Source organism: Amia ocellicauda, chromosome 18, assembly GCF_036373705.1.
Source record: "Amia ocellicauda isolate fAmiCal2 chromosome 18, fAmiCal2.hap1, whole genome shotgun sequence".
In the NCBI taxonomy this organism is placed as follows: Eukaryota; Metazoa; Chordata; class Actinopteri; order Amiiformes; family Amiidae; genus Amia; species Amia ocellicauda.
Genome location: NC_089867.1, coordinates 25,247,735 through 25,536,092, shown reverse-complemented (window position 1 = coordinate 25,536,092; position 288,358 = coordinate 25,247,735). Strand labels below are relative to the sequence as shown.

General features: G+C 46.9%; 8 protein-coding genes across 11 annotated transcripts in view; 2 read left to right on the top strand and 6 right to left on the bottom strand.

The window, feature by feature from the left end:
• The window catches only part of LOC136714065 (kazrin), a 302,349-nt gene extending 294,045 nt beyond the window's left edge, over window positions 1–8,304 (bottom strand). The window contains exon 1 of one of the 2 annotated variants that reach the window (XM_066691378.1): window positions 7,676–8,304. In XM_066691378.1, the coding sequence (XP_066547475.1) occupies window positions 7,676–7,751 (76 nt within the window). In that variant the 5' untranslated portion in view covers window positions 7,752–8,304. The remainder of the gene's footprint in view (window positions 1–7,675) is intronic. The other variant, XM_066691379.1, reaches the window with a different exon arrangement.
• Window positions 8,305–44,951: 36,647 nt separating this feature from the next.
• Window positions 44,952–67,427, bottom strand: prdm2b (PR domain containing 2, with ZNF domain b). Of its 2 annotated transcripts, none has more exons than XM_066691322.1 (4): window positions 67,001–67,427; window positions 55,738–55,851; window positions 49,144–54,134; window positions 44,952–48,892 (listed from the first exon to the last, which is right to left on the bottom strand). In XM_066691322.1, exons 2-4 carry the CDS (start codon window positions 55,754–55,756, stop codon window positions 48,869–48,871), a joined length of 5,034 nt encoding a protein of 1,677 aa, XP_066547419.1. In that variant the 5' UTR covers window positions 55,757–55,851; window positions 67,001–67,427; the 3' UTR covers window positions 44,952–48,868. The 2 variants fall into 2 exon arrangements, with proteins under 2 accessions (XP_066547419.1, XP_066547418.1); XM_066691321.1 differs by lacking the exon at window positions 67,001–67,427 and adding an exon at window positions 58,252–58,356.
• Window positions 67,428–90,179: 22,752 nt separating this feature from the next.
• Window positions 90,180–101,122, bottom strand: pdpn (podoplanin). Its single transcript, XM_066690958.1, has 4 exons — window positions 100,635–101,122; window positions 94,568–94,816; window positions 94,254–94,362; window positions 90,180–91,827 (listed from the first exon to the last, which is right to left on the bottom strand). Exons 1-4 carry the CDS (start codon window positions 100,699–100,701, stop codon window positions 91,821–91,823), a joined length of 432 nt encoding a protein of 143 aa, XP_066547055.1. The 5' UTR covers window positions 100,702–101,122; the 3' UTR covers window positions 90,180–91,820.
• Window positions 101,123–109,067: 7,945 nt separating this feature from the next.
• Window positions 109,068–212,246, bottom strand: foxj3 (forkhead box J3). The gene is made up of 12 exons (XM_066690489.1): window positions 212,000–212,246; window positions 171,100–171,586; window positions 138,459–138,533; window positions 132,046–132,129; window positions 127,302–127,400; window positions 122,683–122,811; window positions 119,643–119,823; window positions 116,946–117,590; window positions 115,434–115,535; window positions 113,466–113,657; window positions 112,765–112,869; window positions 109,068–112,628 (listed from the first exon to the last, which is right to left on the bottom strand). Exons 2-12 carry the CDS (start codon window positions 171,421–171,423, stop codon window positions 112,516–112,518), a joined length of 2,049 nt encoding a protein of 682 aa, XP_066546586.1. The 5' UTR covers window positions 171,424–171,586; window positions 212,000–212,246; the 3' UTR covers window positions 109,068–112,515.
• A 15,950-nt stretch (window positions 212,247–228,196) lies between these two features.
• rimkla (ribosomal modification protein rimK-like family member A) lies at window positions 228,197–251,812 on the top strand. The gene is made up of 5 exons (XM_066690561.1): window positions 228,197–228,979; window positions 243,477–243,707; window positions 244,951–245,037; window positions 248,557–248,760; window positions 249,063–251,812. The coding sequence occupies exons 1-5, from the start codon at window positions 228,817–228,819 to the stop codon at window positions 249,548–249,550; spliced, it is 1,173 nt and encodes a 390-aa protein (XP_066546658.1). The 5' UTR covers window positions 228,197–228,816; the 3' UTR covers window positions 249,551–251,812.
• Window positions 251,813–257,306: 5,494 nt separating this feature from the next.
• Window positions 257,307–269,910, bottom strand: zmynd12 (zinc finger, MYND-type containing 12). The gene is made up of 7 exons (XM_066690663.1): window positions 269,777–269,910; window positions 264,690–264,831; window positions 264,277–264,549; window positions 263,538–263,771; window positions 259,671–259,770; window positions 258,776–258,921; window positions 257,307–257,658 (listed from the first exon to the last, which is right to left on the bottom strand). The coding sequence occupies exons 1-7, from the start codon at window positions 269,884–269,886 to the stop codon at window positions 257,548–257,550; spliced, it is 1,116 nt and encodes a 371-aa protein (XP_066546760.1). The 5' UTR covers window positions 269,887–269,910; the 3' UTR covers window positions 257,307–257,547.
• On the top strand, window positions 269,911–282,205 carry ppcs (phosphopantothenoylcysteine synthetase). Of its 2 annotated transcripts, none has more exons than XM_066691106.1 (4): window positions 269,911–269,992; window positions 271,407–271,957; window positions 272,141–272,244; window positions 272,575–282,205. In XM_066691106.1, exons 2-4 carry the CDS (start codon window positions 271,423–271,425, stop codon window positions 272,890–272,892), a joined length of 957 nt encoding a protein of 318 aa, XP_066547203.1. In that variant the 5' UTR covers window positions 269,911–269,992; window positions 271,407–271,422; the 3' UTR covers window positions 272,893–282,205. The 2 variants fall into 2 exon arrangements, with proteins under 2 accessions (XP_066547203.1, XP_066547202.1); XM_066691105.1 differs by lacking the exon at window positions 269,911–269,992 and adding an exon at window positions 270,497–270,573.
• Window positions 275,627–286,085, bottom strand: utp3 (UTP3 small subunit processome component). The gene is made up of 16 exons (XM_066691104.1): window positions 285,977–286,085; window positions 284,780–284,867; window positions 282,525–282,581; window positions 281,534–281,590; window positions 280,815–280,908; window positions 280,502–280,570; window positions 280,017–280,138; window positions 279,588–279,740; window positions 279,260–279,331; window positions 278,996–279,036; window positions 277,946–278,042; window positions 277,551–277,676; window positions 277,072–277,211; window positions 276,697–276,757; window positions 276,240–276,347; window positions 275,627–276,043 (listed from the first exon to the last, which is right to left on the bottom strand). Exons 1-16 carry the CDS (start codon window positions 285,991–285,993, stop codon window positions 275,954–275,956), a joined length of 1,392 nt encoding a protein of 463 aa, XP_066547201.1. The 5' UTR covers window positions 285,994–286,085; the 3' UTR covers window positions 275,627–275,953.
• Between the last annotated feature and the right edge of the window lie 2,273 nt (window positions 286,086–288,358).

The following is a 288,358-nucleotide window of genomic DNA, read 5'->3' as shown; positions in this document are numbered from 1 at the left end:
GTCAATGTTTGTGCCACGTTCCTCGTTTTAATTAGATAATTAGACCAATTAAATATCCCGGGGGCCGGGGAGGAACCCAGGCTAAGAGCCCAAACCACTGAGGCTTCGCAGGAACTGACCCCGAGACCCCCTTCTGTATAATTGACACCGTCGTTCTCACGAGGACCTCCTTCAGATCGGAGTGACGAAAGAGAAAGTAATTAATTCAATTCATTGACAAACTCGGGAAGAATGAAAAGTAGACACGTCAGAGCCCCCCAAGAATTATATTTATGGAAAGCCAGGCCGGGTACGAGTACAAATTAATCTGGGAAGGGGGAATCTTTGGTCGGCTGCTGTCGGTTTCACGATTCAAGCAACAACTGAATCGAAAACAAGGGAATGATTCCACCAGCAGGACACGTGTGTGTGTGTGTGTGTGTGTGTGTGTGTGTGTGTAAAAACACCCTGTGGAGAAGGTCAGGTGCTGAGTGGTCATGTGGGTTAGGTACACTTGAGGGCCCTTCCCCATCTCCACTTAAACTCTGTCAGAAACACAAGCAGGAGCAGCTGGCAGGGTGGAGACAGAGAGAGAGAGAGAGAGAGAGAGAGAGAGAGAGAGAGAGAGGGTAGTGCAAGACCCCCAAAGGAGAAGCGTCACGTGAGCTGCACAAATCCCAAACTGATACTTGGATCCTTCAAGAAAACCATATAGCTGTGCATCTGAAGTAGTCCTGACATGTGCAGCCAGACACTGTCTCCTGCTCAATGACTTGAACAATATTCAATCTTACCGGGGGATAATGGAAACACAGGGCACTGAGCACTTCACCGCTTTAATCAAGGGGCTCCAGAGAGACCGCAGACTACGGCCTACAGTCTGCAGGGCTGGGCTAAATCTGCAGCTCTAACCCGGATTCGCTGAGGGGCAGCAGGCAGTTATCCAGGTTCTGACAGGGTTGGGGGGGCTTGCAATAGGCCAGGGTCTCCCAGACGTCCTACACAACAGCCTGTCAGCCCTGCGGAGCGATCGGATGCTGCAGAAACAATCATACATACACAAAACAATATGGAAATCAAGATGGAGGACGCACAAAGCCACCAAAACAAATACAAAATGACCATCAAGTACAGGGTTGGAAGAGTGATCATCTCACACAGATACTTCTAGGCCAGGACACAACTGCACGTGATCCAGAGAGACAAACGGAGACCCTCTGCACAGACGAGGGTCCGCCACACGTACAGGTTTGACGTGTTCTGCACAAGGTCATCTCACAACCCCTCGATCTCCGCATTAACCTTCAATGTGCTGCAGACGTGATGTGAGTCACGGCACGGGTCTGGACTTCTCTCGACTCAATCAGTGCGTTCCCCTCCGAGTCCCTCGTGCGTCTCCGCAGCGTCCTGCGGCCCCAGCAGGCTCAGTGTGCGTCTCCGATGCGATCCCCCCGCTGGCTGGGGTGCAACCGACCTCCTTTAAGAGCACAAAGCGTAAACCGAAACATCAGGAAACTGAAGAGAAGTGTGTCATGTGTGCAAACAGAGAACTACCACCAAAGAAAAGCCTGTTTGGCTCGTACTGCAGGTTTACACAGTCCCGGCACAGTTTCATCAAGTGCCCTCCACACTCCCACTTATTGAAACGCAGTGCCGGGGCAGCGGTGCGAGACCGCGTCACCAGGGACCCCGTCCAGGCCGCTGTGCAGAAGGGCCTCTCGAACACGTTTCCCTCCCACTTATTCATTAGTTTCCTGCAGGAGTCATAAGAAAGATCAGACGATTCTGTTATTAGTCTTACGCCTGAGAAAGACTAGGCTCTAACAGGTTTATTAGGGAATTAATTTCTTGCAAATTGATTATTACTGCCAACGATAGGATCTTGTTGCCAGCCTCTTGTCACCATTTAGCGAAGGACCTGAAGTGTTTTCAGAAACCTGGAAAGAAACATCCTTTATATTCTGTATTAAATATTTGATTTGGTGTAGACAGACATCAATATTAAACATACATTAAGATCATCCATTAAAATATGACCCTAGTTTTATGTTTTTGAAGACTACAGTGTCAAGGCTATTTCAACAGACCACTCAAGCCTCCACTGCACTCCTGTACCGAACGAGAGGAAGCAACGTCGCAATGTTATGTTTATAGACGGCCCATTCATTTGGGAGACGCAGTCGGAATAACAACTGCAGAATACGGCGATGCGTTCATGCCTGCCTAACGGTGGAGTTAATGACTACCCATCATTTTGTTTCTGAAAACGTACAGAACAAGATCTATATTTAAAACGCCCCAAAACAAAAAACAAACTGATGCATCCCTAGAAGAGGAGCAAACTAGTAGGAACTGTGCGCATTGCATCTGGCATATCGGACGTCCCGAACAGGTTTTGGGACGAGTACCGTACGCAAGAATCATTGCATTGCTTCCTTCGGTATCTGACCTATTGTTAATAACTGCTGCAAACCTCAGGATGAAACAGAAGAGGAATATCAAAAACTCAAAGGAATTTTCCCCAGAGACGTTCGCATGAAAAGAGAATTCTTTCATTAGGAGATCCGCCTCCGGGGCGTACACTATATGTTGTTTGATATTAATAAAAAAGGCAGCTTGTTATCCAATCTCCTTGACTGCAGTGCTGTGAATGGCTCTGGGTGACACGGAGAACACGTTCCCCTCTGACAGGCATCTGAGAGCAGGCGGATCTCCTCTGCCTGAACCGGGGGGACCAGGCTCGGGCTGCGGAGGAGCCGGTGTCTCTCGCCAGGAGCCGGGACTGCCTTGGGTGTACGTGTCGAATCTGGCACCCGTTCATGGCCAAAGGCACGGGAGAGTCAGACGGGGAATCGGAGCGTGGCACGCAGCCGATCGGTGTCCAGATTGGTGGGAATCGAGGAGACAAAGGAGAGAGACGTGCGACCGGAGAGTGAGAGACAAGAGACACCGGGTCTCTTTCCATCTGGAGATGAAAACTCAACTCATCTCCGTCTGTTAAAGAAGGGGTTATAATATCAGTGCCCGAGGGGTGATTTTTAAGCCATTTTGCTTGGTTAAGCAGCAGGAAAGACTGAGCTGTATCGCTCGTCCTGGGGATAGTTTTACTTGCTGTTACTTGAATTAACTCTAGCATGGGGGCAATATGTTAGTGTTGCCCCACGTGGCGCATCCCTGACATCTCCCCTCTACACTTCCTGGCAATGACCGCAGAGTTTCTGTTTGTCTCTGGTTTAGCCATGCACCTTTATGTTGTAAAGTCATATCGACAAAACCTCCACCAGACTCCCACAGAGCCTCTGGATTCAGGTGAACCGCCCAACACACGCACTCCTTCCATTAAAACCTCCACATGATCCGACGTGCGACGCAGCCTCTTTTCCTTTCCTTCAGACACGGGAAGGAGGCTAATGGCTTTCGACAAGTGAAGAGACTGCGTGAGCCAGACTAGCCAGAGTGCACAATGCGTGCGTCTTTGTTGGGAGTGTGCAATTAGGAGCTGCGAAGCTGATATAAATACACTCAGAGAGGTTGTGAAGAAGGGCCCTCAAAACAATCTGAAAAAGGAAGCAGGGGAGAGAAGATGAGAGGAGCAGGAGTAAGAGAGGATGAAAAAACATGGGGGGGACAAGTAAGGAGAGGACGGAAGAGAAGCACAAACGAGGGAGAGATGATAGAGAAGATCAAGAGGAGAGGAAAGGAGAGGAGAGTAGCACAAATGGAGAGGAGAGGACAGGAGAGGTGAGGAGCACAAACAAGGGAGAGAGGAGAGGAGAGGAGCACAAACGAGGGAGAGAGAAGAGGAGAGGAGCACAAACGAGGGAGGGAGGAGGGTGAGAGGAGAGGAGAGGAGAGGAGCACAAACGAGGGAGAGAGAAGAGGAGAGGAATTCGCCCACACTCCTGAGAGATACAGGAGTGTCAATCCCAGACCTGTGCTGAGATCCTCATTCTGAATTGGTGTGTTTTTTATGTGCGGCATAAAACCTTAATGACTCGTGTGGGGGGATTGTATTTCAAGGACGAGGCTCTGCTGCCTTTCATCGCTTCAGAGCACGAAGCACTGCTATAGCGGCTGCAAATCCATAACTATACATCTGAGGCCGTGACGGAAATTGTTCCTCTCCTGCCGGGGTCCCTGACACCCCCGCTCCTTCTCACGATCACTGGGACGAGGGAGGTACGATCACTTACTGCGATAAAGAGGCAGACAAGCCTCCTTGCCTCGGCCACATTCCCACAGCAATGAGATCTTAGCGAGGCCTGTAAGGACGACACATCAGGCCAGCGTCAACCCGCACAGCGCACCCGAGGTGATTTCGGTGATGGATGGCCGTGGCAGCGATCGTCCCTTCCTCTGAACGCAGCGATCGAGGGAGGAAAGCCGGACGATGTTTGAGCAATAAAACACAAGCAGAGGGAGAACTAGGTCTCTGCTCCAGACTTCAGTTAATATAGAGTCCGAATACCATTGGGCGCTGAGTCTTACGGTTAATTATATTGGCTATATTGGATCTCACAAGATGCGCAACACTGTTCCTGCTCTGTAGAAGTTGTCAATACAGTCTGTGATGTCACATATACTTCAAAAAAGATCATCCCTACCAACAACATCTCGTAAACACAGAGCCCTCAGCATCATCACTACTTCACTACTCTATACAAATATAAAAATATATCACTTATTTAATATATATATATATATATATATATACACACACAAACCCCTATGATGTTGAAATGAAACATATAAAAAAAATTTAACCTCATTGTTTAATATTTCATGCAAACTCGTAATCTATTGTACAAACAAGATATACCAGGGGATTTGTCCTGTTTCTTCTCCTTCTTTTTAATCACAACTTTGCCTGATGAACAAATCATTTCATATCTCCTCTGTTAACATACAAAATTTAAAGTGCCAACGAGATCCTGACAACACGCGCTCGAGTCCAACTCAATCTGACGGCGTGAGAGGACTCCCGAGACTTCAACACGCAGCGCCAAAGTGGGGCTGACATCCCACCCCCCCGCAGCGCGTATGACAGTTTGCAAGTTCACAAATGGCAGGCGGTCTCTTGTCTTGGATTCCTCCGGCCCGGTACTGAACGCCGCTCACCGTTCTCAGGCAGTGCCCGCCCTTACCGATGCACTTCAGATACAGGGAGTAGAGAGAGGTTTCAGGTCTGTACATTACATAATGGGAAGAGTGTCTTTTCAACTAGGCTGTACACACAGTGAGAAATGCCTCCTCTTCCCCTCTCTGCATCACATCTCAGCTCGTTATCAATCACACAGGCACGGGGTTAACTTCTACCCACAAATAGCTCGTCCGCTCGAACGTCACGCGTCGGGTTGAGGATGTGTGGGTTAATGAGACGTGGCAAGACAATTTGTCGAAATCAGCAGCGCAGCCAGCGAAACTCACAACAAGCTCGTAGTGCGGGCTTCTGTATGTGTTGCCGTTCTCTTCTTGGCCACCGCCGTGGAGGTTTGAACACGTGAGCGCAGGGTCGAACTCAACCAGAGAACAGCCACCGCAGGACGCGTGTTATTTCCTCAGTACTGGAGCGTCCTGGTATTTAAAAGGAGCTCCCGCACATAGCACAATCGTTAAGGATATCGTCAATGAATTCCCCCTGCAGCTGAACACAGTCCTCCTGTAGGAATCAGCCGAGCCTGGCATATCGACTGGCACGGCGACGGATGCGGCTGTGTTTGAGTCTGCTCTTTTTGTGCTTTGTGTTGTGCCACACGTCCTTGTGTCAACGCTGCTCATATTGACATGCTAGTCCCCTGTGGTCAACATATCTGGGAAGCCTTTTGTTTGCAGTGATTGTCAGTGATTTATAGATTGGCATATGACCCTTCAGAAGAGATGACGCTACAAACGCAAATATATACAGATACACAAAACTCTCAGCCCCACACAGCCACTACACCCCCCCACGCTCGAGCCACACCGCACCACGGAGGCGCTCCTGCTTCGAGCCGCTCGCTTGTTTAACGAAGACACCTGCTCCCCCACGCTCAAATGGAGGGAGCTGCTTCTCGGCGATCTGCAACTGATTATTCGATGTTTTTTGGCAAATTAGTCATGGCAGCTGCAGCTGATTTCTATTATAGTTTCTCATTAAACAAGCAATTTGAGCTGTGCTTGAAGAACGGTCCCGTTTCGACCGGCACAAGTTATTGTGTTATTAAAAGAGAAACACTGTGGGATAACCTGGGTAACTCGCACGCCACAGGAATCCTCTGATTTATTATCCAATCCGAAGAGAGCCATAAGTCTCCACACGTCTCCCTGTGTGCCTTGGATCGGATTTCTTTTCAATTTACGGATATCCTACCTTAGGTTTTACTACATGCCTACTACTCTACCAAGGAACGTGCTTTGTCGTGTCAAAAGCCGAAAAGGTTCTGTCCAGGAAAAAACAGAGCAAAACGAAGCACAGATCCACGCGTTCTCCCCCAGCGCTGCAACTCAACTGCCCTTAAAAGCGGTACATTTCTCCATTGGATTAATTCCATCATCGCTTCTCTCCCTGTTCGGCGCATAGCAGGATATCTGAGGCAGTCCAGAGAAATCAGACAAAAGGATAGAGCAAAATACACTTCAGAAATGTGAAATGCATGTCTCTAGCACCACTGAGGGGATTAGCAACACACTCAGGATATAAGCGCTTGGAATTCAAGCAACACAATCACATAACCCCAATTTCAACACTGTGATATGCTTTAATGGCTCCTCTGTACTGATTTATGTCGACTTACAGCAGCTTAACGAGTACATTAAAACTACGGAATAGATTTACATAGGAAATGCTGTTTTTTTTATATCTGGTACATTAAAGACAATTACAGCACTTGGCCACTGAGTGGTGCTGCACTGCACTTTAAAAAGCCCAGAGCTGCAATTTACTCCACAATTGCAAAGCATGAAACAAGACAGTAAATGGACACCGGTGCATGCCAGTCTCTTCTACAGCACAAAAAGGAACTAAAACACATTAGCACTAGGATGTTTAGGTATCTCTTTCACATAAACCAGTCAAACCGGTTACACAGAGCCGAAGCTGCCCGCACAGCACGGAGAGCTGACCTCTGCTGCCGATTAGGAAACCCCCTGTATCATAAAACACACTCTCTCCTTACAATGCTGTCCACGAACACTATTCCACGATGTCCTATATACTGTGGGGAATAAAAGGATCTCCTGTCACTGGAAATTATTTAATCGCTTTCGTGTCGGATTGACTGAATCTGCTCTGAAAACAGTTCAGGGCAGTGAACACAGGAGCCCCTGGCAGGCTAGAGGCGATCACACGCCTGCCCCAGAGCAAGACTAACAGAAACACAACCACACAACTTTCACCATCATCTCGACATATTCATCAGATCAGAACACCTTCCCTGCGTCTGGCAGCCGAGGGGTTCCCAGCGGTACCAGCCCACCTCATCCTACACTATTCCTCTCAGCCACAGAGACATTTCCCACCTAAAAGGCTTCCTAAACTTAAAGCCTACTTCTCTTGATGTGGCTAAGGGGTTCCTTCCTCAAGATTTCAGCCCCATAGGTAACATTCAAAGAGTACTGAAAATATATCTTCATACGCACGACTTAAAAGATCAGCCCCTACACACATGACAAAAAGCAGAGGGACAAAAGGGTTTAAAATAGGTTGCCCCACACTCACCGGCTTGCATGAGCTGCCCCTGGCGGCCAAACACTTGTGAGAAGGTGGCTGGGCTGCAGGTCAGGGTGTTCTCCATGGTGCTCGTGGGACCCACAGATATGGACAGGTCAGAGCCACTACCGGAAAAAAACAAACGCCAGGCGAAGCTCGTCAGCAGCCGGAAAGGCAGGGAGAGCAGGAGACGGGGCTGCGGTCCCTGGGCTCCAGTCCCTCGTTGGCAAAGGGTGTCACCCCTGCAGACTGTGGCTGAACTAAGCTGTGCCGTAGCCCATAGCTGCCTGTGCCGCTCAGCCAGGCTCACACTTCCCTCTGCTGCTGCTGATGCTGCTGCCAGGAAAAGAAAAATATATAAATCCGTGTGGAGAAGCGGGGAGCTGAGGACAGATCTGCACAGTCCTGCTCTCCGTTGCGCTGGAAAAATGCAAACGAGCAAGAGAGAGAGCGAGAGAGAGAGGGAGTGTGTGTGTGTGTGTGTGTGAGAGAGAGAGAGAAGTGTGCCTGTGTGAGATTGTGTGGAAGCTGCAACTCCACTCCGGTGTCACTGCCGCTGCCACTAGCGCTCCGTCTCCGCTCGCCAGACAACCTCTAACACAGCTGTAACGGGAGGGAGGCTGGCAGGGCTCTGGCAGGTGAGAGGCACAGCTGATGCCAGGACAATCAGTGAGCAAACCCTCCCTGCTCTCCTCCTCCTCTCTGCCGGATAATAGCGATGCCGTTATCTCAATGGGCCGGTGCTCTGATCTGTGCAGCGTGCCTGCCTCTCACCGCCCCCCCCTCCGCTCCTTCCCCTCTCCTCCCCTCTCTCCCTCCCTCCTCCTCTCTCCCCCTCTCGCTCACAGTGGTTTTAGCAGTAACTGGCTGCCTCTCCCCCCGCACTCACACTGCAAAGGAGCCAGCTCGAGTTGCAGGGCATCGCTCTCCCGAACTCTCTCTCTGTGCTCCTCCAGAGCGAGGGAGAGGGAGCGGCCGAGGTGAGGGGGCAGTGTTGCCTTACGCAAGTAGAGATGGTTTTTAATTGCTGGCAGCACAGGGGCTGGTCTCTAGCACAAGAAACCCAGCTAGTGAACTCTGTGTCCCCGGCTCCATCTCTCCCTGATCTCTGTCTGTGTCTTTGCTCCTCTCTCTTTAACCTTTAGAGTAAAACCCTTTAGTGAAGGTGTGTCAGGTCCCTACAAGAAATGTACACACACCTGGCCTTCTCTCTGCTCAATAAGAACAGGATGTTGTGCCGATTCTGGAAGGGTCGGCAAGCCTGGGGTGCCTAAATCTGTGTGATGCACCGCACAGCCCAGCCACTGTACTATAGTCACACTAGCTATTAAACACATACACATGCACTGCGTCAAACAGGTACACCTGAGCCGAAACATGTACTCACTCCACACTGCACTCGGGTCAAGAAGTCCCTTTCACAGTGGTGTTCGTGATCGCGAAAACCCTGCGTGCGGCTCGATCATGCGATACTGCACGGATGTGGTGTGAGAGATTGTTTTCCACACAGCTTTGGTCCATGTTGGTGCCGCACGCCAAGAGTGTGGATTCTGAGACGACTGACATTCATATTTAAAGAAATGAGGAGGGAGGCTGCATTAAAGTGCATCGCCAGCCAACGCAGCAACATCCTGGACATCGAACAGCGAAACAGATCTGCAGGCGGGGGGATGAGAGTGTGGTCTGAGAGGGAACACACACGCACACACACACACACACACACACACACCAAAACAGGCAAAACAAGCACTGGCAGGGCAATAGCAAGGGAACACTGCCAACAGCCAGCCAGCACCCTGCAGAGAGAGAGAGAGAGAGAGAGAGAGAGAGAGATAGATACCCACCCACCACGGAGCAGTTCTTTCTTTTTTAATTAGCAATGGAGGGGAATTTAAATACATAAAAAAGGTAATATTTTATCGTGCCTCTGTAACATAAAAAGCTTGTTGCAAACAGAACTTTGAGAGATGTCCTTGAATTTGGTTCACAGATCTATCAACCCCCCGTGGGAGCCGACCGCTCAAACCACACAGGGAGTTCGTACGGGGGTCTCCGGTGCTCCCCTTCCTTCAGACGCACGTCTCACTTTGCCCCTTGGCCTCTGCCAGAAGGAGGAGTGGACATCAGCACTTAGGACTTTCCCTTGAAAGGAAAGGATGCGCACACGAAGAGGCCCCATGATGTGCCTGTAGCGGCGTCATCTGCCGCAAGAGGCAGGAAAAGCTTACAGACGGGCCATCGCTCCTGCCATCGGCCCCGCTGGGCTGCCACACTCTCGACCTTCGCCTCGGCCGCTGGGACTGACGCCAGGTCTTCGGCACTGAGTGGCGTTTTCCAATTAGTAAACATTTCCTAAGGAAGCGCATGCTTTTAGAGAGCGCTCTCCCCCACTCAGCCCCGGCCGGTTACAATAGACGTGAGCAAGCTGTTCGCCTGTGTGTCTTCCAGACTTATTACTGTTATTTCCAAGAACACAACTTCGGGCTGAAGCCGACAGAGTGTGAGAGCTGCTCATCCAAGTCCAGATGGTCCCAGGAGGAGTGGAGGAGGACAGGAAGTCCAGGGTTGTGCGTCTTTATAACAACTTTCCTTGCAAAACAGTAGAGAAAGTTACAGTATGAGGCTATTAGAAAATCACAAAAGCAGATGAATGCACTGCATGCAGTTTCCTTCAGAAATTGAAACTTACACTTCCTATTGGACTGCAGTAAACAAAACACCTGTAAAAGAGTATTGGGACAACGTTCAACATGTTTGCCTCAAAATCCCAGTGAAATGCTGATATTTGTAATAAATATGAATGTGGGGGTGACTTTACTATAATATTACCCCTCAAGATGTGTGCATCTCAATTGCATCAAAATCCAGAAGAGATAATGATAATAAACATGTTAATTACACTAAAAGCAAGCCTGGACACGATCATTACAGCACTAGGGTCAGGGTGGAGGACGGGGTCTGGTCTGGACCAGGGTTTTATCTGACCTATAGCCACACAGATCCCGGTGGATGGAAGAGGGAGAGTCGAGGAGTCTGTGAAGTGCTTACGTGACAGTTTTAATCAGGACTGAAGGGCCGGGCCGAGTCAGCGGGCTGCAGCTCAGTGGGCGACGGCAGAAGAGGTTAATAGTTTGTGACAAGCTGGGCTCAGGCTTTCTTACTCCACAAAACAGAGGTCAATCACTACAACTACTACTGCTGGTCGCCTCCTGCTGTCGAAATGTGCCTTGCCTCTCACTTAGCCAACAGAGCACCCCCCACAAATAAAGATCATTTTTATAACACATTAATCACAAAACAAAACATAAAGGCACAGTGCAATTTTAATTTGAAGGTAAGAGCATTCACAGAAGCTGGTATTCAAATTAATGTCTCAGTTCTGCTTAAAGCCTGTGACTTATTTATCGGAACGAAGCGCTCTTACGGGCGTGTTTTGACAGCGGCGCTTTTTCTGCTTCACGGACCCCCTAAGTACTGAACATTATCACTTCATTTCCAATAAGACCACCGTCGCTGAGACGCGGCCCGATTCCAAACTCACTACGTTTATGATCCGCAGGCGCCGTTCAGATCCGCCAGCTGATCCGTAACGCAACATCACGGACCTCGGAGGCGTCGGGGGTCTGTGATGTTGCATTGCGAATCAGCTGGCAGAAGCAAGCCAACTCCATCCCCGTCTACTTCCCCCAACCGCCAAACACGAGACAATTATCAGACTCACATACTACGCTTCGTTTCAGAGTGTGATTGGATTCTGTAAAAAAAAAAAAAAAAAAAGCCTCTCTATATATATAATTTCACACCCTCCGATTTTGGAAGCAGTAACTGTTAACCAGCTCTGCTTCACTGCTAAACCCCTCATACCAAGTCAACACACACACATCCTCCCCGGGCGCTTCCCCCTCACAGCAGGATAATGGCACGGCACATCAGAACATAAGAACATAAGAAAGTGTCCAATCGAGAGGAGGCCATTCGCCCCATCGTGCTCGTTTGGTGTCCATTAATAACTAAGTGATCAAGGATCCTATCCAGTCTGTTTTTGAATGTTCCCAAATTGTCTCTTCAGCCACATCGCTGGGGAGTTTGTTCAGATTGTGACGCCTCTCTGTGTGAAGAAGTGTCTCCTGTTTTCTGTCTTGAATGCCTTGAAGCCCAATTTCCATTTGTGTCCCGGGTGCGTGTGTCCCTGCTGATCTGGAAAAGCTCCTCTGGTTTGATGTGGTCGATGCCTTTCATGATTTTGAAGACTTGAATCAAGAAGATGTTTTCAATCCATAAGCACTGAACATTAACTAGTCAACAATCTTCCTCAGCACACACTTCATTACATGTCCAAATTGTGTAACACTGACCATGAACCCAGCGATTCTGTACAGCAAAGTCAAACAGGATTGTGTTTTCTGAACAGTCCTGGACCTTCCAGACAAGTGAGCAGGTGCGTTCAGGCCATCCTCTGAAAGCTGCAGCTCTGAAACGACTGCGGTCTAACACTCAGCCGAGCCCACGAGACGTCCCTCAGAAACCCTGCGTCTGAACCGGGTTTCCACCTGATGTCAAAATTTTTATTCCTGACGCTTATGTTTTTTCTAAACGCTTGAAAGGTGATAAACATCTCGGTCTGACAGCGAAACACACGCACAACCACACAACACCGCCACCTCTACAGCTGAAATCACCGCAGCGACATTGCATTGTAAATAATGCATATTTGTGGACTCACTTTCAGCTGAAGATTGATGTGAAAGAGGTGAAAGCCTTCAGCCGGCTCACAATCTGCACGGGAGTTATAGTTACCGCACCTACCGCTCAGCGTCAACGTCAGAAACATTGTGGTCACTGTACAGCACACCATGCATCTTTCATGCAGGATAAAACATTCATACATTAATACAAATTAGTACAAATCACAGGCAAGCTATAATTCCTCGGGGTCTCCCTCTGCCCAAATCAAGTGGGGCTTTTTCAAATACAGAGTGGCTTTAAAGGAATAATAATAGAGCATTAAATCAATAATGCAGACTCTGAGTAATGCAATACCGGTACAGTGGGCCGCACAAACGGCATACACAATGAAATGCAAAAAAAACACACACAAAATAATAAATCTAATGCATAATGGAGAGAGAAATGTGATTGAGATCAGAACAGATGGAAAGGGACCGTCATGATGGATGAAACCCAAATTTTCCACCTCATGGCCGTGACCGGACACAATCCAGTCTGCCGTGGGAGCTCCAGTCTGGTCACATGACCCGAGTCAATTAACACCCGGCTGCGATGACGGTGATTATAAGCCCTACTGGAAGTGACCGCGCTTGAGTGCAGTTCAATTAGTCGCACTTTGCATGTTATGAATCACACGCATTCGATAAGTGATCCCAAAATACCTGTGTATATTAGTTTTTGTACTTTTTATTTGGTACACGCAGTGTTCAGCTGTTTGAAGGCAGTGACCGATCGATATGGCACAGCGGGGATTTGGACTGTGGCCTGTTGGCGTTCGCACCGCAGCTCCTACGCCATTGGCTGTTTGATGACAAAGCTGGCGGTGGAAAAACACAAGGGTGCCAGACTGATGTGTGTCTTTACCGCGGGCAGACAGTAACGCTGTCCTCACCCTGCAGATGTCCCTGTCACACAATCGGAGGAGAGGGATAAGAACGGGGAATGAGAGACTCTGCTGCTCGACCATCTGTGCTGTAAGCTGGAACAGAGTAAGCGTCGAACCTCTCCACACAAATCACTCCTCCTTCGCCTGCCTCTCTCTCTCTCTCCATGTCCCTGCTTCTCCCTCTTCCTCCTCATCTCTCACCATCACCCATCTCTACATCCTTAAATCTTCCTCTTTTATCTCTGCCACCCATGAATCGAACACTGTCACACGCTGTGGCCGTTCCTCGCAGCACACAGACTGGTCAGAGGCAGGTGACTGTATTTATTTCTTTATCGCTGTGAAGGTGTTTCTCACCGGGCCGCTGTGCAGAACACATGCAATTATAATTATACATCTCTGCACTGGATCTCACGGCGAGTGTGGAACACTTGCTGAGCCAATTCAGTGCCCTTAACAAGTCCTTCACCGGGATAAAATCGCATATATATATATACGGCACCGAGTGGAGGAAAGGCTAGATAAAATTAGCTCATTAAAATGCTGTAATATGAGGCTGTCAAGTGGCGTATCGGTCAAAGCCTCCCCTCGGAGAGCGGGTCGCACCGTTAGGCAGAGGGAGACGGTCGTGGGTCCTGCCAGGCTTCAGTCAGGGGGTCTCGGAGGGGTGGGGGGTGCTCTGTTGGCCTAGGGAGGGAGGGTGAAGGCTGGCTGGCGATAACTCTGCCCTCCATAGTCCAGCGCCCTCCTGTGGCCCCTCCGATGCATGTGCTTGAAGCTGTACTTGGGTTATTAGAGCCAGCGTTTGACGGATGGGACGTGGGCTTCTGGTGCCAAGAAGAGCAGATGGCCGTGACAGTGAGCCGGTCAGAGGATACGTGATCTGTCTCTTCGAAGAGGAACAGAGGACCTGAGCTTTAGGATTGGGATGTGAGAGGGAAGAAAATAACTGGACAAAATACAATTTTAATAAACAAATGAATGCAGTGTTGTCAAATCTTTTGGCACAAACGCAAGATCAAAATCATCCCAACTCACCAATGAAGAGGATAAATGTAGTGCAGGTTAATGTCACCTTGGTTAATATCACAGGTATTTTATTGATTCTATGTTACATTAACTATTTTAATATCCTGCAGAAATGCTGCCATAGATGCTGGTTTCAATGTATGGTTTAAAACAAGCCAATAATACAGTTTTTTGATAAAGTGGCATCATGTACAGCCTATCGAAAGCTCTTCCCCCTGTTTTGGACCGTCCCACACCTCCCAGCCACCAGCGCCAGCACGCAGAACCTGCACTTTCTTGGATGGGAAAATAGCAAGAGACTCAGTAACACAAAACCGAAGGCTCCCACGTGTCTGAGAAGCAACGCCGAAGCTTTCATTTACCCACGCTGCTAGACTATTCTGGTCCAGCCGATCCACAGTGAGCAGAATCCACAGAAACCCAAAGGCGTCTGACAGGCTGTGTGAGACAGTTAGTGATAACTGTTTGTTTCCGCCATTAAAAATGGAATGCAATAAATTCACAATAATTAAAATATACTTTACAATGGCATTAAACTGGATTAGTTGTAAAAACAGCCCTGTGTGTGTACAGACACACCGTATTTTCATTCAGCTTGTTTTTCCTCTCACGTCTCGCCATACAAAAACATGAAACCCCTTTTATGTCACAACCCCTGTGATGTCAACAAGCTTGTCTGCACAGAAGGGTGATATTAACCAGGTTACTCTGCCTTCTCTGTTTGTGAAGGGCAACGATACAACTCAATAACACTGGGGCTGTGTTGTCACCCGATCTACAATGGAAACATTGAAAAGCATCTGTAGGATGGCAAACTCCAACTCCACTTCTAGTACTAAATCTCAAATCCCGTCTGGACAATAGGCTTGCATCCGTCCAGAAGTGGGGAAAGTGGAATAATGAACAACAAACCACGCAGAAGACAATACAGTGTAACAGGTGCGCACACACAATGACGAATTCCCTCTTGGCACAAACATCGGCTCAGATCGCACCACCTGCAGACTCCTGCTCTGGGAGAGAGGCGTTCAAAGCTGCTGAACACAATTCCAGGTACCGAACAATATATCCCACATTTAGACCTTATGTTGACGTCGTATGATAGAGATGGATTATCATTATGCTTTTGGAACACTATTAAAGAGGAGTTAATGGGGCAAAAGCAGATTTCTTTTCATTTGCTGTAATTACTGCCACAGAGCGCATTAATGTAAAACATCTGAGGGAAACACAAAAAATAAAAAAGTGTTTCAGCAAATATGATTATTCTTTGGTGACACTGCCAGGGTGTTTGGTGTACTTAATTAAAAAGCAATGGTTTTAGTCCACAGTACATCCCCAGACTAATGTATCGCACTACTGACCTGACGACACATTGTTCCCGACTGCTGTGAAACATCGGCACAGCCAGCCGGCCGCACTGCCAGATCACAGAGAGTGGACTGGGTTCCTGCTTGAGAATTACAATCAAACATCCACTTATTTATGGCTTATGCTCAGGATAGCTGCTAGAAACTTTGAATGTTTTATGATATGCACTGAAACAAGTGTACCGACCCCTGCTACCTTCCTCCTCTGTCAGACATTAGTTGGAGAATATAGGCGATTTATTCAGCAATTTTAGTGGGGGGTTTTATATCAAGATGTGGCCTTGATATCCTTTTATTATGAAGTTGTGAGAAGACACGCATTGCAGACCCAGTCTAGAGGACAACAGACTGCAAGTTTCCAGCTCAACTGAAGACCCCAGCTGTTCAATTTGAAGGAAAAGTTTTCATTTCTTGCATTTTAAAACTGCTGATTTGCTAATTTATTTTAGCGTTAGATTCCCACTGTTTCTGCTTGGTTTGTGCGGTACATCATTTGAACGCATTGTGTTTGCCCAGGAAATACCCTATCAAACGTGTATTTCAATACCGAAAGAGGAAACAAGAGCGCAGGGGAAGGATATCAGTGATGCACACTCTGCGGTGATTGAAGCTTCATTAACAGACTCCGTCCCTGAGGGAGAAGCACATTTACTTTCCTTGCATCTGTAACAATGATCAGCTCTGAGGAGGCTTTTACAGCAGCCGCTCCTGGTAAAGTCATTAGTTAGCAATGCTGATAATCTGAGCGAGAGAATCAACCCGGGGAAGCGATGAAGAGCACAGAGATAGAACTGATCCGGCAGGAAATCGCAGACGACACAATCTGCACCTTTAAATGCCTAATTAACAACAATTGCACCATTTCTCCCCCTCGTGACAGTTCAATCCCGACAAGCCGAGAAACACAGGCGAAGTCACCACCTCATCCTCTCCACTGCGGTTTGAAAAAGGCCGTCCCTCACCTGACTCTAATGGATTTAGAAATTTTAACCATAAGAGTATTAAAAATGTATTGCAATGCCTTATTCATAGCCTAATTAAAACCCTCAGCACCTTCCTCGTCAGGTACAAAGTGGACAGATGTGAGACTGAAGGTGTGACTGGAATAGCAAAGGCCTACTGGTCTCTCTGCGCTTCACCGCGCTGTTAAACTGGGCACCAACAGACAGCTTTAATGAGACCGTGTCCTGGACCCGACCCTACGCTGATGATGACTTCAACCATTATTTAGTGAACTTTAAATGTTTAAGTTTTGCAAGTTGCCTATATGATAGCATCAATCTGGAAGAGTGGAATAGCCTACATCTTACACAATGGAGCAACACGTCAAGAACCACAAAGCCATTCGCCATTCGAATTGTGTCTTCAGCCACATCGCTGGGACGTTTGTTCAGATTGTGACGCCTCTCTGTGTGAAGAAGTGTCTCCTGTTTTCTGTCCTGAATGCCTTGAAGCTCAATTTCCATTTGTGTCCCCGGGTGCGTGTGTCCCTGATGATCTGGAAAAGCTCCTCTGGTTTGATGTGGTCGATGCCTTTCATGATTTCATGTTTATCGAGCTGCAGCCTCAAACATAAGCCAGAACCGATCCCTGGCTTGCCACACAAAGCGGGAAGGAGCACTGGACCAGCACTGGACCGACCCTGCAGACTGGGTTTTGGGCAGCAGTGACACAGCTGAACAGACAGACCTGTTCTAGCAGAGCTGCTCCTCCAAACACCAGGCCTTCTAGATAAAGATGCACCGAGGCCAGTTAGAAGACTGGTGATGAAAACCGCAGCTGGCTGCACTACAGACAGCCCAGCGATACTTGAGCAGGAAATCTTTGCAGGTCACCAGAGATTGATTGCTACCCACACAGCAAACGTCAGGATTATGAACATCAACAGCCAGGCTTTCCTGCCTGTCCACATATTAATGAAGTTGTGAGGCGAATATATTTGGCAATATAATAGGCATCTTTTTCTCATTTGCTCACAGATGATCATTAACGATTTCAAATGGACCAGTGATCCGAATAAATGAGCGTCTGGGGTCTTGCCGTCACAATCCGGATCTTCTTGAGGGATCTCACAAAGGCTGCAAAAGCAGGTGCTGTCAGAGGGACCAAGACAGATGCGAGTTTAGGTTTCTTGACATCAACATTTCCTGCCCCTCCCTCGTTCTCTCTGGTTCTCTTTCAAGATGTTAGCTGCAGTTCATCCAAAGCACCAGTCGGCTCCAGCTGGTTTACACTTCGCAGGCCTGGGGGAGATGCTCGACTGTCAGGTGATTCTGGAAATCAAACCACTACCAACTCTAAATGTCCAAACGGTCCAGAGAAGGATATCCAAAGACCAGCTGGTTTTGATGAGGTGACATGCTGCAAATCTAAACAATGAAGACTTAACGCAATGCTGCACCATATGGCAGCGTCTCGTTTCGACAGGATTTGACCGTGAAGGTATTGACGAGGGACTAGTAGGTACAATCCATCACTGATGATCTCAAATATGTGTGAGTGCAGCAAACGCTCCCCCTCGCGCTTTCACTGATAGCTCTATAATGGCTTGACAACATGAGGCTTCGGGACGCGGAGGAGAAGTGTCCCCTACAGAGCTGCCGGCGTCGTCCCTGGCACAGCTGAGCGATCGGGTCACCCGCTCCCGTTTCCCGCCCCGAGGCCCGGCCCCTCCTGCCACGACGGGGGACACAATCGCAGGCTGACAGACGGCAGCGACGCAGGCTGGCTGTCGATGTGACATGTAAGAGCAATGAAGATACGTTTGAGCGAGTTCATCAATATGCAACAAATGCGCACAGAAAAAGCATTGGAAATAAAAACAACTTTAAAGCTCGCCTTTGGGGGAATGCTACATTATTTAAGGGGGGGCGGGGGGGAGGAACGGTTACCAGACATTTCTCATCTCCGCAGCCCCCCCCCCCACACTGCACACAACGCCACAATCAATCCTGCACATCAGTGTGGGTTTTCGTCGTCGTTTTTTTAGCACATCTGACTGAGACGTCTTCTGCACGAACAGCAGTTTTGCAAAGCTCTGTCTTATTGGGCCAAAGGAGAAGAAAGCAGATGAGAGCGGTCCACTGCGGCCGGCTCTGGCACCCCTTCCTTCCCCAATAGGTCTCCTTCATCTCCATCGATTGTCGGCTCTGGGCCCAAAGGCAGCTCTGCAGCTGAGAGAAAGCTCTGCTCTGCAGGTTGATCAATAGGGATCAGCAGAAGTTCAAAGCCCCACTAAACCTCACTTAAGCTTTACCGCAACACACACTTCATCTAGACTGCAAAAGAACTTGGGAGTTAAAAAATATGTATGTATTGTAATGTTCCATCAGTCCTTAAATACATAATGTAGTCTCAAATGTACCAAAAGGCTTCCATTGCATGACGGATTTGGAGAAAGCGGTATCTCCGCATCAAAGATTTAGGCTGTGACCCGATCTGTCCCACGTAGCCTCCACAAGGAGCCGGATGCAAACTGAGAACAGAAAATATTTTTCAAATGGAGCACAGTGGGGAACAGCCAGACACGTAGACGGGTCCCCAAATCTCATTTCCTCCCGTCATCTGTTCCATTCTGCGCATGGTTAGGCCTCGCGCCGCACCACATACACACTGCACACTGTCAACACTGCGTTCAGATCGAGAGGGCCGGTGACATTGACTCGGCCTCAACTTTCTGTTCTGCTGCACTATTAAGTGCCGCTCTGGTGTAGCCGAAATCCCACGTCGCATTTAAATGTCTCACCCCAAAGACACACTGCCTCCCTGTGTGAAGACACACGATGCACTAGTTAACGTCACGTGGCAGCGTAGCACCTCCAGCTGAATGACTGAATCATCGAGGAGAAGGCGGCCATTCATTATGTGCAGAATGCATCAGTAAGAAATTACAGCACTGCTCTCGAGCGTCTGCAGCTCCCGAGGGTTCATCAACATTGGGCCGCCTGAGAGATGTGTCACAGCACCTCAAACGAAGAGCGCAGAAGACCCTGTGCCAGAGAGCCCAGCAGCCACAGCAACTCGGCACTTACACCTTCTACAAACTGCAGCGCTGCCTGCTAACCTCCCCAGATCATGACTGTGATCTATTTCAAGGTTTACGAGCTGCAGGATTTTGTATTTATAGTGTGTTATCTGACTCTGAGAGTATTTCCACAGACAGATGCTGGGAGTAACAACACATTAATAAAAAATATTGCTTTTCTGCTTCATCGGTATGGTTCGCCTGTTTCCAGCACCTGCAGGGGATCAGTGAGAGGAGGCTCATTTGTGCCCCTGAATTGCGATTCTGTTTGAGAGCCCGGCTGCGTATTTGGATCTGCGTGTTTTGAACTTCAGCCACAAACACTGCTGTGATTTTAACTGGATGTTAAATTACAACCGAGCCCAGGCTGCCCACTCAGCACCATCTTACCCACAAGCCCCTGGGGAATCACCTCACCGCAACAACACCCACAACAAAAAGAGTCCCCCCCTCCCCGATCGCTCTCAGGAGGAAACGCCCTGCCACAGAGGAACGAGAGAGTAAAGGGGGTGGCATTTATCTGGCGGTTCTGGGTACAGGAAGCGGCGACTCGTCTCTCTCCACTCGGATCTAGAGTCGGGGTCCCACAGGTTAAACGGACGGATGAAACACTCCGCCTGAGGCAACACCCCCACCCCCCACCCCCCGTCGTCTCATCTCCCGCCGCAGCAGGTCGGGTGAGCGCCAGGCCGTTAGAATTGCATTTTCATTAAAAGGGCTGTCACACGGCTAACAGCAATCAGGGGAAAGTGAGTCTATATTTCATCCCAACAGGGCTGAATGCAGAGTCTAAGCACGCGCCCCCGCCTCTCTGTGACGCAGCCACTTCACACACAACGATGCCACAGGGAAACACTACACACCACAAGCAATTTGCAGAGAATACAAAGTGATCATCTTCCAGAGAGAAAAACAAATGAAACCTGCTCCCCTCCATCGCTCCGTCTGTCTGTCATTGTTTTGCCTCTGTGTGCGTCTACGTCTACGAGTTCCCGGTCTGTCGTCACCCCAGGTCAACATGAGAGCCCCTCACACAGCCGCCCGTGCTGCTGTTGCCTTTACATCAGTGACAGCGGTCACATACCCAGCCCTGCCATTGATATTCAGTCTCGCACTTCAGGCATTTGACGTTTTGGCGAGGGAGATGGGGGGAACAACAGACAGAAGAGCCGTCAGAGGCCTCCAGACGTACGAGGGTCTGCAGAACTCACGGGCGGCTGGAAACAGCAGTCACCTAAAGGGTAAACTAAGACAAATAAAACAGAAACATTTCTAACCTTGCTGCTCTGATCATTGTCTCGAATCATTATGTAATAAAAATATGATCCAGATTGCCTTCGTGAGGCCACAATCCCATGATGCCCTGTCAGTCTCCCGAGAGGCGTGGAGCTGGTCTTGTGTGTAGAGACTAGAGGTACGGACCATAAAAACACGTCCCCTCCTTGCTCTGATTGTATTTAATCGTTTTATAACAACAGTGAGCTCCAAATCATTCTTCCCAAGAAGATGTAGACGGATAAAGGACCTCTGCTAATTTTAGAGTCTAAATTCGATGAATAATGACTGCAATAGGTTTGTGTGAAAGCTGCTCAACGTACGCGTCTGGGATTCTGGTGCTCGTGTTCGTCTGTGTGACCTACAGCAGTCAAGACAAAGGAGGCACAGGAAAAATATTAACTAGGATCGGGTTCAAAACATTGTTTAAACGCAGTAACAGCCAGGTATTAAACAGCTTATTTTTCAAACGTAGACTAATGGTCTAATAAAAATGTCACAGTAAGTTTTGGGTGAAATAAAATTATGACACTTTCGGTACAGGAATGTGTATTATTTTCCACTGTACACACACGCACACACGCACGCACGCACGCACACAGACACACACACGCACACGCACACACAGACACACACAGACACACACACAGACACACACACACACGCACACAGACACACACACACACGCACACACACACAGACACACACGCACACACAGACACACACACAGACACACACACATCTTTTACATTCTGGCGTCAGGGTCTGAACTGCAGCTCAGCATGTTTGAAAGCACGCTTGGAAACGGCAGTCTGCACTCGCTGATATTTTACAGTTCTGTTTGGATAAAGAAATAAAGAAATGCTACATTTTTTAATCTCAAACCCAGCGCTCTGAGGACCTTGTGCTGAATGTAGCCGAAGCACTGAAGATGAACAGTACAGTATATATAACATATATAAGTGCTGTCAGCCGCCCAGCTGCTCTGATTCATTCTGAGATTTCTCTCACCCAACACACTTTGGTTTCACTCGTTAAATCACGCAATTAGCTCCTATTGTCTGCATATTGTCCTAATTGCTTAACCGATACGAGTAACATTAGAAACAGCTTCATTTACAAACATCGAAACAGGAAACATTCTCCCTGTGGATTTCATTTGTAGTTATAACAAATCTATATATGTCATCATATTGATTTATCTTTATATAAACATCTAATCACAATGTGTTTATTAGGCTACGGATCTTAGTTCATTAAATCCTTCATATGCACTAAGATCAAAGGAACACTTTTGGGTAAAACACATTTTTTTCCATTAGAACTTGATGTCTTGGGTGTTTTTTTTACTGTTTATTTCCCTCGGTCAGATTATTATATGTTATTGTGTAAATGGTATATTTATAATCTACATTCAACCTCTTCTTTAACAGTATTTCTTTATTCTCATTTACTTTGACTCATTATCTTCTGAACTTTATTAAGGTGCTGACCAAGATATGGTACTTTTGTTCCTCTAATTCATGTTACATTAAGCCATGATAAATGATGCATCTGTCTATCTTAGACCTAGTTAAATCCAGAGTCTTGCGTCTTCATGGCCATCAGGGACTGGAGCTGAGAAATAAGCCCATTGCGAGACATACCAACCACACAATGAAAGATGAACCGTATTCAGCACTTTGTTTATTTATAAACATAATAATGTTATCGTGGGGAAAGAATTAAATTGATTGGAATTATTTATACTAAATTCTGGCAAGCCTGTTTTGTCAAAAAAATTAAGGAAAGTATAAATTCCGATGCTCAGTTTACTTTGAACTGCCTTTATATTTAACAGCATGATAAATGCCATGCAGAGGGGGGAGCTCAAGTTTCTAAGGAAATGGTTCCCTGAACTCATTTAAAAGTTAATCTTCAAGGTCCAGTCTATAAAAATAATCCTTCACTTCACATCAATACAGAAAGCCCTGAGATGGGTCAATAGGAAGATGCATTATTAACTCAACAGTGCCATGAACCTGTGAGTACACAGAATTGATATAAGCATTACATGCAAGCAGGCTGCTAAACTCCTTAACACAAGCAATTGCTTTTAAGATACGTTATCTAAAAATATCTGAACTCTTAAGGGTGCAGTCCAGATCCAAATCTCTCATTTTCTGCCTATAGACTAAACTCATATATAAATGCACCGCATCAATAATTCAGTCTGACTACAAAGCATTAAGTGCATCACTGTAGCCACTACACTGGAACTGAGAAACACCACAGTCTATGAATATTCACCAGCAATTAATCAATTAAACATTCCATTAAAATAGCATCATGAACGTCTCCCATCCCACCATCACATTACCACACCAACCACTCAACTGTAATGCCAATAAATACACAACAACGACAACAACAACAACAACAACAACAACAGCATAAAACAAAATCAATCACAGTATGGGAGTGAAATGCAGTCTGTAGGAAGTGCAGCATCCGCAATGACAACGAAATAGAAACCTGTCATTTAAACAGTTGCAAAAAAAAAAACCTGTCTAGTTTTGGGAAAGATTATGTCCATTTGGATATCCGGACTACAAAACAAACTAATTAAATTTCTTAGCAGACGTGTGACGTCCAGGGTGACGTACAATTGTTACAAAATATCACATTATTTTACACAGTTACCCATTTATAAAGCTGGGATTGAATTGGTGCCATCTATGTTGAAAATGTTCGTACTGGACTGGAAACATTTTAAAAATGTAATAGATTAATAGATTCGAGGTGTGACATAAACATTGGGAGAAGCGTGGTGTTGTGCGGCTCCTGTTAGAGCCCTGCTGTTCACGTTGTATGTGTGTGAGGGATTGGCAAACTAGGAACAGTTTAAGGAACATTAGGCTGGTTTCAGCACAGGGCTCAGAGTAATGATGCCAAGCTCAATCTGTATCAATTTAGACAAAATTGTAATTTTCTCTGTACATATCTGAGAAATTAGCATATAATAATGCAGCCATGGGATGGAAATTGCCAGGGAAAGATTTATATTATTATTTATTGTGAATAATCCCTGCTCTGGCTTTGACACCATATAAACAAGATTATATATTAGAATTGGTTTTAATGGAAAGGCTTTTTTTCCCTGTTTCTTTTGCAGAGCAGTCGGTGAATTTTTAATGCGCTTAGCTAATTCGCCTCAGCGGATCAAAAGAAACGTAGCGAATGCAGAGCAGAAGAGCTACATTTACAACTTTTTTTTAATACCCAATTGCTTCAAAACCAGCCTAATTGCCTTGGTTTCCGCTCTGCCAAGTTTTATGTGAGCATTCCCTCTAAAAATCAAGAGAGGAAAAAAGTTACCAAGCAGACTGCATCCACACAAGCTACGGAAATAAAGCTTTTCGGACAGGGACCTCCCGTGTCATTCTGAGGTCTAAGTGCCTGTTTTCCTTCGGCACCAGAGTGCTTATAATGGCAGTGACAGGAAAAGTGGTATAAATGGAGCTGGAAGTGGCTCTGTGGGACTGAACGTCTACACTCCTGCCGTTGTGCGCCACTCAGCACCCAATTACTGTCACTTCGCGCCGACTCTGACATTAATTCTCATCTCCTACGCAAGTTTCCTCCACTTCAATGCGGTGGTCACAATGAAAGACCTCCCACAATGACAGCAGGCAGGTGGGGCCCAAGCCTGGCCCCTTGAAGCCATTCCTGAATTTAAAACTCATTTCAAGTGGCCCACTTTTCAAGGTAGCACCAGTTCTTCCTAGGGCGATCAAAAAGAATGGGGAAGCGTCCCATAAATGTTTCAGAGTAATAATTCAATTTAAAAGTGAATTAGATTAATTTTTTTATTCATTTGGTTCCATTGGGTTTTCACAACTTTTTCTTTTTAAGGAGGGCAAATTTAACTTGTTGTGAAAGTTTTATGAATGTGGGGAAAGCATGTATGGATTTACGCTGATAGCAAATTAGAAAAAATACTTAATTGGCACAAATGACATCATCTTGACACACTTCAATAGCAAGTGAGATTCTTTAAATGTGGAACAGTGCCGTGAAATTCATGCAAGATCACCAAATTAATGAGTTGCTGTGGGGACAGATGACCGGGTTTTGCTTTGCCAGTTCTGGACCAAACCTTTTACGCATGTTATTAATTAAGTCTCTCTGTAGTAGCTACACAGTTCTTCTGCAGGTTCGGTGTGCAGTTAATTTGACATCACTATCACCACACACTTTCTTATCACCTATTTAATTCCTCCTCCAGTACGATTTAAACAGATACAGATTTCACACAATGTACCAAACACTGCTGTGATTCTTCAAAATAGAGGCTACTGTTCCTTCATTAGATTTCAAACATTTATTCCTCATCCACGAACGCTACACAAGGTCAGGAAAAGATACCAAAAGCAGACAATGAACAAAAGCATTTCCAGCATAAGAACATAAGACATCGAGAGGAGCCCATTCGCCCCATCGTGCTCGTTTGGTGTCCATTAATAACTAAGTGATCAAGGATCCTATCCAGTCTGTTTTTGAATGTTCCCACATTGTCTCTTCAGCCACATCGCTGGGGAGTTTGTTCAGATTGTGACGCCTCTCTGTGTGAAGAAGTGTCTCCTGTTTTCTGTCTTGAATGCCTTGAAGCCCAATTTCCATTTGTGTCCCGGGTGCGTGTGTCCCTGCTGTTCTGGAAAAGCTCCTCTGGTTTGATGTGGTCGATGCCTTTCATGATTTTGAAGACTTGGATCAAGTCCCCACGTAGTCTCCTCTGTTCCAGGGAGAAAAGATCCTAGCAGATCCTAGTGAGGGCTGACTTATGGCGCTCATCCAAGGAAGTATACAGAGCGCAAACTAACTGCTGTCAACTTGTGCTTTTGGGCGCCTCTTGTACTTTCATCCACAAAAGCAGTTTTTGGGCAATGACTGGTAAGAAATGTGAATAACCACAAAGCAGCCTCACTCAGAGTAACCGAGTCCAATTGGGATGCGATTAGACAGTGAGGTCTCCTTAAAATGGTCCCAGTGAGCAATTAAACATAACAAACACAAGATAGCGGGGGTGTCACGAAGAGCACATCCTGACATTCAAGAACCCATTTACCCATTGGAACACCTTTAACAATAACTGGTATAATTAACCTGCATCTATCTTGCGCTGGATGATTCGATTGAAAATCCTATTTCCTTGAATAGAACGAAATATTAAAATAATGTCATGAGAATTACAATGCACCCTGATTGAGTAAAATTACATTTGATCAATATACATACGTGGCTCCGATAATCTTGTATTGAGTCAGACAAAAAGCTTTATTCTAGTCTTTCAAACACTTTATCTTACTTACACTAAAACTAAACTGGACATAATATTGAAAAAAGACAAAACCTCTGCAGAATGAATACAGATTGAAATCTTGCTGTAATTAGGCTACTTCTGCTCCAGAGGAAGATGCTAGGGAACAATCTCATTGATGCCTCAAAGCTTTCTGTTGCACCTGTAGAGGAGCCAACGGGGAAGACGCGAAATTTCCCCCTTTCCGAGATACATAATGATCTTCGCAGCTGTGCCTTCTGTGGAAAAAGTGTCTTTGACCAGTAGCAGGTACCGCAGTCCATCGATGAATCATTAATAGCCTAAGACACTTGTCCACCACCGGGTGAATACCTAACACAGCTTCAAAGGCGAAGAACCACCTTCAAGTCCCAGGCTAGAGAACGAAGGATCCTTCAAAGCTTCGCTGCTTTGAACTCGACCTCAGCGGATGACTGTGCAAGTCAGAGGAAACACACGAGCTCTGAACACAGATACGGCACAGTGGTCTGCTCGGTGCTCTCAGGGCACGTGGTCAAGGAGCCAATAGGAGTCCAAAACTAAAATAAAGCTCGGCATTCATCGCGAAAGTAGTTTTAATCTGCAGTGGTTTAAAACTTTCTGTTCCTGCAACACATAAAGCACAGAATAAATCCGAGGCCAACAGATCGCCTCAGGTTGTAGATTTTTCTAACTCACTTAAATGCATTTTGATGAGACACCTTTTTATATTCTCATAGCACCTCGCTTGACAAAGACCTCGAGCATGAATTCCCTTCCTTTTTCTTTCATAAATGAAGTAAATGAAGACTGACGGTGTTTAAACTAGCCAAGAATATTCCTGTGTGTTTGATTTGGTTATTTATCCAAGACGCTCGACTGTCCTGCAGTGAGTTGTTGTGATTGAAGATAAAACATCGGCTGCACTGACGGGGAAGAAATAAATAAATACATTAAAATTAACAACCCAGACGTCTCTCTTCCCCTTCTCCACTTTCGACTGTGTGAGACTTCGGTTCATGAAGAATTTATTCATGATCTTCAGAAGAGACGAGCCAGAGAACTTGCTGGGTTTTCTGCATGAGGGAAAGCTTTTCAAGTCAAATGTTAAATAGGATTGTGCAAGTGTTCCGCCAGGTCTGGGCAATTTAACAACTCCGCGAAATGTCAGTGTCTGTTTGTGCCGCGCGCTGGCAAGACACAACCGAAGCCAGTGACTGATTAAATGGATCTTTTAATAACAGACTTGTGATGCACTTTTACTGTCTGAAATGGCGGTGAAACGCAGGCATGGTTGAGGGTGGCACTGAACCAACTCTTAAGGTGGTTGTGTGGCAGCACAGTGCCAGTACTGATGTGTCTGTCTCAAGCCGGCACAGACTCTGCATTTAGGGTTGAAGTTGCTTATTACTGGCAGAGGCAGACACAGCAGTAGGCAACAGCTGGCATTCCCAACCAAATGGTTTCAACGGCCTCCCATTCCACCCGGGACGATTACAGATCTCCTGCTCCACTGAACATTGAGCACAACGCATCTAAGCAGCGCCTGGGCAATAGGCATGTCTTGTTTAATGTGTGGAACCAGCTGCAATAATTCAATGAACAGGCTGCCAAGTGAGCACACTTCTACTCTTACGATCCCACAATTAGGTTGTGTTGTGCACAGTTTTGTGCTTCCCTAGCCAAGGGAATTGTTGGCATCTAGTTTAACAGGAATAGTCATCGTTTGATCTTTTAGCTACAGATGGGGATAAACTGGGAGTCCTTCATGTATTTATTTTTGTCGGTGAAGATGTTTCACGCTATTGTTTTGTTCACATTCGTGCTCTACCTAAATATCATTATAACATTACATATCAATCATAACATTAGGAAAGCGGTTTTGAGACCCGGCAATATCTGCATTCTCTCCAAGTGCGGGAATGCCACCGAATCGCAGCCACTCAATCTCTATTACTGTGTGTAAAAGGCAATATAAGATTAAAAAACGAGGCGTCTGTAACACTGCCTTGCCATCGTGCTTAAGATACACAGACATATGGGGCTCCAGCAATTTACATTGATGTGTTTTGCTCTTCTGGACATGAGGTAATCATTTTTCCCATTTAACACTGTCTGTGAAAAGTGCAGTGTTGTTGTGGACCACCAAGAGAGGAAATGAGGGACTCAACAGGGCGCTGCGGAGAGACAAACACGTTTCTCCTCCCTGACATCAACAGCTCCGGCGCTCTGCAGAAAAACACTCTGTGCTTTAGTCTCTCCTCACCTCCTGCTTCCCTTGTGCACAACCATCAGAGCACAATCCTGAATGCCGGTAATGATTGCTTGCTCACGTAATCCAAAAAGACAACTTCCTTCCTTCACGGCTCCACGGGTCAATATTTCCATCAAACAACAGAACTCTTTGTTTTTCCAAACAGGCCTGCGTATTGTTTATGGGGTGTTATTCAGAAAGCTACTGCAAAGCTCTCAGAACACAGACTTCCCTCAGATGAATGCAGAATAAAGGACAGGGGAAGGCGTTTCTCTATCCCGCAGGTCCGCGTCTGAGTGATATTCTGCCCCCAGCGTTCCTCGGAAGCCTAGAAGACAAGGTGGATCAAGATGAGATTAAAACCATCTTTCTTCGAGTCATCACAGCACTGACACCAGGTTGTATTCCCCGAAGTTTGCCCGACGTTTCCGACAGCATAATTTTCAGAATGAACACGCTCCCAAGCAGCCTGCCTAGCCAGTCAGTCTTCGTCTCTCATATTAGGGGAGCAGTGGAAACACTCAACTGCTCTCCTGCAGCAAAAGGTGAACAACACACAGGAGGGCACTATATCTTGTGATCCATAAAATTTAAGTACCCTGTGAGGCCTCCGACACAGAGAAGAAGAACGAGCGGCGATGCTAAAACTGATATTGCTCTCTGCTCAAATGCCACGTCGGGGAAATGTCAACACGCGATCTCGGACGGAGTCCTCTGGCAGCGTGGCAAGGTCACATCAGGACCACAGTGGCATCACCATCCATCTTCACAAAGGAGCTCCACCTGAAAACGCAAGACCCTCCAAAGAACACGTCCACAGCTTTAAGGCCTCGGGAAATAAATCTGCAAAACAATACTGCCATCCTCAAACGCATCGTCTATCAAATTACAAAATACATGGAAACTAACAAAACGAACGTCACTGAACAACAAGCTTTTAAAAAGAAATACTGCACCAGATGAGAATCATTCTAATTTTAGGTGGGACAGGGTTGCATATTGATCTTTTTTATGATTGACTTTGTTCCCAGAAATGAAAAGGAGCGGCACGTGACTGCGCTGCGCAACTCCTGCACATGAATGAATGATGGATGCTCCTGCCCGGGAATCATAATGCTGCATCTGCTTCCATACATTAAAGATGGCTTCCCAAACGCACACACACACTGCCAAGACAGACACACCCTCTACCAGGCTGTCCAATTAAATCCAATTTCTGATGTAAATGAATGTTGAATATTCAAAACCAAATCAGAATGAACACCGAGGCAAGATGTTTTGGAGGTTTCGAGATCACACAGCTGAAGAGCGTTTGAGTAACGTCCTCTGTTTACGCTGTCAAAATCAATGTGACTGGAGCTCCTATACGGCCCGAAGGATTGTATGATTGTACAATTATATATTGGGCGCCGTTTCATTCCAAATGCACCTGTTCTAGTGACTTTGTTTCCCTCACAATGTTTATTCCTAGAAATGACACCAGATTTGATGTTAGGGAAAACGGAAAATCAACTTTAATAACCCAGAGATTGATGTTAACAGCACACGAGACACCCAAGCAGTCAGACCTGTGATTGAAGTCACACTTATTATACCCGATCTTTAGATATCACATAGCAGACAGCAAAATGATTTCCCATCGGGGGGTGGGGGGCTTAAAGAATAAACAGCTTTTAAAATTCACCGCAAGTGCCCGAGGAGATGCAATAGTGTCAGGTTGTTGTTCATTAGCACCTCACAGAGTCCCACAGAAAGCAGGAAGACTCTTATGAAAACCGACTCCAAAGCAAAGCTGTCGCTGAGCTGCTTAGCCGCATTTTGACAGAACTGTAAGTGTGGAAACTTTTAAATAAGAAATGAAGAGAAACTCACGAGTCAAACGTGCTTGATGTGAAGAGGAGCTTCTTTACGGTCTGTGTAGACTTCAGCGGTTGGGAGGGTCGTACACTTCTGGGTGGGGCTTGAACTCGAGGCCAGTCATACGGAGGGGATGTTCAAGTCCCATCTTGAAGAATAGACGTCATACACAGGTAAACGTAACCTCAGCAAATTAACATAATATGGAAAAATCTAAAGGAATGCAAATCGTTCTATGTTTTGTATTTTAAAGGCATTTGCATTTGACTCCAAGTCTAGTGCTGGTGCAGAAATCATCTAAATGTGCAACAACAGAAGCTACACAGAACTGCTACAGAAAAGTAGATATGGGTCATTGACAGATATCAGTCACTGTCATATATGTGCTCCACCCTGTCTGTAACACGCCATGAATAGTCTTCAGGAAGAGTGTGTTTGGTGCTGAAGTTAGTGGCGGACACAGATTTTGTAAGCATAAGACTGACAGCAACACAAGACATGCAGAATCCTTCATCCTAAGATGCTAGATTGAATCACCTCTCTTAACCAGCTGGAAATTTAGATTAATTTAAATAGAGATGATATTTCCAACCGCATCACATATCTTTCACATCAGAAACAGGTCAAATCACCTCCTGCTCTCACAGTGTTCGTTGGTTACCCCCTCCCCAGCTTCTCCACCGTGTCATTGAATGAATGCCTTTTTCGCCACTGAACACAAACCCACGCCCCGAATGAGACATAACCCCCACCTACAATATCAGTCCAGATTTCTGCACACTAGAAGTCTGTTTGCATTAGAAAAGATGGTCCCAGCATTGTAGACCGGAGGATTTATTTTTGATTAAAGCCGTGTTTGAGAGGTTGTGGGGAAATTGCACCCTGTCATTGTGCCGGGGTGTCTGTGGACCCTGCGTTGCTGCCCCCCTCAAAGAAAACACAGAATAACCACTGCAGACGGAGGACACAAATAGTGTCATAACTGCAATCCATAACAGCAGCCTTGTTGTGCACCAGCTGAGAGGGGAAAACAAGAAAGGAAAATATATGACACCAAGATATAAAAGCAAGTCCATCACTGAACAAATAAACCTGGCTTTTTGTAGCAGATATTCAACACATTCATCCACACGGCCAGGAATCACAGCCCCCACGGGAAACACCATTAACTCAGCACCCCACAGCACAGCCGCGTCACCGGGCTATTAGCACACCGTCCACTTACACAGCACAGCCTGCATACTGATTCAAACTCGATCAACGGTTTTCATGACAAATAACAGTAATGCCTTCAACTATAGTCTTGATTACAACTCTGTATAAAACGTGTTTTAGAGAAGTTGTCGGCATAGGTGAACGTGTTGCAATCCATTCGAATTGAACTCAAATAAACTAGCGCATGTATATCTCTGGCTAAAGGTGACGAAGTGCAAAACGAACGGGAAGCGGAACGCAATAGAAAGATGACACCAAAATACATGAAGTTTCAAAATTGTCTACCTGACCCGTTTTAAATCCTTTCCCCCCTCAGATGGGCACCGGGCTGGGCCTCAATCCCCATCACACTGTCATAAACTACAGTATACCGTTACAATGACACCATGATCACTTATGAATATATGTGTAGCCTATATACACTGATCAGCCATAACATTATGACCACCTGCCTAATCTTGTGTAGGTCCCAAAACAGCCCTGACCCGTCGAGGCATGGACTCCACTAGACCTCTGAAGGTGTGCCATGGTATCTGGCACCAAGACATCAGCAGCAGATCCTTTAAGTCCTGTAAGTTGTGAGGTGGGGCCTCCATGGATCGGACTCGTTTGTCCAGCACATCCCACAGATGCTCGATTGGATTGAGATCTGGGGAATTTGGAGGCCAAGTCAACACCTTGAACTCGTGATTCATCAGACCAGGCCCCCTTCTTCCATTGCTCCGTGGTCCAGTTCTGATGCTCACGTGCCCATTGTAGGCACTTTCGGCAGTGGACAGGGGTCAGCATGGGCACCCTGACTGGTCTGCGGCTACGCAGCCCCATACGCAACAAACTGCGATGCACTGTGTGTTCTGACACCTTTCTATCAGAACCAGCATTCACTTTTTCAGCAATTTGAGCTACAGTAGCTCGTCTGTTGGATCGGACCACACGGGCCAGCCTCCGCTCCCCACGTGCATCAATGAGCCTCGGCCGCCCATGACCCTGTCGCCGGTTCACCGCTTTTCCTTCCTTGGACACTTTTGATAGGTACTGACCACTGCAGACCGGGAACACCCCACAAGAGCTGCAGTTTTGGAGATGCTCTGACCCTGTCGTCTAGCCATCACAATTTGGCCCTTGTCAAAGTCACTCAGATCCATACGCTGCCCATTTTTCCTGCTTCTAAACACATCAGCTTTGAGGACAAATTTAAGACTTGTGTAGTGTTGATATTGCAACTGCATTACATAGCTTTTCATATATACTGTAAACAAGTAGAGATAAAACGTGGTCTAGTAGTTCATTCCTCCCTTTGTGCCACTACCATCCGTCCACGCTATCTGCTCTATTTCTGTGGGAGACACTGGGCTGCACAATGAGAAGATGCCCGTATTGACAGTGTGAACTCTCGCGCATGTGCGCATCTATTAAGAGCAGCTCTGTGCGCAGCCAGTTTTCTAGAAAAACACGTATTTATCAAAGTTAGCCACTTGTGTTATTAAAGCATTATTATTATTATTATTATTATTATTATTATCATTATCATTATCATTATTATCAACAGCATCATTATTACTGATTTTGATGTTTTATTTCAATGATGTATTTGATGTTGAAAGCAACTCATTCAAATTACATAGTTAAAGATTGCATATGGTACAGTGGGATAAAACCGAGTGATGGGGGTCTGGAACAAATAACCCAAACGAAACCTTCACTTTTCTGATGAATTGGCTGATAGAAACCAAACAACAAACCCCGACCCCATCCCCTCGTTTGTACACGTATATGTTCTTATGGAAAGATTGGACTTGCAACATCAGCTGAGGTTGAGAAAATGATTAATGACTTAAATTTCCTTTCCAGAAAACTCAAATAAATGCCCTGAATCCATTTTATTTTTTCCCCAAGAAGACAAGGAGACATTGTAACAACATTTAAAGTGACTTAATGAAGTGCAATTGAAACCGAATTGAGTGACTCAGGCAGTTATTCATAAGATAATGTGAAGCAAATCAAAGTACAGAGTCTCAGAGTGACAGCTATTGGGGGGAAACTTTGAACAACACTTGTTCATCGTAAAACATTACTCTTTCATAAGATGTTCTGTGTTAAATCCATGGGTTCTCCAGAAAAAATATTCACAGAGTGCCAAGGTCTGACTTTAGAGAACAGGACACGCTGCGGGATCACAGGAGAGAGGGAGCGAGAGAAGACATGTAAACAAACAAACAAACAAACAAGCACAAAGCGAGCACGCTGACCCTGGACAAGGTCGTGGGATAATCTGCAGGGAGACCTGCCTCGATTCCTAATCTTGCCCATTACTTACCCATCACGGACAAACAGAGGGCAGTGTTACAGTGAGGCTGGAAACTTCATGCCGTGATTTAATAAAGAGCAGCACTAGAGAGTGGAATCCATTCGCTGGGAATCGCATTGACCAAAGGGAAAAAAGATTAAAGAAATATGATTTCTGGAAATCTCAGATGGTTCTTCTGAGAGGCTGCTTACCCTGTGTTCAGATTAATTAGCTTTATTCTTTTATGCATGGGCTGCCGACTTTTACAGCACACTGCGCAGGTTAAACTGTCAGACACACACCACCCTCCCTGACTCACGACCGCCTTATTAAAACGAGTGCTGGAGCCTGAGAGAACTGGAACAACACCAAGCACACAACAGAGCAGTCACTAACACACCCTAGCACAGCAGTTTGGCCTTGTGTATCATGCAGAGTCACTTAGGAGGCTGGCATTAATACTCTCGATTCAGTAACAATATGCAACATTTTGGGGGTTTGTTCATTTTAATTAATAAGGAAGGGGTTCCGACTACAGGGTTGTATTATTCCTCCTCGACTGCCCACTTTAAATCAGCTCTTTCATGGCATTATTTCTGCCGAGAATGTTTATTGATATCAGTGAAACTATTAAGAGCACGTCAGGGATCACCTCAATCTAAGGTGACTGACACTGCATACCTAAGGCTGTAAGGTGTATCGTGGTTTGCATCCAAAACAGTTACATATTTAAAAACAACCACCTCTCAGCAGCTCTTTCTATTCCCGTCCTCACTCAGCTGGGGTGCAACATGACCAATGGGGGTTCGAGGTAATTGCCACAGACTGCTGGAGAACAGATGAGCCGTAGAGAGAGAGAGAGAGAGAGAGAGAGAGAGAGAGACAGAGAGACCATGTTAGAAGATGCAGAAAATGGAGGATTCTAGTGGACCCGCAGTGCATTGCTCCCATCCCGGTTTTATTGCATCCTGTTGTCTGTCGTGTTTGGTTTGCACCTTGTCGTTCCACATCACCTCTGACAGTGTCAAGCGCAGCAGTCCTCTCAGGCCACACATTTCTCTGAATGATGTATATTTCACTAACGGTGACACGACAAGCCTTCCTCTGCCAGCGGTGTCTTGCAAGATGGGATAAGCAGAGACGGGAGTGACCAGCAGCAATAGAATTCAATGCTGAGGGCAGGTACATCTACCAACATGGCACGGTACCAAACTGGGAGCGGAGTGCAGTGGTTCATGGAGTTTAATCCCAAAGAACACCTCTGGGATGACCTGGAACACCAAGCCAGGAAATAATAAACTGTGCTATGAGATGAGTCAATGCCTGCAGCACTGGCACAGGGCACACTGTGCATCTTACTGAGATCATTTTGGCCCTTGTTAGTTGGGAGATTTGGATTTGATTCAGGGTCTCAGATTAACCCGCACATATTGACAGCTAAGGGATTTACTTGCCAATGAAACAAAGTCAGGTCCTGTCATCACAGCTGGACACTGAAGTGTACTGAGGAATAGTGACGGCTCTTCTTTACGCAGAGTTACGGGTGTCTGGAGCAGGAGATGATTCTCTGGAGGGCCCATAGAAAAGACTGGAGAGCTACCAGAACACAAGACGGGCCTCCTCTCGTTTCAAGCCTCATTCTCTCATGCTCAATAGATTGTAGTACCCGACTGCAGCACGTAAAAACATCTTCATAACAGCCCTAACAAGAGCACTGCTTCAGCATCCCCCTCTCCTCTCCTCCACCCCCAAGAAAGACTCGCTCTCATCAGGGAAAAAAAAGATAGCTGCAGTGGCAGGGCCGCTCTCACACAACTGACAGCTCTGTTACCAGCTTGTTAATTTACATGCCATCTTAACAGGAGACATTCTCTAATTAGGGCGAACCAGAGGCAGCGTTGCAGGCCGCTCACGCCGCAGTACGAGCTGCAGCTCTCTCTCGTCTCCAGTGGGTAGAGAACAGGAGCAAGGCTTTTAATGCGCGAAACAGAAAAAAAGTAGAGGAGGAAATGGAAAAAAAGCCATTAATAAAAGCAGAAAAGGAGACGGAGCAGCTGGAGATTTTTTTACTGCAGAGCGCGATTGCCGAGAGGTGTGCGGCAACACAACAGCTTGCGAAAAGTGCACCAGCAGACTTGCGCTGACATCACGGCTGGGTTTTCATTTGCTCGACCCAGCCCAGCCTTCTCTATTCACTCGTGATCGTTAGAGTTTAATTTATACATCGGCACAGGCTGTTTGTCATTGCGTTGGTAGTTGCTTAATGAGCTTCAGTGCCTTGGCATCCAGCCTGCTCCACACACCCACAACCCTCTGTGTAAAGAGGTGCCTTCTGCTCCCAGGCCTGAATTTTCCAAATCGTTACGGTTTTTCTGCTCCCAAATAAAAGCCACTCTCCTCTGCAGCGCAAGCACGTTCAGCAACTAAATCCGGTTCACACCTCACCTGCTCTTCTGACCCTCTGTTACTTTCCAACGGACAAGAAGAGGTATCGATCCAATAACTTCCAAGTCCAGGAAGACTATAATCATTGGCAATGATCCATGAACCTTAAAACGACACACAGACTTACCTGCAGTGTGTCATTTTTCTAGATCATACAGTAAACTGAAGTATAAACATCGTGCTGATACAGCAGGTTTTACACAGGAACACTTTTAGAAGGTAGGATGTATTCCCCGGACAATACAGGAGCTGTTTGTTTGTTTGTTTGTTTGTGTTTAAATCAACATAAACCAGATACTTCAGTTGATTGCACTGCTCTCCAATCTGCACCAAGGCCAGGTAGGCACTGTTTTTCCAAACATGAGAGGGATGAAGGAGGATAATTGGAGAATGCAAACTCTCTCACAATCAAGATGAAGTACTCATCAGCGCTCTACAAACAAAGAGCGGCGCTGAAGTTATCGGTACACACTGGAGGTCAGGAAGGCGAGACTCAATATCGCACACTGATTAACGGGTTTGACGTTATCCGCCTTTGCAATCTTTAATTCCTCTCCCATGGCAAGGCAGTGGAAGTCCGCTCTCCGGTGCAGCTGGAGTCGTGCCAGGCGCTGTGTACAGAACGGGTCTCGGTGGGCCTCGAGAGTTTTAAATCCATGTTTAATTAATAGCTGGCATCACTTACCAGCTGAGAGAGGATGTGTTAAAGTCCCTCCCAAGACGCAGGGAAATGGAGAGCTATGATTTATTCCATTCTGCATTCCCACATTCGTATTTGTCAACAGCAAAGTAGGTAAATAAATAAATAAAAATTAAATGGGCCCTTGTACTTCGCGATAGCCTCCTTTTCATTTCTCCGAGGACACAATTCTGAAGGGCTTCTTTCGATAAATCAGTTTGCGCTCTGTTTACCCGGTAATTGTGTACCGACATGCCGAATTAAAACCGAAATGTAATAAGCTTTTCAACATCCATCTCCCTTCTCTCCTGGCTCGCCACAGCAATTAATATGACACCGGGCTGACGTGGGGCTCTGCACACAGGGGTTATGACTGATTATTCTGCAGCTCTTCCCGGCAGAGTCCCGCTGCCAAGACGCATATCGGCGGCGGCAGCAGCCTCTTCTCGTTGGCTGGTTTCTAATGTGCCGCTGATCAATCAAACCATAAATCTCTCTTTATGGCGGCGGCCCCTTCGCATTGCAGTCCCCTCTGCCTCCAGGGTGACACAAATTAAACACATAAACACACACACACTCAGACAACATAACAGTAACCTTTGGACATAAAAAAATAGACTAGAACCGCACGAAAGAATCTCCAGATGAAAAAGCCGCAGATCAAGACTGCAGCTCCATTGAGAGGTGTTCTGCGAGAGACTGTGCTGTAAGTGCTGCTACGGTCGTTTGATGGTGTGATAACTAGCTAATCCAATTAGCCGCCCCAGCTGGAATTCTTCTCACACCTGAGTGTAGAGGAAGGATAGATCTACAGCCTCTTGGCAAAGTCAACGCTTCCAGCCCAGCCTGACTATTTCCTCTGTGCCATCCGCAGCCCCTCGCCCGCGCTAGTTTCTAGGGCGGCAAGAGAAGCTGGTCTCTGATGGACCTTTCCCGGTTCATTTTCCTCCCAGAGGTGTTCTGTGAGACCGTGTTCAGATGCTCAAGGTGGGGCTTTAAGCTTTGCGGCGTGCCTGGGTGGACCCATGGGTTCTCATCACGGATTGTGATCAATACTGACGGTGTACCTCGGTCTGAAACATCAGGGCAATCTGAAGGTCACACTGTCCTTCACTTCCCAGATCCGGCACAGTGCATCCACATCTACAGTGCACGGTCAGGAAAGGAGTCTTGGAACACGATGTCATGGAAATCTACATACATGACAGTGTTGTTTACTGTGACGTGTGGTTGAATGAATTCCTTATCGCTGGTGTGTAATGTAGCACATTGTAGCTGGGGTTTCAAATATCAAAACATAAAAAGAGGTTTGGTGCCCTGGGATGGTACAGATCTGCATATTTATGCCACCAGCCCAGGGATTCGACAGAAAGACGACGGGCCTTTAAAATGATGGATGGAAGAAAACTTCGCAGGCTGCAACACTGGTAATGAGTCTTCAATCGAACAGCAGTCGCAAATAGAGGTGCGAAGCATGAATTATCCACCGGTGTCGTGCCCACGAGAGCGCCACACCGCTGTGGAGGGGAGTCATACTTCTTTCCCCGTCGCTTGTCCACATTTCCCTCTTATTATCCGGGAGATATTTGTGTATTGTGTACTTGACGTGTCGAAAGCTTAACGGACAAATATCATGCAGGGGAGACATTCCTGTAATCACAAACACGGAGGAAAAATCAACAACTTCTGTCCAATATTTCCTGTGATACGCCAGGGAGAGAGACAGCACGGAGGACCCCCCCTCATAGGGCAGTTATGTCACCTTGCCAATTGTGAGAAAGCATAATACGCAGCCTTGCCTGTCCCTCACTATAATGACATCTGGACTGATTTGAGAGGTTTTAATCCACAATATTTCACGTTCTTACTTCTGTTAGAATCTGGATTGTTTTGTAAAGTTACCCTGCTGACTTAAAGCTTATTTATTTATCCATCTATTTTAAGATCAGCATTTTTTCAATATTTTAATAGCGCAATATCCATAATGTCACTCCTGGGCTACAGCTCGCAATTCCTCCATTTTTACACAGAGAATGATTAATGCGCAGAATAAATTGCCGCGCGGCTCTGCGGAGGCCGAGAGGCTGAGATCTGGTAGAGCTTTAATGATGCCGTGATCGAACCGCTGGGAGTCCAGGAGAATCGGGGCTGAGCAGACATCTCTCCTCCCGCCCTCTGCTCCCCCGATCTCCCGCTGAAAAAGACTCTGTAATTGCAAAGTGGAAGAAGACACTGACGGTCTCTGGGAGGCGAGAATATATTTGTGGAATTCACCAGTTTTAGTAGGACGACAACCGGCCCAATCCCTCCCCGTGCCTGGAAGAGACCGGCCTCCTAACCAGGCAGAATCTGTTGCCTGGAGGCTGATAACCTGGTTTGAGGTTATTTTGTAAGCGAGGTTGCTTGGTATGCATAGATCCCTCCGTGTTCAGCACAGCAGAAGCAGAAACAACTGCAACAGGGCCATAATAAGGTGGCGATGACAAGCCACCGTGTTCCCCAGAGCGCAGAGCCGGGGGCCAACACTTTGACACGGCACGCTCGTCTCGTTTGGGACAAGTAATGTGAAAAGTGGGAAATGTAAAAGAAAACCTAAAACAATGGGCTCCTACAGACGCTGGGTCCTGCTGGCTGGAGCAGCTATCCTTACTCTCGGAAAAAAAAAAACACAGTTTGCTTAATTTGTTCCTCATGTAATCCCATTAAAAACAATATTGCATTTTATTGTGGAGGCCGGGGGTGACGGCTAATCCTCTCGGTGTTAGGTTAGCAGTTCACCCCTGTCGTGGTGGATCGACACTCGAATCCCAGGGTAAGAGCCCCGGATGTCACTCGGCTCGTTTCCAGAGTCATCCGATCGGCAGCACTGCGCTCTCTCGTGCCCACAGCGTTCAGCCTGACACCTCCCACTGCTGAGAGCTGAGCGGAGGTCTGTGGGGAAAGCCTGCCCTCTGCTGGACTCCTGCAGCTCCTCCAGCCAACAGGGACAAACCCCGGGCCTCCCAGGGGCGCTTCTCGAGGAGACTGGCCTGCCGTGTCATTAACGTGTGCCGGTCTGTGAATACCAGGGGCTGCAGTCGTTCAATGTTAGGGAAGGGCGAGAAGCGCGTGCTGGCGGTCTGTCGAGCCTGGAAAACAGCACCAGGGGGCTGCGCCGGCGAGAGGGGAGAACAGTCGATCGCCCCCCAGCGAGGGTACAAATAAGTAAGATCCAGATAATAGGATCAGGCTGTTTTTGCTTGTGTCCTCGTGGGCGACGGAGATGTCAAGGAGACTTCATTATGGGATCAACGGTGATTAAATGCCTTTCTGAGTCCGACAGGTATCAAAGGCACACACATTCGGCAGGAAACTAAAACATGTATGTCGGCCAAAGGTTAAAAATTGTAGTGGTACATGTAGAACACGAAGTGCAGGGGAAAATATAATGGTATTCAAAAGAGACAAGAATCTTAATCAATGTACGCAGACAGTCGGCCAGTGAAGAGTCGAGAGAAGTGCCTGGAAGGACCTCCATCATAACACGGTCAGCTACAAAGTGTCAGTTAACAGCAAACACTCAACTCTAATAGTGTTATATTAGCCTACCTGTAAACAACGGCCTTGCGCCACGTTGCATTTGTTGGGGCAGAAAGGGTCTTCTTCCAATAAATGAAACCGCATTAAGGTACAAGATTGAAATCTGCGAAAAGCTGGTGGGTCAAAGACTGCCGTGTGTGAGAGGGTGGCACTGGTTTCCATTGATCTAGCATGGATAGTTTCCGGTATTTGGACCAAACAGGAAAATAATGCCCGATTCTGGAGATTGGTTAAAGTCTTGTTCTCTGGGTGATAAACATCTGAAGGTACTGCACCTCAAGCCTATCCACCCAGCACTGACTGATCAAAGGGAAGGCCAAACAAAACAGCCCGAGAGAACAAACTGCCGAGCGTGACGTCGCCTGCTGCCAAGCGGCCACATCGGAGCAGCCCAGTCTTTGTGTTATTACCCATCAGAAACAAAGTAGTCACTTTCACTTCCCATACCACATGTTCCTCTTTACAGCTCTGCGCATAGACACTGTCCCTGAATGACATCGGTAACCCCAGTCAGCCTGGGGCAGGAGTTTTCTGACACTTAAGGACAGAATTACACAATTTAACCGACAGGAAGGCACAGTAGGTCAGTATGTTTGTGGAAAGGTGTGGTTATTCGAGCATGTGAACGTGAACACGCCAGACTTCTGCAGCCTTTGTCAGACACGTATCAGAGACGGCACTGAAACCAGCCGGGGGGGACCGCACCGCTGCTCGACTGCCACGGTTTAGGTCGCCTCGATAACAAATCGGTGTGAGGAACGTTTACTTAACCGACAAAAGCTACAATGCGTCAGAGGCTTTGTTCACATACGATCGTCATATTGACAACATTGTCAGCTTAACGGAGGGAAACAACTTCAGAGGGCAGGTTAGTTACACTGGGTAGTAAGACTCAACCTGTGGCCTGTATGTGTGTATTGTATCGTATGTCTCCCTCGCTCTATAACTGGAGTCTGCAGCCCGGCCCCAGAGGCGCCAATTTAACAGGTTTTACAAGTCACCCTTAAATCAAATTACAAAAGACCTAGAAAGATGTAATTCTACAGTTTAGCAGATATTTTGGTCAATTCAGTAAAGCCTTCCAGGCAGCAAGAACCAGAGTTGCCTCAATGAACATGTTCCTGTACAGATCAAGCAACTAAAGATCTTCAAAAAGAGATTATAGAGACCATTACTCCTCCGGCTGCCAAAGGGGTTGTAAAGGTGTGTACAGGAAAGACAGCAGCTCCTGAAAGCATGTGCACACCTGGTATAAACATTACCATCAAATCCACTGTGTAAAAGGCAACACACACAGGCCCCAACCAGCGCCGCGACTTTAAGTGAAACAGCAGATGGTCTGTCACCGTTTAGCCCCTCACACACGGATCACGTGTTATTGGAGTGAACTTGCAGAGTGTGGGGGGAGAAAAACAGCTCAGCGGCAGGGTACACGCATTTTATAGACCGACGATAACTTGATAGGAGATGCAGAAAGATGAAGTCATATGAACGCACTGCCACGGCACTGTGTTGGTGCGCCGCTTTTGGAATCAAGGGTGCTGCAACATTCCTGACCCGGACCGGGAAGCGCTCCACTCGACTCGGGCGGCTATTTTTACCTCGGCAGCCTGAGAGGATAAACGTGCCGGGCTCTGTGGCTCTGCTGGACACCACGCTTGGCAAATATAGGCCTGTGGAGTCTGATTTAGCGTCAGGCACTTGCTCAGATGGGGAGAACTGACACGCAAGGGCAGTTGTAGGAGGCTTTAGAACACAAAGATTATCAGGAAGCAAATAGGAAAGACGTGACCTTCTGGAGAACAGGGGACACAGCAGGTATTAATGGAAGTGTTCGGTGGAGGCGTGTACCGGGCCAGTGCCATACCGCGCCATGGCACACAGCTGGGCAGGTGAGTGGGGCAGAGGGAGAATAACACTCAGTGTAATACACAAACTCTGCAGACAGTAGTGCTTGCTATCCCAGCTCAAGGGCTCCAAGCTTCAGACTCACGAGCACTCCAGTGCAGGGGGGTGCCACCCACTTGCCGAACCTGCAGTTTCTCCGTACGGTTTGAACTTGTTTCTCACACCTACAGGCCTGCACCCCCCCCTTCCCCACTATACCCAGCCCCGCATCAAAGCAAAGCTAGACACACACGAGGTCTAAGCAGCCGTGTCTGAATGCTGTCCACTCTCTCCCCAGCCTTGCAGACAACTGTTCGTGAGCTTGAAGGCAGCAGCTCCACAGGCATGTTGGACGACGAAACGAGACCCAAGGTCACTGTGAGAAAGAGCAGTTTTGTGCGTTTTCAGAGAGGAGTGTCAACACGCACCACTCTGCTCAATATCTGAGGTTTCCCCACACCTGCTGCCTTAATGACTCCTATAGGAAGATGTCTATGATCGCTCGTGGAATATAAACACGCTTTATCAGGTTAGACCAGCTCATGAATAGGGAGCAGCACAGGGTTCGCCTTCACAGAGCGTCGCAGTGAATGACAAACAGAATAACCGGAGAGCTCTGCCAGCTCGAATAATTATTAGGCCCTGACGGTGCGGCGAAAAAAGAGTGGTGTCAAGATTGTATTTTTCCGAAACAAAGTCGCCACGCAATTTTAATCACAAATGCGACAACCACATCAGTTTCTGTAATTTATAAAGGCTTTTTCCTCCATAGTGACAAAACCTGCTCCTCCATTTTATGAAGATAAAGACGTTTCAAGGTGGAAACCTAGTATGTGATAATAATAAATCCATAAAGCGGTTTCAATGTATCACTGTTAAATTAGTTTGGAAAATGACAAAGTGCACAGAGTACTACAAATATTGAACATCATTTAAAAGTTTTTTGATTGAAAATTTAGCAACACAACCTGGCCAAGGTATTTACTGAAATGGGGATGTAACACTGGAGCGAGTGATGCTGAAATAATTTATTCCATTGTTCAATGATGGTCCTTCCTTTCTTTGTGAACTATATATAATTAATATTCGGACACCCAATAGCTCTTAATATTAAGTACTATGCAACAGTGATCAAACCATTGCATGTACTAAACATCTGGCATCTCTATCTCTCATCTGGGGATTTCACAAGTTCTAGTGTGAACAGTATTGCATGCACAGAGCTGCAGCTGATTACAGTTGTGAACATCCCTAGTTCAATTCAGCCGTGAGTCTGTGAGGCATGTCAGGAGCCGCAGATAAATCTATCGAAGGCAGTACAATCCTTCTGTTGTAGGGTGGAGAGTGGAGAGGGAGCTTCAGAGGGGATCTATTCAGCATGACCACGGATGAGACTCTCCAACAACTCGGCCCAGGACTCCCAACTTTAACTCGGTTGGCTCCGAGATACAAAGGTCTCCAACGCCTACCTGTAGAAGGCAGCTCCAGATGATCTGAGGGGACACTGTCTTGGGGCTGTCAGGGAGCCAGGCTGTCTACACCCACCCAGGGAGGCCTCTGAAGCCACACATCAGGCCAACTAACCACTCAGGGACTGGGCTGGAACACCAGGCCCAAATCGCCCTAATCTCAACACGGGGATAAAGGAGATGTGTTGAGTCAAACGTCAACATCCTCAGCTCTGCACTCAGCAGAGGTCGTTATAATTCTTATTGAAGCCTTGGGAGAAACTCAAGACCTGGATGTTTGTCTGTCTTTACAAAGCTCGAGTGCAGCGACACAAGACACATACGAGTAAGGAATGGAGATGTATATAAAACACCTGAACGAGACTCGTGAAAATAATAATAAACTGTGATAATTAAAAATTAATGGCTACCACCACACTGAAGGATATAAAATAAGAAAAAATGACTTGGGTCAGACTGCTTCCCTTTAAAATGGTAATAAAGGCCCAGGCAGGATCCCAACACTGCATCAACGTGAGGGACGCTTGGGCACCGAGAAGCCACAGGCAGGAAACTCCGCCACCGTGCTTTAAAACACGACGGGGCAGGAAGGATCGGCTCCAACCGTCCATTCTACCATGACCGGGCCTCCAGGTAGACTATCTAGATTAGGAGAGTCCTCACCCATGACCGAACGGCCTGGTCATATTCCCAGACAAGGATTTAGGATCTGCAGCTCTGAGAACACAAATCACAATTGAACACGGGAATTGGGACAGCAGGGAAGTGGGTTTATATGAAATTGGCAGTTTTGAGACCGCAAACCTGAAGCAGAGACGATACAGTAGCTGGAGGAAGAGGGGTACGCTGGTTTAGATGCATAAGTATGTACTAATATAATGAGCCACTGCCAAACAAGGGCCAACCAGAAGTGACCAGAGAACAACAAACCATCTTCCAACGGCTTTTGGATGCAGAAATGGAAAATAGGCGATAAAATGCATATCAAATTGAAAAAGTCTTTAATATTTCAATTAGAACAATCTGTATTACGTCAGCGTTCAACAATAGGGATTTTTTTTTAGTTTTTTTTTTTGTTTCTTAAATCAGCAAACATTTTAAACAGAACATTCTCCACTTATTTCACAAACCATTGGAAGAAAAAAAAAAAAAAAAAAATCAGGAAAATTAATGCAGTAATGTAAATCATATACAACAGAAGTGTCCAAAGAGAAACAATTTAAATTATTTTAAATATATATTTGAGTTATTTCCCCCCCCCCCCCTTTTCTTTTTTCTTACACAGGCTACAAGCACTTAATACATTAATTTAGTTTCTCCATTCCCTCCAACATGCCCGGACCCTCTCCCCCCCGCACACACCTGTAACAAAACGGGAATGATACAGTATAGAAAGAGCGACAGACTTCACAACAGCAAAGATGAGAAGAAAATGCATTGGGACTGGAACTGTTCATAGAGGTAGATTCGTCTGGGTTGGGAACAAATAAGAGAGATCACCAAAACAAGAGCTATCGTCTTTATTTACGTCGCTTTACCCCCATTTCTCGTGCAGCAAACCCTTTCAATCAAAGTCACGTTATTTGCGCTCTTTAACAAAACTGTCCCCCCCAATCCTCTTAAACTCCCAGTTTGTGGTTCAAGAAATACAAGTGCCTGCGCTTAAGTATTTTAAGGTCTTGGATACTAATTACATTAGATCCTCACGCCTCACCTCAGATATCTGAAGGGGCTCTTCAGATATGACCAAGTCCTTTTAAATTTAAGTGTTTTTAGCTTAACCGGACGTTGTGTTTTCAGCTAAAATGCGTTAGATCTCTCGGCCCTTTCTGAAAGCGGCTAACCTTCCCATCTCTATGGACTTTTCCCTTCTTTCGGAAGATGCCACAGGACTGCGCTCCATCATCGTGAACCCATTGTTAGCAGACAAGCTCAAACGCCACACAATCTAAGCCCGTGACGTCGAGACCTCCCGGTGCTCGCGGCTTCGTAAGACATGTTCCCAGGAGAGCGAGACAAACTGTGCAAAATTAACCAAACTAACCAAAACTACCGAGACGTTAGGAATACGAACATATTACTGCACAAAAACCATGGCAAAGCGCTCATAGTGATGCTCCGAGGCATGACAAACATGATGGGTGATTTAAGAAAACAAAACAGAAGCTGGCTTAGTGTTGAGATCTTGAGATGCAACTCAAATTAAGGGCGATTACAAGCATGACAGTCACCTAAGAATCCCGATTGTTGGAAACTTCACTATGGACTTCACACTCCTCCCAAAACAGAGGACAGAGCCCTTTACTCCATTGTAGCAATTATACAAATAAAAAACAGAAACAATGTACACAACCCTCCGATGCGTCAATCCGGCCTTCAATAATCAAATCGGTCAACAGAACAACCCCAGCAGGTACCAGGTGGCTTTCCACACAAAGACGACTTAGTCAGCGAACGGTAACTAATCGAACAGAGAAAAATCGGACGAGACAGCCGGGCCTCTTCAAAAACTTGATTACTTAAACGGAATCTCATTTTTTCTCATTGCTGACCAGGAGAAGGAAAGTAAAAACGCCACCCCTTTCGGCACAGCTGCGTTACAGAGGCCGGAAGCGTGCATCTCTTGCAATGACTGCGAACAATGACAAACCTTTCAAAGACGGAGCTGTCGGGGGCGAGTATTGATCGCTCGATGAAGACTCCAGCATCACGCAGTGGAGTTATGCCTGAGATTTATCCTGCTCTGAGCCAACGAAAACAAATGGGTTAAAACCAAACCAAAACAATCCACTGTACCTGGAGTTGTTTATACGCTAACAGAGGGATATAGCTTCACCTGACAACAGTTTTGAGCCCTAGATCAGTCCGCATGCAAAGCCCAACAGATTACTGCAGGAATGCAATAGATAGGCAGGGACCCCCTATCGAGCAAATCTCCCAGATCAAACCCAATTTCAACTAAACGTGCCACTTATCTACGGAAGAAATGAAAAAAACATGCAAATTATAGCTTTTCAAGTCCTCTGGCCGCCCGTGCAACTCGGCTTTCGTATCTCCCAACAGCATGTGCCTAGGAGGACAACAAAGCAGCGCGAGACACTAAACACCGAATACTCGGCCTAAACTGGGGTATGAAAAGGATATGAATCATCGTGGAATAAACTATCCGAGGACAATTAAATCATCCTGGCCGTCTTTCATTCTTTCCCCTTCGCTACAAAGCGGAAACAAGACTAATGCAGACGCAATTTGCTACAACACAAATCATCAGTTCCACAGGACTTTGATCCTCCGATGCTTGAGCTGCTTTCCCGCTTCGCTTTGTACTTCTATCAACCGCTGGCACCCCGCCTCACTCGACCGTCAGCTCCTCGCAGGTAATGACTCAAATCTTAAATTTCGTGGACGAACGTTTACAGATGTGCTCGGAGAGGTCTCATGTAAGTTCCCTCCCGTTTAAAATGTCTTACTAAAAAAGAAAAAACACAAAACTCGCAACAGACTTTCCAGCACCGCTCCACCCCAGATTCCTCAGCGAACTCTAGTTTGGGAAGGGAGCGGGGGTTGGGGAGATTCCAGCTGTTTAAAAGCGATGACTTTCACTTTACACACTTTACTGGTTCTGCTCAGCATCCTGAAGGGGCCGGCGTTTGGCTGAGTGCGAGACGCAAAGAGAAAGCAGTCCCGTTTGAACGGCATACTTTTGTGCAAAAACCTCATAAAGAGTGTTCCCGAATTTGCTCAGTTTTTATTTTATTGGTTCAACGAAAAGCCTCCCCCCAAAAGATCTGCATTCCATAAAGCAGATGGTCGCCCCCTCCTTGGTACAGCGAGAGACCTGGGATGCCGCTAATCCCGAGGCACGATAACCGGTCAGAAATTGCGAACGGAGACCCCAGACGCCCCTAATGAAAAAACAGAAGTGAACGGTTGGACTGCGGGCGTGTGCCAGGGCACCCTAGCTGGTTGCGACGGGGGTGGGGGGCACAGTTCTTTCCGATTCATTCCCGCTCATGGCTCTGTTCCTGCTAACGCTACTGCACCATCTGTTTCAAGCGCCTACTTTCTACCACAACTGTGAACTGGGTTTGCAAACCTGAAAAAACTAAACAAAAAAAACAAATAGAACTCTTTACATCAGAGATATGATTCTGCGTTATATAACTCGTTTCCTCTGGAGCATTAAATTAAATATATATATATCTATATTCTTTTTAAATCATCATTATTATTATTAATTGTGGTGCAGGGCTTACAGACACACAACAGAGTTCAGCCTAGTCAGTTACTAATTGCATGCATCAAGTGACAGTTTGGAAGGAAACTTAACGATGGAACAAACGGAACGCAGACACGCAATTAGAGGGAAGAAACAAACGAACAGAAGAACATCAGAACAGACTGGCTGTGTGTACAACTGAAAGATGATTGCCATTTGCAGCATCTCCGTGATTAAAACTTTACGAGACCCCCTGAATCCAAAGGGTTGTTTAATGCAAATTACCATGTTCATATTATATATATAAACTTCCGTTTTTTTTTTTTTGCAATGCACATATCCAAGCACGGGAAGTTTCCTTTTTCAAAGTGCATTGTGGGAAAGCTCCGGTCAGTCTGAATGTGCTGTTCGAGGTGAGCCAAAGCTTCTTTCAGATTTATTTTCTCTTCTCCATCTCGTTGAATGCCACAAGACCGCAGATCTGGCTCATGTAATCTGTCTGTGGCGGCCCACCTGTCCTCATCAACCCCCTGGATCACATCAAGCAGCCTCTCTAAGGCGGGAGAGAAAGTCTGTCGAGGTCCAGGGGGAGGGTCTCCAAGGCAGGCCTCTCCTCACTGTCCCCCCCCCCAGAGTCTCCGTCTCGCTCTCCGCTGGCCTCTCTACGCCCATGGCTGCTGCTCTACCTTGTTTTTAATGAAGATTCCTGTGAAACGGAGACAAAAACAAACATTGTCAACTATCAACAAAGATGACGTGTCAACACCCTTTAACTAGACAACCGTCTTCACCCATCAGACACCACTTGACTCCCTTTGTGCAGACTTGGAAAATCCCACAACACGCAATAGATATCAGAAAAGAAAAACGGCTGGTTATGAAGAGAAATTCCCAGGCAAACCATGAGAGAAACACGCATATTTAAATTAAATGGGACATGCATATGCATATGTCTACCTGAGGCTCCCTGGACTCCTGGCCCGAGAGGTCATCCGTCTTCACGTCGGCCGTGTTCACGCTGCTGGCCAGCTGTAAACTGCGGGTGACCGGCCCCCCCACTCTCTCACGCGTCTTCACCGAGAACCGCTCCTCCTTCTTCACCGCCTGCTGGGGCTGCTGAGACTGCACGTGTGGTTTCACTTCCACCACTCTCTTGGTCGGGAGCTCCTTCCCGCCGCGCTGCATCCTCATGAGCTGCCGCTGCGAGGGGTGGCCGGGCGCGGCCGGAGCGGGCAGCGGGGGAGGAGGTGGTGGCAGCTGGGAGCCACCCTTGAACACAGTCCTGCTTTTTTTACTGTACGGGACCGAGGTGGCCTGGAAGGAGGCGGGCCTCTTCGGCCGGGCCTGGGGCACTGTGGGTTTGACCTTGCTGGGTTGGGGTTTGGCGAGCAGGATAATGTTGGTCGCAGGCCCTGAAGTGCGGGCCCTGGTCTTGCCCAGCTTGGCCTGCGTTCCCTGCTGCTTGATCTCAGAGTCAGCTGTCCGTCGGCGCAGATTCCCGTTCTTCTCTTGGGAAGAGTGCCCACCGACACCAGGTTTCTTGGCCCTTTTGGAAGGTGGCTTCCTGGGGCAGCTGACCGCAACGTGCTTGTTGAGGCTGCCCAGGTAGGTGAACTCTCGACTGCAGTGAGGGCAGACGTGCATCTCCTGGTCCTCCAGGGCGAGGCTGGAGGATTTCTTCGCAGTGGCGGCCGACTTATTCTTCTGGGAGATGGCCTTCTGGACCAGCTGGTTTTTCTTCTTGTTCAGGGCATTCAGCTTCAACTTGGCGGAGGGCTCTTGGCTGAAGTTCAGCCTCTTTGGTTGGCCCATCCTCCGGAAGGCGTTCTGCCCAGAGGGGTTGGCCCCAGTGGCAGCCACCAGTACTCCATTGTGGGGTTTTACGATCTGCTTGAGCGGGATGGGGTTCTTCTTGGGGGTGTAGCGCTTCTTGTCGCTGGCGTTGGCGCACGCCAGGATGTGCTTGTGCAGCTCGGGCATATTGTCGAAGCTCTTGCCACACTTCGTACAGCGGATGGCAGTGCTGAAGGTCTGTGGGATATTGTGTGTGGTGAAGTTGGTAGCTGAGGCCACCGAGCCGGTGGGTGTGCGGTTGTGGTAGGGGAAGGGGGGCGGCTTGAAACTTGGGTAGTGTTGGTTGATGCCCAGACGCACATCTGGACCTTTGGGCTTGCCCCCTCCAGAAGCCATGATCTTTATTGTAGTGTAGAGCTCCTCAGTGGAGTTGTCAACATCTTCCTCTTCATCCTCCTCCTCTTCCTCCTCTTCTTCTTCTTCTTCTTTATGGACCTCAGGGCTCGGCTGAGAAGATGGGGCACTGCCCTCAAAGGCAGCTTCGCTAGCAGGTTTGGAGGGAGGCGGCTCCAGGCTGGCGCGGGTCGGGTCAGTGTAGTTCTGTGGCCTCAGCTTGCCGTTCTCCACCTCCTTGTGCGTGCAGTCCTGTCCGGGGTGCAGATCCTTCTGGTGCTGCTGGAGGTTGCAGAGGAAGGCGAACTCCTTCGTGCACGTGGAGCAAACGTAGATCCTGCCGACGCCGTGCAGAGTCGAGCGGTGCTCTAGCAGGGCCCCGGCATCCCCGAACAGCTGCACACAGAACTCGCACTTAAAGGGCCACTCGTCCGCGTGTTCGGCGATGTGCCGGCTCAGCTCCTTGATGGAGGGGAACGGCTCATCACACACGTTGCACACGAAGCTCTTGCAGAACGTCTCTGGTTGCGGGGCTTCTTCTTTGTCGGAAGTCTTCAGAGGCTCGCCGGCTGCGGGAGGAGGAGAAGCGGAGGGAACGGCAGCAGGGCTGACCGCAGCGTCCGGCATCTCTTCATCCATGGGTTCCTCTTTGATGATGAAGGTTGCCGGATGAGTGGGCAGGACTAGAAGTGGTGGACTATCCGATTCCAAGGGCGCAAGAGAACTGGGTGAAAGGGATGAGTCTGGGATAGATGATGTAAGAATAGGCGGATCCAGGGATGGTGGATGGGAAGGGGATGGGGACGGGGAGGGTTGGGGCTGCTCTTCTGGTTCTGATCTCTGCTTTGGTATGATGGCATGATGCAGGGAAGGTTCCACAGCACCGTACTGGTGTGTAACAGGGGTGGGATCTAGGCCTAGGTCTTGATCTTGTAAAGGGAGCTGTACAGGAGACTCTGCACTAGGGGGACCACTTGCAGAACTAATACTAGAATCTTGTAAAGATGCTAAGGGACCCACAGGAAGAGATAACTGCTCTTCAGGTGTATTTGGGGAATCCAGTGTGGGAGGGGGGAGTTCTACTTCACCTGTTGAAGGATCTGCAGACGTGGGAGGTGGAAGTGAGGGTGCAGGAGGATCTAGAGGATTCGAACTGGGATCTCCAGGCTCAGGGTTAGGATTGATAACATCTGGCAAAGAATCTAGGAGTCTGGGACTGGGATCTGAATCGGGAGAAAGTGGGGAATCCCTGGGACTCGGGTTTACTGGACTGGGGCAAGTTTCAGGTGACAGGACCGGAAGAGAAGACGGGGCTGGGGAGCAGGACGACTGGGGAGCAGGAGAGGTGGGAGCCGGGAGGGGAGACGGGGCGGTGGGTAGCACTGGCGGAGGCGGGGTGGGGGAAGCTAGGGCCGGGGTGCCAGGGGAGGGGGGATGCATTGTCACGGGGGTTAGTGAGGGAGGGGGCGGATGAAGTGTAGAAGGGGGACTAGATTCGGGTGAAAGTGCTTCAGGGGCTGGGGAGGGGGAATCAGGAGGGGCGTCTGTGGCCAGATCAACCGCAGAGAGACCGCTGGGGCTATCGAGTGCAGCAGGGTTCTCGTCAGCCGGCACCTCTAAGCCTCCGTACTCGTTCATCAACACTTTCTCCAGCATGCTTGTGTTGGGTTTCTTCTTCTTGACAAGGGGCTGGGGGGAGGTACTACCCTTCCCTTCCGCCTCAGGCGAAGGCTTTCTGTGCATGCTCAGATCCAATACTGCTTCCCCCGGCCCCTTCCCACCGCCCTCACTTCTCTTATTGACCCCACTGGAGAGGTCCAGTGGCTGCTGGTTGCAGGAGCTCCCACCGCTTCTACCAGTCGACCAGTCTACGGGAGAGCCCTTGAAGGCATCCGCACCAAGTGGGCTCAGAGTGTCCCTCTCGTCTCTGCTGGACAGACTCCAGGCGGGGGAGCTGCAGTGGCTTTCCAGCTTGGGTACCTTGAGTCCAAAAGGGGCTCCGGTCTCGGTCTTCCCCGTGTCCACTCTCAGGCCAGGGCTGTGCTGTGGGGAGTTCGGAGGGGAGGCCGTTCTCCTCTTGAACCTCCCCGACCCGGCAGGCAAAGCAGTGACGGACATGAGAGGAGGACCCAGCCTATGTCCATCAGTGAAGAGAGTCAAGGTCGGCTTATGACTGTCCTGAGTCTGTAGGAGCTGCTTCAGCTTTGGGGACAGATAAACTGCCTTCTCCTTTTGGAAGGTTAAAGTCTCGGTGGCCTGAGGGAAGATGGTGCTCACCAAAGAGGAGGTGGAGGACGAGGACGAGGAAGAAGGCAAGGAAGGTGTGATGGGTTCGGATTCCACCTCGGTCTTGATTTTGGGGAGAAGAGGTGGGGTGGCAGTTCTTCTCTTGAGGACTGCCTGGCCACCATTGGGAATCTCCTTCACCATGCAACTGGTGGTCTCCACCTTCAGAGTGGTGGTAGTGACCTTGTCGGGGCTGATGATCAGAGCATCCAGGCCGAACAGCGTGGCGGAACCGGGGTCGACCTCGATGACCTCGCAGGTGCTGACCGTGCTGGTGGACAAGATCTTCCCGTCGATGTAGAGACTCAGGTTCTCCGAGATGTTGCTGGAGATGTCCACCATGTACTCCTCCTCAGCATCCCCCTCATCTTCCAAATCCCCGCTGGGCACGTAGACCGGCGGAGGGCTGGGGTTGGGAGACTCCTCCGGTGGGGGTGCAGGCCGCTGCTGCTGCTGCTGCTGCTGCTGCTGCTGCTGCTGCTGGGGTTGCGCCTCCTGCAAGAGCATGCCTTTCCTGCGGACACCCTTAGGCAGCAGGTGGCGCTCGTGGATCCTGCGCTGGTGGCGCCTCATGTTGGTGTGGGTGCCAAACACCTTCTTGCAGTACTTGCAAGGGTGCTGCTCTCTCGGCTCCCCGTTCTCATCCAGGACGACGGTGCGCTCGGTCTCCATCGCTGGGCTCGGCTTTTCCGACTCAGAGGTGTCCTGCAGATCGCTGCCGTTCTGGGCGCCCATGATGATGAAGTTGCCCGAGGAAGTGACGAGGTCCGGGCTGGAGCTCTCGGTCGGCAGCGGGGGGCTGAAAGAGGTTGCGGTGCCGGAGAGTGAGCCCGGCTTCTTCTTGGGCCCAGCTTCGTGCCTCCGCTCGTGCCGGCGCCGGTTGATCTGTGTGCCGAAGGCCTTGCCGCAGTATCGGCACTTGAAGGTGTGGGTGTGGCAGTTGGCGGAGATGTGGATGTGCATGTGGCGCTCCAAACCCTGCTTGGTGGTGAAGCGGCGCTCACAGTGCTGGCACGGGAACAGGAAGGAGCCGGGGGGTTCGCCCTCGGGGTCGTGGTCGAGCTTCTGCAGTGGTGACCCCGGCGTGGATTCCTGCTGGAGCCTCTCGGACATCTCCTCCTCACACCCTGGAGGGCTGGGCTCTGTATCCGGCGGCTCTTCCGTTTCTATGATCTCTGATTTTGGAGAGCTGGGGCAACTTTCCTCTGGCAGCTGCTCCTCTGCCATTTTCCCTGGATCCCCCTCTTCCTCGTACTCTTCCTCCTCCTCGTCCTCCTCCTCCTCGTCCTCCTCTTCGTCTTCCCCTTCCTCCTCCACTTCCTCCTCTGCCAGCACCTCCGGGGTGTGGGACGGCGCAGCGTCCTCCTTCACAGCCGAGGGGAGCTGCTCTGGCTCGGCCGGCTCTTTAGACGCAGAGGTCTGCCGTGACACCTGCTCCGAGGAAAGGGAAGGCTTCTCATCCTCTTCTTTAGGACCTGATAAGAAACCACACGACAAAGGTCAGGACTGGCATCTCTTCTAGAGTACTAAGCCAATAAACAAGGACAGTACACTCTCCAAATATCTCCAGTAGATATTTATGAGTAGAAAGCAAAGGATCTATCATTCTTTCATGTAGTTCATACAAGCGAATTTGTTTCCCAATCAATATTTGCACAATACAATTTAAAAATGGGGATGAAGCATTAAAATTAGGGCTGGGCAAGATTACAAAAATAATCACTATATTTTTAGAAGTTTCGACGATACACGATATCTCTCTCTGTGTTTTTATCCAATCAAGCTACAAAATAAGACCCAAGACATTCAAACTACAAGTATTTCGTTAATCATTAAATATGCAAAATTAACAAATACCACATGCAGGCTGTCATGGTCATTATATGCAGAATGCAACATTACAGCACAAGTGTTGTGTGATTACTATTACGTGTGTTATGTTGTTATGGGATTATATATATATATATATATATATATATATATATACACATACATACACACACACACACACACACACACACACACACACATACACATACATATATATATATACATATATACATATACATATATACACACACATATATACACACACACACACACATATATATATATATATACACATACATACATACATACATATACACACACACACACACAGGATGATTTACTGTCACATAACAATAACGCAACACATACACTGTAAAATGGTACAGATTCAGGTACATTTACCACATCCGGGTTTATAGTGATGCATTTAACATCTGCTAGACAGGGACATTTCTCCTCTGACTGTCATGTTTCGATTCTGCTTACCATTACAGCACGTGTTAATACAAAATAGTTAAATAATAATATAATCATAAAAACTGTTGTACCACTTCACCATCTTAATAAAAAAAAAAAAACTTTCTGCATCTGTTTGCATTGCTTTCCAATGTATTAAAATGCAAAAAAACTTTATAATTCTTAAATTTTATACACCTCTAAATTAGCAGGGTGGGGGGTGTGATGGCGTACTGTCTGGGTGCTTACAGAGCGAGTTTAGCCCGGTGACGAGAGAGGGGGGGAACATGTGCGCTTGTGTTTTAAAGTGTCTTTTGGTTACTGTGATTATTCTGTGTCCAGTTCACTCTCCTCCATGTCTGTTTGTGTTTCTGATGCACATTGCCTGCCTGCATCCGGCACGTGTGGAAGAACCAGGAAGAACGCAAAGCGTCGTCCAAATGACAAAATACTGCCGTAAAGAGTGGGATTTGCGACAACGAGATAAACGATAGAAAAACGTCTGTCATTTCATATTATGCTCTATCGTCACACGATACATATCGTCATAGCGCACAGCCCTAATTCAAATCAAACCTAATTATCCCCCCCATCTACAGGTCACTAAAAAAACATTATTCAAATGAATGTCCAACAAGAATCAAATTATCCTTGCTTTATTCAACCCCCATCCCCCCCTCCCACCACTATAAATCCTCAGATCTCTTCTGAGGGGAGGCTGACCAATTACCCCATGAGAGCGTGCTACTGTATATACAATCGCAGGGCCCGACCCGTGCTTGGGACACTCACCGTCCTCCGATTCCCGCATCTCTGTGATGACGCGTTCGGGATCAGACGTCTGCTGCTGCCCTTTGAACCCCTCCACGCCGCCCTGCTTCGCTCGCTCCAAAAGCTTCTTCCTGGCTTTAAGATGAAAAAACAAAAACCATTACAACCAGATCTCTTCATACCGGGATTGCTCGGGTAACGCGAGAGCCGTGTTCCTGGAGAACAAGGCGAGAATCGGGCAACAATGGCAGTGTGTGTGCGTTACTCAGATACCATATCTTATACACCTCTATTACATTTACGGCAACTGATTTAGACCGTTAAAATCATATTCAGTGAAAATTAGTTCAATTAACAGATATAAAGCACCATAAAATAAAAGTCACTTAAAACGATCAGGGACAATTTTAATTATCGCTGCTACCAGACCATCTGGAACTCACAGTCAAGGCTCTTTAATATGAATTCGAGAAGTAAACTCAGAAATGACCCAGCCTGTGCTCTGAAACAGAAGACTTTGGACTATAAATTGCAGTGTTTGCCACTGACACGGTCATCACAGAGCACGTGTCTCACTGACACAGGAGTAAATGCGTTGCGGAGTCATAGGGACAAAGCCCAAATTCAGTGCCACAGCCCTGAGCAGACAGCGCAGTCATTACTCCGTGTGCCTGCAGCACACACTGACAGTTTGATTTAACAGACCGGGCCTACGGAGAGCGGACTCAGAATAGGGCTTTTCCTACGCAAATTAAGTTGTACAGGGCTGTGCCACGGCATTGAGCTGCCACCCAGGACAAGGGTGCCTTCGGTCCATTGCGCCAGTGAGCTGCACCAAGCTTCATCTCAGAGGTCTCGAAGCTGGTCTTGCTCAATTAAGAGTATGTCAGGAGGAAACGAACAGCCCACTTTTCTGAAGGATTTGGAGAGTAACAATGCACAGATATCAGTATTTGAAAATGGGATTCGTGGCACCTGGTGAGAGAAGCATGTAGCCAACCCTAGTCACGCTCACTTCACACACTTAAGGATATTGAATACTGGCGTGTTGGAGAATTACAATCATGTTCTCTCTGCACAGCCATACTTTGAAGCAATTGTACGGTCAGAAAAGCCACTTTCACCAGTGAGCCTCTGTGACTGGCGACAGCAAATGGAAAATAAGTGCTCTTAAAATGAAGTTTGTAAAAAGAGTCTCTGCTTTAATCACGTCATTTCCACCATCTGTTTTATGAAAACCACCTAATGACCTATTTTCCTTCTCTCATGTTTCAAGGCCATGACATGTTCCTCAATATAATCCATTCCCTCATGCTTGATGCTTTAATCACACTCACAGTAAGAATGGTGCTCTGCTGTGTTACTTTTTAAAATTAATGCATGCTGCAAAAGTCAGATGCTTATGCGAGTGATTCTTATACTTCTTACATCCTTCTACCATAACGAACACTGTCCAACACATGAAGAGCTTAAACCATATGCCTGAATTGAAACCGGTCAAGGCGGCCGTGCGGCTTCATTAAGTTTGCATTAAGGTTATGAATGCATCGCAGTGGCTGATCTCGCTCATGCATTTATCAAAGAAGTGAAAACAAATGTCATAGTACAGAAGTTAAAATCACTTGAGATAAACATCTTTAAACTCAACAGGTTTGCCGCAGTGTACCGGCTACTGTGGTCTGTGCATCGGAGCAGTACATACATTGCACTTCAAACACTCCCACCCTGATCTCTACATCAAGGTTGGCAAGTGGTTGTGCTCGTACTTGTATCGACTGCCGTGGGCAAGAAGGTCATTCAAATGATCATATAATTAGTGGACAGATCCTGGAAACAGACTGCTGTGGCTTAAAAGTTGTTTTAAAGGTTTACTGGAATGGTTATTTAAAAGGTTTCATTCTCTGAATAGCTTAAAGCAATTCAAGACAAGACTAGTTTTTCAGTGCACCACAGATAATAGGAGGGATACATATCTTTGCAGACAAATGCAAAACCAAGTTCCAGAAACGATCGATTAGGCTTAAGTTCTTCCTTGACCAAAATTATAAACACTTCAAGGTATTATTTATACGTTGTTGTTGGTGCACCAGTTTTAAACTCTAAATCAACAGCAATGAACTCTATGTCAGACTTGTTCGTGGCGAGAGGATGAAGTGCGTTTTACTAAAAAACTTAAACAAGATTTGCTTTACCATTTGTACAGCCATGGTTGTACAGCCATAAATGCACCACCTATTTCACAGAGTAAAACAAATATTACAACACACTGGAAAACTAACATTTATGCAGGACTGGATTTGACCAAATTACACAGATAGCTGCGGACATCTGTCTCTTCAATGACCTCCATCAGTAACAGATTCAAACTGTGTAATAACCGCTGAACTTAATACAAAATAAAATCTGCTCCAACCACAGTAATAACCAAGAATGCAGAACAGTGTGTGTGTGTGTGTGTGTGTGTGTGTAAAATCCGCACGAAACAAGCAGGGTTGACCCAGAACTGGGAGTTAATGGAGAACACGTTAAAGTCACCTTACTGCTGGGCTCCCGGTGGTGCTGAGCCCATGTGGTTGCCATCAATGTAGATGACATCATCCTCTTCCCTGCCTGGTCACCCTCGGGCGGCCTGACTCAAGGAATGATGACATACGCAGTCAAATGAAAGAAGACAAGAAGCGATTGCCTACAAGCTACACGTCCCCTGCACAAGACAGTCCCTGCGCCCGTACCTGCACATCTACAAATCCCAGTGTCCCCAATTTAGGTAATTCAGTAGCTCTGGAGTGAAAAAGGTTAATTTCAATTCCAGGACCACTGACCAGCTTTTTACATGCAGTTATATAACCATTCTAAGAAAGCAACTCACACTTTAAGCTTGGTGTTGTACACTTCCAATAACAGAAATGTGAGTTGGCTCACTGTAGTGTAATCATATTCTCAAATTTCAGCTGAAACGCACTAAACCGAGACCTGTGGTTCTGGAAGAACGTTCTATAATGCATTTAAACATGAGGCTGGAGGAAGGTGTATTAAGTTAATTTGTTTGTTTTGTTTAATTACAGGTTTGTGTAATTACAGGCACATTTTCCATGATCCTCCATTAAGTCTGCGAAGGCTGGCAAAAGACGTGGTTAAAATCACTTACAGGGACTTGCAACACGATGACACGGCCAAGCACATGCATCCTGTCCCGAGCTCACCCACCTCTGTGCACGTTCAGCAATCGGGTTTTTACCCAATTAGTCAATTAGCCGAGCACGGAGGGAAAACTCCTAGGCAGCAATGTACAATGAAATCCCAGGACACTGCACCAGATCTTCTCCAAAAGACAGCTTTTGCCAGAAACTACTAACTTGCTTTTAATGCGTTTGCTTTTTCCCCCAGAAGAACCAAAAATCAAACTTCTTCTCAGGCCAGAGTTGGAGAGCAAGTTCATTTTCTTGCAGTATGAAAGCTCCCTCAAATGAGAAAGAAAAAAAATCACCACTACCTCTATTCATTCCTCCACAGTGTAAGAGAATACTGTACTTGAACACACTTGTCTAAATGGCAGGAGCAGCTGAATAACTAACATAATGGCAGACAGGTTTCAGTTAATACATCATGTCTGGGAATGTCACTTTCACCTGTTCCATTGTCCTAACACAGAAGCGGGCGGAAAGCAGCCCATTGGGCGTTTCGGTCACATGTTCAGCCTCAGAGCCAATCCGCCAGCCACAAAATACAGCGGGACTGGAGACATTCGTCAAAACAAAGCACACAGACAAAAGGCAAAGCTCAACATTAACTTTTTATCGCTGGGGACAGACGGCACATTTTCCTTGCTCGACAGTGCAAGTCTCTCCATTGTTGTTTTTATTTATTTTAGCCGCCCCCCGCCCACATAGATACAGAAATGGATTTTGAGTTGGGGGAGCAGAACGCACTGACAGACCACAGAACAGATCTCAGTTCAGATTTCTAGTCCTTTACCACATCTACAGAAATAGTTTTTGTTGAGTTTTCTTTTCGAGAACAAATTATTGAAAACCAGCTCCTTGGCTACTTACACACAGCAGCAAAGAGGGCTGGCGATTACAGTGCTTTATCTGGTCAAATCCGTCTTTCAACAGATTAATTCAAATTAGCAAAGGTTGCCGATAAGATTTGGCTTTACTGGGCTCTTTCTACAGACAGGCACCAAAGGAAACCGTTGTCCTGAACTGAGGGAAGCCCAGCCCACAGTCCACATGACTCGGAGACAACAGTCAGAGGGAGTTACACACATCTACTCTCAGGGGTTTGCTTTCGGCCTTCGATAAATTGCAAGTTGTAAGTACTTAATTTAAGTGACAAACTGTTAATCCTGTCATTTAGATTTTTCTATTTCTTAGGTATTAAACACTTGGTGCTTCTTAGATTTGCGTGTTGTGCTTCTCTCTGCATTTCTAGTTTCACCAATTTTGACCAAACAAACCTCTGCAGAGGCTTTCTACAGCCGACATCAGAGGAGGTGCGTCTGTCCGGTCACGTTTGCTTCCCTGCTATTTTTGCAAGTATGGAAAACTACAAAATACATTTGTTTTTCAAGTTGATAACCGGTGGCAAAACAGACACGGAACACACAATATCAGACTTGACCAGCAAAAAATAGAATAATCTGTCCGTTGCATTTTCATTTTAATTGGAAGCGGTGGCATCAGGTAGGCTTGTTCAATGGATTAGAAATGATGTCATCTATTGAATAAGAAAATCTACCATTCCAAAACCCATTTAAAGTACAGGAAAATTACTGTACACTGAATATATATATTGCACTCAGCACCTCACCTTGGGCATCCGAGAGACACTACCCGTGACAAAAGTATTTTGAATCCAGGAGAACAGATTCAGAGAACTGGCAAAACAGGCAGAACGACTCATTCAAACCTCCTCCTTTAGCAGCGCCGAGCACATTTGCATTTCTCCAGACTCCAGCGCAAGCCTATTTCATCAGGCTGAGCAATGCACTTCTCAAAATGGCTTAGGTTCAGGCTGTATCAAATGGAGCTTTCTTGCCAAAGCTAAGCCCAGCAAAATCACCCTTTCATCATGTACAGAAAGGAAATATATATTTTAAGGTCTGGGGAAATATACAGCTGTTCCTGGTTTAAACAAGAAGCCTGCCAGTGACACGGAGACCTAGATATGCATTTTTCTGCTAAATGAAAGATGTCTGGCTGAGGATTGTGAAAGTAAACCCTGTATTTGTTTCTAATGGCAGTCAGAAAAGCAGAGGTTACTCATGAGTAAAAAATTTAACAAAACAAAGAACAGAATGCAACTGTTTTACTATTCCCCCATGTTACATGGATACACTTTACAGGAAGACACTGCAGCCTTGACAGCCCACGTCTATCCTACATGGACCTCCACAGTGGGGAGTTAAAACGTCTTCTAATCAGACGGGTCAGGATGGGCTCGGTGGTCAGTCATAAAGTGCTTTTCATAACTTTAATTAAAAATTTTAAAGCAATCCAGTGTAGTGTTACAGCAGAAAACTAAAATAATACTGTAGAGAAGTGCATCCATCTAATCTCTAGCTCCATACAAGATCTTGGCTCGTTCTCCTTCACATCCTACAGAGACAGAAGACCACTTACATGATCAACTCGAATGACCTTCACAGACCACACACAGTAGCGGAAGAGTGGGCAGGCCAGGAATAACAGTCACAGGACCTGCGACTACCTCTCGGTACACGTTTCGTGAATGGAAGCAGAATCCGAATAGCATGGTTTTACGTACTTCAGCATTTTTAGATAAACCATTTATCTAGGTTTATCCTTAAATGAAAGTTAAGGCTTTTAATAAAGTGACTATTTATTATATTTATTGCACTATTGCTTACACTGCTATCCCGGTTAATCTGACAGATTTGCTTGAATCAGCCGTGCTTATATGAGGTGAATTCACAAGATCAGCCCTATGCATAGATAGGATGGGAAAATGTGCAGAAAATCTGACTGGGTCTTCAGGTAAGTATACAGTCTGGGACAAAGACTAGAGACTAATCTAACATCAGATTCTTTGGCTGGCCGAGGCCCTGATGCTATTCTATAGGATGAAGCATGTTTACAAACTTCAGTTTCCATCACAGACCACAAAGCAAACCAGGAGTTCACCAATCGGCTGCAAATGAAACACCAGGACCAGTAGTTTCCACACCGTCGTCTGAAAGGATGGAAACTGTGACTTTGATGATGTCTAGATTATGTACGAGAGTCTCGACTAAATGACGTCCAGGAACTCTTTTCTTAAAAACAATTTAGAGAAACTGTGCTCAAACGCATCATTTTAAAGAGGGTTTTTAAGCATTTTAAGTTGTGAGTTTCCACTGGAAATCCAAGTAGAAAAGGGGTGGTGATGCACTGACAGCATCCGAGGCGGGGCTGTGCCCGTCTCCCCGACAGCTGCTGGAGATCAAAGCTGCGGAGCAGATCGCATGGGCTCTCCCAGCAGCTGGGGTGGAGGCAGAGAAGCAAGACGCCCATGGTACTGCAGTTTAACCCTCTCAAGGCGTGACAAACTGCACGTTGTAGTATATAGTATTGGGGGGCAATTTGCCACTTTGCTTAATTGATAGTAGTTTACACAAGAGCCAGCAGGTCATAAAAGCCTCAACAGAGGAGACCATGCTGCAAGACAGAAGATTTATTTTCCTTCTCCGCCAAGGACACATCACAAAATAACCCGCGTTTAAAAGTCACCAAGTGATTCGCATTAGTCCTGAACGTTGCATTTTCACCGCTCATTTCAGGGTGTGTTTTTTTTTTTTACCTCGCTCCATTTATATAGTCTTCAAGTTTACAAACGGCTCAAATATTTAGCGGAGTTACAGTTTGAAAGCCGGTACACTTTCCAGGACCACTGACACTGCTGGTACAGCAGAGGTAGCCGCTTTGCATGTGTGGTGAAATTAAGCAAACACCCTCATTCAACACCCATTACTAATGTGCGAGCCACAAAGTCCGACCCATTCAGCCTTTTTGCCATTTCCTCTGGCTTCAGCAACACTCAGAAATCCTTGTTCCATTTACCTAAAACAAATGAAAGGCACTTCATTTTTAATTAAAAACACTGAACACCCGAATATTATCCTCAGAATGAACTTTACAATTAAAAGATGTGCAGTAATAAAACAAGGTAAATCATGGTAAACGTTTCACATTGATTTTGACAAACAAGGTCTGTTTATTACCAAATCAGTCTTTTATGCATTTGTGGACAATGGGGAAATAACATTTAAATTTTAATGGCCCACTATCTGTCTTCATGAGATTCTACAGCCCAGCCAATGAATCCATTAGAGGTCGATAGGGTCTGGCCCACCTAAACTCCCTCCTTCCCCATTTCAACCACAGTCTAGCTGCCGTTTGCCGTGACACACTCGCACAGAATAACTCCTTGAGCTTTAAACAGATGCTGTTCTGTGAACTGGTTCCACCACAAAGCAGTTTGAGATCTTAGACTTTGGTCACAATGGCCTGCTGGTGAAATACAGGCTGCTCTGTGCCTGTAACAAGTTACTTCCAAATTTGAATCAGATTCGATTGATCATCTCCAGTCACGGATAAGATCTGCCGCTGGCGGCGTTCAGATTGCCGATGTAAGCACAGGCCCATTGTCCTGTAATCTAGTTAGAGTTTTAAAGGGTTTGCGGTGTGCACTTCTTCAAAACGCCATTAGCTAGCCTCCAGTCGGCTCTCGGGGTTGCCTTAGCAGCGACACGGCCCCGACTATCTACAAAGACTGATTCATACAGTCAAAATATGCTCGGGCGGTGTCATCTGACCACGTTGGTCACAGGCTTCTAGCATTTGAAACGCTGCCTCCTCCCCAGAGTCGATGGAGGCAGGAGGTGGCCTGTCATGGACGTGCTATGTTGTCCTCACACAGCCTCAGAGAGCAAACTGCATCTGACATGTCAGCACAAATAATTAAATATTCAAATCAGACACGACCACAGTGCTTCCCCACTGCAGACAACCAGCGATCAATCTTGTTAATGAGAAGCTCCTTCCCCAGAGGAGGTGTACCAAAGGACTACTTCTCCATCCACTGATGGAGCTGCCAATTGTATGAAACTCACTCACATATTAGATATGCTTTATATTCCTGGTATGCTCAGGCCATTTACGCCACTGTTCCACCCATTGATGACTAACGCTTGCCTGTCGGGTTACGTTCGAGGCTAAGCGAGCGGTGTCATTTTATAAACTTGGCCATGTAGAAGCACAATTGTACGACAACTACAAGCAAGCTTACAAGGAAGTCTTGAGGCAAAAATCACTAGATGCGAGGTATATATTGGAATGAAAAATCTTTGCAGTGGACATACAGACCACCGTCCTGCCAGAAAGGTAATGCAGTCCAGAGAGGGCATGCTGGGACAGAGCACTGAAGACGACAAAACTTTCATCCTTCACAAACTCACAGAAAGCCCAACCCACTCGCTGCATGCAACAAGAATGGCCTCCGATATGTTTCCACTTGTTTTTAATTTTTTTAACAAGTTTTGATATCAATTGCAAGAAACACATCAGTGTCTGTAGCCATAATGCGTGTGCAAAACACCATACATGATCCTACACAGTGGGGGAGGGGAAGCCACAGCAGAGAAAGAAGAGATGTTTTTAAATAACAGGCAAAATGGAAGGGACCCACAGTGCAGTAAACCATAATGCAAGATCTTTGCCATACAGTCTCAAACACTAACATTTACTAAATCAAATCCCGTTTTTCAGTTGTTACTTTGCATTGTCATCGAGATAATGAATACCTCACACAAACAAATCAGTGAAGAAAGACTCATTTCAGGCAGTTTAAAATGGCACCAGGAGCCGTGGGAAGCAGAACGCCCACTTTGTTTGTTTGTGGAATACATTGCCATCGTTATCTTCCAAGACTACTTCACAGTTTTCAAACCTGAATCGGACGAATGAGTCGGGGGTCACACTTATATCTGTCACTTGACACACCTGCTTGTATCAAAGCCTGTGAGCCTGTGTGAACCTAGCGTATTCTGTCAAAAATTCAAAGAGTTTCTCAGTCCTAAAGCTGTCACGAACTCACTCTGCTTCTACATGTGGATTTATTTTTAACAAATTAAGTATATTAAAATACATCTTAGACACACGTACATACTTCTCACTCATGATGTACTGTAATAAAGGCTATACATGAAAAACATCGAGATTCAGATCACAGAGAAAATTAATATCACTAAGTAGACCTGACTTATGATAAGGTTCAATGACATCCACCACTTTCCCCATTTAAATGCATGAAATCTGAATTACTGGGATCATTTATATTGGCGTGAGAACATTAAATACCCTAATATTTCTCCTTACTAAAATTAATGTCTGTAATTAAAAACTAATTGTGCCTGGGTTAAGTAGTAAGGGTATTCTTATCTAATCTACATTTCTCAATATAATCTGCAATAACCCATCTGACATATTGATTACACACTGGCCTACCCATGACAATAAGAAATCGGTCGTGTCAAATCAAAGAAGAATGGTACGTCCGCCTCATTTGTTTCTCTTTATTGTAGCCGGGTTCGACACTGAAAATATCTGTATATACATTTCTAACAATCTGAAAAGAACCCAGCCGATGAGGACTATCCTTCTCATTATTATTATTAATATAATTTCTGCAGAAGGTCACGGACTCCAGCAGTTTCCACCCGGGATCCTGCTGGCAGCCCCAATCTGAGGGAAAACAAAGGAAAACTATCTTTACTCCTCTGGCCCTTATCAAGTTTAATATTCAACTTCAACACTGCTACTCGGATGTGGCCTAACTGGGGACTCTGTCCTTCTGGAGTTCAAGAGAAAACACACACACACACACACACACACACACACATCTTGCAACAACTGACGCTGGTCCAGCAAAGGGACTTCACATTGACACATTCACTCGGGCCTGTGGTAGACCAGGTTAAATACAGTATTAAAAACAGGACAACCAACAGTTCTCTGGTGCAAGACTGAAACCCGGTGCACAGCCTTGCCTGCTACACAAAGATATCCACACTGTCAATAACAGCACAAAACAGGTCCGAGAAGATCCCTGGAGTGAGCCGTACATATTTATAAGTCTCCAATTGCTGACCAAGACTGCCCCACACACAATACACGTTTTGCACACCTTTATTAGAGCCAGTGTGCTTTGTACAGTACAGGCCTCTCCTCCATATTCATATTCTCCGACTTATTCCTGCGTCCTATATAACCAGTTCATCTCTAAAATTAACTGGATGATACCTTCTCGGTGGCTCCCTGCCAATACCCATCCCTGAGGACTTTTCCTTTTCCTTCTTCAGTTCAAAATCCTGCATAACTAAAGAGCAGGGAAGACATTTGCATGATATGTAGGCACTTGACATATATGCATTTTGCGGGCTGATAAACAAAGTTAACAGTTATGCTAATAAAAAAAAGCAAGGGCATACCAGTAAAGACGGTCAATGTTTGAGAAAATATCATTACACGTCATTGTTTCTCGTTTTTAAGGTAGCCAACGGTGCGCTTCATATTCACACGTCATGCAGATTCCAGCGCAGATGCACAAGATCAGGTTTTATGACAAGCAGGCAGGTTTTTAAAAGCAGGATTATATCGAGAAACTATTTTAATACGCGCACAAAGACCAACAAACTGAACACTGGAGACGGGAGGGGGTTACACAAGCGAGATACCTGCGCAGGCACAGTAAGGCTTGTGTAATAATCCAGCACAGGAGACACAAAACACTAGGCCTGGCGGTGTCAACACACCGAGCCGCAGCGGCTCCCGCAAGGCCAGGCTCCCGCAGACCCGCAGCGGCACAAAGGCGCCCGCCAGGCTGCTGGGGGCCGTGGATGTGTGTGGATGTGTGTGGATGTGTACGCAACCCGGCTCGGCTGGCACAGTGGGCTGAGGAGGCGCAGAGACGGACTGGCACCGACTCGGTCTGTGAATCAGCGAAAGACAAGCCGTGGCTTTTTCAGTGCAGCCACCCCGGGGAGAGCTGGCAGACCGGAGAGCGCCGCGCCGCGGGGCGCTCACACACGACTGACACCGCGTTCACAGCCCCAGCTGCGGGGAACACACTGGCGTCTGGGCGCAGACGACAACAACAATAATAACAACTTTAAAGCCGCACCACACACGGCCTAGCGCGGCCACTCGCCGGTCTCCCGGGACCCCAAAGCCCCGGCTGAGCGACACGGAGACGCGGGGCGCAGGAGACGGCTTGCCGGGCTTACCTTTCTTGGCCCTGGGCGAGTTTTTCCTGCTCAGACTGCTGGCCCGCTCTTCCTCTATTGCAGCTGCGATCTCGGGGTCGTCTTCCCCATTGTACCACACCAGCAGCTCTTCGCCGGCTCCGATTGGCTGCAACGGGCAGGAGAGAGACAGTGAGCGCCAATCACAGGCCGGCTTGTTGGACGGGCAGGGAGAGCACGCAGGCCCCGAGCCAGGGGCGTGTGCTGCGGCGGCGGCGGCGGAGGAGCTGCGGATTCCGGGGCCGAGGGGACGCACAGGCTCGCTGGCTCTCTCCCAACCAGCACCGGGCGCCGCAGCGGCCCGTCCGCATTTGCAGCCCCAAAAACAACTCCGCGCATACAGACAGGAAGCAGTCTTTGACCCCTGGTAGTCTGCTCCCCGGCGCACAGGCGGGTCTTTGTTGCGGCAGAACTAGTTGAGACCAGCAGGCAGAGTTTCAATCCCCCCTCTGGCGGAAGGAGGACTCAGGGCTCTGGCGCTACAAGTGCCTGTTTGGCCAAATTGAATGATTAATTTGATGCTCTGAATACGCCGACATCAACTGAAGCCTTTAAGGCAGCCGGGCTCTGCCTGCGCGTCTGCAGAACAGGGCATGGAAAATAACAGGCAAAACACATAACCAGCCCCGCTTATATTGACTTTCTTACACATTTCAAATGCTGAATTGGAGCCCTGGATAATAACAACCTTGATTTTATAACTACGAAACATGAGAGAACAGATCAATTTCGGTTAGTTCACAATAACCTTGGATAACATGCATTTGAGACGCGTCATTGGCACTGGAGATGCGCAGGTCTTGGATAAATCAAATATAGAGAAGAGTCACAGTGAAACCAAGGGCAGTTAGTATTGCCAGCTAAGCTACAGTATATTCAGTGTCCTACTTTAACTTATTTCGTAGGATGGCTGTCAGTATCCAAACAGCTTCTTGCATCTATACATGACATAAAACATAATTATATATATATATATATATATATATATATATACACACACACACAGCTGTGTAAGTCTCCTGATCTCCACAGCACTGCTTGTGAATCAATTAATTCTGTTTCAACTCTGACCCCATCTGCTGGACATTACATTGAAGGACACAATGACCAGAGACAATATTCTGTGCTTCCTAATTAACCATCGTTACACAGAACATTTAACACAACTGATTCAAACTGCACCTGCTGTGAAATTTTTAAACAGTGTATCTGTGAGGGAAAAAGTATTATCAATAAAGAGACCAACTTGGACCTCAGAGTGAAGTTTAAATGTAAAGTGGCTCTCTAAGGAAAGTTGTCTTAAATTATGTGTTCATATTTCGTTCTGCCAATCCTTACACTGGATCTGAACAGCAGAGGGAAATCAGCAGCACTAAACTCCATATTGTAGCTGAGCAAATCGGCATTTATAGTCTTTCCAAATAGGTGAGGCATACTCCATACTTCACATTTCCATCACAGCACATTCGGGGTTTTCAGAATAGTGGGTTTTGTTGTTGAACTAATCACAAATCAGTTTGAAGAAGAGAGAGGGACATACCAATCACGTGCTTGTAGATAGCAAGTGTTTGAGGCTGTGGACGCTTGCATCAGTACACATTCTCAAATACAAAAGGTATACAGGGGTAAAAGGTGAGAAATATTACATTGCAACACTTTTGATGCTAGCTTAATACATCAATAACAGATGCAAAGGTGAACAGGCTGCAAGTGACAATTGTAATGTGCAATACTACACTATTTTACTGCATAATATTAGGTTCTAGATGTATTGTCTTTACTCCTTCATTTCTCTTCTGAGATAGCTGTAGTACATCAAGGTTATGTGTTCCTTCATTGCAGACACAATGAAAGCCCAATGTATGAGAGAGAAATAGTTAGTAAAAGGGACTCTGTTGCCAACGTTTTGTAGTAAACGTTCTAAGAACAGTGCCTCGGCATAAAGGAATGAACATATTCATTATAAAATCTCCAATAAGCATTTTGGCATCAGGTGTACAAACTCTTAACTGGAGCCACTGTAAAGAAAACAATGAAGAGAAAAGACAACTAAAAAGCTGCAGGCTACAGTGCAAAATCATCAAAGCCATGGAAAATGTTATCTAGTGACTCATGAAAGAGTCTACGCACAAGTAAAGGGGTTTAGCTGTGTGGAAAAAAATGGCAATCAAATGGTTACCAAATATTCATCACTTCAAACACTCGGACCAGGAGATCTGAAGAGTAACAGTTTAACGGTATCTCTGCGTGTTGTCTGCCTTCTCCAGCGCTCTTGTAAAGTTGTAAATGTTCTACAAAGCGCATTCTTGTCCAATAGAGGTGCTTCCCAGACAGGAAGTGGACACGAGCATGGCGGGGAGGGACTCTGAAGATCACATCTGTCAGATTGCTCTTACTCACTCAAGGTGCTTTTGACTTTGTATGTGTCCTCTGTCAGCAATTGGTAACCCATTTTTATTTGCAACCTCTTCTGCTAGCTATTTGCTTGCATGCTTGTTTCCTTCCCTTTTTTTTGTCTGTCTCTACTCATTGTGCTGTAAATAAGGAAAAGCACAGCAGTTGGGGGAACAGTTCAAAATTACAATCTTCCCCTGCAAGGGCAGCAGGAACAAACCTAGGTGGCAATCTAGCCAGGTACTCTGAGAAAGGTCACATCATCTCAGCACCTTTGCGTTGACCTTGAAGCACAGGGATGGGAAACAGCTGGGGCTACTTTTAAACCTACCGTGCACTGCAGCGAGAAAAGGGGTTCGGCCTATTTTCTAACCCCAATGTCATCCATCAAAGCAGACACTGGACAGAAATGACAACGCTGCTAGACACCAGAGACTCCAGCCTAGTTTCCACTCTCATTGGAATATGCCTGTTGGTTTCTACGAGCACCCAAAATAAAAAATCCCCTATGATGAAAGAAAGACAAGAAAAAAGTCCCCAACTACAGTGGAATTTTCCTCTTTTCCCAGCGCACCGTTATGACCCTCGTTCTTTTGCACAAGGTCAAGCCACCACATTTAGCCATGTTAGTGCCTGCTCTAGATTGTGCTTGGGCTTCTAACTGAGGACTCTTATCTCCATTTCAAGGCTGAATATGAAGAGAGAGCACACACTGCTTTAGCCAGCCTTGGGGTAGAAGGAGCATACAAATGCAGACTTTCTAAATGTCATCCCCCAACCCCAATGCCCTGCCACTAATGAATACCACCATCATCTACTTTCAAAAAACAAACACACAACAAGAGCAATCATTCATTGGCTGATCAGAGGGTTCTGTAGTGACTGTTAGTGTTAGTCAGAAACAGTGACAGATCGGGCTGAGTTATCGGACTCATGCAAGACCCGGCTTCTCTCAACGCCTGACGAGGATCACAGTGTTGTGGCGTTGTGGTGTGGTGTTGCTGCTGGCCGCCCCGGTAGCACGGGAGGGTTTGAAAGGACCAGTGAGGGTGAGGCGAGGGGCGGCTGCAGGAGGAGGGTTATAGGGTCAGAGCTGTGGGCTCTCGAGAGCAGGTCGGGGTCAGTGTGGCGATCGTACCTTCAGCACTTTGTAATAAATGGTCCTGTTGATCTCCAGCGGGAAGAGGTTCTGCTCTTGTGCCGAACGCGCCCAGTTCACATAGCGCAGCCAGTTTCCTTTCAGAGGGTCAGTGGCATCTACACACATCCACCCCCAGGCCGGGAAATACACCTGCAAAACACACACACACACACACACACACACAGGTACGTTAACATAGCTACACAAAGATACACACACACACAGACACACAACTACGTTAACATAGATACACACACGCAAATATACCGGTACACACAAAGGACTCGGGTGAGGATATGCAGAACAGAAGCAGCCATGATGACAAAGACACGACACACATTAAAAAGGGCAATTCCCTGATGGCTGCCGTTTCTTTCTTAATTAGTCAACACAGAAACATCCTCCAAGACCTGCTCTTCTGTTCTGCTTTTGTTTCACCCTTCTGGCTGGGAAACCGTGTCAGACTCATCTTAAGACACGCCCCAGATCAGGAGCAGTGCATTGTGGACTCTAGGGCAACACCTGCATCCTGATTCCTTTGCCTGTCGAGGCACTCAGAAGCCCCACTATAATATAATGTTTCATCTAGTGTTAGAGTCAAAAGTAAAGCACCTAACAGCCACGTCATCATGTAACATCAGTGACCAAGGAGTTACACAAAGACACGCGTTGCCACAAAATGCTGGCATTTGAGAAGTTAAATGGCAACCCTCTCATATATATCCCTGATTATTCCCACTTTTACTATAAAGACTGGCAGCAGTCTAATGAACTCAGTCAGAGAAAAAATATATGTACAAAATTAATAAAAGCGAAACATCACAACTGCACTTAAGAGGAAGGCTGTGTTAATCCAGTGCTGGTGCGTCATTTAAAATGTTCTGCCAAAGTAAGCAGCGTACGTGTCACTTCCTGTGTGGTGACCTCAAAAACGGAATCAGACACAAAGAACAGTCGCTTTTTCACACAAGTTCTGCCTTTTAACTGGGAGATATAACACTACAGCAATGAGAAACAGGATAACAATAGCAAATTAGTTGTGTTAGTCCATCGCTAAACACAATGGATGCTGAGTTAGTATCTAATTTCAGCTTAAACCTCTACATTTGTCTGACATCATACTCCAAAATTAGACATTTCCCATTTTCTTCATAACGGTAAGGAAGTCCATTGAACGTTATGTACGCTTTTGCAATTGAATCATACAGCACTCGGGCCAACTAGAACATACACAACGTTACAGTCTAACCGAAGCTCAGTTGTTAAAGATTATTTATTTACTAACATCTCAGTTATACACAGACACCCCCAGGGACACACGAAGCAGCAACTGCCAGGTGGGTTTGTTGCTGATCAACAATACGAGCGAAAAACCGAAAACGCATCATTACAGAGAAGTTAAACTGTGTTTAGTGGTTCAGTGAGAAACCACAACTCGGCTACCTGCAGGTGTTAATAGTGTCGCAGATGCTCAGATGTGACAGACATGGTACGAGACAAAAGGGACCCGTGGAAATTGCAAAGACACTCGTGAGAGGGAGGGGAATTAATTTGATTTAATTCATGGTTCAGGATCGCTGAGCTTTGAAGTATAAGAGTCTAGTTATTGTGCAGATCCAGTGAGGGCTCATTCATTCAGTATCTCACCTCCCACATGTAGACATTGCTGGTCACCTGGGACCGCTTCTTTCTCTCGCCCACAAATGGGCCATACTTCTTGCCTTTGGGGATCAGCTTGGAGGCCCAGACACCTGCAGAGAGACAGATTTAATATTTTCACGTTGGATGCTGGTCTGAAGATGGAATGAAGACAGCTGAACAACACAAATGTCCCTCAGTACCCTTATCATCCATTTTAAATGAACCTAAACCAAATCCTACAGCTTTTTTGCCTTCGGGGATCTGACAGTGAATTGTACAGCTTTGGCTCAAGAGTAAAGTCTGCTCCAGTTTTCAAGTAAACCTTAATGTGACTTTTTTTTTTAATAGCAAATCTCAATACCAAAGATCAAGCCATTTTGCCTGTTAGCAAGTTATACAGTATTCCCCCGTGTCCCTTAAGCACACGTGTCGACTCAGCACTAAACAGACAAAGGCACGGCCATAACTCACATCTACAATCCAGGTCAACACCAACGCATCCGTTACAGTTACAGTAACAAAGTGTGTACGTACATATAAATAGATACACAAACCTATGGGACAAAAAAAGCTGATCAAGGCTTTTCCATTTGTCTTACTCAATACAGGGCAATTACAGTAGAGTAAGGGGTGTCAGACTGCTTTGGCCCACCAAGCCATTCATAAAAGCAATCGGAAGTGTCAGGCAACCAAATCAAGTGGACATCTCGTTATGAAACTAAAAAAAGAAAGAAAAAAAGGCCGGGATGCACTTATTTCAGTTTGCTGGGCACAAGCAACAATAAATGCCCTAATTTTACAGCTCAAGACACGGAAGAGGAGGAGCAGGTATAGGAGTTAGTGGGACCCATGCACTGTCTCTGCACAGAGGAAGGGGACCTGCTTGACAAGAGACGCCGGCAACACAAACACATTCATAAATACAAACTGCTGTTTAATGAGCACAAACACAAGCTTCCTTGGTTTAGCTCCCTGGGCGATTAACACAACCCCCTCCTCCTCCTTTATTATAAAGATCTGGCGCAAGAGTGGCGCAGCCGTGGGTTTTTTAAGAATGTATTAGCCACAGGGGATTAGCCGCCTGTTGCGGACAGAACAAAGGACCGCAGCACAGAAAGTTTCCCGTTTGCTCTGTTATAAAATGGTGTAGGAATCTGACTATTAATGGAACCAAGGCTTTTTCAAAGACAGGTACCTGTGGCTGAGGTGAGTGGAGAATGAGAGCAGAGCCTGTAAAGGAATGTAGAGTGACTGATAAAACATCAGGCGAAGATGACCTCTGGTGGCAGACAGGGGTAGTGTGGGCAGATAATGTCACAGAAACCCCCCTCCCAGGCGCGGCTCCTGACGTCCCCGAGGACGGGGCGCCGGAACAGAGGGATGATCCCAGTGAAAATCGCTGACCAAGGAAGGGTCCAGGATATCAGCCGACAGCACCCAAGACCAGGGCCACATCCTTCTCAGTCCACCAGGTACTGGATTCTGCCCTGCAGGTGGCGAGACTGAAGCAGGGAGCAGACGATATATGCCAGACCGTCGTTGAGGTCCAAGGGAGGAAGAGGCAGCACGGGAGCCGGAGCCGTGGACCGAACAGGATTGGACCGCACTGGCTTCAACAGGGAGACGGGAAAGGTGGGCGAGATTGATTTGATTGAAATTACCCGGGTTGATTTGGCGGAGGATGGTGAAGGGTCCGATGGCTTGCTGGAGACAGACATGGGCTGCTTGCCAAACCTCATCACTGCGCCCGAACCAGTCGTCCACTGCCGGCACCTCGGAGCGCTCGTCAGAACAGGGAAACAGAGGAGGTTGGTAACCGAGGATGCGCTGAAAGGGGGTGAGACCTGTGGAAGAGCTGATGAGGGAGTTTTGTGCATTTCCAGCCATGGCAGGAACCCTCTGATTGGGATGTGCTGCAGTAAGACCGCAAAAACCAGCCAGTCTCCTGATTCAGCCGCTCTGTCTGACCGTTCGACTGTGGGTGGTAACCGTAGGTGTGGCTGAAGTTTATTTTGAGGGCTTTCATGAATGCTGTCCATACTCGTGACGTAAACTCGATCGTCGATCGGGGGGGGATAATTTTTGAACAAGAGAGACATCATTGTTGAGACAGATAAAACAGCATAGTCTCTAAAATGTGCATCGTCAAGCCATTTTTGTAATCATATTTTAACAAAACTGGGATGCAAATAGCCGGTGGATGCTCCCAACCAAACACTGTGGGCTCTCGTCCAATGGCGCACAGCTACCCTGAGAGTCTGTCTACTATTGGCCAGTCTGACCTAGATTCCACCCAATCGCTGGCAGGCTGTCACAATCCTTGTGCCCCTGCTGGAGAGAGGGGACTCCGAAGCCCCCAATTGTGAGAAGCAGCTCCTGCCCACAGCCCTCCCCCGTCCAGCCCCCACTCACCCACTCTGTTCTGGTTGACGGCCGACTGTCTGAGCCTCAAGTCGTCCGGCAGGCCCCTCCAGACATGGGGGGGCACGCTGTCCAGGGTCTCCAAAGCCCCCCCCGGCACCACCACTCTCTGTACAGCAAAACACACACACCCGTCAGATCTGCACGCCGGGATCTCTACTCACACCCAGACTCTCATCCCATCTTCTTTTCTCCTCTTTATTACATTTTTAAACATCTGCTAAAAAGAAATCTGCAGAATAAACTCACTGACAATAAAGAGACTCTGGATGAGCCGTTATCTCAGCAGCTGCAGGGGAAAGACAATATAAACCTGAGCTGAAGGTCGTCAGCAGTACTGCACAGAGACGACTGCAGACCGGGTCTCTGCTCGGTACACAGACTATTGACATCAACAGGCTAATCTTTCCAGTCAAGGCTCACACAAGTGTTTGTATAAAATATCTCTCCTCTCCATTCTGCCCCCAGTCGAATCCCAAGGCAACTTCAGGAGGAGAAACCTTTTATTACTCGAGGCTGGGCCAATTTCATCACAGCTCAGATATACAGTTTGAAATAATTAATTTAGAAAATGAGTTTCCCTCAGTTATTTAGTTGAAACTTTTAGATTTTAAAGGTAAACTGGAAATAAGGAAGAAGCACTAAAAAGCTCTAATCAAGCATGTCATTAGTTCAGTAAATGACCAGAAAGACATCGATGTCAGGTGTGTTTTGGTTATGGGGACCTGGGTTCGAAGGCAAAACTATTTTTTTTAAGTAGGATCAAGAGGGTTAGGATACAGATTGTAAATGAGATGGAAATGAATGATTGCATGTAAAACAGTGGCTCCCAGCCTTGGTCCTGGTGCACCACTCTGTCTACTGGTTTTCATTCCAGCCCAGCAAATCTCAAACACAACCGACAAGGTTGAACGAGGACAATCATGAGTCCAATCTAGAGCTGGGTTGGACACCAGCAGACTCAGGGGTCTTGCAACACCAGGGTGGGGGAAGAACTGATATAAAGTAGTTATAAACGATTCTTAAAACAGCCGTCCTTAAAACAGCCGCGTAGGAGAGAACAGAGGCAGCACTCACCGGCTCCATCGGGACGCAGCTCGGGGCTCAGAGTGTGCAGTCAGGGCAGGGGCATGTCTTGGATAAGCTCTGCAATGGCAAAGAGGGAGAACCGTCTCCAGATCCCCTGTGGTAATCGGGACCAGTCGGGGTGAGTCAGGTAAGAAACAAAGCCCTTTGTGAGGCTCACTTCCTGTTTGAGCCCGATAGACGGACCCAACAACAATCAACAGCAGTCAGCCTTCTTCCTCCTAAAGCGCTGATCCCACCAGCCAGCGCGGCCGACGTCCACCTCGAGACGAATCAACCCCCGTCCCCTCCTGTGCTGTTACAGCCCCTCGTGCCGCAGCCAAGCATAGCCGCCAGTTATGAGAGAACTGCCGATTATGTAAGAGGGGCTTTGTGTGGAATTAAATTACATTAAATTAAATTACATTCTACATTCGGCAAGCCATATGTGCGCTGCATGATTTGAATAATGTGTTTTTAATCGGCTGTAACCTGACAGGAAACGCAGAGCTCTCCTCACACAGTATCAATTCATTTTCTCCCAACAGTCTTCACTGAAAGCTGACTGTCAGACCCTCCTATGCCACACAAGAAAGATTCAACCTGTTAATATGCTCCTTATCGATCCCAGTGCGTTCCCTAAGAGACAGGCCTGTTCTCTCCTCCTGGGAAGCAGACGAGTTCACAGAAACCAGCTTCGCTCTCTTCCAGATGAACCCAAGCGAAGAAGTAATGCACCAAACATTCCCGTTCTAATAAAACGCTGCCTTTCCGAGTATAAATATTTAGTCGTCTTTGGATTAACTTTATTACTGTTCTCAGCACTGAGAATCCGCCATGTACAACATCAGCCATCAACTCAGAGCAACAACTGAGTTGACCGACTCCATGCATACGCAGAAGGTTCTGGTACAAAGGTCTTGGACTGGTGGTCCAATGCGAGGCTTCACAGATGTTCTGACCCCATAAACTAAACACTGTTCACCTCTCAAGAGTGCAACAAAACTGGAGATGTACTTAAGTCTGTTCTTTATATCCATATGCCACAATCCATTAAAAGGTATGGCTAAAACAGAGCACATGGTGTGGTTAATTGTTCAATCCCCCCCCCACACACTGCGAGCGCCTCACCCAGCGAGCCGGGGACACCTCTTACCCTGTGAAGTGCTGTGTGTGTTAGATCATGGAGCCGATCACTGGCATTAGCCGTGTGAGGGATGCTCAACACGCTAGGAGCACGGCGCAGATCTGGCAGCGCTGATCATGGTGAAAACACACAGTGCTACTGGCAGAATCCCTGGGATTAGAGCTCCCACCCACTCTACAGCTCTGCAAGGACAACCTGCTCAGACAGCGAGGCTCCTGGGCACACAGGGTCCGCCACCTCATCTATACTGGCATTGTTCTACTTCATAGACAGAGCCTCCCTGCCAATCTGGAGAGAAGAAACAATACAATATTCCAGGACGCCATCTGTTTTGCTTCGAGTCACAGCCCATCAGAAATAAAAGCAATGGATAACGAATGTATGTCTCCCGCAGCACTTCCAGGAATAGTGCAGTAGGGGGCAGCACTGGGAACATCTGAACACTGGAAAAGGGAGTCAGAGGCATATGATACTTTAAATTATTATTAGTAATTTATATTTTGTTATAGCCATATCACCGTGTCATAAACACAATCCCTGATTTGGACTCTGGTAATGTAAAGGCGTTTTAAATCCACGTCTTTAGCATTGTTGTCCTTTAAGTCCGGATTACTGCAGCAAACCAAACTAACTGCATCCCTTTCTACATTCTTCCAATGCTGAAACAAATCATGTCATACAAACAATGACAATTACCACCCAAAAAGTGCAGATCTCCTTCTAACTATTAAAACAAACTGTGATTAAATTAGTGGAGAGGGAGGGCGTTTGTATCAGGAACACTAATCTCCGGTGAAGAGAGTGAATTCTGATACAGGTGTCAGTAGTGGGATTTAATCGGTGCTTCACAGCAAGGCCTTCAGCTGAGAGACGTGCATTTCCTAGTTTTAAATTATCCAGAAGTCAGCATTAAAACATGCATACAAGAATACTGAAGCTGATGTTTCTGTAGCTGCTGATATTCACGTTCACATGTCATATGTGTTAGCAAAGGGGTCATAAGACTAAATCAAGATTAAGCGTTATTTGTGGCAAAAAATTAAATCTCTACACAGATCGATGGTGAAAATCAATCGGCTGGAACGCACTTTTTCCCCTTTTGCCTGAGTAAAGCCCCGTTGCCTTTGAAATCGCTGCTCATTAAGAACATTAGTGAACTGCATATGGTCGATTCCTGTTGTGGTCAGTGGTGCCATCAGATGTAACAGTTATGGAAGAACAGCTCTTAGACTGACGAGGACTTATAGCCCGAGCAGACAAAGCAACGATGTGGCTTAAAACTAGTAATGGAATGAATTGAGCTAATGAGAACAGAAGATGCAAACAGACGCTGGTTTGGTGTGGGCATCCTACGGGTCTGGGAGCTAGGCTGGGCTCTTCTCTCAGGGAGTGGGATCCAAGAACTAACTAACTATCAAACAAAAGTAAGTGACATCATGGAAAGAGGGGAGATGTTAAAACACATTGCAAGAGCAAAAGATCAGAGCTGGTGTCTAAAACAGACAAGTAAAGGTCAACAAACATCTCAAGACAGAGCTGATATCAAACCCCATGAAAGCCACACCTGAAAGAATTTCCAATGCAACCTCATCAGATGAGTGACTCCCACAGATACGGCAGATCAATCACTGCTCCGATATTTCATGGATTGCTTATTAAGAGAATTCCAGTTTATAAAGTCCTGGCCCAACCAGACCCTGCGTAGGTACAGCGTCATATCTTAATTGCTCTACACAGCGAATTCAGCTCCTAGTGTCACCATCAGCGCTCTCTGCTCCATTAAGCAGAGCTTCTCCGTGCAGAGTGATGGGCAGATGTGCGAAGCTGGGGGGAAAGTAAGCCAGGTCACCTCCAGACTGTGGCTGCCACATGCCTGACATGAAAAAGCCCCCCACTCTGAAAAGGCCATCTAAGAACACTCTCCCAAGCCCCCCCAGACCACCAGAAGAGAGCCCCACGTACCTTGCAGGTTCTGCTCCCCAGTTCTCCTGTTGCCTCCAGGGAGGTTTTTACTTAATAAGATCGTGTGGCGCTTGGTGACCGTATACCAGCTCAGTCTGGCGAGTCACCCTCATCTGTGTGATAAAGTCTGTAACTCTCTAATCACGATATCCACGCAAAAGCCGCTTAGTGGTCCTTCTTTTGCTGACAATGCAAGAACTACTGAGCCTGGCAGCGATAAGCTATCAAACCAGCAGGGCTATCCGACAACAAATGCACTTCCCTCGATGAAATCCTCTTTAGCGACGGATCACGTTGCCACAGGGGCTCCGGTGAGCGCCCGAACTCTCGGCAGAGTCACCGTATAGAGTCCATTCATCCATCTAGATTTGCCCGTGGGGTTTTTAATACATTATTAAAGATGTGTTTTGTAATCTGTTTATCTTGTTTCTGCGGTCAACACCACACCTACACAGAAGATTTACAGGCTGTGGAGATATAACCGTGTCTGTCTCGACTGGTTTCTGGCGTCCGTGGAAGCTGTAAGCTGACCTGCACACCAGCACTCACTTAACGCACCTCACAACACGCCACAGAGCCACTGAGAAGAGCCAACGACTCCTGGCAACCAGAAGCCAAGGAAATGGAAACCAGTGCTTTTAAATCAGTCAGCTCTTTCCGACCTGTGTGGAGACACACAGACACGTAACGTAAAGCTTTTGACCTATAATCCAGGACCTCAGACTGGTATGTAGTTCAATGCTGGCTCTGGGACTGGGGATGCTTGTCTCTGTATCCCCACAGCGATGCACTAGTATATATTTTTCCTTTTACAAAGCCATGCAAACGAAATGAGCGTAAAACAGAGTATCTAAAATTATCTAATTATCTAAAAGTATCTAATTTTACAGTTTCAAAAGGGAATGACTGCATTTTATAGCACTGCCAATGGTGCCTGAAAGAGGGGATGTGCAGATGGCAGGACCCTTCCCTGGAAGTTACTCCAGCTGTTTGAACCACATACCTGTCTTTTTTCTATGCATTACAACCTTTTCTCTTTTCTTTTCAGAGTAGAAGGTTCTGGATGTGTTCTGAGTGAGTGGGGTCAGTAAACTAAGTTTTTATATGGCGGCGCTAGAGCTGGGCGATATGACTTAAAAATATGATCTCGATATTTGTATAAGTTTGTGCGATATACAATATATATCTCGATATTTCTTGGTTTTTATCCAATCAAGCCACAAAATAAGACGAAAGACATTCAAACTACGAGTATTTCGTTAATCCTTCAATATGCAAAACTAATAAATACCACATGCGGGCTGTCATGGTAAATATATGCAGAATGCAACACATTACAGGGCAAGTGTTGTGTGATTACTATTACGTGTGATAGATTGTTATGGGATATACATATATATATATATATATATATATATATATATATATATATATATATACACACACACACACACACATAAGTTTAAAAATAGTTTTAATAAATCTTAAATGCGGGGTGCCTTATCCCAGGGATTTTATATAGAACAATTATCCGGTCAAGGAAGGACAGCAGCTCCCGTCTAAAAACAGTCCATATTCACCGATGTCTCAAAAATTATTTATTAGAGAAAAAGTGAACATCATAATGCTTACGCGTTTCGACTTATCTTCCTCAGAGCACATACATACATATACACAGTATGATTTACTGCCACATAACCACAATAACACAAGTAATAGTGATCACGCAGCACATGCGCTGTAAAAGGTACAGATTCAGGTAGATTTAGCACAGCCGGGTTTATAGCGGCGCATTAACATCTGCTGGACAGAGACATTTCTTTCTGACTGTCGCGTCTCGATTGTGCTTACAAATACAGCACGATGTTAATATAAAATTGTTATAATAATATTATTATTATTAATAAAATAATAATAATAATACAACTGTTGATCCACTTCACCATCTTAATAAATAGAAAATGATACTTTCTGCATGTGTTTGCATTGCTTTCCAATTAATTCAAATGCAAACAAACGTTATTATTAATTTTATACAAATTATATCAATCTAAATTAGCGGGGGTGCAGGGGGTGCTTGCGCATTAAAGTATCTCTTGGTTATGTTGGTTATTCTGTCAGTTCACTCTCCTCCATGTCTGTCTGTGTTTCTGGTGCTCATTTCTACCTGCATCCAGCACGTGTGGAAGAACCGGGAAGAACGCAAAGCGTCCTAATGACGTAAAGATTGCAATTTGCGACACCACGATATAAACGATATAGCATAATATGAAACGACAGACGTTTTTCTATCGTCAAACGATATATATCGTCATATCGCACAGCCCTAGGCGGAGCTCTGTAGCAGTATTGATCGTGGCATCAGAAGTCCAGATCATAAATAGCGGATTTCATAAAAAAAGAGATGTAACTTTGCACTGATACAGACATACAGCAGAGAGATCTCCAATTGCCACCGTGAATAATAAGAGCCGTTTTAACAAGCAGTGCCCGACTCCCAGTACTGTAATGTAAAAAAATCGTAAAGCTTCACACGAACCGTATATATTATTGGAAGATACTTTCTACCATTTCTAAATCAAAATGCGACGGGACAGCTTCATAATATCCGATTTGCGGGTGGGTCTCGGTCAGAGCAAATGCAAATGTAAATCGCCAATGTGGCCGCAGTGGTCAGTAAGGGAGGGGGCACGGCCAAGCAGGCAGGGCCCAGCGGCACCGCGTTACCCGGCTACAGAGCGTGGAGGTCAGAGGCTGACTCTGCAGTTCTCCATCTGTCCTACCCCCACCAGGCAGATTATTAAACCAACATGTGGTGTGCTCTCCCTAGCTCCGGCTGCCTCTCTCTCTCTCTCTCTCTCTCTCTCACTGCGTGTCCATTTCTGTGTGGGAAAAACAGAGGCCTGCGCAGGGGCTCAACTGGGCACCAAGGTCAACGTGTGGACCCGATTTTCTTCTTTTTCACGTTCATTTGACCTAAAACCCATCAGTGATTTCCCCTCCAACCAGTTTAAACAGCTAACCTCACTGGGATTCAATTGTTGGTGGAGCAGACATTGACGCATTAAACCAGAGCCTCACCTACCCCGGCCGCCCAGCATTAACTCGCACACTCGAGCATGAAATTAAGCACGCAGTCATCGCCCTGCCTCGCTCGTCCTTCTACTCTACGGTGGGGTGGGGTGCGGTGCGGTGCGGTGGGGTGCACAGCAGGATGGGAGACCCACGGGCGGCACACACAGCCTGCACTGTGCTGGGCTTGGGTTTGTCAAATACTCAAATGAATAAATGCATAATCACACGCATTTGAGGCAGCGCCGACTGGTTTTAACGCCAGTTCTGCAAGCCGCTTATTGGCACCATTGTACACGGCAATAACTGACCAAAGGGTGGACAGCGGCCAGGTGGTCAGTGGCCTGGCTGGGACTGTTGGTCATTTTCAATACAGAAGAGATGAAGGGATAACACTCGAATATAACTGCATTGGGAAGAGAAGACCTATTTATGACTTAATTGGCTTTTTGAGGTAACCTCAGAATAGATGCCTAGTTTGTCTCCTTTTTGAAATGAATATTTGAACTATTGTTGGATAAACTCCACACCGCATGTATCGTCTCTAGTTATTGTCTGCCGGCCACAGTCATTGCGTCTGTTGTTCGGATGGATCATTGTGAAGTGATACTGAACAACAGATACAGGGACTGGCATGAGATTCCCTTAAAACACTGAAAATACGGGTCCTTTATGGAAGAAACTAAATGACAGATCAAGATTGTAAATATTGCCAGGGTACCCGTCCAGCAGAAGACATTTTCCTTCCCAGATGGAGCCCACAGTACCGGCACCACAGCACCTCCTACACAACGCACTTCACTGCACAGGGACATTATGGGATGGCGATTCTGACGGTTTAAGATGTCGACACATTTCTGCTGGGGAGGTTTAAGGGCATTAGGATGTTTTGGGGACACCAAATTCCCTCTGAAACCCTCAGCTTGTATTTCCATTGCTAGTTTAGGCTGGTTTATCAGTGACACAATGTTCCGTATTCACACAACAGTGCAATCAATAAAGAGTAAGTTGGGCAGTTAAACCTACCAATCATAATAATAAAATTGATTGTTATAATAATACACTGAGCTACTTTTAGTTGGCATAAATCATGGACAGCTTAATTCACTAACTCTTATAAGAGTAGAGTTTCTGACCAAGGAACACAGAGCAGTGAATCTGCTGATTAAATTGTGAAGGGGCACAAAGGCAGGCGAGAACGAGTCGGGGTGGTAATGATTTAAACATTAAAATGGTTTCATTCTGGACATTCACTGTGGATTTAATAGCTTGTCATAAAATTGTATGTGTGTCAGCCAAATACAGTCTTTCTGAGACTCGTACCGCAGAGGAGGGAGAGGACATGAAGTCAGAGCATCTTTATGGACCAGACTTTACAACAGCGGATTCTAATAAGGGTGTGGAGGGGCAAAGGGTGTTTACACCTAACATCACACAGACTGATGACAGCTAGGGAAAAAACAACACATATATACACTCACCTAAAGGATTATTAGGAACACCATACTAATACTGTGTTTGACCCCCTTTCGCCTTCAGAACTGCCTTAATTCTACGTGGCATTGATTCAACAAGGTGCTGAAAGCATTCTTTAGAAATGTTGGCCCATATTGATAGGGTAGCATCTTGCAGTTGATGGAGATTTGTGGGATGCACATCCAGGGCACGAAGCTCCCGTTCCACCACATCCCAAAGATGCTCTATTGGGTTGAGATCTGGAGACTGTGGGGGCCAGTTTAGTACAGTGAACTCATTGTCATGTCAAGAAACCAATTTGAAATGATTGGACCTTTGTGACATGGTGCATTATCCTGCTGGAAGTAGCCATCAGAGGATGGGTACATGGTGGTCATAAAGGGATGGACATGGTCAGAAACAATGCTCAGGTAGGCCGTGGCATTTAAACGATGCCCAATTGGCACTAAGGGGCCTAAAGTGTGCCAAGAAAACATCCTCCACACCATTACAGCACCACCACCAGCCTGCACAGTGGTAACAAGGCATGATGGATCCATGTTCTCATTCTGTTTACGCCAAATTCTGACTCGACCATCTGAATGTCTCAACAGAAATCGAGACTCATCAGACCAGGCAACATTTTTCCAGTCTTCAATTGTCCAATTTTGGTGAGCTTGTGCAAATTGTAGCCTCTTTTTCCTATTTGTAGTGGAGATGAGTGGTACCCGGTGGGGTCTTCTGCTGTTGTAGCCCATCCGCCTCAAGGTTGTACGTGTTGTGGCTTCACAGATGCTTTGCTGCATACCTCGGTTGTAACGAGTGGTTATTTCAGTCAAAGTTGCTCTTCTATCAGCTTGAATCAGTCGGCCCATTCTCCTCTGACCTCTAGCATCAACAAGGCATTTTGGCCCACAGGACTGCCGCATACTGGATGTTTTTCCCTTTTCACACCATTCTTTGTAAACCCTAGAAATGGTTGTGCGTGAAAATCCCAGTAACTGAGCAGATTGTGAAATACTCAGACCGGCCCGTCTGGCACCAACAACCATGCCACGCTCAAAATTGCTTAAATCACCTTTCTTTCCCATTCAGACATTCAGTTTGGAGTTCAGGAGATTGTCTTGACCAGGACCACACCCCTAAATGCATTGAAGCAACTGCCATATGATTGGTTGGTTAGATAATTGCATTAATGAGAAATTGAACAGGTGTTCCTAATAATCCTTTAGGTGAGTGTATATACACACACACTCAATTGGCTGTACATAGGCTGTCTAGCCCCAATCAGTACAGTGTGTCTATGTTTTATTATTGGCTTTATATACAGACAGCTGACAAATTAAAGGACAAACCAACACAGAGTGTCTCAGTGAGGTCTTGGCACCACGAGCCCCAGAACAGCTTCAATGCTCTTGGCACAGATTCTACGGGTCTCTGGACTTTCCTCTTGCCATCTTGATCCAAAATCGAGGTCAACTGGGCCTGCTCAGCATGTTTATACATGCCACACAGCATGATAGGATGTTAATTGCTTAATTGTGACATGCAGTACACCTGTCTGGAGGCATCTGCATTCGTTATGTTTCTCCACTCATTGATTCAGGTTTTTCCTTTAATTTGTCACCCATCTGTATATATATACTCGGCTGGCTGTACATTGGCTAGCCCCAGTCAGTACAGTGGGTTTATGTTTTATTATTGGCTTTATACATATATTAATATGTAAGTGATCATTATAGAGATATTGTGCTTGACACTTGGGGTGCCCTACGGTAACTCTCAGCTCCGAGCCGGAGGAGATGAAGTGTGGTAAGTGAACAGAGGAGGGCACCAACACACTGGTTATATCTTTCTGAAGATGGCTTGAGAAATCTGATGGGGTTTCCTCCAGTGCTCCGGTGACAACTGAGTTCTTCCTTCCTTTTAGGAAACTTTCAGATAATTAACCAAATTATTCCTGGTTTAGCACGACAGTGGCAGGAAGCTCCTGGGAATATCTTCACAAATCTGTCTGCTGGTGGTTGTAAGCCAGGTTTAATTGCCTGTGTGAGGCTGTATTTGAACGCGTTCATTTTTTATCACTTTTCAAACACTCTGTATTCAAATTGCGTGAGAGTGCCTTTATAAAAATGCCATCTGAAATCTCTCCTCTTGTTGTGATTATTACAGACGTCTCCCCCAGATTTGTTTAATTACAGACCTAATTTAATGCGATGATAACTCAGATCAGGAACCTATTTAATTCTGCTCAAGAGGAATTTAAAGACTCTCAGCATTTGTCTCCTGATGTATGGGTGTTCAACGTAATCTGCTCTTTCTACACACACAAAGGAGAGGACAGACAAAAACCACATCCTCAGTTCTCAGTAAATCCTCAGACGTATTTATCTTCTATAGGACCGGGCTTCAGGAAGCGTGTGTATGTGCCCCGGCTGTTGAGCATCCTCTGTCTGCGTGTGGCGAGGGCTGTGGAGGGCAACAATGAGTGGCATTGTAGTCCTGCCGGCAGCACACAGAGGTCAGCCCAGGCATGTAGGAGTGGTTCCTCCCCCAACTTCACATTACTAACACCCGAGCAGACCTGAGAGAGCGGCTACTCGACTACCCGGCCGCTTTCAGCAGACTCTCTGTGCATCACCCTCAGAGGGAGAGCTCATCATGCAAGCCCTTGCTGTTTTATAGGCTCAATCGGATCAGCCTGGTTTGGGGTCGCACAGTCAGAGTCGTACGTTGTCCTGCCTTTTTTATTTTCCCACCCTAGTTCTTTGTAAACTCCAATTAGATTAGGCAGATGTGGAGAATATGCTGGCGTTTGTTTTTCTGTCTATGCTTTCCTTTTTTCCCTGTTCACTTCTCAGTTGTTTTTCATGCTGGTGAGTCTCTGCGACCGTTTTCAAATGCTCAGAAAATTCAGTACAAGCTGAAGCATATTGCTGTTGCACAAGCTGTGGTGCCCAGTGTGCAAGATGAATTTGTTCCCCCCTACATTAAGGAAGGTTGAAAAACTGACATCAGATCACCTAGATGAAACAAAAGTCCGAATTTCAATAAAAACAACTGTGTGCCCAGTTGTCAAAGGTCTTAACAATCTTTCTCTTCTGTGGGTGACCCCTGCAGTTGGAACAAGAAGGGGTTGTCTTGCAAGAACAGTTTCAATCCTCCAGGTTCCTTCAGAGACGCATGTTCTTACAGATACATCCTCCCCTTACCTGATATCCACAAGGTCTGTCACATGGCACAGCGGGCAAAGTTTGATTTAATCCTGCAGACTTGTGTGGGGAAAAAATGCACTTGTAAAATGGATATGTAAGAAATACTTGTAACAAACATGGTTCCTCATCTGAAGGATCTCTTTAGAAAACTAATTTTCCATGTGTTTAATCAAAGGCCGCACACCGTGTATATAGCTGGACCCAACAGAAAGAACAAGGAGATCACCTGAAACAAACAGACCCCCCCACACTGTCGCTCTCTCTGTAATCCTCTTCCTGAAGAGCTGAAGAGAACGTAAGCAAGATTAATAGTTCCTCTGTGGCTCGCCCAGCTGTGAAATGCAGAACTGTTAAAGTGTAAAGCAAACCTACTTCATCTCTGACTTCTTCACAGAAAGCTTTAGGAGTCCTGTGGCTCCCTTATCTTCACAGCTGTGCAGTAAAGTGATCTTTTAAACACAATAGTGATTTCTCCAGTCCTCTACAAACTATAAAAATCAGCCAGACCCCAATCCCAAAAGACCATATTTTACCCAAAGCCTTGTATGGCACGGCTCATTGTAGTAACAATTGGATCCACTCACTAAAACAAAGTGAAACAAAGTGAAACTAATTCCTTTGTTTTTGGAATTTAGTTTTTAAAGAACAGTGCATACAGTCATTTTTCTTAGGCCAGAAGAAAGGGGCGGTGAACTAAAGCAGGCAAAATCGCGTTGACGGCTTTCTGACTGGCACGATTTCCCATGCAGTTCTGTTCAGCTGTTTTTAAACCTTTAATCGGTCATGCTCTGCGGGTGATTTTACCTCATGACATTTCTCTCTGGAAAGCATAGTTTTTTACATTTTGTTACAACAAAGGTGTTCTGCAAAAAGGAAAATGAAGAGAATGCAAAGCAAGCAGACAGAACAAAAGCCTGAAAGACTGAAGAACCGGCTTTCAAACTACTAAAAAACAGCAAAATATCCTGGTGGATATCCCTCTTTAGTTTTATCTGTTTTTGACCCAGAATATCCCACAAAGAACGATGCAGTGCACTACGGTTTAACGGGCGGCTCAGCATCAATCCCAGCCGATAGTTGTGGCATTAAAACAGAATTTAATCAAAATAGGGAAATCTAGACAGCCAGGAAATGATGCATTAAGCCAGGTCTTTTCCAGTTGAATGGGATAAAAACCCAACAGCCCCTTCAGTACTCCACATGAAGGTAAATAACAGACAGAGAGGGATTAACATTCTGCAAAAGGATAAGGATAACCATTTCCTTATTTACCACTTTATTTCAAGTCCTTGCGATTCCTCTCTACAGCACCAGAGGGGGCAAGACAACACAGTGAGGACTTCATGGCTGGAGCCGTCGGGTTATTTTTGGGTGTTGCGGCATCACCGGGCACTACGGCTGCGGTCTGACATCGACTCCGGCTGCTCAGGCAGGTACAGACACTGCACAGCGAAGCGCAGCTGAGTCACGGGCAATTAGGCACTATTTGTAAGCGCAGACTCTCTCAGTATCACAACGCGATGGCTGGTAACTGTAATTACCATATTTTACACGATCATATGAGCTCCCCCTCATTTAGTTGTCATTCTTCCATTGAAATGCACTGTAATTAGTAACGCAACATCAGTGAGAAATAAACTAGCCAGCAAAGGCAGCTGAGAGACACGATGCAGCAGAGTCCCGTGAACCTGGAAAACCCACCGTTCGCCATCCAGATGAATGGATTCCAGATACCAGAGCGCCGCGGTGGAAATCCCGGCCACTCCCTGGTTTGGCCTCATAATCGTGAATGGCTTCCAATATAGACAACAGCCGCATTAGTCAACGGCACTGAGATGCCAGCATGGGAAAGGGCAAAACTCAGAGAGCGTTGGTGAAGTTGGTGAACAGCAATGTGCAGCTAATTATTGTGATGAGATTCCCCGTTTGCAACGGTGCAGGCCGAGATACTGAGGGTCGGGCCAGTTCTGCTCCCTCCCCATCAAATACCCTCTGAGGAAATTGCTGGGCACGAAACATCTGGATGTCTTTACAGCAGCGCCTAGATCATCAACCAGATTAAACGATTATTCACCGAATTGCTATTTTACCGCTTTCCTGTCAGGCTCAATGTCAGGATGGCTGGTGCCGCGAGTCTCCGTGCTGTAATTGATGTCGGGTTAGAAGTCTGACTGTTGTGAACGCGCGCTGTCAGCTGTTTCCTAGTGTCCCCTCAGTCACGAACCCGACTGTGCCCGAGGCAGTGATGTCAGAGCTGTGCGGAGACTCGGTGTCCTGAGTGGCGAGTGGACCACGAGGCCCGGCTGTCCATGTCACCCACAGTTCAATCACACCGGCCCAGCTGTCGGCCCCCATCAGGGTCTGAGATGGGCTGTCCCACATTACCTCTCCTCTGCGTGCGCATTCACACAGACATCTGTCACCCCTGCTCTCTCTCCGTCTCTCACACACATTACGACAGCAGAAATAACCTTACCCACCCACCCCTACTGTAACTCAACACTGCCAAAAAGGAAAAGTTGTCAACACTTTTGAAGCCAGGTTTCAATGTGCTGTTAAGAATATCGAGTCTTGGCAAAGACTCATAAGGACACACAACACAAGGAAAGGCGTTCCAAACGTTAAACATAACATAAAAACGGAAGCTTTACACCCCATCACAGTCGAGCATTTCACCATTTAATTACGCTTTTACAAGAGACATGCGGGGTGCGGTTGTACTGTTGTTGAACTTTCCCTCCACCTCGCTTGTTATCTCAACACTTTCTGACGAAATTGGTTACTCAAGGATAACATAAAGGATAAAGAGGAATTACCACAGTGAAACAATTAAAAACGACCCCAGAAGACCGCACTGCCCAGCCTGTGTGTGTTCCGCCCTTTCACTCCCGCAGAAACACACACACTTATTTCAGCAGCACTGAATCTACAGCCATTGTGAGCCGGGGAGCCGCCGAGCCGAGACCCGAGCGGCTGAGAGACGGCCATTCATTCGGACAGCGCCGGGAGTGTGCGCGCCAGGCCCAGACGAGGAAGCAGCCCCGCCCTGTGGAAACCGTGCTGGGGACAGGGGGGTGCCCACACCGCAGTGGTGCACGGGCGCTGAGAAGCACAGAGACGCTGGCTGCGGACCCTCAAAGGGCTGCATTGTTAGTTGGTTTGTTGGGGTGTCGGGGGAGGGAAGAGTGGGTGTTGGGCAGCTGCCTAAAAACACAGATTCAAGACAGAGTCATAAACCTGGCACTGTGAGGCCGAGAGTGAGGAATGAAGGAAGGAAGGAACGGACATCATCAGGAACCGAAGGAACGCAAACGCTGCAACACTGTAACAGTTACACGCCAGAGTGAGGAAAAATCCTCCGAGGGGCCCGAGAGGTCGAGGTGCCGCCCCAGCGATAACGGGGCTGCAGCAGCAAGAGGCGTCTGCTCACACGACCCGCACAGAATGAGCTAAATAGACATGACGGACATGAAGCATGGGTTTCAGTTTTGAGTAGCCAACCCTCCCCCAGGTCTCTCCAGAGCCTTCTCAACACCTTATCTTTGGCCCAGAGATCGAGCCACAGTGCAGCAGGTGTGTCCCTCAGTGCTGCACCGGCTGGGTAATCGCAGAAAGAACACGTTATTACAGAGGGAACAGCCAAAGAGCTTTCTTTTAAAATTTTTTTTATTGAAACTGTATGAAGAAAAATACTGCAATTAAATAGAACAACTCTGACAGTTCTAAGTCCATTAGTTTGTACATAGAGCAAATCATATCTGGCCACACTTAAAAGGACAACTGAAAACCCTGAGAAGCAGGTCACAGTGCGTCTGTGACACCGGCCATTCGTTCTGAAGAGAGTGAGCGCTTTTACTGACCGAGGGTTTACAGTACAGCGTAGCTTCATACACACGCAAACATGTGCAAATGGATGAAACAAACAAAGGATCAAACAACAACAACAACAACAAAGCGGTGTTGTGATTTTCTAGCAGATTTGTACAAAAACTGACAAAAAACAAGCCGTTCTAGCTGATCAGAATGTAAAACACATCAGGCACGTAACCTGTACATTAACATACTGGCACCTGCAGACCAGGGTGCTGTATGTGCGTGTACACAAGAGCACGTGGGCACTGTGACACCTCTTAAATAAGCACTATAACAGTCTTGTGATATGATACATGGGACATACCCACACGACAGAGCGGGATCCTGACAGAGTTGAGTTGGGTTGGGTGTTGAAACTGTTCTGCCCAGACTCAGTTTGACAGGTGACGGGGGGGAGGTTACTGAAATGCACGTTAGATCGGTTTGACTTGACTTGACCGGAAGCAGCAGGTATGACTCACGCTCCCTGGACTGCGTCGGAGTGGCGGCCTTGAGACTGTCCTGCAGTCCCAGAAACACCGCACTGAGGGGCAGCGCTGGCAGGACGCTGGTTATCCTGACGCTCAGCCTGCTGCCCAATCCGAGGCCCGAACTGCAGCCCCTTGACGTACTGTATGGATCATGGTGAAACACATTTTAATGATACTATCAATACTGTTGTTGTGTGCTTTCAATTACTGCTATTTACATTAATTTAGTTATCTTTAATTAATTTTGCACTTTAAATCAATGCTGTCAGTGGCTCTACACAGCTGAGGGCTTATGTCTCTTTTGTTAAAGGCTGATGAAGCGATGTATTTCTCCATGATCTTTATGAAACAGGTGGGTGTCTGGCTTCCTATGCAGTTAGTGGAGAATGATTGTGGAGTCGTTCTCTGATGAAGCAGGGGGCTGGAGACTTCACTACAGCTCCACAGATTAGAAAGACTGGACGGGAGGGAAAATCTGGACAGTTTCCATAATGTGATGGATAAGCCATGTGTCCTGTACACGTACATGTGTGTGTGCACGTGTGTGTGCCACATACACCTCAAGAGCAAGTCACAAAATACTGTTTCTTTTTGTACAAAATGTGGGTTTGTGTGGCGCTTCAGCCTGTTATAAGGCGATCGTTACAGCGGGTTCAGAAATATTTGACAATACAAACATTTACTGCAGCGAAGATCACTCGTATAGGGTAAGCTTCATAACCACGTGAAAGGCCAACGCAGGATATAAGATGGTCTGGTGAAGGCAACAATGTGTAAAATGCTTTACTCCAGAGTGTGTGTGTGTTTGAGTTGGGGGAGTGGGGGGTTGGCCCTTGGCAATAGTCCAGAATCGGGGTCTTTTACAGGGCTGGCAGCGATGGTTGTTGACAGGACGTGAGGAGACTCCATATCCTGATCGCTGGACCGTCTTCCTGTCCTGCTGTCCTCAGGGTCTGGAAGAGAGAGGGAGAGAGGGGCAGAGGGTCAAAAGGACAGGACAGGAACGGCACTTCCACAGGACGCACGGCAAGGTGTCCAGCGGTATCCTTCTTGTTATAGCCCTCTACGGTAACAGAGACCTTTCTCACTCTGTACTGTGACATTTGCTGGTTAATTATGAGTCACCTGAGATCAAGGGGCTACTCAATAATAAAACTAACACCACCAATAATAATCAGCAGCATCGTTAAGGGACTTTTAAGCAAAACCTCTTATGACAATCAAGTGAAGTTTGCCTTCCCTCTCTAAGAAAGCAACAGCTGCTCTTTCTGTCCTGTCCACCGCAGAGACAATGTGATAGAGCAACAGGATTTATTTCTGGGAGGGAGGGGGTTTGCAAGCCGGTCCTGAGGGCAGGATCACTCGTTCACAGGCCACCGAGGAGTGTGTAGAAGGAGAGTTTTGAATTGCTCGCTTTCAAGACTCAAAAGGCTGTTAAGCGTCAAAGAGAGAAGTTTTGGGTCGGAGCAAACTTGGACTCCTGCCACACTGTCAAAGAACATGTTGCTTTTGGAAAATACTCCTGCCATTCAGTGATGAAGGACGCTGGGGGAACTATGTTTTGCAGACTCATGTTGTTGTTTAAGTTTCAACATCCTCTAATCTGATGATAAACAACGTGCACCCGGTATTTGAGAGCTATCTCCTGCTTGCTTGCGTAAAAAGATGATGTAAGAATAACAGTTTTATAACCACATTTTAGTGTACAAATATCTTTGTCTTTTTGTAGTCAGAGAAACTTTGTAAGCCTAAAACACTGTTCCTCTCCACGCTGCGTGAATAAACCAGGCACTGCAATGAACACAACCACCTGAATAAAGACGGCCTTTTATTCCACAAGTGTAACTGGACTAATGTCTCCTGCAGTAACAGCTCCCCAGCCATGAACGTCTAATCAGCCGGTCACAGGCTAAAGCCACTCCCCCAGAGAGACGCAACTCAACTACCGAACGAAAAGGAAATAGCAGCGTTTCCCACTGTCGCACACAAAGCTTTAGTGAAACGCGGCGCCGTGAGGACATGGAAGGCGAGACGCCGAGCCCGAGAGCTCCCCACGGACAAGCCTGGGCTGAACCACAACGGGCCGGATCATCGTGCGGTGACAGGTCCTCTCAGCGTGCTGTCAGTCAACGCCCCCTCTGGTCCCACCGGCGGAGCGCTGCAGATCTGGATTAGCCACGCGCTGGGATCCTCGTGGGCTCCGGCTTTCGAAGACTCGGGCAAAGGGGTATTAAATCACAATGCCTGACAAGACTGATGGCCTCACCTTTAACTGATACCGCAGTCATCCTTCACTGTTGCAGAAAGCTGACACAGGGCGAAGGAGGAGAAGAAATAATACAGAAAACCCCTCCGCACACTTGACTTCCTTCTGACGAACTCCCTGGCTGAGGTGCTCTTAAAAGCATTCACTAGCCGGGACTGTTTTTCAGCGATTTCTCCTCCAAGTGTGTATTTAGGCTAAACAGTTCTGTTTAAGGACCAGGGCCTAGGTAAAGCTGCTTTAAAGGATCATATTTGACACTAAAAGGAAAAATTTTTCCCTTAAGCAGGGCTCTCGAACACAGAATGGAGAAACTAAAGGGACCCGTAACTCACAATTCTGTTCAGAGCACATCTTCCAGAACATCTACGGACTACATCAACTAGAAAACATCCCAGGTGGGTGACTGAATTGCCCGTTTCTCTTAGGCGTTGCTGCCGTTCAGTTCTACAAGCTTTATGAAGGTCAGCAGCAGTTGGGTGTTTGTGAGCCGCGGTCTCGGCTGGAGGCGGATCAGAGGTCGGACGGCCACGGCAGCCGGTCGGGCTCCCTCTCATGAAAGGCAGATGCAGAACGATCCGTAACTGTCAGCCAACATGAGCTGCAGGAGTCTAATTGTGAAACTGTACCGTCAGCATTCGTAAGAATAGAAACCAGTCGTCTCACAGCACCGCCACTGCTCAGCCGCGGAGCAGGACAGGAACACCATGCAAAACACAACACTGAGGTGCGACTGAAGATGAGGTGAGCAGGACACCTTTGGAGACCCTTTTCTGTGCCCTCTTCAAACACCACCACAAAGATCCCCCCAAACTGGTATTTGCAGTAGAGTACAGGTGAGTAACACTCCACCACACTCAACGACAAAACCACAAAAACACGCAATTCCCACCCTTTATATTTTTTTAGAGATGTATGGTCTTAGCATCAGTCACAAACGCTCCTCGAGATCTAATGTTGTTTCTTTGGGCTTCTTCTGTGATGTTTTATAATCTCTCTTCCTCAAATGCCCTGCTGCCCTTCCTGTCAAGAGCGGGGCCTGTGCTATTCAGTGTGAGGCACCGGGGAGCTCTCTGCAGGAACGGGTCAAATCCCGCAGCGCTGGTCTGTACTTACGAGTAGCGGCCCATCTTCCGGACCACCATGTACACCACAGCGATGACGATGACGAAGGCCACCACGGACCCCGCAATGATGGCAATCAGCAGCAGCAGGTTCCAGTCACCTGCGGGGGAAGGAGACAAGGTGAGACAAGACAGCGGACATTGACTTTGGATCGGTGGCAATAAACAGCAAAACAATGAAACCAAGTCGAAAAACATCAATCCTCTCTGAAGGATGTCAGGTGTTTTACAGGATTCAAACACTATAAAGATTATAATCTTCAGAGCACTGTGAGAGACGCGCCACTGCCAGCTGGGCCTTCTTACCGCATGTCTCGACTGCGACCGTCTGTGTGGAGTTTCCCTCAGTGCTGCTGTCAGGCGTACTGGTCCGGTCCCCCTGCGTGAAGCCAGGCAGCGCGGTCTCTGTCCCCACAGGGCTTGTCCTCATGGTGGTGACCGGCATCGTGGTGGTGAGGGCAGAGACGTTTTTCTCCTCACGCGCTTGTGTTTGGCTTGGGGCTGAGGCTGAGGTTGAGGTTGTGGTTGTGGTTGTGGTTGTGGCTGGGGTGGTCCCTGTGGAACAATACAGCAATGAAAGGCGGTCCCCACCAGTCCCCTTACTGACCCAAAGACAGTGAAACATGGTGCCCTCTCAAGTGAGAGAGAGTTGAAATTGACTGTACAAACACAAACACTGTCTCTGTTCGTTAACGATAATGTGGTTCATCATTGTCCTGATAAACAGTCATTGTTACATGGTAATATAATTCTGGTTTCCTCTTTAAAATGACTCTTGGGTTTAGCCAGGTCTGAAACCATACAGTTCTCCCCAGTCTGATGTCTTCCCATGGATAGACTTGCTATTGTAAAGGTACATTAGTGGGTCCAAATCTGTTTTACACCATTACAGTGTTCAGAGTTCAACCCCAGTCCGAATGTAACAGATTTAGGTAGCAATTTGATTGGGTTCACATTATGTTAAAAAAAAACATGACTGTGATCTAAATAAACTGGGCTGCTGTGAACAGAGCACTGACGCTGAGCTGCCAAGTGGTTCCCTCGTCTGTCACAGGCTATTGTAAGAGCTGTCTACTGAGAGCTGTTCTCCAGAGAAAACTCCGGTCTTTTCCCTCCTCCCCTCCTGAGAGAGAGGGCAGTCTGACTGAGCTGGCACCCCCTGCCAAGGCCTGCCATCTTAACTGCGTTTCCTGTTTCGGCTCAAAAGACCACCGGGATGCCAGGCCTGACCAGCAGAGCCCAGGAAAAGTGGCTGCTTCCCTGACAGAGACCGGCACCTCGCCAGTGGAGAACGTGGCTGGTGATGTTTTCCAGGAAGCCCTAGTGCTGTGGCTCCTACAATCGACAGCTGTGCTTATAAATCGTTCCAGAGAGGAAAATAAATGCAAAAGTGACACTTATCATTCAGGAAGATATTTTAGATGCTTAAAAAAACTTCAATGAGAGATGGGTTTATATTGCTCAATATAATAACATCATCAAAAGTTTAAATATTCTTGTTAAAAGCTAAGGATAAACAAAAGATTGAATAGTATAGCAGTTAAACATTTATATTCAATTATCAACTAGAAATATTAACACAACCTGTGAAACATTGTATCCATGTGCCTGTGATCTAGTGCTTCTGTACATCCGTGTTTAATTCTGGTGGCTTCTAGAAGTTACTTGATGTCCTGCCAGGGAGTACCACGGCTTCCTCTTACTCAGTCCCTACTCATCAGACTTTTTCAACATCTGCAGAACTCAGTCTTGTTCTCTGATCCGTGATTAGGTTTCCTGACCTGCAGATTTAGAGACCAATCTTTCCTTCACTGTCCCCTGGCATCCAACGTTTGGCCAATCAAGTTGGGGTATTTCAGATAACAGGCAGTAAAATCAGGTGACAATAGGCAGATAAAGAGCTTGGTAACAACAAAATATGTTACAGACACTTTAAGAGTGTATAGAGTGAAAACAGACTCTCCTCCTTTTGCAAGGATCATAGAATTACAACGACGGGGACAAGTCTAATTGCGACCCTCTGAGAAAATCATATAGAAAACGAACCCCCACCAGGGTGATCAAAATCTAGAAACCTGGCCCTAATTAAGCTCTTATAAGTTCCATCTTCTCTGATCAATCTCACGGCCTATTGTCACTGGATTAGGAACCCTGTGGTGCACATTGCCTCTAAATGATTCTTTGATCTTAAAACGTACCACATTTTCCACCAAGTTCGGCTGATATTTTTTTTAATTATACTTTGACTCGCAGAAACGTTCACCTTCAGAGCCAGCAAAACATCACCTGTCATTTCCCCCAACTCAGTGTAATATAAATCATCTTCCCCGACTGATACTTTTCTTCCTAAAAGCAGAATTCCCTTTGCGCCTTTTACACTCAACAGCCTCAGTGCAGGAAATGTGAACTAAAAATAAGAGTTAGCTCACAGTGCGACCGATCCAGCCCTGATTCAGACAGTTGATGCAATTCTTCCCGAGTCGGGGGATTGTTCTGCACTCTTTTCTCAGGGGGCAGGAAGTAGCAGTTTGAAATGGGTTCCAAAAATAAAATAAAAAACGCCGTCACACTTCACTGCCGCTGCCCAGAGAACAGTTTACTGTCACGATCCAAGCAAAGCGAAAGAACAGCACTCTTCAGAAGAAGGATGGGGATAAGACAGTTAATTGTGGACATCTGTGCTGCTTTCCTAAGGGTGGACATAAGATATTACTAGAGGGGGAGGCAGATATAGATGCTTTAACGTGAAGAGTAATTGAGCGGTTTGGGATCGCATTGTGCGTCCGAGCTCTGCCTGCCGGTGCTGCGCCGATGTGGAGCTCTTGGCCAATTGTTTCTCCACGGCGCTCCACAATGAGACAAACACCGCTTCCTGCCCATTGTGTTGGGGGCACACAGCTGCGGCAGCGGCGAGAGACGGACAGAGTGAGAACGGAGAACGGGGGATAGGAATACAGTGAACAAGGAATCCACAGCCCACCCTGGGAAAGAGGACCTGAAAGCAAAACACTGTGATGAAATTATCTGTGATCCCATCGGTGTCCCGAAATGTAACTTCTCAGTTGTCGAGTAGCCTTTTTCAGTCCCGTCTGAGTTGGTAATTAAAATCCAGACCAAGCCTAATTGTTTTGTCTCTCCGGCAGAAACAAGTTCTACCCGACGAGGCACAGAGAGGGAGACGGTCCAAGCGTGAACGCATTCATCGCTCATTCCCGATGCCTTATTAATCAGTGCCATTCATCCAGCTGGCTCGTTCCCCCGCCCCACCACAATTAGGCTGTTTTCTTCCTTTTACAAATCCTGGCTGGTTTCAGTATGGCTTCGCATGGGAACCTTCAGGAACAAACCACTCTGAGCTTCCCTACGTGGGCCCTGGGTGCACAACTCAACCTGGACCAGTGAAGCAGCGCAGCCCGAGCACCTGGGGTGATTCTCCCGCTACGCCTTGATTGAGAAAGACTCGGTCTAACTCATGCACACTTTCAGGTCTTTGCAAAGCACTGGGGCACTCGAGGTCAGAAGACCTGCCAAAATCAACAACCAAAGCTAAAATAAAGCGCCCATCGTGAAAGCTAGCAATTCCACAGTCTCCCCACGCTATACAGCAGGTGAGAGGCACTGCGAAAGGAGAGGCCTTCACTGTCCAGAGACGCAGGATCCGTCCCACTCCCGCGGCCAAGGGGACAACAGGGACACTGCAAAGAAGGGACAAGGCCAGGTGGATAGGCTTGGACTTTCAGCCTTGAGCGACTCGAGAATCTCATCAATCTCCCCCCTGCTTGTGCGCTCTTGAACAGCCCCGCTTTGAGGAACACAACAGCCCCTTCAGCCCAGCACGGAGACAGGAAAGCCCCCATTTGCAGGCGTGTGCTGGTGTAGGAGAGCGAGCGTGTGGCAGGAGAGGCGCCGGGACAGCTGTCTCTAGGAGAGGAGACATCTTTTCTAACGGTCTGCGTGCCGTGTCGTTGTGCCTCTCAGCAGCCTCCCATGACACAAGACATGCTTTTGGCAGCCCTGACAGTCCCACAGGGACAGCGGCTCTCCCAGGCAGAGTCCGGCAAAGGTTTAGGAATAATGCAGGCCATTATCAACACAAAACCTATATTCCTCCACAGAAGTTTGAACTAAACACAGTCAAGCATTCAGCACATAAAAATTGAATCTAAAAACTACAATACTAAAAGAATCAGTCTGGTGAGACGCACTTGTTGAACGTGATGAATACAGATGGTTTTCTTCTATTCGAGAGGACAGACCTGAACTGAAGTCGGCCAGTGGGGAAGATATTAATGTTCAGTGACACACACAAAAGAGACGTTCAGACTCTCACAGCCATTTCACGCTTTGACAGACTACGGGCTGGAAGCGACCGTGAGAGAGAGAGCAGCGCCGACCAATCATTGCATTTGTGAGACAGAGCGTTAGCGTGAGTTTACAGCGAGCGATTACTGCCAGCAGCGACTGCGGATCTGCAGAGAGTCTAGTGTAGGAGAGAGAGCAGGCTGGCGTTTCGGCATCGTGGCGAGAGAGTCACTGATGCCATTCATATGCATTAGGTGCATCGTGCTACTGTAATTTAAAAGCCCTTATCTCCGTGTTCGGTTGTAGCACTGAGGGCCAAGTTGACAGATCTTCAAACGGGCTTTTTTTCCTCGTTTAAAAACCCGTCGGATCCGTGTAAGAGAGCCAGCGATATTTGTTAGCAATAAATTGACACGATAGCGTTCGCAAATCGATGGCAATTCGTCGCCAGCAGTTACTGAAGGGAAACGTTAACAAGCACAGCCCATTGTAAAACAAGCGAGAGAGGGGAGAACAGCACAGCCATAGTCTTGTTCTCTGACCCGTGATTAGGTTTCCTGACCTGCAGATTTAGAGACCAATCTGTCTTTCTTGAGAGATCAGCTGCTGGTGGAGCTGCTGACGTAAAGGCACGGACGTGATTCTGGCTGGCAAGAAAAACATGGAAAGCAGTATGTTTCCTTCACAGTCCTTTATCTATCTATCTATCCATTTATTTATGTAATCTCTGCTAGTACTTTGCAAAGCCCCTGGAACCTCCTCACCCAGCACCCTAATCTGACGCAGCTCCAGCACAAACAGAAAGTCAGTGACTTGAGGAGCCAAATTGCTCCCAGTTGGCCTCTATTGACCCCGCACTGGAAACCAAACCCAATGAGCAGCTCATGAGCCGCCACACTGACGGGGTGGAGAGTCACCCCCAGCCCCCCGGGCACCACAGTCACATCTCCCTCACACGCAGCCGAGTCAGTGTGAAGGAATCCAGGAAGCGCGCAGACGCTGGCGATGCTAATGTCTCTCCCTGAACGCTGCCTGACTCATGAGCGAGTCGCTGCGGAGGGAGAGAGGTGCCGACACGGCTGGCCGTCAGGAAGTGTGTGGGCGAGGAATGCAGGGGTGAGTGAGGGTCTGAGAGGTGCTAGCTTCCTTCTCACTTCCTCTCCAGCTCATGCTGACCAGCCTGGAGGTTTTCCACACGCGCTCGGTGGATGCTGCCTCAGCAAAGGTCACTGGTTGGCCCTCGCCCATGTGCTAAAATACTCCCTCGACCGGAGAGCGCTGGCGTGACCGTTACTTGGGGCTCGGATTTAGGACGGACGCGGGCCTGGGAATCCTCCGAGGACGCCTCGCTTTGACAGGAGGGCGCTGGACGGACGGACGGACAGCCCACCAGACTGTGTGGACCCTCGGTGGCTCATAAATAGTTGGCTTATATATAGACCGCCTCTCCCTACTTACACACACGCAAAGCTAACAGCTCTCCCTTCTCAGAGGTGGAAAGGCTTCCCTTCCCATGGATCGTCTTTCAGGCACCGTGTGCGCGGTCCCGGGCATACTCTTCTCTCCACAAGACTTCACACTCTGACCTGATAATACAGCCCCACAAAAACTGTGCCTCGTCTTACACTATGGGAGGGGGATATAAAATGATCAGTTTTGAGTCGAGGGATCTGTCGCTCTCATATTTAAATGAACTCTTTTCTGATCCGCTTCCCTGCGACGCAGAGGAGTAAAGAACATAATTTGTCATCCCCTAAAAGCGCCGACATGTTCACATCATGGGAATAGGCGAAGAAAGCAACCCTGTAAGAACCTCCTGCTGCACAGTCACAGCACACCGAGTCTGGAACGAGCGACTGAACGCAGACAAGAACGACTACATGCACAAATAAAAGACAGAAAGAAAACAACAGCATCTGTACAGAAGGAAGGCAATGTGTGGGAACCGAAATAAGGAGGAACAATATAAATAGTACACTTCTCAAAGCAGAGCCAGAGAAATGCAATCCAAACGAGGACAGACGTGGGGAGACGGTGTGTCGCTGAGGGGCCAGCGGAGGTAGACACTTACCATCGAGAGGGACGGCCCGGAGCGGAGCCAGCAGGGCCAGGAGGAGCAGGACGGGCAGTGCGGTCATCGTCGCGGTCGAGTCCGGGCACCAGAGCAGCTCAATACGAGTCCAGAGGTCCGGGGGCCACTGCTTCAGCGAGGGTGCTGGACTCCCAGTGAATGTCAGGACAGAAAAGATGTGGACGAAATCTCTCGGCCTACCCCTACCAGTCGCACACAAAGAAATACTCACTCACAGCACACACACACACAAGTTACAAAGAGGAGTGCTCTTCTCTGCTGTAGCTTCTGAAAGTTGTGAAAAAGCAGGAGCCTCTTAGAGCAACTGATATGTGAGAGAGAGAGAAAGAGAGAGAGAGAGAGAGAGAGAGGGAGAGGGAGGGGGAGAGAGAGAGGGAGAGGGAGGGAGGGAGTGAGAGACTGAGACTGGCGCTGTCTGAAAACAAGGCGGGGGTCCGGCGGTGTTAGGTGGTCTCTGCTGAGCTTCGGCCCTGCCTCCTGCTCTGGCCGGGCCTTGAAAGCCGATTCACTGAGGCGGCCCTGAGGATTATTAACTCAGATTGCAGGAATAACTGTGGCCTGGGCGGGGGCGGGGGGGATATTAATAGGTTCAATGAGACAATTCAGAGGCAGCGCTGGGAGTCGGGCTTTAGTCTCCTCTTAGCCTCAGTCTGTTTCTGTTTCCCCCACATAGAGAAACACAGAGACATACATGTAATTAAAGTAGTTGAATTCACTTTCTTTTAAATCCAAAGTTCAAGCGAAAGACATGAACTTTAAGACCCGTCTGCTTTTTACCCGTTTAAATCTGACTCTCCGTTTCATTCCAGTCTGAACATTTATTTCTAGACGGCCTGTAACTGGTTTCTCTATTTCCTTCCAATTTTTTTTTTCTTTTTCTCAGCGGTTCCAAATAATTCTGCTGCCAACAGAGGAGTCCAATTCCAACGCTCTGTTAAAGAGACATTAATGAAGATCTCATTACTGTAGCGGATAATTCATTATTCAGTGAGATTTTAACAGGGTATGTTTTGCTTCCAGACATTTTTAGATTTTTTTCATGGAACACAAAAAATCCTTTATTTCAGAACCAGGTTTGGGCATTTCGGTCTGTATTTTGTGCCCTTCAGGATTCAAATATAAGTCTTAGACCGTTGTTAATGTAACCTGTTTCTTGAATTTTAAACTACACATGATAATGCATCACATTGTGAGATTCTCTCGTGAGTCGAGGGTACATTATCAGCGTACTCAGCGTGTCTTACCTCTGCAGAGTGTTTGATCTGGAAAACATGAAAACGCCATCTGCACAATCGTGCACAACAGAGACTATGCGCCATGAGGGAATACATTCGGAGGCTCCTGTATAAACCACCTCACGTTTATACAGGTAAAGTGGTTTTGTGTTTGTGTGACTGAAACCTTTACTGGAGTTTATTAACCATTAAAGATTTCAGCCACACACACCACAGCAGCAAAACACAAAATCACTCAGATGCCGCTGAAGATCACAAAGGGACGTCATTTGTCTCATTGTGCCGCTCTGGGGTTACCGGCGATGAACGGCTCTGGGAACATCAGCCTCGTATTAAAGATGTGGAAACGATTTCCCAGGGGTCAACGGATTAGTCCATCCACACGACCCACCCCAGGAAGCGAGACACAAACCAGGACAGATGTGTGACAGAAGAGGAGCGGTGATCCAATCACTGAGAACATATGTCCTACCGCACGAGTCCCAAAGTCAAAAATACATTTTATATATATATATATATATATATATATAAATATCAACAGCCACTATCACCAGATAGTTTTACTTGCTTTGGTTATATTTATCACTAAATGATGGCTGGAGAGAAGCCAGAAGTTAGGGGGCGGTCTGGGAAAGCACCAGCACTCGGAGAGACTGCGGGGGAGTGAGAATATCGCTTTCCTGCCCGTGTCGGTATGCCATCCGCGGCTGGCAGCGTTCGCGCGCTCCGCTTTGTGTACGAACCGCGAACACCGTCTGCGTTTGGCGAGAAACACGTCGCAGGAGTTGGTTTTATTTTTGTTAAACACATCTTCGTCAGTGTAATGAGTCCCCTGTGGTCGAGTAATGGACCGATTCAGCCCATCGCTGCCACACGTCCCCGAGCCAGAGGGACAGAAGATCAATCGCAGCCTCGACACCCCCCCGCAGGCCTGGCGGCTCTGTGGTGAGGGTGCTGGTTTTAGGCCGAGGGGAGGGCGGAGCGGGACGGAGAACTGACCCGAGTGACTCACGCAGAGCCGCCGCAGACTAACAAGCCATTAATGAGGCTGTTGTATCCCTACTGTTCACAGCCGGGGAATCCCATCACACCCTGAAAGCAAACTGCTAGTTTACTGATCAAACGTCATGGAGCGAAGGTGCCGCACCGGTGACTGTCCATCAGGGTCTCTGCACAATGATGGCATTCAGAGACATTAACGGACACAATAAGAACACGTCGAGGAAATTAGTTCTAAAGGCCCATTTTTTCCAAGACTTTCTTTCCACAAACGGGTTCATTCAGTGTGATACCTTGAGCTGTGGGTTCAGTCACACAGCTCCCCTGAGTCAAACTCGAACTGGCAGGATGGAAAACAACAATGCGAGAGCGGGCGCCAGGCCCTTCACAGACGATTGGCCCTGGAAGATCACCAGCACACCAAGTTCAACTTGCATGACAGCGACACCTACTGGCAAAGACTGAGCAGAGCCTGGGAGCCGAGGGTCACACAGGACTCTGAATGCACAGCAATTACAGAAGAGGGACGACGACAAGACAAAACCAAAAACAGTTACATGAAAGGGGAGACTTGAATCGGACAGGAGCCGACCTCATTACGAACTGAGACACGATAAGTCCAGTCCATATTGTACATTTTGTGTTCCTAAGCTCACCTGAGTGACTCGCCTGTCCAGCCCAGGTTTCTGATCCAGTTGGAACGATTTACACACATCTACCCGGCTGTACATTTTGCCAAGCAGTGAGTCCGCTCCTCAAACACCAGGCCGGGACAATGGCAGGGTTTCCCTCGTCACTAAACCGTGTCTGTGGCTGTGTAGCTTTGTCAAACATGTTTGGGGGAAGGGATTAGCAGAGGGAGATAGGTGTGTGTGTTGGGGGGCTTTATAGAGAGAAAGTGGTTGAAATTAAATATGCAACACATGCATCTGAATTGTGCGGATGTTGCCAATTCCTCAGCTTTTAACCCTGCGACGGTCTCCCCCGGGGGCCGGCGAACAGCAGGTGCAGTAATCGCATTATTGTGTAGCAAGTGTTCTCCTGATTAACTACCCACTTGATTTCGGGCTGTGCGACGTCGAGGGCAGGGAAGACGCCGGGCTCGGAGAGGAGACGTCAGGGAGAGGTGTCACAAAAGTAGAAATAGATAAACCTTTTTTTCTTTTTGCCGTCTAATTAAAATTCCTTCTCTCTGATTAGAGGCATTCCATCACCCTGCCTGACAAATTGGCTTACAAAAAAAAGAAAGGCGCAGGAAAGAAAAAAGAAATCCCTTGGGCCCGCCTGCCTCAGCCGCGTAATTATTCCTGTTTAAACGGACACTAATAAATTCCCCCCGGGGCCACTGCTGTGTCATGCGGTCATAAATAATTGACTGCCTTTAAAGGGAGAGCTGACAGGGTTTCAATTATTAACCAGGCTAGAAGAGAGCGCAGTGGCGGACCCCCGCACACACTGCTGATTACGGGGGGAGTCAGGTTTAAATACCTGTCCCAGGGATGGACTGGAGGCCTGGATTCAGCCGGATCCACTGGACCCGTTGGCCGACTGAGATTCGACAAAACATCAACCATTAAAAACATTTTTTATGCCCGGTCCTCTCCGTGGGATTTCAGCTTCTGTGATATGGATTTAAAAAAGCAACTATCAAGAATCCGTTAGGGTTTTGAACTTTTTTTAACAGCCATTTACGCCAGCCCACTGAGGGACAGCCCCAGCCGGCCGGGCAATAAAGAGACTCGGGTTAAATACTTGTCAGTGTTGCTCCCAGTAAAACTATCTGAGTAAATGCATCTACACTCCCCTCTGTAGTGGTTTCAGTCAATCCCAGGATACACCAATGAAGAAGCAACACATTTATTATACAAAACATAAACACAGGTTAACCTGCAGCTCCTCTCACAGAACCAGCGATGAGAGCTGGAAGAAGCCTTTTTGTATCTTGTGATGAACAATAGGCTACAGTTGTTTCTATTGGAAGTGAGCTCATTAAAATCCAGTTGTACGGGTTTTCAGTTTAGCACATGCATAATAATACAGTCATTGATTAAGTCTCCAAGAGATTGAAAATACAAAAGACTGGTTAAAGTGCCTCTCAGGCAGCAGTTGGCCAAGTATTCAGAAGATAATGGCCGCATGCAGTTCCAGAAACCGTGAGCCGGAGGCGGAGGCAGGGTAGCATGCTTTTTGAAGATTTCTGTAGCATTCGGCGTTTAGTACGAAACTACAGATGAAAATATCGATCGTCTCTCTACAGATTCACGGACACACTCGCCGTTCAGGACAGACCGCCGCTGCTGCTCGAGACTGACATTCACGTCAATAAAACTATAATAAACAAGACTGAGTGCGTACTCACGCCTTATGGGCATTCAGGGGTTTGAAACCCCTTCCCACACACTGACAGCCAGGAGAGCGAACAGCCGGCCCAGTGCATCTCGGGACACGACAGATGGAGCCTATTGCTCTACAAGGTGTAGGATTCTGGTCCATAGTTATTTTTCCACCGCCTTCTTTTTCTCTCAACCTGTAAAAGGGGAGGATTCCAGCAGCGTCCTGTATGCTAAATGGGAAACGCAGACTATCTCACTGAAGAGTCCCCGCCACTCCCAACCCCATCCTCCCATCCTCCCTTTCTCAGCTCGACATCTCGTTTGGCCACCGGTGTCTTTTCTAAGCTGTGAAAACAATCAGACACGAATTGCTCAAGGCCCCCGCAGTAGCTCGGTCCTTTTCTTCATATATTTTGCAAACATCGAAGACCTCCTTTTCCCTTTTGATCGGGAACGCTTTGAGCTGGACTTCCTTACATAGCATCGTTCACGACTTGCGCACTCAAGGAATCCAATCTGACACAACCGCACAGTGTTCTAATGAAGCTCTTCCAAGCGACATGGACAGAAGTCCAAAACACAGACTCTTCCACCCAAAACACGTTTGTAAATCCCCTAATCTTAGGCCGCTTACAAACAGGGGCAGCTGTTTATACAGAGCGGTAAGACGTGCACATACAAAACAGCGTCCTGTTCACACGAGCGACACCAGTTGGGTGGATCTGGATTGAGCTGGTCGGTAAAGAATGGAAATAAATATGGAGATGTTTACAATATGAGTTACATTCTCCCCATGAATGACGCCAGACGTTACAAATGATTAGACGGCAACAGCTTCGTCTTTCACCGATGACATCTGATCGGTATGGCCATGACCGTTAAGGGTGTAAATCTTTAAGAGAGAAAACACGCTGCTGTGAATGAGGTTTCTTCTGTCAAGCCCTGGACACACACCCTGCTTGTCTGACAAAAGAAGAAGAGCTGTAATTAAAATAAGAGAATTGGGATTGTTTAAACCAAAGAGCACATCAGAATGGAACTTGAAATCTGGTTCATGATCGGGTTCAAGCCTTCAGAAAGAAAACAAACATACTTCCTTTACATTCTCTGGATTTAAAAAAAAGCTTTGTAGACGGCTGTGAATTGAGGCCTTAAAGCTGCGATGAAAGCGCCGCAGACAGACGCCGGCGAGTGGGAATCCCATTTCCGCCAAAGTGCGTCGATCCGCTCCTCGGCTCAGAGACACACCCCCGAGGTTTTTCTGCATAAAATACGATCTCCCAGTGGCTGCCCGAGATCCGCCCACATTGAGGGCAAAGGCTTTATCTTCAGGCAGTGGTTCTGGGGAGAACGAACTGTACCAGCACTGGAGAGATGAAGACGACACACTGTACACACAGCCTCTCTGACACGCGTTCAGCACTGTGTGACTGTGTGCGTCGGAGAGGCTGTGTGTACAGTGCGTCGTCTTCATCTCTCCAGTGCTTGCAGAGAAGCGATTAATCATCAACTTCCAATTAGGGCGACACGAAATGATACATCAATTTAAAAAACAAATGCTTAGATCCATAATCCATACATTCAACAAACGCTCGTGTCACTCCAACACACACACACAAAAGAAAAGGAACGCCAAACGATTCCACAGTGAAGTTAACATTTTATTTTTTTAAGTGCCATTCATGCATATCGGGGGGGGGGGGTTCTGGCAGCGACAATCCTAATGACACTTCGGAAGTTATTTTACAGCACTAAACTGATACAAAGAATAGCTGTGTCATTTCATTGGACAGCAAAAGTAATAAACCGTGCAATAACAAAAAAGGAAACAAAAAAAGAAAAAAGGAAACAAAAAAAACTAAAATAAAAAACAAATACAAGGAAAATAAAGTACAAACAAAACCTTTATAAACATTAAAACACTGACTAGAACTGCAGTTACAAGTAAAAGGTAGTGTCACACAAAAAGCCAACGCATTATCATCACATATATACAATATAGATATATACATATCACCCTCTGAATGAACAATAACAAAATACTCTGTATTCTTTCCCCCCCACCCATTTATTTGAATCTATGAGCCCCGCCTCCTCCCATAGTTCCCACCCACCCAGAGGAAAAAAAGGACGATTGAAAAGACACATATTTACAATAAAGCACAATAACACACCAACATTGAATAAAATAGGCCTCAAATACCAGTACTTGTTGGCAGTTTTCTCCCTTACTGTAACAAGGCGTCTCTTTTGCCATTTCCTCGTCTTCTGTGTTTAAAATGTTTTAAAATCTCTCTGGACGTAACAAACCGTATTACATCTCGACCGGTATAGCAAAATTGGATTCTCTTTAAAAACACGAAACACACACACGCACACATACACACAAGAATTGAGGGACCACTGTTAAAAATTTGGATGATGACTGTGTAGTTCTTTTGTTATTCATCTTTTCTTTTTTCACCACACCCCCCCACGCACGCACACATTTCCCCACCCCCCCGCCCCACACACATAAAGGGAAAAGACCCTCTGACCCCCCATTGGTGCTGTTTAAACCATAAGTTGTGCAAAAACTGCTCACTCTCTCCCACCCAGCCCAAGGCACCATAGAAGAAGTGCTGAGTTCAGGATTGCCACCTGGACAGAAGCTCGATTATCAGTTATAAAAACGCACCGCGATCACAGAGAGATCCGTCTGACTTGTCGAATTGGCGTCTCGCTTCAGGCCGCTTGCGGTTTTCAGCACCACGGAGGTGGCAACCCTAACCACGAGGCACCACGCAACCCCAGGCCGAAGCACAGAGACGCGGCGGAGAGGTTACCGCACGCGGGTGACGCAGAGATCCATCGCCAGCCGACCGGTGACTTTTCTATGACTCCGATTCTTCAAAGACAGGAACCCCATCGTGATCGTCTTCTCTCCAGTTCTATTTTCTGTCGTTGTTGTTTTGTGCAGTTGCTCTCTCTTTAGATTATAAAATAGGTCAATGTTTTAATTCACCACGAGGGGTTTGAATGACTGTCAGCAACATGCACTGCCTTCAAAAGACTTAGATTAATTGGGAGAAGGGGTGAATTTTAACCAGTTTATGGCCGAATCGGCTTCTCTGGTTCCTTAGCTTATTATTGGGCTGGTTTTGCCACTGATTGTAATGTTGAAAGCATGATTTTCAAAATGGACAAGAACCGCACAACACTGGCGCCTACGATCCGCTCCAATCTAACAACATGATAGAGCACAGTCAACTACCTAGATAAGTAGCAAACAAAACCCAGAGTATATTTTCAGTCAGAATAGTTGAAATAGCTCTTCTTTTTGGTGATGCGAGGTAATGTATAGAAAGCAATCACTGTGGTGGAAAAAACCCACTAGAGACACTACACAGCTTTACACAGTGTAATCCATCAGGTACAGCTGCGTTAGTGCGCCGTGAAAACAAAAACACAACACAGCTTGGGTTTCTGCAGAAGTGAAGCGAACATCTGGAAGATGGGAATGATGGATTGTTATTATTGTCCGTGTTTTCTAATATGCAGGATTGTCAATAATATGTGCTTACTCTCAGTGGTCAGAGACGTTCATCAGAGATGTCCAAACACACACGCTTTCAAAGATGTGCCATAAAACAGGACCATCACAGGGCATTAACACCACACCTCGCTTGTGCAACTTGAATCAGAGAGGCTCTTGGGTAATTGCAACTCGCTAATCTAGTCCAATTCGGTGGATGTAAACTAAACCCCATCTCTCTGTGCATTTTTGAAGAGATTTTCTTTACTTGGTTTTACTGAAGTGAAGAAAAACACAATCAGAGAAAAGCCTAGGCTGGGGCTGTGCAAACTCTTTTACCATCAATATATGTTTTTATTTTTCTGTATATATACATAAAAAAGGCTTAACCTTCAGGGTGAGAACTGCATAATGACAGAGCTGTAGACAGGAAAGTCTCAGAAATTAATCTGATAACGCCTGCAGTCCAGCAGCTCGAGAGCAGATTACACTGTGTTAGTTGGGGACAAAGACACAACCGATCCGATATATACAGATGTTTTAGATATCTCTTCACTTCCATTAATTTGTCATAAGAAAGTTTACAAATGAGAGGAGGCCATTTGACCTCATCTGTAAATCCATGATCGGTATTAGTATATTTCCAATGATCTGATATACAGCCGGATCACTACATCACTTCAGCCTTCAGAAAAACTGCCAACATGATGTCCCAATCTGTGCCATTTGGTTTCAGGAAAAAAAAGCGTCAACGACAAAATACCAGCAAAATTAAATGAAAACAAAACCAACAAACAAAAAACAGCAGCAGCAACACACTTGTACGTTAAGTCTGCTTCACTGCGTCAGAAACGATGGGAAACGTTACAAAAGCCTGATCGGAAAACCTGCAGCACAGCAACGCACAGTGACAAAAGAACTCCCGGCGCGGTTCTGCCACGACCGCGCACGAGCTGCACACGGCAATCGTGCTCTCGTCCCGGCTCCACCCCAGACCTCTGTGATTGACTACAGGCAACAGAGCGAGAGAAGGAAAGAAAGAGCAAAAGAGAGAGAGTGTGCCAAGTGTGCCAGCCGCCACCGGGTCAGGCAGCTGTGACATCATTAGCTTAGACTGCGTGTCTTCATCTGGCACCAATAGTAACGTCTCTCTCTCCCTCTCACTCCCCCCACCGTTTCTCCTTTGTGCTGTAAAGCCAGCTTCCGACAATTATCTCCTTCTAAAAAGCAGCCATATGCACAGATGAGTGCTGAGGGGGAAGGAAAAAAAAAAAAAAAAAGAAGAGTGCTTGGCTTTCAGCATCCCTGCACACACCACCCACCCCCTGTGTGCGCCTCCCCTTCGAACGCCGCGCGGTGCTCAGTCAGGGGCCCACACTGACCAGTGGCGGGTTGAGGCATCACCCTCTATAAACACAGTATAAACTCGCGGGACCCCCGCTCCCCGTCCCGCCGCCTCCGTGTCGTTGGCCCTATGCTCTCACTGCTCCAGTCCCCTCGTGCACAGCCGGGTCACAGTAAGGCACAGGGAGTTGCCCTCGGTCACAGCGATTCAGAGATTAGAGTTCGGATGCTCGACTCTCTGGGGAAACCGGCAGATTCACCCAAAGCTCGTGAACGTGAGTCTCCATGCGACTCCACGATCAGCGACCGCAGACGCCTCGAAGGCCGAAGGGGCGATCCGAGCGATTCGTGATTCAGCTCCAATCCCTCCCTTTCCCAGAAGCTAATTTCAGTGAGGAGAAGATACCCAGGGTTTCCCCCAGAACTTAGCATCCGTTACCGAATCGGCTTAAGCCAGGCAGGTAATTGAGACTATATTAACATGATATTACGTTATATCAACAAACAATTCCTGATCAACAGATTGGCAAGAAGAAACTAAATGCTGGGCGGTGCCAGGCATTTCAGGATCAGCACAGGTGTCATGTGGATTATCGGTGAATCCATGTTTTGGGAAAAAAAACCTCTAAAATCAGCTTCTCCTCACTGCAATGAGCTGGGACTCTCACCCCCCCCCCCCCCCGCACTCCTGGCTCTTCTCTCACACACACACACACACACACACAGTCTCAACCCTGGTTCAACAGCCACAGAAAAAGGCCGAGCAAAAGGATGTGATCGCGCCGACTTTGTGCTCGTGCCACACAATGTACCCAGTCCCCCATCCCCGGTCACGTGCAGGGAGTCTTTCCGCCGGGCTGAGGGGCAGCGCGTCGCCGTCCCAGGGCCGCGAGCGTCGACGTGCGAGAGACATCTTGGCAGACCGACCCGAGCAGATTGTCAAAACAAAAAAAGCACCCACGTCTCGCAAGATTCAGATGTGGCTCTCTGGGGTATGAGAGGGACGCGTATAGCCGAGATGCCTACAGACATCTCTGGAACAGGTGAACAAAGGAGACTGGGAACCTTATGGTCTGAGAGAGAGAGACACAGAGAGAGAGAGAGAGAGACGCACACAGAGAGAGAGAGAGAGAGAGAGAGAGAGACTGCTTAATTACTCCTAGTTTGCACACCCACCACCTCCTCCTGCACTCCACCCACCAACAGTGTCACGGTTGTGTTTGTTTTTCTAAATACGTCCCAAAAAGGGGTTGTCAATTAAAGCGTGCCCCTTCGATTCCCGATGTGATCCACTAGTGAGAGAAACTGGCTCCTGCAGGGGCCCTGAGTTGACGCTGGACTCGGTGCTTCGAAACGACGGAGCGTCACACGCGAGGGGGGGGGGGGATTGTACTTGCAGACATTCAACCATATTTAGCCAATTAGTAAAATGCATTTCAAAGAAAACAAAACACACAAACAGATAGAAAAACTACCAAAATAAAAACCAGTTTCAGAATCCTGGATGCACCCGTTCCAGAACCGCTGCAGCGCCGGTGATGACGTTAAGATACTGTACAGGAGGAAACACGTATAAAGTGGGCTCAAATACTATGAAGGTAAGGATTCGGGGTTCCGGGGTGGGTTTGGATCGTGTGTGATGGAGGGAGGGGAGGGTCGTTCCCACAATGCCATTGAATGGAAAGCGCCAACTCTTTGCATTGAGGTTCGTCTCTCTCTTCTCTCTCCAATCGGGTCTGGGGGGGTTCAAGAGCGACTCGTCACGCCAGGCGCTGAGACCCTCGCCAATCGACCCAACCAGCGTCTCACCGGCCCTGCCGCCCCCCGCCTCGGACATGGCCAGGCGGCGATGTCCACCCCGGGGCCCGGGACGGGCCCAATCAGAGGCTCTCTGTCCCCTCCCCGTCCCGTCGAAGCGTCCAGGACTCCCCTCTTCCAGGACTCCCCTCGGATGTTTAAAAAAATTAAAAACGAAGAGATGGCCTGGTCAGTCCACAGGAGAGAGAGACGCGAGCCCATGAGAGTCGCTCACACCGCACGACAGTTCAGGAGCGACAGAACGAAAGGGGATTCGGCCCTGGGGGGGAGTGTGTGTGTGGACAAAAAGAACATACTACTTGCCCCGCGACAAGTACAAAAGCGATAATTTAAACTCGTCCTACTAAATATGATTGTCTTCAAAGTAACATTTTCTTTTTTTTTCTTTTTCTCGCATTTCCTCATAAAAAGACCGGGACTCCGGAGTTCCTCGTCTGAAACGACGCCCGCACTCCCGGAGGCTCCCGTCCGAGATTGTCTCCCTCTCCAGAGCGCGGGACGCCCCCCCTCCCCCCCCCAGGTCCCTCCGGGCACTGGGAGGGGGGAGGGGCGGCAGAGCGTCGGTGGGGGGGCGGGGGGCGGAGGCTGGGATGGAGGCCGCTGGGGGTGGGGGGGGCCTACACGATGGAGTCCCAGTCAAAGTCGTCCTGGATGTCATCGGGAGGCAGCCGACGCATCTGGAAGTTGGCCGGGGGAATCATGTGCTGCGGGTTCATGGGAGGGTGGTGTCCTGTGGAGAGGGAAAAGGGCTTGAGATGGGGCCACTGCTGGGGGGGACTGAACACAACTCAGCTGCGCACACACACACACACAATGCACACAATACACACACGCCCACATGCACAGTCCAGTAAAGTCAGCTGTACCTGTCATGGTGGGGCCGGCGCTGCTCAGCGGGGCCATGTGGGGGTATCCAGGGGGGCCCATCATTGAAGTCGGCATGTTTTGTCTGGAGTCCATGTAAATATTGCCTAGACAGAGGAGGAGACCGTAAGACATTGAGCAGACAAGACAGGAAGCACTGCTCTGTCACAGCCAGAGTCATGCTGTGATAATTATTCAGTCTGTTGGCATGAAACAAAATAGGTAAGAAGATAAAAAGACATTCAACTGATTCCTTTATCTAATAATCTCCAGTATGAATTAATTCATTAAATCTTTATAGTCTGAGTGTACAGGTCAGGTGGGGGTGTTTACAGTCCTAGTGTTGCAGCACATACAGCTATACAGCTATATATACCTGCGATAAATAAAGCCAACAGATGTAGGTGCTGTGCAAATGAAAGGATCTAAAGAAGAGTTTTATCAAAACACTACGATCAACAACACTCTCCTTCCTGGCTATGAACACCCGTACTATTTTGCTATTCTGTGTCCGTGACCTTTAATGTATTTGACACACATTCACAAGCCCTCTGTATCGGGAGTCTGGATCTGCGTTGGGCAGGTCGGCCATATGATGTCATCGTGGTCTACTTCATATGATGTATTACAGGCACGTTGAGAGTGCAGGACTGGGGGCACACAATGCGCACGAGGCATAGGGACGGCGAGGGGGGGGGCTGACCTGTGGGGAGGTGCTGGCTGGGCTTGTTGGGGTGCATGGTGCCGTGGCACACGGGCGGCTGCACTGCCCCCTGTGGCGGGATGACTCCAGTCCGGGTGAAGAACTGGTTGATTGAAGAGCAGAGGTCTGCAATCTGCGCCGGGTCCAGAGACCAGTTATTGAGATCGGCCTGCCTCATGCTCTCCTTCAGCCCTACGGGAACAGACAAACGACAGTCAACATCAAGCGTTGGGTGGTACAGCGCCTTGCAGGAACTCAAGAGGGCTGGAGAACCCAACCCGTCTTTATTTGCTATACTGCTCCATATTTTCCATCTCACAAAATGTACAACTGTTAAAAGGACACGATTTGCCCCATTATTTACCCACCACTGATTTCAGGAAGTGAGGAACAAGTCTTGTTCTGGAGCAGCTTTGACATTTCTTTAAATTGCCCTCATTTCTGAGAGGACTTAAATAAGGAAGTGCATGTTTCTTCTTCGCTAATTGGCTAATGTGGGTCAACTAACCCATCTAGTTAGAATTAACCTGGGTGATATTTGTCCTGTTCTACAAAACTGTGAACTGGGACTTATGAGCCACAACCAAACTGCCACACTGGCATCTCTGGCTAAAGGGATTCCTGATGTCCAGCGAAACACCAAGCGAACACAGGGCGCAAGGCAGGGGGACGCCCTGGTCAGGACTGGACACACACGTGCACATAGACGATGCAGAGACACGCAAAGAGACGCACGCACACGCATAGACTCACACAGACTCAAAGATGGAGTCAAACCTGGGTCCCAGGAGCTGTTAGGCAGCTGCACTAACCACGGCGCCACCCTGTGTGTCCAACATTCAAGTCCTAACTGACCGGGAGAGGCGATTCAGACCAATGTCTTCCTCTTGAGTCTTTGAAACGATCATTAGCGAGTCAAAACAGGCCGAGACAGAGAATCACAGACAACACAAACTGCGTATGAAGTGTGGATTGAAATGACAGGGGGTGGGGGGGGGGCAACAGCTGACAGAACTAGCCCTTTTAAAATGGATTCAAACAGATTGAGCTTGAAAAGAAGCGATTCCTCACTGGGTCAAACAATAGGAATGACCTCTGCAGGATTTATTTTATTTTATTCAAAACCACCTTGCAATTTAATTACATCTTTGGAAAATGGACTTGATCTACGGAGAACAACTGCATTCACTAATTAGACTTCAAGCCCTTGTTCTTTAATTGAAGAGGCACTGAAAATTAATCGCCCCCCCACCCCCCTAATCAGCCTCACTTCACCCCTCCCAGAGAAACCACGGATTCACTTCGAGCCGAGAGAAAGCGCTCAAACGCCAGGCGCTGTGTGAGCAAGACTTCTTCGCCAGGTCGGCTAATCTCATTAAAGAGCCTCCTGCTCCCGCCATCTTAATACGTCTCGGGCGCTCAGTGTCAGCCGTCACCCATCGTTCTCCATTCACATTAAAACATATCGATGTTTTCAATATTAATATTGTTAAAGGCTTTTCTGGTTGTTTTTTTTAAGAACGAGTCGCGCTCTAATTAATAAGAGCCCAAAGCAGTCCTCTCTGAGGGCCGAGAGTCACGGAGAGAAACGAAAGCGTGTGGAAGTGCGTCTGCTCTGCCTGAGGTCACTGCTCAGACGGGAGATGGATACCAGGGGACGATCCTTGTGCTAAACACGTGGAGAACAGGGTAAATATCTTCATCGAACAAGACTGATTGTGAGCAATAGCCCTGAAATAAGCAAGCGGCAGATTGGACTCTTCATTTCATTCAACCATTTGTTAATTTGTATAGCTGCCTTACCAGCCCATAGCAAACAGAAGCAAGCAGAAAAGAAATGCATATTCTGTGTCTTTATAAATGAGTGCTGTGATACACAACCAAGCATTTCTACAGTCTGGTAAACAATGAACACTCGTGATTGACCATTGTGGTCGTTAAACACACAGAGCCTGCAGCCGGTCTCACCTTGAAAGGGCGAGAGGTCCACATCGGCCCAGTTGTAACTGCTGGCAATGCGACAGCTCTCTTTCAGTGCATCGAGATTGGGGTACCAGTCTGTGGGGAGACCTGCGGGCACAGACAGAGGGGCTGGGTACTCATGAACCAGTGTCTGCACTCAGCCTCACGAACAAGGGGTTGTATGGATTATAATGTGTACACACACACACACACACACACATATATATATATGAATATACACATATATAATACATATATACACACACAGTATATATATATATATATATATACATATAAACAGCAAAAAAAAAAAAAAAAACATTGAGGCCACCTGGCCACTAGGAGTCACTGTGGCCTCAGTCAGGCATGTCATGGAATTCTGTAGATGGAATACATACATATATAAGAACTAATTTCAAAGTCTTTATTAACCTGGTAAAAAAGACAGTTTGCAACAAAATTGTAAATATATTAAACCTAAAAGCAAAAAGGACAGAAAAAAAAAATCTACTAAACAGAGCAAATGATGTGCAATGTTTGATATCTGAACTCCCCTTGCAGTGAAATGTGAGGTTATGTTGGACAAACTGCGGCCTGTTCCTCTGATTTTAAGTGTAAAAATGTAATAAATAGCATATTTTGTGCCCTTTGTACAGAGACACTAATATGACAGACTTGAAAGTGTGTAGCAACGGGGATTTACATTAACATTGTTTCCATAAATGCAGCACTGCTCTGTGACAGGGGGGTGAACAGCCTTTACTTCACACCCCAGGAGCAGCACTTCCTGCCCCTCAGCACAGCGGCTTCACTGCCACTCATCGTTTCAATAAACGCCAATCAGAGAGCACACAGAAATACTGCACGTCTGAGCACGTCCCGCTGCAAGACACCAATACTGAGCACGTCCCGCTGCAACACGACCAACACTGAGCATGTCCTGCTGCACGACGCCAATACTAAACACGTCCTACAGCACAACCAATACCAAACATGACCTGCACGGAAACCAATACTGACCGCGTCCTGCAACACAACCAATACTGACCGCGTCCTGCATGGAAGCCAATACCGAACACATCCTGCATGATGACAAAAATCAGCGGAGCAGCACTGCAGAATTATCAAGTGTCTTAAGATCTTAAAAAAGCTTCCGTTTTCTCATTATCATTTTAAAGCTACAAAGGAATGAGTTAAAGTGAAGATGGGGACGTGTTGGGAAAGCCTGTGGGCCAACAGCTAAGCTCTACTGAACACACATCATCAACGCATTAACTCAAGTCACAAAGGTTGGTCTTCTGAAAGTATGGAATCCAAACTGCATCGACGTCCCAAGAGCAGAAATGTGTGCCAACGAACGCGTTCACAGTGTTTGCAAGCTCACTGTTCTGCAGCGCAGACCCTGACCGGTCCTGAGGCTTTATTTGCGCTGTTCATTAAGGTCTACCGACCAAAGGAAGAGCGTGAACGAGGACCAGGGCTCGTGCTGATCGCTCCCCTCCTCACAGCTGTACTTACCAGTGTTGCAGGGTATCTGTTGCTGGGCAGGGTGGGGCTGGTGCGACAGCGACTGGTGCTGGTGGTTTTGATGCTGTTGTTGTTGTTGTTGTTGTTGCTGCTGTTGTTGCTGCTGTTGTTGTTGCTGCTGCTGCTGCTGCTGCTGCTGCTGGGAAGGGTGTTGCCCGTGCTGCTGTGCATGCTGGGTGTGCTGAGGTGCATGCTGGGAAGGGTGCTGCCCATGTTGCTGTGCATGCTGGGACGGATGCTGCCCGTGCTGCTGCGCATGCTGAGAGGGGTGGGAGGGGTGCTGGGAGGGGTGCTGGCCGTGCTGTTGGGGGTGCTGTGAGGGGTGCTGTCCGTGAGTCTGGGCGTGGGCGGGGTGCTGCGAGGGGTGCTGGCCGTGTTGGGGGTGCTGGCTGTGCTGAGCGTGCTGGGAGAGGTGCTGGCCATGCGGCGAGCTGTGGGCCGAGTGGGCGTTCTGGGGCTGCGGCGGGGCCTGGCCGTGCAGCTGCGAGGGGTGCGAGAGCGGCACCTGGCCCGTGCTGTTGGTGAGGCTGTTCTGGCCGCTGTGGGGGTGGCTGCTGACCGTGCTGCTGGGGGAGTGCTGGTAGGAACAGGAGGTGTGGGTCTGCTGCGTCGACTCCGAGGGCAGGTTGATCAGACCTGCGGGGGGCACGCACACACACACACAAGGACACGCGTCACAAAGCGTCCAAGAGGGTTGAGAGGGTGAGAAGAACTGATTCAACAACACACAAAAACCACGTGCGTTTCGTACACACACAGGAGAAATGTCCCTGTCGTTGTGGTGCAGAGTGTTTGCACAGAGTCCGCACCGCAGAGGGTTAACCTGCTCTGCAGCGTGACGTCGCGTGTTTCACTATGTGCCGTTCTGATGTATGCCTTGTTAATAACAATTTATATCATTTCTTGTAGTGGGGCCCACAACAGATGTTAGGACATTCATCATCGAAGAGACAGATTCTTGATTCCGTCTCAGATAATTGTCTTAACTATGATTCCAGGTGCAAAACCATTTGAAGGCAGATATGTTTGAGAATCTTATTATGAGGAATTTGAGTGCCGGATTTTGCGTGTGTGTGTTTGTTTGTTTGTTTGTTTGTGATCAGCAAAAATGTGTTACACTGAGAACAGAAGCTAAAGCATAAACATCCAAACAAAGTTTCCACAACTACCGACAAGTGTGGCGGTGCTCTGTCAGCTGTCACAGTGAATTCATTTGATTGAAGGGCTTTTAGAGATGACTTCTCACAGTGCTGCCACCGCTAATTGAGAACATTCATTTCAGAGGTGACAGAGGCGATCTCTTATCAGGTAAAAAAGCCTATTGTCCTAACGGGAAATTTGAGAAAGCAATTAGCCAACAACCAAGAATACTAACCTCAGCTCATTAGCTACTATCAAAGCTGGTAAATTAGCTCACTGTCTGCAGTGCAGTCATGTGCAATCCACTTGCAAATGCATGAATTTTAATTGCAGAAGGCACATCGAAGCAAGAGATTTCACATTAATACATATAAAAAAAGGTAACAAAACGAAACCAATAACATGTACATGATTTAAGCAATTAAAATAAAGAGGAGCGGGTTCAGATTCTATTATTAGCAATGAAGTCTTTTTGATTTTGAAACTAGGCTGCGGAGCACGCGCTCACAGTAATTTGCACCTAACCTACTTTGTCAGTGCATTTAGTTTGTCAATCTGATTATATATATATATATATATATATATATATATATATATATATATATTTAAAAAAAAGACTTCTGGCAATTTTACTTCGACTTAAGGTGTAAACAATATATATAAACTTTATATTTAATGAAGCAACAATGATGGTGCTGAACAGAGGAGCAGGATCTCAGGTACCGTTTTGGAGGAGGGGGCTATTGTTCTGTCATCATGGTGTGTGCGCGGGGATATCTGAACCCTGAACGGACTCATCACAAAGTTCAGGTTTTAAAAAGCAATTCTTCTCATTGAGGCAGTCATCAGATAAGAGTCATTTTTTGGTGGAAATGAGCTCAAGGCAAAGTCATGTTTGACAAAAAGCTGGCCTATAAACAGCCATCGGCCAACTGTGTAACAGGCCTACCTGTACCCGAGAGAGAGAGGCAGTACTGAGCACATGAGCGTTGCGTGTTCATCTGCAGGGGACAATTCCTCTTGAAAGCACGCCTCTTGCTCTCTGGACTGCCTGACCCTGCATATATATTGTGTGGCTCGGTTAACAGAGGGCTACGCAAGAGAAAATTAATATTTCTATGAGGCGAGAAGGAAAGAAACACTGTGGCGTCTTCTTTCGGAGTCTTATTTTACAGATTTTAGTTGTTTTGCTTTGTTAAAAATCAAACCAGGCAAAGGGCTACAGTCTGGAAACCTCTAATTATGAGACTTATCAGAGAAATTAAAGGCTGCGATGGTTTTCAGATGGACGCCATTACACTCAGAAGATTTTTTTTTTTTATTGCGAATTAGTTCATCATATTAGACAGATAAGCCCCCTGGCCAGATTGAAAACGTAATTAACAGGTGTTGAGGTGTGAAGTAAGAGGATTTGGCTACAGTCAATTCTGAACTTCTAAATATATTGAAAAGCAGCCGAGGGTGCTCCTGTTGAGCTCAAGTTTTCTTTTTCCACCCATTATGGATGCCCGATGGGGAACAAACCCACAGTGCTCGGCAGCGACTCACCCTGCTGGCTGAAAGACTGCTCGAAGACGGACTTGTAAAGGCTGCGGAAGGAGGCACTGAGATCTTCGAAGTTGTTGTCGGTGAAGAGAACCTGTTTGTCCCGCTCCGGCATGCTGTACTGGGGCTGCGGCGGCTGCTGGAGACTCATGGCCTGGGACACGGGCTCGGGGTGGCTGGTAACCTGCAGGGGAGAGAGTGTTATCAGAGGATCCATCGCCCGCCCACTGGCCAGCACCCGCTGCCAAACCCCCGCTCTCCCAAAACAAAACAACCACCATTCGTGCCTGCATTCATATTCACACACTTTTCTGCTCCAAACTCGTACACGGACTTCAAAATTCAATTTTAAGGAGTCTCTGTATCAATTAATGTGGTTTTGTCAGCTTGGTACTAATACTTTTTTGTAATAAGCACATGGGCGTTCATAACATTACATTATTTGTCATTTAGCAGACGCTCTTATCCAGGGCGACTTACATTTGTACCCATTTATACAGCTGTGTATTTTACTGGAGCAATCTAAGTGAAGTACCTGCTCAAGGGTACAACAGCACTGCCCACCCGGGATTTGAACCCACAACCTACCAGTTATGAGTCCAGAGCCCTAAATACTACTCCACAGTGCTGTTCAGCGAGAGCCGCTATCCCTCTCGCGTTTATGAGAATGGAAATGTGTCAGAGTCTGCCACTCCGAGCCCCTGTCTCCCGTGAAGAGAAAGCTGCTGCGACTCGTGAGATCCTCCGTGGCACTGAGAAAATGTCACAAGTGATCAGCTTCACCGGCACGCTGCTCCGGCATCACCCATACTGACTAACGAGGCAGAGCGGACTTTGATCTTAAACGACGTGACGTGAGGAAGGTAAATCTGGAGGACTTATCCTGATGCCTCGAGGCCCTGCGGAGAAGACAATGCTCACCGGTTCAGGGAGGCGGAGGTTAAAGACAGGGAGCACGGGCCACAGAAATCACGACACCGCAGTTTTATGCACACTTCACTCGGGAACGCCATGCTTTTCAGCTACATCCTTCTAAGATTACGCCATCAAAGGGTTCAAGCCAATTCCCCAATTTAATTCAGTGCTTTGTTGGAAGGATTCCCACACAAACTCTGAGATCATGAGGACCTGACCTCCAGGCCACAGTGGAGCTGTTGCCAACATAGCTGCGTTAGCGTGCATTGAGACGATGGGAGACGCGTGTTACTTGGCCGCAGATCAGGGCTGAATCTGTTAATATTTGTACAGCGACGGTCAGAAACAGGTCTGCCATAAAGCTTCACACGAAGTAAGCTTTACTACAAGAGCCACCCAATCCAAAGAGTAACGCAGAGCTGACGCGAATGTTTCATCGCTGGAGATACGCGATCTAACCCCCATAACATGACTGCATTCCTAAGACGCCACAGGCGGCTATTTAAACGGCTTCAAGACCTTCTGGGAATACCGCCGGGGCTTCCCAGGCTAGAGAGTGTGTGTTGTTTGCCCAGTGTGGACAGCTTGCGAGTGCAAATACGCAGTCTATTTAAAGTGCGGGGAGTCTTCTACTGCAGGCCGTGTCCCCCGTCTCCGCCCGGGTGTAACACTGCAGTGAGAAGTGGGACAGACCCTTTAGATCCATTCAGGGGTCAGAAATCTCCCTTTCCAGAGTTCGGAAGAATGCCGCTCTTCCATAAACCGTTTTCAGTCTCCTCTTGGTACACTTCCGCATGACTGCCACCCAGGAGACATTTTTAACAGCAGCATCCAAAAGCTTAGATCTCTTGTAGAATTACTAGATGCAAATTAATAAATCATGTATTTTCAACTGACGCAGTGGTGCAGAGAGAAGAACATAAGAACATAAGAGTGTACAAAAGAGAGGAGGCCATTCGCCCCATCGTGCTCGTTTGGTGTCCATTAATAACTAAGTGATCAAGGATCCTATCCAGTCTGTTTTTGAATGTTCCCACATTGTCTCTTCAGCCACATCGCTGGGGAGTTTGTTCAGATTGTGACGCCTCTCTGTGTGAAGAAGTGTCTCCTGTTTTCTGTCTTGAATGCCTTGAAGCCCAATTTCCATTTGCGTGTGTCCTTGCTCATCTAAGAGGTCTGGGGATGTGAGCATCTATACTAACTGCCATTGCCAATTAAAGCAATGAAAGGGCAGAGGACAAGTATCGAAGTATAGGAGTTTAAACACTATCTTTGCTTAGTTTGTGGATGGAGGTGCTCTGAGAGTGACCCAGAAGTAAACAGAAAAGAACCCTGAAGGCAGTATTAATCTGTTTAGGAATACACAGATGATGGGTACATTCTAAATAATCGAATCTAATTGAAAAACTCTGAGAAATATCAGATGTAAAGTAAAACTCAAGGAAAAACAACAAACTAACAACCAAAAAGAAAACATCCCGTCTTTCAAGCTGCCAAAGCATATCCATTTCAGTGAGCATTCAGTCGATTGAAGTGCTGGAAGGAGCCCGGAGCACAGATTGACCTGTGACAGTTTGCTCGCGCCTTGACTCAAGAACAAACCATAAAAAAAAAAAAAAGAAAACGGAGAAGGATTTCTGGCGGGATTTAAAAAGCCTCAGATGTCCTTTACCAATAACTCCGAGCAAACGACACGTAAGCACAACCACCAGCGGGCCAGGCGTGTGTGTGTGTCTATGTCTGTGTGTGTGCAGCGTCCCGGGCATCCTGCCGTTACCGTCCGCCGATGGCCACGACAGATGAAGTCAGAGTCAAGAAATGGCTAATTCGGAGGCAATGATTAAGTGCTTCGCATCTGCTCCGCCGAAATCTAATTGCTTGCCCTTTTGATACCGAGGTGCTGACGAACAGAGCGCATGTGAGGAGAGGGAGACCAGCATCGATTTCCATCGCTGCGAGAGAGGGCTGTGCAATCCCAAAAGAAGACAGTTTTATTAATGAAAAAGAGGAGAGAAAACTAAAATTCGGGACTTAAAACCCGCAGCCTGGCGTCGGGAGAACATCACACTGGGCTTGAGACCACTCTGCTGTTGAAGATGGCGCCACTCCACGCTGCCAGGACTCTTACCGGTGTGTAGCTGTGCACGCTGCCCACGCTGTTCAAGTTGACCGACGCCAGGCTCTGGTCCGAGAGGCTGTTGTTAAGGCTGCTGCGGGGGCTGTCACTGCCATCCTGCTCTGGGTTGTAAATGGATACCTGGAAGGAGGAAAACCATGGTTAGCGCTCTGACACTGCCGTGCCTCAGGGCGGGGGGGGCAGAACACTTTCACACAGGGATGAGAAATGGTCATAGAAATAATCTAGTTCTTCACAGAGACAAAAAAAACAAACTGAGCAAAAACAAAAACAGGAAACAACTGGAGCGCAAACGCAATTTGGAAAGTAAAGTAAAAGGTGTGAATTCCTCTCCATTAATATGACAAATATCTTCACACCCAGTCTGCAGATGTTTCTGTTATTTCACAGGTCAAATTGCACCGAGGTTTGTCTCACCAGAGATTAAAATACAAACATCCATCCATCACCGCAGACAAGCAGGCTTTCGTACCTGCAGTGCCACAAACACAGAGAGGGTCTGGAGGCAAAACTTCCCGGGGATAAAGATCTGACTGCTGGTCATGTCAAACGCATCTGAGCACAGAATATAAACCCTGGACGGCAGACACGGCGTTAATCACTTGACCTGCCGGACCTACAGGCATAACCTCAACCACCACCAGATGGATTTTAACTTATATTCTTGCGATCCTGCCTTTCAAACATCGTCAACGGCATTTAAATTTAGGAAAAGTCAAGAACAGACAAACGTGCATCTTTCACAACCACAGAGTAACTGCAATATAAAAGTGTTACCCGTCAAATTGACAGCCTTGGCATTTCTAGTGATAGTTACTTGATAGTTGAATTTTATAATGAAAAGTAAAAAAACAAACGGAAGGTAACTTTAGATGTGCTGTTATTTAATCCAACGTCCATGTAGGTAGTACAACACAACTGGATGGAATTTACAAGAAAAACAGAATGTGATTTAAAAAAAAGTCACAAGACTTGGGGTATGTTAAAGATCACACCGGGACAGGTATTTTGTGTCGCCCCTCGCGCTGACGAACAGAAGACTGTAGCCGGGTGTAAGCCACCGAACAAACACACGCGGCGCTGCGACAGGACGTGAGCTCAGAGAGGCTCCTGTCTGACACGCTGCTCTGGGGGGCTCTGGCAGCATTTCAAACACCACCACCAGGACATCAGAGAGCTGACACGGACACGCGTTGGTCGTTGTAAGGAAGCCACTGAAGGTGTGACCTGCTCAGCGGCAGCGCGCTCGTTTCCCCAGAGGGAGATCATCTCGTCAGCGCGTTTGTAGTGTCTAACATCCAGACTCTGCTCATACCACCCTCTCTCTCTCCGGTGCCTCGCCTGTCCCTGTCTGCCCTGCAGTGCGCTTTGCTCATCTTTCACCAGCTGCTGGGATATACAGATCGAGTCACGGACACCTTGGCTGAAATCCTTGGCTCTTCGTGGAAAGTGACTGCGTTGTATCTGTTCATACTCTACTGGATAATTCACTGCTTTACGGTAGACTGTTTCTTGTTAAATGTCTTTGTAAGTGTTAAAGGTCTTACTGTGTACAGTTCTGGGCTCCACACTTCAAGAAAGATATCGCTGCTCTAGAGGCAGTTCAGAGGAGAGCAACCAGACTTATTCCAGGTCTGAAGGGAAAGTCCTACTGAGAGACTGAGGACCTGAACCTTTTCACCCTGGAACAGAGGAGACTACGTGGGGACTCGATCCAAGTCTTCAAAATCATGAAAGGCATCGACCACATCAAACCAGAGGAGCTTTTCCAGATCAGCAGGGACACACGCACCCGGGGACACAAATGGAAATTGGGCTTCAAGGCATTCAAGACAGAAAACAGGAGACACTTCTTCACACAGGGAGGCGTCACAATCTGAACAAACTCCCCAGCGATGTGGCTGAAGCTGAGCGTTTTTTATGCCCTCCGTTATACTTGTTTTGCAGAACACTATTAAGCTCCAATGCATTACGTATAGCCACCATCGAGGGAACGCTATAGAAATGTTTACAACACCCTTCGCATTTCCTTGCTGCCATGGACGGTCTCTTCTCTTTTGTGGGCTCCCACAAAACACTTCTGATTGGTTCATGTATCCAATTTCACAGCTCAAGACTAAAGGCTTATACATGCCTGGAGTTCAATTGTGCAGAAATGGTAACGATTAAAATCAAACACACAGGAGGCTGGAGAAGTAAAAATGTTGTGTAATTAAGTCACAAAAGGAGCTTTTTAGCCTTAAGCACCTCGCCACAATCTATTTTTCCACGGTAAAGCAGAAGAAATGTGTTTTAAGAGCCTCGCAATAAAAAAAGTGTGGGTTAGTTTAGATCTCAAATCCCTCATGCCATACAGACATTCACACACATCCACTCGCTACAGGATTAAGAGATGTTTCACTGATATTGCTGTGCGTTCTCAGGGTTGATTGTGTGTTTGTGTGTGTAAGCAAAGTAACAGTATTTTTTGTTTTGCATTAAAGTAAAACCCCTCTAGTGCCCTGTGCATGCTAGTATAAGCTGATGCACAAGGCGTGGATTATTAAAACCCATCCTGGCACATAATGCAATACCAATCCAGCAACGCCCGGAGGATTCCCTTCGCCACACTCCAGTGTCGTAAACACGGGGGGAAAACAAGGTCAGAGGCTGCATGTCGGGTCCACAGCAGATCCTCTTAACACAGCAGGTTATAAAGCACAACGGGAACCGTCTGGGAGGGGAGACCAATGCGATTGGGTTCGATACATCAGAAAATAAATACCCCAGTTCAAGGGGGTGGAACCGTGGTGGTCAAGCACCCTGACCAATCACACCCAAGTCTCAAAGACCAATCACAAGAGGGCATTCATAATCTCTTGCATTGCTTCCCTGTCTCTGCTGCTGATTGGATCTCTCGCTACACAGCAGCAGAAAAAAAGAAAGGAAGAGAGAATTCCTGTGGTTTGGCCCGCTGTGTTGAAAGAGGAGTGGTGTACAGTTTGTTTACAGCGTACTCGCACAGACAGAGCCCCTAAGAGTGCTGAGGCCTAAACTGCTGTTCTCTTCAGTGCAGACCCCCGGTTCCCCTCGAGTGGAGTCGCAGCGAGGTGCCAACTTATCAACTGCGCATCGTGCACGAAGACTGCTTTTCCTCTGTATGCGCTGCATTAATTTACTTTAAAATGCATTTTAACCTCAAACGGGGGTCTGGGTTTCACCAACTATTGAGGCTCAACCGTGAAGAGGCAGTGAAAGGTATAAGAGCGAAGGAGGATATTATTTGTGTTTCTTGCAAAAAGGTACATTGCTATTTTCTGTGAGTAACTTGGCCTTCAGCCATGTACACACGATCAAGAAAAAGATTAGATAAGATCCTGGTACTAAATGCTGTCCCAATAGTTTGATTTTCCAGACAAATAAGTGATTTGCAGGAATGGTGCTTTGTAACACAGCCACAAAAACACAGCTATTTAATGGCCTCCTGCAGGGAAACCCGGGCTGCTTTACATACAACCATCTTTAATATTCCAGTTTTATGGGACTGTGAAGAACCATCCAACAGGGGCCTGCCTAGCTGAGAACATCTAACAGACATTTTGTATAATTTAAAATACACACACAATCAGTAGGATGAATCTTGTTATTCTGCTTTTCTCATTTACTTCTAAAAAGAAAGCATATGTTGATCTCTCACACTGAACACTGGCTGCATTTAAAACTGAAAGCTACTCGAACGCCTTCAAATCCAGGTGTTTCCCCCTTGTGGCTTGATCAATACTGTGATTTATTTTTAACGAAGATCAGGGTGTGTGCATGTTTGTTTTGCGATTTTTAATCAGTCAAGTCACCCTATGATTCAGTGACCTACATTCAACAGCCTGATGAAACACGAACCAGTACCCAAGATGATGTCATTTCTCCTTGACGCATTTACCTGCACCTTAACAACTGGCTGAAACAGGCGTGTGTTACAATGACTGTGTGTGTGTGGAGTCGGCGCCGTGTGGAAAAATCGCATCTGGTCCACAGGGAGGATTGTGGCTGTCCGCCTGCGCACGGTGACATTTCATAAACCGATTGTGCAACTTTCACAAGCGATCGTTTCTTAAGTTCGCGGAAAGTACCATAGTACATCATGAATAGTATTACTAAACAACTTCCCTCAAAGAGGATATACAGAATAAATATATCCGATAAATAAACACATTTTACACTAAAATGCATTTCCACATCTTCATTCAAGGCTCAGTCGGCCTCCTAAAAACTGCACTGTATCGTGTCAGGAGTCTGTGACAAATAAAGTAACCAGTTATCACATTCTCCACAGAGGCCGGCCTGGCTGAAACCAAAACACACAGCCCTACAGGGTTCGGCTCAAAGGCCAGACTTTCATCACCTGGATTTGTGAACGTTTTAATGGGCCTTGTTTTGATCTTGACAATTCATGCAATTTAGCCAGAAACACTTGCAATTTCATTACAGCTGCCAGAGGGTTAATAAAGGAAAACAGCCCCCTTTTGCAATTCAGCCTGGCGTGATGTTTAAGACAGTTATCAATGTGTGTGTGTGTGGGGGGGGGGGCGTAAAAATGATATAAGATGAGATGATACCCTGGCAAGAAACAGTACCTTGTTAGTCACAGTGTTGATGGCCAGAGTCGGAGAGGCACTTCCAGAGATGATGCAGTCCATTCCCAAGGGGTCCGAGTCCAGGCGCGGAGTGGAGGCCTGCGGAGCAAGACAGCCAGTGAGAAAAACATGACGAGGTGCTTTACTTCTCCAAGTGTTTCCACACTGACCTCAATGCTACGGCCACAGCCTCTCTGTGTCCGAAATACCCTCCGAAACACGCTCCGTCACGAAGTCACTCGTGGACCAAAGTGTCACACCGGACCTGACCCGGGCTGGACCCGAGAGCAGCGCCACGCGGAGGAGATTATCTGCAGGAGCGCTGCTCTAATGGACACAGACATCAGTAGTTGACCTGTTTTTGTATCTGCTGTGGAAGGTTTGCCAATAAACCTCAGCCTTGCCACGGGTAGACAGCCAACGATCAAGGAGTAAATGAGTGTCAATTGGGGTCAGAAAAACAAGTTAAATAAAAAAGCAAGAGGCGGAGAGACTGGACCACCTTAAATACAATGAAGGAAATGATCCACCTTTATTTAGGTCAAATTAAAAACCATTTGATGGTGGTGTGGGGGGCAGAGGAAACAAACTTAAAAAAAAAACAAAAAGAAAATCAACCTCTTTCCTTCCTAGCTTTGGCGTTGGAAGATAACGCCCTGCCTCCCTCACAAAACTGCTTACTGTAAGAGGATTGGCTCGCAACAATAAGATATTTAATTCATGATAAACATTAAAAAGATTTCGGTAAGTCGCAATATTCACGGCTTTTTAATGGAAATTAAGAGCTGCATTCATGAAATGCAAAAACAGGAGGGGAGAGAGAGAGAGACAGACACAGACACAGAGAGAGAGAGAGAGGAGAGAGAGGGGGGGGTTCTCTCTGCCAAGGAGTCTGCAGTTCTCACAGCAGGGGGATGAAGCCACGTGGGCCAGACATGGGAGATGTGGTTTGAGTGCGGCTCCAGTGCCTTTCATTTGGTTTCATATCAGAGCTGATCAAACATCAATTTTTATTTGCTAAGTGTGGGTGGGGGGTGGGGGACAAACACTTGGCCCCTCCATTAGAAGCCCCCATTGTGACAGAGGAGTGGAGTGGGGGTAGTGGAGCCCTCCTACAGTCGGGTTACGGGGGGCAATGAATAAATGGCCGTTGGGGGCCTGAAACATTTTGAAAATGTATGGTCTTTATTGGCTGCAGATTGCGGGGGTCTCGAGTGACTCCATCCTAATTTAAAGGTTTACAGCTCTGCTCCCCGCTGGCATGAGATTGTGGTGCGGGGACTACAGATGTTTATGTATTCCTAATCCGAGACGGTATTTAATGGCCGACACAGCGTTTTGTTGTCAGGAGCTAAGGGGTGCTTTGAAACGCTGGGATGAAAGCACTTATCTCCTACAATACAAACTTGTGTGATAAAAGAAGAAAATAATTGGCCATTTATGTCGATTATACATACATTTCCAGCATATTCTGGGGGGATAAAAACCTCCTGTAATGTGAGTGTGAAAGCAGGCATTCTGGGTTTCCCCGTTTCTCCGCTCGCAACCAGAGCAGGCAGACTATGGGAAACACGCTGGGCCTGCGGGCCATTCAGGGGTTAAGTTGAATTAATGATTATACAGCATGGAGCCTCACTGACACAACAGACACCCGTGAAAACCACCTGCAATTACAGATAAAAGGAGGAACAGAGAAGAAACCAACAAACAAACAAAAACGTAATGTCTTACATTCTTACACTTAATCCAGATAGGAGGGGCAGACATCTAAGGAACCTAATTCATGAGGGCGGATGTCAAAACACTTGTTTAAAAGGTATTCGGTGAAACTCTCCGCTGTCGTGTGTGTCAGTTTGCGTGTTTGCGTGTGTGCGTGTGTACAGGGACTCGGGGTCAAAGTTCCCTTATTAGTCACCACTGACACTCCCATCGCAAGAGTCTCCCTCGATACAGAGGTGATTGGCCGTATGGGTCTCGCACTAAAACAACTGGGATTTACACAATGGATTAAAATGTAGCACAACATCCCAACCGCATCAGTCGTTACAAATAGAATGATATTGGAAGCCTTTCTGTCATTTAGGGGAACCAGCAAGGCCATGCAATATCCCCCCTGCAGTTTACATTAATTATTGAGCCACTAGCAGCCTCCATACGTAAAAAACTACCACATTAAAGGAATTCAGACAGAAGCAATGCATTACAAAATCAGTCCATATAATGCTAATCTACTTCTTTTCTTCCAAACCCTCAGATATCATTGCCATCAGTTTTTAATCTCATAAATAGTTGTAGCACAAGTTCTGGATACTCGATCAAATGGAGCAAAACTGAAGCCCCGCCCCAGCAAATTCAACTGCAAGTCTTGAGGCGTCCCCTCGAACGGTTAAAGAAGGGGTTTGCATCTACAACCCCGAATAACCTCTAGTATCTAAATTACATTCCTTTAAGGAACTCAATCACAAAAGACTTAGAAAGATGGAATATCTGTCTCCACGAGGTCGACCAGCAGTAATCAAAACGAACAGGGGCCACTTATTTCTGTCCCAAGATCCCACAGTGGTTTACAACACTAGTTAGAACATTAAATACATTTTACTGGAAAAATAAATAAGCACAAATTAAAATGTCCACATTTCAGCAAGCCAAATCTATTGGCAGTTCAGCAGCAACAAACTTTCAGAATATGTGTTTAGCATTTCAGTTACAATATCTTCTGAGATGGACCCAGTGCAGAGAAGGAAGAAAATTCCTGGTTGAACCCAGAATTAGAGTTTTGACCTTCTAGATTAGTGAGATTATAAAGAGAGAGAATAATCCAGGTATCTCAGCAGCTTCTTAAACCTGGTGGAAATCATTACAAATATGGTAAAATCTCCCGGTTTATTAACTCCAATTTGGCACAACATCGATCTCCTCATTGAGGGCAAAACCATTCAGATTAAAAACCAGAAGGAAAATGGCATAACCTATAATGGATGATGCATTTTGTATTTATTTAATTAGTTTACATAATTAAATTTAATAAAGACAGGCAAAATTAAGGCAGGCAGAACCGTCCGGCTGCTGAAACGATGATGCGTACACGGCGAATAAATATTTAAAAACCTCCAGCTCAAAATAACCTCGGCAGAAAGCGGCATTAATTGATGTTTGTAATAAAAATCACCACAGAACGCAGTGTGTCTAATGACTGCCTGGAGTGCCGTTTATCAATACGGCTCTACGACTCCCAGCCAGGCTCTGCCACGGAGAAGAGTGGGGTTAATATTTCACACCGTACGCAGACACCGTTACCGGACACGAGGCGGGAGAGGAGGGGTCCCCATTACAGAGGGCGAGGGAGGCGGGTCGGGAGGCGTGGGGGCCGGGCAGGGGTCCGTGGCCTGTGTGGGGTCTGCAGCCCAGGGTCAGACTACAGCCCCCTGCATACCTGGGACCCCTGCGCTCACACAGGCGTGGGGGATGGGTGTGAGGCAGGCAAACCTGTGCCAACTGAACGCTCTCCACAGACTCCCCCCTGACTCCTGCACCTGTAAGCCCCTCCACAGTGCTCTTACTTTAATGCACTTCTACTTGGCACTAATATGCTCCCTTTTGTTATTTGGGTCCTTTTATCGCATTACCGTAACTGCTTCTGCACGGTGAGTAATTTCTCCGGCTCTGGCCCCACTGTGCACAATATTGTGGTAACTGTAGTGCTGTGTTTCGCACTGATTTTATTTTACTTTAAGTAGGACTTATGCTGTCTATTGTACTTAACTGCACTTACTGTAATATACTTTTTAGTGTTTTTATTTAATGGAAGTCTTTTTGCAACCACTGTAGTTTGCCCTGGGTACGGATGTAGGGGAAGGAATAAAATACACCTAACGGACTATGGCTCTGCCTTTAAGTGAAATACACAGCAAACGGACTGGGATCAGCCAGACCCCCTCTCAGCCGAGCCGCACAGAGATCCCAGAATACAATTCAGCCCGACCTCGTGTCTGCCAGTCAGACCTGCCGGACAGAAACCTATTCTGCAGAAATCTCCGATGGACTACAGTCCAGTGGTCATCACTTCCTCGCAAGAAAAATGATTCACAATAGCTTATTCCTGGAGAAGATATCGTTTTCCATTCAACTGTAGTAATTATGCAGTTTCTCGTGTGTCGTCAGGACAATCAGAATAAAAATCGAGAGAAGGAAAGTCAATCTTGAGCTCGGTCAGACACTGAGATCGATAGACACTGTAAGACTGAAGCTCACAGGCGTGAAACAATGCAAGGTGAGAAGTCTGCATGTGCTACTTTGTTGTACAAACAACAACCAAAAAAAACGGAAATTCCAGATATATATGATAACATTTCAACAATACATTGACATCAACCTATCACAGCAGTCTCACAATCACACAATGGGCTTTGTGATTCAAGCCCAGCTCATCTTGTGTTATTGGAAATTCTAGTCATTTCTCCCATATGTGTTTTACTGGAGGTAATTAGGGGACGCAACATTATTGATCATGGATGGCCAAATAAGTTGGGAGAAGAGACAAAGCCTACAGGTTTAGTCTCCCTGACCTGGATGAGAGTCAGAGCTCCCTGGAGTCGATTAGGTGACCGGGGATCATGGGACTCTGAGAAAGAAGCCCAGCAATGAGACAGACGTGCTTTGAGCTAAGCTGTATGTAAATGCCATTAGCAGAAACATCCATATTTGATTTGGCCTCAGGCCCCTGCACCTGGCTCAGTCCACTCACCCGCTCTCCAGATCGTGGCCTCTTCTTTGGCCGGGTGGGCAGCGTGTCCTCCTTCGGGTTCGTGTCGATTGCCCAGTAGGAGCCCTAGGAAGAGAACACAGGGCGCATTAGTTCAGAGAAACCCCGGGGACACAGAGCGCACCATCACATCACAGGAGAAAAGGGCAATTATTACAGTAATAAGGTCTTTAAATTGTGTGAGAGAGAGGGAGAGGAAGAGAGATGTGTTGTTAACCAGGAGACAGGACTCAGTACCACCAGAAGATGGCTGTTGACAGCTGGATTCAGTGAAATGGTTTGGCAGTGAGTTTAGAGACTGTTACCTTGGATCGCTCTGCGAAAAAGCACAAGGTCAGAAAGCCGTCTCTAATAACATTTTGCACAGAATCAAGTCTTTATTAAATGGCTTTAACGTCATAATCTTGTGTAATACATGTTTCTGTGGCCTGCTGTCAAACAGAGCACTCACTGGCATCAGACCAAGCAACACCTAACAGGATTGAACCTCAAACAAAGTGTGGTCACATCTCCCGCTGTGCTCATGACCTCAGCTCTCACGGCTAAATACAGATGAGCTGGGTTGTTGTTTTTACCTCCCCAGACTCACGGCTAACTCTCCGTTACATAACAAATGGCAGGAGGTCCAGGAGATGTCCAGTCAAGCCCCTTTCACAATTGCATCCATGAAGAAGTGGGAGGGGGTTCTGCTCAGATCCTGATTTGTTTACCTAATAAAAACATGACCCCAAGGACATTGCAAAAACCGGCCTTTCTGGATCCGCCTGCCAAAGCCCACAAGCATTGCTGCTTCAGAAACAACTCCATATAACACAGCAGAAGAGCTACACTGACTCCCCGAGTCCACCGCAGTCCATACGTTCCCCCTGCGACCTTCAAAATCCTTGAAAGATGGAGCGCCAGGCACAGAACCACATCCAGCTCAGTATTTCTCACCCTGGGTCTTATCGATCCGTCTTTCCAGGGGTTGCGGTAATGTGGTTAAGTTTCAGGTCAGGTCCGTACGTGACTAATAAGGCAGAAAACACTGCTCCTTTGTTTTGGGCTGGAGGTCCAAGCCCGAGACCCTGCCTGAATTATTCATCGTGACTCTCTCTTACAATTAAATGCATTTTTCAATGGTTCACGTCCCCAAAGCATAATGCAAGATGCCGTAAGATTTCTAGAATGTACTTCTTGGCCCGAGGTCAGTAAATTGTATTAATATTGCATAGTATTTATGCAGCAAGAACCAAAGCTGTTGATGAAATTCACGATCAATAGCTTTTAAAAATTACATGTGAGCAAATCTCGTACAAATTAGCTCGGTAGTTTAGAACAAAAATGGCGGGAAAACAAACTATCGCAGGGATGGCGATGACATCTAACTATCGCTCTCGTTCAGAGTGATGAAATATTTAAGCCATTTTCCTCAGTAGTAGGTAGGTGAGTGGATTGTGGATTCAGATCCAATTAACCAAGTTTGTGAATTAGGTGAAACACATCGACACCAAGTCCTAGCCAACAAACGCTGCGTAAATCATTTCGGGAAATTGTAACGGTAACATTAAATAATTAACATCACCATTATCTTGCAAAGGGGGTACGATTGGAGAAGTGATCTTATCCTGAAAGAAAATCCTGTTGGATGTGGTTTAAACGGTTAAAATCCCAAGTCGGAGACACAGTGCCGAGCTTGTCAAACACGGCGAGAAGCCACACAGCCCCAAGTAACTCGCCGCACAAAAAATGGCTGAGTAGGCACAACACCTAACCTGCTAACACACTCCGCTTCAGATGCCATGGCTGAGGGGCTCGAATAAACGGGAGAGATTCTTGCAAGTTCTTCACAACCGGCAGCAGCGTTTCGAACACTGCACAGCTCAGTGTGTAATTGCAGCTCACACTGCGCTCTTGGGTCCGTCCACTTCTTTAACGGGAGGAAGCTAAAACAACAAAATGAAGCCAAAAACAGAGAATGACTTTGCATACTCGTCTGAAGTGGATCCCATCCACTTTAGACGAGCATGCAAAACTGGTCTCTGCTTTTGGTGGATGTTCAACATCAAAAGCCATGTTTCCACTCCCTTCCACCCCAGAGAAGCACACGCTTCTCTGCATATTAAAGCAACATTTCTAACTCCGGCAGACAGCGCTGCTCTGCTTTCGTACGTGACTAGAACTGAACTGAATCTGAAATGGTCCGGCGCGGGAATTTGAAAGTCCCCGACTGAGCCGGGGCATCGATGTTAAAATCCTGCTTGTGATGTGGAAGTCCCCCGGTTGGCCTCCTGCTGACGATACAGCACCTGCAACAGGGAATAACCCCTTGAGATCTTCAAAAGCTGGTTGGCCTGCTGTTGGCTCCTGTCTGCTTTAAAAACACAGGTGGCAAAGCTTTTAACAGCTCTGCTGCAAGACTCCGGAGCGATCCAGGATTATATTAGTCAAGCTGGAGTTACCGAGGCTTTTGAAAAGCAGACAGAATGCATCCTAGAATTAAGTGTTTGCTGGTTTTATACTGTGCTTTGAGAGGACTTTAGCTTGAAAAGTGCATAAAAAAAAAACTAAAAATTAAACACAAAGCAATTCATGTACAGTAGTTATGACAATATATACTCCTCTCACTCAATTGCATGCTGGGAGACACGGTTCTGACTCGGAAAACAGAAACTTGCAAAATTCCATCCCCGCAGATTTCGTCAAGTCTCGCATAACAAATAACAGGATTACCGCGACAAGGGAATGAAAGTCTTTAAGGTAATCGTGTGCCATGTACGGCTGCCGTTACAAACAAGAGAGCAAGCCTGATCATGTCAGCAGACGAGCTGTAGGTGCCGAGAGAACAGGCCCGTGAGTCAATAGCACAGCGCTGAGTGTTTGCGTTGGGGTTCGCTCCGAGCCCCGTCGCGGAGAGAGTGGGCTGAACTCGAAGACCGGGGTCTGTGCTGCGGGGGCATTTTTTTGAAGAGCAAACATGACTGATGTGTTGCAGAACTATTCAGGCTATGTCACAACATTGAAAAGGAAAAAAAGAAACTGCTCTAGAGATTAAGAAGCACAGGTAAGGCTCAAAGGCCCCGATTACTCAAAACCGACAATGAATTTCATGAGGACAAATGTGTTTCAAGATAGAACTCTGTGCTGTCATGAAACTTTGAAGTCGCATACCTCCTCCTCATTTTTATTGTACCCACCAGGGGTCAGTATATCCACTAACAGCTCCATAATAAATGTCAAGCACAGGAGGAGGGGGGGAATGTGAGCGAGTGTGTGTGCGTGTGTGTGTGCGTGTGTGTGTGCATGTGTGTGTGCATGTGTGTGTGCATGTGTGTGTGCATGTGTGTGTGTGCGTGAGAGAGAGTGTGTGTGTGTGCATTTGTAGAGATCTGAAATAAAAATCACTTCTCGTATCTGACAGGTGTCAGGAGTGAGAGACTCAGCGAACACGGCTTTCAATATGAACGGGGGGCAGAAATCGCCCTGCCGTGCAGTGTGGGGGAAAGGGGATTTTAATAATAATTACAGCATAAAAACCAGCAGCGCAGTGTAAATACTGTAGATTCTGGTAGATAGCCGGGTGGATAGCAGAGCACATACACTGACATCTGTTAACCCTGCATTCCCAGCCCCTAAGCGCGTTTTCTTCTAAATAAATACATTCACAATCAATCGGCACATTACGTACCCAACATAACAAACTTAATGCATGTGTTGAGGTGCATAAATACTGTGATAATTAATAGGAGTATGGCAGTTACATATTCAGATTTAGCTGCTTGGATGTCTTTTAATTGAATGCCTTTTCTGACGCAGTCGTACTCTAAACTGGGTCGTGTGGGATTTCCTTTTAATCAGTAACGTCGTCTTTAAGCCCCTACCCCAGGGACCTGCATTCTTGCGTTTTGTTTTGTTTTTTGCATCTTTTTCTACGTCTTCAAGGGCTCACGCAGTAATAACGAAGCCTTTTAAAAGTTCTGCCTTAAATTATTCATCTGCAGTCGGATTTATTCCCCAGGTCTGTCGAGTTACACAGCGTATTCACTCAAACGAACAACTTCCCCTCGTTTTACAGCAACGTTCTCAAGAACAGCTTTTTTTTAACAGCAAACCAACACAGAGCACGAGAGGCGATTTAATCTGGTCTGGATGCCCCCCAGTTGCAATTGACAGCTGAAATGTAATCGGTATTTAATATTTTGATATGAATACTTTAAAGTGACTGAAATCTTTCTGGTAAAGGCAAAAGGGTTAAAAATAGTAAAAATACGTACGGTAATTAGGATGATTATGATTTTAATAGCCAAAACTATGAAGCATTTTCAAGCACTTTAACTGAAGCGTTTTATTTATTTTTCTTTTTCTTTTTTAAAAGGAAAATCACTCCAGGTCTAATGCTGAAAACTGCCTACAGGGAATTTTAAATTACAATCCTGATGTTAGTATCATTTTACAACTGCTTTCTTCCTATTAGGGAGAGTGAGAGAAACAAATTGTAAGCATAACATGCATAAAATGGTGTTAAACGTGTAATGAATAGGGCTGTTAAGTATGACAATTATAATATTAAGACATTAAAATGTGCAAAATGTGTGAAAAACACAAACAAAATAAACCACACAAAAAAAGAAGACGAGCAGAAAATCATCTCTCTCTCCACTGAAGAAAAAAAAAAAAAAAAAGCAAGTGAGAAAACTGAAATTGCCTTGAAAAGACGGTAACAGAGCAGTCTTTGACCCCTAGGTGATGCAACGTGCCCGGCTGTAAAAGTCATAAAGTTTCTCGGGAGCAGAGACAGGCGGACGGAGAGATCTGGAGGGGCACTCGGCTGTAAGTCAGCCTTTATGCTGTCCTTATTGTGCCGAAACGCAGAGGGGTATTAGGTTGCGGGGGCCGAGCGCAGTCCCGGGCCCCCTGCAGCGAACCTGGCACATGACTCAGTGCTGAGGAATGCGTCTGTGAGAGGTGTAAAGGGCCACTCTCTGCTGCGGGGAGATGGCCGCTCCACGCAGCGCCTCCGATCTGGGGGCCCACCCTCTTTCCACCGCGCCAGGCCCCTCAATAAGCCCGCCTGCTTACAGATCTGAGCCTCATAAAAACGGGCGGGAATGCACAGATAAACAGGTTGCAGCGCCGTTTCTGCGGAAAAGGTTATTTGCAATCTCGAGACGGAGGCCTGTCTGAGAAGCGATGAGATTTCTGTTATCATATTCTGGCTGCGCAGGCATATTGAAGCACGGGGAAATCGAGTCGAGCCATTCACGAGTACATTGATTTTTTCCCCCATTATATGGCACGGCTTTTCATAAAAATAAATAAATAAACAAACCGAGAAATAAATAAATATATAAATAAATGAATAAAAGCCGCTGCAGAAATATCAAGAGCTCCGAGTTCCTGGAGTGATCCTTTGAAGTTCTTCGTGGGGGGAGGGGAGGGAGACGGGTTAGAAATTGAACATTATGGATGCAAGCATATTGGCTTTGCAACTTAAACTGGATCCATACCGCAATAGATTATTTTTTATTTAGCAGAACGGTTCCCAGGAGTGTCAATATCAGAGGATTACAGCCAAACACAAAATTAGCATCCTGTGAACATTTCATATACAGCTATACGCGTGTGCTCGTGTGCGCGCGCTACATTTGTAGCTCTCGAAATTCAAAGACTGAAACAAAAAACACATCCACACAGTCGTATATACATCCCTTATAGTGAGCGCAGTTAAAACAGCTCAGTGTTCAGGAACAATGGGACCTTCATGGGGATTTGAGAGTCTGAACTCCCTTACATTCTAATTAGCAATGCATTCGTTTAAAAGAGCTCCTTGCAGGAAATCCACTTGGTCTTGCCTGTTAATTTGCCGTTATGCTGTATAAGCACAAAGACCTAGCGCGCTCCCTGGAAGAGCACGGATGCTTTATTACAAGGCTGTCTCGGCCAGATACGAAGAAAAACCGTCTGAATATACAGCTTGACACTAACCAATTAAACATAAGAATGCAATCAAACCTGAGCTATACCATGCGATGTTCTGATCTCTGGAAGGTTCGCACAGACTACACATGGCTGGGCCTGGTCTTTGGCTCTCTAAGAAAAGGCTGTGCTTCAGAGTATGACTCTCAGTCCCTTCCTCTCATGTCTACACAATGTGTGGGCCAAATATTCAGTCCATGTGTTCTAGAAGCTATACATAGATAATGAAATGTAGGAAACATCCACATGGCAATGAGTCTAGAAACTTTACGGTCACTAAAAATACATACGAACTTAATTTACAAACGTTATAATCATGATTAAAATGGGTTTGCTTTTTCTAGGTCTATATACGTTGACATATTACTGTCACTTTCCATCGCCTACATGAGACGCTTCACCTTGGCAAAGGAATAAACCCAATAAAATGAGACACTCACCTTCCCTGGGTCATCTTTGGAGCGAGGCACTTTGAGGAAACACTTGTTCAGTGACAGATTGTGCCGAATCGAGTTCTGTCAAAAAGAGAGGGAGAGATGCACGTGAGGAGCAGGCGAGTGAGCAGGGGCAACATCAGCAGCCTGGATCACCAGCTCAGCACCTCTGAACGGGGCAGGCATGGCTTTATTGAGGCTGAAGTCCTCCACAGCAGCTGGGCCTCAAGAAAGACATGTGCCACCCTTTGAGGCGTGAGGAGACCCTATGTATGCACTTAAGTCCTGACACCCCAAGCCCTACTTCACACAACTTTCCAATAGTAGAGCAAGAACATTATGCATGCATGAAACCATAGAAACAAATTAAAAAACTAAAAAACAAATCCCTGATTGGCTAAAGTGGGCTTTCGATTGCCAAGCTCCGTCTAGGACACACAGAGCCGGCAGGTTCTCTTCATACCAGGATCAAAACCTCTCTGCAGTGCTATTCACCTCGGAGTTAAAAGCTTTGAGTCCTTGATCCTGGGCCTACAAGGTAAACTGCAGGGAGGAACATGATGTACTATTCAATCTGTGCTTGAATAATGAAACTAAAATGTTTAAATGGAAAAACAAAACATACGCAATTAAATGCAGAAAGGACATCGCCAGTGTTAGAGAAATATCTTCCGAGTGGAAATGCTGAGGGGGGAGAACACACTTCTGAATTATCTAGTCTCTCATTGCATCAAACATCGTGTTTTTCTGCTCCAGCTCTCATTTCCCTTGAAAGAGTGATCAATGGACTGACAAATACAGAACCATCACCTGCCACGGACTTGATCGACGTATCAATGCCCTTCCAATGGATTACCCCGGCCTAAGCAATCATCACTGAGTGAGCAACAAGCTCAGACAGGACGTTCGGGCAGTTCCTCTACCGTCGTCAATAAGAACAGAAAGCAACGGTCTGCAGTCTTTTACTGGCAACACCCGAAATGATCGAGGTTTCAGGTTTGCCGCTCAGTTTCATGTGTGCAGCTGGAGGCAACACTGGCACAGATTAGCATAAGGTAGTGAAGATGAACTCCAGTAGCTTCTTCACACTATTGATCACTTCACCTGGACAATAAATAAATAAATAAATAAATAGGATTTCACCAGGAATCTTTACCCGATCGGATCTGTTCTGCACTTATTTGGTTTCTAATTGGATCGCTTGCATAGCAGCATATTTCGCAGTTAAGGATTGCTCGTGGTCTGTTTCAATAAAGAAAAATACTAGACAAGTATCCCCCCAACCAAAAAAACCCTGAACGGGATGTGACAGGGAAGTGTACTGTCGCTCCCTGTGAGGCGGTCTCTGCACCGTACATCGCCGCATCGTCATCTTCCTGGCGCTCGGCTCTGAGATGCCATCAGGAGTTAATTCTCCCAGAAGTGCTAGTTAGCTTGACAAATAAAAACGTCAGCTGAAAGTGCAGCAGAGAACGAGTCTAAACAAAATATCGTAAGAAAGTGAAGTAAGAGGAAAGTGCTTTAATCCAGCGATCCGGCTCCTGCCTGCGTGTTACTCCTTTTGATGCATCGACACCATTATCAACAGTGAGCCCTGTTTCCCACTCAGGAAGTTCCCTGTTGCGGGTCATTCCTGCACTTCATCTACAGCCGAGACTCAGAGACCGGAGCCAGACACGGGACGAGAGTCGGGGAGGCTGCCAGCTTCCTCCTGTATCGGCGGAGACCCCCAAGCAGGTGTCCGGAGCGGTGCAGAAGTAATTGCCTGCGCTGAACTCTGTCCCCTGGGCTTAATTAGTCATCAACAGCTCGTAATTGGACTCAGTGGATAGAGAGACTGTAGGAGAACTCACTCATCTTGCCTTCTTTTTTGTTTAGATGTGCACTGCAGTTTTGGGGTGAAGTTTGAACTGGGGATGGGTAGGGTACAAAGCAAACAATAGCAATTTTAAGACATTTTCATATTCTTAAAAATCAAGAGTAAAAACCAATTCCACCCAACCACTGTTGGCAACACACAGCCAGGCAGCATATGTTGTGAGCTCTCCTGCACAGAGACTATTCATCGGAGCCCACGTAAGCAGTTAAACCCAGACAAAGGGAGAGATGCAGTAAAGAAGAATTCTGGTCTCTGGCTTGAAAAAGAACAATGTCACAGGCAGATAAATAAACAGTTACGTCAAATCAGCCACAACATTGGGGAATCCAGCTTCTTAAAGAGTTAGACCTCGGCCATTTGCCAGGATTGAGAGAGGAAGTTTGTACCTACAGGATAAAGGATGGCTGGACAAGATTTCAAAAAAAAAAGAAAAGAAAAGATTTCTCAAAACAAACCTGACAACGTCGGCACATGAAACGGACACACCTGGTGGAATATTACTCAGGGCAGCAACCAAACAAGCCCTTCCGCAGTGCCACGCCGTGTTCAATGTCAAAACCAGCACCGTTTACGACAGAAGGAAGTCATTAATAAAGTATATCCACAGATATGCCGTACCACCCCATGTAGGCAAAGGTGATTAGCGATGTGTCATGCTGAGGAATGAGGTGTACGAGGTGGGTTGCAGTAGTTAACCTCATTGAGGATCACGAGTGTCCTGCTTCAACACGTTGTCTGTAGTGCTGCTTACAGTTCAAAGGGCCAGTCTGACACAGGGCAGCCGCGACAAGAGATAATAATCGCCATTCAGTCGTCGTCTGTCAGTCTTTCACCTCGCTGGTGGTGGGTTGTACTATATTTTGCTTGACTGCATCACCTATTGTATTACACCGTATTCTGTTATACTACTGCACACTATGCACATTTTGCCCCATGTAACATTGAACAGCTCCTCGGAAAGGCGTTATGCATGTGTTTTCCAGCTCGACTCAACCAGGGTGAAGGTGTCAGCTACGCAAATAAAAAGGAAATTCTATGTGAATCAGTGAGAGCTGCACAGTTTAAAAAAAAAACACTTAACTGCATGACAATGGAATCAATAAATTAATAATCTGTATAGCGCCCTTCGCAGGGTAGCCACAGAGTGCTTAAAAAGTAAAAAGTGGAAGCTGGTATGTGATAGTTTCATCACAACATAACACGTGTAATGAATCAGAGGACTGTTTATTTTATGTGATGTGTAGTGAGAGACTGGACAATCGGGAATAACAAACTAATCTTTATAAGGGAGACAAGTACTGCTCTGTCATACTTTCAATAAATCACATTAGGCTGCACATTCAGGAAGTGGAGTTCAGTGGAATGCAAGAAACTAGCAAGATCCACGAGCCTTGGATCACAATGCACAACTAGAACTGATCCCCATAGAGGCAATTTCACCGAGAAGACCCATAATTACAGACAGCCGGGACATGAACATGCAAGAAACTCATGGTAAAGGGCTCAGGGACACAGGGGCTGCTGGAGGAGCCCAGCAGGAGAGGCAGGAATATAGGTCAGATAGAGACGTGCTGTCAGGGTTGGCAAGGCTGGCATCTGACAGGTCTCTCTGCTGGGATGCTGGGAAACCTGCCGTTCAGGGCCTGGGCTGAATTCCTGCAGACAGCCACAATTAGCAATACTCCCGAGAGCCTGTGTTGTTTTACAGAGTATTCTCCCTGCATCTCAGGAGCTGCGTCTCAGGAGCTGCGTCTCAGGAGCTGCGTCTCAGGAGTGAGGCTCCGTTGCCCTTTTGTGCGATATCCACCCGGGCTGCGTTCACACACAGATCCCCGCAGCACACGACTCGTTCGCACAGGGATCCCATTTGGGCACGCGTTCATACCGAGCTGATCTGGAGCATTTCCTTGTTTGTTTGTTTACTCCTCAGCTGCGGACGCTTGCCAAGTTAACCCACACGTGACTCAACTTATCTTTGTTGTTTACCGAGTGCTTGCCTCACAATCGCACACACAGAGCTTCCTAAACGTGCACAGGGTTTCTGCGGGCAGCTGGTTAGCGTTATTGATGACTGACATATAAAACAGTAAAGCCCTGGGCGCATCTGGAGAATAACATATCTAGAACCTATAGTAACCCCTCGATGTCAAGCATGTACATCTTCAATGTCAAAACTAACTTATGAGATGTATTGGGGTTGGGGGATAACACTGACACCGACTGAACAGCATTGTCGCCCTGATCGTATTGATTGTATAAAAAACATCTGATAGAGAGAAAAGGATCGTACAGCACAGCGGTCAACGAGAGTGGGGGGCCACAGCGACAAAGGCAAATGTGCCGAAGAATACATGCAATTACTTGTGTGCCAGCGCTTTGGGAATACACCCTTCACAATTGTGACACGCTGCGTCACCGCGGCGTCGTCATCGCTGAAAGCACCGGGACGGATAGCGGCAGCTGAACCGATTCGAGGCGCAGCCGGGTTTCTATTATAAAATTAATAGAATGCTTATCAACTTGCCCTTGAACCAAAACAAATGAAAATGGAAAAAAGATAAATCTACTTTCCCCACAAACTGCAAATGGGAGCCAATTACTTGCTTTTCATCCTGAACCGTAGATGTGTCAACGAAAGGCATTGCAACACGTCTCCGACTGCTGTGTGTAAAATGCGGCAGGTGCATTAGGCAGGAATTCATTCTGTGCATACCTCCACAAAGCCCATCACGAGCACCTGAGTCTTGGCATAGTGGTGCCGTCGGGGCAGCGGGTGACCAGCGGAGAGGAGTCCTCCGGTCACAGACTGAACAGAACCCCTTCACAGGCCTCCACGTGCGTCTGGCTGAGCAGGAACTCTTCCGATCCCTTGATCCCCCTCCCCCGGGCCGTGAGGAGCTCTATTCAGTGACTTCACAGCCATGCAATAGAGATCACAGTCAAAGCGCTCCATTGCGATTGTATATATAGTTGTCACACCTGGTGCGGGTGTGCAGTGGAAGCTCTTGCCAGGGAAGTGAGCAATGCTGCAAATTTGCCTTTTAATCTTACTCCGGTTCATTACACTCACTAAGTATACAAAACAAAGTCAGCTAGAGCCCCAGTAATACCAGTAGATCTCCATTATTGTGCCTCTACAATCAAAACGCTTAAAACGCAGGATTCTCGATTCTCTTCATCATTACACATTACCAAGCGGAGGTTTGTCTAGGATCGTGTGCCTGAAAGGAACCCACATCCGAGCCGAGTCAGACGACAGGAGAGACGATAATAAAAGAGCAGAAGTATCAAAATAACAGACGTGACGAGCATCTCGGGCTCCAGTGCAAAGGAGGCACGGCAGCACCGAGAGGAACAATACAGGGATGATGAGAAGTGCCTGGCGTGGCAGGGAAGAGACTGACATGCGACTTCATCACAGACCTCCTCTGAACACCCAGAGAGAGATAATAAGGGGGAAATGAAGGGCAACCCTCCTGCAGGATAACTACAATTACAAAGAGGGGGAAAACATCTCGGCTGTGCTGTGTGTGCTCTCGAAACCTGGAGCGACAGATCCGTAAAAGCACAGAAACGATAGTCAAAAGGGATTGAGGGAGGAAGTCAAGGCACCCATCCTCTCAAATGCAAATGCACGCGGCTCCCTGCCAGAGCAGCGGCGGCAGACAGCGCTGCAGGGAGCCGGGCGGAGAATTCATTCAGGGATCCCAAGTTCAACGCCCACTCGCTGAGCAGAGGATACCTGCAGCCCCGTGGGAAGCGAGGGAGCGGGGCGGGGAAATCACCAGCCGCCCGTCCTCCAGACAGAGCGGGGGAGGTCAAAGGGTGCTGGCGAAGAGTGGGTATGTGGGCCGGCGGAGATTTATGGCTGCCCACGCACTCCTCCGTGTCGTAACCGCTCTGAACCCGAGCGGGAGCGGAGACGTAACGGCTCCAGACAGGAATGACAAAGTAAGCAAATAATGCAACCCCCCCACCACCACCTCTCTGACGGCTTCTGATGGGAGAAGCTGCAAAGCAACACAGAAAAGTAGGCCAGCCTTCCAGTGCATGTCAAAGCACATGGTGCCGCAAAGGGACAACCCTGTCACAAGTTATGCATCCGGAGTCTGACACCAGCCAGGGCTACGGCACTGAGGCAAACGCACACGCCAACAACACGGAGCGGCGTCCACGTCCCTTCCTCGGGGGAGGGGGGGTGCCGTGATCGTCAGCATGGCAGCTCGATGTCTTTGTCAACCAGGTGAAATCCTAATGTGCCGAGGACAGAGTATATATTGTGTGGGGCGCCACCCCCTCCCCCAGGTCACAGTCTGTGTAGAACTCTAAACCCAGACGGGCTCGTGAGTTAGGCCAACTGGCACACTGACGCTTATAAAGTAACACACATTTCCTCTCTACAGAATTGTATTTAAAGAAAGCAGAACTAGTACATTTTATGCAATATATGCACTTGATCCCGAAGTCTATATTTTTTAGTGATATTTTCAGGGTTATCAAACTCAATAATTGAGTGATTTGGTTATTGGAGGTCTCTCAACTAGAGAAACATTGAGACACATTGGTTTCTTCTTTTCCGTTGAAACTTGTGTTTTATCGTAGTCTTCATAATAGCTGTAGCAACTGCTGTGCACCTGGTATGTAATGCTACGGTCTAATAATCATAAACTCAAAATAAAGTATATAAAAATATTTCAAATCGTGAAATGACACTTGCAGACATTATTTCAGGCAGTATCCTATAATATTAGTTCTCGTAATTACAGGAGACTACAGGTGATTAATAGTGCTCTAAAACACACACACACACACACACACACACTAATTGTGGTCAATTAGAATAAACGGGCAGCTCATCTCATCAGAATCAATTCTAACGGAAGGTTTTTCCAGAATAGATATTCCACCGAGAACGACAGAATGCAAACCTGCAAACCCTTTCCAAATGCCGTGCATTTCCACAAACACAAACTGGGGTACATAATGATGTGACTACTGCATTGATACTGGTTAAGTGGTAATTTCTGTGAACATAGAACTCCTCTCTCTGTGATTGCATGCCTGTCTGAAACATGGACTGTTTAGCAGGGTGTGCAGTGTCCTTACAGCCTTCACTGTAGGCAGTAATAGTCCAAATTTATGTTCATTTACAAAACGTAGAGAAATTCAGTGGAAGAGCCCCCCACAAGCTCAGAGTCACAGTGAGTTAACCAGCGCATCCCCACTGACAGGCTGTTAAAGCCAGGCAGATGAATTGAATTTCCAATCCTAAACTGTATTATTGAGGATAATTTGTAGCCGTACTCAATCGAATGGCTCAGTCAGCAGGTACGCCTGTCCCCTCCACCTCAGTGTCAACAAACAGACCCCACAGCACTGCCTCCCGAAACTGCATTGCTCACACAAGACACAATCGGGAATAAAGGTAATGTTCCCTGAAGGAATGTGATGCTCAGTGCTGTAGCTTTCTAACCCGGCCGCCCCCTGCACGACTGACACAAGAAAACAAACACTGGCACGTCTCACTGCGTTACTTTACAGGACCCTGGAGACTTGGGGAAACTTATTTTTTTAAACCCACCCCCCCCACACACAATTTTAGCACTCCTGGGATTTGTATTAATATTCTGCATCATATTATTCTGGCGAGTCCATGGCGGATTTGTTTTCTTCCCCAGCTTCCCCTCACTGAAGTTCAGCGGTGCAGCTTTGTGGCGTCACTTTGCCAGCCGAAATGGGCCGTTCTCCCGTGACCGCCAACAACTGAGCTCGTTAATGGGTCTGTGCGCTCCTGCCCAGGGGAGGCCTGGGCTCCCTCCCCAGTCCGGGCTGACTCACGGCCTCGTAAAAAGGAGCCAGGAGGGAAAGCTGTGGTGCAGCTGGTGCGAGGAGCAGCCAGGGCAGGGGAACAGACGCGGAGGCTGTGCGTCCGCTGGGATCAGTGCTCGGCTCGGGGTCACCAATCACGGCATGCCAATCAATGGCGACGTGGCTGTGCACTGTGAGAAACTATCAAATCTAGGTCGTTAATAATGATGATGATGAAAATGTTATGTGACAATGATGGTCACTTTAAAAGTGTACCTTGGTGACAGTTAGCTCGAAGGGGCCAATTTTATTGGTGGTGAGGTATTGGCATTAACTACTTCTCTCAAATGGTTGGCACAATCCTCGGTGCACTGAAAGCGTTTGTCATATTCCCTTCCATTCAGTCTCATCTACAAAATGACCCGGAATGAGTTTGCTTCCCAAGACGTCCAAAATCTTGGCAGTATGCTGTTAATGGGTTTCTGATTGCTGTCACTCCGAAAACTAAAACACGGCTAACTCCACAGCCTCTCGCCAATCTGTCTTTAAACTACAGGTTATACATCGCAAACGGGGAGCCAAAATGGGCTGAATGTCTTCTCCAATCCTATCATTTCACATTGTGTGCGCTCACAGCCGGGTGACTGAGAAACGTTCCAAGTCCTTGCAGTTTTCACTTGAAAAAGTTACAATTGCAGGCTAGACTGACGCATGAACACTTTAGCAATCAGAGCCCGCAATAAGACGACACGCACTGTGACTGCGCAAGGCAGTCGTTAATTAAAGATGGGACATGAGGATGCCATCGCGGAGAATCAACATCCAATCAGGAACAGAAATGAAAACGGAAAAAGACAGCTGGAGGGAGAGGGAGAGGGAGAGGGAGGGAGAGACAGAGAGAGGCAGAAACATGGAATTGTGCATTAATGGTTAGTTCTTTTGTTCACCGGAGTAGCTGCAAATCGACAGCTATCATTTCTGCCACTTGCGATCACAGATGGACTTCTAGTCAAGTACCTACGACTGGCAAGCATGGCACATTTCTGGGTACTGGACTGTCACAAAGAAAAACGCCAGCAGCTCAGCCTGTGCTCATGACTGTCCTGCCGTGAGCGCTTTCTCACCCGAGAGCACAAGGACTGGGTTTCTGAGGAAGGAAGAAGTCAGGAAGCGAGTGCAGGGCATTGAAACGAACACAGTCCTCTTCAGGGGCTCCTAAGTGACAATCAGTGTCATCAGAGCTGTCGACAGCGAAAGAAAACACGTTCCTAGGCCTCCAATGGGACAGAGTGTGAACACAACTCCTCGGGGGCTTTTTCGGAGCCACGTGCCCTGAGCGACAGCCTCCACGGGAAGCCCAACCCTGGGGCTCCAGGCCTTCGTCCCCGTGGGATCCTTCGATACTCGATGCGTCGTGCTGGTGGATTTGGACGAAGGTGTAATGCGAGTCCCCCGCTGAGAACTAGCAGGTGTTTCCACGTCTTATTTTCATTTTTGCGATACTTAAAACTTCGGCACAACATGTCTGTACAGTTAAAGGGCAAGAGGTCTTGTTTTGCAAATCAGGACTGAGGCAGGGAGGAGGGGAAGAGTTCGAGGTTTCATTTTTGCAAGAAATAAAAAAAGAATTGCAAAACAGCTCAGCCATGACTCACTCCAGCAGCCCTCCACACTTATTTATCTTTATTTAAAGACTGAAACCACTGATTTTCTATTCATAGCTTCAAATTACAAGTCCTAGCATGAGGGAAACGCACTGTATAGGTGCACTGTATAGGTACCATATGGTATCTCAGCTCAAGTACAGCAGAAGTTATAACTGATAGTTATTTTACACTGCTGGGCTCCATTAAAGGATGCTTTATAGAACCAGTGTGTTACTGACTACCGTTTTTATTACCCTGTTAAAAAACTTAATTCTTTACAGAGTATTGTTTTGTTTAGCAGAAGAGAAAGTCCCCCACCAATCATGACTTGTTTTTGACCAAACCGCATCTGTTCATATGAATTCAAATATCCTCTCATGTAACTATCATTTAAGTATTAAAAATATATATATTTATTTGTGTAAGTCTGTGTAAGAAGGACTCCCACTAACACAATGAATCACCTGCTGCACCACTTTATTAGAGGCTCCCCATAAAGTTTAAAGCCATACAAGTGCCAAATGCAAATCTGAGTACATTTACACAGCGGCTCCAGCAATAAGCATATGAATAGAAATACTCACTGAAGCCACTGTTTGCTTTGAGCTCAGTGATCTAAACAAGGGACTTGACTCAGTCATAATCTCAGAAAGGTGTGGAAGATAAGGACTGGGGAAAGCTGGGGCAAAAAGGGGACGACCAAAGACGCTGGTGAGCCGAGTGGTTCGCCCCGAGAGCCCAGATAGATCCCAGGCTGAGAAAGGAAGAGAACATCAGGAGGTGCTGTTGAAGATGTCTGGTCAGCAACTTCTTAGATTTCTCGTTCCAACTACAGTTTGGCCCAAATGCACGGACAATGACCAGGGTGACGTCACAATAAGTCTGATAGCAGATTGAGAAACACAAGGCACCACCACCAGATGTCTCGTCTGTGGCCTCAGAGGACTTCATTACTATTATTGCACCGCCCACCTCCTTCCCTATTCACACCAAAAACTAAACAACGACGAAAGCAAGTGTGTAGCCTTTTCATAAGGAATGAACATCTGGCAGGCAGACAGAGAGCCCTGATAAGTTAACAGGTCTGTGGCTTGTAAAAGTTGCGGTTTTACTGCAGAGCCAGTAGAGTAAATAGAGTAAAGTAAATACAGGGGGAAAATGAATTATATAGGTAGACAGATATATACATATATAAAATTCACACGATGCTCAGAGCGACCCGTCCCATCTGTGAAGACCCGCTGAGGAAAGCGCAAAGAGCAGCAAGGGGTTAAACTAGGCAGGTCGACGGGCTGAGGGCTTGTTGCCATCCTGCTTAATATTATAATCCACTTAGCTGCATGAAGAATAACGATCCCGAGGCCCTGGAAATGAGCCCCTTCTCCTGCACTATCTGACTGGCTGTATAAAACCCGCAGAGATAAGCAGACAGGATTTATTCCCCTCCTCGTCAGCCCAGAGACTACAGCCCGGCATCGCCACCTCGACACAAGCTCTGGAGCCCTGCGCCACCCCCCCCGCCACCGCTGTCTGCCATGACAAGCACGGCTGGAAAAGGGGGCAGGGATACACAGAGCCGAGACGTACAGAGTCACAAACATCCTTGTGTAGCGTTTGCCAGCCTCATTTTTGGGGACTCAATCACTCTTCCTCAGGGTCGGGTGATAGGAAGTGTGGCTCAGCAGCTGGGGGCTGTAATGGGTCTTGACAGGGTCCCCACAAAGCCGCTGTAGTCTCCCCGCTTCATAAACTAGCTTTGGAAGAATAACGTACACAAAGCGAACTTGCTGCAGCACAATAATGCAGGCCAAGGTGGATGCTTTCGCACAGGATACAAAAATTAATTATTTGCATTTGTAAACATTCTCGTTAATATTTATTTTCGTTAATAACGTGGTAAGGGATGCGGTCATTTTGTACACAGTAACTGTGATCGTATTCAGATGAGCCAGCTGGAGGACATAGTACACATATATTTTTTAATTAAACTCATATTTCTTCATAGTTTCTAATTAGTGGAGAAAAAAGGCATTTTTCCCATGAGAATATTCATTAGGAGACGGGCTTGGCCTTGAAGCGGGAGGGCTGCCATGCCACCGACAGGGCACTTGAAAGACCAACGTCTCCGTCAACATCTTATTTCGACATCAGAAACAATGAGACGCATGTGTTCTGATTAAACCCATATTTGTTTTTGCTCGTCAGGGAATTTCTAAGCAGTTTCACATAAATACGAACTCTTCAGCTCTCGGTGGCAGGCAAGCACAAACAGTTAAATCTGAAGGGGCACTCATAAGGTATTCCTGCAGGTATTTTACACCACATCTCTGGAAATTTAAATATAAAATGGCACCAAACTCGAGATCCTGCTAAGGAGCTAAATCCAAGCCAACCTCCCTGGCTGTTCTTCGGGTTCTGTGCGTGAGACGTCAGCTGTCAGTCACATTTAAATCCCTGAGCGTGCCAAGTCTCGGTGCATTCAGAGGTCATCAACCTTTTATGTGCATGGCCTGTCAGGTGAGCTACAGGGAGAGATAACCGCTTCCCCTGACCAAGGAGAATTACAGACATGTTATCGGTCTATAAACAAATCGCCCCCTCTCCTAGTGAGGTACTAAAAATGGGATCAAAGTGCTAGTTTGTGTTCTACGGTACAAAATACACCCAAACCTCGGTGTATCTGAGCACCTCTGGGTGTCACAGGTTCACCCACATAGAAAGCACCTATTCAAATAGTGAAATAGTGGAAACGTTCATTTGGGCATTATCGAATTTACAGTGCTCTTTCTGGGATTGTTTGATCATCCTCTTTGACATCAAATATGTGCTATGGATTGCACAAGGATTATAATAATAAGAGTTAAAAAATATACACTGAACAGCAGGTTTTAACAGAATTAGAAAAAAAAAAATCCACATACTTGTCCCAGGCAGCTTTTAATCAATATCTGAAGGCAGAAGGTTATCGCGGCACTTCAAAGCAATTTTGCCGCTCTCCAGCCTGTTTTCAATGCAGTGAAAAGTTGTGGCGAGAATAGTGCCCATCCAGGATGGCGTGCACTGCAGCTGAAGTGGATAATGCAAAAGGTGGCACAGGCTAACGACACATCTTTGATTATTAGTACTTCAATAAAGCTCTCCAGCAGAAAGCAAAGGGGCTAAAATGGAAGCTCTCCAAATGGCCTGACACAAATGACACATCTAAAACCCGATTCAGATTCTTCTACAGGGATTGGGCCTATTCTGTGGCCTAAAATAACTGCAAAAATCCTCAGCGATTAAGTCAGAGGTAGTGGACACAGAAAAGATTCATTATGGTCCTCCTCCTCGAATCAAATCGTCGGTTCTGAGACGCCCGTTACGAGGACCGTGGGCCGCCCTAACTGGATCGCACGTGCCAGAACCTCACGCCACAGTAACTTCCTCCCCAGAAAACACGATCCACGAGTCGCGCTTTGAAGCAAATCTGATAACGTTCGAAATGGAGATGGCAATAACTTAAAATAACTTCAACTGCCCCGAAGCTGCCTACTTCATAACCTTTGATTTGGTTGCAGCTAATCCATTTTGGGACACATCCCCAGCGTTCAGCGGTAATGGAAAAGGAAATCAACCGAAAGCCAGAGGAAATATCTCGCACGCGCCCACAATAGGGAAAGAAATTAAGATTAGTTCAAAGCTAATAAATAATGTATCACAAGTGCTGCGCTGTGGTGGCTGTTATCAGATATTCCCTTTAGGAAAGTCTGGGCTCACCTGACAGCAGCCCGACAATCCCCCCCGTCCCAGCGCAGCCTCCGTCAGCGTCACCAGGCTGTTAATTCAGAGACTCGGCGGCAGTCAATGGTGGTGCACAGGTACTGACAGCCTCTTTGATTGCCGGCATGGCTCCATACAGCACCGCAATGTGAGAATACTACAAAGGCAGAGCGAGGCATTATGCAGGAAGCGCCAGGTGTATTAACTAATCCTCTGGAGCTTTTAATGCCGTTTTTATTTCTCTGCCATGTGGCGGCTTCCACGATTCCGCTGTGAGAAGATTCCAATGCATTACAGACCATTTTAAAATAAAATAAATGAATATATATGTAGTATTTTAAAGGAAACCCAGTGTTTTATGTTTTCAACGTCCCCCAGCTCTCCGCACAGCGAGGGCAGCGGGGAATTGTAGCCAGAGCCACAGAGCAGGGGCCTAGCGTTTGCGATCAGAAACCAGATCCGTGAGGAACGTACCAGTCAGGAATGACCTCATTCACGATCGACAAAAACGCACCATTTTATAACAAGAACGGAGAAGGAAAAAAAAAAACGGCTTAAATCATCAGTAAATCTCGACTTCAAAAATCATTTGTCATGATTGCTACCATATGTTACATAAGAGATGCAATCTGCTTTTTTATATGAATATTTTGAAAGGGGGAAGAGATGAACCTTAAGAAACTGCAAGCCAAAAGAAGAAAAGAAAAAGAAAGCTAGGCCTATGGCAATTAATGTATTCTTGGCAAACGAATGCATGGCAATTGAGCTGGCATGGGTTTGCTGGTTATTTTTAGTGGCAGGACGTATATAATTTTAAGGTTGTTTTTTTTTTTTTTTTTTTTTTAAAGAAAATGCGGGTTCAGAATACTGCAGCATATGGACCACTTAGTGTGGTGCCTTATGTCTTAAATAATTATCTGATGATTCAGTCTAACGGGATACTGACATGAATCTGGTCCAGCATGCAAAAATCTCCCTTGAGGGAAAAAGAAAACGCACGTTTATTTTTCTAAACAATCTCAATACAAGAATGAGATTTCCCAGCATTTCAAAAGCTGGTTTTTTATTCTGCAGTTTTATTTAGAAAAAAAACAAAAAAAAACCTTTGGGGGAAAAATAAATAAGTGTGGTAGATCTTAAGAAGGTATTTTCACACCAGATGAGCAGCTAAACAATCTGGAAGCAACCGACGTGTGACTCAAAATCTCAGGGACGAGAACATAAAATCCCATGTTCTGTAGCAGAGATAATTAATTTAAGAACTTCCCCCAGCAGGATTGCGACTGCCCACTGATGACTATTGCACAGGGCCCCTGAGAAACAAACCACGAATTTTAACCACTATTCAGATGGCCAGCATCAAAAATGTGTATTTCATCCTGAGCTTGGAAAACACATCCACTTAAGAGAGAAATACAAAGTAGTGTGTGTGTGTGTGTGTGTGTGTGTGTGGATTTCCTACTACTGTAATTTATACATCACTGAAAGCCCAGGAGCGGTCGTCCCCAGCTATAGCATCACGGGGATGGGGGGGGGGGACACCTCACGACATGCCATCAATCAACTATGACTCTTTACTGTTGGACACTGGATTTACTTATGGCCCACCGAGCTGACACACTGCAAGCCTTATCCACTAAGACTCTCCGTGATTTCCTGCAGTTCGATCTATAACACCAGAGTGACAGCAGTACCTTGCCACTGCAATGTAGGCAAAACAACATGTCACCTCCTCGTCTGAAGGCAAGCGCTTCACCTTCTGCATCCACTGTAAGATCTCGACGTTTATGTGAACAGTGTGGAAACAAACGGCGAAATCTCCTTCCTCGGATGCGAGGGAAGTACATCCAATGCCAGGGACTGTGTAGCGAGAACAGGCCCAGACGTCTATTTTGTTAACATCGAAGGCTTTCGCATGCTTTCAATTCCAGATGAATAATCTGACGAGAGCCATTTGTCAGCTCCTCCACTTACAATTATCAAGCAGCACGTAAGATCAACTTAAATAATAATGACTAACAATTGCACACATGGGGACTGATTCAGCGCAGCTAAAAAAAAGTCGCACTTTTAAGCACTGTGTCTTTTTAAATCATGTTGATATGGAAGCAGAAATAAAAATGAATAGGCCGCCGAGAACTCCAATCTTGATTACCCCGGCACATAAAAAGGACTTATTAGTTTCTGCTTATTGGAACTGACCTGAAATGACTTTGCGCCATTCAATTTCATAATTATTTCTGCCTTCTATGCAACCGCGGAACAAAGCCTCGCAGGAGATTTGATTTAAGTGGTCAAAAAACCTGAAAGGAACACAAATATATGCACACACACTCAGACTCTCTCATACAAAACGCACTCTCCCTCTCTCTCACACACACAATCGCACTCTCCCTCACACACACACAATCACACTCTCCCTCTCACACACACACAATCGCACTCTCCCTCTCTCTCACACACACAATCGCACTCCCTCTCTCACACACACAATCGCACTCTCCCTCTCACACACACAATCGCACTCTCCCTCTCACACACACAATCGCACTCTCCCTCTCACACACACAATCGCACTCTCCCTCTCTCTCACACAATCACACTCTCCCTCTCTCTCACACACAATCGCACTCTCCCTCTCACACACACACAATCGCACTCTCCCTCTCACACACACAATCGCACTCTCCCTCTCTCTCACACAATCGCACTCTCCCTCTCTCTCACACACAATCGCACTCTCCCTCTCTCACACACACAATCGCACTCTCCCTCTCACACACACAATCGCACTCTCCCTCTCACACACACACACACAATCGCACTCTCCCTCTCTCTCTCACACAATCGCACTCTCCCTCTCTCTCTCACACAATCGCACTCTCCCTCTCTCTCACACACAATCGCACTCTCCCTCTCTCTCACACACACAATCGCACTCTCCCTCTCTCTCACACACAATCACACTCTCCCTCTCTCTCACACAATCACACTCTCCCTCTCTCTCACACAAATCACACTCTCCCTCTCACACACAATCACTCTCCCTCTCTCTCACACACACAATCGCACTCTCCCTCTCTCTCACACAATCACACTCTCCCTCTCTCACACACACAATCGCACTCTCCCTCTCTCACACACACAAATCGCACTCTCCCTCTCACACACACACACACAATCGCACTCTCCCTCTCTCTCTCACACAATCGCACTCTCCCTCTCTCTCACACACACAATCACACTCTCCCTCTCTCTCACACAAATCACACTCTCCCTCTCACACACACAATCGCACTCTCCCTCTCTCACACACACAATCGCACTCTCCCTCTCTCTCACACACACAATCGCACTCTCCCTCTCTCTCACACAATCACACTCTCCCTCTCTCACACACACAATCGCACTCTCCCTCTCTCACACACAATCGCACTCTCCCTCTCACACACACACAATCGCACTCTCCCTCTCACACACACAATCACACTCTCCCTCTCTCTCACACAATCGCACTCTCCCTCTCTCTCACACACACAAATCACACTCTCCCTCTCTCTCACACACACAATCGCACTCTCCCTCTCTCTCACACAATCACACTCTCCCTCTCTCACACACACAATCGCACTCTCCCTCTCTCTCACACACACAATCGCACTCTCCCTCTCTCTCACACAATCACACTCTCCCTCTCTCACACACACAATCGCACTCTCCCTCTCTCACACACAATCGCACTCTCCCTCTCACACACACACAATCGCACTCTCCCTCTCACACACACAATCACACTCTCCCTCTCACACACACAATCACACTCTCCCTCTCTCTCACACACACAATCGCACTCTCCCTCTCTCTCACACAATCACACTCTCCCTCTCTCACACACACAATCACACTCTCCCTCTCACACACACAATCACACTCTCCCTCTCTCTCACACAATCACACTCTCCCTCTCTCTCACACAATCGCACTCTCCCTCTCTCTCACACAATCACACTCTCCCTCTCTCACACACACAATCGCACTCTCCCTCTCTCACACACAATCGCACTCTCCCTCTCACACACACACAATCGCACTCTCCCTCTCTCTCACACACACAATCGCACTCTCCCTCTCTCTCACACAATCACTCTCCCTCTCTCACACACACAATCGCACTCTCCCTCTCTCTCACACACACAATCGCACTCTCCCTCTCTCTCACACAATCACTCTCCCTCTCTCACACACACAATCGCACTCTCCCTCTCTCACACAATCGCACTCTCCCTCTCACACACACACAATCGCACTCTCCCTCTCACACACACAATCACACTCTCCCTCTCTCTCACACAATCACACTCTCCCTCTCTCTCACACACACAAATCACACTCTCCCTCTCTCACACACACAATCGCACTCTCCCTCTCTCTCACACAATCACACTCTCCCTCTCTCACACACACAATCACACTCTCCCTCTCTCTCACACACACAATCGCACTCTCCCTCTCTCTCACACACACAATCGCACTCTCCCTCTCTCTCACACAATCACACTCTCCCTCTCTCACACACACAATCGCACTCTCCCTCTCACACACACAATCGCACTCTCCCTCTCTCTCACACACACAATCGCACTCTCCCTCTCACACACACAATCGCACTCTCCCTCTCTCTCACACACACAATCGCACTCTCCCTCTCTCTCACACAATCACACTCTCCCTCTCTCACACACACAATCACACTCTCCCTCTCACACACACAATCGCACTCTCCCTCTCTCTCACACACACAATCGCACTCTCCCTCTCTCTCACACAATCACACTCTCCCTCTCTCACACACACAATCACACTCTCCCTCTCACACACACAATCGCACTCTCCCTCTCTCTCACACACACAATCGCACTCTCCCTCTCTCTCACACAATCACACTCTCCCTCTCTCTCACACACAATCGCACTCTCCCTCTCACACACAATCACTCTCCCTCTCTCTCACACACACAATCGCACTCTCCCTCTCACACACACAATCACACTCTCCCTCTCACACACACAATCACACTCTCCCTCTCTCACACACACAATCACACTCTCCCTCTCACACACACAATCGCACTCTCCCTCTCTCTCACACACACAATCGCACTCTCCCTCTCACACACACAATCGCACTCTCCCTCTCTCTCACACACACAATCGCACTCTCCCTCTCTCTCACACACACAATCACACTCTCCCTCTCACACACACAATCACACTCTCCCTCTCTCTCACACAATCACACTCTCCCTCTCTCTCACACAATCGCACTCTCCCTCTCTCTCACACACACAAACGCACTCCCTCTCACACACAGACACAGTCGCCCCCAACACCGCCTCGTTCTGAAAACTTGAACCCCCCAAATCAGACGCTACTTCTTTTGGGATTTTAAGCGTAACTCACATAAATCAACTCCTTATTCTCGTACTCAACCCCCGGTTCCAGAAATAATGATAATACGAGGACGAGGTTCTAATCTTGGGAGAACCATTCCGCTTCTCCGAAAACGTTTTTTGAGAGAAAAGGGTTCAAAGCCGGGATTCGAGGAAGTCAGGCCTGTTTTATGTTCTCTTGCAATGAAGCCTCTCAATAGGTTTTGAAACCCAATCTGTCTTCAGTGAGAACTGCAACGAAAGGTTAGGACAGAAACTGGATTGCGTCTGGGCAGCCAAGAGAGCAGGCTCTCTCATTATAATATATAGCTTTCTGTTTTTCCTGTGAGAAACCAGATGAAGATAACATAACTATCGCCGCTATTATGAACCGTTTGTCTTTAACCTTAAGACAACTGCGCACTGTGGGATACGAAGGATTATTTCCCCGATACCTCCACCGTCACACAAAGGGAAACTACTTCCCAAATCACGACAGAGCACGACTTAAGGCTCACGATCCCTCCCTTTGAAATCATTTAATCAACATACCGCCTTCACAGCCACAGAGATCAGAGGTTTGGCAGCACTTTAAATAGTCACTGATGAGGAAAACCCACTTGCAATCACTGCAGGAAATAACGCAAGGACAGGGGCAGGAAGAAACCGCTCTCGTTTAAACGCATACTTTTCAGCTGGGTTCCTGCGAGGCACTGTAACACAGCCCTGGACACAATCTCATGACAAACACACACTGAACTGTACCAGCGAGCCACTCTCACCTGCAACAGCTGTAAAGCACAGGGATGCAGGTATTGATAGAGAGAAGACGGATCAATTTTGGAATTTAAGGATGTGTGGAATTACAGAAAATGTTTTTTTCTTTTCTTTTTTAAATTCAATTCAGGAATATCATCTTGGCTGTCCTGGCCTTGCTTTCAAGTCTTATTAGAAAGTGTGACTTTACAATATAATCCCATGGAAAGATTTGTATCCATCAATCTCTCTGGAGGAAATCCACAGCGCCGAATCCAGCTAGTATTTTTCGCCATGTTTTTATAGATTATGAGGAATAACAATTATTAGCTTTAGAATCAAAACTAAGCAGGTCACCCCCCCACCACACACAGACACACACACACACCGCAATTCATTTTTCTCTCAACCACCAGTCAAAAGCTTTAAACTTCAAATGCAATCTGCCCACTGATTATGCTGCACTCCAGAGGGAAAAAAAAAAAAAAAAAAATATATATATATATATATATATAAAAAAAAAAAAAAACAGGACAGGGAGATGCAGTAAATACAGGGTCGCAACAAAATTGAAACGTACAGATAGAAGTGCTTTAGAAGAGCACAGAGGGAAGAGCTTCCACTGCAACTTAACCAATGAGGCACCGAGCGGGGGGGGGGCATTTCATGCATTATGAAAAGCTTAATTAACCTTTTAGCTGCTAGGCAGAGCGAGTGCCTGGAAATGATGAGGGTTGTGAACAACTCGGTGCATGTTCTGCAGGGAGACTCGTTGGGGTTATTTATGTGGAGGTGGGGGTGGGGGGGGTAGCTCTCTTTCTGTAGGTTCCGGTATACAAATACATACAAATTCCATAGGCACAACACCACCTAGACCTACACACAATATTGAAGAGCTGAAGCATCAATATCTCAGCCTCTTGGAAGGGCATGGCTGTGCGTTGTGAGTTGGAATAAGGGCCGAATAAACTGGCCTTGTGCAGGAATAACCAAACTCGTGGAATGCGAATCTGGCAGAGCCTAAAGCAAACGTCATGTAGCAGAAAGTGCAAGAATGGTGCTCTGCCGCACTACGCAAGACTGGTGGACCTCCGAGCGTCACAGAGTCCCTTCTGGTGCTCCAGTCCCACTACTGACGCTGGCAACCAGTGTGGCTCCACCACGATTACAGTGCCATAACACTTCGGCCATGGACGAGCTCAATGGTCGTCGGAGAAGCACAGTGTTGGCATGGCAAGGATGCGCCTGCCTTCCACCCCGGGCCCCATGGGGTTGGATTATGCAACAGGGGTCTTCTGTTTTCAGACACTGCACAATGTGTCGCCACCAAAGGAAAATGTACAAATCCGGCCCCTCCTCCACCGCCTGCTTTGCCAGTTAAAAGTACAGCACAGCTAATTTGCGCAATTACAATCTCCACTGGGCACATGTAACCGGTCCCATGCAAATACCACCACAAATAGAACCTGCAAAACAAATCCCACCAGGAGAGCAGCGACGCCACACACGCCGAGTGGATTTTAATTGAGTCTGTTCGTGTGCAGGAACTCTGTGTTTTACAATTCAGATTGTGTGTGTTGGTGCAATCTACCTGTGAGAATGAATAGGCAAGCTTCTCTCGACTCGACTTCCTCAGAACACAGAAAACAAGCCACAAACACACGTGTGTGTGTGTGTGTGTGTGTGTGTGTGTGTGTATATATGCTAATTAAAATAGAATTATTTACTCAAAGTCAAGAGGACTGAAAATGCCAACTGGCAAGACCAAACAAAACAAAAAACAAAGGATATTAAAAGTAGCCTAGGGTGGATTGACACCGCTCCCCCACCCCCGCAGGGCCCCCGCAGTTCACAGGCAATCAGGAGGTTGTGTAGAGCTACACACATGCATTGGCACACAGGGCAAAGGTTACAGGGCTGGGCTGGCAGCAGGACCAACCCAGGCCTCCCAGCTGACGTGGTCGGCTTCTGAAAACTACCGAGAGCTAATCTGTCAGCCACATGGCACCGGCGGGCCCGACTTCACCTGACAGGAAGTGGTCTTGCCGGCTACACCTCCCTCGGTAGCCATCATTCTCCCCCTCTCCTCCCGCCCTCCGACACGCAACTCTCAGGCATGTGTGACACGTAGTCAAACTCACCGTAACAATGGAGCTGTCGTTGAAAGCAAAAGATGAATTATGAAGCCGTACGTTTCACACATGCACACACTCAAACACACCATTTCCCATCTGCGGCTACACTCGCTCTGCCGGGGCACTGGCAGCGGCGGCAGAGCTTCTCCGGCAGGAGCTGAAAAAGTTGGTGACCTGCAATTAACTGCTGGTTGCTGTGAAAGTCGGGCCTGTCGATTTCGGGAGAGGCGACCGTGCCGAGACGCCTGACATGTCATCTATCATTCCGTTCTGGCCGGCGGCTTCGGCGCGGCCAAATAAGATGATACACGACCGTGTCACACGCTCCTGACACAGGAAGGCTCCTCCAGCAAGCCAATCTCCCCCCAGTGAACCACGTGCCACCGCAGGACTCCACGTCTGGGGTTTTTATGGCGGGTTTTGGAAAGACTCGATTTAAAACATATTGTAGGGGAATGTAACCATTGATGAACTGCTTTCAAAGTGAAATGCAACAGCGTCCCTGTTTTGGAGGGGCCTAGGCTTGGGAATTAAAGAAAATATACAACCCCCTTGCAATTTCTGGTATCTTAAAAAAAAATCTGAAATTTCAACCAAAGGGAAGCAGACTTGATTCAAATACTTCTAATCACTAACATGCTGGGGATGTTTTACTGCAGGATTGTCATAAACCTTATGATGTTTTTTTTCAGGACATCCACTACAACCTCATTCATTAAATTTGCGCAGTGTCTAAACTTTTATCGTGTGGCCGTAAACACACATCATAATAAATTCATGAGCAACTGTTTGCTGTTTCATCACACAAATGCCACTGTTTACAGCCTAGACTCCTGTTCACATTTCTTGGCGCTTCAGAGGTTGCAAGTTCCACGCTTCCTGTAGGCGTTGTCGATGCTGGATTTACAGGGCGAAATAAAAAGGCCCATAAAAATATATATTTGGGTCCTCTCTCTCAAAGGGAGTGTCAAAATCTCATTAAGAAAACGCACAGACCAATTTGGAGTCACCGGCTTTATAAACCCTGAACCGGAGCAGAGCAGTTGGCAAGAACATCAACTCCAGACAGTTATTTTCTGTAAGCGCATCCCCAGCAGGCTGAGTCGTCTTCTCAACTGAGAGCAGAGAGAGACGATGACTCCACACAGATCTCGGCTCTCTCGGGGCACGGCGGCCGGGTGCAGGTTTGTGCTGCGGAGTCTGCGGCGCGAATAGTCCCTGCTGGGAGCGAAACATCTGCTTGGGGAGGGGCGGTTATCCGTGGGGCAAGATGGATGTCCCGTAAGAGCCAAAGAGAGCACAGGCAAGGAGCACGGACCACACAGGGAGCAGTCCCCCTGGGAGGCAATGAAACAACCCTGGCAGGGGCAGCGATGGGCCGTGAGCAGGGGTGTCTGTAATAAAGACACAGGCTTGTGGAAGACATCTGGCACAGGCCATTCTTCATGGCACAATGAGGGATTCCAACCGCTTCGCTCAAAGCAGACACTGCTTTCTATACACTGTTTATTTATCGAGTGTTTATTGATGAATCATTTGTCTTGATGGGCTGATGAGGTTCTAACACAAGCCCACAGTCTAAAGCAGTGTTCCTAGACTAATGGGGAGTATACGCTTATTAAAAATGCTTTGAAAAGGATACAAAGAAAGTATAACGTAAGTAAATCATTTCCTGATCAGTGGTTTTAAAAAAAATGAGAGTTTCGTAGATCCAGGGCATTACAACGGAAAGATCCTATAAAGCTCATGATCTCAAATTGATCATGGGCCTGGTATCTGAGGCCCTCCAAATGATCTGGACAGAGCGCACTGTGCAGGAAACGGGGCCGATGACTGTCTCACTGATCCGTCCACACACCTGCTCCAGAGCGCACACGTGGTTTCAAGGAACAGCAGAAAAATTAAACAAAACAAACAAAAGGGGGTCAATTACAGCAATTCAATTTTTGTTTTAATTTCATTTCTGAGAAGACAAAAGAAAAGGGCTTCCGACCTCAACCGACAGCAACGCATGCAGGAAATTGAAACAGTTTGATTCCAACTCTCCCCCGGGCGTTTCGGGAGACGTGAAGGGGTGACCCCACCCTGGGAGATAAAGGTCATGCGAGGTCAGGCTGTTGCTTTGTTTTACGCCCCGTCCGCTCTCACGCACGACTCGCATACGTCGAGCTGCTTACAGGGAATCTGCCGGACGCCCGGCAGAGCTCTCCGGACCAAGGCTGCGAGCCTGGCGGTGACATCAGGGTGTGAAAGGATGTCGACACATAGTACAGGGCCTGGGAAAGCGCTGCTGAAAGACACGGTTTTGGTTCTTTGCTGTACAGTGAACCCCACGGGAGGCTGAGGAAAAAGACACATTCCTGAGCCAGGGCTCGGCGGCCACAGTCACCCTGAAGAGGAAGCGTCCGTCTCCTGCAGGACGGCACCGTGGCCTCGGGGCAGAGCTACCTGCACAGTATACCGACTTCTACAAGTCTAACCCTGGATGGCAAATCTCTTTTTTAAAGATACGTTAGACAAAAGTCACGGCACAAAAGCACGTTTAAAATGTGCTCTTCTCCTCAGTATTGTGAAGTGAGTAACAGTCACAACAGCAGACACATGTAGGGTCCGTCAAAAACAATGACAGAAAGGGAATAATTAAATCTCTGATGTTTTTTTTTTTTTTTTCAAGGGAATGTATAATATGATCAATTTGCATAATGTTTTTAGCTACAAGAGTGCAACTGCAGGTGTGAAATATAATTTCCTCTGTTCGGGGAAAAAAAAACATCGAAGGTGCAAAAGACTTGTCTACTAGCTGCAAAAATTAATAATGAAACCAAAGCCCTTTAAATAAAACAATTAAAAATTGCAAGAGGCAATATTCATGTTGTAATTACTAGCTTAGGATCTTCAGGGCTGATTAACTTATGTATGCCAATCATCCGTCTCCCCTTCCCCCAAACAGTTTATTAATTGAAATCAGATGCGGCTGGATCCTGTCCGTTTCCCATTTCTCTAGATGAAATTACCGATTCACACGAGATAACATCAGACTCGTTCCTCCTCCTGCAGGCTGGCCTGGGAGAGCGAGAGGCCACGTTTCTCTGGAGGCCTCAGTCGTGTAGCGGGTTTAAACACGGTCTCATGTTAGAGACGACTTGTAGACAGTGCGACTCTTTAGCTCTCTCTCCTGTAGCAATGGACCAAAGCTCTGACTCACGGCCCACAGACGGGACTCGAACAAACCCACTACGCCCATGAAGCTCAGCACAAGACTGACCTACGCTAGCCAGCTCGGCCACGGGTTCGTCCGGCAGGGGTGACCGGGCCAAGCCGACAGACACGGGAGGCTCTGTGGAGCGCTGTAACGAGGGGAAGTCTCGGCGTGTTTATCGCAGTGTTCGTTTCCATCACTGTGAGAGCAGACACACAGAAGACCCCGCAGCTATAGCAGCAGCACAGCCCCCCTGCCGTCCCCACAGCCGGACTGTCTCGCAACACCCCCCGCCCCACCCCCTCGCTTCATCAGAGACTGAATTCATTGAGCCGATTCGGGGTTAAAGGCAGATTCCAAGGACTGAGGCTCTATTAATAGAATCTGGGGATTGAACATGCTTCTATCTCCCACTCTCTCTCTCACTCTCTCTCTCTCTCTCTCTCTCTCTCTCTCTCTCTCTCTCTCTCTCCAGCACTTGATGTAAAAATGGTCTACCTTGGCTTTTACCGAAGAGAGGGATTGGGGTTTTATATGCCCCCCGCTCTCCCAGCCCCCACAGTGACTGTACGCTCTCTGCAGATATGAACAGCTGGCTTCGTCAGGATTCCGAACAGCTGAAGAATTTGAAAATAAATCGCATTCAGAAAAAATGAATCATTGTTCTGACTCGTGTGTCCGTGTGTGTACACTGTAGTTGACACAAAAACAGAATCAAACCCCCGACTCCCGACTGCCCGACACCCAAAGGAAACCCACACGTTCAGGCAGGCCCTTATCGATGGCTTTTAAGCCGTTTGTCCAGCGTGGGCGTCTCTGAAACGTGATCCGTTCTTTTTGATCGTAGGTTCATTCTAAAAGAGCGTTCACACATAATAATTCATCTCTGTCTCTTAAAGACCCAAAAGGCGGCCGCTCAACTGCTTAGCAGGTCGTTGGGACGGCCCCCTGTTTCTGTGGCAGTGGATGACATATTTCACCCAATGGACTCGATCTCTGGCTCGGCACACTCCCACCTCCTGCAGGGCCGGAGCAGGGTTATACGAGGTGATGATCTCAGTCACCGTTTCCTCACCTCACCTCATCCTCCACTTATTATACAATCTGATGTACTGGGGGTCACAGAAGGACCCCCGCCGTGCTGTGAGGTGTGCAGCCGTTCCATCAAGCCCTGTTGCAGGACTCGGCTCGGGTGCTGCCGTCGGTACGAGCGAGCCCAATTCCTCGACCCCACACAGCCTTTGCGGCTGACAATATCTGTGGTTAGTTATTAGGTTCGTTGTTTGTTTTGTTTTTTAAATCTCGCCTTCCTTGGGCTGCAGACAAGTTCCCAGCATGAAATAGCGAGAATAAGATTTTCTACAAGTCATAGTTCCTTATGGAAAAGGGTCCGTCCCCTCCACGACTATTACATTTTCTCCAATTTTCACTTGGCTGAAGGCAACAGTAAGCTTTTGCCAAATACCCTTAAATGAAGAACATATGGCAAGTTTCTCTCTTTTTTTCAAATGCTCCATTTGTTTTAAAACACAAAAGAAGGAATCCAAAGGTTCCTCTCTCTCAAAAAGCAGAGCATCATTGATCGCAGTCAGATGCTTCTCGAGCTGACGGGAGAACAATGACTGACTTCACCCCCTGAAACTTTTTAATCCGTTAAATCCAAAACAAATGAACAGATCTGGAGCCGTAGCAGACCTTTTAGCTGGGGTCTGCTCGAGGGGCAGAGTCACAAATCACTCCTGCTCACACGTCTCCGTTAGCAGATAGCAGGTAGATAACGGATGCTTTCTGGGTCAGGCACTGCGGTACGAATTATACATTCAGGCCTATTTCTAAAAAAATAAAGAGAGAAGTAAAATTCCACGCATCTGCTACACTGCTGGTGAGAGGAATCGCACGTATTCCTCTCGGGGGACACTTTCTTACCGAGCGAAACAATGCTTCAAATTAAAACAAGACAAACAGATCCAGCCAGTCTCTCTTAACCCCGACAGCCACACATCTCGAGCACGGGTACACAACGGCAACCACGAAAGAGCAAATCAGCAAACGAACGCGGTCCAATTATGACAGCAGGCAAAGTTGATCAAAATGAGCTCAATGGTGTTTCCGTCATTATTAAATCATTAAGCTTTTATTTTTTCTTTTCTTCTCCTCTTTGGTGCCGTGACACACTTTCATTCTTATTCCCTGCTCTGTCTAATTGAAGAAGTTGATCGTCTTCACCAAACTCCCACCAGCTGTTGGAAGTTTTAATTTCGCAACTGGCAGAGGCATGAGTTACATTGTGAGAGAGAAATAATCTCCCACACAACTTCTCTCCCAAAAAATTCATCACTTAAAAAGCTGACTCTCCGGTCACCCAGCCCCACGGAGAATTTGGAGGAGTACGCGTGGATCGCCTTTTGTCTAGATGAGTTGAATTTGACCCTGAAATGAATCTCAGACTCATCTGATCTGGATCTGACCTAGCAGGCTAGACTTCTCACCGGCAGACCCGTTACAGAACAGCACTTCTGAAAGACACACACCAATGAGAGACACGGGCACAGAGTGGCAACCTGCCCCAAAGTGGCCGGCGATATTGTTCTTGGATGTGTGGAGAGAGGGAGCCCATCAGATTTCCAATGACTCGTTTTGGTTTCGTCCCTCCATACAGTCTAGCGGCCCGAGGGGACAGGTAGGAGCGCCCCTTTCAGTGCATTTGTTGGTTTTGACAAGGCTCCCAGAGAGGCACGCATAACTAGGACCACCCAGCCTGCAGGGAAACAAAAAGGTGATTGCCTTCCCTCTGGAAGGTTTGGAGCTGCCAAAAATAGACTACCACAAAAGCCTGGAGATGACAGAGCAACCGTATAAATAGCACAGGAGCAGAGTAAATAACATAGAGAGGTTATTCCGGCAGGCACGGGCGGCCGCACTCCCAGCAGAGGCCCCCCCGCCAGGCCCGTGTCAGTGGCAGGCTGGGACTGGCCACTATGTGAATCACACACATCAACACAATGTCCCAGCTGCACCAGGCGCTGCACTCATTGAGCAAGCAGCCGGGCTCCAGGGTGGAAACCTGGCCAGTGTATGTTTCCCCTCTTAAAACCCGATACACTTTGGTGAACACAAACATTAAGAGAAAAAGAAAGCAAGCGGAGCGCTACAAAACAACAGTGTACAGAACACACGACAAGAATGGCTGAGAGTGAACACGACTTTCTAGCAGAGACGAGGGGATTTATCCGGATGAGATCTTGGGATCAATTAGCTGCTAAGAATCAAACGAGGGATACAGACTGAATGGCCTCCTCTCTTTAGTCGCCTTGTTTTAATTAACTTCCTCAAATCTCAATTATATGGAAACAGCTTTTTTGCAGAGAAAATGCGTTGTTTCCAGAGGCCACTGGATTCTCTGCCCAGCAAACCTGGCTTGGGGTTTTCATAAGTGTCAAGGTTGAAACACACCGATAAACAATATACATCAAACAGGGGTACAGAGGCCTTTAACAGCATTCATTCTGCAACCGTACAGATGCAAATGGACAGGAGTGTCGGGAGCTGGCGACGCAGCCAGCTACGCAGGGAGCAAGGGGTATAATGCTGCAATTTTCCAGTCTGCGAGGCTTCAGCCCAAGCAAAACGGGACTAAAGCAGGATTGAGGGATGAAGGTGCAGATATTTTCACCTGAGCAAGCGGCGCTGAATTTCCTCAACACGGAGCTTTGAATTTGGCTGTCAAATTATTTATCAGCTGCAACATTATCTCCAGAATGAATTGATGCCCTGAAACTGCCATCATTTTTTTTTTTTAAACACATTTATTTAAAAAACATCACCTATGGCCTGTATTATAAAACTCGCTGCCCAGATGGAAGTTCAAACCTTTGATCCGTTTAGGTTTCATTTTACAATAAGTAATGAGACCAAAAGCCCGGCACGCACCTTAAAGATCCTAGAGCTAGACACCAAATCTGCGTTCGGCCGAGAGGGCTTGGAATCGCAAACGTTTTTCGGCACACTTTCACAACAGAGAAAACCACGCTCTCCCCCAAGTCTGAGCCCCTCATCGCCAGCGACACGACCAGTGAAATCAGCTGGGTTTGGCTCACTGTCACCATCGAAGCAGCTGCGACTGCGAACAAATGTCAAGTTACTCACAGGGAGAAGTTTAGCTCAATTACTCACATTTGCCCAACAATGCCACTCATGGGGTACAAGAGAGTGTGGTACTATACCCAACACACACACACACACACACACACACACAGTGGGCCTACTAGAGCCATGCACCACCACTGTGCCCAATAGGACAGTGTAATGATCAGGCTGGGCGTTTCTATTCAATTGTTCCCAGTGCATGCACAGGGCAAAGCGATGTCAAACGAGCGTGTGAGCCTCACCAACAGCTGATGCGCTCAGTGATCGGTCTAGAGAGAAATATTTCAGGAATTCTGCAGCAGATTACAAATTCTTCTTATTCTTCTTCTCTGCAGCTGATATTCTCGACAGAAAGCAGCACCATTTTGACGGGAGCTCGTGCAGTTTCAGAAGCTTGTTACGAACGCGGAGCGACTTCACAAAGCTGGTGCTCTACATTATCATGATCATACGGCACATGTTCAGAGGTTCTGCTGGCCACAGAGGCTTGCCAGCCACAGAAGACACCCTTTATAACTGTGTGTCACTGGTTCGAGGCAAGAGCCGAACTGGAAAACAGCAACTGAGTGAATGGTGTTTTCAATTTAATTTCTAGCTGCTCTTGACTGACACATCATCACATTTCTACTGCGCCTGATCAGATTATAGCCCGATTTACTTCGGGATTAAAACGTGTTGTGTAAACAGATTTAAAATGTCCAAGTTATAAACAGCTTAATGTAAATGGGTGTTTTGTAATCCTCTGCCATCTATACATGTAATACCTTTACACATATGTATACATGCACCATATAGACAGCTGCACACTATTTGTGTTCAGGCATTTATGGTATTTTACTGAAGGAGCGAAGTGGAGGGAGGAAAGAGAAAAACATTAGTTAGTAAAGTAAAGGCAATTTGGTTTTAATCAGGTAGGTCTTAATAGCTTTAAATTCATTAGTGGTCACTCAGGCGAGTGCCAGCCAGGGTAGAATTCATAATCTGAGGATCTGACCTGAGGCCAAAGCCTTAATAGCAAGAAATGCTCCTGACAGCTGATGTTCAGACGCTCTACCTGCAAGATGATTTTACGATTTCTTTCTTTTCATTCGTGGAAAGTTATTTCACGTTGGCGAGTTCTGGAGCCACTGATGACTCAGTGAAGCTGCCAGGGCAGATCGCCATCCCCGTGTGACCGCGTTGCGGTGACCTTCATCTTAAAGGGGACGTGCTCCTATTCTCCTGCCTGCTAATTCGAAGCTCATCAGGCAAACAGCCCTGCGAGAACCCGAGGGGAACGCAGGGTTAAAAACAGTCAGGTGAGCGACCTACTTAACTGGGATTAAAAACAAACTATCCTTTGTGATCTTTGATGCCGTAGAGAAAAGGAACAGAGACAGGCGCGCTGAATGCTCTGGGGACGTCTTTATTGAAACACACAGCTCCCCCTTTGCACGGCACACACCGATCTAAAGGCAGGCATCTTAGAAATGACAGCTGTATTTTCCATGTGAGCTCGAGCGACACGCCAACTCCTGAGACGCCGCGAGTGCCAGCGACACAGGACCACGGCACAGCCTAATTACACCCTGCCGCTTGCCTGCGCACACTCCAATTTGACAAACTTTTTATCAGTACTTGAGAGGATGTAATGACTTTATCCGTGCAATCTAATTGCCTGCTCACAAACGCGCTGTGCATATCCGCTCCCTTAATACCGCATTAATGTTTTTTGACCTTGATGAATGATCTTTTTCTTTATTGACAGCACTTATTGATATTTCTTAAAACCGGTTGCTAATAGAGTTCTATTCAGCTGATTAAATAAGCTGCCTCTGTTTGGATTACCCGGTCTCATCTCTCCTCCTGCAGCCTGCATTATCATAGCGAGCAGACGGGTGCGTGCGTGTGTTGTCAATTCCTGCCGCCGTCTTCACCAGAGAAGCTGCAGGAGAGCGCTGCTCCACACAGATCTGCAGCCCATTAGGAATTGGGCAATTTCACTCGGGCTGACCTTATATTTAGTGCTAGTTTTCAGTATTAATTTATATTACATCTTCCCTGCTTCTCAGCCCCGGCAGTGAAGCATAACTTCAAACTCCAGGCAGTCTTGCAGCTCTCCGACTGCTCAGCACAGCGGCTGACCTACAGTAATCCAGTTCAAGTTGATTAACTATGCTCCAAATCTAGTGGAATAAATGTATTTGGTGAAAATACTAACATCGTCATAACACGGCCGATGCTGTCCAGATAGATGCATCACAATGGAGGCATATATACGTCCCTATCACAAGAGATGTTAACCACGAGTCTGCTGAATACCCAGAGTACAATCGCACCGTGTGATCTGTGCCATAACTGTCCACTGACCAGCCAAAGCCCTGAACTAATCAAAGCCTCCCCCACCCATCGCGAATAAAACGCAGTGCTGGATGACGGGCGAACGAGACAGAAGGAACAATCCTCTGCCAAACTGAAAGCCGTCATCATGGGCTGCAGTTGAAATGTGAGATTAGCGGTACGGTCCATTTGATTAGCCCAGGATTTTAGTGCCGAGATGTAGGACAACAAGAGCAAATAATAGCACTTCTGTCCTATTGAGAAAAGCCCCCCCAAAAAAGGAAATTGTGCAAGGGAATAGTAATTTAATATCCCAACTTTTGTGTATTGCTTTACCACAAACATGTATTGCATTCTGTCCACAAAAGCCTAATGGAGGCCTCCTGGCTCGGCACATGGCGGTGCATTATAGTGCATCCACAGATACACACCACCTCCACTGAACTAGCACAGCCCCCGAGCCCAGGCCGTCCCGCTGACACGCCGGCACCATTAAGGGCCGCCATTTGCTGCAGTTTTTGAACACCAAAATCAATTTGTTGCATCAGAGAGAGGAGTACGCAGCCTGGCAAATACGCGGGCTTATATCACAACCAGCCTGTTTCAGCTCCTGGCACGCAATTTAGCTGGGGAATTGTGTCTGGAGGATTAAAGACAAAAGCATGAAGAAAAAAAAAGATGTCAACAAAGAAACTGGGAGGGGGGGAATGGCAGGGAAATTGCAAAAGCTTAATTAGACAACAGAAGCCATTATACACACCTAGACAAAGACAGAAAGACTGCTGGGATGTTCTGTGAAGACATCCTTTTTTTTTTTTTTTTTTTACTGGACCTTACAAATGGCACCAGTCATTCAGCCCATACTTGTACTTTTGGCATCGGGCACACAGCCAATCAGAGCTCCTCATCTTGCCAGGTCTAAGAGAGACCTGGTATTCACTCACGACTGACTACACAGAAGACCAACACCGAAGACACCATGTGCCACAAGTAGTAAACTGTGAATCAGGAAGCAAAATTATTCTGTGAATTTCTACTGGGCAATGAAATCTGCTAATGGTGCTGTACGAGGCCTAAATAATTCAGCGGCACACGGAGAACCAGTACATTAATATTTGAAATTATCAGTTTCTGATGCCGAAAAAACATCCCGTTTAAAGCTCGGTCCCCGGATCAAAGCCGAGTAACTCATCCGTTTCCACACTGACAAATGTCAAAACACTCGAAAGCAGCGAGGTTTGATGAAAAATGCATGAATAAATAAATAAATAAATAAATAAAAAGCAGTGCCACCCACCACCGAGTTCACATCACTGACTATAAGGAACTTCCACCCGCTGTACAGATGCAGAAAAGCACAGATCGCTCCCACACCTAATCATAACAGAGATCCTCCCCTCAGCATTTCCACTGTAAACACTATCTACAGTCTTCTGCCTGGAACATAAGGCCATTCGAGCACTCGCTGCAAGGCTGGAGTCCCCTTGGTTTTGTGCCTGGTGTTCTTCCTCTACCGCCCGCATGGCGCCCGTTTCAAACCCACAGAAAGAACCGCACCGGTGTGACCCTTACCTTCCACCCGCTGCCTGCCTCTCGGTAGTAAGGGAAATTGTCGCAGATCCACTGGTAGATCTCGCTCAGAGTCATTTTCTTCTTTGGAGAGCTGTTGATGGCGAAGGTGATGAGGCTGGCGTAGCTGTAGGGCGGCTTCCCGTCCTTGTGCTGCTGCACCTCCTCCTGGTCCAGCGTGGTGTTGGGGTCGAGCAGGCTGCTCTTCTTTCCCATGCCCGGCCCGTGGGCGTTCTGTGCCGCATCCGCCTTCTGGATGGCCGCCCTCATGGTGAGCTGAGGCAGCCAGTCCATGGAGGTGAGACTGCTCTCCAGCTCCGACGTCATGGCTGCGCCCCGGGGAGGAGACGGGCGTCACGTGGGGGGGCACGAACGGAGGTCGACGAGAGAGAGAGAGAGAGAGAGAGAGATAGGGAGAGCGCGGCTCCCTCGGATCACAGTGCGCTGGCCGCCGACGCCGCTGCTTGCAGTCGCTTATTCCCAGTACAGTCTGGAAAAGAAGAGCACAGAACACACAGTTCAATCCCTCTGTGCAACACTTTCCACACAGCATGTGTAAGGGGTCTGCTGTTGTACAAGAGATTTGGGCTCTTGCACAATGAGAGAATACTCACAACACATTCATTTATTATAATTCATACACATTGAATAGACACAAATATCTTTACTGGGAAAAACATTTAGGCTACTTTCTTAAAATAATCAATCCCCTTTCTCTCCGTCTACAAATGGTTCGGTCCAGGACCCGCTGTAACTGACCTACAGTAGCCAAACTGTGTTTTTTAACGCTAGATCAATGTAACAAAACTATTCATTGAAAACAAATGTACATCCAGTGAAACTTGCACCACCAGCATTTGAGTGTATAGAAATGTCGTTGGTGACTGAAGAATTATTAAATGCTAATGATTTTCTGCATGGGGTGACATTTCTACCCAAGATAAGAGGTTTGGGAATGCTACTCTGTGATTGGCTGGTTTCTCATGTGTGCTTTATAATCCAAAAAAAGGGGCAAGTTCCTCCTAAAGAAACAAAATCCCTTGAGCAGGAGCTCATCAACACGGAGGCTTTCAATAGCAACACCGACACAGCAGTCGTGGACAAAACCTTTTTTAAACACTTGGAACATACAAACACTATTAAATGCTGGAAGGCATCTTTGTTAACAAGATATGCATTGATTGTTTTTGCTGTGGGTTCTACTACTATTACAGCCTCCTTACTCAATTGGTGTAAAACCAAAGTCCTGAGAATCAAGTTTCTCCATTTTATCATTGTTTGTAAAAGAGCTTAACAATTTTTTTTCCAAAACTTATGCAGAACTAGTTAGGACTGAGCCGTGTGAGAAAACCGCCTGTATCCCCCAAAATACAACTAAACAACCTCTGTTTCATTTCAGTTACACTTTATCACCACAGCTACCTCCCGCCCTGCTCTTTTGCTTCGCCTGGGCAAGGACAAGAAAAGCAGTCTTCAGAAACGTGCTTCGCCTCGGCGCTGTTTGCCCTCACTGTGGGGGCACTCATTAATACTAAAACACATAACCACAGGACGCCTCCCCCGAGCCCCACTCTGTCTCCCACACCTCCCTCGATCACTTTCAATCCAGTCCAGTCACAGCTGCAATCTGATCTGCAGAGTAAGTGAAGGTTGGGGAATTGTTTTTACAACTGCCAGCCAAATGGGAAAATAACAAGAAAGGAATTCAGCTTCTTTCAAAAACCACATGCAAGAACACCAGCCTGCACCACTGGGCCACTGAGAAACCATTGAATATTTGCAGAGCACCTTCCTCTCATGCTCTCTCTCTCTCTCCACTACTCCAGCACTGACACAGTGTGTGTTGAGGGGGGGGGGGGAAATCACAGACAATGGAAAAAACGCAGCAAAATGTTAGTTTCTCCTCCGAGTGCAACTATTTTAAGCCGCAGAAGGCCGCAGAGATCCACGCTGCTGCAGACGCATGGGCTTGCCGCGTGAACACGCCCACTCTGTGGAAGTATGAATCAATTATTGTAAGAGGAGACCAGAAGTGACAAAACACGTCTGGGCTAAGAAACATCTAACGTTGTAATACATCATCGCCGCCTACCACAAGATACCACACTGTGTACCTGATTAATATGTGGCACAGGGCTCAAATGCCTGAAATACCCCCTAATTAGAAGTGAATTAATGCGAGCAGCAGAGATGGTTTTCCAACAGTTCCATGTGACGAACGAACATGCGCTGTCCCAAAAGGACCCGGTCTGGACCTGGAATGATTTCTGCATTGTAATTTTGGGGTATTTTTTTCTTCTTCTTCTTCTCTCCCTGATAAAGATTAAAGCCGGCTTTGTGATTTCAATAAGGTGAGTCATCACCTGCTAATGTGAGTAATTTTCCACTTTAGAGGCTGTAAAAAGCACGGTCCGTGCTTAACCTCCTTGACAAATCATTCAGACAACTGATGAATATTTCTATGGGATTTGTATATTTGCACAGAGCTCACATGTCCTACATTAAGTACCTGTACAGGAGACACACACACAATCTCTCACACACACACACACAGTACACTCACTCTCTCAGTCACACACACACACGTCAATTCTCTTTTGACAATTGGTCCGTGGCCATCATCATCTGAACAACATAATTCGCTGAAGGTGTTGTTACGGTCATCAGAATAATTATTAAATACTTAAAAAATAAATAAATGCAGTGAATCCAGTTTCAGAAGTTCCAGGAGGCAACTGGAAGGGTTAAAGTGGGGTGCAGTTAAAGCCTTCCACTCCTGGAACACTAAAAATGTGTTTGTTTGTTTTTCTATGAATGCGATGTAATAAAATGGCAGACACCCTTGATGATCATGTTGACAGGCACGTCCCATACAATCTCTCGCATTACAGTCAAAGGCTAGCAGAATGAATTCCCAGGCCGCAGTAAGGAATGTGCTTTTCAACTCGGTTGTGCAGCTTTGCCTTGTCCGCAGGAACGCGTCATATTGGTGCATGCAGCTCATTTCCTCCTGTGATGAAAAGATTATTAAAATGATAATAATAAACACAATAATGATACTATTTTAAATTGCTCTCAAGGATGACACATCGACAAACATGGTAAATGATCAGAGGGAGAAAAACACAGTTTTCCCCAGAATACTCCAGCGATGGTCCCCCCGCGCTCATATTATTAGTCACCAAAGTCGATTTCTTTCCTTGTTGTCTCAGTTTATTTTTCTTTTCTTCTTTAATAAATGATTTTTCAAGAGTGCACCGCATGCACCGCCAGAGAAAAAGCCTAGTGAAAGGCGTCTCGCTGGAAGGAGGCCGTGGCATCGCCGCCCTGGCGCACGGCGAGACACCGCATCAAGACAGCGGGACATAAAAGCCTTTCAGCCACAGAGGATTTCACTGATGGACTTCAAACACCGCTGAGTGCTTTTTAAAACGCGGAAGGTACTGAGAGCAGCTAAAGGACTTCTGTCCCAAAAATAAGCCCAAAATAGTCATCCCTCTCAATTTGCTTTCCCAAGATGATAATGGAGTGAACAGGCAGCCGACATGGCCTTCTGAGCACAGGATTAGGTCTGGCTTTTTTGTTTGGGGATTTTTTTTTATGAACAGAAACACTCCTCACATTTTCTCCGACTTCTAATCACGAATACGTCTGCAACCAGAATGGGTGCTTGGAAGATGAAGCTGCAAGCTAATGCCTCTCTAACACAGTCCCACTGCGCAGCTCTGAACACCCCGCTTGGAATGAAAAGGCTGCTAAAACAGACCCTGGTTTCTGCCAGGCTTCCCCACACCCGCTAAATCTGCAAACCACCCTCGACAGCTTTCCGAAAAACCATTATTTTCCACTCCTGCCGAGCAGAAATTAACCCTTTCCCCACTGCCTTACTGCATTGTGCCACAAAATCAAGGTTTCCGTGTTACATGCATGTCCGAATCACTACATTTCAGGTCTGACTTCCCATAGACTAAAAAAAAAATACAAAGTAAAAATCCACATGGAAGGGTAACAATCCACTGGTGCAAGAACCAGTGTCTTAGTTTCTCTGACACACAGCTGGGCTAAGATGATGCAAGAGATTTGCTCAGCAACAGCGGTTGATTCTTACCACGGTGAAGGCCTGATAATGCTCCAACTACTGAGATGAGCATTTCCTAATCGAACGGATTGGCGCCTTCCGCGTGTTTGAAAGGGAGATTAAGAACTGTTAATGTTGGTAAGAGCCGAGGCACGATTCAGGCTGGCTGAAGGTCCCTCAGTCATATCCTCACACAACAGTGCCACCGCAGTTAGACAAGAGATAAACAATGCCAGAGAGGCACTGAAGGCAAGGTCTATGAATCCTGGACAGACTATAAATAACTGTCAACTAACGGCACTGTCAATCGAAGGAGATCAAAGTGGGCTTAAAACACAACAGGGAAATGATGAAGCCCATTAGGACACCCATATTCCATTCGGAGGCTTTCAAACGCCTGGAATAATAAGAAAGCATTAGAAATAAGGTTACAAGAAAAGTGGATTTTGTTTGAGAGATTTTTATACACTCAAGAGTAAATGTCTGCATAATAAAACACATAAGAGACTCCAATAAAGTGGCCATTGATCTAAACCTTGCAGTGCACTGTGGCGACTGCCTGTGAAAACACAATTTCAAAAGGATCATAAAATTATCACCTGTTTGCAAAGCAAGTGGTTATGCCAAAAAACTCTCCTACACAACTAGAACTTTTCCATAACCTGCAGCAGCAGTTTAAGTGTGAAATTCGGGGGCTTTGACTAACAAAAGGATTCAAATATAAAGTGTGCATGTTATCATGTTATCGAGTCTTGTGTTGGCATGAGGATATCCTTTAAAATAAACTATTATTCTAAGTTCACACACAAACCTTAACAGCTGAAGGGTAGAAGACTGCAGAATATTTCCCCCCCTTTCTTGTAAAACTGGATTTGAGGGAAAATGTGAAAGATTCAGTTTCCAAGATCCTAGCAATGCGGGGAGCAGCTTAAAAGCCCGGTCCAGCGATGCCGAGGGAACACCTGCGCCCCATGACTGTGGCTGCGGCGGCTGGGCGAACGACAGGAGAGCGAGGCTGCGGTAAGCGGAAGCGACAGGCCGCCAGCTGAAGGGCCTGCCGGGTCACAGAGCATGCGGTCCTGTTCTCGCCCGAACCTGTCAACTCGCAGCATCGCGCGGGGGGTCAGCGTGGCGCAGCGACGGGGGGCTGGGCCGGCCTGGCAGGCCAGCGCGAAATGCGCTGCGGCAGTGAGGTGAGAACGGCAGTGGAATTCCACAGTTTGCACAAAGTATAGTCAATCCCAGAAAACAATGACATTTATAATTGTCTTAATTTATTTAAATCTCCAGTTGTGCACCTTCCCCTGGCATTTTACTTTGATATTTTAAACTGCTTTAGTTTGTGTGGGTTTTATTTTTTGTTCTTTTGCTTTTTTTGATGTTTTGTTTCCTTGTTTTATTAATTGCTTGTTGTGTAAAGTGCTTTGGGTTTTTGAGAAGGCACTATATACATTATTATTTAAGAATTTATGATTTGTAATTAAAATAGCAGGAGAGGGAAATTAAAAACCCTTGTCACAGTCTAAAGACCACTGGAAGATCTGAGGTGTTTGAACTCTCTCACTGAAGCCACACTTAACTCTTGTGGGAGCAGACAGCACTGACTGGACAAGCACATTTCGTCTCATTAGCCCCTACAGAGGCATCCAGGAATTTGACCTGCTGGAGGAAGTTGTGTCAACCAGGGGAATAGGTCCAGATGCACTTTAACCCCCCAAAATATCCCGCCGGCACACTACCCCCCGCCTCCCCGAGCCAGAGGCCTCAATTAGGCCAGCTGTGCTGCAGGAAGGCTGCGTGGCTGTGGTCCCGGCAGTGGGACTGGCAGGCACGTGTCGGTTTGGCTCTGGCAGCTGTTGGCTCTCAGGTCTGGGAACAGGACAGGGGCCGGATTGCAGCCCAAACACACAGGTTGCAGAGTTCACTGAGCTCACACAGACCTCACACCGATTATGGGCGCAAGTGGCTTGACTTTCGATTTGTTGTAATCTTTTTTGTTTGTTTTTGAGCACAGGTTAAACACTGCATCTCAAATAAAGAAAAGGAACAAAAATACAAAGAAATGTGTATATATATATATATATATATATATATATATATATATATATATATATATATATATATATATATATATATATATATATATATATATATACACACACACATACATACAGTGAGGGAAAAAAGTATTTGATCCCCTGCTGATTTTGTACGTTTGCCCACTGACAAAGAAATGATCAGTCTATAATTTTAATGGTAGGTGTATTTTAACAGTGAGAGACAGAATAAAAAACAACAAAATCCAGAAAAACACATTTCAAAAAAGTTATACATTGATTTGCATGTTAATGAGGGAAATAAGTATTTGACCCCTTCGACTTAGTACTTGGTGGCAAAACCCTTGTTGGCAATCACAGAGGACAGACGTTTCGTGTAGTTGGCCACCAGGTTTGCACACATCTCAGAGGGATTTTGTCCCACTCCTCTTTGCAGATCCTCTCCAAGTCATTAAGGTTTCGATGCTGACGTTTGGCAACTCGAACCTTCAGCTCCCTCCACAGATTTTCTATGGGATTAAGGTCTGGAGACTGGCTAGGCCACTCCAGGACCTTAATGTGCTTCTTCTTGAGCCACTCCTTTGTTGCCTTGGCTGTGTGTTTTGGGTCATTGTCATGCTGGAATACCCATCCACGACCCATTTTCAATGCCCTGGCTGAGGGAAGGAGGTTCTCACCCAAGATTTGACGGTACATGGCCCCGTCCATCGTCCCTTTGATGCGGTGCAGTTGTCCTGTCCCCTTAGCAGAAAAACACCCCCAAAGCATAATGTTTCCACCTCCATGTTTGACGGTGGGGATGGTGTTCTTGAGGTCATTCCTCCTCCTCCAAACACGGCGAGTTGAGTTGATGCCAAAGAGCTCGATTTTGGTCTCATCTGACCACAACACTTTCACCCAGTTCTCCTCTGAATCATTCAGATGTTCATTGGCAAACTTCAGACGGGCCTGTACACGTGCTTTCTTGAGCAGGGGGACCTTGCGGGCGCTGCAGGATTTCAGTCCTTCATGGCGTAGTGTGTTACCAATTGTTTTCTTGGTGACTATGGTCCCAGCTGCCTTGAGATCATTAACAAGATCCTCCCGTGTAGTTCTGGGCCGATTCCTCACCGTTCTCATGATCATTGAAACTCCACGAGGTGAGATCTTGCATGGAGCCCCAGACCGAGGGAGACTGACAGTTATTTTGTGTTTCTTCCATTTGCGAATAATCGCACCAACTGTTGTCACCTTCTCACCAAGCTGCTTGGCGATGGTCTTGTAGCCCATTCCAGCCTTGTGTAGGTCTACAATCTTGTCCCTGACATCCTTGGACAGCTCTTTGGTCTTGGCCATGGTGGAGAGTTTGGAATCTGATTGATTGATTGCTTCTGTGGACAGGTGTCTTTTATACAGGTAACGAGCTGAGATTAGGAGAGTCCCTTTACCTGGGAGCCAGAAATCTTGCTGATTGATAGGGGATCAAATACTTTTTTCCCTCACTGTATATATTGCACGATAATAATAGAGAAATAAAGGTTCGACACCGACCCATTAGAAACTGTTGAAGGAGGTATAAGTTGAACGAAAAACAAAAACAACGTGCTTTCAAGAGAGGCGCTGTGTTGTAACTTGAACAGCATATTTAAAGAACGGCTTGTTTTCTCACAAGGCCACACCTCAAAAGAGCCCGACAGTTGCATTTCATTGAGCACCGTTTCTCATTCCTTTTTTCTAGTTTTGTTTGAGTCTTATTTTCAGCACAGCCGTTCACTTGATGCCATTTTGTGAATCACAAAATCAATAAGTGTCTTCAGAATCAGCCGTACAGTTTCAATGCACAACGGGCAGTGGAGATGTTCCCAGATACTCACAAACAGGGGAAGAACTGAGAAAAGTCCAGCACAGTATCTCGGAACCAGCTTTTAAACTGGTAACAGTTCTTCTTTATCCCATGACCAAGACCATTATAAATAATTAAAACGGTGCAGGTGAGATTTATACCTGTGAATTGTGGTGTTGTGTGTCACTGGCTGCCAAGTTCTGCAGCAGATCTTACTGTCATCTGGCAGGATCCCCACTGCATACCTGCCTTTCCCGAGCATACAGGCTAAATTGTTTTCAACTCTACCTCACCTTGTTTCTCAGAACCTAACCCCAGAAGCAAAGGTGAGGTGAGTCATTTACAGAGACATCAGTATGCAATCTAGCATGTGCAACATTAATAAGCCAGCCCTGAAAACCACTTCAAATCCAAAGAAACCATGTCTCTGACACGCTAGACATGAACTGAGAAAGGAAAAGAAAAAACCTGGACAAGAAGCGATGAAATCCTGAAAATAACTCAATCATTAGAGGGCAGATTTTACATTCCACTAAAAATTCCAAAGATTCTGAGCATCTTACTGTGTAATACAAGCGCCCGGTTCTTTGGGCCATTTGACCAGTGAAGGTGTCTGTTTCTGTTAGACTATATATACACACACACACAGATGGATATAAAAAAAGCAACTCTTTGTAAAATCAGGAAATCAATGGGGAATAAAAAGAAAAGGAGGGGGAGCAACTGCATCTGCACACACAGCAACAAAAACCCCAACCCAGAACCAACTTCAATACACAAGACTGCCGACTTCTTCCTGCAGGTCTCTCACTCACACCCTCACACCAAAGGGAAATGTCAAACAAAAAAAAACAATGTCGACAATGATCTAACCCCATACCTCCAATACTCAAATCAACAACAACACAAACGAGGGGATCGGCACTTGTTATCCAAGACAATACTATTCATACTTCAATATACATTCAATACTAGTCCATCTCTGTGTTCTCTCAACCAACAGGTGAAGATGTGAGAGGTGTGGTCACTCCCAATCGCCATACGGTACAGGGCTAGGTGGTCCACTGGGGAAGGAAAAGTGCTCTTCAGCTAGAGGTTCAGAGCCCTTTTGGCAGTCTTGGATTCAAGGCCGGGACTCAAAAGGAGAAGCCAAGGCCAAGGCCGGGAGTCTTTAGGGCAAGCTGGTCAAGGTCAATGATAAGAAAATGTTAAAGGTAAAGGCCACAGTCATGCAGTTTATCAATTGGGTTAGATGTACACAGTTTTAATCAAAATTGTACAATTGTAAAAGAGCTCTTTTCCAAAAAGTAAAGTACAGTCAATGTAAACACTTTACTCCATCAGAGTAGAAATCTCAGCAAATTAAATGTTGACCAGATAGACATTCATTCAGCACCACACTGCTCACAAGATAAATATTACAAAGTCGCACTCTGAGAAAAGCGTGTTTCCCATCTTGCTCTGGATGCTCGCATTTAAGCAATAGTTAGAATGCTTGCATGTTGTAGTAAAATTAAAAATTAAAATATCTAACCAATGCAAAAGATTGTATAAATTCCGAACAATACTTTAGGTTACTGTAACAGTTATAATAATCAATAAGTGTAATATTTGGCATTTCATTCCAATTTCTCTCCTTATAAAATAAATTACTGCATTTAACATTTGGACTATATCCAAATTCAACAATATATAGAATGTGATCAATCATTTGTCCAATATTCTAATGTTTTAGAACGTGTTGCTTGTGTAATTTGCCCTTTGATAAAGTGTCTGTGCAATGGCGAATGATTGACTGAGGCCTGTATCGGGAGCGCCTGGGGCGAGAGGCGGGAAGGCGGGGAGAGCCCAGGCCTAGATTACTAGACCACCACGAGGAGCACCCAGGGTGTGTTCCCGTCCTCGGCACCCAAAGAACTGGCTTAACAACAACGACAACAACAAACCCGTCCCTGCATGATGTAACCTAGTAACCGAAACTCGGGCGATACCTTCCGTGTTGCCACTGTTGCTCAACGGTGTAGTAAAGGCTGTGTTTGCTTAGTGATGGTATGGGAAACCAGGAGGGGCAGGGAAGCCTCTCACCTACTCGTTCTTCAAAGGGAGATTCCTCACTTTTTCCAGCCCCCAAGGCGAGCGCTCGTAGAGAGTTATTTTAAACCTGCCAGATAAAGTAGCGATGACTTATTTGTTTTCTTATTGCGGAGACGGGGCACTCTCTGTGCCTGGAATCATACTCGTAATAAGTAAACAATGGAAACCAGTATGACATGGGGGGGGGGGGGGGGGGGGGTTGCGAAATATTTTGGGATGATTTGTACCATTGATGCATCCTCCCAGTAAACAAAAAAGAAATAGAGATTAGATGAAGATAAGACTAGTCTATTTTCACTTCTTTTGGGCTGAACTTCAGTCAAAATGCATTTTGCCACTTTCTATGCAAGGTAATCCTCTCGCAAAAAGCAAAAAGAGGGAAAAGGTTGATAAAGTCTGGCTTTCTACTGGTTATGATTGTAACGAGACCAGTGGCAGTCAACTCCAAAAAGCCTTTGTTTCAGATCTGGACTGGGTGTAGTTAGACTGTGACACATGATATTGACACCCGTCTTTGGCCTTAGGAACGCATCAAACGCCACTTCAAGCAGACGTTATTATGCATGAAATCAGGCACGGTTTAGACCTCCTGGTTCTAACACAACCCTGGTCTGGTTCTGGCCATCAGGGGCCGGAGTTTAAGATGCGGCTCTTGCCTGGTTGTCAGTGATGAGATATCTGATGCCTTGTAAGGGGTGTTAATATTCCAGCTTCCCTTGCTGCCACATTAGAGCAGACCCCAGTGTGTGCCCACTAAGGGCAAGGCAAGAAGACACTGCTCACACCTCTGTCTGTGCCTCCATTGCCTGACAGGCGGTGCAATCAGCCTGTGTCTGTGTACAGCGGTCCCTGGAGGCCGGTGCCAAACACGCCTCCTCTGTAATGAATCCGTCAGCTGAGGGGGCTCGGGGACACAGCAAGTGTAACAAGGTACCTGCGCGGCGGCTCGACCCCAGAGAATTGCGGTTAATGTGCCTCAGGTACCAGTGCAACAGTCAAACGTGTGAGGGGGGGGGGGGGGGATTACTATTAAAAAAAGAAAAAAACATTCACATTGCCATAGCAGTGCACTCCTACAGGGCGAAGCTTGTTGGGGTCGTCTGTCCTCAATATTACCAAAGGACGCATGACAACCCAAACGCCTGGCCCTCAGTGGCCCCTGCGAACCTCAGCCAGCCATCGCTCTGCAGATACTGGTTAAACAGCACCCGTGTATATCTGCAGGAGCCAAACTGTTCAAGCTGAACCGAAGCAGAGACAGCTGATTGGGATCATGAGGTGGAAAGGGGATCTAGTCTCTCTCTCACATGTGGGTCACAATCACTGTCGCATGAGGTTCTTGCTTTTCTTCCTCTCTTCAGTCTTATAACATCTTATTACATCATAAAACTATCCTGGGGAAAGAATTATACTAGGATTTTGAATGCTCCATTTACAGTGGTGCAGATCAAAACTAAACAAATCTGACAAAAAAAAAAAGTTCTGATGCCTTTGAACAATCAAAAGCTATTAATTCAAATGTATCTCATGTTGTAACAGGTTTGAGGCTCAGCTCAATGGTGTGACCCATTCCAACTGCAGTATTCAAGATCAGAAACGGGTCCTGTACCGTTACTGTACTGCATTTAAATGCAAACTTAATACATACTTTTATTTTATTTTAAAACTTCTCGTGACGGTGGCTCTGCATCAAACTGGAAAAAGCTAAGCGGGGAAACGTCAGCTCATCTCAGTGCATATGAGCCGATCGCTATTGGAGCATCTTCGGTTGGGTGGATGCGTCTGTGGGTGGGTAATGCCCTATGTAAACGGAAAGCCACGTCAGCAAAAGGATGTGAATATTGGAATATCTTGGGGAACAGATAGCAGAGCGTGGGTTACATTGAGAATACCGCCATGTATGTCTGGGGCCCTGCTGCCCACCCCTCCATCGAGAGAGGACAGGGAGAAGGGAAACAGCTCATTCTCCAGCAACTACAGTTTCCACTGCGAGAGCTGCTGGCTCCGCGCACCTTGGAGTATCACTCCTGCTCACCGCGCCGCACACGGGCGCTCGGAAATCTAATTCGGCATTCCAGTAATTCGATAAGCGCTTCCCGTGAATTACAGCGCTGATGGGGGGGGGGGGGGATTGTCTGGCTCTTCCCAGAAGCTTTGCTGGAAGGTTCCCTCTCTGTGTGCAGCGGTGCCCTGACGCCAGCCATGCGAACCCAATTACACCGTTCCCTGTGCTTGGGGCCTCTGTATTAGCATGGATTCCCTTCTGAGAGCCAGCGCACTGGTGCCAGCCTGGCAGCCACTTTCACAGCCCGCTGCCGGATCGCAAATAAACCACTTACGGTGCAGACAAAGAGTAATCTGTATTGTGTTCTTGAAGGGCCTTCACATCAGCACTCCCCTTTTGCCTTCCAGGGCTGCAATTGCCTCCCAGGCCGGCCGTGCCGTTGCTCGGGAGGGACTGTGTGGTTTCACTCAGCTGACGGTGCGACACGGAAGTCCCCCGCTGCCGTAAAACGACCGATTTCCCCAGCTCGGCCTAATCCAGCATTAACCAAGCAAATCCAACTCCACTAATCCTCTTCAAACAAGTGTCCACCCTCCCAGTGCACTGTACCCCCCCCATGAGGTTTATACACACTCACACGCACAAACAAAACGCTTATTTTACCCCGATAAAAGCCCCAACCACAATCAGGTTTAAATCCAAATAGTTCGTTAAGAGCTTGTGGTCTCATGTATTATAGACTACACTCAGGCTGTGATTAAAGCGGAGTTGCATAATAAATCAATATCCCAGAAATAATGAACAGCATATTAAAATGGTGCTGCCACACTTAAAACCGCAACCCGAGGGCTCTTGTGATTGGCTGTCAGCCTCCTGCTATTCATTACAGTTGTAGATAAGCGATGAGGAAGCCCGGCTACTTTGTTTTCAAATGAATTTACATTTCATGGGAAACCTGATCTGGTAGTCCTGGTTAGTGACAGAGATGTGATCAAATGAAAACAGCTTTCACAAACTGACCGCAGCAGGGATTCAGCCCAGTAGAAGAGAACGGACAACCCAACGGCCTCTTCTTCCTGAAACTCCTGTATTTGCATCTCAGGTTTGGCGGCTGTGAGAGACTGTGGAAACGCACGCAGCCGAAATCCAAGATGCCCGTCTCTCTGAGGAGCTCATGGTGAAGATCTGAGCTTTAAATCTTTTCACAAACCCAACTGTTTAAGTAACGCGTCTCTAAATGGGCTTTGATTTTACACATCCTGACGAGTTTTTAAACGTATGAGCTGCAAGTCCGAGGCAGACGCTTTGAAGATGTCAGCCTGCGTTTGTGCCGAGGACGCAGCCCCCGGGCATCTTTCGGTCGGGAGCCTCTCGCAGCTGCTGGAGAAAGGACGGCTGCGGGCGCTGCCATCTCGGCGCAGCTGAGGAGAGGCGTTGCTGCCGCAGCTGCGAGTGACGGCGGACACCGAGGAGCCTGCGGCCGCGTCCCCGGCACGACGCGAGCCAACATCTTGATAGTGATTTCATCGGACTCGGCAGTCTGGCGATGCGTCGCGACGGGAGAACGAAAGGGAGTTTTTTCTGAAGCTACACTCGGTCTTGTGGGAGATGCGGGTTTTCGTGAAGCCTGCAATTCGCTCTCCCAACTGCCTCGCTACGAGAGAACCACCGCACACATTGCACAGTCAATTCCCCCTCCCCCCGCCCAGCGCAGAGACTCCTACACAACAGACACACACACAGACGGGCAAGCAGGCACGGTGCATACGCAGGAACACCGTGGTCTGGCTTCTGCATCTTTAAAACCATTGCCAAACCCTCCCCTTCGAACACCTTCAACTTATGGCTCAAATATTCATAAAAATAAAAAATAAAAAGTGACATCTACTAATGCAAATATTAAGAATGCTTAACAGGGCAGATTCCCATTTCTGAGGTGCAGAAATAGCTGGAACTGGGCGTCCCTGGGAAACATGCCAAGCTTCCCCAGAGCGAATTGCAACATAAAGCCCAGCGAAGGTGAACATCATGCAGGGGTAGGTGGCTAAGCCCACTGATGAATACACAATGAAAGCCTGCTTCCCTCAACAGGCAGGGGATCGTGGCAGACTTCCATCCTCCGAGTTCCCGCTTCTTCGAATCACGTTTCATCGCCGCATCAGTCCCTCGGCCCACAGCGCTGGCACACGAACACAGCGCTAATAGCAGCGAGAGCGAGCGAGGCTGCCGAATGAAAGGCTCAGAATGAGTTCAGACACGGCTGGAAAAGAAAGGAATATCCGAGAGAAGATGAAACGCGGCAACAGTCGGGAGACGGTTTCGATAAAAGGATACATTTATATTATAAAAATAAAAAAAACACAAGGAAAGGCATTCATATGTTCCAAAAGGGAAACAAAATGAATTAATGATGCGCGTGTGTGACTGAAAAGGACTTTGGGCTAATGCTAGGCTGTCAAAAAGCTGATAATCCACCCCCAGCACAAAAGCAAGACAAAATAATAAAGACAGGTATGAAAATCAAAGGGGGGGGGGGGGGGGGGGGGCAGAGAATGTAACAGTCGGAAAAAGCAGGGCGAGAAGAATACAATAAAATACAGCGAGGAGTTAAAGTGGCACCACTATGGCACTGATGCCATAGTGAGAGAGCACTCTCTCTGTCTCTCTCTCAGTCTCCTGAATGCATGACTTGCCATTAAAAACACTACAGGGTAAAAGACCGACAGACCGTGGGTATGCTGTGCACCCACGCCGCCATACGAGCATCTATCTACACTGAAGCATTTAGAATCATGTTCTTTAAGAATAACAAGTTTAATTCATGTTTAAGATCCCCTTGTACACACGAGAGTTAAAGTGCAATTAAACTGCCTGACTGTATACCTTTGCCTTCACAATGCATGCATTCATCAATACATAGAGGAATACTGCATTGATAAAGTGTATCTTAGAGAAAGAGAAAGTGTCCGATGCGAAGGCCTGAAAATAACGACCAGTGAAGCCGACACTGGGCCGGGGTTGAATGTGGACATCCTTGCCAACGCGAAGATGCCGCTGAACACAACTGTAGCTCTAGAGCAGCCCCCCCGTGACGGCGTTCAATCACACCGCATTGGCTTTTCGGCATTGCCTCGCTCGTACGAACCGCCTGCCTGCAAGGCTACCAGGGGCAGGTAACCATGACAGCCAGGAGGAGGAGAGCCGCCGGACCGCAGCGATGTGAAGGAGCACATGGCGGCAAGCAGGCAGCGAGCAGGAGATGGGCGAGGGGTCTCTGTGTGCTAATCCCAGGAGTGATGTTATAATTGCTCACAGCTCTCCGGTGCGGCTGCCCCTGGGGACACAGCCAGCTCCTGTGGCAGATGGAGCCTGAGCGGCCCCCCGTCTGAGCACAGCTTCATAAAATGGTAGGTTAGGCTTGGCACAGTGGCGCCTTTGGGGACTCCACACACCTCAAAACATCTGAGAAAACACAGAGACAGCAGTACGATAAAGGCCCACGTGTGAATACAGAAAACTAAGGCCATCGTAGGCCATTTGAATCTCCCATTGTCCGCTGTCCACCCAAAGTCCAGACAGCAATGGTCTCAAACACTCTCCTTAATCTTCAGGAAAGTCAGAATAATTCCTTAATGTCATATTAAACTGTCTCTCTCTCCATATATATTCCACACCTTCATAACTTTGAATATGAACATCTAAACAGACCCCAAATTGCTTTCTGCTCGTGTTCACGGATTCAGCACCATAGCTTTTGAAGTTTCAGGCGCTAATCCTTCTTCGTTTTTGGGGGGCATTCTCATGAAATCTACCCTGAACATCAGATTTAATTCCTGTATCGATATCAACAGCCGGAGTGTCTGCCGAGCGCTCTTTGTTGTTGTTCCGCAGTGAATGAAGCGCCTTTGACCGAAATGTGCTGAAATTGTGCAAAGATACGCTGTTCCCTGCACTTCTTGCTTTCCTCAGCCACTTCTCGAATGTTAAATATACAAATCAGACATCAATCAGGTAGCGTGTAAACTGCGGGCTTGAGCTGCTTCAGCGACAAATGGAAAGACCGTCTTCAATGCAGAGGCACATTTGGGAATATATACCCTGGAAAGGAGGAGAACGGACAGCTCAGTCAAAAGGGTGCGAGAATAATATCCACGATAGCAAAAGAGAACAGCGCCATCCCAGATGTGACCTATTGGAGCATCTGAGACCGTTCTCTCCGATCCCCATCCTTCACAATGGGTCAACAGCTCGCTGTCACATGCAAATATGGAGAAAATCAATTGTAGTAGGTTTGGATTAACTTGCAAACAAAGGGGATTGTTGATTAATAATAATAAAACTCCTCCTGGTTTACTGTGGGCTTTTAAAAGGCTGAGCAGGACATGTGATTCAGTCTAGATGTACATTCATTTAACACAGATGTTCATCAATGCACTATTAGCAAGGTACAGTGGCATTGTGCTTCCTTGCACGCATTTCTAGGCAATCATCAGAAGACATAGAAAGCATACTCTCAGCATACCACAGAAACAAATGCAATGAAGTGATGCACACTGTAAATAAACTGATCGAAAATGTTATAAAAGGAGTTGAGGATTAAACATGGAAAAAGAAGGCATCAACTCTGTAACAACTATATTTTGTAAAGACATTTTTATCATGTTATCGTACTCCTCTCGTGTATTTAGATTTTCCATGTTAACCGAAAGAGATCGTAAACAGACAATGAAAAAATGAGACAGCTCTTCTGGGGGAAATAAAAAATAAGCGATTACCCTTTTAGCTAAACAAATCAATCTACATTTCTAGAGCCTTGACCAGTAACTGCTGCAACTCTTGCACACCTCCTAACAGAAACCAGATTGTCCATGGAAGAAGAAAAAAAAAATGAAATCGAGACAGCCGAAGCCTCGAGCAGCCATTCACAACACACCATAACCTGAGGAAAGATGCCAGGCAATCGAGGTGCAATTTCTTCCAAGCAATTAAACACCAAGACTCTGCCTTTCTTTCCGTCTCTCTCCCTCCCACCCTCTCTGCCGTAACAGAATGAAGGGCAGTAAACAAGAAAAGTTTGCATCACCATAGCAGAAAGCAAGCTCATTATCATGACCTCTCCAGCTAAACCAGTGCCGGCATCTCTTGGAGGGAGAATTCATACTCTGGCACAGCGACACTCACGGCTCTGAGCTCTTTGCCAGTGGCGGTGAACAGCTTGTGGTGAGAAAATTAACATTTCCACAGGTTTCACAGAGAGAAAAGGCAGTTTCTGTGTTCTTTACCTGTCAAACGAGTACCCCCCCTTCCCCCAACCTCCCTCCTCCCATTTCTTAGAAAAAAAAAAAGTTTCAAATTGCTTCCAGCTTTCGTCAGTTTCAGAAAAATACACCTATTTATTCGGTTGGCGGTGGCCGGCTGTACGGAAGGTGGGTTACTGTTTTTGTAGCCGTTGCCATACAATATCGTGTAGGCGATGGAAAAATCAGTAACCACTGTCAGATCATTTCCACACTCAAGTGCTCGGATCACCAGCCATTACAAAGCAATTTTAAAAACACCTTTGAATTAAAACCACAAACGGCCAAATATTTTTCACATTCCTGTGCTGACAGCATTCCTGTTGGAAGAGAGCAGACGGGCGGTCAGTAGCGATTTTGTTTTCATCTTAGTAATCCTCTCTGACTTACCCCAGCCTAATTCGAAAGCAGGAGCCCCCTAACACTCTCCCCCTTAAATATACCAGCTGTTAACAATTGTGTAACAGCAAAGTGCCACCAAATGATGTCTTTGGGGGCTGCTTTGTACTGTCAGTCGTTCCAATTACTGTGTGATTTGCAGTCTGCTGAAAGCTGCTGTTACACTACCTGCTGCTTCTAAAGTGGGCCGACTAAAAGGGGTTACACAACTCCAGAGACTCCTTTTAAAGGTCTTCCTACAATTACAAATAAACGATACAATACCCGCGCGGCTGTGCCGTGACCTTTCTTCAAATCCGGCCCCCTAATTGCCATTTCAATGAATGGCACAGGCCCACCAGGCCTGCCCACGACTGCGAAAACATCCAACAGTTTTGGTCAGGCAGGTTCCTCAAAATAAACTGTGCGCCGATGACATCAGCCTTGCAGCGCTCTGTGAAAGAGGAACTCCGAAGGGCAGGGACCTGGCAGATACCGGTGGAACGGCCCCTGAAAAGGAAAAGCCCCGCTTCTGCTTGTGAACTTTCGTTAGCCAGGGCAGCCTGCATTAATGACAGCCCCAGGCGGCTGGTCAGTGACTCCGATGTGGTGAGTCAGCGGCACAAGTGGGCTGGACTGCAGCCGGTGGCGATTGACCGCCGACCTTCCCCTCCACAGCGCAGTGGGCTGACTGCACGGCACGACAGACTCGGCCACCTACATTCCTTACTGCCTGTCAGAGACCTGGAGGATTTAAATAAATAATTTGGCCACCTGATTCATCAAGTGCATTCTGGGCCCAACTGAAACTACTCTGCTGAGAAGACTGCATTTTTATCATCATTTTTTAAAATAAAAGAATGGACACCATAACAATCTCTTGGATGGGTAATTTAGGCCTCATGGTCTCAGTGGTATAATTTGTTTAACTTACTTCAGGAATAAAAGGTGATCTCTGCCTATTACACAGACCAGACAAAGACAAAGGTAATTTAAGATTTAAAAGTATTCACCTGTTTAGAAGGCATTGAGCACTAACTCCAACATTCTTCAATGGAAAATAAAACTTAAGGTGGTTTATTTTATTTTTTGTAATATGCATTCACATCCAATCATTTAATAGATACATCAGTACATACTTATTTTTTCATGTTTATGCTGAGGATGTTTGTCTTTTAAACACAACACTGCTTTTCTCCACCAAGACTTCACACTGTGAACTGCAGACACTGCTGTACAGCCTACGAGATTCCCATTCAGTCCAGGTTAAAGGTCTCCTCTTAAAGCTGGTTAAGATTTATTACATTCGTGTTCAGTTTAGACCTTAACCCCCGCCCCCAAACTCAATACACAATTCTATGGTCACGATTTGTACAATGATCTCATTAAACTAGCACATGCTAAAGTGCTATATACAAATATGAGAAACACTCTATATAAAATGAAGGATATGATGGTTTTATTACTCAGCCATGTGTACACACACCATATAGCAGGCCCAAGCAAAATGAAAACGCGTCATATTTGAAATTAAGAATAAAACCAAAGACATTCTATGCAAAGGTTTAAACAGCAGCTCCAAGACATAGCTGTAAACCTGGTGCAAAGTGGCAAAATTACTTACGCCTAGGCCTCAAAAGCCAGCAGGGATATCTTTGAAAAATCACACTCTCACAAGTAATGGGGGGAAATGCTATATTCAGATCTAATTAAAAAACAAACAAAACAAAGACACAATAATTAGATATAAAGTGCATCATATTGGAAAGGACGCCGGAGCTGCCAGGATCAGACCCCGAATTCGGCAGCCGCTCCACGTGCTGCAATATCCTGTGCGCACGAACTGGCAACTCCCTCTCTGTATATTACCATTGCTCAAGGAGATCAGACTGCAAGATTAGCAGGGACAGTGTACACAAGCGAAAGAAGAGGAAATGAACTGCTCAGATTAAATGAAAGCAGGACGCGCTACACAGTATTGACAAGAGGACGAAAGGCACACATGCACTTTTCGCAGAGTGAGCGGGCGCCCGGACTGTACCGAGCTGCGACAACCCGCCCGGGGATTTGTCTCAGATTTTTTTTTCTTTTTTCACACCTATTGTCGATCACGGCCGATCAAAAACTCTGCATCAGCACTTTTTCCGTCACACCGTAGGCTGGAGCAGAAGTGACGTCAAATGTCGCCTTTGATATCTGGAGGTGAGTTGGGTGACTGCAGCGGGACCAGCATCACAGTAATCGAGTTTAAAATAAACACCTCGGCAGAGAGAGCTGCGAGAGAGCGCCGAGCCTTGCTTTCACACACCTACATGCTTCTCCCTGCTGTAGGAGACCGACTTCAGGAAACCAACACCTCTACCAGGCATTGTCACTTCACATTTCGCCTGCATTAAGCTACCTTTGCAAACACAAGAGCATACAAAGCAAGGTTTACGGAAACAGCAGCAGCCTCCGTCCTCCGTCCCGGTGCAAGAGTTTCAGAACGATTCCAGACGAGGTCTTTGGTTCCAGGTGTCGGCGCTTTATTGATGTCCGCAGTGTCTTGTGTCCTCATGACTCAGTATCCACAGGGAACTTGGCAGGATGTGCCAGCTTCTGCACAACTGCTCCCTCTTCCAGAACCACTATACGCACGGAGAAGAGTAAACACCCAGGCCCTTATCGAAATCTCAGATACCAAATCCTAAATTAACAACCGGCACAGAATGGGAACATTACTGGCCTTGGTTACCACATTTTGCAAAGTCTCATCTGCAGAGTCCATGATGCCACTAATTACGCTAATGACTGGAGATAGTCCGACTAGGCTTAGACACGAGGAAGCTGGCCGATTTTCAGTGCCATCCCAACCAATGCATGCATTTACCAGGATTTAGGTGAAATCTGGTACTATGGTAATGAGGGCATCAGGGGGGAAGCATCCAAATGCCTGTGAGAATCTGCTTTTCTTCTGCAAGTGGGCACAGCTCGTCATGCATGAGCACGAGGCAATCACAGCTGGAATCAGCCCTGGAGATCACAAGAGGTCACTCTCAGGGATATTCGTCTCTCTCAGAATCAATAAGGGGACATTGCTCGTCAAACTGATATAGGTTAGAGTTAACCCTAACCCTAAAGTTCCACCATAAAAACACAGATCTTACAAGGCTTTCATTTCTCAGAATGTTCCTCGTTGTTCCTATAAATGTCATAACTTTTATATTTCAGATACGTCTGTCTGAATGTTATTTAAATGTAATATCAAATAAAAACAGTGGACCGTTCTAAGAATTAGAAATGGTGGTTTTTAAAATCCTAAGCAGTGCATTAGGTATAGTAAGATCAGACTGTTAAACTCCAGGCTTCACGTTCACAGATTTAGAGACACGAACACATTCATTTCACAACATTGCTGTTACTCACAGTGTTAGTTGCAGGCTGTGTGTATTTGCAGAAACATGCAAGTTCAAGGTTCTGCTACCAGTCTACAACTGACACCAATTTATTTTCAATCAAAAACTAAAATTATCCGACTCATGAAGCCCTGCTGCAATACTATAATGATTCAGCTATAATCTGTATGCCTTCCTTCACTGGCGTTGACCACAAATTGCATGAAATGGCCAACAAACATGGCCGATTCTTTGGTCCCATCTAACATTAACATCAAAGTATTAAGTAGGTTATGGAAAAAGTGCGGATACAGTCAATAATCCTTATATAACATGTTTTGATAATACTCCCAACTGCAAAACCTGGAGATTGTTTCAACAGAAATTATGTTTTTTTATGGAGTATATTGTTTTTACCTTGACTAAAAGAACTGCTAGTCTCCATCTGCTGCAGTCAAACACTGTACACATTGTACTGCTGAAGTGATATGCATGAAGCTGCATCTCTTTGTGTCTGCTCACCATTTGGGATCCTCCTCGACAGAACGATAATTCCAACCCGGGGGGGGGGTTCATGGTTCGAAGTGGAGTGGGGGGGGTTGGGTGCCAGGCAGCCAGATTTAAAACTTCAAAAGCTTACTTAGATACTTTAAACATTGTGTTGATTATCTGTTTAAGGGAGTTTAAAACGTAATTACCAAAACCATTTTCCTCTTTCCCCCAAGAGTGCGATAGCGCAAACAGAGAGCCGGGTAGTAAGAGTCAGATTTCTGTAACCTAATTAATACTGCGCTGGAGCACAGAGATTTCAGAGCACCTTGGCATGTTTCACAGGACAACCCTCCGCTGAATCCTCCCTTTTTGTTGTGTGCATGTGTGCGTGTGTTTTTTTTGCCTTCCCTTTTTCAGCAAACGTAGTTTTATTCAGCAGATGTCATTAGCTAATTTTGTGAAAGGAATGGAAGGTGTGATTGGTATTTTGCAGCAGCAAGCAGATCCAGTGATCCACAAGAAAAAGGCAGCGTTCCTCACCTATACATTTGCATGTCTGCTACATAACAGGACGAGAGAACACGAGACAGAAATCCCCATGCTCGCCTTCCCGGGCTTCGCTAATTTGACAGTAAAAGCTTCACACAGAGCCTGGCGCACTGCCAACCGCCAAGTGCATTCAACTTAAAGGAAGCGCATTCAGCGAGCCGAAACAGGACTTTTCAAACACCCCCTTCTTGATGGAAACTTCCCCTTTAAGGTGGCGGAGTTGGATCAGTCAGAGCAGTGATCGTCAGGGCACTGAAATCAGGCCATGCAGGAGAAAACACAATGCAACATTAATTACGATAACGACAATTAGACAATCTATTTTTCAATCTCTGTGCCAACTTCGTAATCAGAAGCATCTCAAGCAAGGATGAGTCTTCATGTGAGGACGGTCGGTGGACACACACACACACACACACACACACACACACACACACACACACACACACACACACACAGCCTCTTTGACTTGACATAAGGCACAAAACTGCACAGATAATCAAAAAGTAACTACATCAGCAGATATACATATATACACACATATACACTCACCTAAAGGATTATTAGGAACACGTGTTTAATTTCTCATTAATGCAATTATCTAACCAACCAATCACATGGCAGTTGCTTCAATGCATTTAGGGGTGTGGTCCTGGTCAAGACAATCTCCTGAACTCCAAACTGAATGTCTGAATGGGAAAGAAAGGTGATTTAAGCAATTTTGAGCGTGGCATGGTTGTTGGTGCCAGACGGGCCGGTCTGAGTATTTCACAATCTGCTCAGTTACTGGGATTTTCACGCACAACCATTTCTAGGGTTTACAAAGAATGGTGTGAAAAGGGAAAAACATCCAGTATGCGGCAGTCCTGTGGGCGAAAATGCCTTGTTGATGCTAGAGGTCAGAGGAGAATGGGCCGACTGATTCAAGCTGATAGAAGAGCAACTTTGACTGAAATAACCACTCGTTACAACCGAGGTATGCAGCAAAGCATTTGTGAAGCCACAACACGTACAGCCTTGAGGCGGATGGGCTACAACAGCAGAAGACCCCACCGGGTACCACTCATCTCCACTACAAATAGGACAAAGAGGCTACAATTTGCACAAGCTCACCAAAATTGGACAGTTGAAGACTGGAAAAATGTTGCCTGGTCTGATGAGTCTCGATGTCTGTTGAGACATTCAGATGGTCGAGTCAGAATTTGGCGTAAACAGAATGAGAACATGGATCCATCATGCCTTGTTACCACTGTGCAGGCTGGTGGTGGTGGTGTAATGGTGTGGGGGATGTTTTCTTGGCACACTTTAGGCCCCTTAGTGCCAATTGGGCATCGTTTAAATGCCACGGCCTACCTGAGCATTGTTTCTGACCATGTCCATCCCTTTATGACCACCATGTACCCATCCTCTGATGGCTACTTCCAACAGGATAATGCACCATGTCACAAAGGTTGAATCATTTCAAATTGGTTTCTTGAACATGACAATGAGTTCACTGTACTAAACTGGCCCCCACAGTCTCCAGATCTCAACCCAATAGAGCATCTTTGGGATGTGGTGGAACAGGAGCTTCGTGCCCTGGATGTGCATCCCACAAATCTCCATCAACTGCAAGATGCTACCCTATCAATATGGGCCAACATTTCTAAAGAATGCTTTCAGCACCTTGTTGAATCAATGCCACGTAGAATTAAGGCAGTTCTGAAGGCGAAAGGGGGTCAAACACAGTATTAGTATGGTGTTCCTAATAATCCTTTAGGTGAGTGTATATATACACACACACACACATACATATATACACATATATATATATATACACACATACATATACATATATAATATATATATATATATATGTATATATACATATTATATACATATATATGTGTGTATATATATACACACACACACATATATATATATATACACACATACATAATTATATATGCACATATACACACACACACACATATATAGGTTTAAATCCAAAATATATTTTCAAAATCAGATCAAACAAAACTGATTACAAGCACACGTCTCCACTGCTTTTTGGGGGGAGTTAAATAAGTCAATGATGGCATTCAGCACACTAGGCCATAATTCCCACAGAATGTGAACTACATTGCCCTGAACACCTGGAACCTCTGATTTCAATCTCCTCTGCGCAACAATCACCTTTCACTTCGCACAGTGCTTTCCGGCAGCCATTTATTTTGTTGCCACTTCATTATTTAACCCAATGAAACATGTAACGGTCTGGAGGAACGCACTGTGGAAGACTCATAACACTATGAGAATTCCTCCTCTGTAACTACCTCAATTTGCTGCATGGCTGACACCACCCAGCTGCGAGGAAGCTCTGTGAAAAGACAATTTGAACCGCTTGCTGCAGAGAGCGCCCCTCCAGCCCCGTCTCTCACCCTCAGCCAACTCATCCCAGCTGTACGGCTTTGTGTGGGACAGGCAGTGACGCTCGACCTCATTAATGAAACGAGGACGGCTTATTCAGTTCTGTGACTTGGTTAGACGCAGTTATGATAATAGGTATGGGGACCTCAAAAGTACACATTTCTTCAGCAGTTTGTCTACTTGACATTTCTAATGCAGTGTTGTCTGCACATTCACACTTTTCTGACAAACAGTCATCGGCCTTAACAAACTTGCATCTGCTTCAAAGGATATGACAATGAAGAAAGAAAGTCACGAGTAAAAGCTGGATAGTTCTGTTCGCTTTTGAACAGACTTTTTTTAAAATTTTCTTTCTTCTACTTGCAAAGGATGACTCACTTGGCTAAAAATCCCTACGTCATGTGGCGAGTGGCATGACTCACTCAGAGCAGAAGACTCCTGGTGCAAGTTGCTGATCTGTGATGGGGACCCACCGGGAGCTTTATATTAGTATTGACAGTTCCCTGAGCTAACTGCACCGAAAGGTTAAAGCACTATTAGGAAACACACTGATAGAAGCAGCATGCAAAGTGCTCTCCGTTTTCCACACCAGATAGGCCTGCATCAGACCTGGCCAGTGGAGATGGGAAGAGTGGGTTTATTCAGGCCAAACAATCTTTTCGGCCTGCACCTAAACCCTCTTTCCATCATTTTATTGCTTGGATGCACCAGTGAGAAGATTGGGGGGGGGGGGCTGAAATAACATTTTGCATTCTTTCACTGCTCAAAGCCCCTGTCCCCCAACTATACATGGACATAAAGTGCATGAGATGTGGACAATGAAATCCCCTCCCTACCCCCCACTGCCAACAGAGCAGGTTGCAAGTTTAAGAATAAAGATGACGCAGGGAACTCTTTGGTTCCAGCCTCGCATCACACAAGCCCTATGATCCGATCTGAGAGACGCAGCTACAGATCAAACAAGACGAAGAGTCAACATGGGAAAGCAGGGTTGATCCTAATTTGATCAGGAGCCATCAAAACCATTCTGTTAGAGATAGAACCCATCCTTCCTGACAGAGCCCTGCTCCCAGTGGCCAGGACCGCACCGCGCTTCACCGCACACTGCACCGCGCAGGTCAGCGCCAGCCCTGGCAGTTCACACTGGCCCAGTACAGAAGCAGCCTGACACTTCCGTGACAAGAGCTCAGATGTAACTGCACAGCAACAATCTCAATTTAATTTCTACAGCAGCACATCAATACCACCAGAAATATACCAATAGGTTTTCACTTTCAAATTAATATAAATTTTTACTTTTAAAAATAACCTAATAGAAAAGTCCCATGCAAAACTAAAACGAAGATATTTCCTGTGGGTTTAAGTGTTATCAATAAAGGCCCCGACAGCACTGGTTCTATGCAAAGCAAGAACTGGTAAACTGCGTAATTCGTCTGCTCCCGCTGGGGGCTGGTCTAAGAAGAAGAAAACTCACTCAACCTGTGAGCTGCACCGGAGGTTTAGCACACGCTAGTGGGTTCCCCAATAACTCACAACCTGCCTTGTTGGGCTTTTGCGCCGTCTTAAGTCCTAAATGAAGTGTAAATAGGGCTAAATAAAAATATGCTCCATAAAATCTCATTAAATAAACAGAACGCTAAATTTCTCTTTTACAGCAACATAAAGAGCCGCGTCAGAAGACCATAAAACGTTTCGCAATCACTAATCGCAGAGCGCGCCATGGCATGATATCGCTGCAGCTAGACCAGCAAGAGACGACGTCTGAAAGTGTCAAAGCTTGACATACGGGATGAGGCATTTACTGAGCTAATCTGCTTTTAATTACTGCAAGCCGATTACCAATACAACCCTAAAAGCAGAGAGTCATACTTATTTATTCTTTTTCAAGAACCACTTTGCTGGAACATCATTTATGGCGTAAATTCACGTTAAAGGTTGAAATACATGCAATTTAGCAGACTGCGTGTGGAAGTTTTGACTAATAGCCGGGTGTGTATGGTCATTCTTTGAACAGCTTCTAAATCATCAGTGATTGAATGTATTTGTCCATTAAACTCAGATCTGTGCTGAATGCGCGGCTGGGCGCCGCCCCCCTGCTGTAAATAGGCTTTTAAACAGAGCGTGGCTTACCTTGAATTTTAATACAAGCACTTTTAGGAGGAAGTGAAGGCATCACAATATTTTTAGAAGAAGGGGAGTTAATGACTAAACACACAGGCAGGAGAGTGCCAGAATGGGGGGTTTCCGGGGGATTTTGCAGCGAGGGACCGTTAATGTGTCAGAAGGAGGGTTTTGCATCACCGCGAGCTGTCACTTTCAAAGCAAAGAAGCCTTGAACAAAATGTAAAAGGGGCCAAGAAGCCAAATTGCAGGGGAGAAATTACTTTCTGCCTCGATGCCAAACATCTTGTCCAAAAACGTCAATTTATCAAAGATTAAAGCTGCGCCTCTGCCCACACGGGAAGCCGAACTCAGCCTTCAATGAAAATAAGTAAAGTGCAGCCACTTTCTGTTCCCCGCTTGCTTTTTTTTTTTTTTTTTCCTCTCTCTTGCTATCTTCCCTGCATTTTCAGAATCCAGCACACTGACAGGAGCGCGAGGCTCGATCGTACAGAGATACCGGTGCACGGCAGTTAGACCTTTATGTGGAGCTTAATTGGCCGGGATTAATAAGATATACCCTATAGGTTAAAGCCTTAGGTACTTCATTAAGCACATTGTAAAGTCTGAATAGGCTTAAAGTGTTATCCAATTGGGATTGTATCTATTACCTGATGTAGAACTCCAATCTCTAAATCAATCATCTTAATACAGCAGAAAAGTAATGATCTTATCTGCTTCTCCTTGGATGTCTATCAGCAATCTCAACAAGACCCCATGTAGATTAGTCCGGCAGCAATCGGCTACATCCTCGCCAATAAAGGGCTGCTCCTCTGTAATAAAAACAACTCCCGGAGCATGTCCCACGGAGCACAGCACAAAAAAAGTCTAAATTTAAATTGACTGAGACACACCAGCTTCATCCCCCTGCAAATGAGAGCGAATCCTCAACAAGTAGGTCACTCAGTCGCCAGTTCATGTTGACATATTACAAAACTGTTACAGAACTATGACAAGTGAGTGGCGAAATGACAACAGTTTTCATCCGCTTGCATGTAAACGTCACCCCAGGAAGTTTAGTCATTTGGGAAGGGGAGTGTGTTTAGTCTCGGTGTGGCGGTTTTTGCAATGTTTTCTGGAGTCATCAATTGTAGACGTAGACTTTTTTTCTTTAATCCCAGAAAGGAGACAGCAAAACAAATTAACTCCCACACCAGACAACAACAAAAATAAGACTAATTTCCCCATTTCAAACGGAATTATTTGGATATTTCTGCTGTAGAACATCGAAGGACTATGACTGGTGAGTCCACTTGCGTAACAAAGCCTGACCACATCTTGCCTAAATGGATAATTACAACTTCCTAAGACAGGCCAGAGGTGCAGAGGAGTCTATAAGGGACAAAATGAGTACATTTCATTCACCGAGATGGTGCGGGATGTGTGTGTAAATGTACAGTTAGATACCTCTCAAAGGAAACCAAATACCCCAATTTTCTCGTCATGTTCAGCATATGCCACTCCCACGTGATCTTGTGTAGGCTGTACGTTGTCGTGAATGCTTTTAGGAGCTTTCTTGCTCTGTTTATTGTTGTTCTTGTCACTTCAATATCTTTTACATGATGGGAAGGCCGACTAACCATAAACATTAACAATACCTACAGAATTTCATATCTTTTAGAGGAAAGGGATGCTAATTCATGTATTTATTCAGAAGGGCTGACAGACCATTACACGTAGAGTGCAAACACCCTGGAAGAGTGTAAGAATGATTATGTGGCTGTCAAGGTACGTGGTAGATGCTGCTGCCGACAGACACGTCCACTGTGTGCCTCCTCCAGTACAGGGAGCCAGAGGAAAGCCTTTCTACTTCATCCACCATCACACTAATGACTCCAGCTCTGAAAAAAACACAGACTAGGCCCAATAGACTCCCTTCCTCAAGTCTGTTAAGTCTCCCTCTGAGCCGGTAGCCAAGAGAGGGGGATCTCGGAGAGAACAGGATTCCAAGGAGCATATTTATGACCAGATGACTCACGCTGCTCCACACAAGCAAGAGTGTTCCTCAGGTTAGCCCCTGGGGGACCTCCAATAAAAACACCCCATTGATCGCTCAAGGCCTCGAGAAGTTTCGGACTCCGCCGCCAGCCCACCTGAACCCCCTCAAATCCTACAAGGAACACAGATACCTTCCATCCTTGCCATAGCTTTCCTGAATGATTCAGCTTTTTTTTTTTTTTTAACCCCCTCCCCCTCTTTTTTTAGTGATCAACTCAAAGCAAGCAAGTAATCATTCCAAAGGAAACATGAGTCATTCCAATAACACGTTGAGTTTCTCACAAATCGCTCGAGTCTGCAGCGAAATGTAGAGCATCAGAGCACGCATGTAAAGAATTATAATTGTGACAGCTCTCCATGATGGATCCAGCAAATCCCTTTCTCTAACAAGACAGGCAGGGAGAGGGAGAGAAGAGCCATCATTCATAATCTTGGTAACGGCTCCACAGATAACCATTTCCTTCAGCTACAAAGCAGGCCCCTTTTTTGGCTTCAAGCGGGGATTTTCTGAATCATGAACGGAACCTTCCCCTACCAAAATATGTAAAATAGACAGAATTTATTGGGTTTAAAATGAAAACGTAGGGAAAAAAAAAGCTTTTCCCCTACTGCACCAAAAAGGAATGACACGGGCATTAGAAGAAGCATACATCATTAAAACTGAAGGCACTGTTACTCCGACACAGACCCCCACTTTCATCCGATTCCACCGGCTGATCAGCCCTCAATGCCGGGTACGAACACTCTTGACAGAGGACTGCACTGCAACCTTTCACAAGATCACCCCCTGAGCTCCAGTTGAGCTGTTTTTAAGAACCTCCTAACAAGTAGATAGTCTGACACTATAAACACTTTGGTCTTTGAAGTGTTGCACATTTGCTATCAGTGGAGATATCAGTTTCCAGCAACAGGACACACCAAGACAGAGATATGTGAAAGCATTAATGTCTGAGTGTTTATCCCCATTGGCAGAAGAACGAGAGGGCGAGCAAATAACAAAAACTCTTCAACCAATGCTCGATGAGATCGTTGAACTATAGTAAAGAAGCACTCTTAGACCTAAAGCATGCATTATTTCACCCATTCAGAAGTCATGTACCGTTATTACAACACAACACCATACCAAAAAAAAAAAGTCACAAGATGATGGCAATCTGCAGGAAACTCCTCTTCGCATTCCAACAGCAAAACCAAAGACAGCAAGACTCCGCCGTGACCTCACATCAACCAGCGTCTGGTCCATCCCTCTGCGACTCGGCGCTGCACAGCACGCCCTCAGGCTGGACAGGACTGTGACAGCCGGGCTAAACCGGGAATCAGGCCACATGCTGGTGGGGTGTGAAATTCGCTTCATTATGATAATCTTGCAATTAAAATCATTAATCGTGCTTAAGCACATAGGCTGTACTTCAACTTCCCCTGCTAAGTCTTTCCGCTCTCCACATGTGAAGGGGGGGGAGGCGGTTGCTGGCAAGCACACAGACTTCTCTGTGGTGTTGAATTGGTTCCATCAGATGAAATTAAATGTTGCTCCAAACATCGCTAACAATTGGACACCTCACACAAAAGCAGAGCAGCAGTGACATCACTCAGCGCCCTCATCCACATGAAACGCACGGACATCCTTTAGCTATTTATAAAGATGCAGAATTCATGAGTCTGGCTGTTTTTTTTTTTTCACATTGCCCGAGTTTACAATATATTTAAGCTAGTGTAATTAAAAAGGATATTAAAAGACAGCATTCTGAGTATTTGATTATCATTTAAGCCGCATAAGCTTAGCGAAAGCCTCTGCCTGCTCGCGGCTTGCAAGTCCTCTAAAGACTATTTGAGAATCATCTCCAAAGCTACAATCCAGCGCAGATCTGAAACATTGGCTGGAAAGGCTCCAAAACACAGGGTGGCCAGAGAACAGACACACAAAAACGGCAACTAATTTCACATCATTGCTCAACGACAGCTGGTGACGAACCACAGTGGACGATTCGAAATCACAGCCTCGGAGCTCGGTTATGAAACCAAAGTGCGCAGACGAAACTACACTGGTGCAACAACCTGCAGCGTCCATGAGGGAGCATCAATTCCTGGAACGAACGCGTGCTCGGTTGTAGGATTTAATAAAGACACAAAACAAGTAAGTCCAGAAATGCTCATACAGAAAGACCTCATATGGAGACTCTTTCCTGTTTTTTTAGCCTGCTGCAGCACTTATCAATACTTTATAATGTGACGCACTACTCCTTGGATGGTGTTTGGCCATCCCTACACTTGTTTCAGGAGCTTCTCTCGTTTCCGCCATTAAAAATACAAAAGACTTCTCCGTCTTGGTGCACTCCAGTCTCCTTCCCACTGCAGCCTAGGCATCAACAGGGACCAAAAGCTATAGAGTTCAGCAGTACCTTGCCTTCCTATTAGCTCTCCCTTCCTCCAGCAATCTCTAGGCTCTTGAGTGTCTAAGGTGGCCTGTTAATGAGGATGAAATGCACTATGTTGAACTGGAACATAAGCCTTATACGAAGTCGGACATCTTAAAGACAGACGAGGATGATTTGGAGAAGACTGGAAGACATTTTACAACACTATAGCCGTTTCCGAGTCCTGTCTCTGTTGCTCTGGCTCTACCGTTTGCCTTGTGGTTGTTGCCCGAGTAAAACAAGTGCATCGCGTTGGTTGTGAAAACAAGGGGGCTGCATGCAGTAGCACATTGCAGAGGAGGCATTTATGTTGTCTTCATGCTGTCCCTGCTAGTCTAAGGGCGGCACCAGTGAGGATATCACAGCTAATTATTTTCCCAGTTAAAAAAAAAAGGGGGTATAATTAGAAAAATCTAACTGGAGGGAAAAAATAAATAAGTTAGTCTCCCATTTTCATTTCTCCATCAGAGCAAGCGAGTATTTAAGCGCCTCTGTGGCGATAAAGCAGATCTGATCTGGGAACACGGTTGAGATGATGTCAGTTAGAAGGGCCGGCTCCCGCAGAGGTGGTCCTTGTTTGCAGGCTCCTGTCATGGCGGCCCCCGGCAGGGAGAAGAACATGTTTCTTTTGTGAACCCAGGCTTTGCACAGCAACACAACCACCGCTGCGTCACTGAGCACCTACTGCATCCCACATCCACCAATATCCAGTGAGAAACCGTCTTTAAAAATTCATTAATTTACAGCAAAAATAGATTAAAGCACCCAACTGAGCAAAACTAAAAGTTTGGCTTCTGAATAATATTAATAATAAAACACATCCCGTGCCTGAGGGTGTTTGCTTGAAGAAACTGCGATGGCTTTGTTGCACCTTATAGCAAAGACCAATTTACATTTTTATTTTTTGTAAATTATCTTTTTTTTCCTTTTTTTAATTACACTGTTTTTTCTGATGCAAATAAGCTGAGCGAAAACTATTAAAAATCATTAAAAATGTTAACAAGCAAACTGCTATGATATTCATAGCATTCTATTACTCATCAATCCAAGACTTTATAAGAGATTCAATACCGTCTTGGTGCTGAACCAAGTGTCAGCTGCCGGCTGCCTTGAAAACGCCTGCAACCACCGAGAAGAGTAATTGCTCTGGCCAGTTCTAAACGAGGCTCAATTAAACCCAGTTATTCCCCGATCTTTCACATAAAGAGACGTCTCCAACACAAAGAAGAGGGTTCACACAATATGACTGCAAACAAGATTCAAATTGGAATCAAGAAGCATTTCAGGCAGCTGAATGGCTTCAAAGCGTCTCTGCATGCTGATGATGTACTGCATAGCTAATGCGCTCTATAAAACTCATATCTAACATAAGCTACAGAAAACAGCAGCTAAATATTGGATTAAAGCATGACTTTAATATAAGAAAGTTTATACAAAGCCTGCCAGAATAATTTGATCTCCAGTATTTCAGAAAGCGTGGCTTGCTAAGACACGAATTTCTTTATAGAAGTTCAGGGCGGTTGCTCAGTTTGCAGTGTCACAGGGAAGGGGGGGGGGGGGGGTTTCACTGAAGACAGCCTCATACTGGCATCTGGCCAGTGTCCAATTCAGGACACGCGTGTAGGAAGATGGTGCAGTCTGTAACACTGACAAGATACAAGTGCCTGGGAGGAGAAACTAGGCAAATGTCTTGTGACTCCTTAACGAAGAAGCCAACACAAATTTGTCCAGCTACCCTCACGCAACTCGTGTAACAAACTGGACTGGGCAGATAAAAATGACAGATGTGCGCTGTACATCTTATAAAATTGCTCTAGTCCCATCATCTTTCTTCCACATACAGACAGACAGGCAATTAACAGATCTGTTTTCTGCTAACACATTACATAATGTGGGGATATTAAGGCTAAGAACCAGAAATTTGCAGGTACGGCTCATTATTTGCTGTTTTCGTATCACATTACGGGGTTCGTGTTCAAGTTTCCACTTGCGTTTTAAAAAAATACTTACTTATTGTTTTTCTTTTCCCAGATTTGGAAATTAGCAGGAGCCTGGCACCTTTACGCGGAGTTGTCGAGCTAAGGTTACATCAATTAAATGCCTGTGCAGCTGGGATCTTGTTATGCTGCGGTGTAGCAGTGCTGTACCACGCACCTCAAAGTGTGGGCTCTTAATTGGTCACCTGATTGGAGTCGTCAACGCAAACACGGGGACAAACAATGTATTCTGCTAGCCCGGAGTCCATTAAACAGCAGGAGTTCGATTCCTAAATTTTCACACCTGGCCATTTAAATAATCACTCTACAAACTACATATATGAAAGAAAGGCTTTCTGAGAAACTGAACTGGGTGTTGGGGTAACTGCTGAATTTGAAGCATGCATGACTTGAATTCAAATAGATAATGAGCAACAATGTCAAGCTGGAAAGAGGCACAGACAGTGTGAATGATACGCCATTTTATTTGCGTTCAATTCTATTTGCTGAAATCCTTCACTTGAAGCTTGAGTTGAGTCAAAAGCTACCTGAAATGTTGATCCTCCCTTCTGTCTGTCCTACCAAGTGGGACACCTCTCTGTCACACAGGTCAACTGCACTGCCCTGAAGATGACCCCCAAAGAGCAAGACCAGGCAGGGCAGAAACTCTACACACACATACATCAGTTTAACTTAATCCATCAGTACTCATGACAGCAAACAATGACATAAAGACATCACACAGCACAGGTAGACAACGGCTCAACACTCATCTGAGGAAAGTGAAGCTCGGCCAGGCGCTGGGAACGTCTCCAGCCATCATCGAGTCAGTCTGCTTACAGCAGAGATATTAAAGAAAAGCAATTGTCTGTATAAAGTGCCATTTTAAACATGGCCTTCAAAGACTGCAGATCTGAAGCACAAAACAGTCCCGGTCAATCACACAGTCACACACCCTTTTCTCGCCAGCCCTGTTATATACAGGATTCAGATAAACATGCATTAACGAGGAGCCAACCCATTCCCCGATACATTTCAAATTCATTCATCCCTTGGAAATGTGTGAGAAAACCACCTAACATGGACAGTGGCTTACTTAAAAAGGCAGCAACTGAAAGAGAGCTCTCGATGGCAGGACCAGGGGACACCTGGCAACCTTGGGCACATTAAAGCTGTAGCAGTGAGATGTCATTCAAAGAGACTACGATAACCTTTAAAGCATCAGTCTGCTCATAGAAAGGAGCCATATTTACAACAATGAGCTGCGTGCACAAAAAGAGACAGAAACCAAAAACAGGTAACTAACAATCTGTCCCCCCTTGTGTGTTTTTTCTCCACACACTCAGTGCAGTAAGTCCAATAAAGACCGTACAGTACAGTCAACTGGCTAGACTAGATGCCAGTCAAGTGCCCCGTTCAGCGGTGCAGCCCATGCACAATCAAGGAAGAGTGAAGATAAATCAATGGCCACAACCTCACCATCTAAGACGTCACCCACTTTCCACCTGGGGATGCCGATCAGCCGATACAATCAAGCTATCGATCAAGGGAGCACACCCCCAGACAAAATCAAAAATCAGCTCCCTGCGGACGCCGTGTCTAATCCGATAATAAGCCGCACACGGTCTATTAATAGGAAATGAGACGGAGAAAACACAGAGACCTACTCATCGCAGTGGCCATCAGAAGAGCCAAAGAGGTTAATAGACTTTTATACTAATTACTTCATAATTGTGTCAGTTCACCTAGTCAGGGCACAGGGTCGTGACCCGACCGCGCCGAGACGCAGGGGAAAACAAAATTATGCACGCTTCTCCCACTGCATAGCAAAGTGGAGCAGAAGGAATTACACAGAGATTGTTTCGGGCTCAGCATTCGTCTTCATTAATGACGGAAATGAACAATTTGTGGTGTAGAATTTTAAAAAGGAGAAAAGAAAAGAACTGCACAGATTTTTGTCATTTAGAAAACCACGGCTATGACATCACAAGAGCATCATTGTTCTTCAATTATGGATTCAATTTTCAGTTTCTTCCCCAAAGGGAAACTGCACTTATCCTTTTAAACAGATCTACCTTTACTTAACTGTATTTTAAAGTAAGCGAAAGAGACATTTATTTTCCCTAATAAGTATCCTTGAGTTTAAACCAGGCAGCAACCAATATCCAAGCACAATACCGCACAACTACTATTATGCATTACAAAAGAAGTGCAATGTGGAAACCCTGACAAGAGTCAAAGTCACATCAAGAACCATAGAGGTTTAGGATGCTGAGGGAGAATAAACGGCAAAATAAAGCATAAAAACATGGATTCCTCTTATTTCACTTGGACTACCATCACAATACCCGAGGTTACACTTATTAAACAATAACAATACAAAAACAACAGTAATACAACAGTAAATTGTACTGGTTTCTTCGTTTGCTATGCTAAGTGTGAATGAAGCATTTAATACAGAGGAGGGCGGGAATAAGGCCATGCAGTCCTGAGCAGGAATCACAGTTCTGCATTGATAGAGACGGCATCTGAGTGTTAGTGGCCCTGACATGAGCCTATTTTAGGACCCTGTGCCAATTCAGATTACAGAACAGGTAGGACAAAAGCCAAGATTGAGGAGAACTGCCCTACACAGCACTATCCTGTGGAAACACAGAACAGCAGAATTCACAATTATTGCGGTTATTCCACAGAAATGTGACTTAAAAGAACAAAACAAAATGCACAGAAAGGAAACAACAAGTCTCTTACAAAGTACTTAAACTGATACTAAAATAATAACAATAAGACAAAACAAGGTCATTATTTATTCAATATGTAGTTCACAAACCTGTGGAGTCACTTTAGTTCAGACTAGCATCTTCTAATTAACCAAGACTTTATGCCAAGAATGAGTCACGATCAATTCTGACCAGCTGCATTGCTTGACTTCATTAGCATAAACAGTGTACTCTAAGAATCAACTGTGGTCACACAGGTCACTGCGAGAACAAATTAAGTAGATGGAGCAATCTAGGTCGGGTTAAAGTGTCCTGACTCGCCTTTGGACGGACGACAAATACCCCAGGTGATAGTAGGAGAATAAAAACGCTCAGCGGGGCTCAGGTAGATAACGCACGCCTGCACTGAGCACAGAGCCCGGCCAGAATAATTGAACATCTCCACATCAGCTAAATAGTTCTTCATTCACTAACTACAAAAATACCATGCACACAGCTAGAAAAACATGATAAGCATTTTGATAATTCTTCTGTAAACCTGACAAAGCAGAGAAACCAAATATGTGCCATTACTGTCTGGCCTTAGATTTGCATTGAGGAGTCTTCCCTTTAGCTTGGCTACATTAAAGGATTACACACATGTCAATCACAGTTTCAAATCAGGTGCTATAGGGTCCACAGATACCCAGGGTTCAGTCAAGTTCTTTGTCTCTTCCAGACAGTAGCAATTTTTCATTGTTTATCAAGGAGTGCCTTATTACAAGGACAAATGCCTCTGTACACACCATCCTCTACCACTGTTATTCTATCCAGAGCTAATAAAATGCAAAAAGATGAGCCACCTCCTACACCCTCCCATTCCTCTGTATCCCCTGAACCAGATTAAGAATTGTGGCTTGTTTTTGTTGTTTCACGTCATGTAAAGTGTGTGCGATGTTTTTATTTTATCTATTTATCGTGAATGGCTATGCGTATAACCTGAAGCCAAATTCCAAAATTGTAATCAATTATACAAATAGAACATGCTCCGAGCCAGTCCTTTGACACGTTCCTCACCTTGCATTTTAACTAAATGTTTTGAGCTTTTGCGTGTGATCCACCGAGAACTTGTATAAAGGGCAATCAGCAGAAATTGTGGCAGCTGTTCCGCAATTAAAAAGCCAAATTACGCTCAATCAACACCATTTAAACCATCCCAGAAATCTCAATCCTGATAATAATATGAAAAATCTGTTCAGGCAGCTCTCTCCTTGATGAGAATTAGCACAAAGTCCAAACAAGGAGCCAATTGCTTCTGGGTGCGAAATGGAAAAAAAAAAAGAAAATTCCCTCACATTTATAATCTGACTTGGATCTCTATCATGAATGTATATGAGATCGAGTGAAAGAGATACTCCGCTTGAAACCTGATGCCCTATAAAGGAAAAAAAGAAGTGAAAAGCAGTCTTTGCAAGCATATCTGCAGGTTGGTATGTTTCAATTTCTCCTACATCGCAAGTGAGGAAGTCAACTGGGGAGGTGTATTCCATTCTAATTCCTCACTTTCCATATATTTGCATAATCAAGTTAATAGATTTAAAACACTTTTGATCAATAGTAATTGTGCATTACATTGGGGGGAATAGTGGTAATAAAAAGCTGTAATTATGCTATCCTCTGTAAATCCTTTTCATAGGAATGATTAAAAACTCCCTCTCAGTGCACAATGTGTCCCTCTCAAGGGTCGACAGCAGCGGTTTTGTTTTTTTGCGAGTGTTGTAGTCATGCATCAAATTGGGTCTTACATCTTGTACCACGCTTTTAATGCTGGGAAATCCTAAAAACCCATGCCACAAAACATAGAAAAACTTAAGTGAACTTTCACTGGGAAAGGAATGGAAACGTTCCAATTACAAAACAAACAAAAACACTTTTTTTTTTTTGTTTGGTTTGTGGATTTTTGAACTGCAAGACCACATCTCTCTTGATTCCTAGCAGAACAATGTCTCTCGGTGGCGGCCACTAGACATCCTGTCCCGATTCCAGGGCAGGCTGGCTCCACTGGCGTCTGGGTAACATTAGAAATGATTACACCCCCGGTCACCTGTGGGTAAGCGGCGCAGGGCACGGTAATTGAACTTCGTAGGTGTGTGCCGAGCGAAAAGTCAAGAACGCTCTGTTGAAGATTGTGGCTTCTGAGGTAAACGAAACCTAAGCTTTCAGATAAGCTGCAGGGAGACAAAAGGCAGAGCTCGAGTGCATGGCGGCCTTCAGCGGTGAAAGCCATGGGTGGAAAGGGGAAGCGATGTAGGCAGTGCCCAGCTACTGCAACGCAGCAGGGTGCCCATGCAACTACAAAGGTACAGTGAGCAGAAAGGCATGTGCCCACACTCTGGCTTACTGTGCCAGCAATATATATGATCAGCAGACGTCTCACTCTGTCAACAGCGGACAGTGTGGAGCTCCTAAAACATGCTTACAAAATGTAGGTGAAGCGCCATTAACTCCCCTCTCCCGACTGTGAAGCAAAAGCCCACGAAACCGCACTGAGAGGCAGACAAACACGCGTTGAGCTCTCAACCACATCACTCGTGACTGAAATAACAGCTTTTCGAGCACAACAGAATACTATACTGGAATACGGTTAACCATGGGGCCCTGTGGTTATCGCGGATCCCTTTGAATTAGGGACAGTGTGGTTTGCACCCTCAGCCTCCAATCACTGGTTCTCCCATTCGTACTGGAGGCTGGGCTGAAGGAGCCGCATCGCACTGGCTCTAACGGGGGCGCAGCCTGTGGCGCAAGCGCATCACAATGATTTAAATTCAAAAGCACGGCAGAGACAGCTTTATCTCGAATATGGGAGGCAGCATTTTCTTTTTTTAAGTAATCAATAAACCCTGAAATAAGTATATTAGTATGATGAAATTAAGCTGGGCACCTTACTCTATAATTTCATTAAACTTTAACAGCCCCAGTAAAGACAACAAGGATTGTCTGGAAATTAATGATCTTTTTGAATTGCCTCCAGGGCAGGAACAATACTGGTACTGATAGTAAGGGGCAGAATGTCGGGAGACCGTCCTGACACATTCCTGCTGATGTTACTATATCCCCCATGCCACGCGTCTGTGGAGTGACCCACTGCCAGACTGTGACGAAGGAGGACGTGTTTACTGGGATGAAGGGAGGCAGGCTGACATCACAGACCCTTTCCACTCCTGACATCAGCCCGGCCTCAGGAACTTTATCTACCACACCATCCGCGCTTCTCTGATTCGAGAAGGGAAACGCGCCATGAAGCGCACAAGCAAAAACGCTCTCCTTTATCAGACATGTACTGTGCGAATGTCAGTGTTCAGTGCAGCTGTGAAGGGGGTGTTCTCTGATATTAACTGTCAGTGTTGCCTATATAGGACTGAGAAGATTGTGACGCAAACACATAGGAGGTAAAGGACCAGAGTTAAGATCATGACACTCACATTGTCCTAATCTGAGGGCAATGCACTGCTACAGCAGCACAGATTACCACACCTAGCGTAAGGCATCGCAACTGCGCTGTTAGCAAACTCACTTCAACCGACACCCCCACAGACACCTGCAAAGCCCCGGCATGTCCATTTCGACAAAGTGCCCGTTCATTTCGCGCACAGCACTCCGCACAACGACAGCTTGCGCACCAGTCTATCGGCGCAGTTACAGCCCATGCACTGGCTCAGTCTGCGGCTCGTCGTGCGTGTGCAAACCCGGTCCTGTATGAACACTGTAAAGCTCGCTACAAACACACCAGCACGTTACAAATAAAAGCAAAATATACGAATCTGTGTGCAAATAGAGGTAAAGCACCCCCACGCAATGCATGGCGATAAGGATCCGTCACATCAAGCCACATCGCGCGGGTCTGTGGAGCACTAGCAAGCCTTTGTGTGGAAACCCGGTGCACGGCATGCAACACACAACTGCGGCGCACACGCATGTCCCGACCCCACGCGTGTCTTTGCCACTGTCTGCGTACACACACACACACGCATGTCCCGACCCCACGCGTGTCTTTGCCACTGTCTGCGTACACACACACACACACACACACGCATGTCCCGACCCCACGCGTGTCTTTGCCACTGTCTGCGTACACACACACACACACACGCATATCCCGACCCCACCGAGTGTCCGCGCCACAGTCCCGCTGCGCTTTGCTCACAGCCGCCTGAACCCGGGGTCATTTCTCACGCAGGCTCTCTCCGGTGCCACGCCAGTAGTTGCCCAGCGGGGACAGTTTCTAGACACGCAGGTCGGGCTCCCACTTCTCCCGGATCGCCTCACACCCGACCGCGGCGCGCCGAGCAATACGAGCTGTCAAAGTTGCCGGCGTGGGGAGTCCGCTCCCCGGACACAGCCCTGCCAGTGCGCCGGCTGTCACCCTCACAATGACTCCACGCTGTCAGCCTGCCATTGTGTAAATCACGCTGCGTGTTTCATCCACACAGTCCTGCCAGCGCTAGCGTCCAGCTCCACCGTCAGCCAAGTTACCCCAATCGGACAGATGATCAACAGGACCGGGACCGGGAATCCCACACGTGTGCGCGTCTGTGCCCGGGTCCGCTCCGACTCGACATGACAGCGGCCGGCGAGCCATGAGTTCCCCCCCACGACAACATCCCGCTTTACAGGGGCTTAAAAAGAGCCGGACCACACGGGCAAAACCAGCGCGGATCGGTGCCGCAGACGACCACACGGATTAACACACTGATTCCAGTGTCACACAGCCGCAAACGCGCCGTGGACTCGGGGTGCTGTGCCATCTGTGAACTGCGGGTCTAGCAGCCACACTCCCCCGTCCGTGCTGCCCAGCCCGGCTCCTGCCCCGCACAGCCCGGGACAGGGCGACCACACGGCGCTACACAGCCCCCAGACCCGGGGCACAGCCGCCCCGGGGCCCCCCTGTGCGCCCCCAACACAGCGAGAGGGAGGGGAGCTGTCAGGCCTTCCCGCTCGCCACCATCCCCGGGCGTCGAGTGCGGCCCGCTGCCCCGCGACAGGCGCTCTCTCCCCGGGCCTCGCCGCAACTCCCATCCCCGTGTTCTCCCAGCGTACTCACCCCGGGTAGGTGGTGCTGGACCGGTCCCGGTACGCGCTGGAACGACGGTCCCCCCCCCCGTCCGCCACGGCTTCTTCCTCCAGGGGGTTGGGCTCCTTTTCCCCCCCCTGGCGCGGTCGCTGCTGGTGTTTGTCCCGGGTTAGACCCGCGTCGCCCCGGCCGGTGTGTCGGTCAGTATCGTCCCTTGGCTTCTCCACCTTTTCCCGTCTGCTCTCCACTCGGCAGCGAACATCCGGGAACCGCTCTGCCGCTCACACACCCGGAACTACTTCCAGCGCCGGCCGGAGCACGCAGCAGATCCCTCCATGCGGCGCACTGGCACGCAAGCAGGCGTCCACATTCGCTCAATTAACTAGCCCCCATTAGTGTGGAGGGCAATTAGCCCGAGTTACCCTCGACACAGCGGCGGTGTCAACGTGTGTGTTTTTAGTTCGTTTCAGCAGTGCATCGGTATTCGGACAGTGTTTCTGTTTAATCTTTAATTTTTAAAAGAAAAAAATAAATCATCTTATTATTGCCTTAACATTTAATAGCTACATTTGCTCCTTTTTTCTTAGAAAATGATGTTGACATGTGAATGATCGGTATTTGCAGTGTAAAGAGTATGAACTGCAAGTTATTTATTTAGTAGTAGTATAATTAGTTATATATTTATTATAAATCCAGTATAATTACTGAAAGTATGCATTTTTAAGATTACCACTTATGATTAGTTATTTAAGTGGAATGTATATATGATTTACTATTAATATATGCCAATAACCAGATTAGACAACAGGTACATACAGGTACTTACAGCTGTTAAGTGTGTTCCCAGATGTTTTTAAATAAGCCATGTTTGCAATACATTCGTGTGTATTTGATGGCTTTAACAAGAACACTGTATAACACAGCGTGGTTAAAAGGGAAGGAGGAGTACAGTTTTTTATTGTACACATTTGATTGCATGACAACAAATACATGCACTGTGGAGAGAAGCAAACCCAATATCCGCACTTAATAAGTGATCAGTAATCCGCACTTTGTCAGGGATCAATATCGCTCATATTTTGAAATAAAACGCGAGTGCCTCTACTGGAAACTTGCATATTCATATTCTGCAATATGATTGAACCCTTAGCGCTTTAAGTCACGCTGTGAGGATTGCGTGTGTAAATTCAGACTTTGTGGCTTGGTAAGAGAACTGGGCTCAGATGCTGAGAAAACTGTTATGTTTTCCAGGTAAGAAATCCAAACATCGGTAAATATTTCCATTTTAAATGTTATGCCCAGATTTGAGTAGATCCCAGCACACAGAAACTCGGTTCACAACCCACACAGATGTGGAGAAAGCCCCACTCGGGATCAAACAGTGGTCTCAGCCCCGGTCCTGGTGGACCCCTACCCTGCTGGACTTCTTCCAACCGAGCTACCACTATTATTTTAAACAGTAGGGGGTTTAAGTTAAGTATAGAACTTTATATCTTATTAAGGAACCCACTTTTTATCAGTTACACAATTTAAAAACTCAAATATAAGCAAATTATTTATTCAATTAATGGTTCAATTAAGTAATTGAGAGCTCAGTTGGAACAAAACAGGGTAGGGGCTCCTCTAGGACCATTGTGCGCTACGCAACCACACTTGATTCCTGTTCTCGGCCCCCGTCAGCACTGCAGACACAGACGGCCAGGAGAGCGGTGTCTTCTGTTTCCAGAGGAGAACTGGCCAAGGCCGGTCGGAAGATCATTTGTTTTAAATCTTGCACATTTCTCACCTGGGGAAACTTGAGCTGGCCGGCCTGACAAGAGAGGCTATTGTGAAGGAACAGTTTATTCTGACAGTATTTTCCTGTTATTTCATTTCTTGCTGGAAGTGATTCGTTCTCTCTGACAAGATGTTTCGTTTTATTGGCTTCTGAAGAACACGAGGAACCTCATGGCCAGGAAGTGACCAGGGGACCAGAACTGAGGTCACACTGGTGATGTGGCCCATTGGTAAATCATGTCACTCTGGTATGTGTCCTTTTCACACACACTGTCCCCTTGTAACCACGTGACGTGAATATTGTCAGAGAAGAACAGAACATATTCACCACGGTTTGGTTCCACTGTGAGCGTAACAGAAACCTTAATTGTACCTATTGCTGACATAAGATTTGTGTTGCTGTTGTTTCCAGCTCATACAAAGGTAGTGATTGAAGCATCCATTGTTAAAGTCATTTTAAACCTCCACACTTAAGAACTGGAAAACAATGAGAAGAGTGGTTATTTATTAGTAAATTATTATTTTAATGAAGTGGTTCATGGAGTTAACAAGATATAACTTCATATTCTGATTGGAATTGGATACCCATGAGCAAAGTGACTCGCGTTCAATCAAAACATGTAAAATTAAGTTACGTACTGCAGCTGTCTGACTACAACAGCAGTTACCAACCTCTAGTGACCAGGGGACCCCTCAATGAAGTGCTGATGGATTTAGTTGTTTGTCTGCAGGTGAAGGTCCCACCAGGGTGCCCCCAGGGGTCCCATGACCTCCAAAACAGATCTACACCACACCTGCTCATGGTGTGGAGACACGGCTCTGAGATCGAGGGTGAGATATGGCCGTTACAGCTCTCCTCTGTTGAAACTCTGAAGCCTGAGCTCCCAACTCATTCAGAGGGTTGTGATTCACTCCTCCCAGAATGCCCTGTTTCTCCCAGGTAAATCCAGCAGCGCCGCTAATAAAGCGAGGCCATGTTTCCGAATTAACCTGTAATACAGCTATTGGGACAGACACACACTCTTCCAGGGAGAAAATCACACGTCATTCTTCTTCTCAAAGATTTAAAATATTGTAATGACATCAAGCACAGTTCCATATGTCTCACAGCTCTGACCATTCACAATGCCTCGAGAGACTACAATATAATTCATGTTTTCTGCATATTTTACATGACTGAAAGGAAAAACAGATTCATGTGTAATTAATCTATATATTTTATACTCTAATTGAGTTACATGTGTCTGTACTACTGCAGTTTAACATGGCCTCATAATTAGTCCCTTTTGATGTCATGGTTAGAGAAATAAATATCAGGAATTAATTCCCCAGCTTTTCAGTTGAGTCTCAAGGTTGAAGTTAGAGCAGAAATGATTCTGCAGTCCCAGTGTTGCCGACCAGTGGACATAAGGAGACACTGCAACCCCGTTAACCCTTTCACCGTCACACACCAGTTGATTACAGTGGAGAGAAAGATGCAGATTGAAATTGCTGACACTTCATATAAACAGAATCTTAGTTATAGAAGTGGTTATAGGTTAGATGCAAAGGAAAAGCTTCTCCGATGCCTTGTTGAGGAGGCAGAGTTAAAGGACATTGTCCATATGCACTTGACCCAACACTGATTGGCGAGGTATGTTATTATTAATGTCTGTAACACCGAGACATTATCGTTTGGTTTCTTCATTATTATTATTCAAATTGCAAATGCAACCATGGTCATCATACCACGTGTAAAGCAGGACAAATTGTTTGTTTGTTTTTTTAAAGAAAGTTTGAACTTTGACCTTTCCTGTAGGGTGTACAGGTCAGATGTATGTTTTGATGCTTTATAACTGCTTTCTGCTTGAAGAGAGGATCACTCTCACTACAGAAAATGTATAGGAAACATAAGTGGGCTGTCTAAAAGTTGCCTTGATTTTGACCTTCGACCTCTCATTTGAGGTCAGATGCAAATTTCTGTGATTTTCGCTTTCTAACACCTAACAGACCTTGGGTCAATATAGAACACATATGTTATATGTACTCAATCGAAAATCTTTTTTCACTGTGACCTTTGACCATCAAGGTTAAACTCATATCCAGAGTCAGGAAATTCCTAATTTAACTCCAGTCTGGCTTCAGATGCTGAAAAAGCATCATGGGTTTACTTATGAAATGGCAAGAAAAACGTTAACCTTCACCGTTGACCTCTCTTTAACGGGCAGTCAAAATGTTCAATATCTTATTGTGCTGTAAGCAATGCAGAGAGGATACTGGTTCTTATAGAACACAGTCTGAATGTCATATACAGTCTGTCCAACAATGCAGTTCATTGTGAACTTTGACCTTTCCATCCTAATCAAACTCAAGACTGTTTCAAACTACTACTGATTTAATGCAGAAATAGTTAACAACTGATTGCAGCACTTAGCGCAATGATGCAATTTAGGCTTTTAAACTGTATTTGCATTCTATTCTGTTATACTGTTTGCATTCAGCAGCTGTGCTTTAAAACTATCTTTAATAATGCAGACGACGTTTGTCCAGAAACTTCCATTCTAATTATTATTATTACATTTCTTAGCAGATGCCCTTATCCAGGGAAAATTGAATTGTTACAATATATCCCTTGACCAATCAATCGATCTGTGCATTTTAAATCGCCCCTGTTCATGGCGAGTGTCATCTCTAAGAACGTCACAAAGCCGTGTCTTAGTAAGACATTGTGGGTCTCGTTCCCGTTTGTTAAACCTTTGAGTCAACACGTGGGGAAGTGGAACATAAATAGTAATCACTTTCAGAGTGCCAATATAAATGAACAACAGCACATGAAATCATTATTTTTTACTTTTTAAAATAAAGGTGTTGAACCCAAAATAACATTTAGGTTTTATTAATATGCCTGTGTAGGTTTACAGTACCGAGATAATATACAAAAAGCACAGATACAGCTACAAAAAAAGATTCAGATTAGTAAGTCATATTACCGTTTACATTTCCATAATTTTCCCCAAATAAGGTTTCAGTGCATTTATAATGAATGATCATTTTTTAATACTAATTGATGCTGGAAGAAAGCATTTAGACGAACACATGGAGGAAGCTCTTAAAATGATTCTTAAGGTGGGTGTAGTGGTGTTTTACACTCATGCAACATTTCAAACTCCAGTAGGATTTCAATTCTAAGCTATGTGTAACAATACTCTGACTGACTGTCTTTTCATCTGGACTCATTAAACAGTGACATCCGTACTGCACACTGGAACATGGAGGAGGATTTGCAGTAACACTGTGGTAATTATGGAAAGTAAATCGATTGCATGACGCCGAACAGTGAGCAGGACTTCAATGGACTCGAGAGGGTCTGTGGATCAAAGTATGTTCCCAGTTAAACTGTCAGCAGATAAAACAAATACTGTTGCTAATTACCAAACATTAAACAGCCAACCAGGGCAGGACAGATTGTGATCAAATTATTCTGCGCCTATAAGGTTAACTTACTATCAGAACTGGTGCAAAAGGTAAATAAAATATTGTAGGCAACTGACCTAAAAAGCTCAGTAGCTCTCCTATCACAGCTTGGTATTATTACTGCTAAACTAAACCACCAAACTTGTCTGTAAGTTGTTTCTAAGAGTGTGTGTGACGGGTTGAAATCGATGGCGTCAGGACTGAACAGCCTGCCCTCACCACATGTGTGACAGACTGGATCTAACACTGGGTTATAACGCACTGGGGCAATCACAAGTATACCCCCGCAGTCCATACAGGGCCACAAACAACAGGCTATGGCATGAATTGCTGCTTGTAAATCCATTAGAATAATTACACATTTCACAATATATACCCCCTCCTGAATATATGAATTTATCTGAATAGTAAATACTATTAAAAAGGCTTCTGTGTGGATTTATATATGAAAAATAGACAATAGACATGTGAGAAAACGGCTACAATCCCATGTTTGTCCAGCAGGTGGCACTGCACTCCAGGAGTTCCTTCCAAAAGAAAACAAATCCACAAAGAAAACACACAGAGCGATTTCCATTTCACACACTTCGTGCACAAGTCATCCTGTGTTGGCCTTCGAGGAAATCGACAGAGCGCCTGCAACCTCGAGCCCACGTTCTAGATTTTAGAAACCTGACAGAGTCGGGGAGACAGCAGGGAAGAGGTTCGAAGTTGGGGGGAGGATGAAAATGAAGAGCTACTGCAGAGACAGAGCCACTTCCTGTGACAGAGCGTGTCAGAGGACTGGCCGGGGCCTTCGTGCAGAAGAGGCCGTCTTCTGTGCAGAGTGTGTAGGCCCCTGGGGGTGGGGGGGAGGTGGTATTTATTCTCGGTTAGTTATTTCCCTGCCGTCTCCTTCCCCTGGAATGTGGGCTGTGAGAGACAATCGCGGGCCATCACTCACGCGCTGCGCCGCCCCGCGCTGCCAGAGCCTCTGGTTACCCTGGCGTCGGCTGCAGGAATGTCCTCTGAGGACAGACGCAGCTCTGGGCCGGACACCGCTCTCAGTGCTGGGATGAAAATGGCGGGAAACGTTTATTTTCAGTGGAAACCTTTTTCTGTTCTCCGTGCAAGACTTTAACAAAACGGGCCCCTGGCGTGAAAGACAAATCCCGTCCGAGGTGGGCCGGCACGGCTTTCACATTCTCGGTCAGACAAAGGGAGGCGGAGGGACGCGGCGGTGGAGAGTGGCCGCGATGATCAATTGGACTCGGCCGCGGCGCTCCTGCCTGTCTGTCTTGGCCCTTGCAGGACCAGAAGTGTGTGCCCACCCTGCTGCTGTCAGAGAGTGGGGTCTGGGGGGCTCCACTCTCACCCCCTGTTTAGTGGCGGTGAGGAGATGAGAGCGGGGGGGGCTGCCAGGCCAGTGATTGATGTGGTCCAGCTGCCCAGTAGCAGCTCTGCTCCACCACAGAGAGAGAGAGAGAGAAAAGAGAGACAGAAGGAAAGTAATGGAAGAAAAGTCCTTCAACAGCTGATCTAAGAGAGAGAGAGAGAGAGAGAAGACATTGTACCCTGGACTCCCGGAGGAACCCACGACAGGGAGGGATGGAGGAGAGAGGGAGAGAGGAAGCGATGCCTCTCCCAGGTGGCCACTGTGCCCCTGCTATTAACAGACAATCACCTGTCTTTGCTGCGATCTCCTCCATATATATAGAAATAAAAATAATAATAACACTAGTAATAATACCAAGCTGTTACAATGTAGTTCTCACTGCAGTTCTTAATTCCCCTATGAAGTTATGTCGAGTCTTTAGGTTTGGATCCTTGTTTCTTATCTTCAAATAATTCTCCCATCTCCGGTTATTGATTAACTAACACTCAATCGATCTAATTTTTTAGTGTGTGAAAAATCTAAACCTCAGATACAGTACCAGCAAACGAACAGTAACATCAAGCCCTCAGGCCTCAGTATACAGTGAAATTAAAAAGTATTTATTTCTTCAGTTCACCTTGTTTGTTTATTACTGTCCCCGTAAAGGAAAGGCAGTTTTCTAATACCCGATTTCATGTAACACACAAGTGATCAAAGTGACAAAGGAATGATAGCCGAGAGACATCTTGTTCGGGTCTGAAAGTTGGAGCTCAACCACAGACCCCTCTACAGATTTGGAAAAACCAAGCCATTGGGGACTGGTTCTATCAACCGATGTGTTTTCGTCTTCCCACAAATAAGTCCAGCTGAGCTCGGAGGACGCAGGCTGCCATTCACTGATGTAACTGCGTTTATTAAGACACAAACGGACATTGACATACAGAAGAACAGTTTCAGTTTTCAATCGTGTCAGCTCATTTCCTGTGGGCTCTCTCCATTTCCAGTCATGTGTGGTTACTGTTTACCATTAGAGAAACACCTGATCACACCAGTGCGAGGGTCCGTGATTTTGGGCTGGACTCTTGGTTTCCTTCATCCTCAGCGTGTCAGTGAAAGGGCAGAAACAGGGTGTTGGACACACAGGCAAATGGAAGCTAATCTTGCACAATGCTACAAATGTCCTTGTCTGGAATGTGAGAAATGCAAGAAAAATAAGACTGTAAGAAAATCATGCAAATACTCAACCTCTGCGAGTTGCGAGTCTGAGGCGGGCCTGCAGCGTCTCCTCACACTGCAAAGTTGAGCATTGGACGTGGAGGGGGAGGGTCAGTGTGAAATGCCATGTAAATCACCTAGCAAACTGCCAAGGAAGATAGCTTTGTGCTGGAACTGTGCAAGCGTGAAATTCCACACAGGTAGAATATGAATGGAAAGGTTAAAGAGGTACTTGCAGGACAGGAATGGGGGAGGAGGCCAGAGAGAGAGGATTTGGGAGATTGCGTGTGTGTGTGTCTTCTAGGCCTGCCTTTGTTATTCTGCACAGGCAAAGATTTGTGCAGTTATTTTTCATCAAGCTGCATAGCATAGTTGCACAACGGCAGTATATATTCCTCTGCTGCTGTGAGTAAAAGTCTAAGCGCTCTGCAGTCTGCAGACATCAAGCCTACACTGACCCAAGACCAGCAGCGCAGCGAGACGGAAACAGCGTCATCTCTGCTCGGCTGGGCCCGACCACGAGCTGCAGCAGAAACCCATCATCAGACAGCTGGCGAACAGCTTGAGACGTGAACTGGAAGAGAGGTGAAGCAAATGTCAAACCTATTTAGAGATGGTATACTGCAGTTCCACACGAAGACCAATAATTGCATCGTACAACACGGTTACAAAGGACTGTCAGACCCACGTTGATTGTGGACCACGGGGACAAATTGAGCAGCACTCAACGACAAGAGCCGCTGCGGGGATGAGAGATAACAAATGCATTTTATTGTAACTAGTAAACAGCACAGGACGTGTAGGCGGTATTTAAAAATATACAGGAACATATCATTAGAGATGCTGTATGTCGTGGCGAGCTGCTGTTCCTGGAGAGTCGCAGTGTGTTCTCAGGTTTCACAGAAATCCTCAGATCAGGGTGCGTAATGGCCAAGACCCAGTGGCAGTTGAGAGCTCAGGTGGGATGAAAACCAAGAGAGTCCACAGCTGTGCACCACTGGAGCCGCCTCACCCCGGCTTAAGCAAAGCATTTCATTACATCATGGGAGGAGATTAATACGGAGGATCACATTACAGCCGAGGGGTTCATCACGCTCCAGGCAGCAGGTTCTCTTACCAGCAGGTTGTCTTTTTTCTTTTTTAAGCCTGGTTATTTTGTCTTGAGTTTTTCCCCCTGAATTTGAAATTCAATTAAAACCCTCGACTGCCTCTGCTGTCCCCCCACCCCCCCTCACACACACACACACACACAGACACACACGATTCCTCTGCTATAACTGATTGATCGGGATACAGTTGCGTTGCCAAGATACTGAAATTAAGTAGGATCTGGTAGTTCAGCACAAAATCAATAGTGTGCAAACAGATACCCTCGTCCTGACAGTCCTCCAGGCTGCGCTGGGCGTTTATCAGATTGCCTCAGGACTCCCCATGTGCTGAGCTGTGCACGCGGACCGTGGCATCACCTTCACACTTAACCGTGTCCTATTCCAACGCAGATAACAAATTGCCATTAATTCAGCTGTACTGAGACGCAGCTGCTTCCACACTGCAGGTGTTCGATATCGCCTCTCTGCGCTGACTCACGCTCCTGCACCTTCACTGCAGACTCGGCTGTGGTGGCTGTAGGCAGCGGGGTCTGAGAACAGCTTGGATAAGCACATTAATAAATAATGACAATACTAATAAAACGCACGGATTGTCCAATGCAGTATCTAAGCTGCGGGAAAGACTCCAGTGCTGGAGTGTCGGTGTCTGAAACGCTGCGGAGACGTGGCTCTCCTTTTAGTGAGAGGCCTGAAATGGATTTTGGACGACAGTGATGTGAGCTGGCAGTGTCAGGCCTGGCTACAGTCCCTGTGGAGGACTTGGAAAGTTTTATCCTTGTTGTCTCCCTCCCTCTCCCTCCCGCTCTTTCTCTCCACCTCCCACTCTCTCCTTCCTTCCCTCCCTCTCTCCCTCTCTGTGTCCCTCCCCATCTCTCCCTCCCCCCCTCCTTCTCCCCCTTACCCCCTCTGCCTCTATCCCCTTCCCTCCCTGTCACTCCCTCCCTCCTTCTGTCTCTCTCCTTCTCCCTTTTTCTCCCCCTCCCCCTCTCCTTCCTTCCCTCCCTCTCTCTCCCACTTTCCCTCCCCTCTCCCTCCTCTCACTCCTTCTCCCTCTCTCCCTCCCCCCTCTACCACTCTCCCTTTCTGTCCCTGCCCCCCCTCCACTCAAATTCAAATACACTATCCCTCCTTCTGTCTCTCTCCTTCTCCCTCTCTCCCGCCTCTCTCTCTCTGGGCTGTGGAGCTTCAGAAAGGATCAGACAGTCAGGCAGCACCACAGGCTTTGACAAGGTCAGCGCGGAGCCCCCGGGAGCACCGCCGGGGTCACAGGGCACCATCGCTCAGGCACTGAGCCGCGGCCGCAGCCCGGGCACCACGGAAAACCCACAGACGTTAACGCCGAGGAGCCCAGTCGATAATTACATGTGTGATTTAGTTAGGAATTGTTTATTTATAACAGCAGTGACTGTGTGTAGGAAACTGTTAGACAGGCTGTAGTTTGTGCACAAAATCAGCATAGATTAGCTGATGTTGATGACATGATTTGGAACAGGGCACAGGGACCCTCTGGCACTAGAGGCAGCCAATGAACAGTCACCCAAAGAAAAGGTTATTTGAGTTCACAATCTTTACTCCACTGAGTACCACACACACACACACACATACACACACACACACACACACACGCACACACCCCCACACAAACACATGCACACACACAAACACACACCTGCACACGCTCACACTCACACACGCACATGCATCCACACACACACACGCACACAACCCCACACACACGCATGCACACACACATGTACACGCTCACACACACACCCACAAACAAACACACGCACACGCTCACACTCGCACCCGCACATGCATCCACACACACACACATGCTCACATGCACACACACACAGACACGCTCACACACACGCACATGCTCACACACACACACACGCACACTCACATCCACACTCACATACACATATTCTTTGCTTTAGTGAATAATCCTTTTCCAGAGATATGATCATTCATCATCTTCTAACATACACACAGCTACATATAAATACTTCAGTTAGATTCATGGCTGTATTGCGGAAGATTCATTAATCCTCACTGATTTCATATTTCCATCAAACAAGGCCAACTGGAAATGGTCTTCAAAGAGAAAAAACTTGCAGAGGATAGAGACCAGGTCAACATCATGTTGAGAAGCTGCACATGTGCAAAGACCAGATTGTGTGCGTTCACGGGCGATGCAAACATCTCCGGGTCTATTAACATTCATTTTGTGTTGTTAATTGGACAGAGAATTCCATGTGATTGTACTGAAATAAAAATCACATTCCCAAGGACCATTTGGCTTTGGAAAGTGCCATTTGTTTCTTTATTGGCAGTGTCTTAGATCAATGTTAGGGTACTAGCAATAATACCTACTGTTGTGGACCAAGGGCCAGATGTTTATTTATTCATGGTCACTTTTTAAAAACTGACAAAAGGAATGAAGATGTTTCTGACAAAAACTCAGTCCAGGAAAGAAACAAAACAAGAAAAGAACAAACAAAACCACAAGCAGGATAACTTATAATGCCACAGAGCTTCCTAGACTCAGGTTCGCCGTTACCTATACGTTCAACATGCCCTCTGTCACGTCATACCCACTCCAGCACCACCCCCTCCCCATGTCAGCGATAAGGCGACCCAGGTCTCTAAAGTCCCTTCCCAACATGGCCTCTGTACCTTCCCCTACTTTCCCCAAGATGGCCGCTCCACAACCCCACCCCAGGAAAGCCTTTGTTCGTTTGGAAGGTTTTTTGAACATCTTAACAGAGGGAATGGCCTACTCCATCACACCTACTGTTAGGTTCTAATACAAAATTCAACCTTGACCCCGGTATCAACCAATTGTGAGTGTAAAAATCAAGAGTTACAGCCGTGGACAAGATTTCTGCACACCCTCCTGTCTTTTGAATGCAAAAACCACTGCAATGTAGATATACATCTACCATGTATGCAAAGTCTTCCCTGCGTCTCCGCTGCCCAGGAACTCGAGGTCACTAGGGTGTAAAATGCTTTCGTTTTCAGTTATGGATAAAAACATGTCTATAATATTACATATGATGCAGTCCACTCCTCTATTGCTACAATTAACAGTTTGCAAGTATTTCACATTTCCCCCCCAACATGAAAAAAGCTTTACCCTAGATTTGTACCAGTAAGAAAAGGAATTCCACTTCCTGTTATTAAAAGAGAGATTCCAGTTTCTGCCGGCACAATCTGCGATCATGCTGCAAGTTATGTGGATTGCACTTTCTACCAGTCGGATCTGAGTGTCTGCCAGGAGAAAGTGAAAATATAACACCAGAAGATAAGAATCATACAGGCAATATGCTGCATACGGTCCAACAACTGACTGAAAGTATTTATTTCAGTTGCTCTTAACCTGAAATAAAACAACCCACAAACAAAACAAAAAAACATGCTGGGTGACATTTTGTGCCCTTTCTTTTGCTTTAAATGTTGTTGATACAGACAATAAACTACAAAACCCAAAGACAGGCACATTATGTGTTCTGCACTTTCACCACACACCACTTACTAATTTTCAAGTCAAACCATCATCCAACATTTGCATTATTGTATCACATTTTTATACACTAATAGATTTTGTCCATTTGCAAACTATTTAAGATTCCCCCGAGACCTTCCATTACTGTAGTCGCTTTCTTTCAGAGCTCAGTATCCAAAGAGCTTGGGACTCTCACAATCTTGCGTTACAATTTCTACCTTAAAATATGTTCAAAAAGGAACACAATACAATGACTTTATCAATAGTAATGAAGTAGTAATTATTATTATTATCGGGTGTTTTGGCTGTACAGCACATCTCATTAGATATAGTGTAATATACACTCACCTAAAGGATTATTAGGAACACCTGTTCAAATTCTCATTAATGCAATTATCTAACCAACCAATCACATGGCAGTTGCTTCAATGCATTTAGGGGTGTGGTCCTGGTCAAGACAATCTCCTGAACTCCAAACTGAATGTCTGAATGGGAAAGAAAGGTGATTTAAGCAATTTTGAGCGTGGCATGGTTGTTGGTGCCAGACGGGCCGGTCTGAGTATTTCACAATCTGCTCAGTTACTGGGATTTTCACGCACAACCATTTCTAGGGTTTACAAAGAATGGTGTGAAAAGGGAAAAACATCCCGTATGCGGCAGTCCTGTGGGCGAAAATGCCTTGTTGATGCTTGAGGTCAGAGGAGAATGGGCCGACTGATTCAAGCTGATAGAAGAGCAACTTTGACTGAAATAACCACTCGTTACAACCGAGGTATGCAGCAAAGCATTTGTGAAGCCACAACACGTACAACCTTGAGGCGGATGGGCTACAACAGCAGAAGACCCCACCGGGTACCACTCATCTCCACTACAAATAGGAAAAAGAGGCTACAATTTGCACAATCTCACCAAAATTGGACAGTTGAAGACTGGAAAAATGTTGCCTGGTCTGATGAGTCTCGATTTCTGTTGAGACATTCAGATGGTCGAGTCAGAATTTGGCGTAAACAGAATGAGAACATGGATCCATCATGCCTTGTTACCACTGTGCAGGCTGGTGGTGGTGCTGTAATGGTGTGGGGGATGTTTTCTTGGCACACTTTAGGCCCCTTAGTGCCAATTGGGCATCGTTTAAATGCCACGGCCTACCTGAGCATTGTTTCTGACCATGTCCATCCCTTTATGACCACCATGTACCCATCCTCTGATGGCTACTTCCAGCAGGATAATGCACCATGTCACAAAGGTCGAATCATTTCAAATTGGTTTCTTGAACATGACAATGAGTTCACTGTACTAAACTGGCCCCCACAGTCTCCAGATCTCAACCCAATAGAGCATCTTTGGGATGTGGTGGAACGGGAGCTTCGTGCCCTGGATGTGCAGCCCACAAATCTCCATCAACTGCAAGATGCTATCCTATCACTATGGGCCAACATTTCTAAAGAATGCTTTCAGCACCTTGTTGAATCAATGCCACGTAGAATGAAGGCAGTTCTGAAGGCGAAAGGGGGTCAAACACAGTATTAGTATGGTGTTCCTAATAATCCGTTAGGTGAGTGTAGTTTACAGTTGTATTTATTGCTGTTCTACTTCAGTTTAAGTTCCAGGGCCAGAGTCAAACTCATTAACCTAAAACAGTGTGAATCTATAAAAGAAAGTGGGGGCCTCTCCTTTTCACTGTTGGACCCTGGTTGGACCTAAAGATTATAAACACATTATCTCATAAACACTCAATTTCACAACAATAATACAATTGCAGACAACAAACCTAATCCGTTGTATCGAAAAGAAAATGTGCAAACAATGTCACCGGTAAATTAATAAAACCCAATCCAATCAGGACTATAATAGCTGGACCCACTCTTCCTCAATCTTATCTAGATATACATATACAGATACATAGATGCTAAAAGAACGGACTTAGTAATGATTTGTTCTGCTCTGCAGGTTTGGAGGCGCACAGGCAGATCCCGTTCACACCCTCTACACTTCTCAAATCTCAAACCAGTCCCTGCTCCGTTTCACAACTGGGGGGCACTGGCAGCATGGGTGCGGATGTGTGCCTCGCCTGTGGAGCCGGGCATAATGTCGGGGGACAGCAGGGGTCACTCAGCACTGGGTGCTGGTGTCCCCACTAAGCCACGCTTATGAAAGCTGCACTTGCTAGAGGAATGTAATGTGTAACTGTGCTGTCTGAGAGACATTCAATAGTATTACAGTCATTATTATAGTACAGGAGACCACTTCACGCTCAAGCAAATACATATTTTCCCCACACTCTTTGCTCGCATATAGCATCATTATAAACCGGACTCGTTTTTGAAGCGCAGGAGACCAGGTTCACCCAGAGTCGCTTTGTGAGTGAAGTGAGGGTGCAGGTGAGTGGTGATGCAGCGCGCAGGCGCATCGACAGCAACGCACCGAGCTCCAGCACAGGCGCCGGGGCAGCGACGAGCCGGTTCGTGGCTGCTCTTGTTTGTCCAAGATGCCGGCTGTCTGCAAAACCAGCTGCAATAACGACGTGAGGAAGACGATAAACTTCACTGCAGCGGGCAGACGAGTCCCTGTACTTCCGTGCGACCTGGCACTGGGCTGCACTGTGAATATTCCCACCCGATCGCGCATTTCTCACTTGTGCATCGCGGCGATTGAACTGATATGTATTTAGAGGAAAAGTGCAACCACATAGTTATTAAAATGTAATACAATGTGTAACGTATTCAAGGTGCTGTTCGGGGGAGCGGTGGAGTCACGTGTTACAGAAATCAGGCACATTGAGCCTGGGGGGTACCCAGGCATGTCCCTGTTCACAGATGCAATGGCGGGGAGGCCGATCCTGTCCTTGCAGGCATTTCCACCGGCCTTCAGTGAGGTGCAGGACGGCTGCGCCCGTTATTAACCGGCAGTTGTTAGAGCTTGGGGGAGACACTGAGACCGATCTCGCGTCTGCAGCTTCGTGCATCTCTCCATCCCTTAAGCTTGCACCGCCCCCCCACCCGCGCTGCATTGTGGGAATGCTGCTCGAGTGCTGATGCAAAGGGAGGGCGCCTCTGGAGGACCGCGTCCATCCCCGACCGACCTGTGGGCCTGCGAGCAGTCTCCCGAGAGAGGGCTCAGATACGCAGCGGACGCTTCACCTCGGTCCGCACTGCTCTGCGCAGCTGCAGACACTGCCCCCCACTGTCCCTGCCGCACGAGTGAAGCGCATCCGCAGCACATGGCATCCATAGTGTCGGTGCATTCAAACAAAATGGAGAGCGGGGGGGGCGGCATCACGCCACTGAGCCCATTGTCTGCGCAGGGCGGCGTGCGGGGCAGAGCCGTGCCCGCTGCAGGGGAGGCGCGCGCCTGTGTGCGGGGGGACGCACGCACGCACGCTCTGCACGGGGCCTCGTTTCTGTCGCTTCAGCGCAGAGACACACCGGGCCTGCGTGCGTGCGTCCCCCCGCACGGCCACCCGCACCCGGTCTGAACCGGTTCGGGGGAGGCGCGCTCCCGAGGCCGCCGCATCTCCTGACTCACAGCATCCGCGCGCGCCCGCGCCGGCCTCCCATTGGCTGCCGCGCCGCACGAGCCCCCACGCCTCCCCCGGGCGCCGGCGGGCCGGACGGCTGCGATTGGCCGGCGCCCCCCGTGTGTGAGCCGTGATTGGCCGGCGCCCCCCGTGTGTGAGCCGTGATTGGCCGGCGCCCCCCGTGTGTGAGCCGTGATTGGCCGGCGCCCCCCGTGTGTGAGCCGTGATTGGCCGGCGCCCCCCGGCCGGCGGCGCGGTGACGTCGGGCGCGCGCGGCGGTGCGGGAGAGCGCGGGGTGCTCGCGGTACCGACGCGCGTCCCGCCCGTATTTCAGCACCGACCCCGCGGACAGCAGGAGCCCCGCACGGAGCAGCGCAGACGCAGGGCTGCATCGCCGCGCCACCTCCCGCACCTCCTCCATCTTTGCGCCGCTCCGAGACCACGGGTCTGCCCTCCATCCCGGCGAGACCGAGGCTGCGGAGAGAAGCGCCCACAGGGGACCGACAGATCGGAGCGCCGAGCTTTGTGTGCCCGCAGCAGGGCGGCAGGTCGATCGCCCCGGCTGGAAGAGCGGCAGAGTCCGGGCAGGAAGGCACGGCACCGGGTCCAGAATAGCCAGCGACTCGCACGCCTCCCTCCCGGGTCCAGATCGACGGCTCTCATTTCACTGCAGCGGGATCCCGGATCGGACTGACCGGGAATAACGGGACCGAGCCCGACAAAAGAACCAGCGACCCCCCGCCTCGCAGCCCCGCGGACACGTCAGACCACAGCCGAGCGCTCGGGTCCCCGCAGTCTGAGCTCCATTGTCCCGCTGCCCTGGTCCCATTCCCGGCGCCCGCGCTCTCACACGCTCGCCCCCTCCCCTCTGCGGCTGAAGTGTCCAGCTCTCCGGTCCCATTGTAGCCGACCATGTGCTCCCGGGTGTGGTTTGTGACGGACCGGCGCATCCATCAAGAGTACCCCCAGGTCCAGATCCTGCGGGCGCTGAAGCAGCGCTGCGCCGAGGACGATGTGGAGTTCCGCTCGCTGCTCATGGACCAGATCGTGCTCACCATCACCGACGGCCAGCTGGGTAAGAACCGCCGCATCGCTGCAGCCGTGTTTACGTGTGTGTGGCTCGGGTGACTGCGTGTCACTGACCGCTGGATTAAACTGCGGGGCTCTACAGAGGGGTCTGTGCCGGGTGTCTGCGGGGATGATGCCACGGTGGCCGTCTGACCCCATTCATGCAGGCTGGTGTCAGGCAGGGACGGGGGCACAAAATGGGCGACCGCTGGGTTTGTGTGCGTTGTGTGTTGTGCGGACGTGGGCTGGTGCTTTGTGTGCTGCTGGGAGCGGGCCTGGGTGCCGCTTTGTGTCTCTGATGAAACGACACGGTGAGAGCCGGAGCTGCTGCGCACACAAAGACGAGCATCGCCGGGGCGCGAAGCGAGGCTGCCTGCCTGCCTGTCCGTCCGTCCGTGCGGGCTGCTGCGGAGACTCGGGAGCGCAGCCGGCGCGTTGGAGCCATAGGATGAATGCAGTGTATTTGTATTATTATTACAATGCACGGCTTTTTAAGAAACCGCTGTCCATTATCAAAGTGCGGGTATGCGTAGGTTTTGCAGGTCAGTGCAGTGTTTCACTGGCGGGGATGAAGCCACACAGTGACCATGTTGAGACCCATGAGCACACGGCACGGCGGCCTTTGTCTGGCGCCTCAGTCGGATGCATGCCCTGTGCGAGAGAGCAGTGGACAGAGAATATGTGCATCCTGGGGTATAAAATACTGTGATTTATGCTTTTACTGTCACCCCCGGGGGTCCTGCAGGGAAGCGCTTTTCGTGGATTTTGGTCACTCGCCTGGAGCCCCGTTGGGTGGCGGGGTGTCTGCACCGCACACGTCCACCTCCCTGCGCCAGCCGTTATCGGCGGATCGCTCTCTGTGTGCAGAGTCTATTATGATTTTAAACAGCCTGGACACAGTCCCCGCCATGGCAGTTTACAGGATCGTTAGCAGCCTCCTCCCCCCTCCTTTCTCCTTTCATGAAAGACGCATTGCTCTTCTTTCCACTTCAACTGGATCTTACCGGTTCAGACCGAGACACCGACAAACACACTTCCCTTAATTAGCATTTCTGCAGATTTTACAGGTATGCAGTGAAGCCTCAACATGTGCCTTTTTAAATGCACCCCCTGTTTAGCATACATTATGGCATCATGTTAAGGCTTTTTCTCGGGTAAAATGGGGCTGGACTATCTAGCCTTGGTGTAGCTAGAGCGCAGGCAATGTTTAAATACCAGGACAGCACTTACACAGCAATACATGCGCCATTGAAAGAAACAGAAGGGAGACGCATTGCTTTTGTAGCTGGAACCCGAGGAAGCCAGTAAGCTACTGATCTCACCACACTCACACCAGCTAGCTTTCCTCATTATATTGTGTATGTTCTCCATTTGTGTTACTTTATACGCTGCTTCAACCATTTCCTCTCCCAAAGGGACTAAGGACAGGGGAGACACAATCCAGGTTGTCACCAGATGGGGTGCACAGTTGCTTTAAATGGACCATTAGGATTTTCTTCACATATTAAAACACAAATGCATACATAAGATGGCTTTTTGTTAAGAGTTTGGGCTTTCATCTGACTTGCATTGGCACAGCTCAATGGAGGAGGGGAGGGGTATATCAGATGAATGCAGTGTACATCAGAGCAATTCCAGCCCCCTCTCCACCCATGGCTCTGAAACACCCATCCAGAGCTCACCCCATCCTCATCTTCCTCTGACTGACATGCAGGATCATTACAAGAGAAAATAAGTTTAATCCAGATACATACAACATGTGAATTACATGATTCAGAGTCACTACAGGCACTGCCACGCATGCACATCTCTGTATGTTATTGAGAGTATATCTTCGTAGTTCTCACTCACAGTACCCCAATATGTTTCTGTCCACCTAACGCACAAAGATATGATCTATGGTTTGACTGCTTGTGTATATATTTTGTTTTAATGTATCTGTTGCGGATAGTACCCTCTCCAGTGCCAGATAACCTGATGGTAAGTGTGTCAATACTGATAAGTCCTGCTCGTACTTTGGCGAAGGAATGGTGGTGCAAATGAACAGCTTCAAGTGAGCAGAGAATTAGAGTGCCGACGGATTAATATTAGCATGAGAAATATTTCACTATCTTCAGAAACTATATAAATAGCTTTGAAGTATGCGGCTTGGTTGTTGTGCATGTTGCTCTGAAACCTCAGTGTTTCAGCGTGTGAGGAAAGGGACGAGTGCAGCAGGGAGTCATTTCAGGACGCTGCCGCGGTGCCGCAGAGAATCGGCTGGAGGACTGTGAGCCAGAGCTGCGCTGATAGAGGGACGCAGCCCGGGAGACTCTGACCGGCCTGGGCGTCAGTCGGTGACATTTAGAACAACCTGACCTGCAGAGGATGGAAGGGAATACAGAATATAGTTTCTGTCATTGTTAGGTTGCTTAATGTTATTATTCTAATTTGCTTAGCACACACCCTTACCCAGGGGGACAATCACAGCAAATACGTTTCACAAAACATTACATATTACAGTCATAATAATATTAATAATGTGTATTATTGATGAGAATTCAGCTTCTATGTGTTTTCTTCCAATTGTCCATAACTGTCTGTGTAAAGAAGTATCGCCTCATTTTCGTCTTAAATACACACATGGCTCTGTGTGGATATGGGTGTCCAGCGTTGTGTCCCGTTGTCTTTTTGTACTGAGTTTGAAGCAGCACTTGTCAAGGCACTGAGCAAACTAGACTTCTCTTCATCTCTGCAAGGCTTTTCCTGAAATACACACACTCATTCCCCAATTGCCATTTTCCATTTTTGTTTTTAGCAAAACTAGAAAAGGATTTTTGTCCCTGTTTCTTCAGCGTGTTAACATCAGATAGACCAGTTTCTTGGCTCGCAGTTTCTTTTCGTTTTCTATGTAATTTACGTCTATGCTTTTGAAATGATGAGTTAAAAATAGACACTGCTGGAAATCCACTTCACTTATTTTGTTTTGCTCTTCACTGACATTGCCACTACATCACTTTGCTTAAGAATGGCAATGGTATGGATTTATTGTGTTGATTTTAATTGAAGTTACTGTGAGAACAAATTAGCTAATTAATCCATTGTGAGCAGCAGTAACCTACATCTTGTGTTTACAGAAGAGGACCATTTCATTTCTGCTTTCTGTCAGCATCACTTCTAGAGCATCACTGGTATCCTGGCTCCCCAGATCTCGATGTGGTCAATATTACAGTTACTGTTACATATGCTGCTTATTATACATTTACAGCAGCTTTCACGGACCCTGATTAGCAGTAGTCTTGGATTACTTTACCCAAAAGATCATGGTGTAGTCCAGAATAGTGCTAATCCTAGTCTGTAAAACCAGCCTTTAGAGTGCATATGAAAGGGCTACTTTATTTTGCAGACTCCATTATCTTTTTTCACAGGTTAAAGATGAAATCCAGAGAGGTACAGGATACACATATATAGACACCAGTGGGTATAGATGCCTGAAAGGTTTAATCCAGTGTCACAGCTGGATTAGGTCTGCAGTCTTTAATCTCCACAGACCTGGATTCAAGTCACAAGCCAAATGAGTTTTGACATCTCAGATTAACATCCAGCGCACACTCTGACACACAGTTAACTTAGACATATACAGTGCCAGCCAGGCATGGTTGTGGCAAGTAGCACGAACTCCCGAAATGCTGTGTTTGTGTGGCATCAGAGAGCAGGCTGCAGCAGTGTGTTACTGCAGAGCCTGTGTGTCCATGTGCAGTGTGGGTTTAGCCTTGGAGCCGAAGTGTCCATTCAAATCTGCGGGTCAGGACTGTCAAAGCTGGAGGAAGCTGTGGCTGTAGGCAAATCCCAGTCTGTCTCCCCAGTGACAGAGCTGGGTCTGCCTCAGATTGTCAGATCACTATCTATCGAGACTGGGTTTGCCTTGGGCATGGGGGCTTAGTTCCCGAACGGAAAAACGGATTCCATACAAATTATTAGTCAGCAAAATGGGCTGGTAAATAAGAGCTGGTGCGTCTCATTCACTTGTCTACCCAGCTTCCTGCAGCGAATAACGCTGTTACAGACGTAATTCAGTAATGGCGAACACGTGTGTGTAGCGAGCTGTGACGAGAAGCTATGGTGAAAAACAAGCTGGTGAACATGTCAGAAGTGTTGCGCATTGGTGGCAAAGGGCAGAGAGGGAGACAGCAGGCTGTCCCTCGGACAGACGCTGCTGCTCGGCTCGCCCGGGTCTTCCGGGTCGGCGGGCGCGGGGGGTTGTGGGATGCGTGGAGTTCCGGAGCGCGTTTCTGCCCGGTCAGTCACAGATGGATGGGCTCTGCCGATGTACACACTAATCCACTTCATATTCACCACGATTCAGTGTGAGGCACGGCGCATTGAAAACGTAGATGCCACAGTTACTGTGATGAATGCATCGGTGTGCTCGGACAATCGCCCGTCCGCTGCTCATGCATATTCATGAGCGGCTGCCTTTGAGGTGTGGCTTCGCATCCCAGCGGGTGGATCAATGACCTGCAGCTGTACAGGGATGTGTAGCTACACGGAGGACACTTGGTTATTCAGTATCTGTGATCTACCGCACGGTCATTAACAGGAGGACAGGGGTGTGGGATCGGTGCAGCGTATTGTGTTTCTCGACGGGCTTCAGTAACGCGTCTCCAGTCCGCCAGCACCGAGAGGCGCAGACACCCATTGACATCAGTCACAACTGTGGTTTCCAGACACTCAATTACTCCTGTGTGGACAACATTTTAAATATTGTATATCATTATTTTTAAGAGATTAAAAATACTGCAATCAGAAAAACAATGCAGTAATACATTTAAATGTAATGTATATAAATACAATGCAAAGCGTTATATTGTGCTACCGAATTTAAGCTTCCCAACCGGTTTCTTATCGGATTGAGGTTGCGGTGTGAACATCTGCGCATGTGCAGTAATCGTCCACAGAAATGGTAGCCGACCGACGTCATCACGTTAATGTCCCCCCGCAGCTGGATGAAGGCCTTTGAGTCCCGACCTGCGTGCGGGCTCCAGGTCTTTCTCATCTCCACAGCGTCCTTTGTCCATCTTGGTTCTGGTATTGCAGCGGGGCATTTTAACACTTTCACTACATTGTGTATAAAATAATCCGGAGCTGCCGTTATTTTTTAGACATGGTGGTTTTGTTCTGATTCACAGTCAGCATGAAACCCTAGAACAGAATCCAATGGCAGGGGCTTCAGGTGCAAACGACACGTGTGAGTGAAACAGCCCATGCTTTGTCTGCACCGGGCGCTTCTGTATGACGCGCTCAGTTATTCACAAAGAACCAGTTCTGTCCGCAGTGGCGTCCTGCCGTTGGGACATTATTTCCATTGTTCGTATATTTTTGTCAAATCTATGTAGAAATATTTCGGAAAATGTTATTTATCTTACATGATCCCTCGCCTCGCCAGTATGCAATTAATCAGCGCATGCGCCTCATCCAGTGCGTACCTGGCGCTGCAGGTGTTGCTGTTGCACGTTGTGCGCATGTCAGCAAGGTGTAGTAAATGACAGTGAACACTGATTATTACAACAGGCTCTTCACAATGACCTCTGTTTAGGCATTATTAATTGATCTTGCTTATTCGCTATCAGTTTGATGCATGGATATTGTACCTTTTTTTTTTTAAACGAAATTTGATATTTTGTGTGGTAATGTTCAATTTTTAATAAGTACGCAATCTTCTTAAAACATATTTTAGGATATACAAAATATAGGCGTTGTTTTATTTCTTGTTCTATAAGGCATTGATGACACGTGTGTCTAAAACATGTTTTTACAAAAATGCTACATTATTTTAAATAATATGAAAGCTATTAAATTGTGTAATTGAAGTGTACAGCATTCAGAAAGGTAGAAGGTGGTGATTATTGTTTAGGGTGAAACAGATATAGTACAAAACCAAATCCATTCTATAGTAATAAAGTGAAACTTTGTAAAAAGCTTCAGTTGCAATTACATGGACCTAATTGTTCTTATAGTTTGTACAGTGCATTATGCAAACCATTTTTAAGGACTTTTTTTCCACGATCAAAAACAGAGACAAGTTTGATTGTGCCAGAAGATCAACTGGCAAGAGACGAGAATAGAAAGGGTTCATTCAAGCGGTGTTAGATGTCCCTGAGAGGGTGTCTCCCTGCAGTACCAGCACCAGTGAGGCTCAGACAGGTAGGAGAGTGATTTCTGTGTAGTGAGAATAAAAAGCTCAGTAGCAACATAACTGACCCGGTTCTTCTTATAGTTTGTTCAATACAGTATGCACACAATTGTTAAGGACTTTTTTTATATAATCAGAAACAGAGATGTGTAATTGTGCCAAAAGATTGACTGGCAAGAGATGAATATATCAGGGAGGCTCCCACTCCAGCAGTGTTAGATGCCAACCCTTACACTGTGGAACCAAGCAAAGATGTTTTAACAGTAACTATTACCAGAAATACTAGTGTCAAGAATACAATTAAAATAGCACAGCAACACTATTGGATATGTGTGCAGATCAGTACATTAAAGCACACTTACTTTAAACAAAGTAGGATACCCTATAGATATACAGTGAAGGAAAAAAGTATTTGATCCCCTGCTGATTTTGTACGTTTGCCCACTGACAAAGAAATGATCAGTCTATAATTTTAATGGTAGGTGTATTTTAACAGTGAGAGACAGAATAATAGCAAAAAAATCCAGAAAAACGCATTTCAATAAAGTTATACATTGATTTGCATGTTAATGAGTGAAATATTTGATCCCCTATCATTCATGGCTCCCAGGTGTCTTTTATACAGGTAACGAGCTGAGATTAGGAGCACTCTCTTAAAGGGACTCTCCTAATCTCAGCTCGTTACCTGTATAAAAGACACCTGTCCACAGAAGCAATCAATCAATCAGATTCCAAACTCTCCACCATGGCCAAGACCAAAGAGCTGTCCAAGGATGTCAGGGACAAGATGTGGCCTAGCCAGTCTCCAGACCTTAATCCCATAGAAAATCTGTGGAGGGAGCTGAAGGTTCGAGTTGCCAAACGTCAGCCTCGAAACCTTAATGACTTGGAGAGGATCTGCAAAGAGGAGTGGGACAAAATCCCTCTGAGATGTGTGCAAACCTGGTGGCCAACTACAAGAAACGTCTGTCCTCTGTGATTGCCAACAAGGGATTTGCCACGAAGTACTAAGTCGAAGGGGTCAAATACTTATTTCCCTCATTAACATGCAAATCAATTTATAACTTTTTTGAAATGCGTTTTTCTGGATTTTTTTGTTGTTATTCTGTCTCTCACTGTTAAAATACACCTACCATTAAAATTATAGACTGATCATTTCTTTGTCAGTGGGCAAACGTACAAAATCAGCAGGGGATCAAATACTTTTTTCCCTCACTGTAGTTAAAAGCATGAAATACCAACGATTTGTTTTCCATTTAGCTTCATGACGCCCCTGTGTCATTGTGTGTTCTTTGTCCATTTAGTCAGTGTGCTTGTTCAGTGGACTTGTTCAGCTGCAGAATGGATTACCTACAGAGACACCTGCAGGATGAATTAATCACAGTTCATAAAATCAAGTTGCAAGAAACACCATGCCCCACATATTGAATTTGCTGGCCTTGCAAACTTAAAAAAAAAACATCACTAACCAAATTGTCTTGATGCACTTTATTTTTCTTTCAATGTTATCATGCTTCGATGTAGGCTTTTCAGGCAGATATGATGTCATCAGTATCAATAATGCAGTGAGTAAGACACTTTTGAAAGCTGGATCTAATTTTAACAGTGAAATGTTTTCAATATGTAGTTCTGAGAGTGCTACAGACTTCCTGGAGTGAAGCATTAGGAGTGAAATCAGATGCCTAGAGTAAACATTTATTACTGTTTTTCCTTTGATAACTTAAAAAATAAGCCCAGTTTTAGCCACACATTTCCTTCAGTTTTACCCCTTTAAGCCCCCCATAGTGGCTTCGCAGCTGCACCCCAATTGGGGGTCTAGTCGGTCCCCATATCCTCCATTCACTTCAGACACAGGGACTTTCACTTGCTAAAAATCATGCCCTTATGTACCCATCTGTCTGAGAGCAGCATTGTGAAACAGGAAGGAGTTTTGCAGTTGAAGCACTTTTTTAAGGCACAAAATATAAAGGCCCAAACAGTTCTCCATGGCATGGGACACGTGCTTATAGAGGAACGTGGACGACTTGTCTAGGAGGAGTGAAAGCGCCTACACAGTTGTTTTGTTAGAAGACAGAGGCAGGGAGGGGATCCCAGAAGCACACACATGTTTGCCATCAGATGATCAATCTGACACCTTGCCTATTTTTTTTATTATTGTCCAAGTGTAAGCAGAGCATTTAGCTTCCACTGTTGTCAGACCAGACACAGTTCTCTAGTTTTGCTGATGATTGAGGTCCAGTCCTCTTCTTGTTATGGTTTGACCAGGCTGCCTGTTAGAGGAAAGACTGAACCGAATCATCAATGTTTATGACACACAAGGGAGACTGCAGCACACATTTTTGAGGCAGCTCTGCCTGCAGCACCTCAGCGTCAGACCCAGCCTTGAGGGTCCCAGTGTCAGGGCTGGAGCAGCGAGGGGGAGATCAGAGCAGATCACAGACCGGCCCATCGCTGTCCCCCGTCACGTGCCTCAGCTCTCCCGGGTCATGTTTCATCCGCAGTGTGAGTGCTGTGCTGTGCGCCTCGCTTTTTATCCTGCTGAAGGTGATGCCATCTGAAGTGTAATCTACTCCTCTGTTCTGTTCTGTTTTCCTGCAACGCGTGTATTTATTGATATTAGTCCACAGAGCAGAGGGAGTGTGCGCTCCTCCAGGCAGCAAGCCAGCTCCAGTGGACTGGAGCCTAAAATGACGCGCCTCTAACTGCCCCCCCAGGGCCCAGGGAAACACCGGCCCTTTGAACCAAATCTCTCCTGCCTGTTACTGTACTGTGAATAGCCTGCATGCACGTGAGTCATTGGTAGCTTCTCTTCCCTCTCAATAACAGGGCCGTTTCCACTGGCCATGCTTTGGTACACCTCGGCCTGTCCTTTTGAGTCCAGGCGTTTCCACTGTGGCTCAGGTGCCCCTCCACCTGTGCCCTAACTAGTTTCAGGAGGCACAGTTTCGTACCTCACACCTGCTGAGTCCCAAACTGGTCTGGGGGTCGTACTGTTGGCAGATGCAACGTCACTGCATTTTGAAACCATAACTACAATAATGGCGGCCGCTATCGCAATCCTTCTGGAGAAAGGACTGCATCGGGCTGCAATACAGTGCCGTGGCAAAATAAAGACATTAAAAACACAGTACAAAAAGGTTAAAGTTGCTAACAACAAAAGTGGTAACTGTAGAAGATGTTTTAGATATTTTGATGCAATGGACAACATACTGGGTTGAGTTCCAATACACACTCTGGCAGATAACGATCGATAAGGCTGTTAATGATTGTATATACAACAAAAGGGAAAATGGCAACAAGGATTTCTTTACATCTCCATGTTTACAAACCAAGTGCTACTGCCACCACTAATCCCAGAATGACGAGTGTCCCGGAATGCTGTTTGACCTTTGGTGTCTCATATTCACTTCCTGGGGCAGCTGTACCAAACAAAAATGCAATGCAAATGCAGGCAGCCATGTTTAGGCGTAGGGGTATGGCACGGGCAGGCCGAGCTGCACCTAAGCATTGCCAGTGGAAACAGTTTCACTCTGAAAGATGGCAGTGTTCTCAGAGGGGTGTAAAGCACCCTGATAACCACATTAGTGTAAGTATTTTTATACCAGGAGGGGAAAAAAAACAAACATGAAGTGCTTTCAGCTAACTGTCAAAAACAGATCGTTTTATTCTGTTGATTAAATCATTTTGGCATGACACGTCACTGTGCTCTGAGGTCCAGAGGCTGACGTGGCCCTGCAGAATCGCCAGCTTTATCACGGCTCCATTGCCAAAACTGTCATGTGGTTTCCATTCCCGTTGTGTTTTGTATACATCACAGCAAAACCCTCAACATAGCTGGCAGGGGAGAAAAACCATGCTAAAAATATCCTGAAATCTGCATTTTGTATTCAAGGCCACAGGCAGGCATGGTCAAAGGTATACCCCCCTCCCCCCCCCGTCACATATTGTATCCCTGTGGAACAGCGGCCACAAATAAATAAGCAAGTCATCGAGCTGGGGAATCATTAAACTAAACCCTTCCTTTAAACCCTGAGGCGATGATTACAAAGGACTATTCAATGACATCTCTGTGGGAGCGGGACTGGCAGTAAAGCTGCAGTTTTTTTGCACAGGGGTCCTGTTAATAGATTTCTGTAGCCATGTCCCCCTGGTTTATTCTGGAGATGTTGTATATATTAGTCTGGCTTGAGGCTGAAGTCCGAGCAGCACCATGTCTGTGTGGGGTGTGTTTCTGGGTGTGGGGGGCTGCCCGTTGTGGCTGCTGTGCAGGCTAGCACCGGCTCTGCCTCTGCAGGGGCCCGATGCGCTCACAGCGTGCCGACGTCACGCAGGAACGCCTGGAATGTTGCAATGTGAGGGGAGTTCCCACGCGGCCCGCGCTGCAGCCAGACTCTCGTTCCTCCTGAGCTGAAACTGCAACATCTGTTTCTGCGCTCCATTGTGACCATCAGTCTTTGTGATTAATACCCCTCATGTGATCTGGGGGAGGTTTTTGTTTTTGGAAGGAGGTTCTGAAAGCAGAGCAGACGACGATAGTTTAGCCGCTCGTGGGGTCAGGGGCCGTCAGATCAGATGGGGGTGGACGTTGTCAGACCAGTTTTCCAAAAACTGAAGTCTGCTGTATCCCTTGGCGGTATTATACCATCTGGAGAGAAGAATAAGTCCTCCCCATTTCAAAGGCTTTGTCCATCCCTCTTCCTGGCAGCGGCCCTGTCCCCCCCATCCTTCAAAGCAGCCGTTTAGCATTCCACTTGATTAGGATAACGCGGGCCGTGGAGACCGACCGGGGGCGTGCTGTTGTTGCTGCGGTTAATTTCGGTGCAAATGGAAGCCTTTGCCAGAGTGACTAACTGCAGCCTCCTCCTCTCCCCCCCCCCCCAGCAGTGTCACGCGCGAAGAGACGCAGCACAAAGCTCTCACCGACGTGTGTTTGCAACTGCGGGTCACGCAATCAAATAAAGCTGATAGAGATCGCCAGCTTCGCACTCACGGCTCATTAATCTCTGAAATGGGAGGAGATGGGTTTTCAGGCCTCCTCTGTATGTACATTGAGAACCTCTCTCTCCTGCAGCACAGTTCCCTGCCTGTAATTTATTGGAGTGTGACATCATTCCTTTTGAACTTTAAAGAGTGTTACCCTGTACTGCAGAGTGCTTCATGGGAAAATCCTGATGCTTCAAGCTTTCTATTCCCTTCTTTTTTTTGAGAAGCAGGAGTTTTTGCCTCCTCGTATTTACAGAACTACTTAAATCGATTCCAGGACGACAATGTAAGCATTTCTGCCAGCGCTGTACGTGACTGGGGAACATGAACGACTGATATTGGTAAACATGTTATGGACTTCAGAAGAGCAATCTCACAATATGTTCTGCTCACACCGTTAAGTTTACGTAATCGCACAGTCAGCGGTAAGCTAAGAGAAAGCAAGCCTCTTTCTCGTGACTTACCAAATGTCCCAGGTGCTTCTTATAGATTAAATAAAGTGTTTTACACAAACCTGTGCACTGAGCATGTTGTTTGTGTTGCGCTCTTCGAAAATATGTGTGGCAGCAAATCTGAATAGGGAGAACTAAATCTCCATGCATGCATTGCACTTATATAATTTGACTGCAACAGAAGTATGAAAATGAAATCAGAAAGACGAGCCAAACAAATTATAATAGAACATGTTTAAATCTGAACATTTTAAGCACTTTCATTTAGGGAATGTGTGTATTGAATTAAATATCACACAGAAGACTATCAGTGGAATCTGCATGTACACAACTAAAATGTAGGAAAAGTATGAGGCTCTACTGGTTAAGCACTTTCAGATGCTTGGTAATGCTGAAAGACGGCGGTTTACTTAGGTGAAAGATTTGCATCATTTTTAGTTTTTGGAATTCATGAGAACTTCAAAAATATTCTACCCGTTACTAAAAGTTTTAGATCAAACCTCTAACGAAGCCGAGCTGTTATGGAACGAGTCACACTGGGCGTTTGGGGTGAAATTGGACCCGGCACATTCCACATGCTTACTGGCAATAGCAGGTAAAACAGACACCAGACAAAACACACACATGTATTTCAGAGCCATGTAATATTTCCAGAGTTTATGTGAATTGAAGGCCTTCTGCAGGCTGTATATTATACTGCAAGCAAATCTCTCAAACATGCCTGGCAAATTTCAAAACATGCATTTTTATATTTATATATATATATATATTGTACACACAGACATACACATGCTGGTAGTAAATCTCACAGATATATGAAGGAAAGTTCTAGATTTGTAAGACAACACCCAGATATTTTCCAAATACCGAGTACATTTCCCCTGCTTAATCAATTCCACAGGCTGTAAAGCGCAGGAAGATGCGGCGGCGCGGCCGTGGGGCTCAGTCAGGGGGAAGTGCTGGGGGTGCGGGCCAGGGCACCGTGCTCCGTGTGTTCTTGACATGTTCTTGCTGCTGGTTTGTGCACAGGGGTCAGTTCCACACTTCACTCTGCCAGCCAAGGAAATACACTTTGGATCCCATACTTGAACCCTGCCCTAACTACAAGCATGGCCACATTCCCTCGAAGAGTTGGGTTTGGGGAGCCTGCTGTGATGAAGACAGGTTTTCTTCTTCGTCACTGTTAAAGACTGTTCAAAGTCTGTGAAGGAGGAGCGTGAGTTAGTGCAGCACAAGGCACCACAGACCATTGTCAACTATTTGTTTTGTCTTTCCAGTTAACGTTTTAGGCTAAATAGGTGAGAACAGTTGGGGGAATAGTTTGACTTAGGATTTGGGGTTCCCCAGTGCAAGTGTAGTCCGCACCCCTGTTGACAATGAACAGCAGCCTCTGAGCTCCTGCCTGTATCGCTGCCCCCTGCCCCGCACAACTGCTTCCTCAGTAAGAAGACGAAACAAAGAAGGCCGTGTCTCGGCCCCGGAGATGAACACAAGGGAGGAACACATCCCCTCTGTTGACTCTGGCTGATTGATTGTGCGGCGTCTGCAGCAGGACTGTGTCTGCGAGAGACGGCCCTGCTGGGCAGCTGTGTCCGAGGGCCCTGGAGCACAGGGGGTACTGGCAGCTCCTCAGCCCGATCCACACAGCATCCATATCATTATCATTAACACCATCGCCTTGCACAAGAGTGGGGCCTGTGTGTGCACTAGTGTGTGTGTGTGTGTGTGTGTGTGTGTGCGCACTGGGCTGTTGAATTTCCGGGACGCGGTGCACACGCATGAGGGGAGCAAGTGGCTTGGCAACAGTAAACACCACTTTATACACAGTGGGTGAATGTATTCAGGGTAAAGGTTTCTCACACGACAGCCTGCTGGTGTGCTCCCAAGCCCAGCCACGTCAATCGCAGCTCCCCGTTGACAGATCCGAGGCGACCGGTTGTAACATTTTGTTCTTCCGCGCCATCTGTCACAATTACACAGCGGACCGAGATCAACACTCACCAGCTACAGCCCGCGCGCGGTCATACATGCTGCTTTCAGTTCAGACTCATGACCCCGGTTTTATTCTTCTCGGCTGAACATCTCCCTTGTCCGCCGTTCTCTGCTTCAGCTCAGACGAGAAACGTTTTTCTTTTCTGGGATACTGTGCTGTGATGAACGATCAGGAACCACTGGTTGTGATGAAGCCCTACACTGAGTTCGAAGATAATATAAAAAACACAATCACACACACACACAAAAGGGATTTGTACAACAGGTAACTTCAATTGGTTAATGAGCATATTGGCCGAGAGTCAAATACATGTCAAACTGAACAGCAGTCCGCTCTGCCAGTGACAAAGATGATCAAAATGAAATAATAATGAAGCACAACACGTACACAATTTCAGAACCGCAGGCTAGACAGTGAGTAACACAAATTATCTGAAAAACCTGAAGAGCCATCCATTATAAAACAGGGAAGCCGTTTTTGACAATGAGATCCTGACACGGACGGGTGAGGTGTCAGAGGAAGATACTGGTGCGTTACACCTCAGTTGAGGAAGAAAATATCTACTGTGGAAGTGAAAGGCGTCTGAGGTCGGAGCACAGGCTTTTAAAAGAAAGGGCTTTTGAAGCTACTGCATGTGTTTGCAACGATGAGACTCGTGCAGCGCGGGATTGTGTGGGCGGAGCACGAGAAGCATTAGAGACGCGCTCACGGCAACCTGGACGCAGATCCTGGATCTCAGATTGGTGTAGGGTGCTAAGTGACATCAAATTAAAACGAAAACATCCCATTGCAGTGCAAGTCTGGAGCACGTCAGTATTTCAATCTTGGGGGCTTTTTTCACCTCTCCATCCCGCAGAGTGACTGACTAACTCTCTCTCTCTCTCTCTCTCTCTCTCTCTCTCAGGTCTGCGTGTGGAGCAGGAGGTGGTGACCTCATACCCACAGGTAGCCGTGGTGCGGGTGCCCACGCCCTGGGTGCAGTCGGACAGTGACATCACCGTCCTGCGCCACCTGGAGAAGCTGGGCTGCCGACTGGTCAACCGCCCCCAGGCCATCCTCAACTGTGTCAACAAGTTCTGGACCTTCCAGGAGCTGGCTGGACACGGGGTCCCCCTGCCCGACACCTTCTCCTATGGTGAGTGCGGGCCACAGCTGTAGGGCTGTGTGTGTGTGTGTATGCATTTGTCAGAGTGTGTATGTATGTGTGTGTGTGTGTGTGTCAGTCAGTGTGTGTCAGAGTGCGTGTGTGTCTGTCCTCCACTGATCAGGTAGGAGAACAGATTACCGGAGCAATGCTTCTCCCAATCCACAGAGGCCAATGTAGCAAATTTACTTTAAGCATCGATCAATCATCGCACAGTCCTGCCGTTAATGAAGCGCCGATTACAGAGCTTTGAAGGAAAACAGAGACTCCGAAAACACAACACTGAGGAGAAAGACAAGTGTCTGTGTGCGGGAAGGCAATTATGCTGACCAAAAACAAACAAACATAACGTCTGATTAAATGAACCATCAAACAGAAAGGCGCGGGAACGCAGCCCAGTCGCAAGTATCATTACTGGATTGGCAAGCAGGGCGATCCACACCCTTTGGGAGGAATGCGCTCTGCCACAGCACACTAACTGTGTACAATATGCCAACAAAGGGACACGCAAGAAAGCAAAAAAACCTAAATAACCAGCCCATTGCATCTGTAAGGGTCCTCTTGTATTCCCAACAACACATTTAATCCCATTACTGTCAAGACCAGTGCAGTGTGCCTTACCAGTCACCCTTACTGTGCTGTGCCATTGAGAGCACCTTTTATTTAACTGCCTCCACCGCAGTGTCACAGACTCTCGCACTTCGATGACTAAAACACTCTCTCTGAGCCCCAGTGGCACCAGCGGGGGGCTCTCGAAGCTACTGCTGTTTTTGGAAAGTACATTAAGGGAAAACTGACCGGGGGGGTGGTATAAAAGTATGCTTTTAGGATGTGCTGGTTTAAATGTAAATGTAAATGTAGATTTCGTTCCCGTTTGGCTCCTGCGTCTGTCCCGGTGCAGCGAGTGACACTGAGGGAAACACGCCTTGATAACTGGGACCGGACTGGCAAGGAGTTTAATTGCAGTTTTATTGAAGCCATGGCCAAGGGTGTCTTATAGTTTCCTCAACAGAGACACCGTTCACAAAACACAAGTGCAGAGAATACACAGAAAGACTAGTAAGAGCTAACTGCGAATTAAGTCTAGTGCGCAGTGTGAGATGGGGTTGAAGGGCAGCTGCAGTAAACGCATGGTGGTGGGTGTTGTGTATCACTTGTGGGTACAGCGGGGTCAGGGCAGCAGTGTGCGGCCGGGCTGTGGACTCAACGTTTTGCTGTGTGTGTGTCTGTGCAGGGGGCCACGAGAACTTCCGCAAGATGATCGATGAGGCTGAGCCACTGGGATACCCTGTGGTGGTCAAGAACGCTCGTGGACACAGAGGTGTGTACATCTCTCTCTCTCGCTCTCTCTCTGTCTGTCCCTCTCTCTCTGTCTCTTTCTCGTGTTTGTGCACCAGAGCTCAGTTTGCTGTCCAATTCTCTGAAAGTGACCTTAGAAGCTGCAGCTGGAGATGACGTAGGTTTGGATCACAGACAGTCTTCTCGTATCGTTTCTCCCAATGATGTCCGAGAGATTGTGTCTGTGTGCTTCTAAACTCATCCTGAGGGCGTACAGTCCTCTCTTAATGTTGTGATGAAATAATAAATCATGAAAAGAATAACAGGAATGAGGTGGAACACTGATACTGAGAAACGGGCAGGTCGAGACTTCTTATTGCCAGGTGGCTGACTCTGCCGAGCCCCCGCACAGAGCCTGCTCCAGCCCCCCCCCTTGCCACTGCAGTCTCCTCCGCAGCCGCTTCCCGCTGAGGCGGCACAATCCCGTCAGCTTGGGGAGATTCAGTCTTGCGAGGGTCTGCGTTAGACCTCGGCCCTCGCGGGACCAGCGCACGGGCAGACGAGAGCAGTGCGCCCACATTGCATCCTGTGAGGCAGCCAGGAGCACCGCTGCAGTGCTGGTGTAGAGTTGGTGTCACTGCGTCTCCCGGTGGGGGTTGTTTTTTTGTAATTCGGGCATAATGCAGTAAAATCAACATCAGAGGAGCCACCCAGCCTTCAGCAGCCCTCGACACCATGTACAGCACTGGCTGGGGGACATTTCCTCCTCTGACTATAAGCTTCTCCAGCGTTATAGCCCTCCTCTGCACTATTTAGTCGTTTTAGTCATTATTTTGTGCCACCTTGGATTTTGAGAGACCTTTGGCGTGTCTGGATCAGTGCGGTTGGGAGGAATGCACACGTGAGGCGCAGCGCTGCAGCGAAACCCCACAGCCGACGCAGAAGATTGCAGCACAGAGCCCCTGAGAATCGGTCGCATGCTTTTCTCCTACCCTCAGCAAGACAGTTGCGGCACGTTGACTGTGCTGTTGTGAGAGCCCCATCAAATACCACAAGCAGGAGCTGTTTTTTAATGAAAAACCAGTTTGGACCTTGGGTTTAATAAAAAAAGAGGCATCTCGGCAGGATGACATGAAATAGCACCAGTCTATTAAATAGAAAAAGGAACAAGAATAACTAAGAGTTAATGTCACTCCGAGGTGTGTTGCCCAGCTCAGCTATATATGCTTCTGCTCATAAGCCGACTGTGGTTAATGTTGTTAACCATTAACGCCGACTTAACATTAATACTGCAGTTATGTTGAACAGTGCCAACAATAATGTCATAAATGTAATGAAAAATTATCCAGAACTTCCTTTGAACACCGAGGAATTAACAATCAGCTGCTCCATTCCTGAGTCAGTGGGAATGTTAAATCAAGCCTCAAAAGAGACGGTCTGATTGAATGTGTCCGTTAGATATCACGAGCGCGGGGGGGGGACAGAACCGCAGCGCGGCCGGGACACAAACAATACGCCAATGCAGCAGCGAGGACGGATTCTGTTGGAAAGCAATTACAATTGTAACAGAGCCGTGTGCAGCAGCCGAGGTCGCCGCCTCCATCGGCGCAGCCTGTGTCCCTGTCCTCACATTCAACCCAAGCGCGGAGCAGAATTCAGCGCCCGGGGGGCATCACTCTGCAGTCCTGGCCTGTCACGCTCAGTTTGGCACACAGACAGACTGGTGGGCTTTTGTTTGCCCTCCCATTGACTGTGCTTTACGCTCCCACTGGACAGCGGTGTGGGCCGCCTGTCACGCCGAGGAAGCCGAACGGCCACTGACTGGCAGAGAGCGCTGCCCGGATTAGAGCCACTATCCCAGACCACCCTGCCTGCAGGATCAGCGTGAAGAAGGGCCTCTGTGGGGAGGACGGAGGAGGCGGATATAGTGTCCCTTTTATCATGTGATCAGAAGCTTTCATTTCAAGATCTACATATTTAAAATGTGTGGCGGGGGAAGTGAAACAAATCCATCTCTGTCTAGTCAGGGATAAACTGCATTCATTTATGTTCATTTAACTTCATACCTGGACACTGATTGAGAGAGGAATGTAATCTAAACACATGAAACGTCTGCAAGACCCTGTGTTGTTTTTTTTAAATCAAAGAAGGCATGTCCTGTGCAGGCATCTTTAGACACATTACAGGAGCAGTGCAGCTAAAGTACCCCGCTCCAGGGTAAAATTCCTGTCAGGATGATCAGGTGTCAATTTCTGAAACGTCCTGGAGGCGAATCTCATCCTGCTTCATGAGAAAAGCAAAGCAATAAATTCTTACGGAGCTTCAGCCAGGAATCATATATGTTGACAGTCCTGCCAGGGCATCTCAGACAGCGCAGCAGGGGAATAACCCGTCCACGGCAGGATTCACAGTTGAACTTTCTCTTGCCGCACTGGGCTGCTGTTGTCAGATCACTGCCAGCACAGCGTCGGCACAGTCAAATGGCCATGGTTTTATAATTGGACGCCCAGCCAACAGCAGACTCGCGGAGTCACACAAATACAACGACAATCCCAGAGCAGGACACGTGTGCAGCAGTAACAGGATGGACCGGCTTGTCAGGCTGCTGTATTAACACTTGGTCTTGACTACCAGCTTGTGAACATTGCAACAACGTCCACTGTCAGACAAAACGCTGCCCTCTGGGCTGTGCTTTTGCACCTGCGGTTATCTACAGTGTTGCTGCTCGTAAGTGTGGTGTGGGCCTGTCCAGGTAGGCTCTTATGACAAGAGATTATTTTACACTTACATGTTAACACAACCCACCAGATATGAAGATTGAATTCCACACACACACCCTTCTGGAGAAGCACATCATAGATTAACCAGATACCGATATTTCAAGTATTGCCTATCTGGAGGCATTTAAACTTGCCCATACTTGTGTTATTGGAAAAACAAAACTGGCCAGTTAAAAGATTTTGTTTTTAGGGCTGTGTCTGGCAGGAGAGGAGCAGCTCATTAACTTCTTGTTCCACAGTAATGCCCAGCAGCACCACGAGCAGAGCAGGAGCCGGCTGCTGGATACGCAGTCAGGGCTTTCCCCACCGATCTGGAAGGCCCCCTGTTTGTGCGGTCAAGGGCAGCAGCCATTCTCGTGTCTGAGTCTCGGTCGTGTCTCTTTCAGGGACTGAAGGAAATGATAGGGTGACGCAGAAGTTCACATGACACCTACAGCCACACTTATACGCTCACATTTCCTGTCCCGAAGCAGAGCAGAGCCCCAGTTCTGAGTGTTTTACCCCCGTGCATGTCTGTTTAAGGCGTTTCTGCTCACTCCTGTCAGACGGGTTCGCGTTGCCTGTCCACTGGCGCTGTGAGGGTCTCTGACACAGATTAACAGCGACAGCGACTCGACTGGCACTCAAATTAGCCATCTGAAATATTGATGAACGTTGCCAGTGACTGACTGGGTTTATAACCGACTGCTCTGCCGATGACAGCAGCATTCAAGTAAGATTAACACAAATGAAAGCTGGGATCCGGCGGCGTTGTGACGGCCCTCTCCTGTTCTCCTCCTCAGGGAAGGCCGTGTTCCTGGCGCGGGACAAGCACCACCTCTCGGACCTGTGCCACCTGATCCGCCACGACGCACCCTACCTCTTCCAGGAGTACGTGAAGGAGTCCCACGGCAAGGACGTGCGCGTGGTGGTGGTGGGCGGCCGTGTCATCGGCTCCATGCTGCGCTGCTCCACTGACGGCCGCATGCAGAGCAACTGCTCGCTAGGTGGGTGACGGGGAGCCGCGGGGCCTGGGGGGGGATATCCTGCCACCTTGTTTATTTCTTTATTTGTCTTGACTGTCTTACTTTAAAAAGTTATCATACTGGCTTTATTTGTATTCCCACAGTTTTTAGTTGTTGTTTTGACTTTGGTGCCATCCTGTAGTGTAGTAGTACCCTGGGAAGCGTGCTTGAGCTTTTCAGTCAGCGACAGTTCAGATTAATTGGTTACCAATCAAACGATACTTGGCCGTCTTGGTCTTGAATCTAAGGTCTGCCCTTCAACCTCGTTGTCTCATCCCTGGCAGGTGGCGTGGGGATGATGTGCCCTCTGAGCGAACAGGGCAAGCAGCTGGCGGTGCAGGTGTCCAACATCCTGGGCATGGACGTGTGCGGCATCGACCTGCTGCAGCTGGGGGACGGCTCCTTCCTGGTGTGCGAGGCCAACGCCAACGTGGGCTTCATCGCCTTCGACCAGGCCTGCGGGATGGACGTGGCGGGCACGGTGGCCGACTACGCCCTCTCGCTGCTGCCCAGCCGCCTCACCCGCAAGATGTCCCTGCTGTCGGTGGTGTCCAGCGCCAGTGAGACCAGCAGCGAGCCCGAGGTGTGCCCGCCCCCCAGCACCCTCCCCGAGGCGGTCTGCACCATGAGCGTGGGCTCCACCTCCAGCGAGAGCGACCCCGAGCTGGCCGAGCCGCGCGATGCCACGGCCAGCGCCCACCCCGCCCTCCCGGAGCCCGCCTTCAACATCAACACCCTCCTGGCCAACGAGATCAAACTATTGACTGAGTGAGCTGGGCACTGCCCGCACACCGCATCCAGACACGCTCACCCACATCCACGCATATTCAGATGGGCGCCGGCACACACACACAAACACACAGACACACACACACACAGCCACCGAACACACGGATACACACCCAGACACGTGAATATACAAATGCCGACAAACGCATGCGCCTTCACATGAAACCGAACCACCCTCCCCCACCCCCACACACACACACACACACACTCATCCCCAGGACTGACAGGCTGCTCCCATGGTTCCCCCCCGCCCCCCAGTTTAAAAGGTCTTGGAGTTTTCTGCAGCATGGTGGCGGGACTTGTCTAGGTGATGTTTTTAATTGCATGCTAACAGGGCGATCGTTCAAGCGCACAGGACAGTTTGGGAGAGCGTGCCGGCCCTGGCGCGAACTCACCAGCTTTTTAAGATGGATTTTAAACGGCTTTTACACCAGTTGAATACACCTTTCACCCGGAGAGACGGCTCTACTAACAGATTCATGACCAAGCCAGCCAATCTTAAGTATACACTACAGAAGTTACACGAGTATAAATATGTATGTTTCTGGCACATAGCAATGCTTGATTTATGTGAAATGAAGTGCTTGCATTTCTTTTGCCATTTTTGTAGAAAGAACAGAACAGAAAAAAGGGAAGGGAGAGGCGGGAAATTAACTTGAACGAAATCCAACCATTTACCCAGGCGGCAGTGACTGACAGCTCTCAGTGTCTGCGTTTTGAGCTGGCTGTCGGGGGGGGGGTTGCGAGGCGCAGGGTCCTGCTGCTGCGTCCTCTCGTTGCGGTTTGGCCACAGGTCCGATACCGCTGCCAACAGGGAAACGGGCCAGAGCGGCTGAACTACAGACGGAACCGCATACCAGCTCAGACGCAGAGCATGAGTTCACAACTGAAAGAAATCGCTCTCATATTAAGAGTCTTCTAAGCAATTCCATGTATAAGATGTTTTTTTGTTGTTGTTTTTTTATTCATATTTTGCCCTAATATTAAAAACAATAAGTGACAAAAGTATTTTCATCATGTGCTAAGTTTACAAACAGGTTGTTTTGATCTCCATGGGTGAGCCAGTGAACATCTCAGAGATCCTCGAGTCTCGTTTTTAAGTTATACACTCTAAGGAAAGTAAATACACGAATGAAACCTGGACTTGACTCTTTTTGTGTGAGTGAGTGCACAGGCCTGATGACGCGGGGGGTGGGGGGGGAGGTCCTCACTCCCGTCGGTGCTGCAGTGACTTGCACGGGTGTGGATAGGCTGCAGATGCAATCATCAGCCTGCATGTGGTTTGATGTGCGTTGGTGGGAGTGGAGATTTATATACCATACAGTCTCGCATGCCAACTTAACAAGAGCAAAACAATGGAATGACTCGTGACTAACAGGGGGGTGCCGATACTTAAACCATGTACTTGCAAAGAAAAAAAAATACTAAACCGGGTAGGCAGATTTGAAGATCTACATCCTTGGGCTCCTGTGTAAAAACATATCGGCTCCGTCCCCCTCTGGGACACCCTGTTCAAGTCGCCCTGTTCGTCCCGCGGGACTGGAAACCTCCAGTCTCAAACAAATGCTCCGAAATAGCTTGCAATCACTGAGCCACAGTCCAGCAGGTGTGATTGGTCGCCTGTTATCATCCACTAACGTTACAAACAGGGCCTTTTATATCAATTCCAGCAGCCGCATGCGTTTACCCTGCAGTGGCCATCTCTGACCAGTCCCGGAGGCCTTGACATGGGGTTGTTTACGTTTATTCCCAGTGACTTCTCTCCCCGAGCACTACACACACAGCTGAACTGCTCTAGTCATCCCTGCGTGGTGCTCCTAGTCATCAAGAAGTGAGGCGACTCCAGATCTGTGCAGGGGGCGTCCGTGGCTTTTAAACCGGACTCCACAGGGCAGCCTCACTGAAACCGCCTAGGTACCAGAACGCACTTTGTGCTACTTTTTAACCTAAAGCTCCCTGGGAAGCAGCCTGGATCTCAGTCCTCCTCCATCAAGGCATGTGTGACACATCCATTCGTAGCTAGACATCTGCCTAAAATATGTATTGACAAACAAACAGACGACTTTTTAAACTATGAAAAGACGCGGTGTGCCATCGCAGGTCCACACGCGCTCTTCTTCGCTTGTTTTATAATGTTCCGTGTTTTTTTTTTTAAATTTAATTTATTGTACTTTTTTGTTTTTTTAAGGAAACAAATATGGTTTGTGTGCACTAATCTGTCTCAATAAAGTGAGACCGCTGTGAAGTTTGGATTTTGTGGGACGTTTTACTAACAACCTGGCATCCAACAAGACTCGACACTCGGCAGTAATCACTGTACGTACACCACTGGCTCTCGACCTGGTCACTGTGAATCCAGGGATTTGATAGGATACCAGGGCGGTGCTGGGTACCTATGACCTTTGACCTTCGTCATCCACATCTACCTGCTCTCAGACTTGTAGCGCGTTTCATATCTCGTTACAGTTCGTGTGATCGGCTCGTTTACCTGGCCACTCATTCCGGGGAGGGGAAATAAAGGGGGGAAAAAACTGTTCCTGGACAGCCATTTCTGGAGGATGTGTAAAGCCCATCCTAATAATAATTAAACTATAAAACCAGACACATTAGTGGTTTACTCACCTTACCAGTTTACTGATTGCTCTGCAATGTTCAACACAGCTCCCAATCCAAGAAGAGCACCCACAGATGATCAGACAAACACTGCAACAGAGTTAAAGCCCAGTGCAGACCCCTGACAGCTATAAAAGACCCTTAAACCCACCATAAGTCATCTCCAGCACCAAACTCCATTGTGGTCCATGAGAATTTGTATCAGGCAATCACGCGGACGATTAGCCCATGTTCTCCACAGCGCTGTCATGTGTGTGTCACACTAATGACATGGCAGGAAACCAAAACTAATCTCCGAGTGATTTGCTGGGCTGCAGACTGGAAAGCTCGACAGATAGCTGTACCTCACCCCCAGCCGGAAATTAAAAGGAATTTGTAACGAGGAATTTGGCAGCAACGTCTCATAGTCTGGAAGTCGTTTCTTCCAGCACCTCTGAGCTTCGGTGAAACTGTTCTTGATCTCGGAAATGCCAAAAAGATTTCTATTGCTTAGTAGCACAAGTGTGCATTTACAGTATGAAGAAGGAATATCATTTTGTACAGTATTGGGTTATTTAAGTGCATTTGTTTTTCTTTACTGTCAGTAGCTTTGTTACATTTTCAGCCAGTTTCAATTTGACCTACTTTAGAGGGACTATAAAATTAACCATATCAGTGACACCCGTCTTCTGACACCATACAACGCAGGGAGATTGAGGCCGATTTAAAAATGTTACCTCCTCCGCAGGCACTTGTTATCACGAACCTCACACGACTGAGCTGGTGTGTAATCTCTCCAGCTTCAGTGAACGTGACCAGTCCGACCCCAGCGTTCGTGTTTCCCTTCACATCCGCCGACATTCATTTCTGATGGGAATATTCACGAACAGATGGCTCTGGGGTCTAGTTTCCTCCTCATCTGAATGTGGGGTCGTATTTGTGCCTAAGCCTCTTTAAAAGGTGTCTCAGTGACTCTTTAAAACAAAGTTCTTTCACCCCGGATCGAGTCACAGTGTTTGAGGCGCAGCCCACACTTTGACAGAGCCACACTACAGTATTAACAAACACTACCGACAGCTGCTCCCCCGCGGGCTGAGAGAATTAACCCGACCCCGTCTCACACGCGCTCTCATCTCCTCACGCCTTGTCATGCCTCTGTCAGCCACTGCCATTGTCACGAGAGACTGTCGAAAGAGTCTGGGAGAGATCCGGCGTACGAGTCCCTCTGGCTCGCAGCCCTCACAGAATGGTGCGCACATCCCGTAGCGTCGGACCAGACGACGGAAAGCCCGTAGGAGGCCCCTCTCGTCCCGTTGGCTCTCGGTGGGATAGGGAGCTGGGGGCCAAGCGGCCGCCTCTGGCCTTCAGGGGTCTCGGTCGACTCATGTGTAAAGCAGATTTACTCAAAGTGTTTTCAATGCAATGTAAACGGTGCACTGATAGTATGACGACTCTCAGATCCCATATCTGGTGTTATTTTTACTTTATTATTATTATTATTATTTTTATTTCCCTCGTGCTGAATGATGCAAATATTTTTTTTTATTTTTTTTTTCTAGATGAAATAAAATGGGTCATTATAACAAAAAATCAGATCAAGTGTCTGTCTTTGTTTTTGGATAAAGCAAATCACCCATATTATCATGATCATGATCATTATCATTATTATTATTATAAAATGTGCTGTTCTGTAAGAGCTGCCCGGTTTTATTTGCCCCCTGCTCGGACGTCTCCCTTAACTTATCTAAGTGCCCCATCTTCCCCAATCTCCCCCAAGACTTCCCCTCAGAAGGGCAACACAGAAACCCCCCTGACCTGCACTGCATCTCTGGAAACAAAACCACATATTTCCTCCGTTACGCGGCTGGAATCACGAGGGGCCTCGTTTATATAATCGAGTCTGTGACCACAGCCCAGACACTGGCGTGAGGCCCGATCTGGGGATTACGTCGCTGGTTTGCTATTATCATTACATTTGCTAGATAACAAACAGGACAACAAAGCACAGAGCCCGTCCAGGACTATTAAAAGATGCTTTGCTTTGTGCCACTTGTTTAAAAGCTACAGTTACAGCGATTCTCTTTCAAACGATTCAATAATAATCAGGGAAAAGCCTTGATACTAAATCAACAATTTCATAACTCTGGGCTCACCTGCAGGATGTGGATATGGTTTGCCCAGCACTGGCACACTCTTGGGTAAGGCCTACATGCCAGCATTTTAGCTGTATATGAGAGTTGTAACATCTCTGCCAAAGTAAAGATGTGGTCCTGAGGCCGGCCAAACGCAACCTGCCGTCTTGATCCTGTAATGTACTACATCACAAAATATCCCGAGAGGCAGCCGAGATGGATCCGTTTCAGAAGTGTCACTCCTTCCTCCTCCTCACATGCAAGGGTCTCGATCAAAGCCAAACCTTCCCTTCAGCTGCAAATACAAACTTATACCACATCGGGTTTTATTCACGAACCGTAGAAAGTGGCTAAATAAACTGAATCTCATAGGGTACAGGTCTGTACTTAGCCGTCTCAACAAGAGATCGTACTGTATATTTAAGTTATTCAATCTATGTTATTTGATGAGTGAAAAGAAAAACAAAATACAAATTTGAAGAAAAAACTGAAACATGTGTCTCAATGGCCCGAGTGTATGAAAAGCCTTGAACTCCAGTCACATTACTGTTAAATGCTCTCATTCACAAACAATATATGAATATACACTCACCTAACGGATTATTAGGAACACCATACTAATACTGTGTTTGACCCCCTTTCGCCTTCAGAACTGCCTTAATTCTACGTGGCATTGATTCAACAAGGTGCTGAAAGCATTCTTTAGAAATGTTGGCCCATATTGATAGGATAGCATCTTGCAGTTGATGGAGATTTGTGGGATGCACATCCAGGGCACGAAGCTCCCGTTCCACCACATCCCAAAGATGCTCTATTGGGTTGAGATCTGGAGACTGTGGGGGCCAGTTTAGTACAGTGAACTCATTGTCATGTTCAAGAAACCAATTTGAAATGATTCGACCTTTGTGACAGGGTGCATTATCCTGCTGGAAGTAGCCATCAGAGGATGGGTACATGGTGGTCATAAAGGGATGGACATGGTCAGAAACAATGCTCAGGTAGGCCGTGGCATTTAAACGATGCCCAATTGGCACTAAGGGCCCTAAAGTGTGCCAAGAAAACATCCCCCACACCATTACACCACCACCACCAGCCTGCACAGTGGCAACAAGGCATGATGGATCCATGTTCTCATTCTGTTTACGCCAAATTCTGACTCTACCATCTGAATGTCTCAACAGAAATCGAGACTCATCAGACCAGGCAACATTTTTCCAGTCTTCAACTGTCCAATTTTGGTGAGCTTGTGCAAATTGTAGCCTCTTTTTCCTATTTGTAGTGGAGATGAGTGGTACCCGGTGGGGTCTTCTGCTGTTGTAGCCCATCCGCCTCAAGGTTGTACGTGTTGTGGCTTCACAAATGCTTTGCTGCATACCTCGGTTGTAACGAGTGGTTATTTCAGTCAAAGTTGCTCTTCTATCAGCTTGAATCAGTCGGCCCATTCTCCTCTGACCTCTAGCATCAACAAGGCATTTTCGCCCACAGGACTGCCGCATACTGGATGTTTTTCCCTTTTCACACCATTCTTTGTAAACCCTAGAAATGGTTGTGCGTGAAAATCCTAGTAACTGAGCAGATTGTGAAATACTCAGACCGGCCCGTCTGGCACCAACAACCATGCCACGCTCAAAATTGCTTAAATCACCTTTCTCTCCCATTCAGACATTCAGTTTGGAGTTCAGGAGATTGTCTTGACCAGGACCACACCCCTAAATGCATTGAAGCAACTGCCATGTGATTGGTTGGTTAGATAATTGCATTAATGAGAAATTGAACAGGTGTTCCTAATAATCCTTTAGGTGAGTGTATATCCATCCTCAGTGGAGTTGTTTTGGTTTCCTTCAACACTTTGACACCCTTGGTACCAGAACCAGCATTCTGCGAACAGGATGACTGAGAAGAACTGATGAACTGCACTGGTCCAATCTGAGACGGGAGTGGCCAGAGGTGATGAATGCTATGTCCTGCGATACGATAAGATACGGGAGAAACACAGAAGGCCACGAGTCTGCACATCCCTAACATAGTGAATCTGTATTTTGGTAAGAATAGTTTGTGCTAAAATGCCAGAACATCATCCTTTGGTGCATCCCATGGTGCTCATTTGGTCAATTTTCATATAAATCAACAGTTCGTTTGAAGTCCTCCTATTTTACATTTTCATATTTTTCCAATAATTGTGATCATATTTGAATACAAATCAATTATAACATAAGAACATAAGAAAGTGTCCAGTCGAGAGGAGGCCATTCGCCCCATCGTGCTCGTTTGGTGTCCATTAATAACTAAGTGATCAAGGATCCTATCCAGTCTGTTTTTGAATGTTCCCACATTGTCTCTTCAGCCACATCGCTGGGGAGTTTGTTCAGATTGTGACGCCTCTCTGTGTGAAGAAGTGTCTCCTGTTTTCTGTCTTGAATGCCTTGAAGCCCAATTTCCATTTCTGCCTCGTGTTCCATAACCCGACGGCGTGCAGTTTTTTAAAGTCATGCGTATATTACTAGATCGTTTTGGCTGCATCCGTGTCACCTAGGAGCCGGTGAAGTGTCACGTATGAATCCTGAACAGCGAGAGCCGAGACTGCGAGTCAATCAGCTAACCTGACTGAATCTAAGCTTTGGTCCGGGTCCGGGTCTACGACACTGACTGACCATCGGTCTCGAGGCGTTTGCCGTCGGTTGATGAATACCACATGAGCGTTTGAAAATCTGCACTTTAAATGTCTCTGCTGAAGCAAATTGTGAAGCCGACACCATCAAACCAATATTATTGTAAATGGATACGAATGTTTCCATACACATCAGGGGTTGCTGTAATGCTTTATGCTTTATAGTGTTTAATTTAATAAACGAGGCTATCGTATTGTAACGTACTGGGGGTCCGGGCACAGAGGGGAGCGAATCTTCAGCATCGCTACAACCTGTACCTACCAGGTAAACTCCTCCACTGATATGGACATTAGGACAACTGGATCAAAAGATAATAGAAATGCAATGATACTGAAGAAGGAGGCTGTTTGGGAAACGGAGATAAAGGCGTTTATTGAATAGTGTACAATAACAACAATTCCAGTGGGAGAACAGAATGAGTGCATCGTGCTCCGAGTCAGTCACTATAACTCACTCACTATAAAGAGCTGCTGCATCTCTGACACATGGACCCATCAGACAGAGACAGAGAGAGACGGGTGGTCTCTGGCGATGTTCAGGTAGAGCAGGCGCCAGGGGGAGGTGGCGGTACACCGCATCGAAACCCCTCACACCGCGTTGGGCTCGGCCAGCTGTAGAAGCCTCTCGATGGGCTGCGTCAGGCCGCAGTCTGGCACCAGCTGGCTGGACAGCAGGGCTTTTCTGCCATACATCACCGCCTGGCATGGAGTAAAACCAGACGTCACACGTGGCATTATTCTCTCTTCCCTGGCACTCGATTTTTCCATAACAGAACTATCGCTGTGAACTGAGACTCCGGCTCCATACGCTTGTGAGTGCAGTAGAAACACAAACAAGCAAACCAGCCCCAGCAGTAATTCAATCGCCTGTAACAAACGTTTCCGATTAAACTTGACATTTGTAAAAGGGCCGTTCTGTTTTTAGTTCTGTCTTTTTTCTTTCGCCACTGATTACAACCAGAATCATTTCGGCACTCTTCAGATTCGAATGAGAAGAGTTTCATTTTAGATTCTCATCTCTAGTTAAGCCGAAGCCGGAGAGGGTTGAAGCCACTCAAAGTGTTCGTATGAGGAGACGATCTTTTAATCAGTAATTCCCTTGCTGACAGATTTGCAGAGGGAGCCTCTTTAAAATTCAATTTCCTGCTGCTGCTTTCCCCCTTTCAGCTTGAATTACCAAGAAAATGTGTGCGCTCCCCAAGGCAGTGCATAACGCTCTCCTCTGCAGCGCTAACATCTAGTACAAGCTGGTGCCAAGGGTAATCCACGCCAACTTAGAAACCTGCTTTGCTTTCCACAGGCATGTCATGGACACCAGGCCTGCTTATTAACAGTGACTGACATACTCACACGCTGGACTCGCCTGGTGACGGGTCATAACCGTGACCAACAGCAGCTCATCTGGGGGTTTGGCTCTGATTTTAGAGAGCATCAATTTGCGGGGGGATAAAAGGGATCTAAAGACAGTGATCAGATTGTTTCAGGGAGGGGGGTGAAGCATGTTCCTTCTGTGCCCGCCTTCGTTGCTCTGAATCCGTATTAATCTCTGCCTTCCTTTTTTGCAGTCCTTATAAACAGGCCCCTACTGGATCTCAACCCAGCGCTTCTCCCACAGTGCACTGCAGACACACAAAGAGCTGGCAGGCACCCAATCAGAAGAACTCCTGGCTCAAACGAGTCCACCTGATAATCCCCGCCAATTAGTCTGTGGGGCTTTCGGTAATTAGCGCTAATCCCCTCTCTAGACGGTGCTCCGGCAGCCGGACACAACCCACCGCGCCGAGGAGTGCGTGATCGTCCCCACGGCGCCCCCTACCTTCCCGGCGTCCGCGTCTAGGGAGTGCAGCAGGGCCAGGGCGTGGGCGGTGCGGGCGATGTCGGCCGGCTCCGGGTGGGAGGCCCGCTCCCGGACGGCCAGGATGGCACTCAGGACCTGATGGGCTTCTGCTGCCTGGGACTCATCTGGGACAGGGAGAAGGAAGGAGGAAGAGGAGGATCTAATTGCAAGCTGTCCAGGACACACACTCAGTAAAATGTGCATTTTTTGGAGGGTAAGATATAGAAGTGACGCAGTGAAGACAAGAGCTTTAAAGTGGAAGGTTGGAGATTGGGATTTTGGAAGGGGCACTGGAGTGACCGCTCGAGCTGGTAATAGCTGGACATTTGGAATAACGGGGTTCTCAAGTTGTCCTTCAAATGAAACGGCTTCTGAAAGGCTTCGCGCTCACTTGGCGTAATCATCCCTCGTGCAGCGGGAGGCCAGTGGGACAATTTGGTTGGGATTGCCTGTGTCTTCAACCCCAAATGAAGAAGATGACACGTCAGTGCTGGCACTGTGCCACCACCCAGAGCGAAGAGCATCAAGTGTGCCGCCATCTCACTGGGATCTCCCATTCAGGGTCGCCCAAAGACATGGCGATCTGCTCATGACTAAACATGCCTTCGGAAGCCAGAGTTAGAGAGGGGTGGTAATTTGGGGGGGGTGTACAGGTGTATTTCCCTTGAGGAACCCTAGAGGGCAGCGTTTTCTGCTTTTTTGGAAAAACGTCTTGCCAGGTAAAAACCAAAGCCTCATAGGATCTCCTCACAGTCCCACTGTACTGACTAAAGTCTTTCTGAAACACATATCGGCTTCCATGATCCCAGAGGCCGCGACAGAGAAGGTGCCACACCAGACCGGGCCGGTTTAGTTTATTTTGGAGGATACCCACCGAGAGACGGCACCGGTGCTGCAGGGCTTGCCGACACACTGGAGATCTCCGCACGCTCATCAAACAGCCAGGTCAGATGACTGTGCCAGATCCGTGTTACCTGCGTGCACACATACACACACACAGCGTCAGCAGGAGGGCTTTTCACGCCCTACTTCTTCACGAGTCACGACGATTGCAGACAGCAGCAATAATAATTAGCAGCCCTTTCTGAAGGAGCAGCATCCCCGTCAACCATAAAGGGGTTTCTATAGCAACTGCACAGAGGTCTGCAATTTGGGGCCGATGCACCTCCAAGCTCACCACACCGCACACACACACCGCCCCGCACACAGCCCGGCTCACCGCCCCGCACACACACACAGCCCGGCTCACTGCCCCGCATACACACACCGCCCCGCACACAGCCCGGCTCACCGCCCCGCACACACACACCGCCCCGCACACACACACAGCCCGGCTCACCGCCCCGCACTCACACCGCCCCGCACACACACACCGCCCCGCACACACACACCGCCCCGCACACACACACAGCCCGGCTCACTGCCCCGCACACACACCGCCCCGCACACACACACAGCCCGGCTCACTGCCCCGCACACACACCGCCCCGCACACACACACAGCCCGGCTCACTGCCCCGCACACACACCGCCCCGCACACACACACAGCCCGGCTCACTGCCCCGCACACACACCGCCCCGCACACACACCGCCCCGCACACACACCGCCCCGCACACACACAGCCCCGCACACACACACAGCCCGGCTCACCGCCCCGCACACACACACAGCCCCGCACACACACACCGCCCCGCACACACACACCGCCCCGCACACACACAGCCCGGCTCACCGCCCCGCACACACACACCGCCCCGCACACACACAACCCGGCTCACCGCCCCGCACACACACACCACCCCGCACACACAGCCCGGCTCACTGCCCCGCATACACACAGCCCCGCACTCACACCGCCCCGCACACACACACCGCCCCGCACACACACACAGCCCGGCTCACTGCCCCGCACACACACCGCCCCGCACACACACACCGCCCCGCACACACACACCGCCCCGCACACACACACAGCCCGGCTCACTGCCCCGCACACACACCGCCCCGCACACACACACAGCCCGGCTCACTGCCCCGCACACACACACCGCCCCGCACACACACCGCCCCGCACACAGCCCGGCTCACCGCCCCGCACACACACCGCCCCGCACACACACCGCCCCGCACACACACACAGCCCCGCACACACACACAGCCCCGCACACAGCCCGGCTCACTGCCCCGCACACACATCGCCCCGCACACACACACAGCCCGGCTCACTGCCCCGCACACACACACCGCCCCGCACACACACACCGCCCAGCACACACACACCGCCCCACACACACACAGCCCCGCACACACACCGCCCCGCACACACACACCACCCCGCACACACAGCCCGGCTCACCGCCCCGCACACACACACCACCCCGCACACACAGCCTGGCTCACTGCCCCGCATACACACAGCCCCGCACTCACACCGCCCCGCACACACACACCGCCCCGCACACACACACCGCCCCGCACACACACCGCCCCGCACACACACCGCCCCGCACACACACACAGCCCGGCTCACTGCCCCGCACACACACACCGCCCCGCACACACACCGCCCCGCACACAGCCCGGCTCACCGCCCCGCACACACACCGCCCCGCACACACACCGCCCCGCACACACACCGCCCCGCACACACACACAGCCCCGCACACACACACAGCCCCGCACACACACACAGCCCCGCACACAGCCCGGCTCACTGCCCCGCACACACATCGCCCCGCACACACACAGCCCCGCACACACACACAGCCCGGCTCACTGCCCCGCACACACACACCGCCCCGCACACACACACCGCCCAGCACACACACACCGCCCCACACACACACAGCCCCGCACACACACAGCCCGGCTCACCGCCCCGCACACACACACCACCCCGCACACACAGCCCGGCTCACTGCCCCGCACACACACCGCCCCGCACACACACCGCCCCGCACACAGCCCAGCTCACTGCCCCGCACACACACCGCCCCGCACACACACCGCCCCGCACACAGCCCGGCTCACTGCCCCGCACACACATCGCCCCGCACACACACAGCCCCGCACACACACAGCCCCGCACACACACACAGCCCCGCACACAGCCCGGCTCACTGCCCCGCACACACATCGCCCCGCACACACACAGCCCCGCACACACACACAGCCCGGCTCACTGCCCCGCACACACACACCGCCCCGCACACACACACCGCCCAGCACACACACACCGCCCCACACACACACAGCCCCGCACACACACACCGCCCCGCACACACACACCGCCCCGCACACACACAGCCCGGCTCACCGCCCCGCACACACACACCACCCCGCACACACAGCCTGGCTCACTGCCCCGCATACACACAGCCCCGCACTCACACCGCCCCGCACACACACACCGCCCCGCACACACACAGCCCCGCACACACACAGCCCCGCACACACACAGCCCCGCACACACACAGCCCCGCACACACACAGCCCGGCTCACTGCCCCGCACACACACCGCCCCGCACACACACCGCCCCGCACACAGCCCGGCTCACTGCCCCGCACACACATCGCCCCGCACACACACAGCCCCGCACACACACACAGCCCCGCACACAGCCCGGCTCACTGCCCCGCACACACATCGCCCCGCACACACACACAGCCCGGCTCACTGCCCCGCACACACACACCGCCCCGCACACACACACCGCCCAGCACACACACACCGCCCAGCACACACACACCGCCCAGCACACACACAGCCCCGCACACACACCCCGGCTCACAGCACGAGGCTGCAGTCGTTCCCGCGTCTATCACTAAGGTTACAAAGTGGACGCCAGGGCAATGAGTGTGACCAGGCTGCGCTCCAGTTTAAAACCAGATCAATAACAGAGTGATACGTGAGGGTGTGGATGTAAAGCTGGTACAGTGGGTGTTTGTATCTTTTTTAATTATATGTTTTTACCAGTCAACTGAGCTGCACAGTCCCACAGCGAGACCCAACCCCCCACTGGAACCAGAGAACCGAGAATCCTGCAAGGCTATGTGAAGCTGTTCAAACGCATTCCAGATACTAAAAGCATCATCGTGGCTTATGAAGAGAATAAATTGCCATTTAGATAATTAAACAATGTAATGGATTACTTAATATCATTTCACTTCAAATCTAATTTTTCAATCCAAACTTAGAAGGCCCGGTGAGAGAGATATTTACCTGCTATAAATAAATACATAAAAATTGATGTTTTGTTGTGACAACATTCTAATAATATGCTAAACATCTTCACAATTAAATATCAGTGCCTTCAAATAAATAACCTACATGGTGAAAAAACTAGCCAATTTCATTTACTAATGAACAATGTTCCCAGTACTGATGGTGCAGCAGCTGTTTGCTGCAAAAGCCGGGGAGGGACAGGCAATCCTCCTAACCCCAGTGTGCAGTCAGCACAGCACAGCACAGCACTAGATGATGCCAAGCAAACAAAATAGCTTTGCTCTGTGCCTGGGGAATAAAAAGCTTTGGTAATCTCAAAATAATGGATTTAGTTAAAAACCTCTTTGTTATTTCATAAACGGACATTAATTATTAAAGCTGCATTTGCTCTGTCAGCAGTATAGTGACGCAGTGGATCTCTCCCCTGCACGAGCGCAGACGAGGAACGGCTGCAGGAATTGGACCTGATCAGCTAACGCCATCCCGCACAAGTGTCGTCTCTGAACCCTCACCTCCGTGTACAGGGAATCGGCCACGTCCGTCTTGTCCTGGCGGGCGAACACGTCGGCCATGTGGAAGAAGCCCCCGCAGGTCACGATACTGTCCGTGCCAAACTCCTCGCTGGCGAGGTAAACCTGCGCAGAGCAAACACAGCAACTGAGCACGAGGCCGGAGCTGAGGACGGGGCATTGCAGCAAAGACCGATCTATGCCTGGGCCCTGCAACCTTGCAACATAAACTGTGCTCTACTCGACATGCTGTGGTGAACTGCACTGTATTGTGAACACCTGGTCATTGATTTCATAAAGTAATGCAAGATCCTAGTTTTTAATTTTAATTAATTGTCAAAGATCCAACACACAAGTCCGTAATCTCTTTGAGAAAGTCCTCGTTTTAGGGTGCATTATCTGCTTGGGTAAAGCGGTCCCCAGCCGCGAGCGCGAGACTCAAGGAGATCACGAACCAGCCAGACAAGCAAGACAGATATCCCTGCAGTTGTTACACCACTTCAAATATCTGAAACCAAATCGCAGGGTGCGATTCAGATTCGCTCTCATTTTCCCAGCTGGTTCAGGGGCAAGTTTAGAGCACAAGAGCCATGTGAGGCGACATACAGGGGCCCTTGTGAGTAAACCACCCCAGGACAGATCAGGGTTGCTGTTCTGGATTCGCCACCCATTGACAACGAGTCTCTCTCCAACTTATTTTTAGTTACACTGACATTAGTCTCAGTTTATCTTAAAATGTCTGTAAAAGCATGTTTGCGAAGTGTTGGATGAAGACATGCATGGACAGCGCAACACGATGCCCACACACCCAGTGACAGAGCCACGCCCGGGGGCCAAACTCACCAATGTTGGCCTCGGCAAGGAGCAGGTAGGAGGGGACCAGCTGGAGGGCGTCAGGGCCGTGGACGTCACTGCAGTAGCGCAGGGAGAGCAGGGCCCCGGGCACGGCCTCCTGGTGCTTCCCCTCGAATAGCTTCTTCTGAGCTGCGGCTCGGGACACAGCGATCAGCTCCTCCTGTCCAGCGCGGAGCACAGACCAGCACGGAACAGATACAATATCTTTGTGTGGAAGTAGTGTTGGGTGTGTCAGTCTGTGTGTGTGTGTGTGTGTGTGTGAGTGTGTACATTTCTGATAGCAGAGGGGCAGTGGGGTACCTGTCCACTCAGGAGCCGGGCGCGGTGCTGCTCTCTCTCCACCTCCAGAGCGTGGAAGGGCACAGGGCAGCGCAGGGGGATGAGCAGCTGGCAGACCCTCTCATGGATGCCCACCCAGTCTGCTCTCTGGTGCTCTGAGTCACTGCGCAGACAGAGCACAAACAGCCGGCTACACAGAGACACAGACACGGGGCTCCTCCCAGGAACGCTCAGTCAAACGCGGATGGCAAAGGCACACGTCCAATGGGGAAATTACAGGGCACATGTCACGTGCGTGCAACCGCGGCACAGGAGGGAACCCGTCCAGCGTTCCTGCAGGCCACGTGCAGCTATGGTTGCCACGAAGGCCTGGCAGAGCGTGCCAATGAGCCCAGCCTCTGGAGACGTTAACCGAATAACGCCACAAAGTCTCTCACTAAGGAGGGGGGTCGGGTCAGGTGGGGAGCACCTGCAATGAACCGGGACCTCGAGGCGTCAGTACGGTCACTGGACACATCTCCTTTATTTCCTCCCCACACTAAAACCCTTATCGACTGCTTAAGGAACCCATAGAAAGATTCCAGACACTGAAGATGGAGGCTATAATCAAAATTAGCAGCAAATGCAAAAACATCCACATCTGTTCAGCCAGACTTAAAAAATAAAAGACTAGATCTCACATTCTTTCCAGCGGGGGCAGCAGAAGCACTGCGTGAATGTTTTCTAACTCCTGTCATTACTTCTTCCCCCTGGAGAAAATCAGGGCTAATGTTCTCACTTATGGCGGTAATAAATGGCAGCAAAGTGCTAACACATGCGGTGCAATTTAACTCTGTTATCCTCTTTGTACAAGACAAACATTACAAAATGGCACTGGCACAAACCAGATGCCGTAATTGATTATTTTTTATTTTTTATTAAAAGTGCTGGGGACTTTCCACGAGACGAGCCACAGTCGGCAGTCTTTGCCTACGCACCGTTCCTGAAACAAACTGTATCTCTAGATCAACTTCCATGTCATCTGGAGTATAGTAACATACAGCGATGTTAAGGCAAGCTGACTAATTTTCAATTGCTGGAAAGGCATCTAATTGATTGACATTGGTCCAATTCCTATCTATCTGGTGTCAGAAATCTTTTGGCAATGTTCGAGTGTTTAAAGAACAGTGTATAAACCACAGCAGACAGTGAGTTTGAGTTCAAATTAATCATGTTTAATAATATTTTGGCTATTCCACTTCCAAAGTCTTCTGCCTGCAGTGGCTTTACATCTTAAGGGGCAGATTCACACAAATACACGATGGGTTACCTCACCTATTAGAGGACAATGTCCACCTGCACTGTAGTATTACTCTTACGAAGGATTGACAGCACCCAGGAAAACAGCTGAAACTGTCAATTCAGTCTTTTTTTAACTGTATACTTTAATTAGCAATACCTAAACACTTAGGGAATTGTCAGAGCATTGCAGTAATTAAAACTTAAAAGACAAGTCCCCAGTTCCCAACGTGTATCCAATTACATTTCAAATAAAGACGAGCTGCTTTCTAACGTCTTGCAGATGTTGTGCAGATGTCCTGTGTTGGGTTTCTCAGGAGAGAGAAACTAAGGGAAAGTGCCCCCTGTATTTAAACATACATGTGGAGTGCTTAATGAGATGGATTTTAAAAACTGGGAATAAATGTAACATGCCAGTTAAAGGCTTTTGCTTGTATAGATTTTTGGTCCAGCTGCAGAGAGAAGTAGGCCTAAATCTGATCAAATGTCACTACATATATGTATCCTTTTCGTTTGTTTTTTAAGTTGTTAAGTGAGGTGCACAGTGGAAACACCGCCTCTACACCGTTTCTCTCCTGCTACACACTTTTTGAAAAGACTGCGTATCGCATAGACCGGCCTCGCTCGGAGACTCTCGGCTTTCAAGGACGTCAGGACTTTCGGACGCAGCGTGCTGCCCCTCAGCCAACATGGACTCCTTTCAAACTGGCAGAGACGTAGCACTTTCTCTGGCACAGGGAGGTGTTTCTGCTGCATCTTGGCAGGACGACAACATTCGATTAATCCAAGTAGGCTTAGAGCTGCCTCGGGTAGGGGGTGGGGGGGGGCTTTGTTTTTCTCGGACTGCTTGCAAGCTTTGGGGATGCGCACAATGCTCCATTGATTCATAAAACTCGTCACGGGGGGGTGGGGGGAGGTGTGCTCTTAAGTGAATGGTGGGCTTTGCGAGTCACTTCACACAAACAATGGAAGACCAAGTAATAAACTCAAGCTGTTTAAATGCAGCCTGTGAGGAGGGCTCCTGGGCAGGAGGGGGCCTGCAGTCTGCAGCCCTGCCCCCGTGTCAGGACCTCTAAGGGAGCTGCACATAAACTGCCTGTGGCTTCAGCCTGGGGAATCACCTGGAAAGCACATTAGTGGTTGAATTACTGTTAGTCAGTGGCGCTGTGTCTGTCCTGCCCCAGACTGCAAAGCCCTGTGGCTGGCACTGGTGGCATGCGCAACAACGAGAAGCAGATGGCTTGACAATGCCCATCTTAAAGTATGTGTGTGCTGCCTTGTGAGCAGGGACTGTGAGCGGATATTTACAGGCAAACATAATCTGCGGTTGTAAAAATGCAATAAAAATCTCAAATGAAATCAGGTCTTTTCTCTCTTTGAGCATGTTTTCTATTGGATTAAGACTATACCCGTGTTATACGATTGTGATTGAAGGAGAAGAAAAAAAAAAAAGCTGCACTTTTAAGAAGTATAGTGAATAATACATTAGCCAGAAGAAGACAATTAAAATGGCTATTTTCTCCCACATATAACGAATGCTAGTTGAAGTGAAATGTATTCCCTCAGCTACAAAGAGAAAAAAAACTGCTGGGTATTTGGTTTCTTCGTTCAACGTGGACTGTGCGGTGGAAAAAAAACATCACTTCCCTGTTGGAGAAATTGCTTTCCTCTCCAGCTATGTGAACTCAGCGACCTCCGCAGTGTTTTCAGCAGGCAGACTGCTTTCCGCTGGGCCATGTGCGAAACTTTCACTTTAAAATGCTGCCACCTGGTGTTGCTGTGAGCTATAATAAGAACCACCAGGAGAACCCAGGCTGCTCACCGCCGTGACGGGGTGTCTCAGGTCCTTGGGGACGAGTGGATGGAGATTTATTTGATTTCAAATTTGTGCAAGATTACACTTTTCAAGAAGTCTTTGGTACTGAAGTCCCAGAATCCTTTGCGTCAAAACAACGGGGAAACACAATCTATTTTCCAATCTATTTTTAATAATATATATTATTTATAAAGACATTTTAAACCCCGTTATTAGTAAATAAGTACCACATACTCAACCAGTCCAAATTACCAATCCTATGCCAGGAAAAGTTTGTGTTTAACAATATTAGAAAGGTTTAATGTTGGCAAGGAGATTGGGATGCCCACCCCACACACACACACACACACACACATATATATATATATACACATCCACACACACACATATATACACATCCACACACACACACATATATACACATCCACACACACACATATATACACATCCACACACACATATATATATATATACACATCCACACACACACACACACACATATATACACATCCACACACACACACACACATATATATATATATATACACATCCACACACACACACATATATACACATCCACACACACACACATATATACACATCCACACACACACATATATACACATCCACACACACATATATATATATATACACATCCACACACACACACACACATATATACACATCCACACACACACACACACACACACACACATATATATATATATATACACATCCACACACACACATATATACACATCCACACACACACATATATACACATCCACACACACACACATATATACACATCCACACACACACACATATATACACATCCACACACACACATATATACACATCCACACACACATATATATATATATACACATCCACACACACACACACACATATATACACATCCACACACACACACATATATACACATCCACACACACATATATATATATATACACATCCACACACACACACACACATATATACACATCCACACACACACACATATATACACATCCACACACACACACATATATACACATCCACACACACATATATATATATATACACATCCACACACACACACACACACACACACACACATATATATATATATACACATCCACACACACACATATATACACATCCACACACACACACACACATATATACACATCCACACACACACACACACACACACACACACATATATATATATATACACATCCACACACACACATATATACACATCCACACACACACACATATATACACATCCACACACACACATATATACACATCCACACACACATATATATATATATACACATCCACACACACACACACACACATATATACACATCCACACACACACATATATACACATCCACACACACATATATATATATATACACATCCACACACACACACACACACATATATACACATCCACACACACACACATATATACACATCCACACACACACACACACATATATACACATCCACACACACACACACACATATATACACATCCACACACACACACACACACACACACACACACATATATATATATATACACATCCACACACACACATATATACACATCCACACACACACACATATATACACATCCACACACACACACATATATACACATCCACACACACACATATATACACATCCACACACACACACACACACACACACACACACACACACATATATACACATCCACACACACACATATATACACATCCACACACACACACACACACATATATATATATATACACATCCACACACACACATATATACACATCCACACACACACACACACACACACACACACACATATATATATATATACACATCCACACACACACACACACATATATACACATCCACACACACACACATATATACACATCCACACACACACACACATATACACACACACACACACACATATACACACCCACACACACTCACTCACCAGTAGTAGGCCACCCGGCACTGGCGGCACTGGACGGCGGCCGGTTTGTGGCAGAGCTCGCACAGCAGCTTCGGGCCCCTCGGGTGGGCCAGCGGGTTCAGGCTGCACATGGCTGCGCTCAGGCCGCCGGACAGGTGCGCTGCGCGGCTCAGAGCGGTGACCGGCCGCTGTGTTTAGATTGCCTAGGCAACGAACTTTGAACTGGAAGAAGTGTCGGTTTGTCGTCAATTATTATAATTACTATTATTATTGTTGTTATTACTGTTATTACTGTTATTATTATATTGTAAAGCGCGCAGAGCTGCTGTGTGTTAGGTCTGTAATGTAATATCTGCTGTAAGATGACATTTAACGGCCGGCTGATTGAACTCGACATTCAGCGGCGCCTCCCTGGTTTGAGCGCCAGAATAAATGACCCTGAATGGAGACACGAACATAAATCAGCGCAAACGTCTGCGCATTGAAGTGGCACGATGAGCCGGTTTGGGGAGGAATACGTGAATGAATATGAGAACTGTAAACCAGCAGGAGGCTGACCGCTATTCAAATATGTGTTAAAGACTGTAAATAGTTTAGGCCGTCATCAATATAACACGGGCATAGTCTTAATTAATACAAGCGCATTATTAAATTATTATCAGCTGCTTATAAAAGTTACATGATCGTGAAAAACACGAACGTATTTACACCGGCGCGCATGCGCGGACCCGCCCGGACTGTTTCCGCTCTGCGCCGGAAGTCACAGCGCGTCACGGTTGCCATAGCTCCGGCAGCTTCCGGTCGCGGCGCGCAGTTCGGTGAGTCGCGAGGCGTTGCGTGTTTGTTTTGTGCGGTTAAACTGTGACGTATTTCATGCATTTATGCCTACATTACAAACTGTGTAACGCACTTATACAACCAACCATTTGAAACCTTTGCATATAAGGGTATACCGGCGCTGACACGGTTCACCCCACGGCCTGCCGGCAGTGCACACCCGAGCAGCGCGGCTGCGCAGGCGGTGTCGGATCAGGGCCGCTGTGGCTCCGGTGTCACACGCAGCTCCTGCAGCCGCTAACTGCTCCATTGCTCAGCTGACCACATTTAGAGCCAGTTAAATGGGCCGAGTCCGGCAGTGTCCGGGTTAATGAAGGGTAGCTTGTGCGGTGGCCTCTCTGCCCTTGGGACGGGAGACACATCTCTGCTCCCATCGCCCGGCACCAGTCACAGCTCCAGTCTGGCTGAACTGATCTCAGTCCACCGGGGTAAATGTTGGCGCTGTAGGGAGGGTGTCTGTCAAACGCAGGTCCCAGCACAGAACAAAATGACACGGAGGACCAGAGCAACCGCAATGAATCCGTGTCAAATCATTGTGCGCCCCGAAACCCCTTTGTCATACATTTTCAATCGTTTTATTTTAGTGGGGGATGCACTGTGGGTCACTGGTTGCCCACCACTGCACTAGACCTAGAATGACATCTACCTACCCCAGCCGTCTCGATGTACGATATACCAGCCTTCATTTCCTTACTGAACATCTTTTTCAATCAGTCACAGCATGCCTCAGCTCTGAACACTCTGGAGTTTCTTGCTATGTCGATTCATACTCTGTCTAACCCTTCACCCGTGTCTGGTGTTGATGTTCTTTTAGACCCGTGATCAACACGATGGCGAGCTCTGGATCCCCTTCTTCCCCCACGGCGGAGGGCAAGTTGGACGTGGAGTTCACCGTGCCAGCGCAGGTGGAGGTGGCCGGTCACCTGATGGCGGAGTTTGCCCAGCGCCACTGCTCCGCGGGCCGCAGGGTGGTCCTGGTCACCTCTGGCGGCACCAAGGTCCCGCTGGAGTCCAGAACGGTGCGCTTCCTGGATAATTTCAGTAGCGGGCGGCGGGGCTCTTCTTCCGCTGAATATTTCCTGGACTCGGGGTACGCGGTGATATTCTTGCACAGGCACCGCTCCCAGTACCCCTACTCCCGGTGCTACGCTGGGGTCAACCTCCTGGACGCTCTGCTGCTGCAAGGGGGCGAAGGCGGCTCCGGCCAGGTCGTGGCGGACACCGGGGCTCTGCCGGACATTGCCGCCGTGCTGCGGCGCTACCAGGCAGTGAAGGACGCCGAGCTCTTGCTGCCAGTGGAGTTCAACACACTGTCTGAGTACCTGCACCTGCTGAAGGCCGCGGCGCAGGCTCTGAACCCCATCGGTAGGGAGAACAGGGCGTGCGATCAGGGTTAGGTCACAGTGTCTGGCTGAGCAGCAGTCTGACAGTGTGAGGTGTGGATATCTTGTAAATACACGTGCAATTAATTAAATATCTTTGCTGTTGCTGTGTGTTCACTCTAAACTTTGCTAAGCATGTGAATGGTTTTATTTCTTTATCCTCCAGGTTCCAAGGCCATGTTTTATTTGGCTGCTGCCGTCTCCGATTTCTATATTCCTGCTTCAGAAATGCCTGAACACAAGATCCAGTCCTCCAACGGACCCCTGCAGGTAGGAGGCGCCGTCCGATTTCCACAGTCCCAAGACATCCAAGACATCCCTGTGAACTCAGATTGGTATAGAACATGATGTAGACTTGAGCTCCAGTTGTTCAATGAAAAACCTCACTAGTTAAGTCATTAAAAGTAATTAAACCTAAAATGTATTGATTTGCAGACGATTCTTGATCACAACGATCTCCAGTAGCCTGAAGCAACCTGTGGAAATTTGTAATAATAGTTTTTATATGTGTGTGCTTGTGTATGTATATTTATATATATACAAGTCATTGTATTTCTGCAGTGCTGCACCTCAACAGCTACAAACCTCTCTCTCCTGCAGATCAGTATGAAGATGGTGCCCAAGATGCTGTCTCCGCTGGTGAAGGACTGGGCCCCCCGGGCCTTCGTCATCTCCTTCAAGCTGGAGACCAACCCCTCCATCCTGCTGGAGCGGGCCCGGCGCGCGCTCGACACCTACCGGCACCAGGCCGTGGTGGCCAACGTGCTGGACACGCGGCGCGGCTTCGTGGTGGTCGTCACGCCCCATACGCAGGTGGAGCTGGCCCTGAGCGAGGACGAGGCACGGCAGGAGGTGGAGATCGAGGAGAAGATCGTGGCCAACCTGACGGCCGCCCACACCGCCTTCATCGAGGACTGAGGCACCGGGGGGCGGGGTGGGGGGGTAGAGAGGCATGTTAGTGTCGAAAATTGCACTTTGTGATCGGTTAAATAATTGAAGATCTGGGAACAGTCGAGGCCGAGCAGGAGAGACGCATTCAACCCGCAGTCCCCACTCATTAACGGGAGCATTAAAGCTTCATAAGCCCCCATCGCAGCACTTGCTTAGAGAACGGCAGTCCTCAGCAGCCTGAATTATTGAACGACCGCGCGGCGCAGAAACTGGGTCGGCGGCTCCGGATGGGTCAGTCATTAATCATATCGGTGCCATCTTTGTTTCACGTCAGCCAGTCCGAGCTTTTGTTAAATAATAAGTGAGTAAATGAGCAGGGAGCTTGTGTGAAGAGCGTGAAGGGGTACAAAGGTGAAAAAGCCAGTACATCAAACAGGATACGGCCACAGAATCAAGAGCTTTTATTCCGTCCTCTGCAATGGCTCAATTACGACTCTGGCTTTCAGGTAGGCGGCTGCTTCACTATTTATTCACGGGGTGCGTACTTTAAAGATGGAGGAGAGACACTTACCCAGTCCTGTAGCGTCTCGCTGCCGAGGACAACCTGCGACCCTTCACTGAACCCGTCCTTAATGCCAATCAGTCGGAACAGCGCTTTAAGGAGCTCATGGTGGTACAGGCAAGCGACTCCGAATACCACAAGCGATCAGCAGTCCTTGATGAGCAGGAGCAGCTCTTTTGTTATGAATGCTTGTGTTACGGATATCTGCAATAATGTACCCAGCACAGTATGAACTAACAAGCAAAGAGTTGCTGAGCTGCAATTTAGTTCTCATGCAGCATACATGGCCATCTAGAAAGGCTCAGACCGAGGTGTAACTGATTAACATAGCTTTCTATCCATTTGAGCTGGGGTGTCTGATAGCATTATAAGAAATACACAGATCTTTTGTCGTGCCATCTAAATAGTTAGGAGACTCGATTTTTTTTTAGATCGTGCGCTGAAATATTTAGCCAAACCAGGAAGTGAGAGATGAAAAATACATCCCAATAACCCAGGAGAAACAGTTTTCTGCACCAATACATCCCTGTGTACAAATACGCGATTTCTGCTTGTAATGCTATAGATCTTGTCACTCTTTGACCTGAAAGACAGAGACACGTTGGCGTCTCGGTCTCGGGGATCCGGTACTGCCATGTGCCACTCTTTGACCGGGGCCCTAAGATTAGAAAGCGGTCGCGGATCACCAATCCTCTTTGCCCAGATACGGGCTAAAGCGATTAGAGCAAGGCTGTGATCCGAAAGCGGCAATCCAATACAGAGGCCTTGAAGTCATCGAGTAAGACGCGGGAGAACAGGAGACCAGGCTGCGGTGGAGTGAAATGCCGAAGGGCCTTAAGACGCGTGTGTGGTGCCCCCACGGTTAGAAGCGCTGTGACTCCCTGATACAGACAGGAAAAGGCTGGGGATATTTAAAATATTGAATAAGTAAACTAGTGTATCTTTTGGATGATAAAGCCGATCAAGTAGAGCAATACTAAGAGCAGAAGTAATATTAATTTGAATTGACATTTAGTTTGCTTCCGAAACTCTTCTTATAGGAGTAGCGCCGTGTTAACCATTCTGAAGCTTAAAAAAATGCTGTACCCCAGAATCCACTTAACTTAGCTTCTCAGCAGATGCTATTTTCACTGTTAATAGTCCAAGCTGAGGGTGTCAGTTCTGCTGTAATGAAAACCTGATGAGAATAAATGTACAGTTAACTTTATATTTGCTAAACGGATGTAAAAATATCCTCCTGAAATCTATAAAGAGGAGATGTATAGCAATCTGCTCAAACTCAATCACTGCCTGCCTTTGTTCAGTTTAAAGCATGCCATTTACTCTATGTACGCCCCAAAATGTATTTCCCTTTATCACAACCATCAGGGAAAGCTGCTCTGGAGCAATATGTTTGTTTCTGTAAATTCATCCGGGGGGAGATCGCATAATAAACGGCACAATCCCTGAAAAAGCTTTGGTAAGATCCATACCGTTCTACATCTTAACTCAATGGGTGACGTGTTAATGAATGGCTTATAGTTTCTGCAGGGAGCAAAGGGTTTCAGTTTGAGCAAAACTGATTTATGACTTGAAAAACTGTATAATCTGTCCATACACTGACAACACTAGGACACCTGCCTCAGAGAGCCTGACTGGAGGTTTATAGTGTGACCCGAGGGACCCACTCATGAGGGCCTATACTACCTGTTAATTCATTTATGGTTAACTTGCAATTTAGCAGTTAATACAGGGACCAGGTATTACTCGGTGTAAGAGCAGTTCTGACTTGTGACCCACACTGAATAATTCATTCCCTTTCCTTTTCTAAACACACAGCCAGGCAATGAATACAGGGACAGCAATTCAGTATCGTCTCACCTTTAGCTGAACCTTTGCTCCGCATCGAAGAGCTGAACAGACACTCTATACACAGACACACTGGAGGATTACTACGCGTGGATTCAGTTTAGATTACACTTAACCTTTAGCTTAATTCCTGCTATTTATAGAGGAATACGGTGCCTTTGATGTTGAATACTCGTTTCAGAATTAATACTTACTGTATACAAAACACGGGACCAGTAGAGGGACACGATCAAGTAACTATTCCAATAAAAACAAGTTGTCTGGACAGTCAGACCGGTTTTGTTCTATGATTAACATCTACAGACCAAGTGCTTTATACACAATTATGAAAACAAATCGTAAGCGTATCAGTACTGGAAATAGATGTTTTTATTTGAAAGGTGATACCCAGTGATTTCTGCACCACTGAGATTACAAACAGAATCAAAGTCCGATTCATGTTATTTAAAAGATACAGATTGCACTTAAGCCGAACTGAGCCACTGCTGTCAGGGACCGTGCAGCAACAGCTCTTTATAATTTGGAGACCCTTAATGTTCCCTAAACAGCCCTGCTGACCCCGTGGCTGAAACCTGAAGGGCTCCTCTGGTCATTGCTCTGCCGCGTGATTCTCCCTGCTTGCCCACCCCGGACCCTCTGTAGCCACTGACAAGAGGACTGGGAGAAGCCAGGCCTCAGTTACTTGAGCTTAATACTCTTCTTGACTCCGGCGCGGATGCCAGACAGCTCTCCCCCGTACCGGTGCTCCTCCCTGCGGACCTCGCGGACCTGGAACAAAGAGACACGTGATGGGGGTGTGGCATTCATCCTCACTACAATCCAGCTCTGAACTCTCCATGTCATTTGGTGAGATTTGAATCAAGATTAAAGAGATCCTGTCTGGGAAGAGGACAGCCGCCACGGTTTTTACAGATTCGACGCGGAGAAGATCGGAAACAGGATCAGCGGCCGGCTGGACACGTACCTGGCCCTTTCTGCGGATCTTGGCTCTCCTGAACTTCTCCCTGTGCTTGACTCTGGGGTTCCTGTCAATCTTCTTTCTCTTGGGTGTGAGACCTTTGTTCTTGGCCATCTGCAGGGCAGTGAAACACAATCAATCAAACACAAGCACCAGGGGGTCTGAGTGGAAGAACAGGGTAAAGGATTTCCGATCTTGTTAGGAGCGCCAATGCGATCAGAACGGGTCCAAACAAACCAACATCCTTGAGCCTAGTGGTCAAATAAAACACCAGGAGTGAGACCACAAGAGAAAGAGAAAAATCTGCATTGTACCCAATTAAAAGGGAAGAAAATAGGAGTTTTAAGCCCGTCCTCTTGGCGTCTGGGACTGGACCAGAAATGCACCCTGATGATGGGCGTCTGTAATGGCCAATACAGAAATGACCACACGGGCACTTTTTCACCACGCAGGCCTCACTCACCTGGTACGTGATGCCTCTCTTTGCATCTGGGTCGAGCTCCACCTCTTCTCCTTCCGCCAATCTGAAGGAGCGAACCAGAGAACAGTTACTACACACCACCAAGACCAAGACTGGACATGTGGACGGTTTTTCATTGCACCGCCTGATAAATATCCGTTTTACCACCAACCGCTGCACCAGTGATATGGTTTAATGATGACAGAAACACGAGAACTACATTCCCATCTGTGACCCAAGAACATCCAGAAATCTTCACCAACAACCTCAGAGAAGGTCACCATGAGGAAAGAGCTGGTGAAACTGTGACCGTGACGTTCTGGGTATGAAGAAAATGCCAGAGTGGTTTCTCCGTCCTGCAGCCCCAGCCCCACTCACCCTTCCTCAGTTTCTTGGCTGTTCTTCTTCCTCTTCAGTTTCAGCCTCTCCTCCATGTCTTTGTAGAAGCGAAGCGCGGCCTCCTCGTCCATGTCGGAGTCGGAGTCGGCAGCAGGCTGGAGACCCGCGCGCTCAGCCGCCTGTACTCAGAACCGCACACGCACACACACGGGAGGCAAGAAAACATGCACACAGTTTGTTTAGAGACGGAGACCGCTACTGGACTCCATCCTCTGACCTTGCCATGGCTTAGGGCAACAAATCCACACGTCACATGACTCTAATCCACACTTGCTGTTATTGTAATTCAGATTCTTATTTTGTTGCTCTGAAAGTCTTGTTTCTATACTTTCTCTAAATGATTTTAGTAACTACACACTGGCGATCCTCAGGCTCCGCCCCCAGAGCTGTGCACAATCAAACGCTCAGTTCTACAGCTGCTGCAGAACGGAAATGGACTCTTGACTGCTGGGTCTTACCTTTCTGCTGGTGGCCGTTTTGCCCCCTGCCTCCTTCCTGCCAGTCCTGCCCTGCTGCGACTCAGAGAGAAGCTGGCGCAGCTCGGGGGACAGCCGTGCATCCAGAGCGCCCAGGTCATTGATCAGCTGCAGGGACAAACCACAGCCCTCACCACACCGCCATTTCTGCAATCACCCCCTTCCTCCGTCTAAAAATGGTTCGGTCCAGATCCCGTTACCGACCTACAGCGGCCAATCTGTGTCGCGTCTTCATGCTGCTTAAACTCAACGCAACTGACAAACACAAATGTAGATCCTGCGATACTTCACACCGCTGGCATTAAGTGTCCTGAACCGTCATTGGTAAACAATTCTACGAACAGGATGCCATTCATACACAAACCACAGAGACTCACATTCCTGTAGGTGACCAGCCGCTCGATCACAGGGTGGTTGTGTGCCGGGATGCGCTTCGCCTTCAGGACCAGGTAAAAACTGATATTGGTGCAATAGCTGAGGAGAGAGGAAAGACATGAGCACGGCCCTTCTACAGTCGCTTCCTGCATCGTTACACCAGATACCAGAGAGATCAGGGCCGAGAGACATGAGTGACACATGCGTCGGCCTAAACAAGACCAAGAACACCGATCTGGCACAAGAGAGCGTAAAAACAAAACCAGCACAAGAGAAAGGCATTGTCATTATTTGGTAACCATTTAAATCACCACTTGTTCTTAAACTCATTTTTTATTTTGAATTTGCAGTTTATTGAGGAGTATTTAATTCAGTATTAAAACTATTTTACTATTATTGTTTGTTTGCACTTGCCGGATTTAAGGGCCATTTCAATGTTAATTTCATTTAATTGTTCAGAGGGAGTTTTATACATTTTATACTTTAAAAATATTAAGCTTTTAATAGCTTTTTGGTTGCCTGGTCAGTTCTTCAGCTCAGTGTCTGTGTTATAGTCCCATACCGTGCCATCTAGTGGCCAAATATCATACTGCAGTTCCCATTGTGTTCCAGACTTCTGCTCAAGTTCAGGTTGCAGCTAACAGGTCCCTCTTTGTTTGGTCGTACATGTGTGTGCCTATATAAACATTTACAAGACAGTAGGCTTTAGTCTATGTTAGTCCGGGGGCTACAGTGAGTGGCCCCCTGAGTCAAATCATGCTTTAGGGCCCCCAAAAGACTAGAAACAGCCCTGAGAGAGATGATCTAGTGGAAACCAGATCACTTTTGCAAGAGGAATGTTCCCGATTTCTAGTTTCGGTTCAATCCTACACAATAAAGTGTTCCAGGAAGGTGTCCTAACAGTTTATTCAGCACTAATTTTGAAATCTATAAATCATAATTTACAACTCTGATCCACATTGCTGCAAGAGCTGCTGAAGAGCTCCTAGGTTTTGCTGACAGGGACGTTATGAAAGTAAAAGAAGTAAACACAGCACACAGGCTGAACTCACTTCAGGTAGAGCTGCCGTTTGGTTCGGAGGTAGTCGGCTCCCTGTAAAGTGAAGCACAGAGACGGGGGATCAGTCGAGCTGCCTGACAGTCGGATATATCCACCGCACAGGCACCCACCGCACGGCTGAGTGTGGTGCTCAGGGGTGATTGTAATGTATATAGTGCGGCTGCTGGATTCGCCCCTACACCGATGCTCCGTCCGGAAGCGAGTGTGAACACAGGGAGTCTCGGTGTACCGCGGGGCCCCACCGCCAGGGTCTCACCTTGCCTTTGGGGATCCTGCCGTCCTTCACCATGTCCAGGAGGGGCTGCACCTCGTCCTTCAACTCCATCAGCTGCACACGAGACAACATGATCACGTTTCCGCTCGACTGGCACAAACGTGACTTCAGTCAGCCGAGCCACCAATGATCGCAAGTCTTTTGAAACAGCCTTATGAGTCACAGCCTGTTGTAATCTTGAAAACTACGACGCTGCCCTGCTGTCTCAGCACACAAACACCCCCATGAGTGGACAGACCCCCGACCCCCCAGCCCCGAAGCCACCCCGAGTGCCACGGCGGCGAGACCCCGGTGATACCCGGGCTCGGACCTTGGCCTTGAAGTCCTGTGCGAGTTCCAGCAGCTCCGGGGACTCCTTCTTCAGCAGCTTCAACTTCTCCTTCTGGGACATCTTCTGCAGGTCCTTCACGATCTTCTGCTCCTTCTCCGGGGCCTTGTGCTCCTCCGACTCCGCGGCGAAGGCCTGAAACAGTCGGGGACAGAGAGACACTCAGAGGGACGGGACGGAGGGTCTTGACAGAAGGACTTTAAACCACCGCACACAGCGCTGATATTATACAGTCAGAGTCTGTAAAGGCTTTCTGCACCAATAGAGACGGGAGGATTTCAATCTCCGGGCTCCACCGCGGTTTAATAACCTCCAGAGAGTGCGTTTCATAAAGCACTACTGACTCAGTAATTGTGCAGAGACTGATATAAGTGAGACTGTTTGAAGACGTCTGCCTGTGCGGTCAGGTACCTGCAGGAGGTGCAAGTCGTAGTCCTCCTCACTCAGGGTCCCCACTAGCCGGTTCTGGATGTTTTTGGCCTCCTGCTCCTCCTCCTCTTCCTCCGCGTCGGCCTCCTCTTTAGACTTCCCCTCTGTAAGGAGCAAGCACACATTTGTGGTATTTGCAGAAACGCACGGCACCCGGCTCTCAGCGTGAACGTCTGATTGGTTAACCTGCTCACTTTGACATTATCAGGGTTGGGTTTGAGGGACAGGGTAGTCTTTACTCAGTCTAATTCGTGCTCTTCGGTAGATTACAGCAGTTTAATTCAGTTTAAATGGCAGCTCAGCCGGATTCTTAAGCTTTTTTCAGTGCGATCAAAACTATTTCCCAGTGAAAAACAACGCAAACTAACAGAAGGCCACTCTATAAAAGTGCTGGTTGCCATATCAACCCCCTGAAGGCATTCGATCGCAGTTAATTGAAGCCCATGCCGTCCACAGAGGACACTTACTGGTAGATACGTAGTCCGAGTCGTAGAACATCTTCTTCCTGAGGCCCCAGGCCATTTCGTTGGGCAGGTCTGTGGGCAGAAGAGAAGAGAATTGAAAAGGGCTCTGAACGCTGGGTTTTGAGTCAGTGCTGTCTGTCCACCACAGGGCAGCGAGTTACAGTGGGTTCGAGTCTCACAGCTTCACACAGAAATTCACACAAAATGAAGAGTGGCAAGTTATCAACAGTTATTTTATGGGAGCAGGCCCCTCCTCTCTGACATGGCCCTGCGAGAGAGATTCGTGTCTGGTTGACTGAATTAGCAGATTTCTCACCATCATCTTTCTTCCCTTCTAGGTCGCTGTCCATGTCAGTCTCCTCCTCCTCTTCCTCCTCGGACTCGGACAGCTCCAGGCCCATCACCTCCTCCTGCACAACAAGAGAGAGGAGAGGAAAGGATTTGGGGAAAGGTCCTGTTGCAAACCTAGCTATAGCAAGCCAAAGAGAAATGTCCCTCAGAAGTCCTGGAGATGCGACCTTCTCGAAGATTGACAGAGTAATTAAGAGTCTTTTCTCCTAGAGCAGTGCTTAAAGATGCCAAACTGTGCCCTGTGCTTCCGGGACTACGGACTCTCAGGGATAAAACAAGTACCAGAACAATTCACCCTGTCAAGACTTGAGTGGATGAAGGGACTGAAAGACAGGCTAATTATTACATACATTTACAAGGCATACATATAGTGCAGCAGGGTGAAGATAGTTTTAAATGTTACGAGGGGTTTCTTGGCATGTCTGAGTCTTAGCCAAAAATACAAACCCTGACACAAACAGCAGGGAAAGCGATTATATTTCTCAGACATTAAAATGTCCTGTTGTCATTGTGGGTGACTTCATTCCAGCCTAAAGACAGTGCAGCCCTGCCCTCACACTCAAACACCGTGTGAAAAATCAGCTAATATTTAAGACGGTAAGAGCACTGATCTGAGCGTAATTATATCGCTCTCACCAGGTCAGCTACAGTACCGCTGTAGGGATGTGCCGTCGTTCCCCTTACCTCGTCTGCGACGTCCTCCGGATCGCTGTCCACTCCCACCCCTCGAGCCAGCAGCTTCTACAGAGCAGAGCAGTCAGAGTGAGGAGATCGGGCCCCCAGGAGCCAGGCCGGGGTCCACAGTGTCTGTGAGCAGCACTGAGGGCCAGCCGTGGGGGAGCTGACAAGGCTTTGACCACACAACAGAGTTATACAATACAACCCATTTCACACTGTACTTGATAAACACAAATGCTTTCTTAAAGATGTGTCTTTAACCTCAGTCACCATCTGTGGAGTCCAGGGCTTTATTTGTTAGGTGTGCAGTTCTTTCTTCAGAACTAGTTTCATAAAACATAATTGTAATTGATGCTCCTGCACTGAACACCTTACACAGCAGCTGCACTTCCTGACTCTGATAAGGTATGAAATACATAATTCTGTGTGAATAAAGACATTGAGCAAAATGTTTCAGTGCCCTTGATAATGGAGGCCTTTGTTTTGAGCAAGTGGATCATGAGATGCCTTACCAAAGCGACCATTCAACTGATGAACGGATGACTGAACTGGAAGACTATTGAAGAACAAACATCATCCATTTAATTTCAATACATTTCCATGAGCAAATTCAAGTTTAATTGATTCACACATTGCGCTGTGTTTTTATCATGAAATAAAAACAGATAAGCAGCTGGAGCCGAGAGCAGCAGTGTCCTCTTATTTTCATATGAAACGCCTCTGCAAAGGTCTGGTATCAAGGCGCTGGGTGTATTTGTGTGAATGACTGCTTCTGAATGGGATCGATTAGTGCTGTTGCATTACTAGTTAGAAGAGTGAAAACAAGTGATTCTGTAAAACACTGACTAGGAGCAGAAATGCTAAACAACTGGCCAACAGAAAAATAAATCAATGAAGAAATCCCTCACAGTAAACTACTGATCTGAACTTGTTCTTGTGTTTTATTGTCACTATGGGTTCCAAGCAGGCATCTAATGTAACGTTACAATGTGCTGACCTTGATCTTTTCCTCGTGAAACTCATCCACCTCATCCTGGAAATAACTGGAGGATTTCTGTTGGAGGAAGAACACAGATATTCTCATTTAAAGCCCAAAATCGTAGTATTTTAATTTTTAATTTATTTTTAACTAGTTCCATGAACTAAGATATAATACCATTGTAATTATATATATATATATATATATATATATATATATATAAACACACACACACATCATGTGTTGTTTTGCACTATAAGAAAATTGCATTTCTTTATTTCCCTACGCTGCCAAGAATCAGCAAATAGGAAGTGTTTTTGGCAGTGGGATCACAAGTGGAACACAAACTAAACCTCTCCATTAACAAAACACACTGAATTTCAAATATTCAAACTTTTGTGGGAACTCCAGTGTGAGTGGACATAGTATCCACCATTTCCCAAATGATCCCATATTAAGTCGACTTAAGTCAATCACCTGTCCTGAATCCAACTGAGCAGCATTTCACTTGCTGAAGGCAAAACAAAAGGCAAAACGCCCCCAGAACAAGCAGGAGCTAAAGACACTGCAGTGCAGGCCTGGCAGAGCATCACCAGGGAAGAAACCCAGCATCTGCTGATGTCTATGGGTTCAGACTTCAGGCAGTCATTGACTGCAAAGGATTTGCAACCAAGTATTCAAACTCACAATTGAATTGTTCATTATGTTAGATTGTCCAATTACTTTTCAGCCCCTTAAAACACAGATAAAAATGGGTGCAATTCCTACACCGCTCACCCAATTTGGATTTATCTACCCTCAAATTAAAGATGAAAGTCTACACTTAAAGCATATTGATTGTTTCCTTTCAAACAAAAATGATGCGTCACTGTCCAAATATGTATGGACCTAACTGTATGTGATATATAGATTATTCTGTATCCCACCTTGGATACATTGTAATAATACATACCAATCATTTTAAATCTCAAATGTTCAAGTTATAGTTTTAGCAGAACCATAAGGACACAGCAGCAGCGAAGTAGCAAAGTAGCGACTCCAGTCCTCTACCGCACTCCCCGGTCCTATTACCAGTCTTGTCCCAACTCCAAAAAAGTGTTACTGGATGAGGACTTTGTCCATCACAGCAATCTCTTTCAACAGACTGATGGCAGCAAATGAAACTTGTGAGTGTCATGTTTGTTTTAATTGTTTAACTTTATAACATGTAAATACTGATATAATTAAATATTTAATAGGAGTGATTTGGCCAAATGCTGACATGCAAGTCCTTTCTTTCCTTGATACACAAACGTACATTCCTATCCTTCCGAGACCCACCACAAACATTCAACTATACAATTTACTATTTAACTTGTGTGATTACATTAAATAAATACCAGAACAATAGTTTTGTACATTCCCTTCCCATTTGAGTGTATTATTCTCCGAGTACTGTGTAGATAATAATTTGCAGTAGTTTATAATATTCCTTATAACAACAGAAACACCCGAGTTGATTTGTGCATTTCCAGAGCGTTCTCTGTACCTGGACCTGGACGCCCCAATCTATTGCTCTGCTCAGAGGTCAGGTTTGATGCGGTGGCAGGAATCGGTACACAATCGGAAGTCGTCCTTCGGATGAGACACAAAACCGAGGTCCTGACTCTCTGTGGTCATTAAAAATCCCAGGGCATTTTTCGAAAAGAGTAGGAGTTTTAGCCTGGTGTCCTGGCCAAATTTCCAACTATGGCTCCTAAAAATTGTCCCTATAAATAACTGGCATTATCTCTCTGCCCACCTCCCCGGGAAGTAGCTGATCTGTGTCGAGCGACTGGCGCACTATGGCTGCCGTCGCATCATCCAGGTGGGTGATGTACATTGGTGATGGTGGAGGTAAAAGGTAAAGCACTTTGGGTGTCTAGATTAATCGCTACATAAGTAAATAAGGATTATTATTATCAGAGTTGTTTGATCGCTAATGAAAAAGGAAAAGCCTCTTGTTAGTGCACACCTCTTCCTCAAGTGTCACGCAGCCCCAGCACATCACCTGACCTCAGCAGGACCACAGAAACACAGAGTCAGACGTGCCACTGTTTGCATATTTAATCAATCTCTATATGATATTGCAAAAATACGCAAAACAGCTCAGTCCTCAGTGTATGACAAACAGAAGCACACTCCCTGCTTTGCGGTATTGACGGTTGTCAGATGCCTGGGGCTGGTCCATCTGAAGGGCTGCATGGTGCACCGGTGACAGAGAAACACAGGCAGTGGCACGGCCGTGGCTTTACCTTGTCCGGGACAGACATGTCCCTGTAAGCTGCAGGGTCATCGCTGTCATATTGCTCTTCCTTTCTCGTCCTCTTCTGACGCACCGCTCTGAGAATAGGGAGATATCAGTTTTACACTTACACACTCGCTGGGTATGTGAACTTCACTGTTTATTGCGGACAGCTGAGAGACCATTTGTTCTGCTGAGGAAGCATGCGCGCAAACACCAAAACACACAACCATGAGTGGATTGAGTACTGTAGATCACCTTCCCAAACTAGATCAGTCTAATGTGTGGTATAGATGAGGGAGGTACTCCTCACTTTCCTCCATTCAAAGCTCTAGTTTACTTTGACATTGTACACATTTTAATATTTTCAGTGGGGAGCATATGTTGCTTTCCTGATTAAAGACACTAAAATCAGCAGGGACACACGCACCCGGGGACACAAATGGAAATTGGGCTTCAAGGCATTCAAGACAGAAAACAGGAGACACTTCTTCACACAGAGAGGCGTCACAATCTGAACAAACTCCCCAGCGATGTGTCTGAAGAGGCAATTTGGGAACATTTAAAATCAGACTGGATAGGATCCTTGATCACTTAGTTATTAATGGACACCAAACGAGCATGATGGGGAGAATGACCTCCTCTCGATTGAACACTTTCTTATGTTCTTGTATTCTAATGCATGTTAAAAATAATAAGTCCATTGTCTTCACTTTAGGTCGCATTATGCAGCTGAGGCTCAAACAGAGGTGAGTTTAGGACTATAAAGCACATATAACACCAGTCAGATAGAATAGATGGGTCTCTCTCTTCACACCACATGTGGGATGACAGTCATTTCTTCTCCTTCCTGAATATCCATGATTATGCGACACGCTGCAGCTGCATCACATGCACGTTATGGACCCTGATTTCATATCGATACTGAAGCTACACGGCTGAGAGCAGGCAGCGGCTGCAAAGCAAATCTACTTCCAGCGATCGCGATTTTATCAGAGAGTCAGTTATCGGTGTCATTAAGTGCCTTCGGCTCATTTTCCAAATATGTGTATTACACTGAAGGCATCTGATCCACTTTCCATTAGCAAATTTGAGGAACCAATTCAGATACTGTCGTGACGGGGAGACGTTACTCCTTATAAATGCAGCTCATTTGAAACGGATAATATAAAGAAGGTAAGTACAATAAACGTTGTTATCTGCTCACCTCAGTGCCCGCACCATGCCGACTCAACGCGTGCGCCCGGCTTCCTGCGTCACAGTGAAACCCTCCGCAGGGAAACAATGTTTAAACGGCAGCGCTCCAGTGTTCCGCTTTACTGGGACATGCGTGTCAACGTGATTTGTGTTGTTATTGATTCAAATCATGTCACATGTATCCAAACTATTAGTTTCAATGCTGTGAAAGCCAAGTCAAGTCAATTAACGTGTTTTTTTTTATAAATCAGTCCAAGATTTTATGTGACAATAGTAAACAACTGGAAATAAATCATTGAACCATAAAGCCCTTTGACACGTTTCATGTTTTCCTGATTCATGTTGAACTAAAAAGATGTATAGAGCTGCTTCAGTCAAATACAAAACGTAACAAAACAATCAAACGTCTAAACTGCTGTAGTCCCTACAATCACCTTGTCCACTTTTAAATGTTTTACTATAAAATAACAACATGGCATTGATGGTACAAGATGCTAACTTGCTCAGACAAGAACATTTGTCTCTTGCATAATATGAAGAACATAATTATAGTGTATTTTACTTATATATTATCAATATAATATAATAAAAGCATTTTCTGCATTCACCACAGGTGTATTTTATATGTTTATAAGCGTAATAAAAAGTCGCCACTAATATCGGAATACATTTCTTCAATATTACACTTACTACGTAGTGTTTCAATCCAATACTACAAACATATTGACATGGAGCAGCAAAATACAAAATTAGATGACATTAGGCTGTTAGCAGGCAGTAAATATAGTCATTTTTACTCAAACATTAAGAGTTCATATAAGAGTTCTTCACAAACTATGTCTGCCTGGACATTTAAATGAACTACAAAAAACATACACAGTAACTTTACCCATTTGGCTTTGAATCATTTTGCAATATTAATATCGTTAGCATGTGAGAGGAAATGCAACACTGAAAATAATATGTATTCCAACATTTGCAACATTTAATGCTTCTAAGCAATTTTGAATATTTCTCAGCACTGTCCTAATACAATTGTAAACAAAGGGTGCCAAAACATTTTTCACAGACTATATATGTATGCATATCTATATTTATATTTGTATAGAGGGCAAGTAACATTTCTTAAGATTGTTGATTATTGCCTCAACATTTTGCTTATCCAAATGCATAAATAAATGTTTAAATAGAAGGTAATGTAATTTATGTAAATGTATTTGGGACCAAAATGTATTATGCATTATGCTTTACAGTTGACCAATATCTTTTTCATATATTGCCATATATTTAATTTCCGTATGGGAGTGCTTAAAAATAACCGCCTAGGCGGTGGTGATTCTAGAGTCTGTAGGGGGGGTTGCTGACGGTGTTTTCTCTGGTAGCGGCGTTTTTCCGTTTGTGTTGTGGTCGATGCTGTAGATTCCATTTAGTTGCCCCTCAGGAGCCCCATTTTAGTCTTTGGGGCCCCCCTTCCAGCTGGGGGCCACAGGCAATTGCCTGGTTTGCCTACCCCATTGCGATGTCTCTGGTCACCAGTCAGACAGCAGGGTTTCTGAAACAGGCAACAGTTCTTCCCTCTACACTGTGGGTACACTTCACTCTGCTGTAAGACAAATTGTCTCTGGGGGAACACTGGAGGCGAATTGTCCAAGTCATTCATTTTGTTATGGAGTGAGTGGTTTGGCCACAGTCTGCCCAAAAGTGAAACAGGGGCTGCAGTGTTGGGTTATTTATAATGAAATGTCAATTCTGAACTCCCTAGAATACAGTCATTATTGCAGTCGAAACTGCTTGTACTCCTATCGTGGCACGTACGGTGGTGGACTAAACAGTTGCTGTTGTTATCTTACTCTATGAATTTGGAAAATGAACAAGTGATTAGCTTCATGGGCATCAAAAAAAAAGGTGCCAGGATTTGTAAACCTTGGAGCATGTTACGAAGACAAAAGGGACAATTCAACTTCCTCGGAGGCCATTCACAGCAATCCAAGTGGTTCATAATAACTACAATTTTCATATTATACCCCACTGTTATTAATGTTAGAACAATGCATTGCATTGTTTCCCATTTTTCCTCCTTTCAAAGTAAGCCACTTTGTGAATAAAGATGAGGAGGCTAGTGAGGACGATCCTCCTGGCTTTTCTGGCAGCTCTTCACTGCTCTGCCCAAAATCCCTGTGTCAAAGGGACGAGAGGAAAAATATTTTGCCTTTATACATGAACATTTTATCATAACCACAGATGTACCAATGGTTTAATCCGTAAAAAAGGACTCTGCTCCAGAGAGATAAACTAATTTATCATAAGCAACTGTAACATGGAGAGGGCTCTGTCAGACGACTCCACTCTGTTGATTTGCTTGGGGGGTCAGGGTCCCATTATTTCACTTCTG

Excerpts from the sequence above, each read along its gene's own strand:
- utp3 (XM_066691104.1), bottom strand. Across the intron at positions 282,582-284,779 it reads ACATGTCTGTCCCGGACAAG|AAATCCTCCAGTTATTTCCA; the intron begins GTAAAGCCACGG and ends TTCCTCCAACAG. Across the intron at positions 279,741-280,016 it reads ACGACTTGCACCTCCTGCAG|GCCTTCGCCGCGGAGTCGGA; the intron begins GTACCTGACCGC and ends CGACTGTTTCAG.
- foxj3 (XM_066690489.1), bottom strand. The coding sequence starts at position 171,423 with ATGACGTCGGAGCTGGAGAGCAGTCTCACCTCCATGGACTGGCTGCCT. Across the intron at positions 132,130-138,458 it reads CCAAAGATGACCCAGGGAAG|GGCTCCTACTGGGCAATCGA; the intron begins GTGAGTGTCTCA and ends TTCTCTTCCTAG. Across the intron at positions 117,591-119,642 it reads GCAGTCTTTCAGCCAGCAGG|GTCTGATCAACCTGCCCTCG; the intron begins GTGAGTCGCTGC and ends TGCCCCCCGCAG.
- prdm2b (XM_066691322.1), bottom strand. Across the intron at positions 48,893-49,143 it reads AGGAGTCCAGGGAGCCTCAG|GAATCTTCATTAAAAACAAG; the intron begins GTAGACATATGC and ends TCCGTTTCACAG.
- zmynd12 (XM_066690663.1), bottom strand. The coding sequence starts at position 269,886 with ATGTGCAGCCTGAACCCGCTGGCCCACCCGAGGGGCCCGAAGCTGCTG. Across the intron at positions 263,772-264,276 it reads ACTTCGCAAACATGCTTTTA|AGCACAGTTTATGTTGCAAG; the intron begins CAGACATTTTAA and ends CATGTCGAGTAG. Across the intron at positions 259,771-263,537 it reads CCGATTCCCTGTACACGGAG|GTAACACGGATCTGGCACAG; the intron begins GTGAGGGTTCAG and ends GTGTGCACGCAG.
- rimkla (XM_066690561.1), top strand. The coding sequence starts at position 228,817 with ATGTGCTCCCGGGTGTGGTTTGTGACGGACCGGCGCATCCATCAAGAG. Across the intron at positions 243,708-244,950 it reads GCCCGACACCTTCTCCTATG|GGGGCCACGAGAACTTCCGC; the intron begins GTGAGTGCGGGC and ends GTGTCTGTGCAG. Across the intron at positions 248,761-249,062 it reads GCAGAGCAACTGCTCGCTAG|GTGGCGTGGGGATGATGTGC; the intron begins GTGGGTGACGGG and ends CATCCCTGGCAG.
- ppcs (XM_066691106.1), top strand. The coding sequence starts at position 271,423 with ATGGCGAGCTCTGGATCCCCTTCTTCCCCCACGGCGGAGGGCAAGTTG. Across the intron at positions 271,958-272,140 it reads GCAGGCTCTGAACCCCATCG|GTTCCAAGGCCATGTTTTAT; the intron begins GTAGGGAGAACA and ends TTTATCCTCCAG. Across the intron at positions 272,245-272,574 it reads CCTCCAACGGACCCCTGCAG|ATCAGTATGAAGATGGTGCC; the intron begins GTAGGAGGCGCC and ends TCTCTCCTGCAG.
- pdpn (XM_066690958.1), bottom strand. The coding sequence starts at position 100,701 with ATGACCGCACTGCCCGTCCTGCTCCTCCTGGCCCTGCTGGCTCCGCTC. Across the intron at positions 94,817-100,634 it reads CCGGGCCGTCCCTCTCGATG|GGACCACCCCAGCCACAACC; the intron begins GTAAGTGTCTAC and ends ATTGTTCCACAG. Across the intron at positions 94,363-94,567 it reads GGTCGCAGTCGAGACATGCG|GTGACTGGAACCTGCTGCTG; the intron begins GTAAGAAGGCCC and ends CTTCCCCCGCAG.